This window comes from Cavia porcellus, unplaced genomic scaffold (genome assembly GCF_034190915.1).
Source record: "Cavia porcellus strain 051 isolate PalLab524CR breed Dunkin Hartley unplaced genomic scaffold, mCavPor4.1 scaffold_6, whole genome shotgun sequence".
NCBI lineage: Eukaryota > Metazoa > Chordata > Mammalia > Rodentia > Caviidae > Cavia > Cavia porcellus.
In genome coordinates this window covers 15,532,640-15,796,414 of record NW_026947489.1, presented here as the reverse complement: position 1 = coordinate 15,796,414, position 263,775 = coordinate 15,532,640, and the positions used below count along the sequence as shown (strand labels likewise).

The following is a 263,775-nucleotide window of genomic DNA, read 5'->3' as shown; positions in this document are numbered from 1 at the left end:
CACCATGCCTGGCTTGGGTGTGCTCATGAACAGCAGCTGGAGGGCTCTTTGTGTGAGGGTGGATAGGTAATAAAGTCGCATAGACCTCACAGACCTTAATAAGCACAGAAAGTGGTCTTAGCATTGTGTCCACATGGCCGATGTTTGGTAAATCTGCAGAAGTGAGACCCACGGGCTGCAATCTGGAGCTATGTCCCATATTTTCTCTTGCTCTCCTGCCATCTCCACGTGCCTGAAGTGGCTGACTATTTGACACTTTGCCTCTGGCACGTGATTTCTTTCTAGGCTTACTGAGCCTGGAGTTTTCTTCCATGAGACTGGCTCGAGGATATCTGCTTATGCTGAAGCTGTTCAATGATGTGTTGGGAACTATGAAAGATATTTTCAAAGACTTGGAAGACACCAGGCTGTAAGTTGGTGAAGCTTGAATATGCATTCTTCTTGGAATTGGGAAATAGATTTGGACTGTTTCGATAACAACTAAAAAATTACAGACTCTGATTTGGATGTAAATGAAAGCAAACTTAATTTGTTATCATTAGGTTTATTTATTAAAAAATGGAGTCTTGGGCAGGGTGAAATGAGCCTGTAGTGCCTGTTACTGTGCTTAGAAGGCAGGAGGTTTGGGGGAGCCCAGGAATTCCAGTGTAGGCTGGGCCACAGAGTGAGACCCCATCGTTTACGAAGATCAAGGAGGAAAGGAAGGAAGGAGGAAAGAGGAAGAAAGAAAGGAAGCTGAAGGCATGCAGGTAAACTTGATGGACTGTGAACAAAATATGCTCCAAATGAACACTGAAATCATAGAAAACATTCTGGTTTTAAAAAATTATAAAAAGTTTAAAAGACATTTAAAGAGAAAAATTCATTATGAGAAAGATACTTTGTCACTTCTAATAAAGGTAATGACTAAGTCCTTGGGCACATAGATAACCCAGTTAATTATGAGGACTAAATTGTATGAACCCAGTGGAAAAATATTTAAGTTTCTTGCTGATTTTCCCCAAATTAGAGACATCAGCAAGATACAGGTTTAATATTCACAATACCCAGAAATCAGCTACAACCGGCCAATGAGTTTCACTAATTCAAAGACTTTAGAGACTACAGATTAGTTATTACTCAACCCTGAAGTCTCCTGAAAAATCAGAGCTCCCATAAAACTGGAGAGCTTTGCTGTTGTATACTTATATGACCAAGTCAGAAATTAGTTGAAATGGAATGATTTTTCTTCTAAACTGTTAAGGATACAAATAAAATTTCTAGCTACCTTGCCCTTCGAATGACTTGTCTGTTTTCTGTGTGGATTGAATAGCATTTTGTCATAGGAAGAGGAGCTCAAACAGAGTGTAGGGTAAATTCATGAGCATAAAAACATTGTGCAAAAAAGCATAGTCGCCGGGCGTGGTGGCTCACGTCTGTAACCCCAGCACTCGGGAGGCTGAGGTGGGAGGATCTTTGCGAGTTCGAGACCAGCCTGGGCTACAAAGTGAGCTCAAGGCCAGCCTGAACTGCATAGCGAGACTCCATCTCAAAAAGACAAAAAAAAAAAACAAAAAACAAAAAACATAGTCAACAAAAAGTTGTTTTGTGTAGTGTAATATTTGTGATCATCTTTTTATTTATTTTTACTTCTTTATTTTTGTCTTTTTGAGACAGGGTCTCGCTATGCAGTTCAGGCTGGCTTTGAGCTCGCTGGGCTACCATAGCCCAGGGTGGTCTTGAACTCATAAGGATCCTCTGCCTCAGCCTCCTGAGTGCTGGGATTACAGGCATCAGCCACCACACCCAGCTAATGTGAGCAACTTTTAAAAACTTTGTAATTTATTGAATTTTTTCTTACTCTCAGTAGGTATTAATTTTTGTACCTAATTTTGTATTTTAATTGAAGGTCCTCACATTTTATTAGCTACAGGTCCGATTGAGGTCTATCCATACCCCCACCCTCCCATTTCTTAACTGTATAATTCCCAGGCATCCTGTAAGACTACTGTCTGACATCACCCCCTCCAAATCCATTAAAAAATACAATCAGAAACCCTGTGGTTAGACCTCCATCTCCCCCAGGATCAGTCTGCTGCACTGGACAAAGACACACCCTCAGGGGCTGGGCAGGGTGCATGAATTCCAGCAACCTGGCCCCGTAATGCTGTGACCCCAGGTAATCACTTCTGCTTTCTCTGGCTTAGTATTTCTCTGGTGAGACAGGGACATAACAGTGTGTAACTTAGCATCACGGTCAGGGTTAAATGGTTTCATGTGCCTCAGCAGTGTCTGCCGGACGAACCAATGCCTAGCAGCAAGCCTCACGTTTGGTTGGTACCCGATAAAGGTCCATTTAATTTGAGCTTGTGACCTGGCTTATTAGGGTGCGAACTTCAGTCGGTTAATTCATCTCTCTCGTCTTGGGTTCCTTTTACATAAAACAGTGGCTTCCAAACTGAGCGCCCTCAAAATTTCTCACATTCTAGGATGTAGAGATAAGGCTACATTTTATAATTTACTTCACTAGTTCAGAAATTATAATTCCCCTGGCAGTCTGTAGAGTTTTGCTCTTGACTCCGATTCCTTAAATATTTCCTGTCAGGAAGCAGAATATAAATAGTAGCGGCACACCCCAGCTCCAGCCCTTGGGACTGCAGGTCCCTGGCCATCTTACTGCTGACACTTGTGGGTCTCTAATATCTTCTTCTCCTCCCCTTTAGCAGTATACATAGTGTTTCACATTTCTATCAGTTTTGACACTTTGTGTGTGTCCACTGGCTGGCTGTGCAGCCCCGTGCGCTGGAACACACGCCTGATGTCCCCGTGAGGTCAGTGCAGATGGAAGGGGTCAGCACTGCAGTCCCCTGGCTGTCAGCAGAGCTGGATCTCATCCCACCCCTTAGAGGCTGTAAGCGCTGGGACTGAGGTTTCCCAGGGAAGAAGAGCTTCTGTTTCAAGCCCGAAACATAATCCTGCCCTGATGGTGAGGTGAGAGCTGGGCTGGGAGCCGGGGAGCTGGACGGGAGCGCACAGCTCCGGGCTGGACCTCGGCACCTCAGCTCTGCCGTGTGAGCACCGAAGGCCACGAATTATGGACTTCTCTGCCCTCCCTCCGTTCTTTCTTTTCCCCTTCACTTCTTTTTCTTCTTCTTCCTTTTCCTCTTCTATTTCCTCCTCTTTCTCCTCCTCTTCATCCTTCTTTTTTATTTTTGTTCTTCTTTTTCTTTCTCTTCTTTTTAGTCTTCTTTTTGTGGTAGCCTGGGGATTGAACCCAGGATCACCTTCTTGAGCTCTATCCCCAGCCCTGAAACTTAACAACAAAAAAATCTGTGCCAAGTTCCCCGGGCTGGGCTTGAACTTTTCACTGTCCTGACTCAGCCTCCCAGAGTGCTGAGACTCCAAGTGTGCACCACACCTACTTTATTTTACCTGGCAGGTGGAGAGGATCTTTCCTGGAAAGGTTGAGATGAAGGTTCAGAGAGGTTGCTCGCAGACCCTGGGCCCCGAGAGCTCGTGGTGGAGTGTACTTAGTGTGGGGGAGCATGTCTGGGGCTCCGCCCATCTTTCTTGCACACTTCCTCTTGGAGAGCAGGAAACTGAGGAGCGCAGAGCCTAGGGACGCTTTCCAAGCTGTGCACTGCACCTTCCGAGGAGGGAGAAAAAAGTCCACCTCTTGGGGTGCTGCCCTCACACTGGGGCTCTACGCTGACCGCAGCCTGTATCTACTTGCCGTGTGTCCTGTGTCAGGAGCCACCCAGGAATGCTGCTGGGGGCTCTGTGGAATCACAGGGTGCTGTCCTGTCCTCAGGTGGAGGAGTGAGGTCTTTGGGTTGGCGAGATCAGCTTGAATTCTCGTACCTGAGCTGTGTTTGAGCCTCCGTTTCTTTATTCTGCACAAGGAAACCAGAGCTGCGTGGTTCACACCTGGGAAGCTGGCGTTTCCTGAAAGCTGTTCTGTCTCCGCCAGCGGTGGGATTTGGGAGAGATGAATTCACAAGACGAAGCGGCCCCGAGCCCAAGCTCCCTGCTCAGGTGGCTCATGTCTCTGTCTGAGTACAGAGTGTCTGTGAGGATGACTGACCACCAGGATCAGTGTGGTTTGTTCATCAATCTGGGTCCTGGTTTCTAATCCTTGGTTTGGCCTCAGGATCACCCTGAGGAGCCTTAAAAATGCAGTTTTCCTGGTCTTACTCCAGAGCTCCTGAGACAGAATTTTCCAAGGTAGAGCCTGGGAACACACACAGCTGCTTAGCTCTGATAGCTCTGTGTACACTCACCTTTGCAACAGCATTATTCACAGTAGCCAAAATGCAGAAGCAACCTGTGCCAACCAACAGATGGATAAATGGACAAACACACTGTGGTATGTGTACACAATGGAATACTACTCAGCCGTAAAAAAAGAAGGAAATTCTAACACAGGCTGTAACATGGAGGAACCTTAAAGACTTTATGGTAAGGAAAACAACCCAGTCACAAAAAGAGGCATTACCCAACCCCACTTCCATGAGGTACGTAGAGAAGTCAAATGCAGAAGAACAGAAAGAACAGTGGTTGAAAGGGGCCGGGGACAGGGAAATGAGAGTTAATGTTTAATGGGTGCAGAGTTTCAATTTGGAATGATAAGAAACTTTTGGAAGTGGAAGATGGTGATGCTTGTGCCACAGTGTGAGTGTCCTTACACTTCTATGTTTCAGTGGTTGCTTTTAATTTGTGTGCATTTCATTAAAGAACTTAAAAAGCCATGTTAGAACTTAGGTTGTTCCAACACAGTGAATCTGGGAAACTGAGCTTGAGACTCTGCCTCCGTTCTAAGTCGTGTTTGCTATTCTTTTGCTCACCGTTTTCTAGCCCCCGTAATCTCAAGAAGGCCTTGCAGAGAGCAGTGCGGCCAGAAAGGAGGAGGGGCTGGCACTCCCAGCAGCCCGTGAGGCGGCAGCACAGGAAGGCAGAAGGTTCAGCCGCCAGCGGTGCCAGTGCCCTCCCTGCCTGCGCTGCTGTCCTCCAGCCCGTGCACCTTGGAGAGCAATGACAGCTGCACTTGCAGGGGAGAGAGCCGCCCCGTGCAGGTGCTGAGACCGGTCTACCTCGGGCTGGAACCCCAACCCAAGCGGTGGACCAAGGGCCAACATGGAAAAGAAGCACAGACTCCCTGAGACCGGCTGCTCCCCAGCTGCCGCCTGCCTAGGCTGGGGTCCAAGCCACATTTTCCCACAAGCTTCCCTTTCTTTCTCTCAGTGGATACGTTGCCCCCGAATCCAGATAGGGCTTAAATACCTCTAAATAATTGATCACTCTCTTGAATTGGTGCCCTCAGCCTGCTTGTGCTTTTCTGGGTGCCTTTGCTTGGTTTTTTCTCTCTCTCTCTCTTTTTAATTTAAAGGTGGTCACACACACCTGTGCTCACACTCAGTCAAGGAGTGGCCCTTCCTTCACTCTTCCAAACCCACACTGGGATCTCAGTGGCTCCAACATCAAATCGCCTCTTCCCTGCTCCTCTTGGAACGGAAATGGGGGCCAAGCCAGTGCCAGAGCTGCGCAAGATCTCTCCACTTTGTTTACTGGGCACTGGGCCCCAGTGGACTTTAAATAGAGAAACGATACTTTCTGTGACAGAGGGCACCGAAGGAGAAACATTTGGAACTAGAAAAGGGAATGCAACTTTTAATTCAGCCAGGGGCTTGCAAAGGCAGGAGCAGAGAGCTCTCTTGTGTTAGTTCCGGAAGGCAAAGCTCCTGAGACAGAGGACCCTGGGGGGCGATTGGAGCCCTTGCTGAGAAGGAGGCAGCCCTGGAAAAATGGGGAGCAGAGCAGGGGAGGTCCAGGTACAGGAGTCTTTTGGGAACATTCTGGGTGGCTGTGAAAAGGAAACTAAGAACGTGTGCATTGCATTTCTCCATCTACAAAGTATCTGTGGAAGACAACAGATTTTTGTGGATGATCAACAGAATCATCTGAGGAGCAGAGCAGAGACTGGGGCTGGGGTAGGTGGGAGATCCACTGGCGCTGCGTTTGTTTCCGAATCAAATCTGTGCCACCTGTATGAATTATTTCTTTAGAAAATACAATGACAAGATTAATCCATGAGTATAGAAATAGGGGCAGACGACGTGGTGTTTATTGTGGTGAGCAGAAAGAAGTCAGAAATGCTTAGATCAGAAATGGATTATTTTCCCGGGTAGTAAATCTACTTTTACAGAGATACAAAGAGGCAGGATCTGTACATCAGCAATGATAGATTGTTGCCATTTTCACCGAGTGTAACCCAGGCTCCTCCACCTGGGCACCATGACATTTTGGCAGATCTTTGTTGTGTTGGGAGGGAGACCCTGTGCAGGATGGTTACAGCACCTCATCCCCTCTACAGCGGCACCCCTCCTCCCCTAGTTGCAACAGACTTTGCGGGTTTTGTGTCTTTTAGTAGCATGGGCAGTGTGAGTTGTGGGGCTGAGTGCAAAAAGAAAAATAAGGGGCCCAGTGTACACGAATTTATTAAGAATATCAAGATAATCTACCTACCGATTTTGTGAGCACCCAGCTCATCAGTAGGGCACTTGTCCAGCATGCATGAAGCCCCATGAGGTTTATTCCTAGCACCTGAAGCTCCCCTAAGCTCCACACCTCATTTGACCACACACCTTCCACACCATTAGTGATGATCCTAGTCTCCAGACACTGCTGAGTGCCCCATGGGAGACCAAATTGTCCTCTCTAAGAACTACTGGTCTAAACGAATGCATTTAAGTCCGTCTATACATTTACTCAGAATCATAAGGCGATTTAAAAAAAAAAAAAAGAATAAAATTGCACAAAGTGTTTAAAAACCACAGTCTATCCTCCAACAGAAGGCTTGGTCGGCAGCCCAATCTGGCCCACCATCTGTTTCTGCAAATAAAGTTTTATTGGAACACAGCCACGTCCATTTGTTGACATAATGGCTGGTGCTTCTTTTGGGCCACACAAGCAGAACCATGAAGCTGCAGCAGAGACCACAAAGCCCAGGAAGCCTAAAATATTTACTGCTCCCTGGCCCTCTACAGCAAAATCTGCCAACCTTGTTCTGGGTGACCGAGTTTGCAACCCATGTTGTCGTTGGGGGAGCAGCGTTAGTGAGGCGATCCTGGCTGGTGTGTGACTCTGGTCGCCATGATCTCCCTGGTATGTGACTCTGGTCACCATGATCTCCCAAGCTAGAGGAGTCAGGGTTCTTATAAGGAGGCGTAGGAAACTGCTCAGCTATTTAAGCTGAGAAGTTTGCTGGAAGGATGTGGGGGTGCTCACAGAATCGGTGGGTGGCTTAATTAATGCCTCAAGTTATGTGCAGAGCACAGAGGGGGAAATTCATTGCTCTCTTTTAGTATTCTGCTCCTGTGAAAATCATCAGCAAGGGAAACAGTTAGGTGGCAAAAAGAGTCGTAGGCTGGGCAAAAGGTAGAGTAGAGGTTACTTTTTATTTTATCCAGACAGGTGAATTTCATTCTTAACATGCTTTTGCGTTTCACTCTGGTTTTTCATTAAAAAAAAAAAAATTACATTTCTAGGAGGGACGTGTTTGGTGAAAGCAGTTGGAAGGATGAGGCTTGATAAAAGCTCAAGTAGTTTTGCATGAGTAATAATAATTATGATGATGATAATTTCCTGCCTAAGCCTTCTCAGTGGGTAATATTTGCAAATTAAACGCACTATAAAATATTCAGCCCCCTGCCACAATCTTGGTTGATTTGCATAATCCCCCTGCATGGGCTCTGGGGTGAACTATTCCCTAATTAATTATTAAATTCCCATCTGTACAGTGTGGCCAAGCTAATGAAATTCCAGCAGGCCCCGGAAGAGCTGAGTACAGTCTGCCCTGGAGAAGGCGCGTGGCTTTCCCAGGCCCGGCTCCTTCTTGCAGCTGGGAGTCTCCCCCTGAGCACCTCCTCCCAGGACAATTGGAGATTTGGCTGGGGACTGAAAGACTCTGACCTTCCTCTAACCCAGGATTCCACGGTTCTGGTCTCAGCCCCATACCACACACAGCTCGGCCACTGAGGACTCTCCAGTGGCATGTCCGATGTGGCTTTATAAGGATATGTTCAAGCCCATCCTAGGTTGAGTTTATGGACAGCCCCTAAGGTTCACAGCTATTCCCCCATTACCTCATTTTGGGGTGGGTTTTTCCATGTGGCAGAACATCAGTTTTATTCTCTAGCCATTTAGCCACTTTTTTTTTTCTTTTCGATTTTTGGATAAACCTACAACATCCTTCCTGTCGTTCTGGGAGTTACAGGCCCAGAACACTTGCAGGGAGAGGGGTGGGAGACCAACCAGGCAATGCCGGGGGCTTGGTGTGAGGGCTGCGGGCTCCGGACTGAGTCAGAGTCCTAGCTGGGAAATGTGCTAGGGCTCTTTCTTTCCTTCACTTCCCTCCTTCCCTCCTCTTTTCCTTCCTTCCTTTTTTTGTTCTTTTCCCTTGTGATACTGATAGAATTGGACCCGGGACCTTTGCACCTTTCATTTTGATACAATCCCGCTAAGTTGCTAAGTTTCTTGGGCAGCACTCACATTGTCATCCTCCTGCATCAGCTTCCCAGAGTGCTGGGATCATGGGCACAGGCTCCTCCACTCGGTGGGAAAATGGGCTTTCTGAGACATTGCACCGTGGGCCACATACGTGGTTCTTGTTTGAGGGACAGTGTCTCTGGGCAGAAATTTTCTATGAAAAAGCCCAGCATTTGCTAGTCAATTGTGCAAGGAGAGTGATCTTGCAACTTCTGACAGCTCAGCTTTCTTGATCTCCTGCTTCACTATGCACAGGTATTGCCAGGCACTCAGTGGGTTCAGAGTGGGGTGCAGGGTGCACACGCTCAGGACCTCACAGCTAGGGCTGCTGATGCTGCTGCTTCACGGTACGGAGAGGCGGGGAGACAGGGATTCCTGTAAGTAGGGAAGAGATCAAACTCACAGAGCATTGGGAAAGTAAGACATACTGAGCACCGCTGTATGTTTAGATTTTAATTAGATTCATGATTAGCAGGGCTTAGAACAAAGGTAGCATTAAACTTTATTCTTCTGCAGATCACGGTGTTCATTTCACCTAAGCCTATGTGAGCATTTGAAAGGGAATCTAGAGTCTCAGCATCTTGGGTCTGAGCCTGCTGTTAACCTGATCCAACTGTGAGCTTAAAAAGCACAGGTCACTGTGACTTTGAAGACGTTTTCTACTCTCCAAGCCTGTTTTTCCACCTGTGAAATGAGCAGAACAAAGCTGGCATCTCTGGGGATGGACTCTGGAAGTGCATGGACTTAGGTTCGAATCCAGCTTTGCTCCCAGGGTGCTTTTCCTGTCTGTTCATCGGTACTCAGCTAGGAGCGGCCAGGAAGGCATCTTGGAGGATCTGGTGCGGAGTGGTGTCTGGCACATGGCAGGTGCTGAGTGATGGTCAGAATGGCATGGCATATCCATGTGTGGAGACCCAGGCTTGCAGCTGGTTTATGACAAAAATGCCCAAGGAGGAATCGAAAGTGGGAAATCACCGCAGGGTTTTGAAGTCATTTGCTTTTGCACTGCACATCTGGGCTCACTTTTATGCAAATACCATGAAGAAGAGTCTTAAAGGAGCCTCATAAGAAAGTAGTCACAAGCGTGGAGAAAGCGAGGTAAATGCCCATGGCACACAAATGAGAGTAGTGGGAGGTGGACCGGGCAGTGTGGCGTGTGGGCCAAAGAAGGTCAGGAGGTCAGGAGGTCACCGTGCTGTGCCTTGCAGGACTAAAGTAGGACCAGGTGTTAAATCAAAGCAGCAACCCGTTGGTCAGGGCCGTATTTCTGTGTTTGGAGTCTCTGAAACTCTTATCCCCAAGCGCAGTGTCAGCCAGGGGCTGAGTTAGTGTCCCCTGGTTGATCTGAGGCTCAGTTTCCAACCAGAGGTTGCAGACTGGTGACCTTTATCCTGCACTTGCTCACAGATGGACATGCTCCTCAGTGCTTTTAGAGATTTGGGTTACTTCCCTCCAGGAAAAAACATTGCAGACTTTATATTTAAGTCTAGTTCTAATTGCAAACATAAAATGAGAAATTCTGGGCCTGTTTCACACATGGTAATGATTGGTGGGTTCACAGCCTGGGCCCTTCTGGTGGGCACAGCATTTCCATGGGCCGAAGTACCCACTGAGCCCCCTCAGCCACTGACCGTGCCTGTCTGGCCTCGGCAGGCCTCTTAGTTTGTGATGGAGCGCAGTTTATGTAACTTCACCCATGATTTTTATCATCTCATCTTCTTTTTGGGAGCAGAGAGGCTGTTTTAGATTTTTATCCCCTCTCCTCCCCTGTGACAATCTTTTCACTTCCAGACAGTGAAAGGGATTCCACATTCAAAATCAGATCTGGTGTTGTCAGGGTGTTGACACTCACTAGTGTCGGGACCCTGGGCGAACAATCTTTCCAAGTCACAGCTGACTCTTGTGCAAGATGTTCAGCTCATCACTGTCACAGTGAAGCAGTCAACGGGTGTCTGTGAACTCACCAGGGGTGTGGAGATAGATGTAAGTATGGGAGAGGAGAGGAAAACATGATGCCTCCAGCTCAGCGAAGAAGGCGGAGGTGATACAGGGGTGATTCCTTCCATATGCTTTCAAGCATCTCTAAATGACCTGTGACACCTGACACAGTGTCAACACTAGACAAGTTGCTGTATTATATTGTTAAGGAAATAATTAGGAGAGAAACAAGTTTGCTCATGTTTAATACAGATGCCAGGATTTTTCCTTGCACACTGTAGTTTTGATCTGTGGTTGGCTAGATCCCTGGACTCAGTGTCTTTGGATGCAGAGGCAGATGGAGGCACATGGGGAAGGTGGTCAGACAGGACCTCGTGGGCAAGTTGGCAAGTCTGGAAGAGAAATTTGTCTTTGCCAAGCGCTCACTGATAAAGTTGTCTTAGCTAAAACACCTGACACCAGCTTCTACATGGGCATCAACTGTCATCCCATCGACTCCTAAACCCCAGTACAGCGCTCCCTTCCAGCAGGAAGCAGTAAAAGAAAGAAATCTTCGCCCTTTTTCCTAATAATCAAAAGACAGGACTGAAAAGATTTTGGCCCATTTGGGACACTGTAGCTGGTGAAAAGCTTGGAGGTGGAACCAGGGGGCTCTATCTTGAGCTCTATCTTCCCCACCCCTAGGAATTTACCTGTGGTGTGAAATGAATATCAGTGGGCTACCTGTGCATCCCTAATGCCCCTTAGGTACCACCCCAAATCTAAGCTACGTGTATGCCCCCATTCCACGTGTCCAACGGAGAGATTGCCAGCCCCCGGAGAGAATGCCAGCCCCTAGAGGCCCCAGAAGGTCAGGGCATCTCTCCCTGCATTTTAAAAATAAACGTCATTTATATTTCATACTTCTTATCTTTTCAGCCATGCCACGATTCTATCAGCCACAATAATATATGGCTTTTTAACTAAATGCACAAGGTTCTAAGAGGGTCCATTAGGAAGTACTTCTTAGGCCTGAGATTGCCCCACTGCCTGAGGGGCTGGGCACGTCCCTCAGGGTACCCCTGCAATGCTCCAGGGTGAAAGAGACAATCTAAGCTGACTTGGAGCATTCACACTGTGGACTGAGCACTCCCCAACAAGAAAGGTGGGTGAGAGACTTGGGAAGGGGTTTTACAGGCACTTCTGGTCCTCAGTGAGTGTGAGTCAAGATAAGGTTAAAAACAGGATTTGGGCCCTTTCCTCCTGGCACTGTTGCTGTGCCCTGATGGAGCGAATAATGTCATCTGATTGTTCCATTGGGTCATTTCTGGGAAAACGAAGACATTTTCCCCAAACTGGAAGTCTGTGAGCTCGGAGAGGGTATTTTAGGGTGTGGTCCTGCATCTTCCTTTGGCTTCCCCCACCACCTCCCCGCTTCTGGGTCCCTGCTCTGCAGCAGATCCCTGTTCCCCAAGAAACTCTGGTTAATGAGAGGTGACCCAACTTTTTCTATTCTGGACCCTGTTAGGGCTGAAGATGCATTTGGCGGCTCAAGGGAACCCCAGCCAGCTGCTCCTCACGGCTTTGCAGTTGGCAAATGTCTCCTGCAAAAGGAATGCTGAGAATTTCCCTTTTCCATCCTGTCAGATCATCTGGCATGGGCCTGGCCCTTCCCCAAGAGCCCAGTGGACACAGCTGGAGCAGGGCAGGGCCCTGGTGGATTGCTGAGCTAAGCCAGGGCCTTCCTTCCAGCACGAAGACTGCAGCAGAGCACGGATGACCAAGGTCAGGGCGTCCTAGGGCGTGGGCGGTGGTGCCAAGGCTCACAAGCATGTGGACGGCACCAGGCTCTGCGTGCACCTCTGAGTTAAGCTTTAATCCCAGGATTACGCCTTGGATCTCCCCAGCGCCTCACCAGTGTGTTAGGACATCACCAAGATAAGGAAGTTCTCTCTGCAGGGTGCACTCAGGGTTTGGGCAGCCCAAAGTTTATAGGATTTTTTTCTTTTGAGTTCTTTTTGAGAAGACACAATTGCAAATACAAAGTTGAGCATAGGGCCTTAGCAGGAACTCTTGCAAGAGCGAGAGGGGACCCAGGACCAAGCTACATCCATGTCCTAGTGAATCTGCCATTGTAGTCTCCACGGTTAACAGGCAGGAACATCCACACATAAGCTGAAGAGACACTGGGTTGGGATTGGATGAGGTATTAGTGAATTAATTACCCTGCAGGAGCATCTTTAGTTGCACTGCTGAGGCTGCCTCGATGTCCTCAGTCAAAACGAAATCTTTATCTGTCACAGTCCTTGGGACTTCGGGGAAGAGCCAGCAGTTTCATAGTGCCAGATCTGGTGAATAAAGGAGACGAGGACACACTGCCATGTTTTTACAAGTCTGCCTTTCTGTTGGGTGACACTGGCAGCAACTGTTCACTGTATTTTTGGTTATACTTCATAAAGACACTCAGAAAGAAGACTTCCAGAACTGCTTCAGAAAAGAGGGCAGAGCGATGGGATGAGAGTGTGAGAAGTGCATGGGGAGGAGTGTGTTCACGGGGGTCAGCGGCCATGGCTGTTACTGTAATAAAATCTTTTATTTAAACAGTCACTATGTATTTTGGTCCCTCCTTCTTATACATGGAACTCAAAAGAGACAGTGAATACTTAGTCCTACATGGGAAATTTTCCCAAACTGGGCCAGTATTGGAGGCCTCAAGGCCTGGAATCCTAGGGACGAATATCACTCAAACTTTGTTCCTTGCAGGGCCCGTGTTCATGGGGGGACCTAGCAATGTGCTGAGCAGATCAGGACCTCATAGCTCTTGGAGCATGATGTTGAATGAGAACATTGAGCTCCAGAATACAGTGTGATACCACTTCTGTCAAATGAAAAAACACGCAATGTTATTTGTTTCCTTAAATAAATACTTCATAAAAAACATGAAGACCCAGAAGGAAGGAGTCAGTCAAATGCAGGCAAGTCCCTCTAATCATGTGCAGAAACTGTGCATAAAAAATAAAGTCCGAAAGCAATGTGGCAACTTTGCATCTGTTAAATCAAGCCTGTGCTTGCCCATTCGTTTGTGGTCCTTTAGGCTTGAGATTGTTAGATGTGGAAAGGACCCAGTGCTAGATACATCACTGGTGTCTGGTAGATATTTCGTGCTGACCTGGTTTTAACAGCTCGTCTCAGGAGCTAATGTGGGGTGGAAGGTCCTAGGGCTGGGTCTGCCTGCTGCAGGAGGCCATGCTGGGTTAATGTCCTCCTCTCTGTCTTCAGGCTCTGCTCCCACCTCACACTGGATTCAGGCTGGCTTCGGGATGTGACAGGAGTAACCCAGTCCCCATCACCCCTGAGTCTGAGTGGCTCCCATGGGTAGCAGCAAGCCTCAGAGGCTGGGGAAACAGCACCTCAAGGCTGGTCCTCATGTTCCTGCTGCCAGGGGCCCAGAAAGACACTCTTCGGCCAAGCTGGCAAACACCACCGCTGTGCAGGTCCGCTCTCTTCTTGCTGTCTTATTAACTATGCCCACCCTGATCGCCTCTTAGGCAAGGGGCTTTCCTGACTTGTTAGGATAATTAGAAAATTTATTATCCAGTAGTTACAGGAGCTGGTTTCCTTGGTGATTTGTATGTTCTGGGCTTTTTAAGGGGCCTCTCTTAATCGCCCCCTCCTCCCCACTCCACCATGGCTAGCCTCTGATCTATCTCGTTACAGGGAAAGTGTTCTTAAGAGCATAGTGTATTTCCTAGTACTCATCTCACCAGGATAAACACTGCAATCTCAAAATCTCAACATTTGAAGAAAAATAATTTGTATTTTGAAAACAGACTTCTTGAATTCAGAGTCGTTAATGTCCTGTATTGCAGCCTGCAGTTGAGAACACTTCTTTCTCCTCGTCAGGAGATATTAAACACTGTTAGGGTATGTGCTGGTAAGCAGCTTAAAGGCACTTGGATTTTTGTGACCCTGTGGCCACTTCATGGATATTTGCAGTGCAATGTTGGCCAGGAGGTTTAGGGACCTGTAGGAAGGGCCTTAGTGATTTCCATGACTTCACCAGGAGGGTGTGCAGACAGGCCACACTCAGGAACGCTGGGTTGGTGGCAATGGATCATCGGGAGCCAGCCCTGCTGGGAGTCCTGCAGAATGGGCTACCTCTTAATGAACTTAGACTTGCACCATCCTGTGCGTTATTTACCCAGCTGTGCCTATTACTATTTCAATAATTTAAAGCAATTTGTTACAGAGATAACTCAACTGATTACAATCAATAAGCAAGAAGCCTAGAATCCAATCAGAAGCTTGTGAAGGCCTGAGCTAGTAAAACCCCTTCTCCTTTAACCCTTTCTGCCTCTGGGGGAGCTTAACAGTGGCCTGCAAAAACGCCTGCTGGCGAGTGCTCCTTACAGTGTCTCTAGCGCTGGCATGCACGCGTTTAGCAGCTTGCCACCACTGTTACTGCTTCAACTGTGGGCCCCAGACTGGCTGCTTCAGCCTCCACACGGACTTTAGCACCATCTTCTTCTTTCTTTTTTGGGTACCGGAGTTTGAACTCACGACCTCACACTCGCCAGATTTAGCAAGTCACAGTCTCAATTTTTTTCTCTTTTCTTTCTTTCTTTTTTTTTTTAAGGGCTGAGGACCCAGCTCAGGGTGAAGGTCCTGAGTTCAATCCATAGTTCTGGGAGGTGAGGTGGGGAGAAAGCAGAAAAGTTTCCAGTGTGTTGAATCAGGACCTCAGGGGTGAGCCTGGTAAGCTAAGCTGTGCAGTGATTCTGATGTACGCTCCAGTGTGAGGAGCACCAGGCCGGAGCAGGCCTGGGATGCATAACTGAGTGTGGAAGGGGAGCCCCATCACACATCTGTCGTGCAGGAAGCTCTGTTCCCTGCCTGGGCCATGCCATGCCATCCAGCATCTTCTCCCCTGGCACACCTCCTCCCTCTGGCCCAGGTCCACAGCTCCTGAGAACACAGCTCCCTCTTTCACACCCGTGGGAAGGGCTCTGTTTGTGCACATATTGCAGCTGCCAGAATTGACAGGAGTGACATTTATCATCAAACATGTATTTCATTTTATCACATCTCCCAAACAACCAACCAGGACATTCTTTCCAGCACACAAACAAACCCAGGAATAGAATGAGCTCAGCAAGTTGTTTTTGAGGACAACATTCCTTGATTAGTAGTCTCTGTTCTCCTGTGACAGAGGAGTGGCTCTTCAACAACTGAATTAACAGCCTTTTAGTTCTGTATCTGAGCAATTGCTTCGGCATAGTACAAATATCCACATCCCCAGCTTTAGTGAGATATAATCCATGCATTTGTCGCACACAGTTCGGTGGCTTTGATATATCCACATTTGGCATGGCCATCACTATTTTCAGTTTTAAAACACTTCCATCACCCCCTAAAAGAAATGCTCCCCCCTCAGCCACCTTGCTCTAATCATCCTTCCCCCTCCGCCCTAGGTAACTACGAGTACTCGTCTGTTGTTATGGACCTGCCCGTTCTAGATGTTGGGGCTCTTTCATACAAATGGAGTTAGACCACGTGTGGCCTGTAACTAGCTTATTTCATGTAGCAAAACGTGTACATGGTCCGTCCGTGCTATGGGGTATATCAGTATTTCACTCCTTCTGATGGCCCAAACTTTTATTCCCTCTTCTGCACCATGGCACTTTTAATTCTAAAATTTCTCTGTGTGTTGGTATTGATAGTGTTAATATTGATGGTTAAGAGCTGGCATACTGTTCAGTGATACAGTGCCTGCCTAGCAAGTGCAAAACCCTTGGCTTGATCCCCAGACCACATACACTCTCTGGTGATAGCTGTGTACAACTGGATTGAGCATCAATATTGTCCCCCATTTTCTCTTCCTCCTTCTCTGTCGCTCTTCTTTCTCCTCCTTCTCCCCCTGCCCCGTCCCCACGTCTGTGATGGGACCCAGGCTCCATTGGAGTGGTTAATGAGTAGCCTGAATCTTAGCTCCAGGCTCAGAGGTTAAGAAGTCCGGACCCAGCAGGTGATTTTCTTCACTGCTTCCCCTTGTGCACTCCATGGTGCGTGACTGTGGTGCATGAGGCAGAGCTCAGAGGTGTTGGCAGCCTCTACCACAAAGGGGAGAGTTGCCCACCATCACCTGCTCAGCTGTGCTTGGGAGAAGACAGCATGCTCACAAGTCGTACTTTCCGAGACATCCCCAAGTGAGTTGGCCAGCATCGCTCACTCACGGCAGGCTCCCTAACTTTAGGGAAGTGTTCCTTGCCCAGGACACCTGAATACTCCTGGCATCCCCTATCATCCAAGAATGACTTGGGTGAGAGATGAAGGAACCACAGTGACATCCCTGATCCAACCCAACTACTGCCTAGCCAAAGACCTGAGGCTGGACACACACCATGGCTTGTCTATGGCCTCAAAAGAGTGTGGCAGTGTGGGGTGCAGGGCTGGTTTTCCCCGGTTGCAAAGCACAGGAAATCTGGAGTTGGCTGCAGAAGGTGGTATGTTTTCAGTTTTACTCTGAAACAGCCTGTCTCCTAAAGGGAAACACTGAGCTCTCTGACAAATTGGCTCCTTCCTCCTGGGTAAGATGTTAGCGTATTTGTGCTCTGTGGTCTCTGAGGCACTTTCTAGTGCCACTTCTAGGCCTGAGCTTCAAGCGTGTGTGTCTAGCCCCTTCCCAATGTCACCTACTTGCACGTCTCAGAAATGGATCTCTGTCCTGCTAGGTGCTCCTGTGGAGAGCCAAGGTGGGTTGTGAATGCATTTCCCTCTTTCAGCTCCCACCTGGCACTCACTGGTGCCCCCAAAGACACCTGCAATCCCCCCAACCCTGCGTCTGCCCAGCACCCACTTTAATGTTCTCCTCGAGTGCTGGCCCAACTGTAGCCACCTGAAGTGAGCTCCCTGCTTGCATGGCTGCTCCCACAGTCCACTCTCTCCTTTAATGCAGAAATGTGAGGCACGCATAGAGCCAGAGATACCATCCAGGCCAGCCATAGCTCCTACCATGTGCCAGCTCCTATTATGGCCATTGGATTTGCTCCTGTCTCAGCCTCTCTGCTGCTTCGCGTGACTGTGTGATCCCGGACCTGCCAATGGCCGTGGATTCCAGGGCTGTGAGTGAAGACTGATGGCTCTGCAGGGACATTTTTGTGCTAAATGTACTTATTTACAAAGTATTAATACTATAACACCAGATATGCATTCCTATCTATCTCCCTATTTCTATCTATCTATCTATCTATCTATCTATCTATCTATCTATCATCTATTATTAATCATCTATCTCTCTTTGTTAGGATTGAACCTAGGGCCTTTGCATTGTGCTACATCCCCAGCTCCTTCATTAATTTTTAATTTTGAGACGAGATCTCATTAAACTGCTACATTGCCCAGCAGACTGGGCCTGAACTTGCAATTGTCCTGTTCTGACACCTCATGATAAAATACTACACGGCAGATTGGAATTTGTTGAGAAGGCTTGATTCTTCCTCTCCCTTTGTATCCTTTCATCTGGAAGCTAAGCTGTCATTGGAGCTGGGGGCCCTGGGCTTTGAGGCCACATCTTGGTGTTTTCTCCAGAGGTCAAGCAGAGGCCCTGGTAGCACCCTCCTGAAGATTATTTCTGGGTGAGATGAGTCTCGGGAGTGAAAAGGCGTTTCCAGGAAGGAGCCACGAACATTTTTGTGTCTGAGAAGAGGAGCAACCATTAAGCCATAAAATGTTCCTGGCTAATGAGGTAGAAGAAAGAAGTGCTCTCCTCAAAAGCACAGCGCTGTCTTTGGAGGTTAAATAGTGCCCCCGCAGCAGTCTCCACACTTGTAAATACCAAGGGTGCTCCTAGGTGACCACAGATGATGCACGTGGCTGGGGGCGTGCTGGAAGGCATGGAGGGAGCTTGTACCATCTTCTCCTCCCTGCTAACAGGTCGGTCCCCTGCATTAACTTTTGAGGCCCCTTCCTTGAGCTCAGGCTTGGAACCCTCACGGGGTCTTGCACACCAGGGCCTGTGCACTGAGACCAGTGTGTTCCAAGGTCAATTTGAGAGTCACCCTGGGAATGAGGAAAACCTTACTGATGGGGCAGAAACTCTCTTGCTGCTATTTAGTCAGACAGGGCTTTTCTGAGTGCTGATTTCCTGTTGGGGCTTTAACTGGGAGTAAAACATGGCAGTCACATTCCTAAGAAGTAAGATCGACCAGAATCGAAGGACTCTAAGGCCCACGATGAACACGCTATTGTAGGAACATTTGAGTTACAGTCAATACAGATGTGAGGGTTGGGCGAGGAGTGAGGGGAGGTGGCGCTTCTGGGGAGCAGGTGGCCTGAAGAAAGGGCCGGAGGTAGCAGAAATGGCTTGGGACATGTTATGAGATCTTTCTGCCTGGAGCGCAGTTTGGATGCAGTTTACCCTAGAAGTCAGCCCTGGGCAAACCAGATGTGCACAGTAGAGGAGATCAGGGCTATGGGGTGGCCGGGTGGATTTGGGGAATTGGAGATGGGATAGGAGGCCAGTGTGTTAGTTAGTTTCTCGCCATTGAGGTTTACTCTGGCTCACTTTGATACTCTATGGTCAATGACTGGGTCCATGGCACGGGGGCAGAGTTAGAAACGGCTTATGCCATGGTGCCAGGAAGCAGAGAGGGAAGCAACCGGCCCCCACATCCCCACAGCCAGTCAGCTCTGACATCCCTGGAACACCAGTTCTTCAGGGCACATTCTCTAGTTAAGCCACAGCAGCCTGCCAAAGTTGCTGCAGGGGTGGACAGGAGGGGGTCCAAGGAAATACTGAGTATGTCATTTCAACATGAAGCTGTTGTGGATGTGGCTTGAGCGCATGGGTGGTTCAATAGACTGAGATAGGAGACTCAGCTAGATGGTCAGGTATGGGGGAAGATACTGAATTTGGATTTGGACGTATGGACTTCAAGGTGTTTGTAGACTGTCCTGAAGATAAGGAGCTCCAGTTTGGGCCTCAAAGATGTAGCCATATCAGACATTTATTCCAACCTGGAAAACATCAGATTTTAGAGCAGAAATGAATTCCAAAGTGGGTGCGGTTGTCCAGCAGGTTATACTGGACCTGATTTGTCAACAGTTGCATTAAAATTTCTTGCATGCAGTGCCCTGATGATGTGGGAAGAGGATGCAGAATCCTGGTGACCCAGTGTGGAAGCTGTGGGGAAGTCTGACTGTGTAGCAGGGCAGTTTCTTGGCAGGGGGTAGGGAGTTTGCGCTGAGTGGATTTAGCTTCACAGTGGGTAGTTGTGAGGTAAACACAAAGAGACCATGGTGACTAAATCTTGGGCAACTGGGACTCAGAGCATTTGGAATGAAGAATTGCGTTAGGAGTGCAAAGTGTGTTTCTATGATAATCTGCTACTTGGACCACACAGCTGAGCTCATCTTTATGTTCTGTGGCCAGAGCCGCGCATGCTCTGTCTGGGGTAGCAAAGGAGGTGAGTTGTTAAACACATGCGAAGAGGCACTGATGAGCTACTGACATCTTGAACCAAGGAGCCAGCCGCACCCCAGCAATCGATTGCTCTTCTCACCAGTTTAAGTGTCCACATCGGCTCAGACTCAGGCGCTTTGCTCTCTAATGACAGGTGTGGCTTACAGGCAGGCCTGGGCATTAGGCACTGAAAAACAATATATAGAAGAATGTTGGTGTTTGCTTCTCAGTGGATCGTTTCAGTGTTTTGTTTAAGTCACCCAAGCAAAAACAATGGCGGTAGGGGCTGAAGAGGTGGCTCACGGGGAATCCGAGTACAGGGAGGCTTGCTTGCCCGTGACAGCAGCTCCTGGAGAGTGGAAGGACAGAGGAGGCCTGATGAGCCAACAGGCACGGGCCTAGGGAACGGGGTGCTGGGCACTGAAGCTGCCGGAGCTGTCTGTGTGGGAATGGGCAACATACTGGGTGTGATGGAAACAGACAGGAGTGTTGAATCAAATAACTTCTTACAGTGACACCCGTTGAAACACTCTCTCTTCCTTTGAGCACACCAAACTCATTGTTCTCTGGACCTTCTGAGGCAGTTCTGGAAACCCTGTTCTGTGAGTTCTTCGTAAGGTGCATTCCAAAATACGCCAACACCAGTGAATTCCCATAGAGAGGCAGGTTCGCAAAAACACCATGGCTCGTCCCTGCCCACCTTACTGTTGGACCTGCTGCTGCATGACTTCTGATTTTCCTCAAAGTCAAGATAACCATGAAGGGTAAATGCTCTGATTTGAGCTGGGACTTTGGGGTACCTGTAACAGTGCAGCTAAAGACACGAAAGGTGACTTCCGCATCTGCTTTGGAAAGGGCAAAGCGTGAGAAGGTAAATGTGCTCAAAGAGAGAAAAAGTGTTTTGAGAGTGGTTATGGCAATATGTTTTGACCATAATAAAATTTTAAAAGTTAAACCTTTACCTATTTTCTGATCATACCTCATCTAAGGTACAAAGCAAGGTTAGTAGTTCAGCTGCCGGAAAGATTATATTTAAACTCGACCTGAACTGGTTCCAGTGAAGGGAAGCAATGTGTCTGCCTCAGGCCACAGAGAGGCCCAGGGCTAATCAGCACCTGGCGGGAGCAGCCACAGATGCATCCCTGGACGTACCCGAGTGTGCCCGCTTCTCCTTCCTCTCTGGGGATCCACTTTGGACAGCCTTTCCCATGCAGAGGCACAGCAGCTACCAGCAGCTGTGGCTTTTTTTTTTTTTTTTTCATACGGTTTAGCAATGGAAAGAAAGTTCCAGCAAAAGTTCCAGGGCTGAATCTCATTGGTGTTGGCTGGACCAATTGTCCACCTCAAGGTCAGTCACTGTGGCCACAGGGCCTCAAACACTCCATGGGACGAGGGTGGTGAGAACTCTGGCAACTCAGTAGGCAGGCTGAGAGCTGTTCAGGTGGGTGGCATGATTCACCTCCACGGCAAATAGCTTCAGTCATCGGCCATTGCAGCAGTAGAGTGGTCCCAGGGAAGCGGTGAGCATTCAAGAGAGGGAAGGGCCAGGAGACAGACTGGGGCGACTGCCCCCTGGAGGCAGGGAGAGGTGAGGAGCTGCTTTGTATGGGAGTCAGTGCTGTGCTAACGGGAAAGAATGATGGAGAGCAGATTTCCACAGGTGTCCTCTGTCAGTAGCAGGGGATTTGACATGAACCATGATCTCTTGTTGCAAAGGTGGAGAAGGCTGGGAGCTGGGACTCCATCTCTAGTCCCCTAATACATGGAGGACGCATGCCCAGCAGTTGGGTTATTATTGCCACCATTATTACATTGCTTTTATTTGTATCTGCTAAAGTTGCTGGTAATGGCTGTGAAGAAAGATTCAACCCTTGCATAGCTATTCATCCTGTTCGCCTTACAGCCATGCTTACCAGGAGGCATTGTGCTTATCTAGATCAATTGTCCTCAGCCCTTTTGGCTCCAGGGACTGCTTTTGGGAAAGACAATTTTTTCCATGGACAGGAGTAGGTGGTGGGTGATTTTGGGATAATTCAAAGGAGTGCATACTGTAGATCCCCTGGTACTCAGTTCACAGTAGCATTCTTGTTCCTCTGAGAGTCTAATGCCACCAACACCTGATAGGAGACAGAGCTCAGGTGGTCACTTGAGCCATCGAAACAGCAGTGGTAAAGAGACGAAGCTTCTCTCACCCACCCACCACTTAACCCTGCTATTAGGCTCTTTCCTACCAGATGATGAGTCAGTAATGTCTGTGGCCCTGGGCATGAGGCTCCCTGATCTAGATGACATGGCCCAGGTCTCAGACTGGACTCTCCCCAACTAGACAGGAGGCTGATGCACTGACAAATAGTTGCCATATGGTGAATGACAGGACACAGTTGTCTTGGGACTGCACAAGGAGAGCCTGCCTTACAACTGAGAGATTCACAGAGTGTCCCGAGAGACTGGGCTTTGGCAGGGGAATCCTGGGTTTGAAGAAAGCACAGTGAAGTCACTGAGGCTCAGTAATGAACACCCCCGGCAGATGGCTGAGCTTCCCTGTGTCCAGGACGTGAAGACCTGGGAGGGAAGAGGGTGCGGCCTGTTTGTGAAGTACTTGCCAGTTTAGACATCATTTCTCAGATGGTGGGAGCCACTGAAGGCTTTGAAGCCTTGGGGAGCACTGGCTTTTGCCTTGGCCTCCGTTTCCTGCTTATGTGGGTGTAAATTCTGGCATTCTTGAGCTTGTCTAGGGTCAGTGATTTTGTGTACCTGGAAATCAACATCATGTTTTTTTAAAATTTTATTTAAGGAGAAAAAAGAAAAAAAAAAAAAAACCAGAAAAAGAGTACAAGTTATACAGAATTTCAGAAAAAATAAACAGTAGGAAATCACTAGTTAATAGATTACATATTGTCATCTTAGAAATAATTGTTCAAGTTACAAAATTAAAGCATATAGAGTGGACATTCAAACAGTGAGACTGCAAACAGTTCTGTTCAATGATCCAATAAAACTCGGTAATATGGTTATCTATCTTATACACTTAAATATACATGCAGTTATGTCCTTTAGAGCACTTTCTTTTCCTCCCTTTTGTACAATGACAATTACACATTTTGGGTTTTATTATTTCCACTGTTCTTATTACTTTCTTTTGAAGAAAGTAAAACCAAATGTGACATAATAGGACAGAGTCAGTCAAATCAAAAGGATGGACATAATACATAATGTAAAAACAAAATACAAGGTGATCAACAATGGTTGCCATTAATGCCTCTTGCTATCTTAAAAAGAACTGCCTATGTCATCAGTTATAATAAAATTGAACAAAACAGTAAAGAACAAGACCAAGAAAACCAAAACATTGGAGACATTAGAGGACTTCAAAAGAAGATATAGTCAACCAGAATGGGTGTCATAATGAATCTTATTGTCTTCATAGTTGTTGCCTATACTTTCGAACTTGGTACTATGAAGCAAAACAGAATAGAGGAAAATCAGTCAAAACGAGATGGCGAGAGCAATACAGGGTTTCAAATCAAGTTAATAGGAAATCAATGTGGGTTACTATAATATATCCTGCTATTTTTTATTTATTTTTCCCTTAATTAAAAGGATAAAAATGAAAAAGTAGATAATAAAAAGGAGATTGAGATAAAAAAGAGGGCATAACAACAAAATAGCGCAGATCAAAACATAGCCATTTAAGCAAAATAGTGTTTCACCACAAGATAATCCCGACATAAAAGTAGTTACCATAGGGTTTCTTTCCTTAAAATCTTTGGGCATAACTTTGTATACTATATCATCAAACATATCAAGACAATGTAAAACCATTCAAGAGAATGACAGTATTACAGGGTATTTAGAACCAACTAACAGAAAATAAATAATGGTTTCAATATAATCTCCTTGTCTATAAAAGTTTTTGTTTATATTATCACATATAATAAAGTCCAATAACATACAACATGTTAAGACCAGTGGAGACAGAAGAACAAAAGCTTGATGGGACTTCAAAACAAGATGATATTGAATCAGCACTAGCTATTATGATGTCTTGTTTTCTCCAAAATAGCTGTTCCTACCATCCAACCTTCTCTGCTTCATTTCTGTTGAGCTCTTTTTATGTCATTAGTTGTCAGTTTGTCTTCTTCATATCGCTTTCTGCTCCATTCATTGTGGCCTCTCTGCCACTGTTTCTGGAATCTTGGTATTTTTCTTTTTTAGAATATCCTGCAGTATTCTCTGTAGAGTTGAATTGGTGGTTACAAATTCCCCTAGTTCCTCTTTATCCTGGGAGCACCTTGTTTTTCCATCAATTTCTAGGGACAGTTGTGCAGGATATATCAATCTTGGCTGAAGATTATTATCTTTCAAAGCTTGAATTATTTCCCCCCATGCTCTTCACGATTTGATGGTTTGTGCCGAGAAGTCTGCTGTAATTCTGATGGGTGTTCCCTTGTAAGTGATCTGTTTCTTGTCTCTGATGGCTTTTAATATTCTGTTCTTATATTGGATTTCTGTAATTTTGATTATTATATGCCTGGGTGTAGCTCTGTTTGGGTTGTAGGTGGCTGGGGTCCTGTATGCCTCATACATCTGAGTATCTTTACCTTTTGCTAAATTAGGGAAATTCTCCTGGATTATTTCTGTGAATAGCTTTTGTAGTTCATTTGTTTGTGTCCCTACTTCTTCTTTTATGTTCTTAATTCTTAAGTTATAGATCCTCTTATCATCTTCTAGCCTTTGTATTATTGCTATTTGTTTTCTTGTTATTTTTAAGAAGTTTTTCATTTCATGCTCCCACCTTACAAATCCGTCCTCCAGTTCTGATAATCTACTCTTAGTTTCTTTCAAGCTGTTTTGCCAGCTTTCAATAGAGTTTTTAGTTTCCTGGTAATCTCTTTGAACCTGCTTCACATATTCTATGTTTTCTCTATTTTCTCCATCAAACAATTCTCTCCTTTTTTTCTGTTCTTCCATTCTACCATCTGTTTTTTCCTGGGTGGTGCTTAGCATTTCTCTAACTATTCTACTTATTTCTTGCTTTATTTCATTAAATACTTCATTTTTGAACTCGTCTATGAGGCTCCAGAGATATCGCTTTATGTCTATTGGTGCGGTGTCTGAGATTGCATGTTTTCTGTCTTCATTCTCTTTTGCATTTACCTTTCCTGGATCAGTGTTCTCAGGATTGGGGACTGAGGACCCTTTCTTGTTGCTCCCTCTTCCCATACTTTTTGTTTCTTCCATACAAGCATATGTAGGAGGCCTAGGTTTTTTTTTTTTTTTTTTTTTTCTTTTTTTCAGTTACAGTTTGTTTGAATTGTGCTGGCTAGGTGTTCCTGCCCACTGCAATGTACTAGGGAGACACAGACCTGGGCAGCCTCTGCTGGGCCCGCCCCTCCAGATCAACCTAGTGAAGGCTTCACTACTAGGGTGCGCCGCTAGGTGCAGGGACCTGGTTTGGGCTAGCCTACTGGATCTTAGTCTGTGACATCACCGGGCCAAGTGCTCCCCACAAATCCCACTTGAGAGGGGAATATGCGACTAAAGTCACTGCAGGGCCCTGTTCCAGCTAGTCTGCCCGGTCCCAGAATGTCCTCTGTTGAAACTTCCTAGTCTATGAAAGGGTCCCCATTTCTCTCACTCACGCAGGTTGATGCAGGGCTCCCTGCCAGTCCCGTTCTGAACGCCGTTTGGTTCACTGATTCCCGCTCTCAGAGCTTTTGTGCATCTCTCTCCCTGCTGTGCAGATTGGGACGCAGCAGCAGCAGCAAGAAATTCAAATTGTGGCTTCCAGTGGTGCAGGCTCCAGGTTCTGCACTGAGATTTTGTCTGTCCCGGTTATACCACTGGGATTGCATTTCCAGTTGGTTTCTCTCAGCTTAGTTCGTTTCTGGGTTGGCAGGGTACATCTCCCCTTGCTCAGGACTCCTCACACAGCACCACTCCTGGATTCTAAGCTGGTAATCTCAGAGAGCCTCCATGGCTGCTGTTATTTGTCCACCATGTTCTCCAATCAACATCATTTTTAATGAAGGTAACATGTCCACATTTCAAACAAGGCATGTCAATCAGGACTTGGGGAAGATGCTACAAAAATAATCATATTAGATATAGTGTTAGATAAGTATTTGGATCTGAGTTGGAGTGAACATCACTTTGGCACCATGCTAGAGTTGAAAAATGGCACTGGTAAGTTGGGGACCTTTTGAACTTGGGTCGTATCTAAGCATCATGTATATATTTGCCCTGTAGTCTGTCTTTTTCATTTAATGTCTTGGAGTTCTTCCTAGTCCGCACACTGGGCCCACTTCATCATTTGTTAACATCTGCAAACCTATTGACTTGCGAATAATCCTATGTGGGACCTATTAACCTAACCTGTGGTTGTGTGCCAGGCCCTGCTCTCCCTCACCCAGCACTGTCCGACTGACCGGGTCCCTGACCGAGCCTGCCTGACACATGTCCCAGGGTCCCAAGACCTGTGTGGGGTGGAGCTCGGGCTCTTTGACAGGACTGTCCTCTCCCTCTGTGGCCTTTTGGTTTCCCTCCTCTGGTCCTTCTGTTCATCCTTCTTTATGGAGTTCTGAGGCACTAGCCTTATTTCTCTTTGTTAATTATTGTCCTTACACTGTCTCTGGTCTGCATGTGTGCACGAGCTGATCTCCCCTTCTTATACGGGGGCCCACACTAATGACTCTGATAGTTTATTTTTTGATTTCTGTGTGTGTCATACATAAAAGTTGGATTCCTTTTGGGAAATTGGGAACATGTGCACATCACGTCTCCATCACTTTCTGTCCCCTCCCTCCCTCCCTTCCTCCCTTCCTTCCTGTCCCCTGGTCCCTTTATCTCCAAGAGGTCTGCCTCACTGTTTCCTACCAGCTCTCCCTTCTCTTACTTTTTCATCTGGACAAACTTGTGGATGGCCCTGGAGATCACAATGTTAAGTGAGACCCATGAGACACACAGCTTCAATATCATATGGGTTCTCTTCTATGAGAAACTCGAAGTGTAAACAAAGAGCAAAATAAAAGATCATAAGAGGTAGGGAGTGGATCTTTTTTTAAAGGGAAAGAGGGGATGCAGAGATGCAGAGAGGGGGAGACAGGGGAGGGGAAAGGGAGGAAAGCAGAGTTAGAATGTGTTCTGTACACAGACCAAGGCCCATAAGGAATGCAATCATTATGCATTGCACACATGTCCTGATAAGACATAAAAAGAAAGCAGGACAAAAAAAGAGAGACTCTGTGATATTTAATATCCTATGACTGACTTATTTTGCCTAACACTATGGTCTCAAGATCCGTCCATTTTCCTGAAAATGACATGATTTCATTTTTCATGGCTGCTATTCCACTGTGTACATAGACCACATTTTCTTTATTTGGTAGACTTCATCTTAGTGTGATTCTTTGTTTTAGAGATGCAGTCCACGTGGTGGTTGTGCTGCAACATGGGGTCCTCTGGAGGTTAGGAAGTTAACTGATGAATCGTGGGGGCCCAAATCCACTTGTAACAGTAGCTATGCACCAGAGCTCCAAGGGGGACAGAGATGACAACGGAACCTCCCTGACCCTCCCACTTCAGGGCTCTGGGTGGGCCGAGGCAGGCGTCTCCCTGCCAGCTGCCTCTTGGAGCACCCCGAGGTCCTCTCGGGGCTGGGAACAGCTTCCCCGATGCCCATCTCTGGGAGATCCGCATCCCTCAGTCCTGCCAGCCCCTCTGAACTGTGTTTAGTGAGGGCGTCTCCACTGAACTGAGTTGGAGCTGTTTCTGGAGTTGATGGGTAGAATTTGCTCATTCTTGAGTTTTCGGCCTCATTTATCCTCTGCCTGAGTGTTCCAGACCCAGGCACGGTCCATCCATTCTTTCTAGCAGAGCGATGGGAACCCATGATTGTGGAACGAGGGGATAGACAGATACTGAGAGAGAGGAGTGGTGTCCTCTGTAGTCAGGTGTCCCTCCTTCCTGGAGCAGCAAAGAGGGGACTGCAAGAGGAGCAGAGTGGGTGGGTGCAGAACATACAGAGAGCAGAGCTCTCAGCAGGGCTGGGTCTTCCCGGGATGTGGTCCACGGCACCATCGTCCAGGAGGTCAATGAACTGGAACCTCAGCATGACTGCCACCTCCTTTCCCCCTCTCTTCCCAGCCTGGCCTGTCACCAAGGCTGACTGGGTCCCAGCGTGACGTGCTCTGGCCTATCTGGCCCCTGTTCTCCAATCCCCTTCTGCCCACATGCACACGGCAGCTCAGGTGTCTAACCTGGTCGGGGCATGGAGCTGAGCTTCTGGGCATGTCTCCAGGATGCCTCGCACACAGAGCGCAGCCAGATTATCTTATACATTCCTGGGAAGAGAGCTGCATTGTCCCGTTTGCAGAAGGAGAAACTGGGTGCAGGTGGTTAATCAACCGTGTCAATCCCTCCACCTGGAAGGTTTGACACAGGGTGGGTGTGAGGGCTGCTGGTGGCCTCCAGTCTCTGGGACTCATGTCCAGCAAGGTCCTGGGGTGATGGATTGCAGTGCACCTGAAGCTGAGCTACTTAGCCTCAGTGCTTGTGCCCTGAATTTGATGAGTATGCTTCCCCCAGCCAGCCGGATGCAAAGCCTTTTAGGAAATCTGGGGGGTTCTATGAAGGGAGGCTTCATTTCCCTGGGCAGCTGGCAGCGAACTTCCACCCAATAGGCTCTTGAGGGGAGACTGGGACAAAAAAACTTTTTTTTTGTCCAGACTGCTTGTGCAATTTGGAAGATTTTTAGTGAATTAGAAAGCTTTGGAGACAAATCCCATTACTCAGCCCCCTGCTCAAAGCAGGCACTCAATAAGCCTTTGTTGAAGGCTGCTGAATGTCACTTCTTGGTCCTGAGATTCCCAGAGAATGTGCTCAGGAGGGAACTCGATGAAGATGTCAGCCAGCCTGACCATAAAACGTAATCTTTATGACTCCATAAAAAGGAACATGGACAATGGCTAGGATGTCGTCCATGAGCACAATAAATATTTCCCTGAAGTTCCTCTGCCCGTCAGGAAACCACATCACATGTACTTTCGAACCCGTGGTCTGTTTTGATGTTAGTAAAATGCTAGCTTTTTATTGGAGCTGATGGGGATTGCAATTAACGAAAGTGCACAATAATCATGTCCACTGTGATGGATGTCTCCGTGGTACAGCACGCGTTAGAGACTCACAGAAAGGACAGAGAGAGACTGGGATTTCAAGCACCTTCCAAAGGCAGTCTGTTCCGCTTCTGAATTGGCCCTCTGGCGGTGGCACAAAGGGAGCCCTTTTCGGTGGTGGTTAATCCGTCTGGGCCTCTCTTACTTGGAGGACTCAGTGACCTGACTCTTGGTAGCACTGCACACAATACCTCCTTTACTGTGGAGATGTCTGTGGGCTAGAAATGCAGAGGAAAGGGTCCAGGGATGTCAGGGGCACTGCCTGCTCACCAAACCCACAAATGGGAAGGCCCCTCCCTCTCGGCTTTTCTGGCTTCCCAGTTTGCAGTGAGCCACCCTGAATACACAAACAATCTTAGAACCACAAGGTTTATAGATGACATCGACTATGGGCTATTCCTTCTCAGCTGGATCTAGCATTAAACAGTGTTATGATTTCAATCTTACATATCCCCTGAAGTCCATTTGTTACAGGCTTGGTCACCAGACTATGGTGCCATTGGGAGGGGGTGGGGACTTTAGGAAGAGGAGCTCAGTGACAAGAGAGGTACTGGGGCCCTGGCCCCTTCTTTCTCTTCTCTCCTGCTTCTTGGCATCACGAGCTTAAGCAACTTTCTTCTGCTTTGTATTCTCCACTGTAACATGCTGCCAGTTACAATGGAGACAGCCAACCATGGACCAAAACCTCTGAAACCATATGCCAAAATAAACCTTTTCTTCTCATAGGTTGATTTTCTCAAGTGCTTGGTCACCGTGGAACAAAGCTGACCAACACAAACAACAAGCTATAGGCCAGCCTTGGTAGCCAGGGAATACTAAAATGCTGTGGTTGGGTAGACCACGGAGGCCACTCCTTGGGGGTTCATAATGCAGCCGGTAAGGAATGTGGGTGGGCAGCTGACTCTGTCACATCCTGTGCTGATAGATGTGTTGAACGCACGTGGGACAGAAATATGTCTCTCCAAGGTTGGAAACCAGTCGACTTTTTTTTTCTGGCATCTGCAAGATCACAGAATCAGCCTTCTTTTCTTCCAAACATTATTATTATGATTTATGGTGCATGTGTTTGCATTCACAGAGTTGGTGGTTACAAAGGATACAGGATACTCCTTTAGATCTGCGGTGATAAATCTCCCCTAAATCTCCTCCAGGTGAGATACCACAAGCTCCTTCCAGCCTTCCTTAAATGGTAAACTTGCCTTTCCATACGATCCCCAGTGGGTGGTTTCCATGTCACTTTTTGTCCTATTTTGTGTGCTCCTGGGAGCCCTCACTCTGAGAAGCTGAGGCAGGAGGACTGAAAGTTTGAGACCAGTTTGGGCAGCTGAGCAAGACTATTATAAAAAACAAAACAAAACAAAACAAAACAAAAACCTGAAACTGTAGCTCAGCATAAAAGCCCTGGCTTCAATCTTCAGTTCATTGAAAAGTAATATGTAGCTGTCGAAAATGAGCAAACTACAGAAAACTCAGAGAAGACAAAGACACCCCATTCACAGGCCCTCTTGCCAGGCACGCTGTGTCCTTCCCATCGCATGACTGAACTGCCAAGGTGCCCTGGGTCTGGAGTGCTCCGTGTCCTCTGAGCTGTCACAGTTCAGCCAGTGGAGCATTTCAGCCTCACATTCTATCCTAAGCCTCTGCCTGCCCTCCTCCTCAGAGACTGCGGCTGCTGGCCCCGGGTCTCTGCTGCCTCTCCTGCCCTTGACAGCGGTGCCCAGGTGAGAATGGGAAACCCTTTCCTTTCCCAGTGATGCAAGGCCTTCTTTTCCGTGGCTGTTGGGGTCTTGTGCCACAGAGGGCAGAGGGACACTCTTGTCATGGCATCTAATGGTCTCATCACTCACAGTCGAGACCTGAGCTGACACACATGGGAACCCTGACTTTGCCCGGGTTGTTTTCCAGTCCCCAAGCTCACTTACAATGACAAGTGGTGGCACCTGGATGCCTACAGAAGTCCTTGCTCTTGAGAACAGGGGACCTTTGGTTCCTCCCAGAGGACGAATGCAGAGTCTTGCCCTGGAGGGGTGTGAGTGTCTGTCTCTGGGAAAGTGGGTGAAGGCCCAGAGGGGACACACAAATGCTATCCTTCTCCTGAGCATGGATACCACTGCCCAGCAAGGCTTCCCAGGGCTGCCCCCGGCGGGGACTCAACAGCCGGGTGCCCTTGGGAACACCTCACCCCCAGAGGTGATCAAAGCTTCCAGTGGTAGCAGAGCCTGTGCAGGAACCTGGAGTCCAGGAGGCAGGGAGGGGACTGAGGAGAGACTTGCTGGGCTGAAGGCTCCTCTTCTCTTCCCTCTTACTGGGAAGTTGTCTTGCCAGGTCTGCATTAGATCTGACGCAAATCCTGGCAGTGCCAGTCTGTGAGGCGTAGGCCGCTTCTCTCCCGACCAAGAGCTCCCTTGGTAGAGGGTCACAGGCCTGCAGCTGCTCTCCGACCATGCAGCCCCATGGAGCTCAGTGGGAACTGCTTCTTCTCTTCTGGATCTCGGACTGAAGGGCACATGTGGTCCAGCCATGTCTAAACTGGGGGTGATGCCAGTTCATGGGATCCCACAAGTTCACAATTTCCCCCACGAACTCCATGCTATACGTGCCCCAGATGTCACTGGTGTGACAAGTTTTCCAGACCTGACGTTGCTGGGCCACCCTGTTTCCATCCTTTGTTGGCGCGTGCCCTTCAGTGACTGACTTCCGGTCTCGAGCAGACACAGAGCCCATTACAGCAACAGCTCCCTATGCTCGGCACCAGCAAAGGGTTTATTTCTATCGACTCACTTATGGGGATGAGTGCAGTGATTTTTTTTTTTTGCATTTTACTTATTTTTTTTTTCCAGAAAATGAAACAGTGACTCAGAGAGATTATACTTTATCTGAGGTCACACTGTTATCGATGGTGACACTGTGTTTCAGCCCTAGGGGTCTGCTTTCAGAGCCTGTGCTATTAAACTGTGCTAATAATTTGCAGGTGGGTAGAAGGAGGATTCAAGGGTAAAAATAAAGTATGTTGGTGTCGTGAAAATCAGTGCCCCACAGTTCAAGGCAGCTGCATTCTCACCCTGTATTCCTAATGGAGTGCCAGAAAGGGAAGAAGCTCCTTACATCCTCTTAACTCATGTAAGCTTGCTTCTTCTCCTACATAACAGCCACTGCATGTGTAAGGCTTCTTCTGGTACCATTTGCCCTAAAGTTTTAGCAGGTCCGTGGTGAGTCCTAAGCTCTCAGTGGTAATGAGGTTTTGTTTGCTGAGTTTTCTGCATGGTCCTCGATGTGAGGAATGATAAAAGTATAGTGAATGTTTACATTTAAGAAGCTTATTATAGTAAAAGAAATATTTCCACTAATCTCTTTCCAACTCTTCCTCTTTACTTTGTATGGACTGACCGCCCATTCTAGCCCCTTTCTGAAGTGACCTTGGGCGTCCTTTTCAGAGTGACTTTACTTATGCTGTCATGGTGCCTTGATGTGCTGAATGCATTCAAAACTTTTACCTTTCATGTCATTTAGATTTCAGGGAAGAGCCAGAAGTTGCACAGTGCTAAATCCAGAGAATAATAAGGTAGATGACAACATGTTATTTTTTAAAATTAGGTTTATTGGTACACTTTAGATATACATAATGTCACATTCATCATAGGGAATTTGTTTATGTTTGTGTCTGATTTATTTCAATTAAGAGTATGTTCTCAAGGTGCGTTCGTTTATCTAGGAATGTTTCAAGATTATCTTTATGGCAGAATAGTAATCCGTTGCATGAAAGAACTTCATCTTCTTCATCTGTTCATTGGTTGATGGGCATTTGGGCTACTTCCAAGATTTAGCTATTACAAACTGTGCTGATATGAACATGGGTATACATATATGACTGTGGTATGATGCTTTTAATTCTTTCAGGAAGCTATCAAGATGGGGAACATCTGGGTCCAATGGAATGGGACCTCTAGTCCTAGTTTTTTGAGGAATCTTCATGCTGATTTCCATAGTGGTTGCCCTGGTCTGTACTCCCACCAACAGTGAAGCAGGACTCCTTTTTTCCCACAGCCCTGCCAGCATTTGTTATTGGTTGATTTCTTGGTAACAGCCATCCTTTCTGGAGTGACACAGAATCTTTGTGTTGTTTTAATTTGCATTTCTCAAGTGACCAGTGGTATTGAACATTCTTTCATGTATTTATTTGCTGTTTTTAGTTCTGTATCTGAGAAATGTCTATTTATTACAGATGCCCATTTTTGGATTTGGTCTTTAAATCTGGGGACCTGATGTTTTTGAGTTCTTTATATGTTCTAGATATTAGTCTTTAGTCTGAAGAACAGTAGGCAATATTTTCTCCCCCACTGTAGGTTGTCTTTTCACTCCGTTGCTTTCTTTTGCTGTGCAAAAGCTTTTTAATAAGATGAGATCTCAGTTGTTGATTCTCTGTGATCTTTTCTACGGGGTCAGGGTCTTGTTTATAAAGTCTTTGCCTACATCAAAATCTGCAAGAGTTCTACCTACTTTATCTTCCAGAAATTTAGTGTTTTTGTTTTAATATTTATATATTTGACCCATTTTGATTATAGTTTAGTGCATAGTGGAAGATATGGATGTAGTTTTAATCTTAAGCATTTGAGTTCTTTGTCAAAAATAAAGTGGCTGAGTATGTCTGGAGCTGTTTCGGTATCTTCTAATCTGTTCCAGTGATTCTTAGGTTTGTTTTTTGCTAGTGCCATGCTGTTTTTATGACAGTAGCTTTATAATATAGCTTCAAGTCAGAGACTGTGATGCCCCTGCTTTGCCTTTGTTGCTATTCTAGGTCTCTTCTGGTTCCAAATGAATTTTAGGATTGTTTTCTGTAGTTCTGAGAGATACACTGTTGGAATTTTGATTGATTCTCTTATCTTTGTGTCAATTTGACAAAAAGCCATCTATAAATGACTAACCAACAGCCAACATCATACTAAGCGGTCAAAAACTAAAATATTCTTGTCTTGCTCCAGATTTTAGAGTGAAAACTTTTAGTTTTTGACTGCTTAGTATGATGTTGGCTGTTGGTTAGTCATAGATGGCTTTTTGTCAGATTGAGACAAAGACTATCTACTTGAATTTTCTGAAGGAGTTTTATCATGAATGAGTGTTGGACTTTATTAAATGTTTTTTTTTTTTTGCATCTATATGACCATGTGGCTTTTGTCCTTGACTCTTTTGATGTGCCATATTGCATTTACTGATTTGCATATGTTGAACCATTCATGCATCCTTGGGATGAATCCTACTTGCTCAGAGTTTATAATCTTCTTGACTATTTGCTGCATTTTGTTTGCCAGTGTGTTGTCTATGTTCATGAAGGAGACTGGTCTATAGTTCCCTTTTTTAGTTGGATCCTTCTCTGGTTTTGGTATCAGGGCAATGCTTGCTTTCAGGGGTGAATTTGGGAGTATTTTCTTTCCTTCTAATTTCATGAAAGAGTTTTACAAGCAGGGATGTTAAGTCTTCTCTAAACTTCTTGTAGAATTCAGCAGTGAATCCATCAGGACCTGAGCTTTTTCTTTGGTAGAGTTTTAATTATGTCTTTACTTTCAATGACCAATATTGGTTCATTTAGCATTTTTATATTTTCTTTATTTAGCTTTGGTAATTCATTTGTAGCTAGGAATCTGTCCATTTCTTCTGTATTTTCCATTTTATTAGAATACAGGTTCTCAAAGTAGGTATTGATGATGGTATGGCTTTCTGCAGGATCTATTGTTATTTCACCATTTTCATTCCTAATTGCATGGATTGGAGTCTTTTCTTTCCCTTTTGATAAGATTGGCTAAAGGTTTGCCAACTTTATTTAATCTTTCAAAGAACCAACTTTTTGATTCATTGATTCTTTGTATTTTTTTAAGCTTCCATTGCATTAATTTCCACTCTGATCTTTATACTTTTCACCCTTGTACAAGCTCTGGACTTGACTTGCTCATCTTTTCCTAGAAGCATAAGGTTCAACATTAAGTTCTTTGTTTGATTCCACTCTATTTTCCTGATATAGGAATTCACCACTGTAAGTTTCTCTTGTAGGATGACTTTCATTGTGTCCCATAAGTTCTGGTATGTTGTTTTGGCATTATAATTTAACCATAGAAATCCCTTAATTTATTCTTCAATTTCTTCTGTGATCTTTTGGTAACTCAGGAGAATGTCATTTAACTTGCATGTTTTTTTGAAGTTCTTATGGTTTCTTTTGCCATTGATTCCCAATTTCATTGCACTATGGTCTGATAATATGCATAGAATAGTTTTAATTCCTTAGTATTTAATTAAACATGTTCTGTGAGCTAGTAGTTGTATATTTTGGAGAATATCCTATGTGCAGCTGAGAAGAATGTGTATTCTGATGTGGGATGGAACACTCTTTAGACATCTACTAAGTCCGTTTGTTTATTCAAGAGTTTGTTTCAGTTCTAATCTTTCCTTGTTAATTTTTTGTCTAGTTGATCTGTCAGTTTGCAACATGGTATCACAATTGTATTAGTACTTATTTGATTTTTTAATGTCTATTATTATTTGTTTAATGTCTAATTTTTAAAAGTCTATTATTATTTGTTTATCTAGTTGGTGTAATGGTATTTTCTGCATACATCTTATGATCGTTATCTTTTCCTCTTGGATTTTTCCCTTTATCAGAGTGTAGTGACCTTCTTTGTCAGTGACTTCTCTTAGTTAATATTGGCTTGTAAACTACTTTGTCTGCAAATAGAATAGCCACTATTTTTTTGTTCCTGTCCTGTTTAATATTGCTTTCCATCCTATAACTTTAAGTTTATGAATTTCTTTTTGAATTAAATGCATTTCATATATGCAGCACACTGTTGACTCTTGCTTCTTTTTTTTTTTTTTTGAAGGTAGTAAAATACAACAGAACAAGACAGAACAAAGCCAGTTTACACAGTACAATGAAATTGGTACAGAACTTCACACCAGGTTACTAGGATAACAGTAATAGGTACCACAGTATATCTCGTTATCTTCACAATAGTCATTCTTTCAATCAGGTATATAAAATAAAGTGAAATATAGAACATTACAGAACTTATCAAAACAGAATATTGAATAGAGCAATACCGTTAATCAGAATAAAGCAAAATGGTGGTAAAAATATTTGTCTTCAAAGAGATGGTAGAAAGAAAGCCCCCTTATTTGCTATACGGCATATGGTCAACCTCTCAAAGATGCTCAGATCTCTGGCTCCAATTTGCTAATGGGGATGGGGTGGGATGGGATGTTTGATTCTCAGCCCGTCCACTAGGCTCACTACTGCTTAGTAGGGAGGTAAGCTGGTTGCTTGGTTTCCCAGCACCCTAAGTTCCAACACAGTGTGGATCTCAGGAGACACTGGTGGTTCTCCCCTTGGGGTGGCCACAGCCTGCCACACCACAGCTGCTTACCAGGGAGGCGAGCTGGTTGCTTGGTTTCCCAGCAACCTGGGTCTTGCTTCTTAATCCATTTGTCAGTCTGTTTTTTTTTTTTTTTTTGATTGGTGAATTGAGAGCATTAACATTGATGATTAAAACTGATACATATTCACTTATCCTTGGCACATTATTTTCCTGTTGTTGGTGCCCTCTTTTCCCTCTGTTTAACTGCTTGCCTTGCCTGCTGGGTTACTTTTGTTGGGGTTCATGGGGTTGTAACCCTTGTTATCTTTTTCTAGGATGTCTTTCAAAACATTTTGTATTGCTGGTTTGTGTTTGTGAATTCTCTTAGGTGTTCTTTTTCCTGGAAATATCTTATTCCTCCATCAATTTTGAAAGAGAATTTGGCAGGTGACATCAATCTGGGTTGTTTTCTTGAAATACTTCACTTCAAGCTCTCCTTGAGAGTTTGTGTTGAGCAGTCTGCTGTGATTCTGATGGCCTTTTCTTTGTAGATGATTTGTTTCTTTTCTCAAACAGCTTTTAATAGTCTGTTCATGTGCTGAATTTCTGAAATCTTGACCATTATGTGGCTCCATGTGGAGTTTATCTTTACTATAGATAATTGGAGCTCTATATGTCTAACTTATCTTTATATCAAATTCTTTTTCCTTGCTTGAGAAACTTTCTGCCATTACTTCTGTGAACATGTTTTTTAAAATGCCATTTATGTTACTTCCTGCTTTTTCATTGACTTTGAGCAACCTTAAATTATTTTTCTTTGAATCATCTAGCAGCTGCTGAATTTATTTTTTGTGACCCTTGCTATTTTAGGCACTCTTTCTTTTCCTCATCACTAGCTGCAATCCTGTCTTCTAGATCTGATGTTCTGTCCTCACATTGATTGATTATGGTTGATTATGTGGTGTGTACTTTCAATTGAATTTTTAATCTGGATATCTGCTTGACTCTGTTTCATGGATTCCATTTCTTTCCTATATTGGGCATTCATGGTTTCCATCATTTTCCTAAGCTCTTCTATTTCCTTAAAATCTGTATCTGCTCTAGAGTCACTACGTATGTCTTTCATTGTGGTCATCATCACTGTTTTTTTCCGAGAAATTATTTCTAACTTGATTTTTTTTCTAGAGCTCATTCATTTGCCTTGTTACTCTCACTGTTATCACTTCAGAGCATCCAGGGGGTGGCTTTCTGACTGTTACACCTCACTACACCTTGAGTTTGCCTTTGATGAGCTGGAAGTTTGCCATGACATTTTGTTTGTCTTGCCATTTAAAAAATATTTTTTGGGCTGTTGCTTGTAAATTTTCTTTAATGCTAGGATTTAGCACTCTTAGGAAATGACTACTTCTCTGAAGTCTCTCCCAGGTGTAGCTAACTTTTGAGTTTTGAGTCTGTTGCCAGATTCTACCTCTTCAGTTTACTGGGCATGAGAAGGTGCTCCCGACTTGTCCTGGCCCCCAGTTCTTAGACATTGGCCTATAGTATACTTTATGACTCTTAGGCATTCTCAGTCCTTGATACACCAGGAAGCACAACTGGTTAGAATAATTATGACCTGTGGCTAACGTGGCCCAGTCAGCAGTAGCAATAGCATTAATCCCATCCTAGAAAATTACAAACTGTGGTAACTATTAATTTACCATTAACTGTATGAACAAGATTTGTACTTAATTAACAAATTCTAAAATGAGCCAGAAAATTGTATGCAGTACGTAAGCCTTCAATACAGAAACTGTACCTCAGGGGAGAAAAGTTGAAAGGAGTATGTGTGTGTGAATGTGTGTGTGTGTGTGTGTGTGTGTGTGTGTGTAAATAGAGAAATAGAAGAAGAGGAGATTAGAAGCAAGTCTGGAGAATGAAGGAAGATCAGGCAAATTTTGGGAAACTGATGAGGAAGATGAGGGAAAGAATAAAGGAAGAAACAGAACCAAAAACAAGAACAGAACTATAGCAAAAAACTAGAAACTATGTCACAATCATATAAAAATAACAACAAATCATTAAGAAAAATAGAATAAAATGAAACAAAAAACAATGAGAGAGAAAGGAAGACAGAAAAAGAAAATAAGAAAATAAAAATGTCTATCTCAAAGTGTGTTCCTGCTGTCACTGGTAGACAAATTGGGCAGACAGAGTCCAGATTCCACTTGATTAATCCCAGCAAGTCAGCTGTAGCCTAATGATGGGGTAGTGAATAATCTCAGTGAATCTGCACCTTTAGTTCCACTGAAGTGCAGGCTGCTTTCTGGCCATGAGGCTGGAACCAGACCTGTTCATCCTGCAGCGGTCTGTGTGCCCCTCCAGCTGCAGCAGTCCATGCACACTAGGGCTTGAACTTGGCTCCCTGACAGCTCGAACTCACCTCCCTCCCTAACTTCCTGTTTCCTAGAACTCACTTCCGGTATCCTAACACTGACACCTGCTAGAAGGAGGCAGTGGTTGCTCTGAGTTCCAAGCGCAGTTGGCCCTTCTCCAAAACAGCTCTTAGCCAATTCTCTTCTGGGGGCCATCAGAACCCAAATAACTCACCAGCCACTGCGGTCTGCTGTGTCCACTGCTTCCTTCCACAGTACATTTCTCCATGGAGGCCTCTGGTGTCGCCAGCAGTCATTGTGTCTGCAGGTTCGAGCCTCCCCTCCCACACGGTGTGTCCAGGCGGAGGGAGAAAGCACTCACTGCCTGCTCCGTTCTCCTTCTTCACTGAAGTCCTCTTCCCTCTCCCTGTGGGCTTCAGTTCTCACTTCAGGTCCTTCCTCTCCTCCTCACATTGTTATATTCCAGTGTCTGGGCACCAAATCTCAGAGAGACTCTTTCTCTGCCCACACTGTTGTGTTTTACAAACCTTTAATTCTAGTAAATGGCACTCAGCAGCTGCATTCACCATATTTTTGATTGTATCTCATAAAGACACTCACAAAAGAGGACTTGCAGAGCTGCCTCAGAAGGGGGTGAGGAGGTTGGGATAAGTTTATTGCAAGTAAGAAAGTGGGGGTGTATTTTGAGGAGAATTAATAGCGATGTGTGTTTTACTGTAGTCAAATTTAAAAATTTAAATATGCACTGTATTTTCTTTGTCCAGCCCTGAATGCGTATGAGAGGTGGGGTGAGGTGTCCCTCCTGGGGTTTGCTTCTTCCAGGCAGATGCTCCCCTGCGATTTGGAAAGAGAGGAAAGGGAGGCAGGGCCATTTAGAGTGGTGGGTTTTCCACCACAGTTATGGTAGTGACCCAAAATGTGTGTGTAGTGCAGGTGCGAGGTAATCAGCGCCAGCTGGGGGGTGGCCTTGCACCAGCAGCTGTGACTATAGTCTTCTTGTCACCTGGCTTCTTCATCATGACTCAGGCAGCAGCCTGACATTTAGTGAGAGCCCTTGCTATTTTATTTTATTTTAGAGGATTAAACAAAACATAACAAAGTAGAACAAAGCAGATCAGAAGAAAACAATGTAAGTGACATAGATTTCAAAGCAAGACAATAGGAGATCAACAGTGGCTACCACAATGTCTCTTGTTTTCATTTCAATAGTTGTCTATATCTTCACACATAATGAATTTGTACAAAACAAAATAGTATTAAACTAATCAGAACAGAGTAATGAAGGCATTATGGCCATTCCCATAAATGCTGCCAGGACAGGCATCCTCCTATGTACCACCCGCTGGAGTGAACGGCACCAGGCCCATCCAGCAGTAGGTGAAGCTTTTCCCCAGAGGAGCCCCGCCACCAAGTACAACATTGTTCCCACGCCAAAGCCTTGTCCCCTGGCTCCACCGGGCTGTCTGCAGCTGGGTCTTCGCCAAGGATTTTCTTGGCTGTCTCTGCTCCTGAAAGGAACATCTTGTCCTGTGATGTGTGAGTCTCCAGGGAGCCCAGAAAGGCACCTACCTTTCTATCCGTGTCTCTCAGGGGATCCCAGGGTTACTGACTCTGTACTCAACCCTCACCTCCAAGGACAGCTGCTCAAACTCCTCCAGGGGCTGTCTGGGGAGGCCTTGCACTCCTCCAGGGGCTGTCTGGGGAGGCCTTGCACTCCTCCAGGGGCTGTCTGGGAAGGCCTTGCACTTCTCCAGGGGCTGGCTGGGGAGGCCTTGCACTCCTCCAGGGGCTGGCTGGGGAGGCCTTGCTCAGTGCCATGTGGAACAACCACTTGACACAACCTGGCTTTGTTTCTCCCTCAATCATTTTCTTAGACCAGGTGTGTTGGTGCATACCTGCATTCTCTGCACTCTGGGAGGTTGAGGCAGGAAGTTTACCGAGTTTGAGCCCGAGTAATTTAAGGACTTTGAGAGAGCCTGTCTCAAAAAACAAAACAAAACATTCCAAACGTCGGATCATCATCATCATCTTCAACAACAACAGCGAAACAAGAGGTAGGAGATATTCCCAAGAGTGGAAAAGCTCAGTCACCCAGATATATTAGAAAATTTAAAACAATTCAAGTAGGACCCTAATGAGCCGTTTCCTGCCTGCAGGTCTGCACCTCTCTTTGCTCAGCCCGGCTTCTCTGAGCTATTTTAGAAAGGGACAGCCTACTTGGAATTCCCAAGCCGCAGACACTTCTAGGCGAGGAATAGCTGACACCACGGATAAACAAAGAAGTCATAAATTCTTAATATACATAGTAGGAAATCTGTGCAAGTGGAGCGTCTTTAAATCACGTGTGTCTTCTTGAGGAGGAGTTCATTCGAGGTCCAGGGGAGAAGATGTGGACTGAGCTTGTGAGTGGGTTGAGAGGAGATATTGTTTGAATGTCCTGTCTTTGCTGTATTTGTGTTGCTAAACTCACTCCCAAAGTAATGCTTTTGGGAGGTGATTAGGCTATGAGGACAAAGCCACCTCAAAGGGTGTCAGTGGCATTGGAGAGGTGACTGACTCTTCCCAGTATGCGGGGACACAGAACACAGAACATGCCTTTGACGAACAAGGAAGCTGAGGCACTAGGGGTCGAATGGTAGGTGCCAGAACTGTGCATGGGACAGGTGCTAATTGGCCACCTGCCACAGGTAGAAGGTCTCCCTACCTGTGATCCATGTGGCAGAGGGCACAAAGCTGGGTACCACGTGTGGTGGGAGCCACCATGCCATGCTTCAGGCTTCCTGTGGTTCCTCTGCTCTGGGGGATTATTTGTGCCCTGAAACCAGACTAACCCACCCAGACTGAGCTCGGTCTCTCAAAAGCCCAACAGGCTGGATAAGAATCTAATTAGGGAGGTGGCATTCCAAGTTAAACAATGCCTCAGTTTCCCCTGGCTGGGCAGACGGTCTGTGGCCACAGGTTTGGTGAATGGGGTTTCTGTGGATCGGTCCTCTGGGTTTAGAAACACGGCAACAGGATTTTTCTCCTCTGGCCTTCCAAAGAGCTCTGTTGGCTGTTGGATCCGAGTACTTATTAGACCTCGCTTCTTGACACCCCTCCCTCTGCTGTCCCAAGCTGTCCTATTTATAACTTTTAGCTGTTGGAAGGTCTGTGGCACTGCCCTTGGGGAGATGTGCACAGCCTGGGATGCCTGGAGGCTGTCTGGGAACACGGACCGGGGTGGCCGAGACACCCAGGCGAGTCCTTTCTCTCAGAATTTATGATGAAAAGTTGAATCGTGCTGGACAACAGCCCTGTGTTTGTGATCTGCAGAGAGATGGGGAGGCACATTCCACAGAAGCGGGAGCTGGCGAGGCCCAGCTTTTTGACTCACAAATTAGTCAATAACTCTCTAGCAAAAATTAGAAATCGTGGTTTCAGTTACAAATTGCCTCTCAAAGTAACTTTAAAACATGCACTTGCAAAGTGGAATATTTGGGGAAAAATTTAAATTAGAGTTTGGAGGAAAGAGTGTTCTACCGACGGCAGTGGGGTCATTTTATGGTGGGAGAAGAGCTCCAGGGAGAGCGATGTAGGAAGTGAGGAGGTATAGGAAGAGGTGGAAGGATGCCCCGGCCAGCTTGAGGTATAAATCATCCTCACCATGTCCACCTTGATGACACAGAATCCAAGCTGACCTCTGATTTGTTCTCAGGCATTCTGCAAGCTGTGCCTTTCAGAGATTCTGCCTGACATGCTTGATGCTCCCTCCCTGGAAAGCCTGTGGAGAAGCCCCTCCTTTACCAGTTTTGTTTCCCTGTTTAACAGCTAAGTTTGCAGGGGGATTCTTTTGCGGACCATGGAAGAGAAAACCCTGCTGTGTTACGGACATCTCTGATTGCTTGGACCTTGATTTCTTCCTACTCCCTCTCCTCGCTGATTTAGAGTTTCTGAGTTGCACGTCCTGGAGACTTCAGGCTCTATCCTGGCACCTGACAAAGCGTTGGTGTCATGGACAGTTGTTGGATGACTGAGCAAGTGAGTGAATGACCCATCCTTGGCCCGTGGGGTCAAGGTCATTGTTATGCTGCTCATGGTACTTGAGATTCATCTGAAACCATGGTTGTGGTCGTGGCAGTGACAGCTGGTGACCCAGGCCAATGACAGCCAACCTCACCAGATCCGCTTCTGTGTTCTCTGGCTTTGTATTGAAACATCTGTCTACACTCCAGAAATGAAATTCATCGTTTACATAGTCTGCCTGCCATAGAGTGAAAAGTAAGAGCCAGGCAGAGTGATCATGTCTGTAGTTCCCGCATTTGGGAGAATGAATCAGGAGAATCACTTGAGCCCAGGCATTGGAGACCAGCCTGTGCGACATAGGTGACCCTTTACCCATCCTTCTAATACAGATACTGCCTTGATTATTTATTTTTGAGACATGGTCTCACTGTGCAGTTCAGGCTGGACACGAACACAGTTTGTAGCCCAAGCTGACCTCAAACTCACAGGAGTCCCCCTGCATCAGCCTTCAGTGCTGGGATTACAAGTGTACACCATTACATCTGGCTTGCTGTTATCTAAAGAGGAAAGAATGGGAAATATTTTGTAAGAAAATATTTTGCATTTAGTAACAAAGTGCAAGAGTTTTGGTGAATGAATTTGGATTTGTGACAACATTAAACTGAGTAATTTTGAAACTTTAACCTCATAGGATCTTTTGAAATAGGGGTCACCTATGTCCATTTGTGTGTATTCGTAGAGCTATTGAGAACACAACGACTTCAGATATGGCCCTGCTCACATTTGTTTACAAGCAGCAGCTGAGCTACACTGAAAGACACTGCTGAAGGGGAAGGGATGTTTTTTCCTACATGTTGAAAGACTTTTGGAAAGTTTAGACCAAACAAAGAGTAATTCTTTGAGGGAGTTGCATTCTTGGAAAATGCATTTTATATAAACTAATCACCTTGGTTATATGTTTTAGTGGAGGTAGGTTTTCAGCGCAGATATTATAAGGAGATTTTTCACCGATTGATGTCTGTAAGTACCTTCCAAGGTTGTGCAGGCAACAGGACACCTTATTGTTCATAATTGTCTCTGCCTTGAGATAGCTGACACCTGTGTCTCTTGGCCACTAAATGCTGCAGCCCCTCCCTTTCTGCTGTCACAAGGACAGTGAAAAGCCCTGCATTTTGGGCACATGGCCTAATTCTGCCCTGGTGGAGAGCAGTTGCTTGGATGGGTATACAAAACTTCTAGACAGAAGTGATTATGAACTCAGGATGACAGGAAAGACAGCACAATCTTACACTTAAAGTTGGAAAAGGAGATACTAGGATACATAGAGCAACGATAGATATTCTTATTGATACCACTTGCAATCATTAGAACGCTTTGCATTGCACACAAATAAAGTTCACTTAGAGATGCTTTACATCAGAGGTCCCTAACCTTATTGACATCAGGGACCGTTTCTTGGGAAGCAGACTGTGGGGATGTTTTCAAGATGATTTAAAGGAGCAGCAACCTGATTCCTTTCTGTGTACAGTTCCCAGTAGGGTTCCAGCTCCTGTGAGAGTGTCCCCAGGTGGACAGGAAGTGCACTGTGACACAGAAGAGGAATCTGAGCGGTGTGAGTAGAAATGTTCTCTCTTACCTCCTGGAAATAAGATTCAAGACCGCTAGCAGATGCCAAGCCAGAAATACTACTGAATCCTATATAGATTACATTTCTTTCTCTATCTGTCTGTCTGTCTATCTATCTATCTATCTATCTATCTATCTATCTATAAATCTTCTAATCTTAGTTACTTTTCTCATTGCTAGGACACAATACCCAACACTCACAAGGTAAAACAGGAAAGGTTTATTTTATTTCACAGTTTGTAGAGGTTTTCTTCTGTAGTGGCAGTGTCTGAAGCAGGGTGGCCTGCAGAAGCTTCCCTCTGTTTTATTCCACGAAGGTGGCTGGTACCACCCCACTCAGGGTGGGCCTTCCCATTATCCACAGCCAGAACTATGCCAAAGCAAGCAGCGGGCTCCTTTAGTTATTGCATACCCTTAATCAACATTCATACACCCTAATCCAGAACCACACGCCCTAACCCAGCATCACACACCCAGGATCCAGCCACCTCCCCAAAGCCCAGCCTATGTATGGATGAGGCTATGGGAGGAAATTTAGATTCAAATCATAACACCTATGAAAACATTTAATTTATAAATTAGATAAGAGATTAGCAATGTAAACTAATAAAAAATCAGTTATAACAATTTACTGTAATTAAAAACTGTATGAATGTGGTATGTGTCTTGATCTCAAAATATCTTATTGTACTGTATTTACCTTCTTAGTGATGTTGAGAAACACTGTTTAACAAAGCACTCTATGACTTCCCTTTGGTATATTCAAATTGCCAGTATCACTAGTCCTATGGTTATCTAACGACCATGGCTATCTAAAATGAGGGTACTTAACACAAGCACTGCCACTGCAACACTCAGTCATCTGGCTGATTCCTAGATGGTTTACTTGTGGGTAGCACAGCCTGGATGCACTGGACAAAGGGATGATTTGCGACCCTGCAGGATGGAGACAGACATCACTGTGCTCAGAGGAGCGTGCAATGTAAAACTTAGGAATTGTTTATCTCTGGAATTTCCCATGTAGTATTTCTGGATGGTAGTTGACTGCAGACAACAGAATGCACTGCAGTGGATGGGACTGGCGTTACCATGGTTTGTTATACGATACTGAGTTTTAAGATGAAATGAGTGAAATATTCTTTAAAGGAAAACATTTGGCAGGATGAGAACTTGTCAAACACCGAAGTTTCTGCCCATCCACATCCCTCTTGTGGGCTGTGCACTAACATCTACCATACACACAACCTCAAGGCGATCTGAACCCTCGGATTTGGTGGAAATTAAGATGCTTGGGGAAGTCTAACAGTGGGCTGCCTGGGGGACGTGGGAGAGGGTAGCTTCCCAGTTCTGGGCCTTAGCTTTGTCTCTGTGGAGTTAAGGGACATCAAGGCGAAAGAACTCTGGGCATTTCGAAAGAAGGAGTTTGGCAATGAAAGTGATCGAGCTGGGCTCCTCTGCACTGTCTCCTGAACACTTCCTGCAGGAGTCTCCAGGCTGGGTAGCTTTTGGGCAAGACTGTGCCCCCAGTGAGGTTGCATAATGGCAGATTTAAACAGCTTTATGAATTTACCCAGAACAAGCTATCTAGGAATTCTACAATGAACATTATCTTTTATTTCATATCTTCCCTTTAGTGAGTCTGGTGTTTTGTGTCTCACTGAGAGCAGACTTCATTTGTAACAGAATAGCGCAAAATAGATGTGTCTTAGAAACGATGGGTGAGACCAGGAGTGAATTGTACATCGTCATTAGAGTCCTGGCAGGGGCAGAGGACACATGCACAAAGATAGTGGGGAAGGTCTAGTGGGAGGGCTGATGGAGTGTGCTTGTCTTTGGGGACCAAATGGGAAGGAAGAAGCCACCAGAACTAGAGTTGAGCAGTGGGGGGGTCAAGCAGCCACTGCCTGGCTGTGGCTCAGCAGGGAAGGAGCTGCAGACTCATGTCAGACTCTCCTGACCTCTAAACTCTGTGTGAGGGTACTCCTCAGTGCAGCTGAGCAGGGCAGACGCGGAGATGACCCTGCCCAGATTACATAAAGCACATTTGTGCCTTCTCCTTGGTTTTATTTTGACATAGAAAGACACTTAGGGCCAATATCTATCTCTCTATCATCCATCCGTCATCTAATCTTTTAAAGACAGCTTTATTGAGACATACTTCACAAGAAAAAGCGCCTGCTTAAAGTGTATAATTCAGTTAGTAACGTCAGTCTTTTTATTTCTGAAAAAGCAACAGGTTCCATTCGATGGAAGCAGGAGGAATCAGTTTAAAGAAATTTTTCATATTTTTAATTGTGGTGAAATACTTATAGAACAGGCCTTTCATTTTACCCATTTCTAAATACATGTGAATGTGTTTCAGGAACTGTGTGCCCAGGTGTGCACACAGCGCAGGGAAGCCCACCACGTCAGGGCTATGGCACTAACGTCGGCATCTGAGCTGGGAGATCATGTTTCACTGTGCCATCCTTGGTGGACAGATGCGGCCTGGGCTGCGGGCATCTCCACGTGTGAGCTGCGTGACGCCCTCTCCTATCCACCCTCTTTCAGCGAGCGGGCTCTGTGCATCTGTGATTGCTTGGTGAGGCAGTTCTGCACTGTTCCTCAGATCCTGAAACTCTCATCCTTGTTATGCAAATCAGTCAGTACACATTTTAGACGTGCGCTGGTCTTTTAGGAGTACCATAGAGTTAGAGGACACCTCTAGGGAAGCAGAGCTCCTGTAGTTTTCTTCCTGATTTTCTTTCTTATATACAAGCTTCCGTTAGAAGACTCTCAAATGTCTGAGCCACCTCCAGGCCCAGCTGTGCCTTCTGAGCTTCTCAGCAGAGCCACATTGCCCTTAGGAGACACAGCTGTGTGGACGGCTGCTGACTGGTGCCTGCAGCCACAAACCAGGCACCTGTGACCTCATTGCACCTTCCTGGTCGCATAGATGCTCACAGATGTTCAGACACTGGCTGAGAAATGGGTGGATGGGGGGAAGGAGCAGAATTGGAAGCCATCAGCCCCTCAGGCAATAGTTACAGGGAGCAGCAGTAGATAAGGACAGTCACCAAGTGCAAAATTATAATAGCCGGGTACTGGAAAACCTTTATTGAGACATAGCAGTCAAACCACATAGTTGTTAAACGACCATAACTGTGTCTTAAATAATCAGTTCAGCTGGTCTCTATTTAACGTAATAGCTGCCTATTAAACCTAAATTAAGTACAGAGTTAAATGTCTCTGGGATATAAAACCCCCAAACCACTGCCAAGCCCAGAACGAAAGCTCTGGCTGGAATGAGCTCGGTGGAGGCCGGGCTTGCTGTGCTCTGGTCCTGATCAGGCAGGGCCCCTTCCTGCTGCCCAGCGGTCTGCTCGGTCTGCTCGTGCAGAGCCCTGCTTCCCAGACGTGGGGCGGGGCAGGGGACAAGCTTGGGAGTACATTTCACTTCTGATTATTATCTCATGGACTTTTTAGCTGTGTAGACATTTCTGAAGATGCCAGAAATGTAGAAAAGCTTCCAAGAAGCACTGTGAGGCCTCTCTGGGCCCCAACACACCAGGGTGACTGTGCGCTCCATCCGCTCCTCCCCTGCCACGGAACTGGGCTTCATCCAGGCCTCGACCTCTTCCCAGGAAGAGCCTTCAGCTCTCACCCTCCTTCCAGTTTGTATTCTGCCCTGCCACTATTCATTGATTTATCATTCATTCAACACTTCTGTGTACCTACCATGTACTAAGCATGCAGGGAGCAACAGAGTGGCAGGAAATTTAGACCTCTGGGCTTGTTCTTCGGTGAGAGAAGCAGCTGTTGCTCAGGGCGGTCTTTCTGGAAGCAATAGGTCTCCTGCTTGCTCAGCCACCAGGAGCACAAAGCTGCTCTCCATCCTGTCTTCTGCATCTGTCTCTTCCCTCCAGAGGGCCCAGCCATGTGTACCCACTGCCCAGAGCTCCTCTGTTCTCTATGGGGACTCCTGCACAGATATTAACCTGGGACAAGAACTGGCCACGTGGATTCTCAGGTCCTCCCCATACCCACAGGATAGGAACATTTTGTTGGCTGGGCTGAAGAGCCAGTAGTTTAACTTTTAATCAGGTCCCCAGTGATGTGGCCACATGCTGGTGAGTCACTGTGTTAGTGTTAGTGCCTCTCTAGGATTTGCTGTGTTGTATTTGTCCTGAGCTTCCCTCCACCTGGATGAGAGTTGGTCCTCGTGATCTGTGGAATCAAACCTCAGCGTCATGTCAAGGCGCAGCTCCGCGTCACAGCCTCAGTGGCCTTTCCTGGCCCCTTCTCCTGTAGCAGAATTGGCAGCCCCCTTCCTCTCAGTGTCTCATTTCCTGTTCTGACGCTCACGCCATGCAGACTTCTGCTGAGTTCTCCCTGGGACTTTAAAGCTGCTTGTATAGCAGTGCCCCAGAGCCAGAGTCCCCAAGGACCAGCCTCTCCATTACCCTGAGCCCTGGGTGGGGACTGGTCCACTGCCTGCTTTCCCAATCTTGCTGCAGTGTGGAACACAGACTCCCCCAAGTCCCCAGATCTGTCCATTTTTCTTAATCACTATCATCACAACCTCAGTAGTCTGTGCCTTGTTTGGATTTGAGCTCACCTGACTTTTCCTCTACTACAGGAGACTGGCAAAGCCACGTATCCTTTAAAGTGCAGAATAAACAACGGATTGCCATTTTCTAATAAGGACCTTTTCATTGGATGTGGCAGGAAACCATTCTTGTGGGATGGCTTGGACTCAGAAGCCCGGGCTGAGTTTTTTCTTGTGGAGTGGAGTTGGAGCTCATCTCTTGCTGCCTGCCAGGAAACTGTTCCTAAGAGCGGAGGAATGGTTGTTTCACATGGATGAACAGACTGCTGAGGACTATGTCGAGAAATTACCAAGCGTCAGAGACACAATCAGTGCTTGGCTTTTGTCATTTCAGTGTCCAATTCATTTGCTCCTGTAATAGCCTGGACTCGTTTTCTTTGTCGATCCATTTACTCATTTGTCTGGGAAGATATATTTTGGGGAGCAATTTTTGTCTTATTGAGAAGACAATGTAAAGCATAATGAGAAATTTTCCATCTTCATGCTTGTGCTGCAAGAGGGTGGCAATGGCGGGCAGGGATGCGGAGGCCTCTGTCTTCTTAACTGTCTCTTCTCTGAGGGCTCACTGGGGGCAGGAGTCACAGCCGCCAGCTCAGCCGTGTGAGTTGAAGCCCAAAACTTAGCATTTTGTTATGGATACTACATCCAAGGCACAACTTTAAAAATGTTTATTATTATTATTTTTTTGGAGACAAGGTCTCCCCATATAGTTTGGGCTGGTCTTGAACTACTATGTAGCTCAAACTGGCCTTGAACTCATGGCAATACCCCCTCTCAGCCTCCCAAATGCTGGGATTATAGGTGTGTCCCACCACACTTGGCCAGGGCAACACTTTCAGCCTTTAGTTTTCTTTAATTTTGCAGAAAGTTAGAGTGCAGTGTTTGTCATCAGATTGCTTGGTTGCAAATTCTAGCTTTGCACCTTCTTATGGCAACTGTGCATTCTTGGATGCCTGACCTTACTTAACCTTTCCTTGCTGTGGTTTCCCAAGTGTAGACTGGGGGTCATAACTGACCCCCCATTGGATGGGTGAGGAATCAAAGGAGATGGTAAAGGTTTGCAAAGTTCTTAGCGCAGGCCTATCTTAGTGGCTACTCAGCTTTTTTGTTTTGGTGCTACCAGGACTTGCCAAATTGCTCTACACTGAGCTACACCCCTAACCATCTCTGTTTAAAGTTACTTTTGAGTCCGAGTCTTGCTAAGTTGCCCAGGCTGGCTTCAAACTGTGACTCTCCTGCCTCACCCTCTCCAGTAGCTGGAATTACAGGTGTGTGTTACCTTGCTGTACTGTGGTTACTCTTTTTGACAATGCTGTCTTTATTTGGTCTGTTCCTTCTCAGCATTCTTCCTCAGCATCTTGTCTCTGACCTGAGACACTCAAACATGGACTTTCCTGAGGGTTCTGTCCCACTGACTTGCTTGATTTGTCTGTGTGTGGCTCTCAGTGCATCTCCAGGTCTGACCTCATCTTCTATCTCTCCCCAGTCAGTGGATGACTTATTAATAATAACATGGCAATTTTTAGAAAGTAAATTAAATGATAAAATTCTTGTCCTTAAAGCCCTTCCTTGGCATGCAGTACAGTGAGTCAAAGCTGTTCAAAGTGGTCTCATGCCTGGTCTATGTCCTCTGTGGTCCCTGTTTAGGTACCAACAGACTCTATTAGTGAGACCTGCTCACTGAGATGGACACTATGGTGGAGAAATGCATTGTTCTCCAAAAAGCAATGTCTTTTTGCTAAAAGCAGAGCTTCAGAATAGCACAATTTAGTCTGTGATCAGAAAATATGAACCATCAGAATGCAAGATTGATCCATAAGAGGAGATGACAAATAAGTTATGAATAACATCAGTACATTGTCATAGCTTGGTATTTATACAGCCAGGAATGGGGAGGTGTCACAAAATCCCAGTGAAATGTTTTGGTCCTTAACCTGTACGCTTGAAGACTCTGGTTTTCATCTGAGTTCCTCTTGGATGAGCCACTTTTCCTCCTGGATTCTCACTTTATTCACCTTTATCATTGGGATATTGGACCCAATCACTGATACTCCTAAGGAACATTTTGGCAATCGTGCAGTTTTGGTGGTCACAGTGATGGGGCAAGGTCCTACCGGCTTTCAGTGGATGTGGACCAGAGCATCAGTGTCCTCAAGTGCACAAGCATCCTTGGCCAACGTTTGCCTTCTGGCCAACCATCCAAGTCGTAAATAAGTTTTTTTGCGATTATCCAGGCCTCAGATCCAATGCCATTTTACAAATGACTCCAAATCTTGTTTCTGGGGGAACATTCTTGGGGTTTGAGATAGCAGTGTCCTCTCTCATTTTTACCTGTAGGGATTGAGTTTTAGACTATCATTAAGGTACTGATACAGCCCTTACTTCCAGATCTCAATTGAGGAGTACTTCTAGATGTATTTGTTTGCAGGCATTCATATATTGGAAATGTGTCTGATTTTATTATAAATTATTTCTCAGTTATATTATAGGACACTGAATTTTAAAAATTAGTTACTTAAGTTTTATGTCTGTAGTTTCATTTAAGAATAGCAAAGGGAATATTGCAAAATATTTTCTATAAAATGCAGTGTTGGATCTAGGACTGAGAAATTTTGAACTGAGTAATTTCCAGCTCAAACATGTGTTTATACATACACATGTACAGGCACAGATACATATTCATACATATGTGTAGTGGGGATTGAATCCAGCACTTTTGCACTGAGCTATATCCCTAGCTCTTTTTTAATTTTTAAATTTTGAGACAGGATCTTGCTTAGTTGCCCAAGCTGGGCTCAAACTTGTAATCATCCTGCCTTAGCCTCCCCAAATACTAGGACTACAGCTGTGTTCCACCACTGTCAGCTAGCTCTCATTTTGAGAAAAACCAAATGACATGAAATAAAACATAAAGTCCAGCCAGATCATCTAACAGAGGGAACTAGACACACGCTCCTTCATGGTGGCAGCCCCTCCCCCGATAAGTGCCAATTATCTTGCTCTCCAGATCCTCACATCCTGGGGAGCTGAGTCCACCCTCATAGTCTTTCCTGGCAACTGTTACTAGGAAGATGCTGCCTCCTGAGCTGACCTTCCAAAGACTGGAGGTCACAATGGTTTCTGCAGCTGAGGAGAGGCTCAATTTTCCCAGAAGAACGAAGGAGAAATAGGCAATCAGGGCACCAATAACACAGATGCTCTGTCATTGACTTCCTTTCTGGGAGACATTGGAGAAAAGAAAAGGTCATTACAATGGGTGCCCAGGTACTTTCTCATTATAACAGTGACCAAGACACTGCCAGGGAACTTATGAATTCTGCCCCTCTCATGGACCTGTCCAAAGTCTGGGGCTGCCAGGCTGGCGGCTCCCAGTTCACCGCTTCAACTTCTGCTGCTCCATTCTCTCAGGTCAGCTGCACAGTGATGATGATTATGACACTAGTAAGGCTAGCTGGAGAAGCTTGCTTTGTTTCTGCTGTTGTCATGAACGCTTCACACGAATACCTGCACCCTTTAACCTCCGTGGCCACCCTGGGATGGATGGGTGGGAGCCTCACAAACTCCCCTGTTGAACTAGAGAAGTGAACTGAGCTTTCAGAGGTTCAGTCCAGTGCTCTGCAGCCAGCGAGCGGCTGGTGCGGTTTGCCGTTGAGTGTGCTCCCCAGGTGGCTGGGGAAGCCCTTCCTGGTGCTCACCTGTGTTCCAGGCTTTATGATGCTCATTGCACTTGGTCACTGCACTTCTGGTTTGAGCCTGCTGATAGTGTATTCAGTCATATTCATTCATTCATTCATTCATTCATTCATTCATTCATTCATTCACTCATTCTTCAGCAGATGCGACCACACCTGTGCTGGCTGCCAAGTTGGCAGGGAACTGTGAGAAGGAGGCTCTCAGCCAGTTGAGGGTCTAGCTTTGTGCAGATTTCAGGTCCTGGGGAGCACAAGCCTGACATGCTGTGGAGGATGAAGGGTCAGGGACTGGGAAGTGGCAGGGACACAGGGGCCTCAGAGCCACTGGCAGATTATTTTACTTTCCAACTGCAGCCAGGCCTTAGATCAGGATGCAGACCTTTGAATTGAGGGCAGGAGGGAAGCTGGCATTCGCAGGTATTCTCCTGGGGCTTCTTGGTGGCCGATGTTGCAGCTCATCTCAGTGTGCAGGACACAGAGCTGGTCCTGCTGGCTGTGGTGTGCGTGAGGCCAAACTGACCTTTTTTCCCCTAAGTTGATTATTTTGGGTATTTGTTACAGAGCTGGACAGCTGACTGAGATAGCCTGTGGCCTTGCAGTGCAGCATTGTTTGCACTGGACACCCACTGGACAGGCTGGTGACATGGACCCATAAAATCACGAAGAAGCTGGAAAGTACAGCTCCGTCCCACACCTAGAAAGGCAAAACCTAGAAATATTTGGGGAATTATGGTACGGATCATCATGCACACTATTCATCTTATTCTTGGATCGGCAAATCAACATTTCATGAATGTTCTTCCGTGTTAGCAAGCACTCTTTCACTGTTATCTGTAAACTGTAGGAATGACCCAGCTATGGTCTGCTTTTACACAGGGGCTGTGATTTTTTTTAATAGATAAATATTGGAAATTAATTTGATGATAAGTAAAACTGACATTGAATACCAGTTAAGCAAAATATTATTAGTCCAAAAAGAATGAGATTCTTTTCCCTTGTTGGCCTGTATTACAAAAAATACATACCCAACCTTTCTTGCATTTTATCCAAAAGGAACTTTTTTTTTTGTTCAGGGAAAGTTGTGGCAATTTGTTTGCTCTTATTATGATAAGTACTACATAGTATCCTTCATTTTTGACTTATGGCCCACAAAGCTGACAATATTTATTTTTTGGCCTTTGACAGAATATATATTTGCCAAACGCATGGTTTCTGAAAGCTGAATTCTATTCCGTAATTTTCAATCATATGTGCATAGTATTACATTCATTACATTAATATTGTTCAATTCCATTGTTTCTAGATTTTTCTTATTTGTACAACACCACAATATAGATGCTTGCATCTATATTGCAAAGACAATTTTTGTTCATTCCCTTAGAATAGATAGAACAGTAGGAGCATATGGAATTGCTGAAACAAAGAGTGAGTATGTTTTGCAGATTGTGATTCAGTCTCTAGTAATTTTTCAGAAAGGTAAAATTTTCACATTCTCCCATGCAGTAGACAAATATGTTCACAGTTTCCCAAAGCTGATGAAATATAATACCAGTTGTGATTTTATTGGTATAAAATATTTCCTTATTTTAATTTAGCTTTAAAATGATCAGAGACACAATGTATCATTTCATATATGCTTATGCCATTTGCTTCTCTTTATTTGTAACTGGCTTCTCCAGTTTCTCTGTGGTGCTTTCAGAAACAATAAGATACAGATGGGGTGATGGAGGAGGATCCCACTGCACTGGTGTGGACTCCACAGCCTTTTCCAGGTCAGGGGTCATTCTGAGTCATGAAAGAAGCCCAGGGTCTTTGAGTCGGGCTGGTTCCACAGCAGCTGGGCCAACCTGTTCCTGGGGAAGCCTTTGCCACTAGTGGGCCCCTATGTCGGCTGCAATCCTTAGAAGACCCTGAGCTGTTATTTTTTGCAGGTTATTATCTTGTGGGTAGAAAAGACCCTTTATGACCTCTGACATTCTTACTACTGATTTCTCTCATTCTCATTTTTAAAAATTTCAAGCAAGATGTCCACCTTTGTTTTGGGATATTTCTCTGTTGCTGTAATCGTTACCTGTGGTACTAGAACCTGGAGAGAATAAACATTAAGTGAGCATTCCATGTCAGTCAGTTGGTTCATCCCATCGTCTCTGAATTTGGATTTGAGATGTGAATAAGAAAAGAAAGTAAACATTGTGGTTCCAAGTGGCTCATCATTCAACTTGTGATTTTAGTTCAGAATAAGAGACATCTCCAGACCGTTAGCCACATTGGCTTGGCCACATTTAGAGGGATTGGAGCGGAACACTGTATTTGGGAAAGACTTCCAGAAAAAGGAAAACTGAGTTAAATTTTGGGATGGGGGGAAGTAATTGTCCTGTCCCGTTAAAATTTCCAGACTGGTGGGAATGGAATTAGACGAGGGCAAGTAAATAAAATAGTCCATTTTGTGGTGTATTGAGGAGTTTCCCAAGAACAGACTGCCAAGACCAGGGATGCATCCACACAAAGATGATCAAAATATATGGTGAATGTTTTAATTTAAAAATTGCTACAGTAAAAGATATATCAGCATGAATGCCCTTAATATGCAAATCCCATTATTCTTGGCACTTTCTGGATGTCTGCTTTCATGGGTGTCTTTAGTTGTGCTGCTGTGGGTAACTTGATGTCCTGAGTAATTCAAAACATTTACCTTTCACAACCATCTTAAATTTGGGGAAGAGCCAAGAGTCAGATGGTGCCAGATCTGGTCAACAAAGTAGATGAGGCCATGTGACGTTTCTAGAAGCCTGCATTTCCATTAGATTGCACTTGGCCACAGCATTCACTGTAATTTTGGTCATACCTGATAAAGACACTCACGAAAGAGGACTCCAGATCTGCTTCAGAAAGTGGCAGGAATGATGAGGTAAGTGTGTTCAAGGGGGAGTATTTTGAAGGGAATTATGATAAAGTGTGTTTTATTGTAATAATTAAAAATTTAAACATTTATAATATAGTTTGATCACCCTTGTATATATGAATTACACTAAAAAGGTTTCCTGGCCCTTAACCTCTTGCATATTGGGCTTTGGTTAATAGAATGCATCACAGACTGTAACTCAGTGCAGTGTTCTGGGTTCCGGGTACACTCAAGGTTTTATTATAACCCAGGTGTCCAGGAAGAGGCCTAAGAACAGACTGACAGAGGCTCACAGATATTGCACAGGGATATCAAAAGATGGAAGCTTGGTTGTTTTACAAAGATGTTCAAATGGACTAGAGAAGTTAAAAAGCTCCTATCTGCAGAGTTAGCACCATTTCAAAATCAATGTCTTCACCCTCATGGGAGAATGATCCCATTTTGCTGATGTGAAAGCCGAGGTGTGAAAAGGTGGAATAAACTGCTAGTAAAGGATCTAGACCTGAGCCTGGGGCTCTGACCCAGCTCTCACAGTCCCTCCACTTACACCCGTGTACTGAAACATTCCTAGACAATGTTTTTTGGGTAAAATTCAAAGGGTACATCGCTCTGCTTCTCCAGAACCTCCTGTTACTTAACAGTGAAACAAATTGTGGGTCAACGTTGTCTTAAATTTTGTTGCTCAGTTCTTTACTCTTCTGTTCCAAGTCCAAGTTGATATCACAATTATGAGGTTCACCTTGTGTTTAGAGTTTATTTTCTGGACGTTGAGGAACTCATCAGTGATAATCGGGGGCAGGTGGGAGGAAGGTCCTGGCTTGTGTTAAGGAGAAAAATCTGTATTTGGTTTTTCATTTTGAGATTCCCTAATGTGAGACCTCAACCATGGAATCAGGTCTTCAGAGCAGAAGGGGAGAAGGGGAGGAAAGTGGCGCACTTGGAAAGCTTAGCACTTGGAGCAGAAAAGGGAAGAGGCACAGGGAGGGAGGGAGGATGTACGTGTCTGGTTCCCCAAGGCGCTCCCAGGCCTGAGCTCCACCTCCCCGTGTTGGCTTAGTGGAAGCAACTACGTTTCAGTCATTTTTTCCACCGGGACCCAACACCCAACACTCATAATTTAGGGGAAGAGAGACTTATTTTGGCTCACGGTTTTAGTCTACAGCTCACTGTCTTCAAGGTAGGACTGCATGGCAAACAGGCACAGTGCAGGCAAAGCAGCTCACTCCATGGTGGCCAGGAAGCAGAGAGAGAAAGGAGAAGCCAGGGAGAAAGATACACTTTTCCATGTTGTGTTTCAGTGACCACTCTCCCCTGACCAGGCTCCACTGCCTAACAGCAAGTCAGCTATCGCCCTCTCATGGTCCAGCCCTCTTTTAAAAGCCCCATTTATGAATGCATGAGACCTTTGAGAGGCATTCTTGGTATAAACCACGACAAGCTCCTATCCAGTTACTCTGTGAATTAGACTGAAGAAATTAGAGTGCACAGTGGTGACTCTGGAAGTCCTGTGGGGCAAAATGTCTTGAAAGGCAGGAATACTTTGTCATGAACATGCACGGTTTTCCAAAAGTGCAAGGAAATTGTAGAAAAAAAGAGGAGTGAATGGTGTATTAGTCAGCTTTCCCACTGCTCAACACGATTCCCAGCACCCACAACATGAAGGAGGAGAGGTTTCATTTGGCTCACGGTCTTGAGGGAGTCAGTCTGTGGTCAGTGGACTCTAAGGCAGGAATATCATGGAAGATGGATGTGGCAGAGCAAATCTGCCTAGTTCACATCATCCTGGAAGCAGAGCCGGGGAACAGCACCAGAGCAGAAGGGGCAAGGAACCAGCAGGTTCTGTAGCCCCCCCAGGCAGACCTGGACGGATGCTCCAACAATCTGGGTGGACCGCAAGTCACTCAGATTGACTCTCCATATTAATCACCATAAAACAGGCTACCATTATGGCTACTGCCACTTCTATTTTACCTGCCTCTTTCATTGCTTCTATCTCCACTAGAACCACTATCATGATGATGACATCCAACTGCCACCATCCCCTCTAACACCATTGCCACCACTGCCATCATTGTTACTGTCTTCACCATCACTACCATAGCCATCTCCAAAACCTTCATCTCTATCACCACCATCATCTCATTACCACTAACTGGGTGCCCGTAAGTCAGGAACCTTGCAAGGATGATTCAACCCCTACCACATTCCTACACAGTAGGAAGTATTCATCCTGATTAACAGCAGAGGGGTCAACAACTGAGGTCAGAGAACTTAAGCGATTTGTTCCAGCTCACACTGAAGAAAGCTGGAGAGCCAGGATTTCCACTCAGGTCTCTATAAAGCATGGTTTTTCAGAAAGGCACATTACGAGGGGGAGAGACATATGCTCAGGCTTGTTTCATACAAAACTGGATCATGCCTTTTGGCTAATCTGTTTCTTTTTCTCTTTTGACTTTCTTTCACACATTCTGGATCATATGGCTTTTCTGGTCAGAAAGAATTAAAATGTTTTATGTCCCTCCATTTCTGAGCTGTGGATGTTATTGTTTGCACACAGTCCTGCAAGCAGATGGAGCCTGATAGGAATCCCAGATTCAGGCTCAAAAGTTTTGTGAAAACACTGCAAGCACAATTATCTCTGTGCCTATGGGAGACAAAGACAGAGATAGAGGAAGACAGACAGAGATAGAGATAAAAATAGTGTGCCGGGGGACACTGCTGCTCTCCTTCTGGGCTATACTTGTGTCAGGATCGCCTGCCTCCCTGGGCCTTTTGGGGACTCTGAATTTTCTAATTCTTTAGCAAGGGGTGCCGCCTCCTTCCTGTTGCTGCCAGCAAATGCTTGCTGAGCACTTCCATGTAGGCAGCCTTCTCTATAGTTGGGCAGGACCCATTTCTCTCCTTGCGGAGCCGCTGTTCGATGCTGGAGTCAGGTCTGTCCACGAAGCCACAATTCATTGCTAGGTGCACTGTATAAATTTCAGCTCTCACTTGGTGGGGGTAGAAAATATACTAAAACTCTTGTTTCTGAAGTCAGTTTCCCTGCATTTAAATGGCATCTCAGAGCACTGTACTGAAGTGGCCCACAGTTAAACTGGATTGCAGCTTGATTAGGGTCCTGAGTCATGATAAATCCGGTAGGAAATGGCTTTGCACTGGCATATTTGGCCCTTAAGGAAATGCCTTATATGCTGGATGTGTGTGGCTCAAAATCCAGAATGTTGGTGTGGAGACTTCAAGGTTGACATTGTACCATTGTGGGAAGACGCATTTTGTGCAGACCTGGCTTTCAGGTTTGAGAACTGTCCTCTTGCTTCCTGTTTACACCATCTTCCTTCTGTTCTTGGTTCTTTGCTTTGAATGAGCTCTTCTGGAGCCCACCTGAGAAGAAGGAAGAAGCCTGTGTTCGCTTTTGCTCCTAGTTTAGTTGAGTCATTAGTTTTCTGGAGCCTTGCTGGTAAAACAGGAATATCACAACCTTCTCGCTTGTGCGGGGGTGTTTTGAAGGGCTGGAAGAAACAGTAAGTAAGAAGTTCTTCTCCAAGAATGAAGTGCTGCTCAGGGTGTGTTGATTAATGCTGATTGTCAACTTTTAAGAGACTCTTGGAGAGGTGATCAGATTAGGAGGGCACCACTTTATCCATGCGTTAACTCACCGATGAGTCTAGGCCAGTGGCTTATCAGGTGGGGCCTCCCTGGAGGAAATGAGTCCTGTGAGCCGTGGCTTTGAGGTCCTTGTCCACTTGCCTTTGGGCTCCTCCTTGCTCTCTCCTTCATGGCTGCAATGACTTGAGCAGCTTTCCTCTGCCATGCCTTACACAATATTTCTGTGACAGAGCCAGCCAACCACAGACTAAATCATCTGAAGCTGTGGGCCAAAAAACAAACCACTCCTCCTTTAAGTTATAGGTGCCAGATATTTTATCCCAGAAATAGAAAGGTGACTAGGACGCATCTGAGGATTGATGTTTCTATTATCATCATCATCATCATCATCATCATCATCGTCATCGTCATCGTCATCATCTGTGATTGTTTTCCAGAGGCAGAGGTAACTTTCAGGAGCTGGTGGACATCCTGCTAGTGGTTTTTGTATGCACTTGGCCTCTCTGACCTTGGTTAAGTATTTAGAACCCAAATACTTTTACTTGTAGAATTGGGGAATATCAATATGCTTTCCTTTGGCTTATGACCATATATGTTAGGCTCTGAAATCAGTGTGCAAATCTGGTGTACAACAGGACACCACACACTAGTGAATAAAAGTTAAAGATGGAAAAGGGAGGAGAGGGTTCAGTCATACACAGTGGCTGATCTCATTGTGGGTGATCATAGCATTAATGTGCTTGACTCTCCAGATTTTTCACAGTGGAAACCTAAATTTTCTGTAAAGCATTATCTTTAAACTTTGAAGAGTTTAATGACAAAATCAAACTCACGTCTGTAACTTATCTCCCACCCACCTCTGGAGCCAGCCTGGCCAGCTCTCCCAAGGGCTTGCTGGAGGGATAACGGGATACTGCTCAGGGACATTCTCCGGGGAGGATGCCGGGGCCTCGCTCCTGTCTGGGGCTCTGTGGTGCTGGAGAGACCAGGCTGGGCTGTCTGTCAGTGTGGGATGGTTTGGGAGATTAGCTCCAAGGCCTGCCATAGAGTAACAGCTTTCCTCCTTGCCTGTAGTAGATCCTCACTTAGACCTGAGCAGGGCTGCGGAAAGGGAGAGGGTGTTGGAACGGGGAGTACCATATTTGTGCACCTCGCTACCTTGATCAGATGCTAGCAGCAACAGCAACACAAGTGTCTTCCTGGTGACATAAGAAGGGAATTAGCCCAGTTTTCCTCAAGAGTACGAGGACTCTGGTGACTCTAAGCACCTCAGATGCCTGTAGAAATTTCTTTCTTTGTTTTTTTTTTTTTAATTTTAAAGAGAATAAAACCAAACAAAATAAAACAGAATTGAGTCAATCAAAATTGAGTCAATCATAAAACAAAATAGTGAATGTGATACAGGACTTCAAAACAAGATAATAAGAAATCAACAATGGCTGCCACAGTGCCTCTAATTATCTTCAAAGTAGCTGCCTAAACCATCAGACATAATAAAATCAAATGAAACAAAACAGAATAAAACTGACCAAAATAAAACAATTAAAGTGATTCAGGGCTTCAAAACAAGATAATATAAAATCAACAATGGCTACCATAATGTATCTTGTTATCGCTGAAATAGATGCCCATATCATTAGATATAATAAAATCAAACAAAACAAAATAGAATAAAATCACACAAACAGAACAATGACGATGATAAAGGAATTCAAAACAAGATAATAGGAAATTAACAATGACTATCTCCTTCCCTTTTTACATGTTTTTTTTTTTTTTTTCCTTTTTACATGTTTTTTCCCCTTTCATTTTCACAATATCTATTTTACATTTTGGATCCCACTAACTCCTTCAGCTTTTATACTAGGGAGACCACACATTGTTCACTCATGTGAGTCCAAATCATTTCACCTGTGAGCATGATCTCAAGTTGCATCTATTTACCTACAAGAGCCTTGTGATTATCCTTCTCTATAACTGAGTAGCTTTCCATGGTATAAAGATGCTGTATCTTTCTTATCCACTCTGCAGTTGATGGGCAAGATATCCCTGCTTTTTCCGGGTTCCTGTTGCATGGAGAATTAGTTTCTCTCCTCTGACTTTCAGTCTATGAATTTCAAGTTAAATATGTTTCTTGTATACAGCATATTGATGGAGCTTGTTTCTAGATCCACTCTGTCCATGTGTTTATTGGTAAACTGAGGCCATCTACGTTAACGGTTATGGCCAACATGCATTGACTCAGCTCTGCTTGCTGTTTTTCTGCCTTTATTGACCTACCTTTGCCCTCTGTTCAACTGCCTGCCTCACTAGGTGATCCCGCCCTGCTGCTGTTCCTGGAACTGTGGTCATTTTTATCTCATTCTAGAATGTCCTTCAGTATTCTTTGTAAGGTTGGTTTGGTGATCATGAATCCCTTCAGTTCTTTGTCATGAGCGTATCTTGTTTCTCCATTATTTTTTTAAGAGAATATATTTATTGAGAGAAAGGAAACATCTGTCTGAGAGAGAGACAGAAGGTGTCCAGTGGGTTACTAAAGACTCTGTCTTTTCTAGAGACTTTTCTAGAGTAAAACCACAAAGTGAGACAGGTCTAAGGTGGAGAAAACATGGGCATCAATTATAAGCAAAAGGCAAAGAAATAACAAAATTTGAAGCATAAACATTTGCTACCTGAATGAGTCCCAGGGCAGAGTCTATGAAACAAAAGTAAACTCTACCTCTGTCTAGTGATCTTGGTGGAAAGAAATCCCCAACCTACTAGATGTCTGGTATGAGTTTGTGTACTCTATAATTGAAGAATGAATTTTAGGAACATCAGTGGTCAATAGCAGAATATATTTATTTGGAGAAAGAAAGCTGTCTGAGAGAGAGAAGGTGTCCCAAGTGGGTTGCCTTTCCATTAATTTTGAAAGAGAGTGGAATTCATTTCCTTTCAGAATTTGAAATACTCCAAGCTCTTCTTGACGTGGTGGTTCGTGCTGGGATGTCTTTCATGATTCTGATGGGTTTTCTTTATAGGTTATCTGTTTTTTTTTTTTTTCCTCTAACAGCTTTTGATATTCTGTTCTTGTGCTGAATTTCTGGGATCTTGATTATTATATCTCGGTATAGATTTATTTTGGCTATAGCTAGTTGGAGTTCTATATGCCCCGCTTATCTGCATGTCAGGTCTTTTTCCCATGTTTGGGAAGTTTTCTGCTATTACTTCTGTAAATACTCTTTTATGTCATCTGTGTTGATTCCTGCTTTTCACTGACACCTATCAGTCTTAAAATATTTTTCTTTGCATTTTCTTGGGGCTGTTGAATTGTTATTTCCTGATTCCTTGTTATTTTTAAGAGATCTTTCCTTTTGCTTTCACTAGCTGCAATCTTGTCTTCAAGGCCTGAAAGTCTATCTTCAGTTTTTTCAAGTGGTTCTGCCAGCTTTCCATGGAGTTTTTAATTTCCTGGATACCTGTCTGAATCTGTTTCACGCATTGCAGCTCCTCCTTATACTGCTCATTCAAGGGTTCCCTCATTTTCCTATGTTCCTCCTTTTTTCATTTTGTCTCCTTTAGATACACCCAGCAACTCTTCTATTGTTTGTCATTTCTTCTTTTACCTGAGATATTATTTCTAATCTGATCTCTTTTGCAACCTCGTGAAGTTTCTTTATTTCAGTTGCCATCATCTCAGAAATTTCAGGTGTGCAATTTCCAGTTTCTTCCACATCTATGTCTCCTGGAATTGTTCCATGTGGGCTGAAGCCCAGAGATTGCCTTGTGCTCCTTCATCTTGACATTTTCCTGGTATCCTCTGCTCGAGCCGGTTGGGGGGTCCCAGGCACTTCTTGCATTGGCTACCCATCCATGGTGGAGGAGAATGGGCCAGACACCTGGGTTTCTCCTAACCTAGGCTCCCAGGGGAGGTGGTGGTGCATGGGTCAGGCTTCTCTCGACATGTGTGGCTTGTCTGAAGTGTGGCTTGCTGGCTCTCCTGGCCCATGCTGACTATGGTCCCAATTGCTGGGCATGTGGGGGTGGGATTGGCTGCTGCTTCTCTTGGTCCAGCAGAAATTTCTTACAATCTGCACAGAATTTTCACTTTCACTTATCCATTGATATTGCCATAATTTTGTTTATCAGAAGATCTTATTTTTCAACTTGAAATGTGACTATGATTTTTTTTTAAGAAATAGAAATTCAGGCAATAAAGGCTGACATAGACAATCATGGCGCTTCATTTCCTTTTCTCTGGTCTGGGAGTGGCAGGTCACATGTGGGCATGTGTGACAGGGTTCCTGGTGCTTTTCCTGGTGGTTATGGCATGGGTTGTAGGTTTGGGAAAATGCTGGTATTCCAAGGTACCCACCAGGCGCCAGACCTTTCCACGAGCTCTGCACCTCAGCCCACAGCAGCCATGCCAAGCTGAGTGGCTGTCCTGCCCCATCTTTCCTACTGTAGCATACCCAGAGAGGGAAAATTAGGCACAAGTAAGAAGTCACAGTGCAGGATCTGAACCCAGGACTGAGTCCCTGGGTGCAAGATCATATGATGGTTCCTGGTTGCCCCAGGCCAGGCAGGACCCCTGATAACAGACCACCTTCCGGAAGTCAGATGGCAAATGATGAAGGGAAAGCTCTGCCCAGGAGCACACAGGCATGAAGGAGGACACAGTGTTCCTCTGGTCACACCCTGTGGACGCATCCACTGTGCTGGCTGGGACAGACGCACCGCAGGCATCTGCCCTGCAGAGACAGAAAACATACCTGTGGTTTATAGCTCCTCTCCTTGCTCTGTAAATGACATTCACAGCGGGGGATGAAGGGGGAAATGCAAGAAGACAGGAAGAAGAAAAATCAACAGACATGCAGTGTCTTGGGAGGTAGGGTCACAGGTGGAGAAGAGAAGGCAAATCCCAGGCAAGGGTCAAGGTGTAAACACGGAGGCCCCAGGAGGCCTAGGTTGCTAGAATGTCTTCTGAGCTGGTAACCCTGTGTCTCTACCATGCCTAGAGACAGCTTGTGGGGTAGAGCAAGGCTCGTAGGCTATAGGAGGACAAGGGCATCTTACAAAATAGTCTGAGGCCCAATTGTGGTGCTTCAGCCTCTGGCCTCCCACTGGCCCTAATGGAAATCTCAAGGCTGGACAGCAGTGATCTGCAACCTAGCAGATCAGGAGGAACCTGAGTCTGAGATTCAGGGGATACCTGTCATGGCTGGGGAGTGGAAACCTTAGACCTGCCGTGTTTTCCGTCAGCCTTCAGTGGTCACAGAGGATGCTATTATCTCAGATGTCTTGTGCAGACTGTTGGGTGTGGAGGAGGCTTCCTATTCTTGAATGGGCTAATTGTCCCCAGGCTGAGTGAGGCTGCTGAAATGCAGGGTAGTGGTGCGGGGTGCATGGGGAGAGGAGAGCCCCTGCTTAGGGCAGACAAGGGACCCCGCCTTATACTGTCACCTTGTGGAGTCCTCAGGTCACCATCTCCTCAAGTGTGGTCTGTACACACGGGTGAGGAAACTATGCACTTCTGATCTGGGTATCAGAACAGCTGTGAGTGGCTGCCCAGATGTCCCTGAAGGGTTCCCAAGTGGACACTGATGTCATGGCCCGAGATGAAGACTTTCTGGGACCAACCTTGTAAGATCTGGGGACTCCAGCAATGCTCTTTTGTCACTGCCCCTAACAAGAAGACAGAATGAGAGGTCAAAAGGCGCTGGGCTGCAGCTTTCTAAGCCAGGCAATTGGAAAATAATTATAATGACAATAGCAATGATGAAGATGATGATGATGACATGTCTATGGTGAGGATGGTGACATTCCTTACTGCTGTGTCTATTGTACAGCTGGAAGAGGAGGGACCTATGTGAATGTGACTCTGCCCTGTGGGCTGTGAACTATGAATCACAGGTGTGATGGGCTGAATTATGTCTCCCCAGAATGCAAGGCCCAAACCTCAGTGCCTCAGAATGTGACTGCACTTGGGGAGAAGGTCTTTAAGGAGACAATGAAGTCAAACAGATTCCTAGAAAGCACTGCTTTCTATCAGGAGAGCAGATTGGGAAGCAGAGCCACACAGAGAGGTGGCTGTGTGGAGGCACTGGAGGGAGGTGGTGGAGAGGCTGTGCACCTGCAGCTTGACCTGATGCCCAGCCTCCAGAATGATGAGAAGATACAGTTCTACTGATCAAACCACCCTGTGTATGTGACTTTGGTATGGCAGACCTAGAGCTTACTTTAGTCAAGACTGTCACCAGGATGGATGGAGGCACTGACGGCTGGAGCCATGGGAATGTGGGCAGTGACAGGAGAGAACAAAGCTGTCAGCTGGATGGTCAGGGGAGGTTTCATGGAGGAACGGTCTCACCTCTTTTCTAATCTGTAAGATGGGAATGGTAATAGTTCTTTCCTCAGAGCTGTCAAGAAGAGGACATGAAATTCCTGTGGAGTCCTGGGCAGAGCACCTAGACCAAAGGGTCTCCCCATACTGGTTTTAAACCGTCCTCTCTGATCTCTCTCCCTAGCACCAAAGTCATCAAAACAAATTCTCAAAACAAAAACAAGCAAACAAAAAACCCAGCAATGACACAAATTCTCAAAACAAAAACAAGCAAACAAAAAACCCAGCAGTGACTTCAAGCCAGGTCCCATAGCTGGCACAGTTGTGTGGGGCGACATCTACAATGTCTCGACAGCTCTGCTGCAGATGACAGCCCTCATTCCAGGACCCATTAGCTGTTCTACACAAAGGTCAGGGGCCAGGCTTATTGCAGCCTCTGTTTTCCATTTGTCACATTGGCTGTCAGGTCTGTCTTTCCTTCTCCAGTTATTTATCTGCTTTTTATCCTTTATGCACCTGGCCTTCAGCTGGGAGTTGGGTCAGGGGCAGGCAGCAGCGTATAAGACGGATGCAGACAGAGCTCCTGCTTCATGTGACATTTATCTTCCTCCACTGTGCAAGGGCTTTGCCTATCTCCTGTCCAGGTCCTCTGGCTGGCCTCATTCTCAACAGGGTGCAAAGGGGAGTAGAAAGTTTCTTCTGGAAATTTGCAAAGCCCAGGTCCAGTACTGCATTGCCGAATGTGATGTTTTAATCTAGATTGTCAACTTGATTGACTTGAGAGCCACCAAAGGCATCATAGACCACATATTTGGGTACACCTTGGTGGATCATGGAAGACCCACTGGCTAGGTCAAGGTCTGGCTCCTCATTCCTTCCTCTCTGGCACTTTTCTTCTATTGTTCTGCTTCCCAGCTGCTATGGTCATTCCACCACGATGTTCCAGCCATGCAGCCAGCTAACTATGGACTGAATCTCCTGAACTGTGAGCCAAATCAAACTTCTCTTCCTTTAAGCTTGAGGTGTCGGGTATTTTGTCCCAAAATGGGACAGCTGACCAATACACTGAATGTGTGCTCAGTAGGAGGATGAAATTCAGCACCGTTACCTGTGGGAAGCTACAGGAGAAGGAGGAGGCCCTTAAAACACAACAGTAGGTCTGGGATGGCTGCCATCAATAACACACAAGCTTTTAGTTTTGCTTTTATCTTAATAACTACTGTAAGGAAAATTGCATGCTGCACACTGATCACAGCCAGCACCTAACGAAAGGAGTGTAGCCTTTAAGTCAAGGCCTCTGGCCAGAAGCTGTGGAAGGCTAATATGGGTGCAGTCTGGTCTGGCTGTGCAGCTAATGTTGGTTCTTGATCTAGGACAGCAGCATCTCCTTGCCCCCATTCCTGCACATGGGCAGGCAGTACTAATCAACCACCGAATTCTGCTGATCTCAAGCTGTGACTCAGGCACTCTGTAGCGGCTGCAGTGAGCACAGGGATGGAAGCTATTCAGTGTGTCACCTGGTTCCTAGAGGCTTTTACTCTGGCCTTGGGCTACGCTTCCTGATAGTGTGTCCTGAGCTGCCTCAGTGAATTTGCAGTGTAGATACTTGCCCTCTGCCTGGAATAGGAGGCAGCAACCCTGGGAGTTCTCATTTCGAAGAAGTTGCTCGGGTGATTCTTCTAAGGGTGTTGCTCACCGCTGTCTCAGGGTTGGCCGTGCGTGTTTGGTGTCTTCTTTTTGGCCTGTATCCTGGAGGAAGGGCTCTGAGTGCCGTCGGAAGACAGATTGTTTTGAGCCCCTCTGTGCAGGGCGAATTCTGGCAAAAGCCATTGTTTTGGAGCAGAAGGTGCCCAGGGTAATAAACTGTTGGCTTTTGGGTATCAGGGGCAGGATCAGCTAGGAATCAAGAGCACAGGCTCTAACAGCCCTCTGCACAGGTCTAATCGTAAACCTGCCATATCCTGGCTGCATAACCTTGGGAGGTCTCCTTCATCTTTTTGCCTTAGTTTTCTTATCAGTAAAATAGGAACAATCATAGTTACCTTTGTTATCTTCACTTATCGGGAACCACCCTCCCCTTTTGCATCCTTTCTTCCACTATTCTCCCTTGCTTCTCTTTTCTGAACCCAGATCCAAGAATCTCTGCACGCTCTAAATATGCTTGATTTATGTCATGATGGTCAGTGTCTATGAATAACAAGATTTTAGACCCAGTAGAGCAAGGCCAGTTCAAACTGACTTGGCCAACAGCTTGGCTGCTGGATGCTCTCTGATTTCAGTAACACTTCTCCATATAAATTTCCCACCTGCCAGTGCCCTGAAAGTTTACAGTTCCCAAGACAGTCCCTGGAACTGCCCGAACATAGTCAAGTGTGAAAGGAGAATAAAATTCTTAGAGACATGGAGGTGCCTTCCTTGAAAAGCCACATGTACTCTGCTCACTTACTAATCCACCACCTGACCATTGAAAGCGTGGAACTCACTGATTTCATTTGTTTGTATGTGTGTATGTGTGTGTGTGCGTGAGGGTGGTGAATGATCTGAGAGTTTGACTCCTGGATCTTTACTCTTCATTGAGCATTGAATAAAGTCCTAAGAACCTGCTCTGAAGGGTTAAAGAACTGATTATTTGACAGTTGGGTGAGCAGCTTCACAGCCTTTGCGTGGGTTAAGTGTGCTAATGATATCAAGCCATTAGAACGATACCCATCTCCAACTGAAAGCTTAGCAAATGTTTGCTCTTTGTTATTTTTGAGAAAGTAAGGCCTTTCCAGGTAGACGGTCTTGTTCAGTCTCCAAAAATTTTTTTTGTTTTGAGATATAGAGTAACTATGTAATTGAGGTTAATTTATGGTAATCCTCCTGCCTCGGCCTCCCAAGGGCTGGGATTACAGGTGTGTACTACCATGCCCAGTTTAGTCCCCAATTTTCAGGAAGCCCATAGTATGGTTAAATGTGCCAAAGTCAATAGCATATGTGGCCAGTACATTTTTATGTAATTCCTGACCAATTAAAAGCCACTAAAGCATCCTTTAGTGAAATGGAGACCAGTTGGGCAGTAGATATGCTATAAACATCTGCTTCAGTCACTCTTAGCTAGAAGGGAGTTTTGTCCCCTACAGACATCTGGCCATGTCCAGAGACACTTTTGGTTGTCACACTGGGGGTGTTGCATATGCTACTTGCATCTAGAGGGAGAGGCCAAGGGTGCCATTAAACATCCTAGTGTGTAGGACAGTTCCCAAGGAGTTGTCTGACCCGAAATGTCAATCATGCTATGGTGAGAAACCATGATTTTTACAGTGGAAAAGGAACGGGCTTAGGGCAGTTTGGGACAGGAAGTTGCTTTTGACTCCACATGCCAATGAGGTGGGTTTCAACAAGAGGCAGAACCCTGTGGACGTCATGCTGCCATCCGGCAGCACAGAAATGAGCAAGGCCCACTTAGAAGGGCTGGTGCAAGTCAGCTAAGACGATGTAGATAATCAAATGGCAAAGGTAGAGCCAGCACACAGTGACTACTAAATATTAACCCCTCGTTCCTGTCTTTGATGGAGACCTACTTTAATTCTCCTTTTTAGCCTTCTGTATCAGAAAGAAGACACTTGAGGAATCAACTTTCTATCAGGTCTAATTTTCCAATTTTATAATAGTTTTTATGGTGCTCTGCAGAGTTCTAGCCAACTTTCTCATGCCCTTCTGCTGTGGGACTAGATGCAGGCTTCCTAGGTTTCAGGAAGGGGAGGAATTAGCTCAAAATTCTTCCACGAACAGTTCCATCACAGACGCGCGCCTGCCTGCAGAATAGAGGCTCCTCCTGGAGACACAGCCCAGCCTGGCCGGGCCCCGGGCCTCTCTCTGCCTTCTCCACAAGTATGCCTTCCTCCCAGCTTGCAGGATCCTGTCTTTTCATTTTTGTCATGAGAAATCATCAAGTGTAATTAACATGGAGATAGAGATGAAAAACAAGAGTTTGGGGAAGAAATTATTTTAAAAAAGCATAAGAAAGCTATAGTTAAAATCAACTAAAAATAAGACAGGATTTTGGTAGAAAATAGGAGAAAGTAAATGAGGAGAAAATTGTGCAGATAACTTTGGGTTTTGTACTGCTGCTCTTGGGGTACACTGGAGGAGAAAGGTGTGCGATGGGGAAGCTGTGTGGTCGTGTAGCTCACAGAAACTCACCTCTGCCTCCTTGGACTCTTGAGTGATCGCTCCCTAGATTACAGTAAGTAACAAAGCCACCTGACTGCAGAGCCAGGAAGTAGAAAGCTGGACCCTCAAGGTCCCTAGAACACATAGCTAGAATACATAGAATATATAGCTATTTACAGACACATGGGCGTATATGCACACACATCTATGTATTTTAGCTTTTCACATGCATACAGCTACATAGTTGCCTCCTGGAGCCAGTTTCTATGCCTCTGTCTCACTCTTGGCTGGGTGACATCACGTTGGTGCTGGCCATGGTGGGAATATTGTATAGCACAGAAACTGGCAAAGTTGTACATCAAGGATTTTTCCTCCTCAGAGAGCCAATTTAGTAGCGTACAGCTGCGTGTGTACCTTGCATTTCCAATTAGACTCTGAGTTCCTCTAGGTCTCCATGTGCTGTGTTCGTCCTTTGATGTACGCAGTGCTGTGCGTGTGCGGCAGGCTTCAGAGGATGGTGGGAGTCACTAGGGTGCAGAGCGAGCGGATGAGAGTGGAGAGGAGCGACCGAAGAGAACTTGATGAAAGGTGTTGCAGGAAACTCTGAGAGGTGGGCAGCCAGGGAGAGGAAAAGGCCAAGGAGAGGGATTTTTTAGATGATTAAAATAGTTTGGTGACAGACATGAAGGATTTGGAAGTAAAAAATCCATGAAGAAAATGAAATTTAGGCTGAGAAAGGATGCTAGGATGATTTCTGATTGCTGTTGATAGCATGTCTCTTGAGTTCCATTTTTTTTTAGATAGGAGGCACTTTTCAAAATGTTGGGATAATTAAATAGCGGTACATATGGTCTAACTTTGCATAAATGTACTACGTGGATAGAAAAAGGTCCAGAGGTATATATTAAATCACTATTTTGGACAGGGTGATTTTTTTCTTCTTTCTTGGCTTATGGGCATTTTCCATCTTTTTCTATTAAAATGCTTCTTTAATTAAAATTTTAAAACATTTTTCCACATTAGTTTTTCCACATGTACATATAGACATACATAGATACATATACAGCAGCCTCTACTGATAGCACTGGTTTTAAGGTCGTGACTTTCTTAAGACTGTTAGCAAAGTAATTAAGACCTGAGGGCTAATAAAGCATTGTTGTTGATTTGCAAGTCTACCTACACAGACAGTCTTGTATCGATGCAACCAATCACAGTTATAATACCTGACTGTTTTGCATATTTTTTTAGGTTGGGTCCATGAACTGAGGCTGCCTGGGAAGATGAGGGCATGGGCATTAGGGTCCCCACAGGTGTACTGTGTTGTTGACAGTGAATCTGCAGAGCAGCTGGGAAAGTTGAGGGTTCTGCCAGAGTAACAGGACAATTCCAGACATACCAGCTGCCCAGCAGTGAGGCCCTGGCCATCTAAAGGTCTCCGGGTCCCAGGACAGCTCCCCACACGCAGTGTCTAATGAGTGGCAGGTGTTAGGACACAGGCAAGTATTTGGTGACAAATCCTGATTCACAGATGGCAGCTGCATCACTGCCCTCGGGAAGGAGCCTTAGTGGGAGGAGGCGGGAGTGAGCCAAGATTTTTTTATTTTTATTTTCAAGAGAATAAAGCAAAGCAAAGCAAAAGAAAACAGAGTAAAGCAGATCTTTTGTTTTCTTCGAAATAGTTGTCTATACCTTCATTCATATTGAAATAAAATAATGGAAAACAGACTAAAACCAATCAAAATTAAGAATAAAAGCATTATTGGACTTCAAAACAATGATAAGAAAGCAGCAAAGGCTACCATGATGTCTCATTCTCTTCAGTGTAGCTGTTCATATCATCACCCATAGTAAAGTCAATTCTTGTAAATTCTTTAGGTGAAGTTCTAAGCATATATAAGCCTATGTATGTACATTTATCCTTTCTGTATTATAAGGAAAACAAAAAAAAAACAAAGTATGAGAAAAATAAGAAACAAAAGTCAGATAAATAACTATAACAAAGAGCCCAAAACAGTAACAATGTAGGATTTCAAAACAAGGTGGTAGGAACATAAAAAATTTTGTTATTTTGCATAGTTATCTTCAAAAGAGTTACTCAGATTACCAGATCTAAGCATGCAAAAGTGATCTAATCCTATGCATGTTAACTGTTTTGTTCCAAGGATTAATAGAATTAGTAGTACAATCATCTTAGCTATCTTAAGTGTATATATACTAATTTGTATCTTTTTTCTTTTTCTTCTTTTCTCCTTTTCCCTGTCTTTTCTTACCCTTTCAATATTTATTGAGGAGTTACTCTTTCCGTTGCTTACACTACGGGGACAGTATGGTATTTACACGTGTCCGTGTGTGAGCCACGATTTCCGGGGGAGTTCGGGTCAGAGCCCAGAGTGAGCAGGCACAGGACAGAGAGAGCCTCAGTCACTGTCTCAGGTCACCTCCTGGAAGAATTAAGGAAGCTGGGAATTTTCTCCATATTCCGCTTTCCTGAGGGACAGGATGGTGCTCTGATAAAGAGCCTGGACTCTGAGGCCAGAGCAGGAGGGTTTGGCTTGGGCTCTCTGTGCGTCTTGGCTGGGTTACTCTTTACATCCCCGTTCACCCATCTGTGAGGTGGCTAAGGAAGGCGCCCTGCCTCAGAGTTTGGGGATTAAATGAGCTCAGAGGTGCGAGGCATTTACAGCGGTGCCAGGCACGTATGGTGTCCAGCGGAAATAATCTGTGTCTTCTGGTTCCTTGGGTTTGCTTTCTTCTTCTAGGACTTACATGATGGGTGTCTACGGGGACTGATTTGGGACACAGAGATCGAATGTTTCAGATGCATTTAGTAATAATGTTTTTCTGGATGGTGGTGGAGGTAGTCTTGGAAAGGGATGCGTCCCAGCGCTCAGCCTTTCCTCCTGCCCTGCTCCTCTTCCTCCTGCTTCTCTCTGTCCACATGCAGGTCGCCAAGGCTTTCTCCTGTCCCTAAAAGTCTCCCTATTTGCAAGGATTCTTCCACTAGGAAAAAAAATACATAAAAAGGCTAATTGTTATTGGCTTACAAATATAGAAAGTATTTTGGACTTATCACCTTTATCAGCTGTCAGAACAGACTTCTTTTTAAAGGAACAAAAAACCCAAATCCTACCCTGAGATGAAGGTTTTGCTCAAGGTCACATTCCCACACTTGTCCCTGAGTGTGGCCCGCTCTCTGGAATGGCTTTGCTAGGTCAAAGAGCATGTGTATTTTGAATTTTGATGGACATGGCCAAAGTGCTTTCCTCAAAGCGTGTACCAATTTTCACTCCCACGTCCAGCATACAGAGATCCTCACTTCTTATGCTTTGGTAGCAGTCTTCAAAGGTTGCTGATTTTGTGGATGAAAGCTATTCTATCATTTAAAATAACATATCCTTATTCAGTAGTGGGGTCATAATCTTTTTATATATTTCTTTGCCATTTGTATTTATTTTCTGGATAAAATTTGTTCACAGCCTGTGGTTTTTCTACTACTAATGCGTTAAATTGATGGATCCTACTGTAGCATTTGAATTCCCTTCTTGTTTCTTTTACTATATATTTTTGAGTTATTTTCTTAGTGGTTGCTTCAGGCTTAACATTAAAATCTAAATTTATAAAAATGTAGTTTGACCTAATACCAGTTTAACCTCAGTAGTGTATATAAAGATTGTAAGGAGATGTCTCTATTTGACCTCTCAGCATTATGCCTTTATATGAATATGTCTAGCAGTATTAAACATTTAAATCACACTTTTTAGCTCTATTGAGCTAAAAAGCTCTATTGAGCTCTATTGAGGTATAACTGATGCATAAAAATTGTATACATTTAAGGTGCAGAATGCGATATTTTGGTATACACATTGTGAAATGATTTTACAATCAAGCTAATTGATATTTCCATCATTGCATATAGTTACCTTTTATTTCATTTGTATGATGTACTCAAGAGGTTTCTGGATGGTATTGTGTTAAGGGGATACGTCAGACTCAGACAAACAGTGCATGATCTTGTTTGTGTGTGGAATCTAGAAAAGCTGAATTTGTAGACAAATGGAGGAGAAAGGTTGGTTTCTAGAAGCCAAAGGAAGAGAAAGGAGATGCCTGTCAAAGGGCCAAACCTTCAGTTATAAGATCAAGAAGTTCTAAGAACCCAACATACACTATGGTGACTATAGTTAATAATAACATGTATAACTGCTTTTTAAAAACACCCTTTAAAATATTTTTGAAGTTTATAGACTTTTTCTGCCTGAATATTCCTCCTTCTTTCCCCAAATGAATGTAGATGCCTGTATCCATCAGGCTTTTTTAATTGGACTCCCACACCTTTGAGGAGAAATTTGTTGTGGTTCATGGTTTTGGAGGATCCAGTTCGTCTTCACTGGTCTCAAGGCAGAAATGTCGTGGAGGAAGAGCCCAGTGGAAGAATGCACACTTCATGATGCAGCTCACTTTCGTGGTAGTTGGGAAATAGAGTCCAGGTGAAGAGTGCCTGAAAGAGATATATTCTCCAAGGGTACGCCCAGCTACTCACCTACTGCATAGGTCACATTTGGCTTCAAATCCACTGAGGAGTATGGAGCACCCGTGATCTCATCGCCTCTCCAGGACTGTCTCAACCCAGTCCAGCTGACAACTGAGATTTTTAGCAGAGATTCCTAATCCTCAAGGTTACTGTATTTAGAGACAGAGCCTGCCATGGAGGGATGAGGGTAAATCAGGTCATAGGTATGGGGATGTAATCCAACAGGGCTGGCACCCTTGGAAGAGGAAGAAACCCCAGAATTCTCTCTTTTGGGTATGCTCAGCATAGCAAAATTATGGTGGACTTTTGCAATCAAGGAAGAGCACCTGTGCCAGGCACCAAATAGTTGGCACCCTTATCTTGGACTTGGTAGTCCAAGTGATAGACTTGAGTGTGAAAAACCAATTTCACTTGATGTGTGGCATCTTGTTATGGCAGCCCCAGAGGGCTGATGTACTTTTTAACACATTTTTATAAATTTGTGCATAATGTCCTACTTATAAAAATGTTTAAAATCACTTTTACCCAGTGGTGTTTTAAACCAGATAGAATTAAGGGATCTACAAGCAAATGAAAAATAAATTTATCTTGTCTTTTCTATTTACCTATGTAGTTAGCTGTACTGTTTTAATTCTTCAGCAAGTTTGAATTACTCAGGCCCTTTCATTCTGCCCAGAGGACTCTTCTATCTCTTTCAGGGCACCCTGTTAGTGATATTTATTGGGAACATGCTCCAATCCTCAGGCACGTAGAGTATACGATGCATTTTCCCTCCCCTGCTGTTACTTAGTGTTTCAGGGTTGGGGAGATGCAGGAGTCCAGAGCCTTGCTGGACAGTTCTCCATAGGTATGTGGCCCTCCCGACTCCCAGTACGGTGCTATGGAACCCCCACTCCTCAGGCTTGCCTTTTACCATTTCTCTCCACCACCTTTTGCAACAATTGGCATCATTGCCTAGGAGGGCAGCTGCAGGTTAAATAATTTCTGCTGACCATTTTGGGCAAAATCTCAGGGGTGTGTTGTTTCTACCAAGCAAGCTATGAATCAGATGAGATAAAGGCAACCTTGGAGAAGGAGCTTGTCCAAGAAAGAGTATGACGGTTCTTTGGGAATGAGACTTTGCAAGACCCCAGGCTTAATTTATGTCTTCTAGGAGTTGCCCATCTGCTGGTGCTCATCAAGATCTCAGGGCTCTAGATTTTCAAGGGTGATGTAGGCCTAGAAAGAGGGGCATGGGAACAGGGCAAATGAAAGCTCTGCAAAGCTTGCTTTTGTTTCTGAGATTCAGTCATTCTTTTCTGAATGAATTCTCCATGGATTGCTGTAAACTTTGGTTCACTTCCTTCAGTTCTGCAGAAAGTTGATTTTGACAATTTATGCCAGAGTTTCATTTCTTTAACAGAAGGGAGAAACTTCAGGGGTCCTTATTCTACCATTCCTGCTCACTCCTTATAAATTAGCTTTTCACGGCGTGTGATGTATGAACGACTCATGCACACCTACACACACACTCACACCGAGCAGTATTTCCCCTCAGAACTGCCTTAGCCATCCTCCTACACATTTTGATATACTGCGGCTTCATGATCATTTATTTGCAAATATTTTGTAATTTTTCTTATGTTTTTCTGTTTGACCTTAACATCCTGTCGCCCCACCATTATCCTTCCCCTACTATGTATCTCAAACCATCCACTCAGTCCCATTATTTGCTCCTCCCAAAGATTGTTTTAAGGTTTTGTTTTTTTTCATGGGTTTTTAAAGAAATCTTATAAGATTAAAAAAGCAAAAACATAAACATTGTTATTAATGCCACCACCATCCTAGAGATGACTTTAACACTGTCTTGTGCCTCTTGCAGGTTTTTATGCATATGAGAAGTGGAATCCCACTGTCCATTTGTCCTTTGCGAGCTGTGTTTATGTTTGGTACATTGTGCACATATGTTATTAATCTTAAAACATTTTTAGGTAAATGTATAATATGACACACATATAGCAAAATTTATTGACTCAATCCCTCGTTGGTGAACATTTCTGTTTTCTTAGCACAGCAACGAGCATTCTCACAGATAAATCTTTCTCATGCCTATGGTTATTTCTTCAAAATATATGAAGGAAAAGATTTGCAGGGAATATTTCCTCCATAATTCCACAAGGGTGTCCAGAGAAGTTATATCAAATTACAATCCTATGAGCAACAAAGGCTTGATTTAATGTAAGAGTCTCTTAGCTTTGCCTGATGGCTAGGGATGAAGACACAACTTCACTGAATATAATGCTTTCCAAAGCTGGCCAGTCATCAACATGGTCTTGGGGTACTTGCTTAAATAACAGATTCTTGGACCTACCCCTGGAAATTCTGATTCATTATGTCTAATGCTGGGTCCAGGAACCTATAGTTTTCACAAGCTGCCAGGTGACTCTAATGATTAGCCAATTTAGGAAACAGGATCTAGAAATGGAGCACCTGGGACTGGGGGACTCTTAGATTGGAAGAAGCCCATGGCAGGTGTTTTCCAGTGGGAAAGGTGGTGATGATAACAGAACAAAAACATTCTGAAAACTGATTGCATTGGAATCTGTTGATGGAAAAGGCAAAGTTACCAGCTTCCAATGAGAATGTGAAATTTGGAGTCTGAGGGCAGAGTGAATGTGACATCACCCACAGTTTGGGAGGGAGAAAACATTGCTGCTCAGGACTGACACCTGGGTTCCAGTTAGCTGGTGGCACATACAGTGGGTGGGTGGGTCCCTTTCCTCCTTGGCATTATGTAAACTGTAGGGGTTGGACCATATCGGGGACCTTTAAAGGGTGGGAATTCAGATCTACAATGGTGGAGGAGGTGGATGACAAGTGACCCTACCTTACCCTCCACCCTCCAATGATCTCAAGCTTATCCGTCATATAGTAGGGATTTCTGTTGCACTCTGCTTGCAAAAGTGCTTTTTGTGTTGCCAAGAGTTTGAAATTCCCCACACTAGATTGCCTTTAGGTTCTGAAGAAACTTTTGTGAACCAAGGTCGGGGGAAGACCGAACACTCTAGAACATAGGGCTGACTGGCTAAGCGGTGATCCAGAATGGATATTTAAGGCCACATTTTAATTGGAAGACCAGCCTTTGGATTGTGAGTTCCCAAGTTCCATCTCAGAACTAGTGGGTTATTTGAGTCAACTCAGAAGGAACTTCGAGGAACCATGTGACTGACGTCCCAGTGGATTTCATATCAGATCTGCTGGGGGCACTAAAGCCCAGAGTGGTGATGGGTGTTTCCTCTGTTAATGTGGCTGTGCTTCACTGTTTGCAAGTTTCTCAACACCAGAGTGTGTTTGACCTTCTTTTGGCCTCGCAGTAGACTGAGAATTTAAGGTGTTTTGTGGGACTGCTGTGCAAACAAGGCTTTGGCTCCCTGTGCTTTGATCTCCGAGAATTCATAGGCTGGAGAAGGGAGGAGATGAACCGAGGCCCTGGAGGAATTAGCTGTGAAAACCTGGCCAAGCTCTGTTGGAGCAGGACACGGGGTGGGGTATCAGTGTCTGGGGAACAGATGTGCGCAGGACTTGATCTTCTGCAGCTGCAGACAGAGGTTTGCCAGAGGTGAAAGTGAGTCTCTGCAGTGGCCTCAAGTCCTTTCTGGTGTGTGTGGCCCAGCGGTGGTCTCTTCTCTGACCAGAGCTAGAGTTCATGTGGGCTTTTGCAATTTGATCCCAGCAGCCATGTAACAGGTTGGAAGGAGAAAGGATTTCCTTTGAGAAGGGATTTGGGGGTTTTATCTCTGTGTTATTCTATTCATGGCTAAACATTCCAGAGAGGTGATGGCTGGACCAGCCAGCTTTCCTCGGAAACCTTTTACTGCTTTGTGATCTCACTAAAACAATGGGGAGGGTGGGGTGGGGCTAGGTTAGAAAACGAGCTGATTGCTCTACAGAATATGGTCCCTGAGTTTGTTCTAAGAGACCCAAGAGATGCTGCAAATGATTCATAATCACACAGGTTTGGGGAATTCTGCATTTTCCTCTGTATGTTTCCATCACACAGTTGAGTCTGAAGTGTCCTGTAGTTGAGAATTCGCTGACTTTATTGGACTGAAGATTCCCCAAACTTAATTAAACAGAGAAATATAATCTCTTTTTTTTTGATGGGAAAAAGGGCCAATTGACATCACAAAGGACCTTCAGGGAGTCTGGTCTGCAGGTTGAAGACACAAGGGTGATTCCTGATGTTGCTCCTTCTGTTCTTGATGGTATTAACAACCTTGGAATTGTCCCTTAGGGACCCACCTCCTCCCTTGTTCTAGATGGAGGTTGCCACTCTGCAATTTCATTCGGAGAAAAATCCTATCAATGGAAAACAAGGTTGCAGCCAATTCCCACACAAGAAGAGGCTGTTTTTAATGCCCAACTCCATATGTTCTCTATCTGTGTTATTCAGAGGGAGCCAGAAGTGGCTGGAATGTGGTATCCTTTGGGCCATCGTAAATATTTCCGGAATGGGGAGTTGATCTATCAAGCTACCAGTCCAAACAGAACTTAGCTCAGACTTTGAGTTGAGCAGTTTATAAGAAGATGTTGTCTTTCCCATGGATTTGAACTGTGAGGGCAGGAGTTTTTGATGCCCCTCTTGGCAGAAGAGAGAGAGCCTGCATCAGTCAGCCTTTTGTACTATAACAAATACCTGATGATCACTTTATAGAGAGGAAAGGTTTATTTGGCTCACAGTTTTGGAGGTTTCAGTCCAAAATTGATTGGCCTCACTGTTTTGGGCCACTAGGGAAGCGAGACATCATGGCAGGAGCAAAGCTGTGAAGAGGAAGTGACCAGAAAATTAAAGAAGAAATCGATGATGCCAGGCTCCCCCATTTCCTCTGAGGACGCATTTCCCTCCATTAGGCCTCTCCTTACGCCCTGACACTTCAAGCTCCCTCCATTTCACTGTGGTGCTAAGATGGGGATCTGGACTTTAACACATGAGCTTTTAAGGAAACATTTTGGATCCAAACTCCAGCAGAGCCTGATGAAAGGAATGGACCAAGGGCAGAGATAGTGAGGCCTAGATCCAGTGAAGTTCGAAGTCTCTGCGACCCGATTATGCCAAAGAGAGCAAACTTCTCATTGTTTCAAACTCTAAATGTCTTTCCTGACTCAGTACCCTTCAGAGACCATCTCATGGAACTAAATACTTACACTGAGAAAAATTTACTGAAACACCTCTTCTCATATTGCCGTGCCCCTCTTTTCACTCGGTCATCAAAATTTAAATAATATAATCCCATACTTATGGAAAGATTTTCACTTTCAAGGGATTGAAGAGAAAGCAGAGGAATGGGTGGGGGGAGAATCAAGTTACATCATCTAAGGACAGGTTCTCTATAGTGAATGTGATCATTATGCATACCTAAAATGTACCAATTGATTTAGTTGATTTAAAAGTGGAAAAAATGTTTTCACACAGTGCATCTCCCTAGTACACCATTTGGCTCATTGTGGGTTAAGTAAAGCACATGCTCCTCTCCTGTGAGGAAGCAGGTTTCAACTTCTTGGATATCCGTGCACACACACACACACACACATATACTTATGTGGCTTCTCACTTGCACACACACATTGTGTGAGGTTCCCCTGGGCATAGTTCTATGTTGGGAGAGAATCTTCATTTGTGTTACCACGGTGTTCTTGGTCTTTGCCTTTTGGTAAATCTTAGTATTGAAGGGATCCCGGAAGTCTCTTGGTGACCTGAGTGAGAAAGTCTCAGGTGCAGATCACACAGCCTGGCTGCAGTCAGGCCTGGCACTGGGGGTGGAGCGAGGCTGGAGGGGGAAAGGGAGGTCTAGGGCCGCAGATTGCCACTTTCTCTTCCTGCCAGCTGCCCGGCAGCCTTCTTGAGCATTTCCTCACCCTCCTCCCTAGTCCTCGGGCTGCAGGTTTGAGCTCAGGGCTCACAGCAGGTATTCAGTCTGACCAGGGCTCCACAGCATGCCAGGACCTGAATTCTGGTGGTCTGCACCCAGACTTACCCTCCCAGTCAGCTGCTTTTGGAATCTGCTCATGGGAAGTTTCTGAGAAGCTCTTTGAGAGCAGGAAACTGGGCACCACATGGATGATGGGTCCCAAGGGTTTAGGGCAGAACTTGGCACCCCAGAGGAGCTGGGCAAAGACCCACTGCAGATGGACAGGTTGCACACCCTATCACATCCAATTTTCCATTTTGAACAACTTTGTTAGTGATGTCCAGATGGCTGCTTTCTGGGCTTGTTTTCATTGGAATCCAACAAGCAAACAATGATGCTAGCAGATCTCAGCAGCTAGAAACACAGCTCCCTGCTGAGAATTTCTCAAGGCTGCACTTTGAGCTCTCAATAAATGTAGAGCAAGAGGCTCCCCACCGTGTTGTACACTAGACCCTAAACCAGAGTGCACAGATTCTGGCTGGGACGTGCACCTTCAGCACCACAGAGCTTTCTGACTCTTAGCTGCTAACCTGGGCAGAACTGTGCTGTGTTCTGGGAAGAGACTTGTCAGGGGGAACATTCATATGCAACAGATTTCCAGTCAGTAGAACTTTTTCAGAAAAGAAGGGTTTGTGCTGTGGTGAAAGAAGTGAAAATTTGGGTTTGGAAGATCTTTGTCGTGGTCTTCCTGTCTTGAGATGTGATTCACGTGGTGCTGGGAGCCCCAGGTTGCTCCCTTGTGCAAGAAGTATAATGACCATCCGGGGACCTTGAATGACAAGTGACTCTGAAAGCATGTGGGGTCTGAGTATTCGTGTCTACTCAAGTTTGATTTTTGCAGGTGACACATCCTCATTTCACTATTCTTGGTGGCGCTGGGAGAGTGGGTGGGTGGTCAGTCGGAAATGAATACCAACTAGAGCACTGGCAGCAGGGCCAGAGAAAATGCTAAGAAGGGCCCTGGTCTGGATTTCCTCACCTTTCCGTCCCCAGGCTTCCTGAGAATAGCACCTCATGTCCCCTTGTGTTTCTCCCTCTGACCCAGTCTGACACCTTATGATGCCACACAATCATGCCTTGGGACACAGGCCCCCTGTTAAACTGTGGTGACCCTGGCCACCCAGGTAGGCCTCACTGACAGGCATCTACATTGTGCTTTTGAATCTCCCCCACAATGGGTTTTGGCTGCCATATTGGTTCTGACTAAATCCATGTAAATTCAAAAACTCCCCTTCCTGATGTGTGGTAAAGACTCATAGTTGATTGGAAAGAAGGCCATCAGTCAACATCCCATCCACTCCTCAAAATCTAGGAAAACAAAGGAAAAATGAACCTTAGAAGTCACTACATATGCCACGTCTGGGTACCGTTTGCCTTTCCTTCTTGGGGATACACTCTCTTTACATGTAAAATTTAGCCTTATGTGGAGTGTACCATATTTGTTCCTCAGTAAACAGACTTGCTAAAAACGAATACCTCCCAACTCCGAGGTCTATGTGTGGACCTCCCTGGAAATCTAAATGAGGATCCAGAAGCCAGTGCTTCCACACTCCACAGAGCACCAGCCCAGCTGAGCCTGAATTTCTGGTAACAGGACACCTTGGTCCACGCTAGTATGAGATCCAAATCAGATCCAACTCACCAAGTGCCTCAAGCAAATTCTAGATTCATACAAAATTGGAGTTAGGAGCTTGTTATTTGCCTTTTAAGGCATTACACGTCAATGTTCTTTTCAATACCCAAATCTCTTAATGATCGTGGACCAACAGGAAGATAATTCTGGCCACATACACAATTTTAAAATTCCTAGTAGATGTGTTAAAAACTAGTCAGGAACAGGTAAAATTAATTTTAATAATATAATTTCATTTGACCCAATATATCAAAAATGTTAACTTTCTTTTTTCTTTCTTTGTTTTTTGTTTTTTTTGTTTTTTTTTTTGGTACCAGGGATCGAACTCGTGGCCTTGAGCTTGCCAGGCAGGTGCTGTGTCACTAGGCTAAGTCCCCAGCCCTGCATCTGTACATTAAAGGTCACAAGATTTATGATTGAAAAAGTAGATTGAAATACTTAGGGTTTTTTTCCAAACACAACTAACAGTTTCCTAATAACTGAATCTTTCATATTTGTGGCTGTTAACCCTGCTTTGAAATCAGCCTCACTGGATTAAGCAACACCTAGCAGATTAGCAGAGCACACTTCTAGCTGTGTGTGGGTAGATCACAGAGGTGTGGCCTGTTGGCCCCTCCTCTCGGCACTGTTGCCCTGCTTAGCTCTCCAGCCCCACAAGGAAGCAGCTTTTCTCCATGTGCCCTTCTGCTCTAATATTCCTGCCTTGAAGCCAGGCTGCTATGGGCTGAATCCTCCAAAACCACAACCGAAATTAAATCTCTTCTCCCTCAAGATGTGGGCACCAGGTACAGAATCTCAGCAGTGCAGAAGTTGATTAATCATGGTCTTTAAACCTCAATTTCTACAGTTCGATAAGGTAAAAATTCAACTCCTTAAGGGCACTGATTGAGTCTCAGCTTTCAAATGCCACATAGGGCTCATGGCTACTGTACGGGACAGTGCAGCCTTAGAGAAACTCAGATTTGCAGCTGACATTCCAGTTGTGACCTTCCTTCTAGGGTCTTGCCTTTGACAGATCTTAGGGCATGATTATATAGCTTAGATTCAAGGTTCTCAGATCTGGGAGCTATTAAAAGTACTAATATGTGTCCTTTTGGATAAACAGAAATTGAATTTCAAACAGTGTGCATTGAACATGAGTACTTTTAAAAATCTTTCAAGATGATTATAGTCTAGTGTGTAAAAGATGAATTTGGGACTAGTTCACTGCAATATGATTCTCCCTAGTGGCTGAGCAGCCTACAGAAATGTTAATGGATGGGGTCTCTGGAGAGCTGTTTGCAGGTTCCTGCTCTCCTCAACAAAGAACTGAGTAGGATGTGTACAAGTGGTAACAAGAACAAGATTTATTTAAAGCAAAAGAAGCGAAAGTGCCCTCCACAGGTGTGAGTGGGCCAGAGAGAAGATCTCACAGCCTCCACAGGGGCATCACTGGGTCTCTTACAGGTCTGGGGTTTGGGGAGGGTCTCTAACTGGGGATTGCTGGGAGTCTTAGGTCAATTGAATACCTGACTTGGCTCACCCATTGGAAGGAGGTGTTTGTGACCATGCATAGTATTTAGAGGCAGAGTCATGGTATCTAAAATCTACCTCAGGGTAGGGCCCTGAGGTTGGACAATGGTCAGGGTCATGCACTGTTGGGTCTGTGCATGCCTAAGAGTCTTGGGGGGGGTGGCACAGGTTGACCTCTCTCTGTTTTTTTTTTTTGTGATATTTTGACATAGTCAATCTTGCTGCATCTGATTTCTCCACTCTTTGCCCAGAGGCTTTCTGTTGTTTACTGTTCTTGCTTTACCTCCTACCTCAGAAATGCAGAAAGGAATGAATTGGAATGGAAGACTTCTGGGACTTAAAAAACAAGAACAAAAAACTCCTGTCTCAGATCTACAAAATGTTTTAAAATTAAGATTTTTTACATATCGGGTAACTCTAATCTGAAAATCTGACATCTGAATTGTTCCAAAATCTAAAAAATTTGAAGCTGACCTAGCGTCACAGTAAAACATTCCATGTCAGAGAGGTGGGGATTTAGCTCAGTGGCCTAAACACCTGCCTGGCAAGCACGAGGTTCTGAGTTCAATACCTGGTACAAAAAAAAAAAAAATAAAATAAAATTCTATATCAGAAGCTTTGTTTCATGCACAAAATTATTTATAATGCTATGTATAATTACCTTTAGCTATGTGCATATGGTATATGAAACATAAATGAATTTATTAACTGTGTTTAGTCTTGGATTCTGTCTTCAGGATATCTCATTATGCTTGCATATGCAAATATCCCCAAATCTGAAAAACAATCCAAAATCTAAAATACTTCTAGTCCCAGTGTCCAACTATTTTGGGAAGAGATAGTCAATCTGTGTTAATGGTCTTATCAAATATGAGAATGATAACAATACATTTTCAGCGGCTTTACTACTTCATAGATTAAAACAAATTAACGTGGTCAGTATTAAGTTGATGCGTTCTTATGGTTCTCCTCAGAACATGCTGTTGCCCAGTTATTTAAAAATGAGTAGAAAACTTTCAGTAATGTTTTGATGTTTTTCCTATACCTATTTGTGGACCATAAGATGCTAGTGAGATGGTGAATGTCAATATTCCAGTGTAGTTCCTCCTTGCCAGTATATATTGACATAATGGCTTTCGCTAGGTTCTGATTCTCCATAGTCAATCATGTCTATTGGTTTTGGCAAGACATGCAATCTACTGCATTTACAACATTGTGGTTGAGCTAGTTTGGGTGAATTCCATGAAAAGATTTTGAGTCTGTGTCTAAATTCTTCCATTGTTTGTTTATGTTCCTGTTCTGGTTTTCATAGTGTGGGTATTTATAGTTCTTTGTTAATTTACTATTATTATTCCCAGAAGCTTAATAATACCCATTCTACCTATTCAGTGAACAAAACTTTATGGTGCATCTGCCTGGCTCCAGGCACTATGCTGAGACTGATGGCAATTAGGTTCCATCTTGCTTGTTGACTCAAGCTGTCAGTTTCACTGTGTTAGAAAAGACACTAAATTCATGCTTAGACTTAGTGGAAAAGAAAACCATGATTGATTAGTTATGTCTGCCATAGACATAGGGGAAGAGAGTGGCAAAATGTTTGCTACCTTGTGCTAGATGCTTTGGGGCAGGGTGGGGAGGGGAATGAAGATAATTAGCTCTTATTCCAACAGAGAAGACAGAAAATTAGAAAATCATGTGGTAAATCCTGTGGTATCGGTTATAGAGGATTCTATAGACATTTAGAGGAGAAAGCAACCTCTTTCTTTCCCCTTTTCTCTCTGTGTCTCTCTCTTTCCTGAGAGAGTGGACCTTTCAGCTCTTTTGGGTGGGTGCTGGGAAGAGCTGCGGCCCACCAGCATCTGCATGGCAACTCGGCATATACAGGCAAACATGGCCAATTGACTACCCAGAGGACCAGTGAGGCCATGAAGCCAGGAAACTCATGGATTGAACTGGAAAACTGCCATTCTTGGTGATCAGCTATCATCCAATCCTTTTGACAAAGGAGAGAATCACTTAACCAGGATCTAAAAATCCTTAGGATGAAAACTACCACTGGGCAGAGCTTGGACCTGGAGCCCAGCTGGAGAAGCATGAAGGGGGACAGTATGAGAGCACGGGGCCACAAACAACCAAGCATCACTCTTTAATAATTATTATAATTAAAAATAAAATTTGAAAATACTTTCTAGTAGGAATAATACTGATTAGAACTGCTCTAGAATATTTCCAATATGGCGACCTTTTCTAAGCCGTTATGTCCGTTTTATACTTGAACTCACAATAATTCTGTGGGATGGGTAATGTTATCGCCATTTAAGGATGAGAAAACTCAGTCTTATAGTTGAGTCACTCTAGGCAACCCAAAGATGAAGTAAATTATGTGGAATGTATTGCAATTGACCTTTGATTTCTACCACTCCTCTCTAGCAGTATGGTTTATTTAGGGTCATTTTCCTAGATCTTAATAAGCTACCCTCTTTCAGCTTCTCCATGGAAAATTTTGATTGCTGGACCTCTCAGGAAGAATTGTCAGTGCTGACTGGACCTTGGGTTTCTTTGTGGAATTTATGCCTCACATGTGATTGAACACAATGAGACCTGTTTAAATTTTCACAAAGATGGTGGGCTCCCATCACTGGCCATGAATAAGAAAAAAAAAAACCCAAATGTTATTATCTTGCCTATGGGTTGGATTGGTGCCAGAAGCAACTGTGCCTTGGGAGATATTATACAGATGATTGGAGAGTCAGAATTTTTATCCTAAAACCATACTAAGTGTGTTTATAGGATTTATCTTTATTTGGATCAATTCGATTTTTTTCTCTTCTATACAGTTTTGCACCTTTCTTGGTGGAAGACTAAAAGGCTTCAGGACTGTGTTTGACATGGATTCAGTCCTGGACCATTGGGACACACAGGTGATACCATTACCATGTAATAGCTAAGGATCCTGGAAAATGATGGATGGATGGCGCTCAGGCTGCCATTTTGAACTGGAAGCCCATACCTCCCAAGTCAACTTGTCTTTCTTTGGTTCTGGCATTATTTCTTTACACTTCCTGTTTTATGCTTTTAAGTCTTGGGAACAAGTTAATAAGTGAACACCCCTACACACAAACACAGGCAAACATGATGATAGTGGTTTCTTGGTGTGAGAAAGCTGCCTGCCACATTGGAGACCTTTGCTTAGCAAGGGAGAGGAGGAGGGAAGGAGAGAGAAAAAGGATGAGAAGAGCCTCATCAAGGCTGGGGACAGCAGTCGGTCACAGTCCCTGACCTTACCCTCTTGAGGAGTCCAAGTATGATTAACAGCTGAAGATGTAAGGCACGATGCAGCAGGAGGTAGTGCAGGGCATTGCTTTGCACACATCCTGCGTTAAGTGTTTTCTGTCTCATGCTGTGTGTGGGACAGAGCTGTTGTTGACAGTGGCTCCATGTGGTTCACTGTGTCCTCTTCTGAAGCACATTTGTCAGAGGACAGTGTCTTAACCACTTGATTACTTTACTTGATGGTTGTTCTCACAAATGGACCCGTTGGGCTCCCTTACTCAGGATGGGTTAGCAGTCCTGGACCCTCTGGGGTCAGTTAGAGAGGGGAACATGTAGTCTTGGTGTCCAGGTGCAAAAGGTACCACAGCACCATCCCCTTTGCCATGTATGTTTCTCCCCAAGGTTGGTCATTTGTAGAAGCTCCTGCTCATCTGCTTTGATTCCAAACCTCTCAAAGCTCTTTCCAAACTAACTGAGCTCTGAGGTGGTCTCTGGCCAGTAACTTATCAGAGAGCAGAGCTGAGGCCAGGCTGGTCCTGAAAAGAGAATAGAGGCACAACTCCAAAAGTGAGCTCCAAAGGTTGTCGAAGGAAGGGCAGACAGCATTGATAACCCCAGAGGTGTCAGCAGTCATAAGAAATGAGTGTTTCTGGGTTGGTTTCTAAGCTTTCTTTACCAAGAAGAAAACCTCCAAAAATAAAAATAATTTAATCTCAAATAGCGCACACATCAAATGACCTCTTTGTAAGAACATACAGGGCCAAAACCATGAAAAAGCACTGACTAATTCATGACATTTAAGTGATTTACAAGTAAAAATGTTGGGAATGTCCATGAATCAGTAGTCTGTCCCTCGGAACATCTGTTCTCTTGCAGTCTCTGAGTGAGTTTGTGTACCTGGAAAGTGCATTTTTTGAGGAGAGCAAAAGCTAAGGTGAGGGTATGGGTTTGGACAGGTGACAATCACTGTCTCCTCTCATCACATTCTTATTTTCCTTCTTCATTATGCTTTCCTTTCCTCTATATCCCTTATTTTTTCTTTTCCCTCTTACCTCTATCATAAAAAAAAAAAAATAAAACCGAATGCAACCATCTTGGAGGGAGAGTGGAAGAGTTTGTGTATATTTGGCAGGTTGTCTCTTCTTATATTTAAGAGAAAAGAGAAGGAGGCTGAAAAATGTCACCAAATGTCCAGGAAAGGTTTTCTGGATGTCAAGTAGCCATTTCCTCTCACCATGTGAATGAGTTCAGTGTAGAAGAATCAGAAACATACAGATTAAATTTCACTTAAAACCCACACATGGTTTTAAAGTGTTGGGAAAATATGCCTGGGGCCAAATCTGATTTGGGTTTAAAAAAGAATTTAGACACATTGAGGGGAGCTGGGAAAGACTGAAGGCCACTGGGTGCACTGCTTAGTTTTCACTGGGACTGGGGTCTTATATCCCTCCCGGATGACTGCAAAGGACCCTGCTCAAAAGGAAGTGTCCAGGAACCCTGACCAGGAGGATCTGGAGACACAGCGCTCTCCAAGCCTTGAGTGAAGGAAGGGCCCTGTCTCTGGGGACATTCTGGTCATGCTGGCAAGGTCAGCTCTCATCAGGCATATTCTAATCGTCAAGTCTGGTGCCAGTAAATAGCTGAGGCACAGAGCCAGGCCCCCTTGTTGTTGTTCTGGGGCCTCAGAATCCTTCTGGTGGCCTCGCCATCCTCATGGAGCCAGAGCCGGTGGCCTGGAAGTCGGCCTCCCTGCCCTGCACCTTCTCCTCCCGCCTCTCCCTTCCTCCAGCTATGCCTGGTGGCTCACTCATCTTGCCCGAGGCCCCTGGAGTGATCCTGAGCCCTGTCACCCAGATTGCTCCTCTCCTGTGTTCAGGTCATGATCGACTGTCACAGGACAACTGGACTCCACCTCCGACCTTGCCTGCCTTCAATTCATCTTCCACAGCCCACATATCACAGGCTTTCTGGAGCTTCCATCAACTCTGGGGTTGCCTCCTTGAACCCCTTCCGAGTTTGGAGGGTTACCAATCCCTCATGCAACGTGTGTGGACCTTCACAGTCTGGCTGCTTGGTTTTATGTTTCTTGACTGCCGTTTCCACCCCTCCTCCTACACCCCACACCCCCACCCTTCCAATGTCCTCCCACCTCCTGGCAGGTTCCAGCTGGGGCAGCTTGGGGACGCTTAACAGCCTCCTGTGCCTCACTTTCTTTGTTTGTGAAGTGAGGATGGTAGCGGGCACCTGCGTGGGGTTGTCAATGGTGAGATAATGCATGCACACTGCTTTGGGTGCAGCCACACATGGATGATTCTACAATTCTCTCACCTCTATGCACTGAGTAACTCTGCACCTCCAGCTCCCTCCCACTTTCTCTGTTCCTTACAATATGCTTTGGTAGTGTGGAGTTGAGCCACGGCCATCTGCACCTGGCCTGTTGGTGACTGACTGTCAGCAGTGTGAGGGAGAGGACTGTGTCTCAGGCCTCCAGACACTGTGGCCAGGAAATATGTGCCAGGAGAAAGCAAGAGCAAGTGACTCAAAGGGGGAGACTAGGCCAGCCTCTCGATAGATGATGGTAGAGCCTGGGAAGGTCGTCTCCTCTCTCTATTCCTCTCTCATCCCCTCCCTTCTCATCCCCTCCCTTCCCATCTCCTCTCTCCTCTCCTCTCCTCTCCTCTCTTCTCCTCTCTTCTCCTCTCCTCTCCTCCTCTCCTCTCCTCTCCTGTCCTCTCCTGTCCTCTCCTCTCCTCTCCTCTCCTCTCCTCTCCTCTCCTCTCCTCTCTCCTCCTCTCCTCTCCTCATTTCCTTTTCCTCCCCTCTTTTCTTCCCTTTCTTCTTCTTCCCTTCTGTTGTTGAAATGGCATTGCTATGCTGCCAGGTTGGGTTAGGACTTCTGGGCTCAAGCCATCCTCCTGCCCATGCCTCTCTAGTAGCTGGACTATAGGTGCATGCTACCACACTTACCTGGTATTTCTTTTCATAAATGTACAAATTGTTATCTTTTTTAAAGAACCAAAGGAAAAATAAGTTTACCACACTGACATTTCTAATGTTAAAAATCATTTTAACATTCAAGATGCTCCTTCTGGAACTCAGAATGACTTTGTACTTCTCGATGTCACCGCAAGTTTGCTGGGCGAGCTGGGTTTGCCTTTGGCTCTTGCCTCTTGACTCCCTCTCTGCCTGCTTCTTGTTCCAGCTGTGGCTCCTCCAAATCACTCCAACTGGCTGGAGTGCTGGCAGTCCTTACTCTGCACACAGCCTGAGTTTCTCCTGGTGCCCACAGTGGCTGGACAGAAAAGTGCGGTATTTAGGTCTTGGGAGATTGTGTTTGGATCCAGGTTATGTCACAGGGCTTCTCCTGCTCTGGGCCAATTGGGGCAGCATCTGACATGGCTGGAGGAGTCATCGCTCCATGGCTTATTAAAATGCCTAAACTCACTGGGGACTGGCTTTTCCAAGTCCGAGCTGCTCACAGGGCCATGGAGACAGATTAGGGTGCATCTTTTCCAGTGCATCTTGTTGGTCCATGGTCACTCAAGGTGGAGAGGGGAGGAGGGTATACAAGGAAGAGGCACTGCTCAAGAGTTTGTACCTGCAGCCGCCTGCTGGGTACGATTTCTTTCCATTTCCCATCCAGTAGGGAAAAAATTTCTTTCAGTTAATTTCTTTTATTTTTGCATGCTACTTGTCATGAAAAATTGAATTTAAAACATCTTTCATCTAATACTTGTCATGAAAAATTGAATTTAAAAACATCTTTCATCTAATACTTGATGCATGCTGTTTACTTTTAATTATGTAAGAAAGCATAACTTGTCAGTTAAGTATATTAAAATTACTTAGTTTATCACATCTGGTTGGGAAATACAATTTTAAAGTACAGATGGACATTTAATTATGTATTAGCATAGACAATAGGCAAAATCTAACTGTGTGATCTAATGCTTCAGATTCCTGGATTTAAAAATCAGCTGGTTAATTGGTAGGAATCTTCAGTTATATTTCTAAGTGTTGACATTAAGAGACATGAGCCACCTGCCATTCTTTCTCCAAATTATTCCATTGCAAGAGGGGATAGATTCATTTCCAGTAATGGAAGAAGCAAAGCGGGTAGAGTTCTCATGACTTTCTTCTTTTAGCACTGGCTTCTGAAACTGAAGCTAGCTTGAAAGATGAAGTTTTTTTTTTTTTTAAATAAATACTAATGAATCTATTGCACATTGTTATCTCAGAACTAGTTCAGGTTACAAAATCTAGATACAAAGTGATCAATCAAGCAATGATAGCACAAATGTTCTTTTTGATGAACTAAGAGAGATTAGTAGCCTAGTTATCTATCTAGCGTACATATACATGCATACATACCTTTATATATGTTTACCAACATACACATAATGTTGAAGGAAAAAGGTAACATGAAGTTTTGACTGGATAAACGGAATTTAGAGATTAGGCTAATAAAATGAGCCTATGTGGGGTGGAAATGAGCCTATGAAGTAGCAGAATCATTGTTTTCAAGCTTCTTGCGTAAAAGGCAGCTTCTAAGATGGTTTTCCTTCCCATTATTGTGGGCTGGACTTAGTGAATTGCTTCCAATGAAGGAAGAGATGGGATGGCACTCTCAGGATTCAGTTCTCAAAGACTGATCTCCATTTTATCCTGTTTTTTCCTCTTATTCCTCACTTTCTCGGACTGATAAGGCCAGGGCTTTGGTGAAAGCACCCTCTGGTGAAGCTTCCAGCCAATATCTGGAGAGGAACTGAGGTCCTAAATCCAACATCCGATGGGGAACTGAGGTCCTAAATCCAACATCCGATGGGGAACTGAGGTCCTAAATCCAACATGAGGTGAGGAACTGAGACCTTAAGTCCAACATCCTGTTAGAAATGGAGGTCCTGAGTCCAATATTATGTGAGGAGCTGAGCCCTGGCAACAATTATGGAGTAGGCATAGGGCCTTTGAGGGACCCTGTTGCTGGCTGACATCTTGATTGCAGATGCCTTGAACCAGAATTCAGGCTGTACTCAAATGCTTGACCTGCAAAAATAATGTGCAATAAGTTTCATTTTAATTTCCTGTAGTTTGGAGTAATTGTAGGCTGCGAAAATTAATACATCCGGTTACATCACTGATTGTTATGCTCCTTGCCTTGTGCTGTGTACATTAAGAGATGCATGAGTATCTCATAATGGCATAATATTAGAAATACAACCGTTTCACTGGAAGCCACTTGCCAACTAGTGTATGCAATTGAGCAGCAAGTCACCTATTGGCCAGAAACACAAACGTGCTCATCTGTTCTCCCAATCACATTAAACACACACAAGGAAGCCCTCTAAAAATATGTTTGTTTGGTTGATTTAAAAAGATGCCACGCCAAGTGTGGTGGAGCATGTCTATGATCCCAGTACTTAGGAGGGGGGAAGATGTGAATTAGAGGCCAGCTTAGGCTATATAGTAAGCTTAATTTCAGTTTTAAATTACATAGTGAGACTTTGTGTCAAAAACTCAACATAAATAATAAAAAAATTAAAAATAAAAATAAAAAGATACTATTGCCACCTTTCCTAATGATATGGGTGATGGAGGAGATGAAAGAGCACCTTGCTGGCAGGTAAAGAAAATGTGGAGGTTCTTGGGGAGGTGTTTCAGGGCCAGGACTAGAAATAGCAAAATACCCCTCTGCTCACATTTGATTGGCCAGCATTCAGTCACATGACCAGAGCACATTGCAAAGGAAGCTGGTAAATAGAGTTTGGCTTTGCACTGAGAAGGAAGAGGCAGATTTTGGCAACACAGCATTATCTGCTAAAGTGAAGACCTCTTAATTCCATTGCATGAAGTTTAATTGTGCATTTATGATATAGAGGCATTACACTAAGCATTAAAGATACAAATGAGGAGAAAAAAATGTGGTCCCTCTCTTAAAAAAAAATCACAATCTAGTTACAAGAGATCGGTTGATCAAAGATAACTTGAAAGTTAAATCAGGGGTCAGTTTCTACTGTCCCCATTTGAAAAATAGCCACTGTACATTGTTCTGTTTATGGGCAGAATAGCACAGGCTAATCCTGGGGAGATTTTATCCCCAAAACCAGGGGCCACAAAGCCATTTGAGCAAAAATCTATTTGTCAGAAATTATGGAGTGGGCACAGCCTCTGTCCCCTGGTGGAAAGTTTGACTTCTAGGTAGCATGTGTGGGAATCAACTGGGGCAGTGTTCCAAAACTCCAGCAACATCTACTTACAGGAATAACATTACAGGGTTGTTTTCAACATCTCCACCAAGAATTGGGGGAAAAAGTGTAAATTGAAGCTAAGGAAAAATAACTTGAGACTATAATCAAACTTAACTATAATCAAAAGTCAAAATAGACTAAAGCCCAAAAGACCCAAGAGCATTTTCCTTCTGAACATGTGTATAGCCCACACATTTCTTGGTTGTAGAAAAACCTGGAAACATCACAAATGGATAAATTAATGTCTAATTACATGTTAGACTGTTATACAGTCATGAATGTAAATAAATTGTAACCTCGTGTATTAATGTGAGTGAATCTCAGAACTACAATATTGAGTACAAAGTTTGATTTATACAGAGTTTGATTTATACAGATTTAAAAAGCACACGCCACTAAACACCATGGTGTTTTGGGATATGTGGGTGATTTGTGTGTCACCCTGTGGGTAGTAGACTTGCAGCAGCACTGCTATGTGCTCTAGAGAGGAGAGGGTAACATGGAGAGGTGGGTCAGGCCTCCACGCCTCCGTCTTCGTCTGTTCCTGACCCTTTACCTTCAGGAACATGAACTGCTCTGCCTCTCACGCCAACCCTGGCGTTGTAGCTCAGGCCCATCTGATGTTGAAAGAAGGAGTTATTGAATGTGTGGAAGGCCTGAGAACTGCAAAGAGATCAGGTCCGGTTCCCTGGCCCTGCCTACGTGACAAACATTTGTATACCTGGGCCAGGAAACCTGAATCGAGCAATTTTTATGCCACTCTCCAGTGTAAAGCTGTTCCTTGTGTTCATCTCATTTCATCTCACGGTGCTGAGAGTTCACATGGTTGTGCCCATTTTACAGATTAGAAATGTGATATTTAGGGAGGCTAAAGGTCCAGCCAAGGTCTCTGTGATGGACACTTTGGTTTCAACCTCTAAATTCAATTTTATCATTCAAAAAATGATAAAAATGGTGAATGTTTACAGTAAAAATTATTACAGTAAAAGACATTGCCATTAGTCTTCCACCAAATACTCCCTTCCCTTCAAACACACTTATTCCATCCATCCTTCCACTTTCTGAAGCGGATCTGGGCATCCTCTTTTGTGATTTGTCTTTTCATGGTTGTGCTTCAGTGTCTGGAGTTGATTAAAGATGTTTATGGCAGTTTCTGTTATATAAAAACACTACAGTCCTCATCTGCCTTATTCACCAAATCTGGAGCCATGTCACTTCTGGTTCTTCTCCAAAGTCAAAACGACCATGGAAGATAAATGTTTTGAATTGATTCAAGATACCAAGGCAGCAGTGTCAGTGAAACTAATTATATTCAGGAAAGAGGGCCCAGAACTGCTTCAGAAGGTGGCAGGAATGATAGACAAGCATGTTTAAACCGAGAAGAGTATTTTGAAGGTGATTAGTGTCAATGCATATTTTACTACTTTTTAAAATAGTTAAGCATTTACCATACTTTTTATTTTAAAAATAATAAAACCCAACAAAACAGAACAAAGCCAATCAAAACAAATCAGCAACACTGATACGGAACTTCAAAGCAGGATACTAGGAAAACAACAATAGCTACCATAGTGTATCTTGTTATCTTCACAATAGTTGTCCATTCCATCAGGTATAGCAAAACCAAACCAAAACAAAACATAATAAAGCCAATCAAAACAGAATATTGAATAAAGCAAAACAATCAGAACAAAACAAAACAGTGAGAACAATATTGGATTTCAAAGACAGACAGAAGGGAATCCCCATATTTGCTATATTGCATACTGTTATCTTCTAGTAGATGCTCAGACTGTTAGGCCCAGGCCTGTGAAACCAACCAACCAATACAAGCATTCAGTTGCTTTTTGTACCTCAGTTGCTATTAACTCAGCCAGCCTGTCCTCCAAACCAGCAGGTTGTTTACCTGGATGGGGCTGGGAGATGTTGGGGTTGATTCTCTGTAAAAACCCCATGTCAACCTGGAAACTCCTTCCCCACTTTAATTTCATGTTTCACTCTGGGGTGCCTCAGGAGGAAGACAGATGGGGTGTTTGCAGAGTTCTCCCTGCACTGCTGTGAAGGCTCGTGCCCCTAAGCAGGTGGCTTGGCGCTTGCTTTCAGATGCCTTCAGATCTGCACATGTGGCACACGTTAGTCCATGGGCGGGACATGCTCTTACACAGTTCTAATGAAACTTGGGTTCACTACAATTTTAATAAACCACCCAAGCGAGCCAGATTCCTGGCATTTTGTTGGCAGCAAGGGTCTAGAAGATATAGGAAAATTCTTATCGTCATGATGGATTAGGTTATTTTCATCTTGCACAAAGTTACTCACAGTTGAAATGTTGGACAAGATAACTCGGTTAGATGAAAATTGTGCCTGACGAGTATATCAATTATGCAGCGGAGCAGCAAAAAAATTGGAATGTGCTGTTATTAGCTCAGCCTCCTTAATAGTTTAACACAGAGCCCACCATTCCTCACTGTGCAAATGTATCCGTAGGGCCTCTGTGGAGGTCCTTAGTTGACAGAGTACCAGGGCTGGGGATTGAGTTTTGGATGAGTTTTGGTGATTGCCATTTTTGTCCTGTAGTGGTATCTCTTTGTTTTGTGCTTATTGAGCCCTATGAGACTTTCCCAGCCACATCCACACATTTCTGTACTTTGTGGGGTCTTTGCTTGGCCTGTCAGACTGCGAATTGCCCTCCTGGTCCTCAACCATCCACCCCACATTCCCAGGCTGGAGCTGACTCAAATATTTGGAATAAATGCTTAATACCTGCAAGATGGCAGAATTGGCAACAACTTTTCAGATGAAGCTTAAAGACTCCGAGAACATTTAGGCCTGGAGGGAGTTGCTTTGATAGGAATTTAATCTCCTGTCTGGGAGTGCCCTGGGCTTAGGACATAGGGTTAACTGGAGCTCCTGCTCACTGCCCTTGGCAACCAGTGAGACAACAGAGGGACTCAGTGAGGACAGAGGGGTGGGGGTGGGGGGACCGAGCAGAAGAGATGGGGAAGGTGAAGCCTGCAGGTCCCTGAAAGAACTCTAGGAAAAAATGGAAAACAAAACCAAAACTAATAGAAGAAACAGGGAGAAGACTGGGCCTCACCCTGTGACTTTGTGGTATGTCTGTGGCTATCAGGGGAATATATTGCAGGCTGGGCATTTGTAATCCAAAAATCTGAAATCAGAAATGCTCCAAAATCTGAATTTTTTCGGGGGTCAGGATGGTGCCACAAGTGAGAAATTCTACACCAGGAAATCTTGTTCTGTACACAACATTATTTAAAATGGCATTTAAAGTTGACTTCAGGCTCTATGTATAAGGCATATATGAAACAAAAATGAATTCTGAGTTTAGATCTGGGTCGCATCCCCAGGAGATCTCATTACATAAATGTTCAAAAAAAAAAAAATCCCAAATCAGAAGTATATCTGATTCCATGCACTGTGGGGAAGAGATATTCAGGCTCACGGAATGACCTTCAGAACCAACTCTGTGGGTCTTGACAGAGAGTTGTTTTTTCAGGTATTTAGAATTTCACAGTTTTCATTCTCTTACTATTGAATTTTGGAAGAAAAATGGGCCTACTCTCCAAATTTATAGAAAAATCTCAAGTTTCAAAACATTTATGCATTTTTACTCTCTGTTCTAGGCTCAAAGAGATTACGTTCCTACAACAGGGTGCTGCTCTGTGCCACTGCTCAGAAGGGGACAGCAGCAGCGTGGATCTCAGCTGCGGTGGGTGTTTTGGCGATGGCTTTTTCCTCTCACTGCAGTTTGCACTTGGACAATCTTGGGAGCCTGGACTGTCTGTCATCATCTGAGTCAGTCCATCAGATCTTCTGAGGTCCGTTGTAATGTTTGTCCTGAGTTTCTGTTGCCTGCTTGCCTAACTAGGCTCAGTGTTGCTGTCTGAGTGGCTGCTGCATTTCTCATCTTTAATTGTCAATCACGTGCCTCCCACAGCTCTCATTTCTGAGTCCTCCCTTCCCGTCTCCTTACTGTTCCCATCCTTACACGTGTGTTCTGCAGAAATCTGTGAACAGAGGAGGAGTTGGGTTTGTGAAAACAAGAAACAAAGTCTTGTTTCTGATCAATGTTGATTTTTCTTTTCTCTTTTATACTGGAGATTGAACCCAGGGCCTCCACCCTGAGCTACATCTTCTGTCCTTTTTATTTTTTTATTTTGAGACAAGTTCTTGCTAAGCTGTTCAGGCTGCATTTAAACTTGCAGTTCTCCTGGTTCAGCTTCCCAGAGTGCAGAGATGATAAGCATGTACCACCATACCTGTGGGAATACATAGAGCAGAATGAGAGCAAAAGGAGATGAGAAGGAACCAAATCCAAAAGAGTTAGGTAAGAAGAAATGGAGCTGCAGAGAAAAATGAGAATCCAAAATTCCTAGTGGTAGGAAAGAGACGGGAGTCCAGGCTAAACACGGAAGGTGAGATAAACCTCATGAGGCAGGGATGGGATGAGAGGACTTCCTGCCCTCTACTATACCCACTCTTGTCATACACAGAGTAAGGTTCTTGCCAAGGACTCTGGACCTAACTGTGGTCAGCAGGAAAAAGGACAAATGGTGACTCTATCTAACCTCCCCAGGGAATCCCCAACCTTAGAAGTCCTGGATTTGGCGTTTAAGTGGGGGGTTCTTAGCCTTGGCTAAGAACAACTTAAGGAATTAAAGCACAAAACAAAATGAAACAAAACCCACCATTCTATCCTTGACCAGTCCTCCTTCAATTTGTGCATGAGAGTTATCGAAGAATCTCGCTGAAATACAAGATAAATCAATAGCGGTTGGATGAGTTAGGTGCCAGGTGAACCTAAGATTGTGTGCAATGCTACTGGTGCTAGATTGCGAAGCAAGGGTCCAGAGCAATTCAATCATAATCTCTTGAAACTGGATCTGAGTCATTCATGTTGCAAAAATCTCCCTAGGGTTTTAGGGTTCACTTCCTTACAGCTCAATAAAGGATGGGGGTACAGGAACTTAAAGGAGGCACCATAATGAAAGCTCATCACTGAAGGGTGTGATGGGTGGTCTAAGAGGGATCCGGTTTTTTAGAATCAGCAGAAGATCTCCACATTTGCTTGGAGACATCAGGGAGTAGTCCCTTATGGCAGGTGACATTGGCCTCTCTCTAGAGATGTCGTGCTGATCACCTCGTAACTTCAGAATACTCCCACTTGGTCCAAATCTAGGACTTTTGAGGTTGGGGATTCCCTGGGGAGGTTAGATAGAGTCACCAAGCTCTCCTCACTGTAGGTTCTAACTATTCTAGATCTCTTTTGGAGGTGATCATAGGGTTCTATTTTGAACTTTAAAGACTCCTCTTGAACCCTCAAAATGATCCAGACAGGTCTGGGTCAAATGTGTGGAAGAAGACTTTGCAACTAGAACTTTTAGCTTAGAACTCCAGAAATTCAAACTAAACAGAATTAGAGGGCAAGAGTTTGGGAGAAAGAGACATTAAATGCATGTGGCAGGGTGGGGGTTAGTTTGTGGTCCACTGACGTTCACCAAATTCTTTTGTGCCGCATCCATAACTGATTTCCCAGTGTTCTAGTATTTGTGTTAGAAGTCTATCATTTTTCTTCTTCAAAAAGTGTAAAGGATTGGCCTGAATAGTATTCCCTTCATTGACTGTCCAGGCCTAATAGAGCTTCTCTGGAAACCAGAATTCAGTAATACCCCTTCATCAGTTTCCTCGGACCCGAGAACTCATTCTTATTTTTGATTGCTCTGTCATTCTGTGACTTTGGATAATAGGCCACAATTCTAGGAATTACTATTGTATTTTATTACTAAGGGCCAGGAGTATTTATTTCAGTGAAACTCTAAGAGATTTGCAAGTGGAACTCCCCACCTGATGTTTCACCCCAGATATAAGGGGTTGACTTTCCCTTGTGCTATGGTTTGTGTTTAAATATCCCCCAAAGCCTCAAGTGGTCATGGGTGGGTGGGCCTCTTGAATATGGCTGAGTCTAGTGTTTGTGAGTGGTGACTGTTGACCACCCCAAGTGACAGACAAAACATGTTTTCTCCCTCCTTGGTAGGTAACTGAGACTCTCTGGATTCTGACTCAGCTGGCAGAGTAAAACGGATGCAGAGCAAAAATCATCTCGGCTGTACAGGGAAGGCTAATGTGAGGTACAGCATATGTCAAGGAAATCAGTCTTAGTATTTATCATGTTACAGAAAATAAAATAAATGTAGATTTGAGTTAAACTGAATTGAGTCACTTTACACACACACTGCAGTTGAAGCCAGCTTAACAAGTGTTATCTAATAAAGAGATCCTTGGTGAAAATCAGTTAAGAATGACTATAATTAATAACTGTTGATCACTGTCAATTTAAATCCTTCAGCATTCCCAAATCACTTAGAGGTGCTTAAAAAGTGTTTGTCCTCTTAAGAGGCTTTAAAAATACTTCCTTATAATCTAGTTGACATAGTTAATTAACAGTTAGAACAATAGACACAAAGATTTCTTCCCAAATTGCACTGAGGTAAACCTCAGTCACAACACAATTATTTCCCAAATTCCACCCTTTGAAAAGTGGGTGAACTGCTGAGGTGCACCATAGAGCTGAAAAAACATTTGCTCCACACATCTTCTCTCCCCCCAACCCTGCCCCACTGATGATTTTTGTTACAAAATGTTTTAGATTCCTTCATCTCCCCCACAAAACTGTTTTTTCTTACAATATCTGTCACATGGCCTCCCAGTCCCAAATGAGCTGTTAAATGGGGGGGCTATATTTTTCTGTTCTCCACAATGGTTGTCAGTGTGACAGTCCATTCTGTAGCCTGGGGCTTCAAAATACAAACAAACCTCACAGGCTGAACTTGCTAATTAACAATTACAGCTGGAGTGAACCAGCTGTAGAGAGGGACCATCTGAGCCTCTCTACACATCCAGGTGTATGTTAAAGACAGGTACAGTTTTGCTGGGGACATTTGTAGTACACAGAAGGAAAGAAGGAAGAATTGAGAAAGGGGACTTCAGGCAGGCTGTGAGGTGACCAGAAGTATAGCTCCGTGGAATCTTCTAGAAATCTCCATGGCTTTGGTGAAGGCTGTGGCATGTCTGTTCCTTTCCGTGCAGAATTTTATGCCTGCACCTTTCCTAGATATGATTCAGGTGTGCTGGGAGAAGGTGGGCTGCTGGGCCTATTTGCCACTTGGCTGCCAAACATTTGAGGCCTTTGCCAACCCCTTGGGAGACGCTGAGCCTTGCCACAGCTGGGTTCTCTCTGTCCATGGAGCAGTGGGGAGGAAGGAGGCCTTACTGCAGCTCGGCCGACATGGATTCTAAAATGTGACTATACCACTTGTGTAAAAATGCTAAAGAGAAACAAAAGACAGTTGTAAGATTAAAGGTGGATTTCAAATTACCTCGACTTTTCTTCACCACCCAGTGCACCAGTTCCAGGGAAGTGCTGAGAGTGGGCTTCTGGGCAGTGATCCATGCGTGCGGTCTCAGGACCTATTGCACCGAATCTTCTGGGAAGTTCAGTGTGTCTTCTGGCCCCTCCCCAGACCTAGTACGTCACACACTGGAACTGAGGCCTGACCAGCATGCCCTTTGGGAGATTCTGTTGCAGCAGAACTTTGAGAATCACTGATTTTAAAACATATTAAGATCTGGGTTTGAATACTCTGTTATATACTAGTAGCAGGGTCTTTGATAGATTGATTGATTCATTGACTGATTTAGCAATACTGGGGATTGAATACAGGGCCTTGCATTTGCTAAGCAAGCACTCTTCCACTGAGCTATATCTCTAAGTCTTTTTTATTTTGAGACATGGTCTTGCTAACTTGCCCTGGTTGGTCTTGAACTTGTGATCTTCCTGCCTTTGCCTCCTAAGTAGCTGAGATTATAGGCTTTCACCAGTGTGTCTGGCAGGATTTTAGATTTTGAGACTCAGTGTCCACATCTATGAGGTAGACACAATATATACCACTCATTCATGCAACAGATCTATGTGTTTGGCTCTGGGGGCATAATACAAGTGAAAATAGAAAGGAACAGACTTCAAAGAGTTTAGAGCTTGGTAGGGGAGACAGACACTGAACGAATCATCACAAAATAAAAATCTAATGTTCAGTTGTAGTCTGTGTTCTGGGGGAGGAATCAGACTCTGAGAGAGAGGAAGGGGAAGTGAAAAGGATTAAGATGTGCTATGTACACGTACCAACTTCCCACGTGTAATGCCAACACGTACTAACAACATTTTTTAATTAGAAAAATTAAAAAAAAAAAATAATTTGAAACAGGAACAGCTGACCTTGCCTGGGGGCTTAGAAAAATCTCCCTAAGACCTCTGAGCTGGAGCAATTAGTGGAAGGATGAGAAGGCGTGGGGTGAGAAGGGTGAGTGGTAGGTGGTGGATGATGGTGGGTGGCCTAGTGAAGCAGGTGGCGAGAAGGCACAGTGTGGAGGTCCCTCTGCCTAGGCCTGGAGAGCACCACAAGGTTGGGCAAACCGTGATCTCCAAGTCTGAATGTTCGCTGGGGCTCCTGGGGAGTCTCAGAGAAATACTGATGTTGGGTCGCACCCGATTATGAGATTACCAATCAGTTTAATAGTAAAAGACCCCAGGTGATCCTGACCTGAGACAAGTTGGAAAACCACCGAGCAGGATGAAGGCTGGAAGGCCTGGAGCCCAGAAACGGGGTGGCAGGGAGCAGGGAGGTGAGGCCACCCTATGAGATGCATGGTTGGGATGGCTCTGGGTCAGTTACCTAAGGGCAGCGGATGAGTTTCCAGGGTTGTCAGCAGGAAGATGAACTGAGAGGATCTGTGCCTTGGAAAGATCCCTCTGGTGGCCAAGTAGAGAGGGAATCAGGTGTGATGGGTTGTGGTCACTTGGAAGAAGAGGGAAAAACACAGGGAGATCACTGACTCTGTACAGAGGACAGGGGACATGGGAGTTGGTGATGGCCCTTGGTTTTTGAGCTGTTGATGTGCAGCGTTGGAAGAAGAGCAGGTTTGTGGGGAATCATGAGTTTGTCCTTGACGTGTGGAGTTGGCTGCAAATGCCAGAACTGAAAGGGAACATAGCTGCATTCAGCAAGGGCAGAAGGCAGTTAGGGCAGCTGGTAAATAGGCTCCTATACGGCTTTGGCTCGGCCATCTTTCTGCTTACATTTGTGGCTTTGTTGTCCGTGGTGGTCACTACACCTCCAGTTTCTCATTCTCATTGCAGACCAGGGAACAGAAAGAAGAGAGTGAGGCTGTGGGGAGGAGGAGGGAGACTACTGGGGAAGAACAAGTTCTTTCCTGAGTCCGCATCTGTGCACTACAGACAAAAGCAAGGTCCTGTTGGTAAGGCATAAATGGAGAGGACACAGAGTGGTGCTTTTATCCAGCCAGGAAGAGCTGGTGGGTAGGCAGCTGAGCATCTGTGCCTGGGTGGCTCTGGGACACCTGGGGAAGGAGCACTTTGTAGTCATGATCGTAACAATGGCGTTGGCAACCTTCCCAGTGAAAAGGAGAATTTGTTGATGGCTCCTGCTGGTACCCCAGGGAAGTATGTTCAGGGTAAACACATCAGCAGTCTTGATGCTGAGCTCCTTCTTAGGACTCTTGAACACACTGACATCTAATTAGTAGGCAGTGTGACTTGAATCTGCTGGTAGAGAGAGTCATGAGAATAAACAGCTCAGTGTCTGTTGTGCTAGGTGCTGCATTACACGCTTGAGGCACTGTGTGAGGGGGTAGGTACATACACTCACTCAGAGGTGCATGTAGTAGACTACAAAAATGGCCCTGAATTCCTCTCCTACAGGCCTCGCACCTGTTTATGAGATGACTTTTTAGATCTTCTTATCAAGAAGGTGAGTCTGTTTTGCCACCTCTAATGAGTCTATTCTGGATCATGTGATACTGTATTAGCAAGAAGAAAGGAAGGGCTATGAAACACATGTGTGAGGTTTGCCCTCTTGTTGGGTTTGGGAATCCTGGGGACACACACAGACTGGCCTGCTGCACACACAGTTCAGTCCTGTTTCTTCAGCTGGTGTCAAGCCAACATCACACACATACGTGAGGTCTTCTTGGGCCACTATCCATCACTAGCTGAGCCCACCCACTCCAGAAACACCACTCAGTTTACACAGAGTCATGAGGAGCAATTAGTGTTGTTTGGTTACTAAGCTGTAGAGTGGCATGTTACATAGCAAAAGTTAAGTAGTACATAATTATCTCCTGAACGTTTTTGGGTATAATTTTTACTGGGAGACAGTACTGGCTAGAAGCTAGGGTTATAGAGTCTAGATTCTCTGGGTTCAAAATCTGCCTTACATACTTCCTAGCTGTGAGGATTCTCTGCTCCACCTAAGTCCTGACCTTAGAGAGAAGGGAGAGAGAGATAGAAAACTCTTGGCATGGTAGCCAGCCCATGGCAGACACTCAACAGTGTTCTGCATGGTGTCGGTGTGAGATTTGTGAGTGATACTGGTTTTCCTTGCTTAGAAAATACTCGTGACTGTACAGTTTTTGCTGTGCCAGGGTTGACTGTAAGGCAAATTCCATTGTACTTTCTCAAAATTGACATCTTGGGGAAATATATTTAATCATGGAAATAAACAAAAGCATGTTGTAAAGGAGTATCTTGGTTACTTTTCTCTGGTTGGTGGAACAAAATACCTGGCTCCAAAAATGAAGGAAGGAAAGGTTTATTTAGCTCACAGTTTGTGTAAGTTTCAGTCCATACTCAACTGGCTCCCAGGCAGGGCGTGGGGCAGAGCGACAACAGTCTGTGGCAATGGCAGATACCAAAAGCAACAAGAGAAAAACAGGGAGAAGCACAGAGAGAAGATGATCTCTGTCCCTTATGCTGTATGTAAGCCACATCCACTTGGTGTAGCACTCACACCCATAATCCCAGCATTGGACAATGAGTCATTCACAAACTTTAGAAGCCTGCCTCCATGGCTGCATGAGGCTTTGGGGGGACATCCTGTCTCAAAGCATAATAGGGAAAAAGTTTCAAAAGAGAAAGGAAGACTTGATCAGTAGGATCCACAGAATTGTTTCTTTCCAGTTGGCTGGGAGTCAAAGACAGAGTAACATAGGTAAGGAAGTGAGACTCACCAGGTGGCTGGCTGCAGGTGCTTGGAATTCCAGAGTTGATTTCCAGCTGTCCCTTTTCCCAGCCTAGCCCATCATGTCACCTCCTCTTCCTCCTTTGCTGGGTCATAACCCCTGTTAGCAGGGAGCAGAGATAGCAAATTGCAATGTGTTCCTCTTAAAACACTGACACCTTCAACTTCATCAGATGGTGAAGGCTGTACCGGAGCCTAAATACAACGCTGTGTCCTGGAGTGTGGCTTGTCAATCAAATGCTGCCATTTTGAACCTTTCTCTACCCATGTGACTTTAAGAAGTTTATAGCAGGCCAAGGCCATTTGTCCCATTGTTCTGTCCCATTTGACTGGATGTGGCTTGCTCAGTGCCATAGCCTTGGACCTTTTACAATCAAGAATGGCGTCTTCATTGCAATGGGGAAGTGAGCATTCAGCAAGGCCCTCAAACTCTTGGAGTCATGACTTGCTGGCCTACCTCCCAACTACCTGGAATCTGTCAGCTTAGTGAGAAATGTGACTACCTATCAACACCTCTTAGCCGTGTCTCTCTGTCCCCAATTTCTTTGACTGTGCCTGGCCAGTTTCCCACTGCCCACATTCTCTACGGAGCCTCCCACCCTGATAGGCATGTGCTCCAGTGGGGGAAGGCAGTATCGTTTTGTTTCAGATCTGACCCACTGATGGAGGACATCTGGGCTATGAACTACCAGCGGTCCCTCGAGTCCTCTTGGGTTGCCACAAGTTCTGATGGTGGATTGTCTGCAGGTTTTTAATCACCAGACTCTGCCGTCATCAGGAAGGGCATTAAATTAGGCTGGCTGATTGCCAAGGAGATCTTGGTCCTTTCAGACGGGAGAGGAGGGGACCATTCTCTCTTCAACTTGTCAATCTTGTTCTTTTCTTGGAGCACAGAACCATCTTTAAAAACTAGAACCAAACCCAAACAGACAAAAACGGCTGACTCATAGGCGGAGCTGACAAATGATGCCCAGAGGAAAGGAGGGAGGAGAGACCAGACTCATAAATAGTACTCTTGTGTATTTGGGGCTTTGGCCTTTTAGAATTTCACAAAAGAAGAGCTTACTGTCTAAGCATCAATCTTGAAATGGGCCTTGAGAATTAGGAATGTCTCTGGGCGTGCTGAGTCTCTGGTGTCCTCAGACTCAGCAGTTCTAGGGCCCTGAAGAATTTCAGGCTGATGTGTCAGACACATTTTTGGGGCAGGAGCTGAAGTAGAGCATTCTGGGAAGTTCCCTAGGACCTCTGTCCTGGAAAGTGGATACTGTTACTTAGGCTTGCTGCTCTGGGGTCATTCTGTGGAACTCAAGGCCAGCATGTGTGGTGGTCTTCAAGGTCGCCAGTCCCCACCTACTGCTGTGGTCAGCCTGCCTGTAGTTTAGGTATCCTGCTTCCACTCCCCCTTCCTCCATTGCTCTGTAGGACCCCTGATAAGTAGGCTGTGTCTTATTAGTCTTTTAGTTGAAGATTGGATCGTTTCTACTCTCCTCCATAGAAGTGTGGCTTGGCTTCTCCTCCAACTTTGATGAAACTTTCAGATTGAAAGCAAAGTGTTCCTGACTGCAAGGCCCAAAGACAGACCAGGTTGAAACCCTTAGGTTACTTATTCTCTGCTATGACTGCATAGAACAGTCAGTGGGAAAATTAAAAAAATATAAGGGCCTGATCTCACTTAGAGCATTTAAAATTCCTTGCAGTTAGGAGCTGGGCTTCAGTACCTTTTTTCCCCAGTACTTATTGAAAGCTCCCCTATTGATAAAACATGCTGCCATATTTGAGAACCATTACCTTAAATGAAAGGCAAACTATCCTGTTTACTTGAGGATCATTTGGGGCAAATAAAAATATCTATAGAAAGGCTTTAAAAAATCTAAAATAAATGTAAAGATGCCCAGCGGGGTTCTTCATTCAGACATCATTGCCTAGCAGGTGGAATTAGCCTCACTCTAAGGATGCAAAGATGAGCAATCAGTTGTAGGTACAGCACCAAGGGCTTTCTGTGTCATGCTAGCAAAACTGCCCAGATCTAGAATTTAAAGCTGATAGTTGTCCAAGATGAAGGAAGGAAAGTGCTAGGAGAGTAATTACCCTTCAGGGCTTGGGCAAGTAGGGGAAGGGCCAGGGAAAGATTCTTTGGGGAAGACATGTTCCAGAATCCAGGGATGAATGGGACTTCCCTGGTGGAGGAGGGAAGACCATGGCACAGGCAGAGAACAGGGGAGCCTGTCATCTTTGATGATTTGACAGAGGGCCTTTTCCATCCAAGTTAGGACACCAAAGAGGAGATGGCAGCGAACAGGGACCAAGAGGAAGCCAGATGTGAGGAGCGCTTGAAGCTGGAGATCGATCACACATACAGAGCCGGAGCAAGGCCAGCCTTGAGAACGTGGAGAGCATAAGGTGAGCCACGTAAACAAGTAGTCCCAGCACAGAGGACACAAGGTACTCAGGCAAGCCAGGCAAATAAGTTGCTAGGCAGAGGAGTTGAAACTGACATCAGCCTACTGAGTGTATAAATAAACACACTGTGGAGACTGAGCAGTTCCTTTTCCTCCCAACTGGAAAGAAGTCTCCATCTGACCTCAGCTTGCTGTATACTGTCTTATCGTTATTTCTCCATCCTCTCACCTTCCTTTCCTCAGGGAACCTTGAGAGCTGCACTGTTGTGGAAGCCAGAGGCCCAGTTATGCTGTCCTGAGCTTTCTTGACATCATCCTGAGCTGCAGATAGACCCTGCAGGAGTTACAGGGTCAGATGTGTTGGCCAGAGGGAGACTGGAGCTGTGTGGCAGGAGCAAAAGTGAGCCCTGCTTGGAGGCACCTGGAATAGTCCAGGATATTGTCTTAGGTCAGGGTAGCGAGTTTGAAAGTTTTGTTTGAGTAGATTTGTGTGAGGAACCACTTGGACTCCTTCAAAGCTCAGGGCATCTAAGGATACCTGAGGACATGACCTTGCTTTTCTAACACAGGTGCACGTAGGATACAGTTACATAACCATGACTCAGCGTAGGTAAACATACACATGCTGGATATGGCACTATGTAAGAATGTAAATATGACATGAGCCAGTGGCAGTTTGGGCAGGGAGGAGAATGAAGAAGCCAATCTCCTGCTGTGAGCCAGCCAGCATACAGGAGACAGAAGCCAACTACCCTGTCCCCCACTGCGCCTGTAAGCAACCAACTGATTCGGAGGAACATAGGCTGAGACGACAGCCCTACAGTTAAAAAGCAACTTAATGCTTATATTGTTTGATTGACCTTCTAGGCCTAAAGCTGGTAGTCTGAGCATCTATTTAAAGGATAGAAATATGCAGTATAGCAACTATGGGGATTTCTTTCTGTCTTGTTTTTGAAATCCAATATTCTCACTGTTTTGCTTAGTTCTGTTTTATTCCCCTTAAAGTAAAAGAGAATGTAACTATGAGATCACAACGTGTTTAAGAATTATACAATAAAGATGCAGGTAGCTCTTGTGTTCTCTTTGCTTCATGCTTCTGTTGTTGTGACTGGTGTTTTACACATGTATGTTCTTTAACCCTGGGAGGTAACCAGTGATATTCTCTTTTGGACATCTGAGGGGGCCACCAGATGTACTCAAGGTTTTGAACTGAGCCTGTGTATGAAATGTGGTGTCAGTCATAAATTCCTAGGTGCTGTGTCATGGGATGACTGCTGATTTATGACTTCCTGAGTGCTGAGTCATGAATTCTGGGTGCTGAATCATGGCCTGAATGCTGGCTTCTTGGGTGCTGAGTCATGAACTGAGCACTGAGTCATAACTGCTGGGTGCTGGATTATGCAGGGCCTTACCATTTGCAGGGCTGAGGTGGCAAAGTGTGTGTGTGTCTGTGTGTGTAGCATTTGTGTGTCTGAGATGTTTCATGTTAATTATGAGCCTATTATTAACAGTATTTTTATTAATCATGAGCCTATTATTAACAGTAGTTATCATGCTGGACAATAGATCTCTTGACTTATTCCTTGTGTCTATATCAAATTTTGTGTCTGTTGACCAACATTACCCCACCCACCTTTCTGTCCCAGTAACCACTGTTCTAATTCTGCTTTTGGGCATTCAACTCTTTTGGATTCCACATTGGAGAGAGATCATGTGGCGTCTGCCTTTCTGTCCCTGGCTTATTTCACTTAACACAAGGTGTTCCAGGTTCATCAACCTGGAAGAGAGTTTTCTAATCTTCTATACCTTGCTTTTGTGTAGAGTTTCCAGTTAACTGACTAATTTCCATCACTATGCCACCAATCCCTCCTGTCGATATTATCACAGCTATCAAAGGGGGAACCAAGACGTAGAGAGGTGAAAGCTCTGAACTAACACCTCACAGAGGGCCTGGGTATCTGTTGGAGTCAGTCTCTTCCTTGGCTTCCATTTTCTGAGTGGATGCTGCATGGTGTGTGTTCTAGGTGCCAGAGGGCACTGAGCTGAACCTGGTGCATGGGTGGAAGGATGGTGATGGCTGCCCCTGCTCACACCTATGGGCTCTCTCTTCATTCTGGGTGGGACTGAGCGGGTCTACCTGAGCTACCACACACCCACAGTGGCACCATTTTGGGTGGGGTGGGTGGTTCTGGTGGCTTCTGGTTGCACAGGTCTTGATGGCTCCTGCCCTCCATGGACAGGGAAGCACAGATCTACCCATTCCCATTTCCTCTTCTTTCTGAGGGGTCCTGCCTGAAGGTGTTTACCGTGACTCCTCTGTGTTTTGACCTAGAATCTGGGAAGCCTAGGAGCATTGCCCTGGAGTTGCCTTCCTTAGCTGATTTAGGGCGCTGGCTCTGTGTGTCAAATCCTGGCTCTGGCTTTGGACTTCTTTACTCCAATTTATTTCTCTTGGCTGTCAGGCCACAACCCCCATCCAAGGACGGCTGGCAGAGTCCAGTAGTGAGTAGGTTCTATTGATTGTTAAAGGAATTGTCTAAAAAGGTTGCCATGAGTGCTAGAAAAAACGACACCACTGAGCTTTCCAATGCTGAGGCCAAATAACTTAGCAAAATGCTCCTGTGGCTCCTCAGACAGTTCTCCAAGGGACAAAAGATCTGGGGGTTTTCAGCAGTGGTCTCAGTTTCTAAGGGCATCTCTGAATGTTCTCTCTCTCTTTTGACTGTTGAAATGGTTCCTGGAAAAATGCCTTTTCTCTATCCATCTTTCATCAGACAACCTGTGGAATCTACCTCTCCTCTTCAGTCTGCAATCTCAGCACTGTCCTAGCACAGTGGGTCTTGCAGGAGCCCTTTCCTAGATTTTGTCTTTTAGTCTTTAATACAGGCAACTTATTTACAACATAGATGTAAAAACAGTTGCAATGACTGTAAAAGCTGACTTGGCAAGAGTATTTCTTAGGACAGAAACATGAGAATTAAATGATAGTGGCATTTTTCTGATGGGGAAATTAAGCTGCAGAAAGGAGAGCTGTGTGACCCGAGACCCCAGGGTAGGACAAAGCCATGCTGGGCTCTGGAGTGGAGTCTGCCATTCATAACCCACAGACCTGCTTCATAAAATGCCATCTACTGACAGCAACCTATTTGCACTAACGGTCTTCATCAGCTTCAGGATCCCCTCACCAAAATGCTTGAGACTGGAAGTGTTTCAGATTTGGAGTCTGTGCATATGCATAATGAGATATCTTGGAGGCTGGGATCCAAGTGTAAGTGCAACATTTATTTATGTTTTATATACAACTTGTGCACGGTAATTTGGTGCAATATTTTCGTGATGCCTTCATTCTCACCATGATCTGTCATGGAAAGCTTTACATGTGGCATGTTCACTTGTTTTGCCAGGTTGGTGCTCAGAGTTTCAGAGTTTGGAGCATTTTGGATTTCAGATTTTTGGGTTAGGGATCCTTAACGTGTGCAGTAGTCTTCCCTTATCCAAAGGGAATAAACACATGTCCAGGCACATATGGGTGCCTTAAACTGCAGATAATAGTGACTCCCAAGGACAAGCACTGTGACCACTTCACACTCGACCTGATAGGTGAGTCACCTACAGAATGATGACCATGCAGCCATACTGGACGAAGGCAGGATTCACATCCAGCAGAGACAGAGCTGGGCAGTGTGAAGTTTCATCATGCTACTCAGACTGGCTTGCAATTGAAAATATATGATTTTTTTTTTCCAGTACTGGGGATTGAACTCAGGGCCTTCACACTGAATCACACCCAGTCTATCTTAAACATTCATCTTTATTTTAAGACAAGGTTCACTAAGTTGCTAAGTGGCCCAGGCAACTTGTGCTCTTCCTGCCTCATTCTCCCAGAATGCTGGGATTATAGGTGTGTACCACCATATCTGGATACATATTGCTTTTTTTTTTAATACCAGGAATTGAACTCATGACCCTGAGTTTGCCAGGCAGGTGCTGTGCTGCTGAGCTACATCTCTGGCAATATTGCTTGTTTCTGGAATTTTCTGTTTAATATATTTAGACCACAATTGACTGGTGGTGAGTAAAACTGTGGAAAACAAAACCATGAGTAACATGGAGAACAGCTATGACTGCTTGACCCCAGCCACCGTCCATCTCCAAGAGTGCAGTCTGGGTGGATTGGTTGCTGGGTGGATTGATGACAGCTGACCCTGCTGTCAGTCCTGGGGCCACATGCTATCCCGGGTGTGCAGATAGGAATGCAATCCATCCTCATGACTTCCATGAAACAAGCATTTCTGCCACCCTGGGTGACAGACAGGAGACTCAGGCACACAAGGGAGAAGAGGGCACCTTTACTGACTCCCTTGAGGTGGCAGAATCAGCATTCAGACCCCTCCCAGGTGCTCTTTGCCTCTACGTGGTATCACTTCTGAGTCAAAACCACTGGGGGACTAGAGCCCAGGATGCTCAGTGGGGAATTTGGGGTTCCAACTTAGAAAAGCTGACCTATGGGAAAACTGCCCAAGAAGGACCCTGGCTCACTTTCCCAATTGTGTTACACCAGATGCAGGTGTCCTGCGTCCATACATTGGGTCGTTTGTGCTGATGGAGAATCCACCTTCCTTTCTGTGCCTTTCCCCAGGAGGCTGAGCCATGTCATCCTGCCCTGCCCAGTAATTTAGAAGAACAGCAGTAATGATGACAACCAAAGCCAGTTGGATCCTCAGGGAGAGTCCTGGAAGCCAAACTATAATTATCTAAATTGGACTCTGAGGGGGATGTAAGTTTTACAACCTGCCACAGGAGTTCTGTGCCACAGAAGGGAGCCTTGCTAATGTCTCTTTCTGTTAAAGGTGTGGCTTACGAGGGAGTGCCTGGCCACCTTCCATGTGAAAGAAACGGCATTCTTTGCCAAAACCGGCTCAGGGAGTTACTTGTACTTCAGGGTGGTGATGATTGAGAGGCTGCTTCTAGAAATTTCTGAGGGTTCTCCTGTCAGTGAAGAAAATATCGGGGCTTTTTCCTAAATTACATTCCCACTAAGAACCAAGTAGTTCCTGCATATTCTTAATCCTCAAGTGAATCCCACTTCTCAAGCGGTGGCAAATTTCTAGTGATTTTTATCACAAGCATTTCTGCGGCCTCAGGCTGGAGGAGGGGCCCAGCAGGCTGAGGACCCTTAGGAAGTCTCTCTAGTCAAGTGACTCCTTTCTACTTACAAGTCTCCCCAGGGCTTTCTTCTAAATTTGCACCCAGGGAAATTACAAATGCCTACGGCAGGGGATGAATTTGGGCTTTGTGGTCAGGCAGCTTGTGTTTAAATCTGGGCCTGGTCACTTGTTCACCCTATAGCAGTGTGTGTCCTGTGCCTGGTTTCCAGCTGGGCTGCCCGGCCCGAGTGTAACTCCAGCCCCCTTATGGAGTTTGCTCAAGACAGGCCGAGGCTGCCAAACCACCAAACGTATAGTGTCCCCACCTGCCTTGCCAAACCATTCCGGTAATTTTCCATTCAGTCCTCCTTCTGTGATTTTCCATTTCTCTGGATCCCTCTAGTCTTTTTTGTGTCCTTTCTTTCCACTTCTCCATAACTGTTTTTGTTCTCTTTCTATTCTCTCTTTACGAGCCTCAGTCACCTGTCCTACCTGGAGTGGAGCTCAGTCCACATGGGTGGCTCCCCTCTAGGGTAGCAGTTGGAACAGGATCTGTCTCATCACCTTTGCACTGTTTCCCACTTTCAAAGGCTCAGCTTTGTGACCTGTGAAACGGAGACACGCGCGTTCTTGCTTCCAACTGTATGATGTGACTGTAATAATAGGTACATGTCACGATCCATTAAGATTTGTCTCCCAAGTGCAAGCGGCATTTATAATATGCATATACCAGTGGTGTACTAAGTGGGGGAAATGCCCCAATACTGAAATGCAAAAGCAACAGGTGAAAGAGCCCTGGCATTTATCCATCAAGAAGGTGGGCTAGGTATCTACCTTTTAAGCTAAAAGGGTGCACAGCCTGTGCTGGTAGGAGTTGAGGGGGCTTAAGTAGCAGAAAGGACATGGGGAAGGTTGAGATAGATTGTAAAAGGCCCTGTCAGGTGCTCTGGTTTTATATTTAGGTCAACAAGAGAGTTTAAGTGCGGGCAAGTTTCACTGGGATGGGATTCTTGCTGTGGTGGGACCCCCCTTCCCTGCTGCGTGTGGGCCCAGGTGGTGGTTGATAAGAGGGGTCCTATGGGCAGCACGAACTGAAGGCAGAAAGCAGATGAGTATGACTCCGTCAAGACTAATGACTTCTAATCACCGTGGACATAACTCACAACAGATGACAGATTGAAGGGGGCTAAGACCTCCACGGACTGGTTAAGAAAACCCTCAAATCCATAGGAACAAGATGGGTGAAGCATGCAATCAGGCAGTTTTAAAGGCAGGTACCCACAAGGCTGGATTTTTAGCAGAATAGAACAGTTGTTCATAGGCAGGAAGGGGGAGAAAGGGAGTTGGACGGGTGGTGTTAAAAGGGAATATATATAAATAATAAGAGCAGAACTTTGCGTGAGTACATTTCATTGGCTGAAGAGTGTGATGATTTTAGCCCTTGGCACCTGGGATTAAAATAAAAGTGTGAAAAAGCCCACCTTTTAAGGACAAAGATTATTTCTCATTTCTGTACCCATTATATTGGGGGTCTGGCATAATGACACATAGTTTAAATGCTTTTAATATTGAGCAGTCTCAATTAATACTCCCTTATAACATCTATTGTGTTCTCAAAGCTCATTCCCGTAAGGTTGGCTCTTTTGAATATCCTAACAACTGTGTTAGCGGGGATATTTTTAGACAGTGAGGAATCTGAGGTCCGGATAGCTAAAGTGACTGACCTAGAGTCACCCAGCTGGGAGGTGACGGCTTTGTGACTCAGACCTGGAACTCAGAGCTGTGACTCTTGTCCAAGGTTTTAGGTCCCTGAGGAGGATCCTGACAGGGCAAATCGTGGCCTTTTAAAAAGAAATTGGAGTGAAGATGTCATCTGAGACCTTTTTTTCACATGCACTTGGCTGTTTTCAGTTTTTGTTTGCATACATTTTTTTTTGTTGTTGTTGTTGAGAGAAATTCTGTGGCTTGATCTAGATAATGTCTGTGGTGGTTAGTCCCAGACAGGGTATAATGGTTTTAGCAGAACTACTAGGAGTTATTTTTAACTTAAAAGTGTCTTTATATATTTTTCTTTTTTCAAGAATAAGAATTTAGGTCCCAATGAAACTCTCCTTTATCTCACCAGCAGTAGATAAAGGAAGTTTGCACTAGATTCTTCCAGATTTTTTTTATACTCATAGAATTGAAAATTGAATCTCTTTTTGTGGGATGGGGTAAAGGAGTAAAATCTGTAACTGGGCTAGAGTTGGGGTGCTAGTAACCTGGAAAGATGGACCTAGAGCCACCATATAGTTAACTCTGCCATCACAGAGTAACTTCGCCTTTTTAAACCTAGCTGGATTCTACTGGCCGGAAGTTGAATTCCCCGGAGGAAAAGGGATCCTGATACTTTAGACATATGTGAAGTCAGAGTAGTTGGGCAGGCGATACTTCCCCATGAAGAGAACTCATTACAAATTTAACTCAGCTTCTAAGAAACTCTCCCACTAAGGAGAGAATCCTGGTTGCTGTAGAAGCAGTGTCCCTGTGTACCGCGACACATGTGGCCCTTGGGGTTCCGTGGGTGAAGGACTGCAAGAGGATGAGAATATAGAGACAGAGCTGGGGTCAGGTGGAGCCCTTCCTCTTGGGGAGGGAAGGAGCCGCTGCTTCACTGAAGGGGTGTTATTTATACCTTTAGCAACTTAATATCACATGACACCCTGTTGTCCTAGCAACCACTGTTTGGGTTGTTTTGGGGCTAGGTATTCTCTGGGCTGAAGCAGCTTCTTCATGTGCCCTGGCCATACCCTAGGCACTCTTTGTTCTTGGGATGGCCATCCCCTAGCCTTGCACATGTGGTCCACTTCCAGCTCCACTAGCTGCACACACCTGTGGGATTCCCCTTGTGGACTTTACTGGCATGGTTCTGTCTAGGCGGATGGATGATAGATCGGCTCACAGCTTCCCCTGCTTTTGAAACCAACTGTAACGAACTTTCCTGATCTTGATTCCTGAGTGGGCTCTCTGGGTCTCACCTAGTCTTGGTTTCTTGCTTTTCTCGATTCAGCCCTCATCACATGTTCCTAGTGACTGGCTTCTAGTACACTACAGATCACACCTCTGTTGTGGCGGTCATGATGGTAATAGATGAAGTCAGAAAACCGTGCCTTCCCACAAGCCAGGCTCGGCCATGGGGATTGCAAAGAGATTCGGCCAGAAGACAAATCACACCTTCTGGTGAACCAGGCTCTGCCAAGGGTACCAGGAAGAGACTCAAGGCGTAGACCCTCACCCTATTAAGCAGCTGGCTGATTCAGAGAACTCAGGGTGAGATGATGGCAGCTGGGATAAAAGGACAGCTTGATGCTTGCATTGTTTGATTGACTTCGAAGGTTTGCAGGCTGACGCTGGGGTCTGGGCATCTATTTGGAGGATGGCAGTGTTCATTGTGGCAGCTGTGGGGGATTTCCTTCTATCTTATTTTTGAAATCCAATGCTTTGTTTTGTTTTACTGTTTTGTTTTATTCTGGCATCTGGTAACCTGAGCAACTATTTTGAAGATAGCATTACGCAATATAACAATCATTGTTAAATTCCTATCATCTTTGTTTCGAAAACCTATATAGCTAGTGTTGTTTTTTGTTGTTGTCATTTTGCTTTTGTTGTTGTTTTTTTAGGTTTTCACTTCTTGTGTTTTCTGTTTTCCTTTTTCTCCTTAAAAAAAAAAAAATAGATGAAGTTAGACCCAGTCACCTTTCCCAGCCTAAACCTTGTCCTTCAGGAGGAAGACCTGAGATTTGCTCTACTGTGTTCACACGTGGCCACTTGAGGAATGAATTGTTTTTCTCTTACTGCTCCAGTGACTGGCACACTGTGTAGAAGCCAGGAGGAGCCTGGGTTGCTAACATCGCCATGATTTGATGATTGGTGACCTAGCTGGTATCTGCGGGTATCTGCAGGTTTTGGATGTTGCCTGCATCCTTGATCTATTTTTTCTGGTATCCACACTCAAAATTAATGCCTGCTTGGAAGCTCGGGATAAGTTCAGCATGTGACTCCCTTAGACATAAATTATTTGCAGGGTAATCAGTCAGCATGAAGTCCTCCTGGACAGGGGTGGGTCCTGTACCAAATGATTGGTATTGTTACAAGGACAGATGCCGACACAAACTCATGGAGAGAAGCAGTGCAGATGGACATCCAAGTGATACAGGTAGGGGCAAAAGGAGTATCCAGCATTGCCAGTATTGATTGAAGCTGGGAGAAAGACTTGGATTGGGTTTTCCCTAATAACCTGCAGAAGGAATCAACTCCTTTGACGCATTGACATTGGACTTCCAGCTTCCAGAACAGTAAGAAAACGTTTTTCTGGTGTCTAAACTGCCCAGTCTGTGGTACTTTGTTATGGCAGCGCTAACAAGCTGACAGCGCCCCCTTTCCCCTGGTCTAAGTGATGCAGGGGCTGGGCTCCAGTCCCATCTCCAGGGTGAGTGTGTCACCAGGGTTGAGCAGGCCACCCAGGGACAGGTGCAGCACTCACTTCGGGCCCAAAGACTTTGTGCTGGAGCTTGCTGCCATTTTGTCTTTCTTCTTTTTTTTGGATTGTTCCAGGAAGAGACCAGAAAACATGCACGTTATCTTTGTCACCATACACAGAGAACTTGCCCAAGAACGAAGCTAATACAGAGAAAAAAGAAAAGCAATACAGTTATATTCCTATCTTACCTGTATATGATTGAAATTCAGCCCTGCTCAAACCCCAGTGGGTTTTTCAGTAAATATTCTCTGAATACAATTGGAGTAGAAGTTTGTATCACTTGGTAACCAGATCCTGACTAGGTGTGATTTACAGACATACATTCATTCTCATGGTCTTTGAATAATCTCCATCAGAAGCTTCCAGTTTATCCTGTTGGATTGTTTTTTGCATTGTCTGAGAAAGTATGGGAAAGTGGAAAACTAGCAGAGAGAAAGGGAAACAAACATTTCCATATCTCCCATATGCCAAATCTTGTATTAAGAACTTTAAAGACTCCCCACCTTCCCTTCCTCCTCCCCTCTCTTCCCCTCTTCCTCCCATCTTTCCTACCTTCCTGTCTTCCCTCCCCTTCCCAGGCACAAGATCGTCCTAAGTGTGTCTCTCATTAAGTTACAGAGGCATCGCTTGAGACGGAGAGAACTTCTGGCAGTGTCCCATCAGGCCTTGGAAGTAGTTGCTAGGCCCCAACCTCCCTGAGCATCCTGGTGGGGCCTGTTGCTTTTCTGAAGGCACAGCTGGGCTCAAGCTTCAACCGCTCCCTTTGCTGACTCAGGAGCCTAGAGGGCCTCCTTCCTGCCTTTGAGAGGAGGTGCTGATTATAACCTCATCTAACCGATGAGGAAACAGAGGCTCAGTGAGTTAAATACCTTTCTCAGTATCATACAGCCTAGGCAGGCCTGGGGAAGCCTTCAAAACTGAGCCCCTCCTGTTCAGGTTGTGGATGTGGCCTAGCTGCCCTGGCACTGTCCAGAGCTTGTTAGGAACATAGAATCTCAGTGCCCCTCATCCCAGGCCTGCTGAGCCTAACTGGGCATTAGAATGAGACTCCATTAAGTCACAGGCAAGAGAAGCCTAAGAAGCGTTGGCATCACTGTTGTAATTCATAGGACCGAGCTCACCAGTGTGGCTCTGCAGAGGACAGCCCAGGCCATGTGGCTATCAGGCCAGCCCCCCACAGCAGCTGCCTGCCTGATCAAAAGGAAGACAGGCCTGGGAAGGGAAGTGAGATGCCCTCTCCTGGGACTGGGAGAGCAGGGGTTTCCCCAGCTGAGCGGCTACACTGAGGTCCTTGAGCCCATCCCAGCCAGCCTTGGCCACATCCTCACCACCTGGGCCCAGCTGGCGGGCCAGCTGCTGTCCCTGCCAGGGATTATGCCCAGCGAGCTTCCCACAGCAGCTCATGGATTCCTTACTAAGCCGCTTGAGGAACAAAGGCCTTGTAGAAGGTCCCTGGTAGTTTTTGGAAAGAGGGATCAAAGCAAGAGCCACATCTGCCACAAGAGACATGGGAACAGACTTCTCCCAGGAAGGATGGGGAAAATCCTCTGTCCCTGACTGCATTTGATTCTCCATGGCGGAAACACTTTCAGCGGCTGTTGATGATCTCAGACACAGCCGGGTGTTGAGCTCTGTCTTTCCTGTATTCATGTGCCGACGGCCACCTGAGAAGCACAAATGCTATAACTGTCCTTCCGGGCCGGACAGGAGAAGGCAGCTCTCAAAAGAAAGGGCAAACACCCCCATCCCTGTTGGAGTATTTGAGTTGGAGTATCTGCGACTCACAAACCAGTTCTCGCAGGCAGCTGCGTCTTATGGAGGGCACAGGAGGTAGAGAGACAGACAGAGCCCTGGGATTTCCCCTGCCTCTCAGCTCTGCCAGGCCTCTGCACCATGGTCAGGTCCCATTGAAAAGGTGCAGAGCGGCCACGAGACCCACCAGGGAGTTACAAAAGGAGCACATATCACAGTCCCCAGGACTGGGAACTGGACAGAGCTCGCTGTTCTCCATCTCTCTGCCTCCCCATGGGCTCTTCCCATCCTTCTGTTACCCTGGAAGTAGATATTTTTCATGCTTATCTGCAAACAAGGAAACAGACTTGGAAAGATGGAGTCACCTGCCCAGACTGTGGCTCTCTGGGCCATGGTGAGCAAAGCTTCATACATGTGACCCAGGACAGTCACGTTGGACATTATGCTCAGGGTCTAATGCTCTGTGGCCACCATCCTGCCATCCTTAGTGACTTATCTTTAAATCTGTATCAGTGCTGACCTGTGGTGCCAGGAAAATGTGCTGCCCATGTGGAGCCTTGACTTATGTACGACCCCTTCCCTGCCTGCCACTTCCCTGCTTCCGCTGGTAGTCACTGCTGCCTGCAGTTCCTGGATGCAATATGGTGGTGGTGGGGACCAGCAGGCATATCCCGTGTGCTGGACCAAGAGATGACCCAGGACCATAGGGGGCTGCATTCCCACACCCCAGGGGCACCCAAAGTAGCAAATAAAAATACCAGGACAGTTTAAGAGAGAGGCCACAGAGAAAAGAAAACAAACGTTTTTTCCTGCCTCCTTCTCCCTTCCCCTGGTAGTGCTGGGGATAACCCCAAGGCCTTTGCACTGAGCTACATCTGCAGCCCTTTAACATTTTTTGAGCCAAGGTCTGGCTAAGTTGCTCAAATGTGCAGACTGGACTGAAATGTGTAATCCTCTTGCCTCAGCTCCCAGACTGCTGGCATTACAGGTGTGTGCCACTACGCTGGGCGTTTTCCTGGTTTTTTTGCACAAGGTTGACATGCACTATCATTTGCACAGGATCCTATAGGTAACGAAGTCTGCTCTGAAAGGGTTCAGGATTGTTACCAGGGAGGACTCCACAGGCCCCTGCCCTGGGCCACAATCCCATTCCTCTCTCCGTGCTCAGTTGCTTAGTTGTCTAAGAACTGTGCAGCTACTGCAGCACAAAAGAGGCCGAGTGACAGCTACTTGTTGGAGGAGAATGACAGTTTGAATTGGCTTCCAACAGCCACAGGATGTGGGCACCCTCGGTCAGCACAGGTGGAACTGGTGCTTCTCTCTCTCTCCTAGCTATGCCTTGTCTTCCTCAGGAGAGAAAGGCTCTGCTGTGGATCTGGAACGTTCTCCAAAGCTCCTGTGCTGACGGTAACCTGTAAGCGTGACTTAATTGTGAAGGTTATGGCCTCAGCAGAGGGTGCTCCATTGATAGAGCTATAGTTTGATGGGCTTCCTGGAGGGCTGGGTCAGAACAGTGAACTTCCACTTTGCTTCCCAGATATCCTGAGTTGAATAGTTTTATTTTCCATGTGCTCCCCGCCACAATGTTCCTGCCTTGTCTCAGGCAAAGAGAGATGGAACAAAGGGAACTTGGGTTGAAACCTCAGGAACTGTGATCCTTTCCTCTTTATAAGCTGATCATCTCAGGTATCTTGTCATAGTGATGGAAAGCTGCCCACCATATACTACATTACACTGCTAGGGTCTCATTGGTACTCTCATTGAGGGAAGAAGAAGCTCGTTCTCTATAGAGGACATTGAGCTTGAGACCCAGTGGCTCTGAGCCCCCAGACCTGAGTTCAGACTCCAATCTGCTTCTTATTCTTAACTGTGACTTAGTCTCACTGAGGCTCATTTCTTAGTTGCTATCAATTATGTCTCTCCTGAGGGGATGCTGTGACTTTTGGAAGCAGCTAGAGAATCTCCACTACTCAAAGTGCATCCAGGTCAGATCCCTGAGAGCTTGGTAGAAAATTCAGATTCCTAGGCTATAGCCCAGGCTTCACTAGAATCTTCAGCAGCGTTTCTAGGTGACTGGTATATAATGTCTGGAGAGTGCGCTTCTAAGGAATCTCTCTGAAGAATGAATTTAAATCTTGGGATTCATCCTACAGATCCATATGCAGACTTCCGGGGACAAAAGAATTCTCAGTGTTTCACATTCAGGTGGGCAAACTTCTGTTGACCCTCCATATCTTGTCCTGGGTCACGCATTTCCTGATCTCTTCAGGGAGCTGGTCAGCCTCTATTCTTTACTTCTGCATTGCGTACAAACTTCTAATGTTGCACTTATCACCGTGCTCCACAAGCACCTTGGACACAGGTCAGGCTTAATTCAGAGCCCCAGCACAGAGGATGGTGGTGACGGCAGCAGCACAGATGATGACAGTGTCAGCTCCCACCTCCTGGGCCTGACTACAGGACTGGAGATTGGGTTTTCAGTCACGCTAGACCACCAGCACCAGCTGGGCTTGGTGCAGTTAGGTGGTGGAGCTGCACTGGTAGGAAGACACCTCCCTTTTCTTTGAGTCTCGCATGCTTCTGGGAGAAGGTGTCTCACTTTTTCCAGAAGCTTGTGATCTGTGTTCCAGTTTAGCTGAGTACTTGTTCCTTGATGAGAGGGACATTCAGTACTGGCTTTGAAGGGTTCCTGAGGGTGGCAGCCAGTGCAATCTGAGCACCTTTCATCAATCACCCCTTTCCCACACGGGCCATTCCCTCTGCTCCCCTCCTTTGTAAACAACCTGGGGTCCTTTGGGCCACCTACCCTATGTGAAAGCCATGTTGGAGTAAAACCATCCCGATGCAGGTAAAGTTCAGCTTGCTTGCTTCCTTTTATTTTTCCTGGTCTTTGCCGAGTTTGAACTCACTTTGTAGCCCAGGCTGGTCTGAACTCACAACAATCCTGTCTCAGCCTCCCAAGTGCTGGGATTATGGGTGTGCATCACAACGCTCAGTTTAAAACCAGCTTTCTATGCTCACGCAACACTAGAAGCAAGTACAACGCAGGTGTTTCCTTCAGCCCTCAAACACATTTTTTCTTGCCTTTGATTTCTCACTGTTTCTTATCTGTGCGCCTGATGGAAGTCAGGCCAGCAAATCTCTGCTCCAAGTGAGGGTCATTTCCTCCCCTGGGAGCTTTAGATCAGAGAAGTCCCTCACAGATGTGGGGTGCTGGAGAGCAGTGGATACCCCGAGGACCCTGGAGTGACGTCTGTGTCCCTGGTGCCGAGTCTGTGGCAAGCATGCTGCGTGGGCACGCAGAGCCCTGGCTGGCAGCACACAGGCCAGGCAGCCGCAGCACCGCCCCAGAAGGCAGCATCGATACTGAGGTTTAGCTGTGGTGTTGGTGCCTTGCGATAAACGAGGGGGCTTGAGGTTGTAGTTTGGGTGCTTGGTCTCTGACAGGTTTGCTAATCTATGTTGTTTTCACATCATTGATTCATTTGTCCAGCGCTCCTTAGAAGTTCCCATTCACTCGTTGCTATTTCATTCTTCAGGTGTTCTTTAAACAATTCTAGCGCTGTTGACAGAGCCGGTCTTGACAGGGAGCGGACTCCTCTCCTCCTGAGGGGGACTTGGTGGTCCTCAAACTGCAGATGTGCTGGTACCACCTGGGGGCTTGTTGCATGAAGGCTTCAAGGGGCTTCTGGGGCTTCCAACTCAGGTGATTTGGGTTGCGGGTCCCAGCACTGCTGGTCCAGGATTTCTACAGGACCTCTAGTGAAAGCAATCATAAGACAGTAACAAGTGTGTTAATCCAGCCCTGCCTGTCAGCTCCGAGAAGCTCCGTGCAGGGAGGGTGTGCTGAGTGACTAGAAATTCACTGGGAGAAGCAGAAAGAAGGGGTCCCTGCAGGAGAGGATGGCTGCGTAAAGGGCCAGAGGCGTGAGATCACATGGTTGTTGAACTAGATTTGGGCTTAGCTGACTGAAAATGAAAAGCAAATCAGTGATTTGAATTAAAAGAAAGCTTCCTTTTCTTTCATATAGAAGTCCAAAAGCAAATGGCTCAGGCCCACTAGAAGCTCTTTATCTCTCTGCTTTGTCATTCTTGGCATGTGATTTCCATCCTCAAAGTGACAAGATGGCTGCTGTAGCTCCAGCCAGGATATCTATATTTTAGGCAGAGTAAAAGGGAAGGGCCAGAAGCAGAAGGCCCTTCCTTCAAGCTGACTCAGTGCCACAGAGTTAGCCTTCACAGAAGCCTCAGCCAGTGACTTCTGCCTAGATTTAAGAGAGGTGGCAAAATAGTCTTTTATTGGATCAAAATTTCAGCCCTGAATAAATCCCTGGGTTGCTAATTAAGGCAGGAGAGGAGAACAGATATTGGGTAGACTGCCACAGTAGCTTTGGAGGAACACGAGGTTCTTGGCATTGCCAGAGAGCACATGGTCGGAGGAACTCAGTGCCTACTGGTAGGAAGCACAGTGCAGGGCCCGGGAAGCCACAGCCAGCTCCCTGTGATGGAAGCGGGGACCACGCCTCAGATGTGCGCCTGCGGGGCCTGGGCACGCGGAAGGTCCCCCTTCTCTCACAGCCTGCTCGCTTTTCTCTCCTTCCTCTTTTACCTTACTCTCTGCCTTCCTTCACCTCCTGCCCCTCTCCCTGCAGGAAGCGCAGGATTGGGGTGCCCAGGAAGACAAGGGGGAGGCTTTCTGGGAAGAGGCAGGTAGAGGGGTGGGGAGGAGCTGCTCTCTTGGGAGCTCGCTGGAGAACCCAGGTAGTGATGGGGAGCGAGTTCCCACGGGGAGCCGGGCGGGGGGACCACAGGAGGAGACATCAGCTGCTCTGAGCAATGGCTTAGCATGGTGACTGGAGACCTGGGGAAGGTCTCCCTCCCTAACTGCTCACAGAAAACCCACACCGCATGGGTGGTGATTCTACAGAGAACTTTGTTCCTGGCATCTCTCTTGCCCTCTGTGTGAAATCCCACAGGAGCCATTGCTGCACTTGGAGCTCAAGAAAAGCCACCTTCCTTCAAGAGTTCACAGCTTCCTTTTCCAAGCAACTCATGTGACTCCCTTTTATGTCATAGCTTCCAGGACATGGAGACAAACCGCTGGACTCTGCAACTTCCTTGGTGCAATTCTCATTTTTCATGAGTGTCTTAATTGCTCCATTCAAGTGTGTTTCTGCCTGAGGATCATGACGGGGAACACAGTCATGTGAAAAAGGCAAGACGAGACATATATGTGGCATTGGGGGCGGGTGGGTACCCCAAATGAACTCTGCCTTCATACCCATGAGGAGGTGCCATGAGTGGGGTGAGCATGTAGTTGACCACGGCAGTTTCACAGGGGAAATGATGCCAGGTGGCTGGGCACGTCCAGGTGTGTGTGTGCCAGCTGGGAAGCAGATTTGCTAGAGTGCTTTCGTTTCTGTCCTTGGTGTTGAATGCCTTGGGCTTCCCTGAAACACACAGTTGGCCAATACTTCTTGGCTCAGCTATTACCTTGGGACCAAGATGGAGACTTGCAGTCACGTAGGCTAGTTGTTTCTGGAATTCTTTGGATTTCTACCACTTGTTCTGTGTATAGAACTGTACTCTTTAAAATGAAGATGACTTGCTTTCTAAAGTAGTGCAAACATTGCTTTGATGATAGACACGATCTCTATGTCACCCTTTGTTGTAGTCAGTAGTTGTGCAAAGAAAAATTAGAATCAGGACACAGAATTTATAATATTGTTTTATGATGGTCATCCAGAGTTAATGCAGGAAAGTTCAGGAAATCTATCCACAACATTAAAGATGCAGAATATTCAGCCAAGGACCTGGATCCTACAGCAACGTCCCACATAAGTCTGGATGAAGATCTAGAGCCCATAACAATGCCTCCCTTGAGTCCAGCTGGAGGGCTAGAGTCCACAAGAAGGACTCACACCAGTCTGTTTTATGGATCAGTGCTGGGAAGCTACAAAGTCTATGCCAGCAGGATGAAGGAGCTGTGCTGGTAGGTTGAGGTTTGTACACCAGAGCAGAGAAGTCACGCACAAAACAAAGACCAAGGCTACCCTGAGAAGCACCACAGCCATCCTTAGCGACATGGTGGTCCCGAGCTCCTCCAACGATAAGAACAGTTGAGTACAGATATTATAAATTCTGTATCTTACTCTGGTTGGAAGTTTCATGATCTTTCGACTTACTTGCCTCATTCTCACTCAGAGAGTGACCAGCTCTGCCACCCCCACACATCTCTCCTGTTTCACTTTGTTTCCCTCTGCCTGCTCATTAATCAACCAACAACCAACCAACCAACCACCCGCCCAGCCGTGTAATGATTTTGGTGTATCTTTGTTTCAGCTTCTTTTACATTTCAGCTCACTATCCACTGCTAAGAACTACAAAGACATGGCTAAGAAGACAAAGACAGCTTAATGTCCTTTGAAGATTGTTTTTAATTAAAAGTTTTCCCTTGCTTGTAGTAAGACTTAGCTTAAAACACAAGCTAAGACACAACACAAGCAATGCTGTAGATGAAAGGAATTTTCAGGCCCGTCATACTCCACGAGACCACTGTCATGGTCTGTCATTGGCTTCAGTTATTCCTCCTGCAGTGCATGACTGAATCCTTCACTCTGGTGAGTTATTTCTAGGACTCTGGAAGCTCAAAGGAAAAGTCTGTGGTCATCTGCCTTCATTATCCACCTCTGGGTTCTGCCTCCCACTATTTGCCTGCTGTCTTTTCTGTCCAGAAGCTTTTTTGCTGCCAGTCCCCAGTAACTCACATATCTAATGATGCACGCCAACCTAACAGCCTGATAAGCTCAAGTGACTCAGCAGCTAATCCAATAGTAAGTGCATGTGTTTGTGCAGAGAAGTGGATCTTGTCATTGCCATCTGAGATTTCAAATAATGGATGTTATGGCCTTGTTTCTGCTTCTCTGTGTCTCACCTCCAGCTGGTCACTTTGTCTTACTTTCTTTAATGGTTCAGAAGAGTCAAATGACCCCAGATGTAGGTGTCTGAACTGCTGTGCTATATGACATGGTGGTTCTCCAGTGGATGCCAGAGCAGGTGTATCTCTTTGTAGGAGTGAGAGATAGATTCCTGCAGAGTCTGTCCAATCACAGGTGTGGATATGAATTTGTCATTTTAGTCCAATGTCTGGAGACTAATCTACCTCATGCCAAGAGAAAATGATAAGAGGGGAGGCTACAAGAAAAAAGGGTTTTCCAAGGGCCAGGGGTTTAGCTCAGCGGCGTTAAGTGCCTTCTTGGCAAACACAAGGTCGCGAGTTCGATCCCTGGCACAAAACAAAAACAAAAACAAAACAAGGGTTTTCCAAAGTGTGTTCTATAGCGCAATGACCATCTGGGATTCTGTTTCAAAGGAAGTTCCAAAGTGAACCAACTTTGGGAAACACTGCATAATCTATCACCTTCTTGGATATTTACAGTGAACATTAAGAGATTGAGGGCTCCAAGAAGGTCCCCCTGCCTAATGGAGAATCCTGCTTATTAATCTTTCTCCATTTTTTTCCTTGTACTGGGGATCGAACTCATGACCTCATGCTTGCCAGCTAAGACACTGCTGAACTAAGCCCCCAGGATATTAAGCCTTTTCTAAAGTATATTTGGCCACTCAACCCTTTGATAGGGTGTCATGCAATGCCATTATTAGGGAATACTGAACTACAGTGAACTCAAAGTCTTCCAGAGTAAGCAGAGTTCTTTAGAGACTCCATCTGAGATGGTGACTCTCATTTGTGGCTTCCTTTACTTCTGGCTCACCAGGGGCTCTGAGTATTCCCAGCAGCAGTATGTGAGTCCTGAAGTCCACCTGTCTGGCAGTCACATGGGATCCTTCCTGCCATCAGTGTGAGTCATTTGGGTCCAGATTGGTGCATGAGTGACAGACATGAGTCACAGGCATACGGGAACCTTATTCATCCCTACCTTCCTTTGGTCCCTAATCCTTTGTAATGCCCTAGATCCATGATGTCACTTTAGAAGAATTAAACTTGGACAGCAAAGTGATGTAATTAGTTTAACTCAGTTTCAATTAAAGTCTTCTGCTAGTGTAACATCTGACCGTGTCAGTTTCACAGGGGAGATGGCAGCAGGTGGCTGGGCACATCCAGCTGGAGAGATTTGCTCAATGTCTTTCCTTTGGGTTTTATTCCCATCCCTGGTGTTGAACACTTGGGACTCTCCTGAAACATACACTTTATCAACATCTCCTGGCTCAGCTATTAGTGCAGGAGCAGGACGGCCATTGCTGGTAGCAGGGCTACTCTGTATAGGTCTCCACAGCCTGTCCATTAATCAAGTTGCCTGGTAAGGCCCCCAACTTATCTGAGTTCCTTTCTCATCTATCAGATGGGGATCAGTTTAGCATTTCTTCCTAGACGGTAGTATGAGAAAGATAATAAATAATGTTCAAAAGCTGTCCAATTACATGGCAGGAGAGCGACATTCTGAAGGGCTGGGCATTTGGGCCCAACTTCAGATTAGGTTGACAGAAGAGACAGAACCATATCCCAAGGGGAAGAGGCTGTGTGGGGCCCTGTGCTGGGAACCACAAAACCAGTGGTGAGCCGGTAAGATCAGTGGGTTCATCCTCCCGACATGCCCGCTCCTTACCATCATTCACTTGTTATGGATGGTTGACCTCCTTTACCAAGAGCAGATAGATAGATAGAGAGACAGACAGACAGACAGACAGAACTAGAGGCAAACAATGAAAAGCAGAAAAAAAGACAATGATAAAGATAACAGAGCAAGAACCAAAATGGTAGGGTAACTATCAGAATTCTTAACTGAGGACTGGAGAAGCAATTAGCAGTCACAACTGAACGCCACATGAAAGGCTACTCTTCGGAGTCTTCCAGAATGGGCATTTGTGGCACTTTTGGCGCCTACCATCTGAAGCCTCTTTTCCCCTGGAAATTCTCTACTCCACGGGTCCTGCCTTTATGGGATCCCAAGTGGCTGATGCCTCTATTGGTCTCTCTTTGCCTCAGGAGAAGAAACACCCAGTAGGCACGTTAAGCCCAAACTGGGCTTGGGGTGGTGTATGAGGAGCACCCTCCGGGATGGGCCGTGGTCAGATCATAGTCATGGGCACCAGTGGCAGTGACAAACAGGTGACAATGCTGGCGGGGCTGGTGGCTGAAGCTGGGCTGCACTGGCTGTGCACTGTTTGCCTTAGAACCAAGGCATCAATCTATCTAATCAATACACATTATGTTTCCCCTCCACCGTTTACTATTCACTTGAAAATATGCATGTCTGCAATGAAATTGAAAGAATAGCACAATGAATATCTATAAGGTCTGATCAAATTATACAGTGAATATTCAAATTTAAAAAATTATTGTGATAAGAGACACATTGTCATTGATTCCCCTTAAAAGCTTCCCTTTCCCAATGGAAACCATTGCTCTTGCCAGCACAGTTCTGGGACTCCTCTTTCCTGAGCATCTCTATGGGTTGTGGCCAATAATACGATGAACTTTGCTATCCAATGGAAAGGCAGGCTTGTAAAAATGTTGCAGTGTGTCCTCATTCACCTTGCTCACTGGATGTGGTGCCACGCAACTTCTGGGTCTTCCTCAATGTCAGAATGACCAAGAAAGGTCAATGTTTGGAATCACTGTAGGACATCAAGGTAGCTATGACAGTGCAACTAAAGAGACTTACTAAAGACGACTCGCAGGACTGCTTCAGAAAGATAACAGCCATGAGTGTGTTTGATGCAAGGAGGAGCATTTTGAGAGTAATCAATGATATCTTTCACTGTGATAAACTCTTGGTATTTAGACATTAACTGTACTTTTCATCTCATTTCATATATACTTTTATTGACACTGAAAAATGTACTAACATCTTTCTGTATTTGTGCTTGCTTCTCCCTCCTCCATATTTGCTGACCCATTTGAAATTAAGTTGCCTGCATCATGAACTTTTCCCTTTTGTAGGAAAAACGACAGTCTCCATCTCTAGAATTCCATTATTACCTGAAGAAAATGGACTATTCCATGTAATCTAACATCTAATACTTATTCAAATTTCCACAGATCATCAAAATGTTTTATATCTTTAAGTCTAGAATAACCCCTCTTCTTCCCAGACATTATCTATGTTTGATGGGCTTTTAAAATATTTTCTATTTTAGAAAAATTTAAATAAATTTCTTTCTTCTAACGCAACTTGAGTCTCTCCCTGTCACTTGCAATTCTAGGCTGGTACATAGCTCTGCTTATTGAAGGTATACTTACTTCCACGAGCCCAGGAAGATGGTCCTTCCTTCACCTTGAAGGGAATACAGTGACAGTGACATGGGGCTCTTCAGTGAGACTGCCTGGGTTGGAATAGAACTCCATCGCCAACCAGCTGGGTCAGGACAAGTTGCTTAGCCATCATGGGATCCACTTCCTGCATTATGGAACTGGGTAATAACGTTAGTCTCTGTGGCACAGAATGGCTGCTGAGAGCATCACTGAAGTCCAGATACACCCTGGCTGTGGGGTAAGGGTTTGCTTCAGTAGAGCAATCTCTTCCTGGTACCTTCTTCCATTTCCTTGCTCCCTAGTTCACTTGTTCCCTTGGAATGAGGTTGCAACAGAAAACATGACTCCATGATCCACTTGCCATGGGAGACCATTGGAACCAGCTGTCTCCTCTGTAAATGGAGCTTTAGAGCTTTTATGAAGAAAGAAAAGCTAGTTCTGCCAAGGAAACTTAGAAATCACTTGCCCAGCCTTTCAACATATCAGTGGCTTTCATGCTCTTACATCAGACATTGTCCATGTCACCTGTTTTCTGCACAGTGGCCGTGGGAGGTGGACATGATTATCACCGTGCTATATATGTGGAAACAGACTCGGAGGCAAAGTTCCTTCCTCAAGTTCACGCAATCAATAACGAGCAACCCTGCAGTTAAAATTTCAATCTGGCTGCAAACAAAAGCTCTTTCCAGTAAACCAGGCTGCCCTGGGAATTGGTGGGTTCCAGCATATTTAGCTAGTTGCCTCCCAAATCATCTATTAAGGAGCATTAATACAGAAGGGTCTTTTCTCCATAGATAGAGAAGCTGGAATTCAACCAGCTGTTATTGTGGCAACATCTGTTTTCCTTTCAGAAAGTGTGTGTCTCAAGGAAACATTTAATTGGCTTCTTCAGCTTTATCATCTCAAATCCTTCTGAAAGTCATACTGAATAGTAATACTGTCTACCGCATATCTGGTCAGTCTTTTTCAAATCTGTTAAAGTCATCAGAAGTAAGGGGAGTCTAGGAGACTAGTAGTACCAAAGGAAGAATGACCTCTAAATGTGATCAGGTTTTCTGAATTAGATTCAGGAGCAAGAAAAGGACTTTTAGGAGAAGGAAAAAAGCCTATTAAGCAATACTGTGGGATCACTGCTGCCTGATGATCTGAGCATCTCAAATGCACACCTGGGCTTGCATAGAGATGTCTGATTAAGAAGAGAAGTAGAGTTTTTACCCTTTGTGCAGCGAAATCTGCAGACTATTCATGACACCTGATTCAACAGGAAGCAGAATGGCCCAGCTGTAGGACTCCTTAGAGATCTTCTCTTCATATTCACTTGGCCTCCTGCTGTGGACCTGGACCTGCAGATTTCATCCTTGAAAATGACTTTCTTTTTGACCTGGTATTTTCTGCAAGGAAAATGACAAACAAACAAAAAATTCCTGCAACTATTATTGTTCCCTTCTTTTAAAATGATGTTTGAGTAATTTGTAAGTTCATACATAATAAGATTGTTACAAGGTAGGAAGTTGTAAGTGACAGAGGAATTCAGTCAATCAAGGCCTTCTGTTTCAGTGTTTCAAGCTTTTTTTTTTTTTTTTGAGGCAGGGTCTTGCTGTAGAGCCCAATCTGGCCTCAAACTAGCAATGATGCTCCTGCATCAGCCTCTCGAGTACTGGGATTATAAAATTGCACCACCACATCTGGCTTCTTCTTTTTTAAAAAATAAAACAAAATCTAAAAATCCTCATATTCTATTTTACTGGATATGGAAGACAGAAATTGATAATACTGAGCCTCCCTGAATGATTTGACACTAGAGATTGGAGCCTTGTTTATTGCCTCCCTCCCATTTGTTAAGAGACAAAATTACAATGAATTTAGTGCAAAGATCTTAACTACATTTTCTTCATGACTCCAGGTTAAGTGGTCTTCAAAACCAGAACTGATTCGAGGAACTCTCATGTTCAAAAAGCGCTCACGGTCGGGAACCAGAAGTAAGGTACGGAGGCAGCTGATTGGCCAGGGCTCTGCATTTTACTCTCCACATTTGAATATGGGTGGAGCAGCTGGCCACCTGTGTGGGTAATCGGACTGTCTCAAAGCTCAAGGGCATCTAAGGATCCCTGAGTATGTACCCCACTTGTGTAGTGTAAGCGCACTGTGGATACATTTATGTAACCATGGCAGCACAGGTAAACAGGTATGCGCTGGTCACGATACTATACAAGAATGTAAATAGGAGGTAACAACCTGTATGAGAAGTTTATATTAAGGTGCAGGTGGCTCTGGCTCTTTGCTCTGCTCCATGGTGCCTGCTGTTGTTGCTGATGTCTTGCATACATGTGTTCTTTAACTTTGGGAACTCACCTGTGAAAATCTCCCTTGGGCTGCTTGAGCAGGCTGACAACCTGCAACTGGCCAAAGCTCGGCTGCCATTGGTGGATGAAATTCAGTTATTTGTTACATAGGAGTTAGGCTTTAGTAGTCAGCTACTAAGTTGGGTTATAGTTCCTTTCATAAGGAATTCTACATGGAGGCATCTTCAGACCAAATTCAGTTGCATCCCAAAACCCTTATCATTTTTTCCATGGAATCCTGCAGCCTTATGGAAGATAATTTGGGGACACCTGTCATACTCCAGAACCTATTTTTAAAAATACAGTTGCTAAATGAGTAATTTAAGACTAGAATTTAAAAATGATCTCTTCCAAGTCTCCCAAAAAGAATTCCAAATAATTTGTGTAGATCCTACACTTTCAAGAGATGAGAAGTCTTTTCCACTGCCATAGTGAGGGCTGCACACAATGATTTCCTTCCAGTTGTACAGGATGGAGAGAGGAGACGCGTACCCTACAGTAGAGAAACCCGAGGAACAGTACCTCAGACAGGTGGTCCATTTCATCGTGATGGACAAGCCCTGTTGATTGTATGAACCCTGCATATAGTGTGACAGGAATAGTATTTTTTATTTTATCTCAAGCCTATAAGCATAGTGTAATCATTAAAAAAGATTGGACCAATCACAACAGAAGAGCTGTCTACAGCATGTCTGGTCAGTCTTTTTCAAATCTGTTAAAGTCATCAGAAGTAAGGGAAGTCTAGGAGACCAGTAGTCCCAAAGGAAGAATGACCTCTAAATGTGATCAGGTTTTCTGAATTAGATTCAGGAGCAAGAAAAGGCCTTTTAGGAGAAGGAAAAAAGCCTATTAAGCAATAACAAAGTTTGGACTTTAGTTAATAAGTATGCATTGATAACTGGTGTGTTAACTGTAATGAACATATCATATTAATGAAAGCTGTTATTTACAGGGGAAACTGGGTTTGGGATGGGTCTATGAATTCTTTGTAGTGTTACAGCGATTTTTCTAAAAATCCCAAATAATTCTACAATTAAGTGTTTATTTTTTTTTTAAAAATGGTTACTCCATTACATAATATTTTTTAGTATAAGAAAAGGGTTTTTAAAAATCCAGTCTAGTCTGTTCTGGTCATATGTGGAGCCTGAAGGGATTTCAAATACCATGACAAAGGTCTAGACATGAATTTATGTAACCCATACGTCACAGACTGGGGTACAGAATAAAGTCCTACCTTTTAAAGATGCACACGGAGGTCACCCCTTCTCCTTAGGCTAACTGGGTGATGGGGTTCTGTGACCTTGGCTCCAGCCTGGCTTGGTCTTCAAGAGTCAATAGGGGATGACCTAGAGCATCCTCACCTGGGCTGGGGAAGCCACAGCGGCCACCCTCCCAGGGCCCCTGCTCAGCTCAGCTCTGGGCTGGTGGGCTGGCACCTTCAGTTCCCAGCTGTCCAGGCTATGGACACAGAGCTCTTCCTCCTAGGTGTCTTCAGGGGTCAGGGTAGCCATGTGAAGTCCTTGAATTCAGAAGGAAAACAGTGTCCCTTCCCGTTCATTTCAAGCCTGTCCACTTCCTGCCCAGTATAAGTGATATTCTCTCCCCTTCCCCCAGGGACCCTTCTCACTTGATTTCCCAGCTATTTCTGTCAGCTGTGGGTGGAGAAAGCCAGTGTCACTGGGTGACCGTGTGACACATGGGGACATGTGGATCACTGGCTTGTGACCAAGGGTAGAGAGATGGGCTAGGCCACTCTTTGGTTCAGCCAGCTCCATGATGCTAAGTATCACATTTAATTTGCCTGGACCTCAGTCTTCTCACCTGTAAATTGGGGATAGGAGAGAAAACTAAAAGACAAGCCTAACGGTTCAATCAACGCATTCTTTCCTCTGCAGGAGCCAAAGCTGGAGGGGGCCAGTGATATTCCTAACTCGAGGGGTCCTCATCGCTGGGAAGCAGAGAGGAAAAAGCCTCGCTCTGACCCTGCTTTAACCCAAAGTCCCTGGGCTCTACACCCCTCCCCCGCGGCAGAGCGCATTCACTGGCTGGGGAGACTTCACGTTTTTGTTTTCAAAGTCCAAGTCCTTTCACGTTTCCTCTCCAAAGCGATGAAAAGGAATCCGGCTGCCAGGACGCATCACCAGGAAGATGAAAGCGGCTTTCCAGAGGCTCAATTCTTCCAGAAACAATCTTCCTCTCCCCTCCCCAACTTCCATTGCGCCCAAGTGTGTATTGTTTTTAAATGTCAAAGGAAAAGGAAAAGAAAGACGGAGAGAAAACCCTTTTTGCTTCTGAATGTCACATTCTGCTGAGGGGAGAAAAGCAAGAAAGAATGAGAGGCAGAATTAAAGAGATGCAGATTTTTTGTTTTGGCGGGGGCGCCTGGGGGAGGCCTCTCTTGCCCAGCTCTCTTCTTTCCCTGCCCGGGTCACATTGAAATGTCAAACACAGCAGTTTGCAGCTGAAAGCGTCCCCGGTGGGAATCGGTTGCCCTTCTCACCTGCGGGCCAGTGTCGCTCGCGTCTCCCCAGCTGTTTCCCCAGCAGATGTTGCTGGGGATGAAGGAAGCCAGGGGTGTGAAATGCTCTCCACCTGGGAGGGAGGAGGAGGCTCCCGGACACCCTGGGCCCCGCTTTCCCTCAAGGGCCTCCAACTCAGGTCTGCACAGAGAGAGGTCCTTCCCTGGGCCTTTTCATTTTCCTCCGGGGAAAGGAAGGTGCTCCCGGTCCTCAGAGCCCGTGACTGGGCCTGGCGTCCTTCTCCCCCAAGCGAGGTTTCTGTGCGGCCAGCCTGGAGGTCAAAGGCAGCAGAACAATCCCGCGCTTTAAAAAAGTGCAAATGGAGCTCAAAGCGTTTTTACAGGAGCCTTGGTTGGTGCAGGAGTGGGGAATGGGTGTTTTCTTAAATTGCTGGAGGTGAGGCTGGATTGGTCCAGCCTTACCTAAGGGCTTTTCAGCAATAGGTATCAACACCTTTAAATAGAGTACAAATGCTGGGCAATTCCACTTCTGGGAATTATGTTTCCTAAGAACATTACCAGGCCACAGTGTGAGGAGATATAACAGGTGTGCTTGCCCCAGAATGCTCACAATACAGCTAGCTTCAAATCATCCTAATTTTTCTCTCAGTAGAGGAGTTTTAAAAAATGATAGCATACCTCCTCCTGATGGAATAGTACAGAGTCACTGAAAATGGTAACATGGATTTATATTTGCAGATTTATATTTGCAGATGTGGAAAGATATTCACAAACATTAGGCAAACAGCAGGTTATAAAATACTATGAATAGTTCTTTCCTTCTTTTTCCTTTTCTGTTTTCCTTATGTTTCAGTAGAAACATGTATGGAAGGGTAGGTACTTGGGCGTTCATGTCTGGGTAGTAGAATTATGGATGCTGTCTACTTACAATGTTAGTGGTTTCTCACGTTTTGTCATTCCTGTTTTAACTAGACAGAAAGCTCAACAGCTGCTAATTTTTAAGTGCATAAACTAACTTTTGACTTAACTTTTTGTGTGTTTTGATTGCTCTCCTTCTCTCCTTTCTTCTTTCCTTTCTCTCCCCTGCCCTTTCTTGTGGTGGGGATTAAACACAGGTTCTCTTGCATGTGAGGCAAGCATTCTATCACGAAGCTACACCCTAGCCCCTATCTTTTCTTTATGTTGTACAATTACAAATTTCCCGGTGATTACAGTGTTCATTTCATAACCAGAACCAGAGAATGATTGTTTTTGGCACCTGAAAAACAAAACATCAAGTCCCTAATAGATTGCCAAATACCATGAAGTTTTGCAACTTTTGCTTTGGTCACATATTATTTAAACTTGGCCCTTGTAATAAAGAGTAACTGTCATCAAGTCTCTGTTTCGAGCTGGTCCGGTGTCGCCCATCTGCTTGACTTTCCAGAGGGCAGAGCTACTTTTCCATCCTACCAAGTTCCCCCAGCCTGCATGAGTTTTGTGCTGGTTTATTTTGTTTCATCACAGCTCTAACCCCACCCAGGGCAAGATGTGTAAAGTGATACATTGAAAAATTGATGTCCTGGACAGCCCAGCACATGTGGATATTGCTATCAAGTAGACTTGCCTCTAACATTGACAGGCTTCTGAAAGCCCCTAAGCTTCCTTTTCCTTGAATTGCTTCCAGAATCATTGCTGGAAATTTATGTGATTCTGTCTTTACAGTCAAAACTGAGTTCCTTTTCTTGCATGGTGAGGTAAGGCCTTGGCTGTGGATTTAGTATATGACAAAGGCCGCAGTCCCAACTCTCATCTGAGGATGACTGGTGTCTCTGGACAGCTTGCTGCAGGGTAAGCCCGCATTTCCAGTTAGTGCTCCAGTGGGAGTGGCTGGGGATGCAAAGGGAGGAGACTCAAACTAGTCAGGTAGGATGTGGCTGCCATATTGGAAAGCTGCAGGCAAGGCTTGAGTATGAAGATTTGATTCTTGAAGCGCATGTTCCTGTCAGCCTTTCTCATCCAGCAGTCTGAAGCCTAGTATTTGGTAACAGAGGAGAGGGAGAAGGTGGCAACAAGGCAGACTTTACTTGTGCTTATTGCTCATGGGCATGCTGCACTGCCCATGTGGTGGCAATTATTTGCACAGACCAGCGTGTATATGTGTCACTGTCTTCTGGCCATCTTTTCCTTGCTGGGAAATGTTCCCCAAGGGCTATGGAATGTTAACCAAGAAAACTCAGTCTTTTGCAAGGATTCTTGTAGCCACGACCTCTCAAGGTTCAAGGATGATTGAGGGTCAGTGGGTCTTGAGAGTATCTCCTCTCTCCTAGTCCTGAAGGCCGCCTGGTGACACAGATCGCCCAGTGTGGGAAGAGGGAGCTGCACAGAAAGACTGAGTGGCTGTTTCCCTGGGGAAAGAAAAGCTTTGGGGAAATAAAAGACAGCTGGGTAGGAAACAGCAAGACGCTTCCATGAACTCTTTCATTTGTTAACAGAGGCCATGCTAAGCAACAGCTAGGAGAAGTTTGGGCATCCGTGACTGGCCAGAGAATAATTCTTTGCTTTCCCTCATGAATAAGAACACTTTCTCTGGGACTGAGATGTATTCTAAAGTTTGTTCCTTATTCAGTCTTTCTTGGTTGTCTTTATTTCTTAGGTCTTTGCAATGCTAACTACCTAGGAAAAGTATAGGTTTGTGAAACCCAGCTTTAGTGGTCACAGGATACATACTTTTAGATATGTGTACTTCTTTGGCATTAAATTTCCTTCATCTTTGTAGTGGAGACTGTTAAAACAATTTTCAGGGGGTAAAACGACTCCAAAGGCTGGCGATGATGTAGTCCTGGGTTTCTGGTGTTGGCCAGCTTTCCGTCATTGTGACAAAATATCTGTGCATAACAATCTAAAGGAAGGAAGGAAGGTTTATTTTGCTCATGACTACATGAGTTTTGGTCCGTGATGAGCTGACTCTATTACTGTAAGGCCTTTGGTGAGGCAGAAATATTACAGTGGAAGGACATGGTGGAGGAAAGCCGCTCACTTCATGGCAGCCAGGAAGCCCAGAGAGCAGAAAGTGTCACACGGCAAACCTGGGGAGGAGACAGATGCTCTGAAGCCACACTCCTGGTGACCTGCTTCCTCTAGGCGGACCTTTCCTCCTGTAGCTGTCTCTTCCCAGTAAGCCCTCTAACAATGATCTTTTGATCATTGCATTTATCCTCTGATGAAGTCACAGCCCTCATGACTCAATCACCTTGCAAAAGCCTGGTGTCTGAGCACATGCAACATTTTAAATCTAAACCATAACACTACTCTAGCTTTATGGCATTTTTTTCTAGTGTGTCAAGCCAGATTGATGGTCTTGCTCTTTCCTCCATCGGGAGCTCTTTCATACCTCTTCCTCTCTGCCTGGTCCTTTCCTCTGCCTGAAATATCATTTCCTTCTGAGCCACTTTACAGCTTAGTGTATGTGACGCCTCACTTGTGAAGTCCGGTTGGCCTCTGAGTCTCTGCGTCTCTGTTTAATTTTCCTTGACAATTACCCCTCGCCTTCCTTAGACTGTGAACTTCTTGAGGACATAGAATAACTGCTGCTGAATAAATATACAGATTAAGTGCTGTATGAAAGGCAGCTTCTGTTCCATTTTCTTTTCTCTAAGTAGTCTGAAGAATCCTTGATTCCACAACTACAATGACTTGATTACACCGGAATAAAATAAGCCCATTGGGGTAGTGACTCTGCTATCCATTTCCTGCTTCTAGTGATCCCCCTGTGCCAGGGGTCTTCAAACTTGTTTAGGTGCTTAGAAGTTCCCATATTGTTTGAGAGGTTGTGGATAGCTTGTGACCTATTGATATTTTATTAGTGAAATATTTGTTGATATGAGTGCAATCACAAAGATGCATGTGTCCATTAAAAGCACACAAAAATCATATTCCCAAACCCAAGCTTTCAAATGAGTTATGCTTGTATTCTCTCAATTTTAAAAGTTAATATTTATTTGCTGTGCTTTGCTTATTTACTTAATACGTGAGTGCTCACAGGTAGAATAGCAATAGCGAGTGGTTAAGGGAACAAGTTAAAATCGAGGACTCTGTTCATTAGCCACTGCTGAATTCAGAGAGCTTCACTGATTTGTTTTGCAAAGTTTATTGGGTACTTGGGATATGCCAGACCTCCTGCAAGGATCGTGTGGCCCGTCTTAGTTGTCTTCACAATCACTCTGTGACTTGGATGTTTTCACTGATTTCATCATACAGATGACAAGAATGGAAGGCTCCCTGTTAAAGACTGAAATGTTTTCTTCACACAGTGAAACCTGGACTGTGATGGTAATAAAAAATAAAATCAGGTCAGGATTTTATTTAACAGATTAACTAATGAAGGGGCCACTAAGATGGTACGACCTGCTCGAAGGAGAATTCGAAGATCAGAACTCATGCAGGCAATCAAGAGTCACAGCACCGGGCAGGGTGGGGCATATCTGCATCTCCATGGATGGAAAGAACTTAGGTTTATAGATTTCCTACAATGCAGAATTGGAAACTAAGTAAATGCAAGGTGGTAGTAACCCAAGGCACACACTAGCCAGCACACCCAGGTATTTCTTTCCTACTTACTTCAAAGTTTTCCATGGTTTTTCATGGGATTGGAGGCTAGCACAAGGTCACATAGCTGGGATGTGAATTCCAGCAGTCTAGAGCCAGGGCCCGTAACAATTGCTCTTTTACTAGAAAAGATCTTTTCCTTTTGGACTTGTTAGTCCTCTTATTGTTTGATTTCTTGACATACACATCTTCCTTCCATATAGGAACACTGAACTGTATATGGTTTTGGTTTGAGAACTGAACTCTTATTTACTAAGTTCTCAATAGTTATCAGGTATTATATTAAATGCTTAAAATTTAAGCTCTCACTGTATGTTAATAGCCACCACTTACGGTGGTTATCAGTAACCCCCGCCACACAGGTGAGCACATAGGCTTAGAGACACTCAAGCTGCAAGGCTGCTGGCATGGGGCTGTGATTGGCACATGGTCCCTCCTGGGCAACACTGTGATTATCCAGTCCTGGGCCAGTCACTGTCTTAATCTGCATGATTCCAACTTTTGGAGGTTCTGTCCTTTGCTGTGGGGACCAGGTGTTGTGCTGACACCCTGGGGATGTGACAGCATTAAAAATAAGCAAGTTTTCCTCCTCTGGACTCAGTGGACCCCAGTCAGTGTGCATGTGGCAGCTCTGAAGTGACTTGGAACCTCCTGCAGGTTGCTGAGGCATGGTTCTCAGATTGCTCTGTCAAGATGGCCCGGATGTTTGCATAAACTGAGTTCTTGTCCACTGCCCTCCAGACTTACTGAGTCAGAAGCTCGGGGAAGGCAGGGCCAATCACACGTTTTCAAGATTCATCCTCGGGCATTTGGGGGACTGTGAGCGTGAAGTGAAGTTTGGACTATAAATTCAGACAGGCCTGGCGATGTAGCCCGGTCACACTGTGATATGGGGGCAACTTAGCTCAGCTCTGGAAGACCTGTTTTCCTCATTTGAAAAATGAGGATAATTATAGTTGCGAGGAGTGAATAAGATAATCCAGAGGAAGCACTTGGCATGCTGCCTGGCACCGGCTGCGTTCCCAGTAAATGTCAGCTATTCATGTATTCCGTTGACTCTAAGATGCTCTTTTTTTTTCTTTTCATATTAACATCTCTGAAATCAGTCTGCTTCTAAAAATTGATGGGGTGTCATGATCTCAAAGGGAGCATTTTTTTCTTCTTCTTAGTGGTTTCTAAAACAATAGTGCATTTCCTAACAGGTGGAGTCTAGACTTGGCAAGATATAGGTGTGTCAGGGACTGGGGCACAGAGCTGTTGATCATAAGACCTCTTTCAAGAGTGCTGGCAGAGGGCGAATCTAAAGTCTAAGGTGTGTCCCTCTTCCCAATGACTTCTGCACAGGCAGAAGTCTAAGAAAAGGAGGCTAAGCAAGGTGGCTGGGGGGTTCACCCTCTCTCCTGCCGGCTCCATGGTACCAGGCACCTGCTCAGCCTACCTGACTTGGCTCTGCAGCATTTCCTGTCGGAGACCTCCAGCCTCCAGCCGGGCAGCTTGAACTGGGCGGGGGTTGGTAGGAGAGAAGGGGCTGTGCATAGCTTGCCGTCTTCCTCTATCAGCTGATTTCCAAACGCTGTCCTTTTGATTTTCTCTGGGGCCTTTTGGTTCTGTTTTCCATTTCCTGTGCATCCCTTTTCAAGGAAGGGTTTTCAGACTGAACCCTGGGCCCAGAAGCAGCTAGCAATATTCTTACAGCCAGCCTGTCCCAAAATAGCCAGTCAGGAAGAAATCTGTCCCCCTTCACCCCAGCCACCCTTGGTTTGGTCTTTTTCTGCTCAACTATTTGATCAAACTGGGATTTGGCAGAAAGATAGTGGTGGGGGAAAGTACCCCATTGCTGTTGTTTTTAAGGTGGTCCTGTAGGAAGGAATTAGCTTAATGAGTGGTTTGTTTCCTTTGAAAAAGAACCATCTGGGTTTAGATTTGATATTTACTATTTTAAACCCTTTCAATGAGACCCTTGGGGTTTCCCAGGCCTGCCTGGGGGAGTCTTTCTCCAAGCTTGCCTTTCTTTATTTCCCAAACCCAGAGACAAATGTTTGTTTTTCTCACATATTCATCAAGGCCAGCCCTTTGGAAAACAGGAGGTCTCGCACTGACATGGGAAGCTGGGTCCTGCCCGGGGAGCCTGTGCTGGGAACAGTCCCTGGCAGCCCCCCTTCCTGCCTCTGCTGTCATTCACCATGGAGAGCTCGGGGTGGCAGATGGAGGGTGGGGGAGCGACACATTTGCTGAGCCCAGTGGAAACCCTTGATTTTGCGAGGGAAAGGGACTTCGTCATATATTTCCTGATCCAAGAGCATCAATCAGTTTCAGAGAAACAGTAGTGAAAAAGAGAAGTTGTTTACTGCAGGAAGAGTGATAACAAAAGCAGTCAACTCTCTTTGTGTCTTTTGTTCCCGCTGGTGCCTTGGTGAGGACTGGGGAGCCCGAGCAGCTCTGCCTGGCTGCCTGCGTCTGCAGACCCTGGAGTTCTGGGAGGAGTGAGAAAGAAGGCCCTAGTGGGAGCAGAAAGCCCTGGCTTGGGATTCTTAACTGTGGCCCATTCTCCTCTTTCTGTGGGACGACAGATACTTTTCTCCAAATCTCTGTGCTTCTGCAGGGAATGGTCAGACCTGTCTCATGGGCTGCAACACAGAATTGGGGTTTGCAGGTCCCTTTCCCTCTTTCCTTGGAATCTATATCTAATATCTTTTCTGTTTTGCAGTACTGGGGATTGAACCCATTGTCTTTGCTCTGAGCTACATCCCCAGGCCTCTTCTTACTTGTTAGTTTTCAAATAGTCTCGCTAAATCACTAAGCTATCCAGGCTGGGCTGGATAACTTGTGATCCTCTTGCCTCAGCCTCTCAGAGTTACAGACCTAATATCATTGCAGTATGATTTTTTTTAAATGATGGTTGAAGCGGGAAAATGAGGGAGGAAAACACTAACTCCTTTGCCCCCAAGTTGAACACAGTCTGGTGACGTTCCCGGGTGGAAATCACACGTCGGTGCCTGGACCCTGCGTTTCCATTCTGCTGGCTGCTGTTTCGCTCTACTGAGCTGTGGGTGCTGGATTAGGGGATCTTGGACTAAGTGAAGAGTTTGTCTGCTTTCCTGACAACTGTGACAATTTCTGATTGACAAGAGGGCAGATTCTATGCTGGCAGAGGGGCTGAGGGTACAACGTGACAGTCACCCATGAGAAAGCTGAGTCTCCGTGGGTGTTGCAAGGCTTGCTGGTGTCAGATGGATAGCATTCCTGTATTGCAAAGTGCTTCTTTAGTAAGGAATCAAAAAGCCTCGAAGGCTGTAGTGATGGGCAGTAGCCTTGGGGCAGGAAAGAGTCTATATAAAAATTCTGGGCAAATGTAGGTTCAGGTTGGAACGCATGGCCCTGATCCTCATCGAGGAGCTGCATTTATAGGGATAGCAATGCAATGCAAGTGGCTCAGGGAAGCTGCCAGGAAAAGATGCGAAGAGGTTCTAATATACAAACAGGCTGGATAAGAAGCGCTCAGATTTCCATACATCATTTTATTAACAGGTGGGTTCTCAGGGTGATTTTGAGATTTATCAGTGATTTAATTAAGCTCCTAAAAGATAATGCAGAAGCGACCACAGGCGTCTTTAGCCTCTTTGACAAGGAGCATGTGGCTCTAGGTCTAATTGTCAGGATAATTATTTAGTCCCCTGCAAATCACTGGCAACCAATGCAGCTCCGTGCATTGGTGTGCTTTAAATTATGTACAGGAACTGAGGATGTGGGCTATGTGGGATATGCTTTTATGAGATATTTCAGCTTGTGTGTGTGTGTGTAAAAATATCTAGTAATCTTTCCTAGCTGGATTCATTTATTTTAAATAAATCATGGTGTTTGCATAGATGCTCAAGGTTTGGAGAATCCAAAGAGAGATATTTATTTTTGTAATACATGGGCTTTGTCTTTATTGGTGTGAGTGACATTAACAAAAATTCTCAGCTTTTCTCACACTGCACTTGCTGCTCGCAAGCTGGGTTTTTTGCGGGCATTGTTGCAATAATTGGTATTAGCCAGATATTTCAAAATAAGGGCTGAGGACCAAAATGAAATAAATTAATCTGTCCCAAGGAAATGAAAACCACTTGGGCTAAAAATAAAGACAACATGTTTTAAAGAAAACAGAACAGGTAGCAAAACCAGAATCCAGTTAATGTATTAAGCATTTCATCCACTTAGAATTGTGGCACCAAATCACGTGCCAAGCTCCTAGCTCAGTTTTGGAGATGTAAACTATTTTCACAGAGACTGACGCACTAGCTTGTTGTACAAATGGCTCAGAAGCTCAAGCCCAAGGCGCCAAGAAAGGGAAATACAGACAGGTGGCAGTGGGCACAAAAGGGGTCCCTTGATGGGTAAGGATTAGGTGAAGTGTGTGTGTGTCTGTGTGTACGTGGGCATGTGTGTGCACACCTGTGGCGCTGGTACAGCTGGTGATGATGTGGGAAGAGCATATTTAAGGTTCTGCAGCAGAAGGGCAGGTGCTCTAAGTGCTCCTGAGTTAGAGATGCCATTGAGAAGTGCCATAGCCCGGGTGCCCTAAAGAGAAATTATTTCACAGCTCTGGAGGCTGGAAGTGAAGACCATGCTGTCAGCAGCACTGGTTTCTTTTGAGGCCTCTCTCCCTAGCTGGTAGATGGCTGTCTCTTCCCGCTGCATTCATAGGGTCTTTCCTCTGGCTGTCTCTCTGTCCAGATTTGCTCTTCTTGTAAGAACACTGGTCATATTGGTTTAAGACCCACTCTAAAGATTCATTGTAACTCAGCTACCTTTTTTTTTTAACCACTCTTTTAAAAATCGGTTACACAGATTTGTGGGCTTGCTTTTGGTAGATTTGTTTTTGTGAATGATGTGAGCAAAATATATGCCTTGAACCCCACCCATGTGAGAATGGGGGAGGACAGGGGAGCAGGTGGATCCAAGATTGGAAATGACCAGCCACCCTTCAGGGCCTGTCTCCAAGAACAGTCCCAGTCCAGGTCCTGGGACTTCAATACATGAAGAGGAGAGGTCAGAGCTCAGTCTTCAATGTTCTATAAAATAACTGCATGGAAAAGTTTCAAAATTGTGTGTTGATAATAAGCATAATTCTTGAAAATGGAGTTTAAAGTAACTTCATCCTACTCACTGGTAATTTTGTTTGATGAGCTGCAAACCACAACTGTGTGGAGAAATAGTGGAGATAAAAGGATGGAGGAAGCCTCCTGTTATTCCGGGAAATGTGAACTTCAGTAGGATTAATAAAGTAATCTTCATAAAGCTTCAAGGAATCAAGGTGGTGACTGCAAAATATGGTTAACATGCCCAGCGTCCCTGAACTGTCCACTTCAAAAGGGTAATAATTTTATGTTGTGGGAATTTCACCTTAATAAAACACACAACTCAAACATAAAGTAGTAGAATTTTTTAAAATGACAAATACAAAGGCCGTAGCCTCAGGATAGATGAAAAAAGTACTGTACAAAAGCACATGAGCAGAGACATGGTACCAGGGTTTTACAGGGAAAATACACTGAATACCCAGCAGGCATGGGAGAGCATACTAGCCAAGCCAGTGAAAATGTTTTAAGCTCTACACAAAGGCTTTTGAGCTGTATTTAAAAAGCAGTGAATTATATTCTGTTAATAAAGGATGCATCTAAAATGCATTGCAGCAAGGTTGAAAATAAAATAAATTTAAGATCGAGTAGGTAAGTACAGATTCAAAGAAAGCAGAGCTGGCAATGTTACTATCCAAAAAGTGATCTTCAAGGAGAAACCAAACCAAAGCCAAAAGAAAATAAAACAGATGAAACCCTGCCCCCTCAAATGGAGAACAGGGATTCATGTTTTACTAAGCTGTGCATTTTATAAAATGTATACTTCTTGAGTGTGTAGAATGTCCCAGTGACTAAGACAGGCACTTTGTCCTACTTTATGTCTCAGGAGCTGTTGTCCCCATTTCTGAGGAAGGATGACTGAGGCTAAGAGAGTTTATACCTGCTGGGATACAGGTTCGGGTTGTGCCCGCAGTCTGAGGTTTGACCAGTGTGGTTCCCTTTGCTTGCTCAGTCACCTGACAAAATATACGTTAATCAAACCTTCTTTAAAGTACAAGGAGAGGAAGCAACCAGCTCGCCTTCCTGGTAAGCGGCTGTGGTGTGGCAGGCTGCAGCCACCCCAGGGGGAGAACCATCGGGGTCTCCTGAGATCTGCGCCATGTTGAAACTTAGGGCGCTGGGAAACCAAGCAGCTAGCTCGCCCCCTTGTAAAAGGTAGTGAGCCTACAGACAGGTGGGCTAAGAATCAAGCATTCCATACCACCCCCCGCCCCCATTAGCAAGTTGGAGCCAGAGATCTGAGCATCTCTTGGGAGGTTGACCATATGCCATATAGCAAATAAGGGGGATTTCCTTCTACCATCTCCTTGAAGGCAAATATTTTTACCACTGTTTTGCTTTGTTCTGATTAATAGTATCGCTCTATTCAATATTCTGTCTTGACAAGTTCTATAATGTTCTGTATTTCATTTTATTTTGCTGTACCTGATTGAAAGAACAACTATTGTGATGATAACGAGATATTCTGTGGTACCTATTACTGTTATCCCGGTAACCTGCTGTGAAGTTCTATACCAATTTCACTACACTGTCTCAATTGGCTTTGTTTTATCTTGTTCTGTTGTATTTTACTAACTTCAAAATAATAAAAATTTTTTAAAAATGCAAGGAGAGACCTGGGGATGTAGCTCAGTGGCACTAGCACCTGCCTAGCAAGTGGAAGGTCCTGATTTTGATTCCTGGTACCACCAATGCAAGAAGTGGATGGTAATGTAACCTGATGGCTTTACTCTAACAACCTCCTGTAGAAATGATTGGAATATACATTGCTGCAAAAAAAAAAAAACCCACTCAGATTTAAAACATAGAAACTGTACAGGTCATGATCTTTGACTCCAGTGAATTGAAAGTAACAAAAATCAAGCAACAAATCCACTCACTTTAAGAAAGAAAACAACAAAACTCTCAATCCTTCCAAAACCCAGACCCATTTCTTTTATAGTTTAGTTGAAAGGCAATAAAGAGAGAAAATGTATAAAAAGCATATGAAATGTAGCTAAATGAAATATATTTAAAGGGAAAATGGAAAAGCAAATGATTCTTTTAAGACAAAGAAGAAAAATCAATACACAAGATAGTCATTTCAGGAAAATAAAGAAAAGACCAACAAATGTAACAAGCCAAACAGTGGAAAAGAAATAATAATTGAAGTATAAAATCAGTATAAACACTGATGCAGAGAAAAATCGCAGTGTAACTGAGAGCTGGTTTTCTGGTTGCGTTTCTGGAAAATTTAACAGAGAAAGAGAAAACAGAACTTGAGAGGCAAATAAACCAAAGCCTCAGCTATGGAGTATATTTTAAAACTTTCATAAAAGAATGAATAGGATGGGAGAGGTGGAGATGGATGTTCTAGTGGGAAGCTTTGAGATTGTTTTAAGGGAAAATAAAACCCCCAAAGAAACCAATGTACATGGGAAAAATGTAATAGTAATTAAAGAATTTACTCAAATATATTTCAGGCTGCTGTAGCCAGGGGTTTTACACAGAGAACAACTAGGTTCGGGACATGGAGTTTATAATATTTTTATAATGGTCACCGGAAGTTAACACAGGAAAATGTAGGAAATCTATCTACAACACCAAAGACATAGATATTTAGTCAAGAGCCTAAATCCCACAGCAATGTCCCACATGAGTCCAGATAAAAACCCAGAGCTCATGACAATGCCTCCCATGAGTCCAACTGGAAGTCCAGAGCCCACAAGAAGGACTCATGCCAGTCTCTTTTACGGATCTGTGCCGGGAAGGCCCAAAGGTCAGCGGTGGAAGCCAGAAAGTCTATGCCAGCAGGGTGAAGGAGCTGTGCTAGTGAGATGAAGGTTCTACGCTGGAGCCAAGAAGTCACACAACAAAGACCAGGGCTATCCTGAAAGGCACCACAGCTGTCCTCAGCGACACGGAGGCCCTGAGCTCCTCTGACAACAAGCACAGTCAGGTACATGTCAGGAAGCAGCCTGACGAGTTCAACCTGGAGACCAAGCAGCACATGTCTTCCCCTCTGAAGCCAGGAAACAATGCTCAGTGTGAGGACCAGAGCTCCTCCAGGAGACCAACAGCTCAGACAGCGACTCATAGGAGAACCCACAATGCCTCCTTAACGCCTCAACCCCTCAACACTTCCCTTCTTCTCCACCTATTTATCCTGGCTACCCTCCTTAGGTGGAGCATCTTTGCTCAATGCATGCTGATGTAATCCAGCTGGCGTTAAGTTGACCACCAGTTCTTACTCCATAACACAGGGCCATATAAATTTCTGGTGAGTTATTTTAAGCTTTTAGGGAAAAGCTTATTTTTATGATGAAAGAAATAATGGAAAAACCTGAAATTTTGTAAAACTGGCTTATTCCTGATCTTAAATCTTTCACTGTAGTGCAAATAGGAAAATTATAAATATGCTGCATGAGTATGTATGTGAAATTCAAAACCAAGAAAGCTAAATTCAAAACTGGAATTCAGATAAAGAGGTTATTTATTTTGGTACCAGGAGCTGAACTCAGGGTCGCGTGCTTTCCAGGCAGGTGCTGTGCTACTGAGCTACAACCCTGGGCTCTCATGTAAAGGATTTATGGACAGTTTTGTGTAAGGAAATTTTTTCTGATCAGTTACACCATTAGAGCCCAGGGCAACACGGTATCACTTAATGCTGAAATACAACTGATAAATAACATTGACACATACGTTTAAAATTCTGTTCCTGCAAAACACACTGAAATTAATAGCTTTGCCATATATGAGCCAAAAAGACTTCATTAAACTAGCAAGAATACATCACAATACCTAAAAGTAATGCTAGTAAGAAATACGCACAATCTATATTATGACAAAACTCCCAAATTTTATTGAGCTCCATAAAAAGAATCAAATGGGATACAGATCATACATCATTGTATGAAACATGATGATATAAAATGCTAATTCACCCAAAGTTAACTTATGGGCCTCATAAATTTCAGTCAAAATTTCCAACGTAATATTTTTGGTGAAAACTTGATGAAACGAGTGTACAGTCCGTGGGCTTTGGAGGAGATGGGACTAAAGGAAGAACGAGAGCCAGACATGTGACCTTGTAAATCGACAGTCCTCAAGCCAGAACACCCAGGAGTGACAAGGTGACAAGTCCCTAAACTGCAGGCTTTCAGGAGTATAAACCAGAGGGAGAGTGGACGGAATCCTTTAAAAATGGCGTTGGCTGTTGGTGCAGAGGGGTAAAATCAGCTTTTTCTGATTTGAACACCAAAATAAATTCCAGATGGAGCCAAGCTCTAAATGCAAAAATATTCTGCTGCATTTGTAATTAAGCAAATGCAAATTAAAATATCACTTTTCCCCGGTTACACTGGCAAATGTTTTTAAAAAACTGTTTGATTTTAGGAGAGAGTGAAGTGAAGAAAGCCGTTCACAGGCTTCTGGTGGAGGCTTATAAGGATTCTGTTCATCTAAAAATGTTCAGACTTTTTGATCTACAAGTCTATGTCTTGGCATCTAACCCCAGAAAAGACAGAAAGCTAGGCGGATAGACAGATAGGGAGTCACAGTTTTACTTACAAATACTTTTACTTCAAGTCATATTATAAGTTAAGTCCAAAATAGTTGGGATTTGTTAAATATTGTGTAATCCCCATAATGAAATGTTCAGTAGTCAAACAAAAACTTTAAAGATTAATGACATCTAGCATGCTTGTGATATAATGTTAAATTGGTGGTGCAGTGGTGTATGCCTATAATCTCAGTCACTGGAAAGGCTGAGGCAGGAGGACGGTGTTATGATTTATACAGATATTCCACCAAAGAGTCAAGTGCTTGTGAGTGGGGTTAAAGGTGATTGAATCTGGTGCACTATACTAAACGTACTGTTAGGCTGTGGGGCTTGGTCAGATGTGAGTGATGGGGTGTGGCCTGGCGAGTGAATCTCTTTTCTTGGCTTCTATGTTCACTCTCTGCTTCCTGTCCGCCAGGCTGTGAGTGAGTATCTTTCCTCCTGCTAGGTCCTTCACCATGTCTCTGACCATGCAAGGTTTAAAACTTCTAGAACATGAGCCAAAATGAAGTCTTCTTCCTTTAAATTGCAGGTGTTGGGTATTTAAAACTAGTGACTAGGAAAATGAGACCAAGACAATTTGGAGGCCAGTTGGGGCTACTTAATGAGACCACGTCTCAACAAACGAACAAGAAACAAGAAGCAGAGGCGGGCAGATAGCTCAGTGTTAGAGTGCTTTCTGAGCAGGCACGATAGACTTAGACTAGTTCTCAGTATCCACATCTCACACAAACAAAAGATGATCCATAACTCAATTTTATTGAAAATATATTAAAATACAAAAATTACAAATAAAACACAAGAAAATGATAAGTACTATCCCTATATAATGAGATTTTAATTATGATTATATTTTTCTCTATTTGTCAAATTTTCTAAATTAAAAATGAAATACTTTTGTGAATGGAAAAGGAATTATTTTAAAAAATAGTACCAACAACAGAAAAAAGCCCAGATCCTAATAGATTCATGGCTAAGTTCTACAAGAAATTAGAAATTTAGAGGAGATTTAATATCAATACTCCTCAAAGTCTTCAATGAAATTGAAAGGGAAGCAACTCATCCTAATTCATTCCTGGGGGCAAATAGTACTTTGATACTAAAACCAGAGAAAGACCCAACAAAAAAGAGAACTACAGGCCATCTCCCTAGTGAACACACATGAAAAAATGCTCAACAAAATGTTAGCAAACAAAATGTTAGCAAACAGAATGCAGCAAATCATCAAGAAGATTGTACACCATAGCCAAGTAGGATTTATCCCAGGAATACAGGGATGGTTCAACATACACAAATCAATAAATGTAATACACCATATCAACAAAGCAAAAGACAAACAAAACAAAGCAAAACAACCACATGATCATCTCAATAGATGCAAAAAAGCTTTTGGTAAAGTCCAACAGTCATTCATGATAAAAACCGTAGACACAGTCAGAATAGGTGGTCTCCACTTCAATCTGATAAAAGTCATTTATGACCAACCAACAGCCAACATCATACTAAGTGGACAAAAACTGGAAACTTTCAATATAAAATCAGGAGCAAGATAAAGATGTCCACTATCACACCTCCTATCCAATATAGTTCTGGAAATATTAGCCAGAGCAATCAGACAAGAGAGAGAAATAAAAGTAATAAGAATATGAAAAGAAGAAGTGAAATTATCACTATTGACAGGTGACATGGTGCTATGTAGAAGGCCCCAAACTCTCCACTAAAGGACTACTAGAGTAACTAAGGAGATTCAGCAGTGGAGTCAGATACAAAGTCAGTACTTAAAAATCAATAGCATTCTTGTACACAAACAACAAACTCAATGAGAGAAATTATGGGAATAACACCTTTCACAATAGCATCAAACAAACAAACAAACAAAACCTCGAAATACTTAGGTATCAGTTTTAAAAAGGATGTAAAAGATCTATATATCAAAAATTAGAGTACTCTGAAAAAGGAAATTGAAAAGGATATCAGAAAATGGAAAGATCCTGCTTGCTCATGGATAGAAAGAACCAACACTGTCAAAATGGTCATACTCCCAAAACCGTTATGTGGATTTAATGCAATTCCAATCAAAATACCTTTAGCATACCTCACAGATCTAGAGAAAATATTCGTAAAATTCATTTGGAAATAGAAGAGACCTAGAATAGCAAAGGAAATTCTGGACAACAAAGACAAGGTAGAAAGCATCACAATCCATGACTTGAAATTATACTACAAAGCCACTGTTATAAAATCAGCATGGCACTGGCAAAAAAACCAAACCAAAACAAAGCACCTCAAAAAACAAGCCTGAGGACTAGTGGAACAGATTCGGAGAAGCAGACACGACCACCTTATCTTTGACAAAGGGGCCAAACATGTTCACTGGAAGAAAGACAGCCTCTTTAACAAATGGTGCTGGAAAAACTACCATTACACATGCCGAAGACTTAAAACTAGATCTATGTCTATCACCACGCGCTAAACTAAAGTCAAAGTAGATCAAAGATCTAAATATTAAAACAGAAGCTCTGAAATCTATTGAAAGGCAAGGTAGGTAGAAATCTTGAAGTCATAGGTGTTGGGAGTTCACAAACAAAATGCAAACTGCACAGGAAGTGCTTCAAAGAATCCACAACTGGGATCCTGTCTTATTAAAACGTTTTTGCATTTCAAAAGAAATCACCAACAGAGTGAAAAGACAGCCCACAGAATGAGAAGAATTTTATCTAACTGTGTCTCAGACAAAGAACTTCTTCCTAGAATGTATAAAAGTTTGAAAAAAATTAGCCCCCCCAATTCAAAGATCCAATCCAAAAAGGGGCATCTAGATGAAGGAATATGCACTTCTCAGATGAAGAAATATGAATGGCAAATAAATATATGAAAAATGTTCAACATCATTGATCAAGAAATGAAGATTGAAATAACACTGAGATTCCATCTCACTCCAGAAAGAATGGATATCATCAAGATATCAACCACTGGGCCAGGGATTTAGCTCAGTGGCACAAGCACCTGCCTGGCAAGTGCAAGGTAATGAGCTCAATCCCCAGTAGCAAAAAAAGAAAGAAAGAAAGAAAGAAAGAAATCAGTCAATCAGTAACAAATCTCCGCTGTTGCTAGAAGTGTAGATTTGTGCAACCACTGTGGAAATCAGTGTGGAGGTTCCTCAAAAACTAGAGGTGTATGTCCTATTCAATCTAGCTATTTCCCTCCTGGATATTTTCCCAGAAGAACTGAAAACATCATACCACAATATGTTTATAGCTGCTCTATTTGGAAGGCCTAAATCTTGGAAGCAGCCCAAATGCCTGTTAACCATGGATGGATAAGAAAGATGTGGTGTTTTTATACAATGGAGTACTACTTGGCTGTAAAGAAGATTTTACAGGTAAATGGATGAAACTTGAGACCATATTCATAAGTGGAATAAATCAGATTCACATAGATAAACATCATATTGTCTTCCTAGTATAAATAAGACCTAAAATGTAGAACAGATATTGCGAAAATGAAAGTGAGAGGAAACTGCTCAAAAGGAAAGAAGTGGGATGGGAGAAAGAGAAATGAAAGAAGGGAAAAGATTATATACAAGATAATTGTGCTACTAATCTCATTAGTTCAAAAACAGTTTGTACTTTCATTGTTTGATCAGTTTTTCATGCTTATATGTTGTAATCTAGGCAACTACTTGGAAGATAACAATATGCAATATATTAAACATTGTTTTTTAAATGTTTTTATTTTGAAGTTAGTAAAATGCAATAGAACAAAACAGAACAAAACCATCAAGACAATGTGGTAAAGTTGGTACAGAACATCACAGAAGGTTACCGGGATAACAGTAATAGGTACCATAGTGCATCTTGTTATCTTCACAATAGTTGTCCATTCCATCAGGTATAGCAAAATCAAACCAAATGTAGAACATTATAAAACCTATCAAAACAGAATATTGAATAGAGCAGAACAATCAGAACAAAGCAAAACAGTGAAAACAATATTTGCCTTCAAAGAGAAGATAGAAGGAAATCCCCCTTATTTGCTATACTGCGTACGATCACCCTCTAAGAGTTGCTCAGACCTCCGCCCCCAGTTGCTAGCGGGAGTGGGGAGCAGGGTGGGGTGTGTGATTCTCAGCCCGCTCCTCAGTAGGCTCATGGAGAGCTGAATGGGTCCCTATCTGGCTGGCCCACGCAGCGCCTTACCAGGAAGGGGGGTGTGCTGCTTTCTTGCCCAGCACCCTAAGTTCCAACATGGCTCTATATTAAACATTGTCAGTTGCCTATGATTTTATTTTGAAATTGTGTATCATCGTTTTTGTACTTTTTTGCTTTTTAAAATAAAATTAAAAAAAAAAAAAGAATACCACCAAAGGAAATACTGAAAAAGAATTAAAGGTAAAAAATTGGAGCAGACAAGAGGAATAAATAAAAATGCTTAAATTTTCAGGAATGGACAAAAACTCTGAAGGTATGAAAGAAACGGAAAAATCGTCAGGGCAGGTGTCCATGGATGTGATGGTGATTTTCTAAAAGCAAAAGCCCGTTAAAAAGCTATCCAGAAGCTAGAAACATTCTTACAATAAAGTTGACAAGGCTCCAAGAATAAAACATCTCCTCCCTAAATACAGAAAAATTCAAGTATATTAATGGATAATTTAAATAAAAGAAAGAATAAAAGTTCAAGTATATTAATAGGTAATTTAAATAGAAGAAAGAATAAAAACATTTAGTAAATAGAAGGAAATAGTTCCAAGAAATCAAAGGAATATACAGAATTGTTATATTTTCAACATACACACAAATATTCCCAGCAACATTAAGTGAGAATGGAAAGGCGGATGCATTTATTCCTGATTTAATGAAACTGGAGAAACAGATGGAAGAAGCCATAACAGATAATATATATTAACATTAGCTCTTCCTAGGGAGGTAAATTAGAGCTCAGTGTCGAGGCCTCCAGAGATGGTTTTGGCTGGGGATCTCTATGGATGGAGATATGTGTGTGGAGGGGATCTGTCCGTCTTCTTATTCCTGCCAGCAGAGTAACTTTAGAGTAACCCTGAGAATCCAAACATGCACCCACGAATAGAAGGCTCTGTCTCCTAGTCTACAGAAGTTGCCACAGCAAATGCTTCTTTTCAGAAGCAATCAATGGTGTCTACGGGATAAGGAGTGCCTCTGTGAGGGAAGAGGAAGGCACGGAAAACTCACCCTGCTGGTGAGCATCTGTGGTTTTGTGGGTTTGGAACCTCACTTGCAAAGGCCTGCTGTGCCATTCGGTATGACGCCCAGGAACCAGAGCCTCGCTGGTTGGCAGGAGACTGAGGTTCCCAGGGGTTTGCATAACACCGGTGATAAACAATGCTGGCAGGTACCCAGCTCCTGGAGCAACACACTCATTGTGTAAGCCGTGTGGGTGGCGGTGGTGGCTGTGTGAAGCCACAGCTGCTGTGTGCATGTGTACTGGGCTCTCCACTACCAGGTCTGAGGCACCCTTGAAACCATCTGAGGCTGCCAGAGGGACAAAGACTTGGAGCCCACGCTGGGACTTGGAAACAGGGGCTTCTCTCTGTGGCTATGGTTGGTTCCCCACACTGAATGTGTTATGTCTGTTTGCTGCAGGGGACTAGTTTTAAAGTGAGGTGGTGGATGAGATCCCAAGCTGCCGTCCAGTGCATCCACTAGGCTTGGGGTAGCAGGTTTGCAGAGTAACCCTGCTGGCTGTGATGGCTATCGTCAGAACAGAGCTGAAGCTGAAGGCTTCTGAGGGCGTGTGTGCACATGCTTATAGCAAAGGTCACCACCTCTGGTGGCTGCCGTGGAGCTTCAGCGAGATAACGTGGAGAGACTTCAGTGCCGTGGACACTCAGTGTTCCAGTGGCTGGTGCAAGCCAGGGTTATGTTGTCCTGAAGGTGCCCAAAGCTGACATGCAGGTCATTGTGCCCTACAGGCAAACGTCTTGTAACTGCTTGAATAAAAAATTTAAATCCAGTCTGACACAATGTGGACCTTAAGTCTCAATGCTCTGTTGATTAATTGAATCAAATGGATTTAAATTTTGACCTCCTATCCATTGGGATTGATGTTACTAACTCAGTGTTTCCTACTACAATTTCTTTGGCTGCTTATCCTCCTCTTAGTGGAGTATTAAGGAGGTCTGTTTTGGATTACGTTTCCCAGATTTTGTTCTCTTGGAGAGCTTGATACAGTCTGACCTCAGTGGTTCCCACCTGGTGGAGAGGGGTTTAATTCTTTGCCTCTTATCACAGGATCCCTGTCCTCCACTTCCAGCCATCTCATCTCCCTCCCTATTGTTTGTCACTTTGAGAGAAGGAAACATATCTTCCAGGAGCAAATCTTGCTTTGAACCCAGGGAATAAAACCCCCGAGAAAACATACCACGGAGGCATTGCACAGGCAAGAGAGGATTGGTTTGGCTGCCTGCCTGCCTGTCATCTGGTTCAACCTGATTTCCTGCAGGCTGGGGAAGAGGGTGGGTCCGTGTTTATTTTATTACAGTCTATTCTTTCTCTTCAGGGTGTTTTTCCCTAGTCCCAAAGATCGTGTTTGTGCTTCTCTGCACACCTGGGCTCTCATGTCAGACCCCAACTCAGCACGCTGCAGGAATTAAAGTGGAGCACCAGAAAGAGTTGTCTCTGTGCTGCCACAAAACCTCTGCCAAGAAAGCCGTCCCTCCAGCAGCACTCCCAGGAGGGCCTCCTATTCAGTGGGCATATGTTTGGACACCCAGGGGTTACTCTGAAGTTACTCTCTGCAGGGACAAAAAGATGGACATTTCCACACATCTGATTTTACAGATAGCCCTAGAGGAAGTCGATCTAGAGAGGCTTTTGTGGCTGCAGTTTTGATATTTGTACAGTATTTACTGAATTTACTGAGCTGCTAGCCACCCTGGCACTTTTAGCTTGGCTGGTTCAAAGATCTCTGGGTGCTCCTCAGAATTCGTTAAATCTGCCTGTTCAGCATAGGTTCATAGATTCAGCAGTCAGGGAGAGGGCCTTGGGAAGCCCAGGGCAGTGATGGAAAACTAATTTTCAACCTGTCAGCTCTGTGCGTGGTCAAGTTCTCTTGCTGTCTTGGGTTGGGGCTGAGGGAAACAATCGCTGGAAAGTTTCCTTCTAGTTAAAAAAATACATGATTTTAGGATTTGAGAAATGCTATGCTTCCTATTTTATTCTGAAAATAGGGACCATGGCTTTTGAGTTCAATCTGGGTTAAAATCCAGTTTAGTTTTTTTCTGGTTTTATGGCTCTGGGATTTTGGCTCCTCGACTTTGAACAGGAGATAATGATGTGCATTTCGCAAAGTTGTTGCAGGAACAGTGCTCGGGCACAAAGAGACTCTTGTGCAGCCTCAGCACATGGCTGGCACTCAGAGCGTGCAAGCCCTGCTCCAGCTGGGTGTCCGCGTGGCGTCTCACCTGGTTCCTGCAGAACTGGGGCAGGGGGTCCGCTGGGGAAAGAGACAAGGGCAACTTGAGAGAGAAAATGAAGGGATCATACTCAGCAGCCCCTTTCATCAGAGCAAGCTGCTTTCTCCCTCGTGCACTCCAGGGCTGCTGCTGGGTAATTAGTGTCTCCGAGCCAAGGCCAGCACACAGTGAGAGCCTTTGTTTCAGGCCTGTAAGTTTCAATGCAGGATGGAAGAAGCAAACCCCAGTTCATCTGAGAGACACTCGCATCTGATTCTGTGGACTGGCTGAGGAAGAGCCTGCCTGGTGGCTGAGGAGAGGATGGTGAGCAGGGTGGCCAGGCAGTGTGAGGGCCCAGAGGACCCTGAGATCCAGAAGGACGGTGTTTGCCTCCAGGAGGCAGGCGCTGGCCAGTTCAGCATGGCTGAGTGGTGACAAGCCCTTGTTCCTGCTGATGTGATCTTTCCAGAGAAATGCCTAAGAAGCCTGTCCTAGAAGAGACCCTAGAAGAGAAGCACTTTCTAGGTTCTCCTCAACCCCTGGCTGTCTAATGTCTTTCAATTTGAATGCTGTGAGAATTACTGAATGAAATTCTGCAAACACTGAAAATTTGTTGTATTAATGGTGGCAGGTGCAGAGCTGATTATTGATAGACATGTAAGTACTTTCAAAGTGGAGATACTGGGCAACAAATAGATAGTTCTGTTAAAGAGAATGGTGTATGAGAAAGAACTTTGGACAAGATGAGTTGTATGGGGACAGATTAGAGATTGAAAAGGGAGGAGGGAGGAGGGAGGAGGGAAGGGGGAAGGGGGAAGAGGGAGGACATTTTCAACCAGTATTCTGGGCCATATAGATTCGGTAGACACAAAGCCTTAGCATCCTTCTTTTCTGGCGAGGGAAGAATGTCGCAGTGTCTAAGTCCTCTGGTGACTTTCATGAGCCCCTGGTACATTTACATGGTGGAGGAAAACAAATCTGATATTTTTATCACCTTGCCCTGGGTGGTCCTCAACCCAGTCTTCCCAATCCCTTCTAAATGAAGAATATCCTCATAGACAAATGTGTTTTAAAATCCACATCATTATATATATATATATATATATATATATATATATATAAAATGTTATATACTTTACCTATTTTTTGAGGGGGGAGCCATATGAAGGAAAGTAGCATTTATTGATGCTTTTCATCCTGAGACAGCATCTTGCTGTGTAGTTCAGGCTGGCCTTGAACTTACTGTGCGGCCCAGGATAGCCTCGAAATCATGGCAGTCCTCCTGTCTCAGCCTCCTGGGTGCTGGAATCATAGGCTTGCATTATCAAACCTAGCTTATTGGTGCATTTTTATGTATAAAAAACTACAGTTTTTTTTTTTTTTTTCAGTTTTAGTGCTTTATAGGGAAAGACTACTGTTACTACTCCTGTGTCCTAGGGGCGGGTGGTGACACATTTCATATCAGTGGGATTCTTAGAGATTTCTGGGGCAAGGAGAAAGCATATCCGAGGCTCTGACAATTCTGGGCTGCTAAAGAGTGAGGGTTTGAAAAAGGGACTTTTGTTTAGCGAAGTATCAAGCCTTTGTCCCTAGAAACTTAGGCAGTGGGTGGAAAGCCAGTTTGTCCTGTGTCTGCGTCACATGGAGGTGACTATCAAGCTCGGGGCTGGGGGATCCTGTGCCCGGTGAGACCCTGAAGACGGAGAGGTGGGAAGAAGCGAGGGAAATCTCCAGGAGGGATGGGTACACGGGAGGCCTAAAGGGCAAGGCAGAAGGCTGGACCCACAGTGAGGGCAGACAGTGGGAAGCTGCCATGGTACCCAGCCCTGAGGCTGCTGCAACCACAGAAGTGGAACGTCTGGAGTTTGGTTTTTCTTTGCTTCTTGAGGTCCCAGACCATCAGTATGACCTGCTTCCTACACAACACCTCCTGTAATGGTTTGCAAGGGTTGCCGCCTGGATTGCAGAGTCTGTGTGGCTGCAGAGCTGGTGAAGGGGACAGATGAGTGAAATCAAAGTTTGGACAGAATTGAAATTTGCAGCCAGTGTGACCAGGAGGCTAGACACAAGGCTCTGGGAATGTCAAGGTGGCTGTGAGTCTTTGCCAGGGTACAAGCTTGTGCTTGAGCCAATTTTATTTAGATCTTATGAGGCAGTGTGACCTCAGCTGACACCCACTTAGATTTCAGTCATATGCTTCAGTTAACATGATCTGTGTTTTTCGGAGGAGGGAAACAAAATGTAGAAATACTCATACATTTTCCCAGCAACGCAGTCCTTAAGTGGTGACTGGTCGCGAGGGTTTCCCCATGTTCATGCCTGTGAAGGGGAGGACCAGGACCCTTAAGGGGTTATAGTTACCCTGTCAAGGACTTCTGCACCACGCCAGGGGCCAGCAAGCTTGTCATAAGACTCTCAAGCATTGCTGACCGCTCTGTCTCTGTTGTGGCTCTGCGATTCTATTGCTACAACTCCCATCCTACAGCATTCAGTTATTTATCAGATGTCTGTAAGTGAATGGAAGGGCCACCCTGCAGGTTTTGGAGAGGACAGGGCAGTGTGAACATGGATGAGACAAAGGAGGTGGTCCTGGCCTTTTCCCCGAGAGCCATCTGCTGAAAGTTACATACAGTTCTTCCAGACAAACTAGCACACCTGGTCCTGGTTCCTTTTCATCTGATAAAGCCCAAATGAAGGAGCTGCTTCCTTGGATAAATCACATCACCCTCTTAATCTCATGGGCTGTGTGTGTATGTGTGTGTGTGTATGCTGGTGAAAAGTCATCTGTAAGGCTTCTTGTGGCTCTGAAATGCTCACATGCTGTAGAAGTCTACCCAGTGAGTGTTGCCTGGCTCACCTTTCCTTGTCTCTCTCTCTTGCCTTCTTTCAAAGCGATGAACATTCACGCCTTCTTCTCTGCTACTCTATTTTAAGGCTGGTAGAATGATTGCATTCAAAAGCTTCCCAGGAAAAAGAAAAAAAAAAAGTAGCTGGAGTAGCCAGCAAGCAGTGGAGGAGTGTGTAGCTGTGAGCCTTGGTGTTGAGTTGTAAAAGCTGTGTGTGTCTACTGTATGATAGCCTGGATTTTTCTGCATGTGTGTGTGTGTGTGTGTGTGTGTGTGTGTGTGTGTGTGTGTGTGCATGCGTGTGTGTGTGAGTTTGAGAGGCAAACGTAATACTCTCGTGTTTCCTTTATTTTACTTTCTAGGAAAACATAAGAGGAATTCATTTTCTTTGGGATTAAGGAAATCTCTTCTTTTTTGTTGGCAACACGAGGTTTTAGCAGATCTCTGATCTTGTGCTGAAAAGAATACAGCACTACAATGGTGCCCGGAGATGGGGGCTTGAACTCAATTTGGATTACCAGGTACGGCTGCGTAGCCTTGTGACACAGATAGTGGCAGTCTTTGGAGAGAGTGCTGACGGAAAGACCTCTGGGACCCAGGTTATTGTTGCATCTCATCTGAGGCCGGTTACCGGGAGGCTGAGCCTCACAATCTGATGCTCCGAGGGACAGGTCTGTATCAAGCTGTCAGCCCAGTGACGGCCATGTGCTACTGGGGAAGAGTCAGGAGAGACACTGGGCAGGAAGCTCCAGAGAATTGAGGTGCTGGCTAAGCCATCCACCCTCCGGCAGCCTCAGCTAGTCCCTCTGTAAACCCAGGTCATTCACATCTGGGTCGCAGGTCTTGCCAGCCTTGAGGTACAGACGCCAGGGAGGTGACACCTTTTGGAGGCTGCTAGCCTGTCTCGGAGTCACTGCAGGACCTCAGCGCTTCCCTCTGCTCTGGCTCTCACGGAGCTCCTTTCTCTGGCTCTCACGGAGCTCCTTTCCTGAGCATTTCCCAGTGGTGATTTACACGTCTGCCGACACATGTCCACGTGTGTTTTTCCACTCCTGCCTTGATGCCTCGCTTTGTCGCCTATGTGAAGCAGACCTGCTGCTTCCTAGAGTTCCACAGAGTCAATCATATGAAAGTTAGGCAAGCCCCTTCTACCTCCCCCGTGACTCCAACCTGGGTGCCGGGGACAGAATCCTGTCATGTTCTGCATTTCCTTAGGTGGCCCCAGATACCGTGCAAATCTCTCCCATTTTCAGTCAAACAGAATAGGTCCTAGCACCTCACCCAAAGATGCCAGGATGCTGCTGGTCCCACCTCAGCCCAAAGCCTGCTCTGCTTCTCTGCTATGCAGTGTGGCCATGCATCACAGGGCTTACGTGAGTGACACTAAGTGACATTTGATAACGAGGGAGCCCACAACTCTTGAGTGCTTACTATTTGCTAAGTGTGTGCCAAGCTTGTCTTGTGCCTTGTCTCTGGGACTCTGAAGAGCAACCTGTTTCAGAAAGAGCCTCAGGGAAGAGCGGGGGTGTAGAGCAGGAATGTGCCAAGAGCAGACTGAAGTGCAGACAGCCTGATTCCAGCAGCATTCTTAAGCTTCATGCTGTGCATGCAGCGGCTCCCCAGAGACTGGGGCATGCGTAGCTCTGCAGTGCTGTCAGTCCTAGCTGACATCTGATGCTGTCGCCTCAAGCTGCTCCCAGCTGCCTTGGAGATGGTCACAGGAGTGGGGAGAGAGGTGGAAGAGAAGGACAGAAGCACAGAAAGGGCGGCCCAGGTGCATGGTCCCAACATGTGATGCTTCCACTTCTGACTTAGCTCAATTTTACAATGGTGGGAGAGTGATACCCACGCAGTAGAATTTGTACTTCGAAGACTAAATTTGATCTCCTTCTGGGTTAGGAACATGAGATCTTGATCTTTCAAGCTGTAGCTCCACTCCACGCCATCACGAGGGGAAGCAGCTGGGACTCTACTATGTGCTGTGTCCTGAGCTAGAATCTCGGCAGCTTTGGTGCGGCTGATGCATTTACAGCCCACAATATTTTTGACTTGCAATGAGTTTATCAGCATGTTACCCCATCACAAGTGGAGGAGTGTTCCTTCTGCCAGTTCTCAGGAGAAGCTATGGGTCAGCTGGAGTTTCAGATGGGGACTTTTAGGGCAGAGGGGGTTTCATGAGAAGAGGTGGAGAAAACAGAATTTGAGGCAGGGGACTCAGTGGTCATCACCTCTGAAAGCCAGCATTTCTCAGATGTTGGAATTTTCTCATGTCAGAATTATTTAGTATGACAGTTGAAGATTGTTTGGGAGTGTTAGTTTAAAAATAGCTTGCTTATACCTAGCATTCAGGAGGCTGAAGTAGGAGGGTCTTCAGGAATTTGAGGATAGCCTCGATAACAGTGAGTTCAAGGCCATGCTGAACTACATAGTGAGACTCCGTCTAAAAAACAAAACAAACAACAAACAAACAAACAAAACAACTACAACCACCACCACAAAACAAAACCTAACAAATTATAACGATCAAATGGAGATGGTAATTCCTGCCCGGTGGGGACATTGTCAGGATCAGGGGTCCACAATGGTGGTTATGGAGAGGCCAGTTCGTTCCTCAGTGTCCTGTTAAGATGTCTCTACTTTCTACCTTATTTCTGGTTCTGCCTTATTTCTTAAACTCTCAGTGAAATCTTAGACTGCTGCCTTGCTGGCCTGTTCTGAGACCTTGATGACTCCCTATCGAATATCAAACTTTCTTGGCCAACATCGAAGAGCGAGCAGCCCAAACTACCTGGCCACCTCCGTTTCCTATTCATCTCTGCGCTATCACTACGGGGCAAAGGGAATCTAACTGCTGCCCTCTCAATACTCCCGTTTTTTTCTATTGCCTCTGTGTCTCACGTTCCCTCCTACGTGGAGCGTGGTTTTAGAGATGATCAAATGTGATAATCCATGGGGGTGCTCAGACAGCAGCTGGCACGTGCCGAATGCTCCCCATGAGTTAAAGGTGAGTTTCAGTGGCTCCACAACTTTATCTTAAAGAAGATGTTGTTATGGCTGATATCCAGACTGGCCCCCAAAGGCCTCCGTCACTCCTAGATGGGGCTTTGGAAGCAAACTGGACTGTGAGGATGCTATAACTGCCTTGCTGAGCAGGGATCAGGTTGGAAGAGACACCCACGAGGGATGTGACCTGGGTGGGTCCCTCTCCCTCTCCAGCCTCCTTTGTCTCTTTCTGTTTGCTGGCCGAGATGACATGACAGCTTCCTTCCTCCTAGGCTCTTCTGCAGACCATTTTTGTGGCTAAACCTGCTGAACTGTGAGCCTCTCCTCCTACGACTTCCTTTTTTATCAATCAATAGGGACAAGTCTATTTCCCTAAATGGGTAGCCCGAGACTGTGCAAGACGCATCTCCTGCAGAAATCCCCGGGAAGTCACTTGACAACTCAGCTCATTTCATCGGTGTTTATTTTGTGTCTTTCTTTCTAGCCACGTGGTCTTTATGTGCCTCAGTGACTCTTGGGCAGCCTCCATTTAGGACCTAGTGAGGCTTGTAGGTGAGACTGTTTCCAAGTTTGTGAATGAACTTTCCACTATCATGGAGTTCATCCTTTTGATTCGGGGGTCCGGTGGGTTTTGATGTTCAAGATCGAGCTGCAGAATCAGTATTTGCCTCCAGGAATGCCTTTGTGTTCTTTTAGGAGAAATTAATCCTGTATGTTATGTAATCAGACAGAAAAAATTGTAAATTAAATATTCTGTTTATGTGTCTCCTATAGATCAGTCTTTTGATATCTCATTTGTAATATTAATTTTTATGTTTTGGAAATAATGTATCATTGTTAAAATGAAAATAAAAGTAAAAAAATCCCATACTACTACTCTACAAAAGTTGACAGTTTTTGAATTTCTCTGTTCATTTCCTTTAATATGTGTATATCATTTTTTGCATAGCAGAATAGAGCGGATAATAGTAATTCTAATAAAAACTAAAGCCACTACTTATGAGCCCTAAATACTTGCTAAAGAAAAGTGTGTCACTTGTGCCCTTCTGCACTGAACTGAGCAGGGTAGCCCAGGGTCAGAAGCAGCTCTGAAATGATCGATGGCTCAGACCTGACCGGGGCAAGTGGTCCCGGGACCCTTGAGCGCCCTCCTGTCTCCTGCCGCACTCACTTCCTGTCCGCTGACCCCACACTGTGCAGGATGGGCTGCACTGCCGCAGAGCCCTGGAACTCTGGTGTTGCCTGATCCAGAAAAACCAGGTAGTCTTGGAAGGTCAGATCATCTCCTACGAATGTTTGTAAGATGCCGATATCAGTGCTTCGGGCCTGACGGAGGCTCGCATGTGGCCAGGACAACAGCGTGAACCTGTCCTTGCCCTGGTCATCCAAACACAAGCCATCCGTGTGTGCAGATGGGGTTTCAGGCAGCCTTGCCAAGAGTCAGGAAGCAGAGGCACTCAGAGGCCCAGGGAGTGAGGTTTCAGGGCCACCCCGGGGGTCCAGAAGCAGAGCAAGCTGGAGCTCCGCAGCCAGGCAGAGGCAGATGGGAGCCGGCAGCGGGTGCCTGCCCAGTGGGTCCTTGGGACTTGCGTGTGTCACTTCCTAGGGCCTCAGAAAACGCTCACTGGTTGGATGGATGAGTGTACAGGAGAGTGTAAGGCCATGTGTGACAAAGCATGTGAATGTGTACATACCTGTATGCACATATATGAGTGTGTAAGCATGTGTATCTGAGTGTGAGTGACATAGTGTGTAAGTGTGCAAGCCAGTGTGCAAATGCGGTGGGATGAGTACTGACAAAGAGCCACGCTGCAATTCCTTTTGTCGCCCTGCTAGATGACAAAGGGTGCTGATTGTTTTGCACTTAACGTTCTCTCCAATGCTGTGAGGTCGATCTTACCATGTGGTGTATCAGAGGTGAGCAGGAGACTCAGAGAGACTGAGCTCCCTGCCCAAGTTCATGCTGGTGGGGGCAGAGCTGGGCCTTGACCCTGCTTGGTCCCTGAAGCCGGTGACCGTCTCACTGTGCCATGCCGACCAGCTCGGCAATACACTGCCAGGCCCTGGTGCTGCTGTGAGGTGTAAGGGTGGGAGACCACGTCATAGGGAGAAGCAGGAGCTGCGCTGGTTTTGAAAAATCCTGGAAAATGCTGTTACTTAGGGGTCAGCAGGATGTTGGCAGAGGACAAAGTTGAAACCTCAAATGCATGCTTGAATGTTTCTGAGAAAATCTGAATGATGAGAAGGAAGAGGCCCATGAGAAGGACACCTTCCTGCCTCTATGTCAGCGCTGCAAAGGATGGACGTTTCCACCAGCGTGCAGGCCTCTGGACCCAGCTTTCCACGGGAACAGACTGCAGAGCTGGTGGCCAGACGGACGCCGTTACAGAAAGCATTCTGTACCGATTCCCTTCTCCAGATTCCTTCCGGTAAGTTCCCAACCCAGGGAAAGCATCCAGGCCAAGCGAGTGAAAAAAGGCACTGTTTCCAAAGCATAAAGAAAACCCTTTACCCTTTTACTTTTAAAATCCCAGTATCCATGACAACTAGACAGAGGGAGGAAAATGGCCGTCCCTCCCCTCTGCATTGTTCAACTTCGCAGTTCCTGCAGCAGCTGAATATACGGGGCCCAGCCAGATTCTCGGGGTGCTTTCTTCTTTCTCCATCCCCCTTTATTGCAGGCCCTCCTCAGTGCCAACCCGGCTTTGTCTTTGGCTGGAGACGTCTGTGAGAAAGAGGGTGGGCAAAGTGTCAGACTCTTGGTGCTTTTGAAAAGCCTTTGAGATGGGAGAAATTGGTGGAACAAAGGCAGGGAACAAAAAACTCTGGATGGCTCACCCCTGTCTCCGAGGGACTTTATCATCTTAAACCTCGGGACTTAGAGAGTCTGACTTGGCCTTTCCCAGCGATGGCTTGGCAGGGAGACAGAAAGAGAGGTCTAGGAAACTGGTCGGACCACAATCTCAGGGAGCTGACTTCCCAGGCAGACACAGCCTGGTCGGCTTAGCTTGGGGGCCTCTCCTTCTCTTTTCTCCTTCCTTCCCTCCCTCCTTCTGTCTTTCCCCCCCTCACACTTCCCTTTCACCTTTTCCTCTCGCATATTTCTGGTTAATATCTTCCCACTTGAAAAAAACCTGAACAATTAGACTGAGCTTCAATAACAATTAGACAGAGCAATCAATTCCTTTAAATAATTTGTCTCAAGGAAATAATCTGATATTTGCACAAAGCTTTATGTCCCGGGTGATTTAGCACAGTATCATGAAATAAAGAAAATACGGATGTGACTTCCAGTAAGATTGCCCAGTACATTATGCCTTGTTTGGCAGAATGGTGATTTTTTATTCAATGCCTCTATAGCTGCCTATTGGGCGCTGGGTCTCTGGAGATCAGTGGCCAAACAGATGTGGTCCCTGCCCAGGTGAAGTGCAGGGCTGGAGTTAGATAAGGCAGGTGTGAATGCAAATCCCAGTTCACTCAGCCACATCGGGAGACTGAAGATTTCTCTAAAATTGATAGCCTCATGCTGGGGTCTGAATGATGAGCTGGAAACACAGGACAATGCACGGTGTGGGAAAGGGGCCAGGTGAGGCAGGGGAGCTGCCATGGTCCCAGTGAAGACCCACACTGGGGAGAAGCACGGGTTGTCTAGGAAAAAAGAAGGGGTGGGCAGCTGTGGGGGTGGAAAGGCAGCAGGCCAAGCAGGGCCCTCTGGAATCTTTATTCTAAGAGCAGTGGGCAACTTCGGTGTGGCCAGGGCCGGGCTACAGGCTCTGAGGGCGCAGAAAGCGCTCTCAGGCTGCAGAGTGGACAAAGGTTCGTGGGGGCGCAGAGGTTCATGTGGCAGCGGCAGGACACGGTAGCAGTGCCTCCCTTCTGGGCACCTCTGGAATCCACTGAGGAGCCACAGCTGGTGGGATGTGGCCGCGGACTGGAGGGTGCAGGAGGCGAGCAAAAGAGGGCAGGATGGCCAGGGACTGTGTGCTGGCCTTCTAGGCTCCCACTACGAAACACCACACACCAGGGGGAGTCATAAATCAACCGGAATTTATTTCCTGGAGGTTCTGGACCTGCTGTTGTGAGGCTGCTGTCTTCCGAGGGCTGTGAGGGGGAATCGGCTCCTTAGTCCTTAGTTTCAACTGCTTTGCTGGCAATTTTAGGGCTCTTTTGCTATTACTGGGAGTTAGGGTATCCATATATCTTTCTCAAGTCCGCAAAATCCAACCCGTGACAGGCCACTTCTGCCGCATCTGCTCCATGAGCGCTGGTTCTCTCCTACAATGTTGGGTAAAAACCACATTTCAGGGAGAAGGTTTTTATTTCATCCTGGATCTGTTGAGTTCAATGTACTGTTAATTTATTCATCGATTCTCAGATGCTTATTAAGTGGCACTGTGTGGCAGGCACCAAGCTAAGTACTCAGGATATAAATATGAACCAGTCAAGCATGGCTCCTACCCTCCAGGAGCTCGGAATCTAGTGGGAGATAGACCTGAAATGTCAATAGGCATCAAGTTGCAGGTGTAATGTGCTATGGGTGGCAGGTAATGTGAGAGGGTTTGACTTTGTAAGAGGTCAAGAAACAGTTTCTTGCAGATGTGACACTAAGATAAGTACAAGAGGGATAGGAGAGAGAGAAAACCTCTGAACTGGGAGAACAGTCTATGCAAAGGTCCTTGGGAGAGACAAGGAGGGTGTGGTGATGGGGAGGCATGGAAGGCATCGGACTCCAGAGGTACTTGCAAGGAACTCTGAACGGTCTTGGTGATCGGCTGGACATGGGGTGGGAGAGAGGGCAATGTGGCTGCTACTCTGGGTCTCTTGCATCTGCTCGTGCATGGCAGTGACTGGATGAGCAACGGCTTGGGGGGAACGTTTGGGAATGGAGGCTCGTGGGTGCGGTAGACCAGTTCAGGAGAAGCAGGTGGGGGGCTGCTGCTATCCCCACTCCAGGCTTAGGGGAGATGCTGGCCAGGTCAGGGAGGCGACTGCAGAGCAGGTGTTGGGGCCACGCTGAGCTGGTATGGATCTGGCTGGTGGAGGTTTGCAGACGCAGTGTCAGGGAAGAGGAAGTGGCTGCTTCCTGATGATTCTCTCTCTCCCTCTCTCTCTGTCTTTCCCTCTCTTTCTCTCTCTCTCTGAAAGAAAAGGAGAGGTTTTCTACTTTCAGTGAAAAATGAGGAAAAAAAATATGTGAGTTTGGTGGAGACCTGGCAGGGTAAGTTTGGAAATGATGTTGGAGAATAAGGGAAAGAAAGAAGTTTGTAACATCTAAAGTAAAAAACAGAAAGTTATACAATAATAGTGTCTGTATGACTTCAATTTTGGACAGAAAAATAAAAAAGTAACACACACATATGGATATATACAGACATGGAGTACACACATGTTCCAGTACACACTTCCTGATTAGGTGACCTCCAAGAAATTTAAAGGATTTTGCTTTGTGATTTTTTTGGTATTTTTCAAGTTCACTAAAAAAAACACATACTGCTTGAAAATTATTATTAAACTTTTCTAGCTTGAAACAGCAAAATAACCAACTATTTGTAAACAAGAACAGTCTTTGGTGACAAGTCATAGAGTAGTGGCTGCCTTTAAGATGACAGCCTCACCCTCAGACATCACAGCTTTTCTGCCAGGCATCAGTGGCTATGACATCTTCGCTCCCTGGTGCAGATCTAATTAATAGCTGCAGAGCCATTGTGGCAGCCCTGTGTCTCCCAGAGCGAAATTCCAAGCTCACAGGTGGCATCTTTGATAACTCTGATGATTGTGATTAGTAAAATAATTCTTCTAAGCTTGTGCAGGCTTGGACACACCATTATTTTGTTCTCTGAAACAATAGTGACTCAGTGCTGGGGACCAATGCTTTTAGATATGATGAGTTTGCACCTTTTGCAATGACTGAGTTGCCAGCAAAGAGAGAGAGTTGTTTCCTGTGGCTTGGCATCTTGAGAATAAAATCAGCTGCCGTAACAGTGGACCTGCTAAATATTAGTGGCTCTGCACCTTATTACCACAGAGAGGTTTAGTAATGTGCCCAGGGTCACATAGCTAGAAAATGACTGGGCCAGTGTCGTAGGCGTGGACTCGTTTCCTTTATAGACGGTCCCTGACTTACCATGGTTTATATTATGATTTCTTTGATTTTGAGGCAATGGGCAAGCAATAGTCACCCAGTAGAAGTCGTACTTCGGAACTTTGAATTTTGACCTTTTCCTTAGCTAGTGCTAGGCTGCAGGAAACACTCTTGAGATCTGGGCAGTGGCCACAGCAGCTCCTGGCCTCTACATAATCAGGAGAAGCAGCACTGATTGTAGCCATGCGCTAAGCTGATGCTCAGAAGGTTAATGCATCAAATGCATTTTTGTCTTAGGATATTTTCAACCTGCAGTGGCTTAATCAGGACAATCCCATTGTAAATCTAAAACTATCTGTGTTCCGGTTATACAAAGACACTTTCGAAATGTTTCTTTCCCCTTTCTTATGCTCTGAGAGTATACATATAGATTGCTGCAGTGTGTGGCTAATTTGGGACAGGAGGCAGTAGATTGCTAGCACAGTGCATGCTGTAGATATAGATCTATCAAATTAGCTCTATCCTAAGCCATAAGCATCCATGAAATCACCAGTTAGTTCAGCTATCTATAGCAAAAATGCATTGAAATACACATATTCCTTGTTTAACAAACAAGTTCCATTCCAGCAAGGAGGTTATTAGATGAATTGTTTGCTAAATGAGGAATTATACACAGCATGTACAGTACACTATTCAGAACAAAGCGATGATAAAGAGAACTGGATAACTTTGCTTTTATTTGCATGGCTGTTACATGTCATACTGGAAAGTACAGCAGCAGATAAAATTATAGAACTGTACTGAGCAGTACAATCAGAAAATATGACAGGCTGTAGAAACAAGGAAGAGTGTACATAAAAGATGCTAAGCCCTTATCAACAAGATGTACAAACTGTACACAAAAATGACAGGCATGGGGCTGGGGATTTAGCTCAGTGGCATAAGCACCTGCCTTGCAAGCAGGCAGTCATGAGTTTGATCCCCGGTACTGATAAAAAGGAAAAAGACAAAAAAAAAAAAAAAAAAAAAAAAAAGACAGGCATGTCGGAACAGTGGACTTGAAGTCAGAACAGCACACCTTGGTCATAAGTTTGAATGAACAGTGATTCAACAGGTAGGTGGTTAAGTGAGCAATATCTGTAAATGAATAATTATCAAAAACCTAGCTTCCATCTGTACTATCCAGAATCTTCTGTGTATGATGTACTTGGGGAATGGAGGCTTCTAAACCAGAGCTTGAAGTGTTCACATGCAGAGCACGCTCAGGACCCTCTGTGGGGCCAGGACGCAGGCTGTCCTTTCAAACACTGCCTCCCTTTTCCAGGGACAGGACAGGGTGACCTTCACTAGCCCTGCTGATTACAATCCTGGGAGGCAGAGAGTAACTTCCAGGGTGCAATCATGGGCTGCAGGGCCTGAGCAGGTGCTGGAGGAGAACCCAAATTTGTCTACTCACCCAGCCCTGGCCCATCCCCTCTCTCCATGGATTTCTCTAATTCTGTCCATCAAGTTGCTCAGGCAGACAGACAGTGGTGGGAACAGGGGTGACCCCTCACTTTATAAGGTGTTGCTAATCACACCAACACAAGAAATCTTGGTAGCAGGCAAAGAGCCGACCATACAACTTTTAAAGTAAAATTCGGTGTTTCTTCAACAACATCCCAGACAGGAAGGTGTCCTGGTTTATGAAATTTAGGCTCTGACTTAATCTCTAGATCTGGTGACACAGAGTGTAGACACCCAGGCCACCCCAAGGGAGCTTCTTCAGGAATGTGCTACCAACCTCAGGTAGAGGCAGTGTGTGGAAGGCTGCAAGGCTGTTTGTAGTCCTTGCATACAAATTTCCATCATCCAATTTCCTAGTCTATGCAGTGGGGCTAAAATGTCGAATGCCTTTGATTCGCCTCCCAAATCTCTGGCTTTCAGGCTCAGTATTTATTTAAAAGCAATGAAAAGGGAGCATAGGTCCAATCGCTCCACCAACCTGTGGGTTTGCCCAGCTCTTTTTCTAACTTTAAACATAGTACGCAGGTCCCAGGAAGGAGGGAGGCAGGCCTTTCCCAGGTGGGAAGGGATGAGTATTGAATGGAGGTGCGGTGTGTACACCGGCTCCAGACGAGGAATGCGAGCACTGTGTACTGCAAACACGGGCCAAGAAAAATAACAAAGACCAAGTATAACAATAAAAAAGAAAATAAAAGCAAATCAAAGTAAACGTCCAAGAAGATATTCTGCCTTTGGAAAGCTCACTAATTGTGCTCCCACTTTAAGCAGCACTTTTCCATGTCAAGTTTCTTTTAAATGATCTCATAAATCCTCCAAGTTTGTCCTGGTAGAATTTTCCTGTTGCTTATAAATCTTCACCTGGCCACAAAATAACAAATATCCTCTACACCACAGAGGCGGCCACACACACCTCATATCCAGAGGCCCTTAAACCCGAATTATGCCAAGCTCCCCCCCATTTTCCCTGCTTGTGTTTCTCCAGCTGAGCAGCGTTGGAAGCCAGTGAAAGGGGCGCGTGTGAGTGTGTGTGTGTGTGTGTGTGTGTGTGTGTGTGTGTGTGCATGTGAAGGAGGCTGCTTGTCAGGGGAAGCAGGTAGGAGAGAACCAGTGAGTGCAGGGACAAATGCTGGCTGTGGGTCGTAGCAGCCGAGATGACAGTAACCGGTCTACTCTGTCTGCCCAGGCCGCTGGGCTCGCTGTGGCTGACGGCTGTCGGAATACAGGGAAGTTCCCTTCCCGTGGACTCACGGGGGCTGAGAAGACCTTTGAAGGATGTGTGAAGTTGTATCACTTTGTTTCTGCACATAATCTATGGAGAAAATAGAATTACTTGCCTGCGTTTAATTTAGCTTCTAGCTGAACTAGAGCGTTTGTAATTAGAAATACTTTAATGAAAAGATTACATATATATATATATATATATACATATGTATGCATATATATATGCATGTAAATATATACAAGATGGATAGACACCTCTACTACTAATCGCTGTTAGTCATCGAAAAGAACAGTTTGTGTTTTCATTGTCTGATTGTTTGATCATTTTTTTTAGGTCTAAATCTTGTAACTGAAGTGCTTTCAAGATATCCATATGCAATACATTAACTAGTGTTAATTTCATATTTTTTTGAAATTTTGTACTGTTTTTATTTTTTGCTTTGTTTTTAAAATTAAAAAAAGAAAACTTTAAATGGATCCAATAAATTATTAAAGGTAATGGCTAGTGAAGCAATATTGTGATCCCTGGTAACTGGAACAGTTTTACAGGGAGCAGGGTTACATATTTTTGGCAGGGGAGGGATGTAAGTGTGGAATTGAGAGCAATCTCATTTTGTATGAGGCAGAAATTCCCTTGGTTCATCTGGCTAAGGGAAACCCAGAAGACAGACATGAAACTAGAGAACTGAGGCTCCCCCAGCAAGGGATGGAACTTGCTGAATGCACTGGGCTGTTTGCACAGGGATATCTCACTTGTTTTTGGTGCAACTTGATGTGGCCATTGTACAGATGAGGAAACTGGTCCACATAAAGGCAATCAAGCCAAGATAGACCCAGGCAGTCTGGCTCTGTGTACTTAGCCACTGCATAGTGTGTCCTCTGGAATCTAATAGCTGGAAAGCAAGGAACATGGGGACTCGGGCTACAAATGAAATGGTCAGAGAATTCTGAATGGTGCCTGAGAACACAGGGTGTCTGAGGTTCTAGGTTGGAGAGCTCAGTGCCCAGTGCCTAGTTCATTAAAACTTGTCTTCTTTGATTTTTTGGAGCTTCAGTAAACTGTAAGAAATGTGTTTTCCTTAATAAGATCCGTCCACTTCATGGAAAACTACAGCTGGACATGGGAGAAGAAATCTTTCTCCTCTCAATCCCAAAAGGTTTGGACCAAGGCTGGAGCCCGGCGGGCATTGCTTTTCCACAGAGCTCACTGAGGGAACCCCGCCCATTCCTGCTCAGCTGCCCCTCTAGCCCTGCCCTGTGAGGCGTGGGTGTTTGCACAGTGAAGAGCAGACCCACGTGTGACCTCGCTGCCCACAAACACACCAGATCCCAGCGGGCACACGGTTTGCACAGAGCCCGACTGGCACAGCCCACAGGTATGCAGTGGGAACCTGGGGGCCGGTTCGCTCACAGGCAGCTGGAAGGTCCAGTCCTCTGTCCTCTCAGTGCTACCTTCTGTCCACCCTCTTGGTTGTGGTCCAGGTGTGGTTAGGGCAGCCAGAAGATGGGATGCAGCCGCCTCTCCCCTCCTGTCCCCTGAGGTAAGGTGCTGATCCTCTTCACCTTTCTGACCCATTGTGTGGGTGTCCTGCTCCTGGGTACAGGGACAATGGCCATCTCCGTCTCCCAGGAGGATACTGCAGAGCACTTGTGTCCTTTCCAACACTCACTCAAGCACTTATTACTCTGCGTGGCCATTGCATGATTGCCCTTTGTATGAGAAACACCTTCTTCATAATCCGGCTTGTCGGGGAGTTAGGGTTAGTGTCTGAGCCTGGCCGACAGAGGTGATACACATGACACATCAGAGCTGTGATTCAGGTGAAGCACTGGACCTGGGGCTTGGACACTGGGGACCGTGAGTGGTGCCTTCTGTGCCAGTTCTCATACCTGCAGCTTTGAGCAGGGAATACAGGGGTGGGTGGGTGGAGGCTGGTGGTAGGAGCTGGACAATTTCTCCACATTGACTGCTGTGCTCCACAACCTGGTACTCACGCACCCTACCCTAGTGTACAGTCATGTGCTGTTTAACCCTGTTCAGTGGCTCCCCACAGCCTGTAAGACCAAGGGCAGCCTCGCTCCCCTGGACCTGAAGGCCAGCTTTGCTCTGGCCCTGCTGAGCTGTCCATCTCCAGAGCTTGCTTAGTTCCCTCTTGCACTCCATGCACCAGCCACACTGAACAATGTGCTGTTCCTTGAGAGTGAATGTGGTGCCCCGCCCTGGCTGTAGTGCATCCTCTGCCTGCATGCACTTTGTTGGCTTTTTCTTCTGGCCTCCTATCCTTACTTATCTGGGCTGCACTTAGCTCTCCCACCATCTGAGAGCCCATCCCTGACCTCTCAGGCTGGCCTGGCTCCTCTGCTTCCAACTGATCTAGAATTTATGGATGGTGAGAGGTTGTAGAAAGTAGCATTAAGACATCAGAAATATCAGAGTTCCAGTCCTGGCCCTCAGGTCATTTATCTTCTTGTCTTGGGCAAGTTATTAATTTCTATGGGCTAAATATCTATTTTGTGTTCTCCAGTTTGCCAGCCCTCCACCATCCCCCACTTACACCTGTATTATACCTGTCTGGATACACACACAGGGCTTCTCTGCCTGGTTCCCACGGTTAACTGACTTAGTCAATCTTACATCTTTTGGTGAAAGCACACCTATAGGTTGATGGTTACTGAAAGCAAGCTGAGTGGGGCATGTTAGCTTTTCCGCCTTTTTGAGCACAAACCCCATCTTCTCCAGAATGAAGTCAGCTTTGTGGTTTTATTCTTTGGCCTGGTGCTTGCCTGCCTCTTAGCTTTACCTGTCAATGCCCCTGTCCCCCACTGACAGAATTGGTCAGCTTTCCTGTTGCTGGGACAAAATACCCAACACTTGACTTAAAGGAAGAAGTATGTTATGGTTTATGTTAGTGGCCTCCAAGCCTCATGCAATCGTGGACTTGACCAAGTCTAGCGTTTATGATTAGTTTGTTGTCTAGCGCTCGGATGGGTGGTATAAGTGTTTCACCCACCCAGGGGTGGATCCAGGATACATGTCTCAGCAGGAAGAAGGTATCTCTCTCTCTCTCTTGCTGTTTCATGCTTGCTGTTTGCAGCAGCCATGAATGGCTGCCCTCCACACCGTGCTGCCTTGGAGCCAATTGACTATGGACTGAAACTTCCAACAACTGTAAGAAATAAACTTTTCTTTGCCTAATTTGGTACCTTGTCCCAGCAACGAGAAAAGAGTACTGAGACAAAGTGTTTATTTTAGCTCACAGCTTCAGAGGGTGCAGTCCCTGGTTGGCTGGCTGCAAGGCAGAGACATCATGGTGGCAGGGCCTGATAGAAGAAAGTTGCTCAGCTGATGGCATCTGGCAGCCATCAGAGGAAGAGACAGGAAGGTGACAAGCACCAAATACAGCCTTTGAGTTTGCACTCCCATGACCCAGTTCCTCCAATGAGGCTTCATTTCTGACTAGTCCACTGAGCCATAGACTCCTCAATGGGCTACCTCATCAATGAAGCTGGTGATTCATGACTCCATTACATCTCTGAATCCTGTCAGGTTGACAACTGAACTGAACAGTCACACTTGTCCTGCACCCTTTGCTCTGGTTGAATGCACACAGTTAAGGCTGTCTTGCCTGTCTCTCATCATTCTGACTATAATGGCTGGGAAATGGCCAGGTTCACAGTAGTGAGGACACCGCTTATCTCTACCCCTCTCCAGGTAGATTCCATTCCATGTATCTCTTTTGTTTGGCCCACAGGATATTTGAACATTACTTGCCCACATCTACAAATTTAGGATTTTCACATAAAATTCTGGATTTCCAGGTTATCTTAGAAAAATGACAAACCTGGTGGCACCAGTCTGCATTTCTCTGAGGATCCCAAGATGGGGGGCTGGGGAGCTGCAGTTTCTCCCAATTTTTGCCTCTGCCTCCCACTGGGGCACACCAAGCATGGGCTGAACTGGTCCTGCTGGAGATGAATTTGCCCTTGTGTTAGAGGAAGAGAAAAACCAAAGCAAAGAAGGCATGATTGATAGGGTTCAGGGATGGTAACTAACACGAACACATTTGATCTGGATGTTGGGAGATGGTGCATGGGAAAAATTAAACAGACCGTGAATTCATCACGATTTGGCATCCTTTGGGATGTCCCGATGGTCCATGGGCTGAGGCCATTGATGATGCTCTTACCCTCTTACCCCCACAGCCATCAAATAGCGGAGCCCACCAAATACTGCTCCCCAATCAAACTCCTGTCCCTGTCCCCTGTTCCACCTTTTCCTAGCTCAGGAGCACATCATCTGCACCTGGAGGACTTGTGCTCATTCTTTAAGGACTTGCTGGTCTACGTGTGGCTGTACACAAGCAGCCTTAACACTTTGGGCCTTCCCTAGACAGGTAGACTCTCAGGCCCATCTCCAGACCTAGAGACTGGGAATCTGCCTATCAACAAGGACCCCAGATCACTGGAGCACTGCACGTTGCAATCACTAAGGCAGCATTTAAAAAATTCTTTAATTTCTGGCCCTACTCAGACTGACTAAATCAAATCCATAGGGCATGGACCAAGGATTGGAGGCTAGGAAAACTCACCAGGTGATTTCAATTTGAAGACAGTCAGCCCTTTCGGCTGGAGCTTTACAAAATTACCTGCTCATTAGATCTACCTGATGAATATTTTGCAACTTTTTAAAACCAAGCCACACTCCAGACCAATTAGGTCCAGTGCCTGGAAGTCAGGGGGACCCGGCAGCTATGCTTGTGGACCTTGCTGGGTAACAGTTATGTGTAGCCAGGATTGAGAGCAGGCGCTTTGGTGCTCATCTTGGGGTCCTGTCTTTCTGATGGCCCTTTGTAACATGTCCCTCACTCCCTTGATACATCTGGTGCCCATCTTTCATTTTCCCACGGTACCAGGCCTATTGAAACTTCTCTCCATCTAACTACCTATTACTTGTTTGTATGTACCATCCCGACAAATTGGAAGCATCTGGAGAATAGAAACTGTGTTCTATTTCTCTTGTGCCTCCCACGATGCTTGGCAAACACAGTGTGCTTATCAAAACATTATTATTGTTTTTATTGCTTTACGATGGTCCCAGTCATCACAGCCTATAGTGAGTGAAGCTACGGGGCAGGGGTCATTTGAGCAGGGGCAGGTTGGGTAGCTTGCAGTACTGCCATTACAGTGGCTCCAGGTGGGAGGTGGTAAATGACGTGAGGACACAGGAGAGGGAGAGAAGGGTAGGTGCATCAGGAGGTGGAATTAATAAAGATACTCTTCAGCAGAACAGAGGCATTTATTGTCTCACAGTTTTGGAGGCGAGAGGTCAAGATCAAGGTCGGTCAGCAAGCAGTGTTAGCTCTGCAGAGAGCTGTGGGGAAGAACATGTTCCATGCCTCTCTCCTCTCCTGGTAGTTTGCTAGTGACCTTTGGCTTTCTTTGGTATGTAGCACATTGCTTGATCTCTGCCTTTATCTGCCCATGGTGTTCTCTGTGTATTTCTGTGTCCAAATTTCCCCTTTTTATAAGGACATTGGTGAAAGATACTGGATCGCATCCTCCCCAGTGCAACACTCAGCTAATTACATTTGTGATGATTATTTCCAAATAAGGTCACATTCTGGAGTACTGGGGACTAAAACTTCAACCTGTGAAGAGGAAAGGGCACAGTTCAACCCATAACAGGAAGTGTGGACATTTTTTGGACATTGTATTAACATGTGGTGGCACTTGACTACAGAAATTTTAGTTTAATTGTTTTAGATTAAAGCCAAATTTCTTTTATGAGGGCAACGTAACCATTTCTAGCTTTTGTCAAAATCATAACTTGTGCAAATGAACTCTTGGGGATGTTGACAAAATCAGAAAGATACATTAATAACCAATGGTCATGCTAGCATGTGGAGATGGCTATAAGCTGAAGAACTTGGAGATTCAGGTGAATAATGCGGAATTCATTGTTCTTCCTTTGGCATTCACTGGCTGTCTGCTTTTGCAGGTTTGAGGTGGTGTTTTGCCCTGAAATTTCACCAGTGAACTTTGGCAGGAAGGCTGACAGACATATAGACTATCCAAAATAAAAATATCCATGCTCCTAACAAAGTATTTAAGTTAAACCCTTCCTCTGCTTTCCTTCTTCTCCTCTTTTTTCTCCTTCTCTCTTCTTTTGAGGCTCAATTGTTAAGCCAGCTTTACTTGCTAATTGTTTTTTTTTGTGATTTTGTTTGTGGCAATTAAATGCAAATAAGCTCGTAATTAGCTGCTGTAATTAAAAACACCTTTAGGTCAGGAGGGCATTTCCTGTGCAGGGCTTTAGGAGCTGCTGCCTATTTTGTTCACGTCTGCAGTGGTGTATGTGCTTCCGTGTGCGTGTGTGTGTGTGTGTGTGTGTGTGTGTGTGTGTGTGTATGCACGTGTGTGTCAGAAGGAGCCTTCAGCTCACACTGGTACCTTACACCCTGCCTTCAGAATCGTCCTTTACACTTGCAAGCGGAACAGGAGAACATGGAGGGTGTCCTTGCTATCCTGTGGGGCCCCAGTGTGCACAGTTCTCTGCTGGAATCTAGACAATCCAAAGAGGTATTGACTCCCCAGGGGAGTTGTCTGTCTATCTGCTGTATCTTTTGGAAAAGTTAAAAAAAGAAAAAGAACAATCTCACGATTTCCCTGTCTATAAAATTCTTCGTCCCTCCTGAAAAACAGAGGCAAAAATAAAAAACAAACAACAAAATCCAAACCAAACCAACCAACCAAACAACCACACCAAACTGTCATGGTCTTGAAACAAAACCCCTGGGAAGACCTGATTTGAGCCACTGTCTGGTCACTGAGGACAAGGACAGCTGTGTTTGGAATCCAGTGATGCCAGAAGTTGAGCTTCTGGCCTTCAGCTGTGGTTTGCCTGGTCTGCTTTTTAGCCTTGACTCCTTTTTCTCCTGCATCTTTAATTTGGGAGCTTTAGACTTCAGACCATGAGGCCAAGAGGCGTTGGCTAAGGCTCTTTCTGAGTGTGATCTGTAACTATTTGCTAGACTTTAACATACCTCCTCCCCTAAACAGTAAGACAAGGGATAGATTTTCAGCCCAGCCACTGGAGAGCCTTTGGTCCCCAGACCTATCTCACTTCAGTGTGGACTGGGAAGTTGAAGCTTATTTGTGGGCCTTCTCCAGTCCCCCAGAAGTACTCTGGACTCCCCAAAGTATGTGCCTAACCTTCCCCCACTGCCCTTCCCCGCAGGTCTGAGAGGGGGACAGTCTTTGAAGTGGTTCACAGAGGTTTGATATCTATTCATCCAAAGTTCTAGAGTATTCTGCTTCATAATATATCTATTTTGGTTTGAGGGGAAAGGTTTTTCTCCCCAGATTCATGGTTAAAATTGATGCTCCCATGTACATGGGGTGCATCTATGGTCTAGCCAAGTGGGCGAAGCTGGCAGAGTTGTGGACAGGCATCAGCAGGAGGAATGAGCAGGAGATGGGGCTGCCTTCTGTTCCTGTTGCTGCTGTCCAGTCAGCAGAGGACAATCTGTACCGAGGGCCCCAGGGCTCTGAGAACCATTGACTCCCCCTTCTTGAGATGTGGGGCTGTGGTTCTGTAGTGGACAACTGGCTTCACATCAAGGGTCCAACATCACGGGCCTCTGCTTTGCCCCTCTTCATTCCTTCCTGGACACCAGGCCAGATGCAGACTCTCCTGACATTAGCTTGTCAAGGAAACCAAAAAGTCACGTGATGTAGGTTCCCAGGGGCCACGGAGGACAGTTCTGGGATTGGGGAGTAACTTGTCCACGGGGTGCACTCCCTAACTCTCAGTCTAGGGGGCTCAAGTGAAGACAGAGTTGGCACTGACTTCGCTCTGCTTTCCTCTAAGGTGTCTTCTATTCAGGGATGTGGTGCAGGGTTGGGCACTGGCGACATGGATACATGGACAATTGGCTGAATTACGTGAGCCATGAGGGAGGCAGAGGAGGAAGGCACCATTTCAGGATCTCTCAAAAAAGCAGGCTTGGTGCAGTGGGCTCGAGCTCATGACCTCGCACTTGCAAGGCAGGTGCTTATGCCACTGAGTTAAATCCCCAGCCCTGTAATCCTTACTTCTTCATGAAGATATATTATGTTGCTGATTAAGTGACACTCTTGAAACTCCTCTCTCTCTCAGTCCATTTTATTTTGTACTGAAAATATCACCTACATTATATTTCTGGACACACGTGTCTGGCCATAGTTTCAAACAGAAGCTTTCCTCAAATAGCTCCTAAATTTCCCTCTTACTTAGGAGAATTCATTTGTACCCTCTTGTGTACTACTCTCGGTGTGGTCCAGAACTCTTGGAAATGTGCTAAGATGCCAAAAGTTTTAATTTGCATTTCTCTAATGACCAGTGATGCTGAACATGTTTTCATGTATTTATTTGCCATTTGTACTTCTTTATCTGAGAACTGTGTATTCGTATCAGATGCCCATTTTGGACTGGGTTTTTGAATTTGATTTTTTTCAATTTTTAATATGTTCTAGATAGAAGTCATTTGTCAGAGTGACAGTTGGTAAAAAATCTTTTCCCAGTACATGGGTTTTCTTTTCACTCTGTTGATGATTTCTTTGGATGTGCAAAAACTTTTAATAAGGTGAAATCCCAGTTGATCTTTGAAATGTTTCTCGTGTGCTTTGGTTTTTGTTCATGAACTCTCTGTCTACTTCTATGTCTTTGAGTTTCTACCTATTTTGTCTTCCAGTAGATTTAGTGTTTCTGTCTTAATATTTAGATCTTTGATCCATTTTGATTTTAGTTTACTGTATGGTGATAGACATGGATCTAGTTTTAGTTTTCAGCATGTGGAAAGCTAGTTTTTCCAGTAAGACTTATTAAAGAGGCTATCTTTCTTCCAGTGAAATTGTTTGGCCATTTTGTCAAAGATACGGTGGCTGAGTATGTTTGTAGTTGTATCTGTATTTTCTATTCCGTTCCATTGATCCTCAGGTCTGTTTATTTGCCAGTACCATGCTAATTTTATTATAGCAGCTTGGTAGGGATTGTGATGCTTTCTGCCTTGCCTTTGTTACCAAAGATTGCTTTGCTATTGTAGTTCTCTTCTGGCTCTAGATGCATTTTTGGAATGCTTTTTCTAAATCTATGAGGTATGTTAATTGTGTTTGGATTGGGATTGCATTAAATCTGTAGAACAGTTTTGGGGGTATGGCCATTTTCATAATGTTGGTTCTTCCTATGCATAAGCAATGGATATCTTTCCATTTTCTGAATTCATCTTTGATTTCTTTTTTCAGAGTACTACAATTTTCAATGTATAAATCTTTTACTTCCTTTGTTAGATTGATTCCTACGTATTTCATTTTTTGGGATGTTATTGTGAAAAGTGTGGGTTCCCTAATTTCTTTCTCAGTGAGTTGTTTATGTACAGGAAGGCTACTGACTTCTGAGTGTAGCTGTGGCTCTTTTTAAAAAAAATGTTATTTAAAGAAATACTAAAAATAAAAAACAGAATATAGGTAGAAATAATACATACATTCAGAGAAAAAAATAAACAGTAAGAAATCACTAGTTGATGTTTACATTTTGTTGTTTTACAAACAGTTGTTTGGCACTTCCGGGAGAACGTGGCAGACAAATAACAGCAGTCATGGAGGCTCTCTGAGATTACCAGCTTAGAATCCAGGAGCGGTGCCACGTGAGGAGTCCTACGTGAGGGGAGATGTACCTTGCCGACCCAGGAACAAAGTAAGCTGAGAGAAACCAACTGGAAATGCAATCCTGATGCTATAACAGGAACAGATAAAATCTCAGTGCGGAAGCTGGATCCCACGCCATTGGAAGCCGCGATTTGAATTTCCTGCTGCCGGTACTGCATCCCAATCTACATGGCAGGAAGAGAGGCGCGTGAAAGCTCTGAGAGTGGGAATTGGCGAACCAAACGGCGTTGAGAGCGGGACTGGCACGACCTGCAGTGAGTGAAATGGGGAGCCTTTCATAGACTAGGAGGCTCCAACAGAGGATATTCTGGGAACAAGCAGACTAGCCGGAACAGGGCCCTGAAGTGAGTTTAGTCGCATATTCCCCTCTCAAGTGGGAGTGGTGGGGAGCGCTTGGTCTGGTGACGCCACGGACTAAGATCCAGTAGGCTAGCCCAAATCAGGTCCCTGTGCCTGGCAGCACACCCTAGCAGCGAAACATTCAGTAGGTTGACCTGGAGGGGCGGGCCCAGCAGAGGCTGCCCAGGTCTGTGTCTCCCTAGTACACTACAATGGGCAGGAACACCTAGCCAGCAGATTCAAACAAACTGCAACAGACAAAGAGAAAGACAAAACAAAACAAAACAAAAACTGAGCCTCCTACATAGGCTTGTATGGAAGGAACAAAAAGTATGGGAAAAGGAAGCAACAAGAAAGGCTCCTCAGTCCCCAATCCTGAGAACACTGATCCAGGAAAGGTAAAAGCAAAAGAGAATGAAGACAGAAAAATGCAATTTCAGACACAGCACCTATAGATATAAAATGGTATCTCCGGAGCCTCATAGACGAGTTCAAAAATAAAGTATTTAATGAAATAAAGCAAGAAATAAGTAGAATAGTTAGAGAAATGCTAAGCACTGCCCAAGAAAAAACAGATGGTGGAATGGAAGAACAGAAAAAAAGGGGAGAATTGTTTGATGGAGAAAATAGAGAAAACATAGAATACGTGAAGCAGGTTCTCAGAGATTACCAGGAAACTAAAAACTCTATTGAATGCTGGCATAACAGCTTGAAAGAAACCAAGGATAGATTATCAGAACTGGAGGACAGATTTGTAAGGTGGGAGCATGAAATGAAAAACTTCTTAAAAATAACAAGAAAACAAACAGCAATAATACAAAGACTAGAAGATGACAAGAGGATCTATAACTTAAGAATTAAGAACATAAAAAAAGAAGTAGGGACTCAAACAAATGAACTACAAAAGCTATTCACAGAAATAATCCAGGAGAATTTCCCTAATTTAGCAAAAGGTAAAGATACTCAGATGTGTGAGGCATACAGGACCCCAGCCACCTACAACCCAAACAGAGCTACACCCAGGCATATAATAATCAAAATTCCAGAAATCCAATATAAAAACAGAATGTTAAAAGCCATCAGAAACAAGAAACAGATCACTTACAAGGGAACACCCATCAGAATTACAGCAGACTTCTCGGCACAAACCATAAAATCACGAAGAGCGTGGGGGGAAATAATTCAAGCTTTGAAAGATAATAACCTCCAGCTAAGATTGATATATCCTGCACAACTGTCCCTAGAAATGGATGGAAAAACAAGGTGCTTCCAGGATAAAGAGGAACTAGGGGAATTTTTAACCACCAATTCAACTCTACAGAGATTACTGCAGGATATTCTAAAAAAGAAAAATACCAAGATTCCAGAAACAGTGGCAGAGCGGCCACAATGAATGGAACAGAAAGCAAAATGAAGAGGACAAACTGACAACTAGTGACAGAAAAAAAGCTCAACAGAAATGAGGCAGAGAAGATTGGATGGTAGGAACAGCCATTTTGGAGAAAACAAGACATCATAATAGGTAGTGCTGATTTAATATTCTCTTGTTTTGAAGTCCCATCAAGCTTTTGTTCTTCTGTTTCCATTGGTTTTGTGTTGTATCTTATTGGATTTTATTATATGTGATAATATAAACAAAACTTTTATAGACAAGGAGATTATACCGAAACCATTGTTTATTTTCTGTTAGTTGATTCTAAATACCCTGTAATACTGTCATTCTCTTGAATGATTTTACATTGTCTTGATATGTTTGATGCTGCAGTATACGAAGTTATACCCAAAGATTTTAAGGGAAGAGATACTATGGTAACTATTATTATGTCGCGATTATCTTGTGGTGAAACACTATTTTGCTTAAATGGCTATGTTTTGACCTGCACTGTTTTGTTGTTATGCCCTCTTTTTTATCTCAGTCTCCTTTTTATTATCTACTTTTTCATTTTTATCCTTTTAATTAAGGGAAAAATAAATAAAAAATAGCAGGATATATTATAGTAACCTACTTTGTTTTCCTATTAACTTGATTTGAAACTCTGTATTGCTCTCACCATCTTGTTTTGACTGATTTTCCTCTATTCTGTTATGCTAGATAGTACCAAGTTTGAAAGTCTAGGCAACAACTATGAAGACAGTAAGATTCATTGTGACGCCCATTCTGGTTGACTATTATCTTCTTTTGAGGTCCTCTAATGTCTCCAATGTTTTGGTTTTATTGATCTTATTCTTTACTGTTTTGTTCAATTCTATTATAACTGATGATATAGGCAATTCTTTTTAAGATAACAAGAGACATTATGGTAACTATTGTTGATTACCTTGTATTTTGTTTTTACATTAGGTATTATGTCCATCCTTTTGATTTGACTGACTCTGTCTTGGTATGCCACATTTGGTTTTACTTTCTTCAAAAAAAAGTAAAAAGAACTGTGGGAGTAATAAAACCCAAAATGTGTAATTGTCATTGTACAAAAGAAAGGAAAAGAAAGTTCTCTAAAAGATATAACTGCATATATATTTAAGTGTATAAGATAGATAACCATATTACTGAGTTTTGTTGGATTATTGAACAAAACTGTTTGCAGTCTCACTGTTTGAAAATTCCCTCTATATGCTTTAATTTTGTAACTTCAACAACTATTTCTAAGATGACAATATGTAATTAACTAGTGATTTCCTACTGTTTATTTTTTCTGAAATTCTATATAACTTGTACCCTTTTTCTGTTTTTTTTTCTTTTTTCTCCTTAAATAAAATTAAAAAAAAAAAGAAAAAAAAACGAACAGTTGTTCAAGGTACAGGAGTGGAACGTGTAAAGTGGGAATTCAAATAGCGAGACTGCAAACTGTTCTGTTCAACTATCCAACAAAATCTTAGTAACATGTTTGTCAATCCTATACACTAAACATACATGCAGTTATCCATATCTTCATTTATGTTTAGATTAAACAAACTAAAGCAGGTTAAAATCATTCTGAACAAAGAATAATAGTATTGCTGAATTTCACATCGTGACACTCTGTGATCAGCACTGGGTACTGTAGTGTCTTTTTTAAAAAAATTTAATTTAAAGAAAGACTAAACAAAACAGAAAATGGGTAGAACTAATACATAATTTCAAAGAAAAAATAAGCAGTAAGAAATCACTAGTTGATGATTACAGTTTGTCTTCTTACAAATAGTTATTCAAGATACTAAAGTGGAGCATATAAAGTGCAGATTCAAACCCTGAGGTTGCAACCAGTTTTGTTCAACTATCCAACAAAAACTTAGAAATATGGTTATCAATCCTATACACTTAAACATACATGCAGTTATCCATATCTTCAATTATGTTGACACTGAATAAACCCAAGCAGACTAATATTACTCTGAACAAAAATAACAATATTGCTAAGTTTCACATTATGACTCTCCAGGATCAGCACTGGGTATTTTAGTGTCACTTTTTCTTCAAAGTGTTCATTTCATCATGTGTCATAAGATCAGTTCTCATAAACTTTTTACAGATTCTACACATACATGAGTTTTAACATGTATTTCTATCCTTTCTGTATTAGAGGGAGAAACAAAACAAAACAAGACAAAAGAAAACATATTCCTATAAACACATGAAATGAAATAAACATATAAGACCATCGTACAAAGAATTCTACAATGGTTCCTGTGTTGTCTCGTTATCTCCAATAGAATTGGCTATATCATCAGACATAGTATAATTGAATATATCAGTACATAACAGTATTAATAAAAACACAACTTTGTATGTAGTATAGAACTTCAAAAAACCGGCAGTTATCAAACCAGAATGTGTACCATAGAGTCTTGTCATCTTCAGTGTAGTTGCCTATACTCTCAGACTTGATACTATCAATCATATCAGTTTTGAATAAAATCTTCTCTGCCTCATTTCTGTTATGGTCTTGTTTGCCATCAGTTGTCTGCTTATCTTGTTCATTCTGTTTTCTGTTCTATTCACTGAGGCCTCTCTGCCACTGTTCCTGGAGTCCTCGTACTTTTCTCTGTCTCTAGAATGCCCTGGAGTATTCTCTGTAGAGTTGGATTGGTGGTTGCAAATTTCCCAAGTTCCTCTTTGTCTTGGAAGCATCTTGTTTCTCCATAATTTCTTGATATACCCTGCTAAACTGATATACCCTGCTAAACTGATATACCCTGCTAAATTGATATACCCTGCTAAACTGTTTATATCAGTTTAGCAGGGTATATCAATCTGGGATGGAGGTTATTTTCTTTCAGGGCTTGGAATATTTCACTCCAGGCTCTTCTTGACTTGATGGCTTGTGTCAAGAAGTCTGCTGTTATTCTGAGGGGCATTTCTCTATAGGTTATCTCTTTCTTGTCTCTAACAGCTTTTAATATTCTGTTCTTATATTGAATTTCTGGGATCTTGATTATTATATGCTCTGTTTTGGTTGTAGATGGCTGGAGTTCTGTATGCCTCATATATCAGAATATCATTTCCTTTTCCTATGTTCAGGAAGTTTTCCTTAATTATTTCTGTGAATAATCTTTGTAGTTCCTTTGTTTTTACTGCAGTTTCTTCATTCACATTCTTTATTCTCAAGTTATAGATCCTTTTGTCATCTTCTACCTTTGTATTATTATTGCTTGTTTCCTTGTTATTTTAAAAAAGTTTTCTCTTTCATACTCCCAAATGGCAAAACTGTCCTCCAGTTTGGATAATCTATCCTTAGTTTCTTTCAGGCTGATTTGCCATCTTTCCCTAGGGTTTTAATTTCCTGGTGATCTCTTTGAATCTGCTTCATGTACTGTATATTTTTTATATTCTTCATCAAATGGTTCTCTCCTTTGTTTGAGTTCCTCCCTTCTTCCATCTGAGTCTGCTTGAGGGGTGCTTAGTATCTCTTAATTTTCTTATGTCTTGCTTTATTTGGCTAAATATTTCACTTTTGAACTTGTCTATGAGGTCCTGAATATATCTCTTTATGTCCACTGGCACTGTGTCTGATACTGCATGTTTGCTGTTCTCATTCTCCCTTGTATTTACCTGTCCTGGGTCAATGTTCTCAGGGTTGGGGCCTGGAAACTTTTTGTTGTTGCTTCCTCTTCCCATCTTTTTTTGCTTCTTCTAGGAGGCCCCAGTTTCTTTCTTTGTTAGCTGTGACTCTTTCAAGTGAAAAATTACGGTGAAATGAGTTCCAGGAAGAAATCTTACTTAAATAAGATTATTCAAATTTTCACATCATTTTTAATTGTTGAATTAAACAACAAACAAGAAATCTTTTAATTTAATGAGATGTGGGAATAAAATCCACAGATATCCTACTTGTTTAAGGATGGTGAATCTTTAACAATGAAAGCAAATTAAGATTCTATGTATGTTCCTAATCATTTTGTTACACACTCTCATGGTTTTGTACTTATTAATTTGTTGGGGCACTTGACCACTTGAGGGCTCAGCTTACTCACCCAAAAAGTGAGATCAGATGAGTAACCTTCCTAGGTACTCACTAAGATTCTAGGCCCTTATGAAGAGGCATGTGCATAGATAGCTGAATTTTGGCTATTGTTGAAACATGAACATATTGGGCCTTATGGTCCCCTCTGGAATTGAGGGGCACCTCAACACCATATTTGCTTTTGTTTCTTCCAAATGTTTGTCAGATCTCTATGGATCTGTGTTAGTCAGTTTTCCTTCACTGTAACATAACACCTGAGACAGTCAATTTAAAGGAGGAAAGATTTATTTTGGCTGACAATTTCAGAGGTTTCAGTCCACAGCCACCTTGCTCTGTTGCTTCTAGGTCCATGATGAATAAGAGCATCAAGGTGGGCGCATGTAGTAGAGGAAACCTCTCATTTCAGGGTGGGAAGAAGAGTGGAGAAGGGACAGGAGAGGAAAGAAGGAAGGGGAGGAAAGAATGAAGGACCAAGGGGAGAATATTTCCTTCCAAGCACACCCTCAGTGACTACTTCCTCCAAGTTCCCTCCATCAGCTGGGGTCTGAGTTTCAACACAACCTTTGTGATACATTTTCAGATCCAAATTAAAGCAAATGGAATCTTGTTTTCCTTTGTCCTTTGGTGACTGGGTTCTTGCTGATTGAATGACCCTGACCTCAGATCTCTGCTTTCTGTAATTCTGACCGGGCAGGCTATGTAGGGGCTCAAACCTCATCTTGATCCCTTAAACTGGGGTAGGTTTGGAGGCTCTGGCTGTCAGCAAAGAAAACTCTGTCAAGACCCCAGCCTGAAGTCGGTTCCTCTATGAAGATGGAGCCAGGTGGAGGGGGAGCTCTTCAGCAATACCAAGCTCAAATCTGGGGAAATTCAGACAGGAGAGCTGTGCTGTCACAACGTTATGGCCATTTCCCTGTGAAACACACTTCCTGGGACCCAGCTCTTGCGCAGTTTCCTGCCACAGTGCTCTGGGCTTGACAAATAACTTGTATCAGTAAATTGGACATCAGCAAGCATTATACAAGCAGAAGCCAATAAGCCCACACGTTTGGGACTCGTACCTGGATTCCAGAAGCCATGAAAAGAGAGGAACTCAGAAATGGAGAGCAATAGCAGTTCAGAGTCTAAGTCTACCATGGGTGCATCAGTGCCAGCTGAGCTCTCCAACGACTGCAGACGTGTAACCCGGGCAAGACAGCAGAAGAGCTCAGCTGAGCCAGTTCAGAGTCGCCAATATTGGGAGCAATGATGTCTTGGGTAGTTTGTTTAAGGAATTGATAACTGTATGAGTGCATCCTATTCACTCATTTGCTTACAAGGTCAGAGGACTGAGAAAAGCAGCTCAGACCCTTGTCACCCGCTCAGATGGCAGCTCCCCCTTTGCCATGGTTTATGTGCTTCTTCTCTTGCTTCCAGAAGGCCTGATGCCCACTGCGCCTTATATTGCCTGGGCTTGCTCCTTCTTGACTCTCCTTGACCTGAGGAGTATTATAGTTCAGTATCTGCAGGGCTTGGATCAGAATCTTGCAAAGTTTGATGTTTAGTGGAAAAATGGAAAAAAAGATTATAACGAATGGTGCTTTGTTCATGTTACAGAAAACCTTAAAGTGACCGATATCTCCTTGACTCTTAAATCGTCCTCAGTGAATCAACTTGCTTTACATCTGGTAGCTCAGCAAAGAAAGCTGGGGGTACCAGTGAATCAAGATCCATGTAAGTCTGTTTCTCACCCAGATTCCATTCTGTCTCAGTTTCCACCAATACTTGGCTTTAAGTTCTTTGAAAGCTATTTCCTGATCTAGTGCTCCTAGCTCAAGCATATCTTCCAGATGACTTGCCACCCATGTCCCTCTCACTTGAGAGCTCCTGGCAGCAGGACCCTGGCTTCATCCTCTACCCCCCAAACTCCTTCCCATTCCCATCCCCTCTTTTCTGACCTTGCAGATTTGGTGAGGGATTGACTACAGAAAGTCAAATGACGGCTGCATGAAATGGTTTAACCACAGCAAGAGGAGTGATACAGAGATGAGAGACGCAGACAGACAGTTTATACTTCAAACTCAGTCCTTTCCAACTTCTCTCTATCTTTTCTTTATCATAACAATAAAAAAACCTTATTCTTGATAAGTTTCCTTTTCTTCTGAATGGGAGCCTAGAATAATACCACTAAAAGTATCATTATGCAAAAAGATTTGAAAGAAAGCTGAAGACTAATGAATGACCATAGATCAGCTCTGTGTGTTATGTGGGACACTATGACATTTGCTTTGGAAGGAGGCAATAGCTTTACTTCCAGTGAGGCTAACAATGTCCATGAGTTCATGGACTCTGGAACATCAAAGAACAGGAATTTGGCCCATTTATGCTAGCATCATCTATTATTGTTTCCTTATATTTTAGGTTTATAAAGTGATGGCATGGATTGCAGATATTACATGTATACATGTAGAACTCAGCATGAAAAGGAAGCACTTTCCACACTGCTGAGAGTTGCCCAGGGTCCATGTGTTCAGGCTTTGTTCTCCGTGGTGATACTAGCCGGAGGGGGTGAAACTTTCAGGACATAGGGCCTGGCAAGAGGTCATGGGAGCTTCCTACAAAGGGGACAGTGAGACTTAGGCCTCTTCCTCTTCTGCTCTTTTGCTTGCTGGCCAGAGGTGAACAAATTTCTTTTACTGTGTGCTCCTGCCATGTTGGGCTGTCTCACCACAGGACCAAAGCGATGGGACCAAGTGATCACAGAATACAACTTCCAAAATCGTGAGCTAAAAGCAAACCATTTTTCTTTAACAGTTGATTTTTCTAGGTATTAATATTAATATAGTGATGAAAAGCTAATGTGTACACATGTGCACACACACACACACACACACACACCAAGACATACATGAAATCTAGGTAATGACAATAAATCAAGCCAGACAAATGTGTGTCACGCTGTGCCTTGAAGTTCTTTAGATGTAAAGTTCATAGAACTCAGAGGAAGACAGGATGTTTAAAATGTGTGCTTAAAAAAAACTCTTTTAAAACACAACTAATTTTAATTTAAAGCATGTTACAAAGTTCATAGTTCCAGGATGTTTAGGGAGATTTGGATCACTGTTATTTCAAAAGAATTTTATGGATTAAAATGTAGAATCACGTAAGCTAAAACTTTAACCAGCAATCTCTGTCAGCACTGAGCTCAGACATCAAGGGGCATATGCCTGTTTTCAAAATCTTAGATCTTCTTCTGCATATGCGCAGTTTCTTTTAATAATCCCAATCATCTGAATAAGTAACTATGGTTATCGTCTTTGTGGAGAAGAGGAGACAGGTTGAGATGTTAACAACTTGCCCAAGGTCACTTAAAAATCAGGAGTGGACCTGGGGTTTGTAAGCAGCTTTCATGGACCCAAAGTCCATTTTTTAAACTCTTACCACCTTCTAAAAGGACTGTCAACCTTCTTTGGAAAATGTCTTCCCTGTATCCTATTTTGAAGGGTAAATATGCAGTTTAAGGAATAAGTGCCAGGAGTTTTAACTTGTACTTCTTTGTCCTGATGTGGAACCCATAAAATAATGTTGATATCAGTGTCAGAGAATGCTAAATTTCACCCCAAATTCATGGGACCTTGTTGGTACAGGAGCTTTCTGGGAAGCAGACACCTAGCCAGAGATGTTACTTTCTTTCTCCTACAAATGGAAATGACATTGGTGGCATCTATATAGATGTGGTTCAGCAGTACGTATTCCCCATTTACCTTCTGGGAGGTAACACCACAGTCCCTTGGAAACTACTGACTCCATCAAGGCTCCTGAAGACTGCACTCTTCTATCCAAGCAGAGCAAACAGAGGGGAAGTGAAGTGAGTGGAGCCTGCACCTTTCTAGACACATCATTGCAACTGGGGTTTCTTCATTGTAGTGGTTAGTGTTACTTTCCTATATCAACTGCAAGAAACCCAATGAAACATCTTTCTCTGAGTTTAGGAGACAGTGGATTTGGTGCTTCCTGAAGTGACTTTGGTGGAACAGCTGGGAAGAAGGGGGCCTCTGTGTTTTGCCAAGGGAATCTTCCAGTTATGTGGTTAAAAAGAACCGTGTCTGTGGTTGGACTTACTTTAAACACGGGCCTAAGGGAAGGGATGAACAAGGGGGCTTGAAGAGAGGCTGGGGGAAGAACCAAGTTCTCAGGTCTTTTTTCTCTGTACCCCACTCTGTACCTTTGCAATGAGGGGTGTCCCTAAGGAGAAGAGATCATATTAGATTTTAAAAAGTGAATGAAAGTGAAAGTCTTTAAATGAGTGAACAGCAGTACCTGCATGAGTGATTTTCTTTTTTTTTTTTTTTTTTTTTTCCGGTACCGGGGATCAAACTCACGACTGCCTGCTTGCAAGGCAGGTGCTTTTGCCGCTGAGCTAAATCCCCAGCCCCGAGAGATTTTCAAAGAAGGGTAGGTACACTTGATGTCTGAGCAGACAGAGTGTGTACACTTTTCTGTTTTCAAAACCTTGGTTCTTTTGCAAGGAAAATATTAAAAGCATATTTTAAAAACTTCCATTGCACAAATTTTACATTATTTTCTTTATTTGCAGGGATGTACTTTTCTGAGCGCTAAGGTGACTGGATATTGATTTGGTTAAAAATAAAGACCTTCTTTCTGTTTAAAAAAAAACCCCTGTGGTTCATTGGTCCTTATATTGTATTTTCTGAAAATCAATTTCACTTAAAATATCCCAAATGGATTATTAAATTTCATCTGAAAAAATAAATTATAACAAGGAAAACATTTGGTCCCATAGCCAAATGAACACATATTTTGGATACTATATTTGGGGGGAAATAAAACTCATTATTTAAATATCAGTTAATGAGAACACTTCTACCAGTGCTCTGTGGGAGCAAAAGATGTTTTTATTTGACAGTGAAATAGAATTACTGAAAGTGGTCTCTTGCATTAGTTAGGTTTGCGACCATGGAGTTCTGATTCCAAATCTGCTTCAGAGAATAAGAACCAAAATATACCTTCTATTATGTAATTTAATGAAACCTGTACCGTATCTGTTGCTCCTGGAAAGAAATTCGTGAAATTTTGACAATATGTGAGAGAAAAATTCTTCTTTGGTCTTAAAAGAGAATCAGGGTGCGACAGACTGTCTCCCTCTGGAGAAACACATGGAAAATAGCAGCAGAAAACCAGCCACCTTTGCAATAGTAAGGAAACTAGTGTCATGAAGAAGCTAGTCGTGTTTCTCCAGCAGACAGGAGACTCCTTCCTACCCAGGCTTCTCAATTTCCACACTGCTGACATTTTAGGCTGGGTAGTCCTCTCCAGTGGGAGCTGTCATGTGCATTACAGGATATTTAATATTGTCTCTGGCCTCTGTCCCATAGATCACAGTTGCAAGTCAGCCCTAGTTACGACCATCAAAATTGTCTTCAGATATTGCCAAATACTTTTATGGGGGAACACAATTGTTCTAAAATCATGCAGTAGAAATATAATGTGAGCCACATATGGAATTTTAAATTTTTCTTGGAGCCCCATTAAAAATAAAAAGAAACAGATGACATTTATTCAAATAAGCTGTTTTATTTAATACAAAGATATAAAATAAAATTTCGATCACAATTAATACAAATCAATTGAGATTTGGCATGTTCATTTTTGTGTATAAATTCTGAAATCTACTGATATTGTATATTTAAAGGATATCTCAGATCTGACTGCTGAGTTGCAAGTATTCAGTACCCACGAGTGGTTAGTAGCTACCATGCTGGTCAATATAGTTCTGAAGCCACAAATCTCTACTTTGGATTGCCAGCTAATTGAGTCTATAAATATGTAAGTGTCCTTTTATAATTAAAAAAAAATTTTTTTTTCTTTTGGTACCAAGGATCAAACTCACGGCCTTACACCTGCCAGCCAGGCGCTTATGCCACTGAGCTAAATTCCCATCCCCAAATGTCCTTTTTTTAAAAAAAAGGTCACTGTGAGTGGGGTTTTGTATTTCTTCTAGCTGACGTACCCTAACACAATCCCACCTGGCTCTTCTTGTTAGCAGAGGGAACAGACATCCTAGCAGATATCTTTGCTAGCCTTTCAACCTTGTTTTGCAAATCTGGGTCACAGTGGTCCATATCTCTGACTGTGTGGCCCTAACGCACAGTTTGTGCTCAGACCCCAGACGCATCTTCCTGCAAGCCCAGTGCAGGCTGATGATCTTCCTCGCTAGGGTCTTTGTTCTGTGAGCCATGCCTGCTCCTCTTTGAATTTCCTTGAGTCCTTTGCCTGGCTGTTAATCTCGGCTTGTCCCTTCCTCCCAGGAAGTAATTCCTTGCTGGTGAGCTGCTCTTACAGGCTCAGAGCGCTCCTGGGGTGGGGGCAAGGATAGCAGAGACAAAAGCAAGATGGGGACTGTCTTCGAGTTGAGTGAGCAGAATTAAGGCGGCTCTCCTGACCATGCCTGGGAATTGCAGCGGAATTCTTGCAGAGTTGTTAATATTAGAAACTAATGGAGATTCACAAGGGAATTGTTTTAGGGCCCCTGCTCCCATGTAGTAGGCTTGCATAATTGAAAACATTTGGATCATAAAAGCCAGACTGCTACCCTGGGAACTAGAAATGCTAGAAAAATCTGATGGCCTGATGCATCTTCCCACTTTACAGGTGAGAAAACTAAGTGTAGAGAGGTCAAATAACTTGGTCAAATCTGTGCAGCGATGGTACCAGATTCAGGACTACAAGCTGTTCTTCTGGCTCACTAGATGTTTACATCTCAAACTGCTGCCACCCCCATTTTCTTAGAGTTTTTTGAAATAAATCCTCCAGCCCTTTCCCCCAAATATTTAAAAAACTTAAACATTTTCCCTGAAACAATTTTAGTGTACACAGAAATTGCAATGGAAGCACAGAGGATTTCCTTCTACTCTTCACCTAGGTTTCCCAATGATGATATCTTGTACAAGATAATTTTCAGAACCAGGGAACTGATGAGGTACAATACCAGCTACTCATCTTATTCAGAATTTTTTGTTTATTACATGCTCTCACTTTTGGCATATGTCCTATGGAATTTTATCATATGTATGTGTATATATATATATATATATATATATATATATATATGACACTGCTATAATCAGTATGCTGTGGAATTTTATTTTATATATATATATATATATGATTGCCACTGTAATCTGGATGCAAAACTGTCTGATCAACCCAAAGAAACTTCCTTGATGGATGTGATGGCCTATGATCCCAGCCCTCTGGGAAGTTTAGGAAGGAGGAACCCATGCTTGAGCTCAGTGTATGCAACTTAGCAACTTGTGAGGCTCCAACAAAATAAAAAAGTAGGATATGTATTATATGTATATAAAACATGTGTGTATGTATGTATGTATGTATGTACTTACCCGCAGCTTGTGTATCTTTCTATGCATGTATGTATGTATCCCTATGTATATATCTATTTATCTGGGGCTGTCTAAGATATAATTCAGTACAAAGATGTTGGGTTCAATTGGTTCTAACACACACACACACACACACACACACACACACACACACACACACCTTTCTTTGGTTCCTCTAAGTTACAACCCCCCAAATTTAATTCTTATCCCTGATCTTGTCTTTGTCGCTGTAATTTTGCCATTTTGAGAATATTATAAAGGGAAGCACACACTCCACAGTCCCCTGACACGCTGCTTTCCCTCTGACAATGCCCTGATGAGTCACAGAAGTCATCCTATGGATCACGAACTCCTTCCCTTCTTGTTCCTGAGTAGTTCTGCATCATGGTAAGGATGCAGAAAAGTTTGCTAATCCATCACATGGAAATACATTTGGCTTGTTTTCTATTTTGAACTGTTAAAACAAAACAAAACAAAACAAAGCAACAAATAACAAAAAATCAGAAAGAAAGGTGTTATGAACATTCAAATTTTATCTTTAGTCATTCCCCAGGGCTGTAGGCTGGGATTATTATTAGTAATAAATAGTAATAGTAATAGTAATAGTAATAGTAATAGTAATAGTAATAGTAATAGCATATTTACCAGGGATGTTATTGCTAGAGAAGGAATGTATCATCAAGATCGGTGATTCTCCCAGGAGCAGCGCTGCCCCATGAGACTTCCAAGCCCCACTGGCCTTGCTGCTTGGGCACCTCTGTGGAAGTGGCTGGCAGTCTGCATTTGCTTTAACCTTTGCAGAGCACCTGGGTAAGCTCTGAGCAGCCGACTTCCGGTTGGTACCTGAAGGGGTCTTGGAGGCCTGGTGGGTGCAGGAAGGTGATTCGCTGTGTTCTGTGCGGCCTTAGGGTTGAGTTCGTGTTTTTGCTTGTTTGTTGTTCTTTTGGACAGAAAATGCCTGGTGAGTCCACGTAGTCGTACATTTTAGAACAACCTGTATGTTAAATATTTTCCTTGCCTCCTTTGCATATGGAGGAAACGTGGAAGATTAACTCAGAGGCACCATGGGGATGTTGTGTTGTCAAAAGCAGCAGCTCGAGGGGAGGCTTCTTTAGGTCAGTGACTATTTCTCATTTGAATAGATAAACTTTTAAGACAGAAAAGACTCATGTAGATGGATTTTAGAGCATTAAGTGTACCAGGATTTGGAGGTTTAATAGAATAAGATCTATTCTGGCCGTAGGCAACTCTGTCTGGCTTGTTTCTGTGTTTTCTCTTTCCCTTTGTGTCCTGACCCCTTGTTTTTTGGTTTTGTTATTTTTCCTCTTTCTTCTTTTCTTGCCTCTCCTCTCTCAAAGCATCAATCAAAACGTGCTCTCGTCTGTGTGGGCCATTTCGCATAGATCCTTTCCTCTGCCAGGTGACGCCATATTCATTAGACAAGAGAATCCTCCATTTAATAATAAACTTGGCAGATTATGTCAAAGATGTACTGTCACTCTTTGGCTACTACCTGCTTTGCTTTAGGGATGTAGTGCTATAGTACAGCCTGACAGTGAATGGTAGGTATTTTTGGCATGCTGCAGGACGCACAGGCATGATAATCTTCCTATCTGCCTTATTTAAAATAGCTCCAGTTATTAGAGGATGCCATCCAATGAGTTCCACTTCCATTGATGGCTCATTAGTAGGTATAGGATGTGTGTGCTTGTGCATGCACATGCATTTTGTGGGCAGGAGCCGACTGACAGGAAGGCCACTAGATGCTCTGGAGAAACAGACTGAGACTGTCCTTTTACAGATCTCATGTCAGCAGAGGTGGAGAACCTATGGCATGCATGCTGCGACAGCCCGTATCAGTGAAAGCGCTAAAGGATTTGCCATCCCTAGTTTGGGGGAACTTACCTATTTCAAGTTAAAAGATAAAGACCACAGATCAGGTTAATCTCAGTCATTTCTTTTCATTTTTTTCTGGTGCATTCAGTGATGTTTAAACCAACTTGGCTTTCGAATTCATTCTGATTTGTTTGAAAGCAGAGGCCCACAAGTGGGCAGTGCTCACAGCTCCTCAGTCCCTACTGCTGAACTCCCCCGAGGCAAGAAGGGAACCTTGGTTAAATCAGAAGACCAGCACTGTCTCATGGCCCAGAAGCAATGAGGGAAGAGGACAGTCTGACTTTATCCTGAGTAAACTTTTTTTAAAGAGTCTTTTGTGCTTGTGGGATTTGGAATTCCAGCTCTGCTATTCCCCCCTCTTCCAGACCTTAGCGAGAACGGATGGTCAACAGATGACCAAGCTGCTACTTAGGGCAGATTCTAATTTCTTTCTGTGAAAGCTGCCCTGAAATTCAAAGAAGTGTTATTATTTCCTCCAATTTAAAACCCTGCTTGATGCTGAATGGGCAAGCACCTAATTTCACCTTCCAAGGCAATTGGGAAGCTTTTTGTGCCTAAAAGAAAAAAAGAAAAGAGGATTCTGGAGGGTAATTGAATAAAAATCCCTTTAAGGTGCCAGAAAAACGGCTCCTTTCCAAAAGGGATGAAGCGAGGTCAAAATATATTTGTTAAAAGTGCGGGGCATGAAAGCCTTAATTATGTCTTTGGAGAGTCGTGTCTTTTTAAAGACTTAAACAAAAGCTTCAAGAAGGTAAAAGCTGAGGGAAGAAAAATGCCCCATGGCTTTTGAAAAGGTGGACCCCAAAGGAAAGCAATTACTGGTTAACAATGGTGTATTAACAGCAATTATTCTTCAGGCCCAGCCCAGCACTGGATTTGAGATGAGACCTAGGAAACTGCCTGGTGGTCCTCTGGGTCTCTGCAGGTGAAGAAGCAGGAGGGAAGGGGACATAGCCAGATGTGATGACAGAGCTGGCTTTCTGACTAAGGAAGCCAAGAAACTGTCCTCATGTCTTACCTTCTAAGGAAAGCATCATTTCTCTTGGAGCAGAAGGGTGGGCTGCTGGATTGAAAAGATGTGCGCTCTTCCCCTTCAGTCTCTTATTTACTAGTGTTGTGATCTTAGGTACATTTCTTTATCTTCCTTGTCCGTGGAGTGTGGAATATATTGCCTGCTGCAGATGGTAAAAATGAAATCAGTGATGCTAGGGCTGACACAGGACAGAGGCTCCATAGGAGTTGGTACCCTGGATCTTTTGTACCCTCTCTGCTTGGTTTTCACGTTGGTGGGCAGGGTGCTGAACCCCTGCCCTTGACTTTGTAGCACAGTGCTCCAGGTGCTTATCTCATCTTTTGATTGTTTGCTGGTAAGTGCCAGCAAGGTCCCGCTCTTTCGTCCCTCACACTAGACTTGGGGCTACCTATGCACTCATCTTCCAGCTACCAGACACCCAGAATCAGAACCCAAGACTGAGAGTCCTGGGAGGAGCTTTCCTTCTTTCTCCTTTCATATTCCGTGGGTTGTTGGGCTGTAATTTTTTTTTGTGTGTGTGGAGGAGTTGCTCTGGCTGAAACAATCTATTCTGCACTTTAGGAGTGCCACACATCATGCAGAACACCTGGAAGCATCTCAGTTTGACATTTCTTCTGTTCTGAGATTCAGCCGGGAGCTCCTTCTGGTTCCCCATCAATCATTTTTCATGACAGCAATGGATAAGCCAGCAGGAACCCTCAGTGCCTCTTCTTGATTGACCTGACACTGTCAGAGCTGGGGCAGGACATGCGTGGGCTTCCTGGCTAACTGAGCTGCAGATTAGTAGTGGGCAGTTAGGTCTGTGGGAGGAAGGGGTTTGGAGACCCTTTCCTCAAGTAGCTGAGAGATTGCTTTGAAAAGATTACCAAGCCTTGTTAAAAATAGACACCCACAGAGCTGTCAAATTGGTGGAAACAAAGGTTTCTTAAAGGTTTTAGAGACTGGATGTCCTACACTGCTTTTGAAGAGACCATTAGTTCAGAGACAAGTGCTCCCATGTGGTTAGGCGGTTGGGGAATAGTTTCTATAGGACACACAGGCTTTGGGTAGGCATGGGTCCTCATTGTCTTCCATTAAGAAGTCTTTTGCTAGCAAGAATTGGCAAGAAATAACTTCTTCCTACTTTCCCAATTGATCCAGTAGAGTAGGAGTGACGTGAAATTATATACATATGTGCATGCATGTTATATAACATAAACATAGACTCTGTCCTTACAGAAATGCTCTGGATTTTTAAAAATAATTATGTTTGGAGATATTTGTGACTCAATGCAGTGGGCTTATATCTTAAGTGCAAAACCAAACAGCACAATTAGTAGATAAAAGAGTGGAAAAAGATTTGTTATCTTTAGCAAGTAAAGAGAGCCCTGGCGTTACATGCAAAGCAATGATTGCCCTGAACAAAGAAAGCATGGAAATTTTATTTCAGGGGTCTATAAATATTCATATAAGAAAGTATACAGAGGGACGGGCACATTTCTGAGCATGCTCAGTTTAAAGTTGTAGAGCACATATTCAAAAGAGAAAGATGGAGGACAAGAGAGTTTCAGGGCATGCTTGGTTCAGTATTAATAATGAGTCAGGTTTGTTCTAGGTCATCTAAAAGAATGAGTCATAGTGGCTGGCTTTCTGTAAGTTTCTCCAAATAGTTTTAACTGAAACATACAAAGAAACAAATTCCGACTTTGAAGCTGTGTTAATGTAGGAGTTTGCTCCTACTTCATTTAGTGGTTGACTTCTTGACAGAGAGCATGAAAAATATTAGACTAGTACCAGCAATAGCAGCTTGATTTTTAATTATGACCCTCCTTGGGAACCTGCTGGGATACTCATCTTGAAATTCCTTTCCTGGCTTTTTCCCCTAAATTGGGAGAATTCAGTTCCAGGGACAAATGAGAGGATTGTGCAAGAAAACAGAATTTTCTAACAATCAGAGTTACCCCAAAAGTCATGCCGCTGGAAATGTGCAAGGTATATAGCAGGTGTACACCTGGGGTTTCCCCATGAGCCAGAGAGATAAAAGCACTGGCTTCTCGCTTTCAGGAGTTACTTTAAGTCCTAGTTCATCATGTGTGTGCAACACTACAATGTGAAATTCCACATGTGATGTTTTCTTGCTAACTTTAAATTCAGGATGATTTGACCACCCATATCAGTAGTAAAAAGAATACCCAGAGACTGATGTGAATAAATTGAGAGCAGATCTGGTGCAGAAATTTGGGGTATTTTGCTTTCTCACTAGGAGCAAATGCAATCATGTCATTTCCATGAACCAGCTGATTACTGATTATTTTTGTTTTTTTTTATCTCACATTTAATGAATGCCTGCTATATGCCAAGTGCTATACTAAGAACTAGGAGGAGAGAGGTGAGTAACACATTTGCCTTCAAAGATGTGAGCCCAGCAAAGGGACTATAATAGGTAAAGAGACAGTTGTAAGATACAGCAATGTGAAAATTTTGTTACTGACTTCAAAAAGTAGAGGCCTTCACCAGCTGGAGTGTCAAGTGGCGAGGACAATCTTCTGTTTGAAAGTTCGGCTTGTATTGTGTGAGCCTCTTACTTATATGAAGCACATAGAAGACAGTAAGTTCCCATCCTTAACAAATAACTATAACATCAGCAGCAACATAGCAATCTTATTAATACTTTGTTTCCACTTCCGGGAGAACATGGCGGACAGATAACAGCAACTACCGGAGGCTCTCTGAAAACTAGGCTCAGAAGCCAGGTATGGTGCGGACTAAAGAGACATAAGCAGGTGGAGTTATGCTCTGCTGACTCAGGAACGAACTCGGCTGAGAGAAACCAACTCGGAATGCAGTCCTGGTCCTAAAACAGGAACAGAAAAGCCTCGCTGCTGAGGCTGGACCCCACGCCATTTGGGTTTCCCGCCGCGCGGTGGCTGGCTGCCTCTACATCGGCTCGGCAAGGAGAGAGACGCACGGAAACTCTGAGAACGGGAGTCTGTGAACGGAGTAGAAAACAGGACAGGCAGGGAGGCATGTTCTGACTTGTGGCGAGGTGAGTGAGAGAAACTGACACTCCACCACAGTTTGACTCCAGCGGACTTTCTGGGCCCGGGCAGTCCTGCGGGAGCAGGGCGCGCTGGCGACTCCAGCCACACATTCCCCTGTCGGGCGGGATTGGTGAAAAGTGCCTGGCCTGCGTGACGCTGCCGGCGGACCCCGTAGGCTGGCCCAACCCAGATCCCAGAGCCTGACGGAGGCCGGGAGGGGCGGGCCCCCGCGTAGGCTGCCTGGTGTGCAGCAGTGAGTGGAAACACCTAACCGGTGCAATTCGATCAGGCTGTGGCTGACAGAGAGAGAAGCTAGGCCTCTCATATAAGCTTGCATACATAAGGAACAGAGAATATGGGAAGAGGCAGCAACAAGAAAGGCTCCTCGGCCCCCAATTCTGAGAAACAGGCAATAACAGACACCGCACCATTACACATAAGGCGCCATATAGAGAGCCTCATAGACCAATTCAGGAATGAAGTTATCAACGACCTGAAGCTAGAAGTATGCAAAATAGTTAGAGAAATACTAAGCACCACCCAAGAAAAAACAGATGGTGGAATGGAAGAACAGAAAAAGAGGGGAGAAGTGTTTGATGGAGAAAACAGGGAAAGCATAGAATACGTGAAGCAGGTTCAAAGGGACTACCAAGAAACTAAGAAGTCTATAGAAGACTGGCATAACAGCTTGAAAGAAACTAAGGACAGACTATCTGAACTGGAGGGCAGAATTGTAATATGGGAGAATGAAATGAAAAACTTCTTAAAAATAACAAAGAAACAAACAGCAATAATACAAAGACAAGAAGATGATAAGAGGAGCCATAACTTAAGGATTAAGAACATAAAAGAAGAAGTAGGGACACAAACAAATGAACTACAAAAGCTACTCACAGAAATAATCCAGGAGAATTTTCCTAATTTAGCAAAAGGTAAAGATACTCAGATGTATGAGGCATACAGGACCCCAGCTACCTACAACCCAAACAGAGCAACACCCAGGCATATAATAATCAAAATTCCAGAAATTCAATACAAGAACAGAATATTAAAAGCTGTCAGAGACAAGAAGCAGACCACTTACAAGGGAGCACCCATCAGAATTACAGCAGATTTCTCTGCACAAACCATCAAATCACGAAGAGCTTGGGGGGAAATAATTCAAGCTTTGAAAGATAATAATCTCCAGCCAAGATTGAGATATCCTGCACAACTGTCCCCCGAAATTGATGGAAAAACAAGGTGCTTCCAGGATAAAGAGGAACTGGGGGAATTTGCAACCACCAATTCAACTCTACAGAGAGTATTGCAGGATATTCTAAAAAAAGAAAAATACAAAGAATCCAGAAATAATGGAGGCCACAACGAATGGAGCAGAGAACAAAGTGAAGAAGACAAACTGACAGCTACTGACAGAATAAGAGCTCAACAGAAATGAGGCAGAGAAGATTGGATGATAGGAACAGCTATTTTGGAGAAAATGACATCTTAATAGGTAATACTGATTTAGTATCATCTTGTTTTGAAGTCTCATCTAGCTTTTGTCCTTCTGTCTCCAATGGTCCAAATAGGTTGTATCTTACTGGATTTTATTATGTATGATAGTATAAGCAAAAACCTTTTAAAGACAAGGAGATTATACAGAAACCATTGTTCATTTTCTGTTAGTCGATTCTAAATACTCTGTAATGCTGTCATTCTCTTGAATGGTTTTACATTGTTTTGATATACTTAATGCTACAGTATACGAAGTTGTACTCAAGGATTTCAAGGAAAGAGATAATATGGTAACTACTTTTAGGTCAGGATTATCTGGTGGTGAAACACTATTCTGCTTAAATGGTTATGTTTTGATCTGTGCTGTTTCGTTGTTATGCCCTCTTTTATCTCAATCTCCACCCCATTATTTACTTTTTTATTTTTATCCTTTTAATTAAAGGAAAAAAATAGCAGGATATATTATAGTAACCCACTTTGACTTTCCATTACCTCGATTTAAAGCCCTGTATTACTCTCACCATCTGGTTTTTAACTGATGTTCCCCCATTCTGTTTTGCTGGATAGTATCAGGTTCGAAAATTTAGGCATCAGCTGTGAAGATAATGAGATTCATTATGACGCCCATTCTCATTGACTTTTATCTATTTTTGAAGACCTACAATGTCTCCAATGTTTTGGTTTTGTCGGTTTTATTCTTTACTGTTTTGTTCAATTGTATTGTAACTAACAATATAGGCAATTCTATTAGAGATAGCGGGAGGCATTATGGTAACCATTGTTGATCACCTTGTATTATGTTTTCACATTATCTATTATGTCCACCCTTTTGACTTGACCGATTCTGTTCTGTTATGTCACATTTGGTTTTACTCTCTTCCAAAAAAGTAATAAGAACCATGGGAGCAATGAAACCCAAAATGTGTAATAGTCATTGTACAAAAGAGAGGAAAAGAAAGTGCTCTGTACTATATAACTGCATGTATATTTAAGTGTATAAGATAGAAAATGATATCACAGAGTTTTATTGGATCATTGAACAGAACTGTTTGCAGTATCATTGATGGAATGTCCACTTTACAAGCTTTAATTTTGTGACTTGAACAATTATTTCTAAGATGACAATATGTAATCCATTAACTAGTAATTTCCTACTGTTCATTTTTTTTCTGCAAATCTGTATAACTTGTACCCTTTCTCTGCTTTTTTTTCTTTTCTCCTTAAATAAAATTTAAAAAAAAAAATTAAAAAAAAAATACTTTGTTTCCAACACTGCACACATTCACCCCTCAGTGTCTATAGGTCATTGGTTCTAAGACCCTGGGAGACACCACCCTCTGTGGGTGCTTGTATTCTTTATATGAGATGGGGTAGAATTTGCATGTAATATATCATAGTCTCTCATACACTGGAAGCCATCTCCAGATTGGTTATTATACATAGTACACTAAAAATGTAAGTTAAAACAACACTGAGATTCTCTTACCAAGAGATAGTGACCAATCATAAAGAAATAAAGTAATAACAAATGCTGGCAAGTCATCAAGGAAAAAAGAACCCTTTTATATTGTTGGTGGGAATGTAAACTAGTACAACTGCTACAGAAATCTAGTTTCAAAAACCTGAAACTAGAAATTCATTGGACATGAATATTTCCCTTCTAGGTATTTTCCTGAAAAAGTTAAAGATATCATATTACATTGATACATGGGGATCCATAACAGCACAATTCCTAACAGCTAAATCTTGGAAGTATCTTATACATCAATACATCCTTAGCATCAATACATCCTTCAATAGGTGAGTGAAGAAAATGAGATATTTATGTACAACAGAGCACTACTCCGACATAAAAAAAGAGAAACTCATGTCCTTTGTAAGAAAATAGATGCATCTTGATCCCATAATGTTAGGTGAAATAAATCAGACATACAAGCTTAAATATATTACATGTCTCTTATATGAGAAACCTAAATTATAAATAAAGAGTAACACAAAAGAAAGACATAGTAAGAAGTAGGGAGATGGATCTTTCTTAAATGGGAAAGGGATCAAACAACAGAGGGAGGGAGAGGAAAGGGAGGGAAAGAGAATAAAAAAGGAATTAAGATGTGTTATATACATGTACCAACTCCACACATAGAATATTAGCACTATGTACTGCAAACATGTACTAAAAATAATCAATGGATACTAAAATAAAATACGTAAAACAATGTGAACTTTATATACAGTTGAGGCTTTGAAAAAGGACCTGAAAGTTTAGAGTTATACCTGCTTCATCTTGGTGCAACTGGGGTGGGGGTGGGAGGCTTAGGAAATTGCTGTCTTCAACATTTCTACCTGAAAACCAAGGCTGATGATTACTCAGTGTTGCAGTATGCAAAGTAAGGGAAAGGAAATTGCCTGGTTCAGGTTTCTCTGGTGTAGTACAGGAGAGACACTCAAGAAATGCTGTTTAGATTAAAGAAAGAAAACAAATATCACCCCAAAATACTCCATTGATAAAGAAAGCCAACTTTGCCAACAGTTAAAACATGAAATAAACTGACAGAGGCTATACATAATGCAAACAGAGTAAGTGTAAGTTCTGGTTTTCCGAGTAAAACTGTACAATGAAACAGTGGTTGCATGAGTTCTGGAACAACAGGCTCCTGTGCAATCTAAGAAGCCTCTGAAGTAGAAGAACCATTGAGGGCAGCCAGGGCGGAGTAACACCCCTTGTGTCTCTCATCTTCTTTCGATAAAGTGCACACAACTTAGAAGAATTTGTACGTAAAAGTTGTCTTAATTACTTTTCTAGTTGCTGAGACAAGAACTTAACACTGAAAGTTAAAGGAAGAACAGTTTATTTCGTTCATAATTTGTGGAGTTTTCATTCCTTAGGTGGCTCCAACGAAAAGCAGTATGGCAGAGAGGCATTGCAGAGGAGAAACAGTCCACAGCAAACAAGCGGATGAGAGCACATTAATTCTCTTCCTGTCCTTTATATTTTATGCAGGCTGCCCTCCCTAGGATGGGAGTGGCCCGCACATCCTTAATCCTAGCCAGAACAATGCCCAACCAATCAGTGGGCTGATTTAGTAATCATGCATCTGGTATGGTTTGTCTTATGGTATGTGGTCATTGAGGGGTGGGCCTTTTGAAGGTGGCTGAGTCCAGCATTTGTGATTGTTTTGTTGTTTGGTGCTGGGATTGGCAGTCTACCTACCCAGGGGTAAGTAGCCGCTATACAATATAAGAGAAGGAAAGAGGCTTGCTCCTCCCTTTTGCCCGTTTGCTCTTGTCACTTGTGGTTGCCATGAACAGTTGCCCTTAGCCATGCCACCCTGCCTGCATATGGACTGAGACCTCCACAAACTATAAGCTAAGTAAAACTTTCCTTCCTTCATTTTGGGTGTCAGGTATTTTGTCTCAGCAATGAGAGGAAAGTAACCAAGACAACACCCTTGATCCCAGTATCACACACTCTAGATCCATCCAGGCATTCTTGGAAAGTACCACCATGACTGCATGAGGCTTTTGGGGTGGGGGAGCATCGAGACACAAGCCCTAACATCCTACCCCTGAATCCCCAAAGACATTTTCATGCATGTCTCTTTATGCAAAAGGCATTTAGTCCATTGCTAACAGTTACCAAAGTCCTAACATTTTCCAATTGCTGAAAAGTCTAAGTTCAAAGTCTCCTTTGTGATTCAAGGCACACTCTTAGCTGCGAGCTCCTGTACAAATGAAAAGAAAGTTAAACAACATCCTTTAGCTAACATTCCACTGGCACAAAATAGACATTGCCATTTCAAAAGGTACAAATAGGGTGTTACAAAGGAATGGGACCAAAGAAAGTGCAAAATCCAGTAGGGCAAACAATAGGTCCTATAATTCCATGTCCAACATCTGAGGCAATCTGTAAACTCCAAAGGGCTTGGGTGGCTGCACCCCTATGATTATAGCTCCCATGGATTCTTTTCCTCAGATAATTCACGTTCTTGGGTTCTCCAAACCTCTGGGTTCTCCACTGTACCTTTGGCTTTACCTTCACAGCATTACACACTACCCTCCCAGGCCTTTTTTTGAAATTTAGGTGGAATCTTCTGATCCCACAATGCATGCATTTTGCATATGCTTAAAACCTCTAACAAGAGGATGATGCCAAGATCTACGGTCAGCTGAAGCAGTGGTTAGGCTTTCTTTTTTCTTGTGGTGATAGATGTTGAATGCTTAGGAACCGAATCTCAAGGAATAACTTCCCTAGGCCACCAACATTCTGGAACATGGTGCTCTGGGGCTCTCATTTCAAAGTAAAATCTTTTATTTTTGCAATTTTGAGAATGGGAAAAATAGAGTCATGCTGAGTCTTACTATACCCTCAGGCCATCTTTTATGTTGTCCTCTTCTGAAATACTTGACTTTTTCTTGCTAGTCTTTTCAATGACCAAGTTCTCCTCTGTTCCATCTTTGCAGATCACAACTTTACTGGAATTTCCTTTCTGGCTAAACTCAAAACATTTTAAATTATTCTGCCAGGCTCTTTGATCTTGATTTTCAACATAGATCTGGATGAAAGCCCTAAATAGTAGCCATGCCACTGCCCCAACATTAGACTGCCTTGAAATTTCTTCTGCCAGGTTAATGAGCTCATCACCCTTAATCTCAATCTCAGGCTCTGAACACAAGCAAAATGCAGATAAACTTTCTGTTAAGCATAACACGTATGTTCTGAAGTCCAACAGCCAATGCAGTCATTTCCAACAGAAACTTACTGAGCCTGGTCTTTGCTGGAAGCATTTCTATCAGCATTTTCGGCTTCTGAGTTCTGATCAGAATATCCCATCAAGTCCAGTTTAAGGTGTTCTGGCTCTAGTTTTTCAGCCAGCATCTCCAAACCTTTCCTAACTCTTCTCCCTCACACAAGTCAGCTCCAATGTCTCTTAAACCACATGATCTGGTACAGTCAGAGCAACAACCCCACTCCTGATACCAAAATCTGTATCTGTCAGTGTTTACTAGAGAAACAGATATAATACAAGATATACAAATATATGTAAGAATTTACAGATTGGTTTATGATAATGCCACAGAGTTGGATGTAGATGAGTGTGAAAGATCAGTCTGTGTGCTGAGGATCTAAAGAATCCAGTTGAAGGCCTGGAGCTCCATTAGTGTCCTTGGAGGCCAAAGGGTCTGTGCTGGAAGGCTGAAGGGTCTCTGCTTGAAGGCTGAAGGATCAATGCTGGAGGCTAAAGAATCTGCACTGTAATTCAGATGATTTCTAAGGTGAAAGTGAAGACTGGAGCTCCTCTGAAGCAAACAGAAACAATCCTTCCTTCTTCACTTCACTGTAATAGCAGTCTGTTGATAATCCTCCGACAGTGGATCTTCTATGCTCAGAACTAAGCTGAGCCAACTTACTTGGATGTTATTTACTCAGGTTGATGCAATCAATCAACCACAAAGACCCAGTAACCTGAGTGATATTGTTTGAAGTTGGCAGAACTATCCACAGGAAATGCCAGCTCTTTTTTTTCTATCAGTTTATTCATTAAGACTTTGGAAGATGCTAAGTAAAAGATGCTGAGCTATTGAGCCATAATTGTGGCTAGGCCAAAAATGGACCAGATAGGGTAAAGGGCGTGGCTGTCTAATGTCCATACTGTTTCCATGGTTTTTTCAAATTAAAACTAATATGGGTTTTGGTGGTTTGCCTACAAATCCCCAAAACTTACACTCATTTTTATTGTATGATTTCTGCAGGCTTGGCTAAGAGCATCTCTGGGGTAGAGGGACATAGGTGAGCAATTCACCAGTTATCGAACTAAACTTTACAGTATAATAGTAAACTCAGTAGTTGTCTTCTGTAACCCAAGAGAGCAAGAGAAGACAACCAGGCAGAGATGACCTGTTAACCTAGAGTAATGAAGGGAGAGGCCTGAGGTCACTGGCCTCACTAGGATGGCCACATTAGAGACTCAGCTTCTGAATTTTCCCTTCCCAGCACCATCTGTAGCCGATGGACTCTCCAGAGATACTGCTTTTGAGGGTAGAGGGTCAAAGGGGATGGCTTTCGTACTGAATATGTAGAGTGTTGTACCTCAGAAACAGTGCTTATGTCCAGGATAAAACGTTTGGCTTCTATATCAGCTCTAATAACTTGTAAACATGTCCTCATTTATACAGTGGGACAAAGTTGCAGACTCAAAGTCCTAGAGTTATAGAAAGGAACAAGAACAATAGCATAGTAATTCCAACTAGTCAGATTACTTCAGTTTAGACAATTTGATTTCTCAGAGTTCTAGAGGTAAGAGGTCCAAGGTGTCAGCAGGTTTGTTTTCCCTGGAGGCCTCTCTTCTTGGCTTCCATGTTGCTTCGTCCTTCACCTGTTCTCACCTGGCCTTTTTTCTGTGCACAAAAGCATTTTTAGGGCCTTTTTGTCTTCTTATAAGACCTCATAATAAATTACTTCTCTAAAGACTATCTTTACCTCGGTCACTGTGAGAACTAGAGGTTCAGGATAAAACTCAGTCTGTACAAGAGTCCCAAAGAAGCATCCACACAAAGATGCTTCCAGTGTGTGATATTTTCTTTAGTTTGTGACAAAATGAGAAGAGTAATTGGCTTACCCTTTACCCAGTTAAGCTTGACTAACACGAGAGTCTTTCTACATTTTCATTTCTAATGACACATTTCTTTTGTTGCATTTCTTTGTGCACACACCACAATGCAAATCAGCCGGGCTCAGAAGAAGTTGTCACACCTGCTTCACACCTGTTTTCAACTGTCCTAATGTGTCTTACCTTAATGGTGACTTTCCCAGTGGCAGTATCTGAGTACTTACCCAGGGCTCTCTTGGAAGGTTATTAAGGAAACATTCACAAGTTTCAGAGAAAAGAGCTTTTTTTTTCAGATAACAAGGGAATGGAAAAATGGGCTTGGCATTTCTCCCAGCCTCCAACCAGGATGAGACCAGTACCTGGTACCTGGACTAATAACTTTCATCTAGGTTTGTCTCTGTTCAGCACTCAGGGATTCTACAGACGGGGCCATGACTAAAGATTGAAATAACCATGCTCCCTAAAATCCTCAATGAGCTTTGACATATGTGCAACCAGGAGGATCTAGCGCAAAAAAGGGGACTGCATTTTCTTGTAACTGACATTTAGATGAAGGCATTTGATAGAGATGGTTCTACCCAGCGTGAGTGGCAGTGATGGCTGCAGGCCTGGTGGTCCCCAGCAGGGACAGCATTCTGATGTAGGAAGCAACAGACAGGCAAGAGAGCTCCTCTGTGGCCAGCAGTGCAGAGCAAGACCCATGGAGGTGGCCTGATGGGCAGGGCTGTCTCCTCTTAAACATTCTTGAGGACGTAAGGCTTGGTCAGTCACGCTTTTTGGGAACAACATATGTGATACACCTCTTGGGTCTCCCTAAAATAGTTGGGGTAGGCTGGGAGCCCTGGCCCATTGGATTGGAGTAGGAAATAAATCATGGTTAAATATGGCCCATTCTTTCATGCTGAGGTGGGTATTTCTTTAAAACAAAGCTTCTGTTGTCCCCGGAATGTGATAGAAAAATAAAAGAATGTCTCTCTATCTTCATCATTAACTTAGAGTTTTTGGAAGATTGAGATTTGAGGAGTGTTTTGGAAAATGGCAGAGCTGCACAGGTAGCAGAAGAAAGGTAATCCTGGATCTTGGGCATGTCCTAAAGGAAGCTGCCTTTCAGCCATAGCTCTGCACTGTGAAGCCACGTGTGGATCCAGACTCAGTTTTTCTATGTGTTCACTGGGGAGCCCCTTGGTGATGATGCATGTGTATCAGTCCACTTTGTTAATATAATTAAATAGCTGAACCAGATTATTATATCAGGGAAAGAGGCCCATTTTAGCTCATTCAGTTTTGAAGCTATAAAGTCTCATCTGACTGATGGCCTTGCTGGCAGAATCCTGAGGTGAAACAAAGCGGCATATGAAAAGAGACAGGAGAGAAAGAGAGAAAGATAGAGATAGAGAGAGACAGAGAGAGAGAGAGAGAGAGAGAGAGAGAGAGAGAGAGAGAGACAGAGAGAGAGAGTCACTAGGACTCAATTGTGGGGCTCAACGTTAAAGACCTCATCTCAACACAGGAAGCCTTGGAGACATTGGAGCCATAGAAGCAGCAAGGACCTTATCAAGGACCTTATCAGTGTCACCTTGGCCTGTGATTCAGGATGCAGGTGATGTCATGGTCCTGTGTTTTCATGTGGCTCCTAAAGTGAATCTCAAAGGTATTCATACTGCGTGGCTTCCTGGGAAGCAGGCTCATAGCAGCTGCTGTCTGTCCCTCTAGGGTCAGTTACCGGTGGCCTTCCCCAAGACAGTGACTTGGAATGAGGTTGAAGTATAACACTGTGACTATTTCTCTTTTAAGAATTATTTCCTTTAAGATTCCTTGTTGCTGGTCCAAAGTTTGGGAAGACTTTCACCCACCACATGTGCTAGTTTATGGGGAAATCATTGTTTTCCTTCTTCTCTTTTTAAATAAATGATATAATTTCCCTTTCTAGTTCCTGACCTTGATGAGCTTGCCAGTTATGTTAGATTGTGTCAGAACTGTGCCGAGCCAAGACAGGGATTTGACAATGAAGTTAGGCTGGGTTGTCCTGTTAGGGCCAATGCTTGGCTTTTATTAGCACTTTAGAAATGCTGAAAGGAATTGTGAACATTCTTCTCTTTGAGGAGCTCTAAGGTCTCAGACTCTCAGAATGGCAACAGCCCTTTATTTTTTTGAAGTTTTTCTGCTGTGTGGTCTGACTGGAGGGAAAGGCAGAGAGTGGAGAGACATCTGTGTGTCCCATCTGGCGCCCGCCCTGCTGGGGTGCATTCCTGGCATACACGTGGCATTGCCGCAGAATTTGGAGGGAGGGTTAGAATGTTTGCAGGTCCTGGCCTTGAACTGGCTTGTGGGTGTGAGGGTACAGTGATCATACACGGGCACTGGGGATCCTGTCCCTTCTCCTTCAGGGACAGTGGAGCCAAGAGAGGGATGAGGCAGAGGGAGGAAAACGTGGCAGGACAGGGCACATGAGAAGCAAAGCTGGGGGCGTTGCTGGGGAGAAAAGAAAGGCATCCATGCTGACATTGTTTTCAATTAATTGCAGTAATCAGGAAGGAAACCAGGACTGTGACAGCAAATTACTGAGTGACCGAGAGATGGAAATATGTGTAATAAGTGAAAAAAACAGAGAGTGTTAGGAAGAAGAGTGTTAGAGAGGAAAGGAGTGAAGGGGAAAGGAGAAGGAAAGAGGAGGGAGGAGAGAGGAGCGAGGAGTGGAGAGGAGAGGAGAGATGCTGTGGGAGACAGTGGTCCAGTCATGGCCATTTTCCCCCATGTTGAACCGAAGTACACTTTCTCTTTGCTTTTGGAAAAACTTTTTAAAATTTACACAATTATAGAACAACAGCAACAGAGCCCTCCACGGTGTGTATTTGATGATGCACAGGTGATTTCTCACTGTTTTGATGGTGCTGATAGGAACTTCATCTCCCTCAGTGGCAGGTGGGGAGATGGGGGGTTTGCCTCCCCCGTGGGGTCCTCCTTGCCTCTGCCTCGGTTCTGGGCACAGGGGAGCAGGATGCTTGTTGCCCACTCTGGGACCTTTTCCCAGCGTGTGTCACTGCCACATTGCTCTTCCCTGGCAATCTGTTCCCCATCTGAGAGCAGTGATACATGGGAAATGCTTGCCTGGCCACAGAAGGAGAAGGCCTGGGGTGAAACCATGGGACGGATGCTTTTCTCTGGGCTCCAGTTGAGCCCAGGGCCTGAAGAAGAGTGGAGAGCTCATGTATTATACCATAAAATTCTAGGAACGCTCCATCTGCTCTGCAGGCCTGAGAACACTCAGCGTGACAGTGTATAAAAATTTCCTGGTTTATGCTTCTTAATACCAGTCTGTAAAAATAACAGTCCAACCGCATGAGGTCAAGAAGACTAAGTACAGAGCCATATGCCGAGGGCCAGGATGGTGCTGACTGATGTGTTCTGGTGCTTGTTAGTCTGAGAAAAAGAAGAAATCCGGGGGTAGGAATGGGCCTCAGGAGCAGGAGGAACGGAAGGAGGATGACTATCTTAGCAGAAGTTGTGTCTATCCGTCAAGCATAAAAGGCAAAGGCGATAATTGTTACCATTTATTGGGCATTCGAGGTGCCTGAAAATGTTTGTATTTTGTTTCAGTCTCCTCTAAATATCAGGTGGGTGTTGCAAGCCCTGTTTTCTAGTGGAGGAAATCATGTTGCAGACACAGACACAGTAATTTGGAGACTGTGGGGGCGGGGAGACAGAGCAAATGAGAATGAACAGTCAGTTCCCAGGTCTTTCCAGTTCCAAAGCCCTGTTCACTGTTGTTATGCTGTAGGAGTCTCACGTTAGGAGAAAGCTGCTTTCATCATGAGTGACAATCTCCAGCTGGAGTTTATGGGACTGAGCGGAGCTGACATAGTGAATTTCACTTCATGGGACTAACTACTGTTTTGGGAGTCCCAGGAGGAAGCTTACCCCTCTCCTTTCCAGGCATGGGTGATATAGGATGTGCCCTATGGGGAAAGTGTGGTTGGGAATGGGTGACCAGTGGCCGTGAACAATGGTTGGCCTCTTAGAAGACTCTCATTGTCCTTAGGACTAGTTCAGACTGACTCAGCTTAGAGGGATAGAACATTCTCTAACAGCTCCCCTCATAGGAGATGAGCCTGGGGCTCATTTGTGTGTGTGTGTGTGTGTGTGTGTGTGTGTGTGTGTGTGTGTGTGTCTGTGTGTGTGTCTTTTTACCTGAACAAAATTCAAAGTAACTTAGAATTTTGGTTTGACTGTAGTTCTATTTTTCAAGAAAAATACAGCACTTACTAAATACCTCCTGTGTCTTACAATCCAGGCACGGTGTATTTTAATGTTTACAGTAAAATTATCAGGAAGGTGGAATTAGCCCCACAGCACGGAATTAAAAATAGAGGCCTGGGCTGGGTAAGTCAGCTTCCTAGAACAGTACTGTGATCAAGTGTGTTAACTTGAGATTTAGTTTCCTCTCTGATTTTAGAACTACAACCCACTAATGCCGGTGTATCTCAAGAATCAGCGGGAAAGCTTCTGTCCCCATGAGCACACTGGGTGTGCTTTGGGTAACACTGAGTGCAAGATGCTGTTTGTGACCAACTATACAACTTGTGTTGAGAATTGGCCGGTGACATGCCTGTAATCCCAGCACTTGGGAGGCTGTGGCAGCAGGATCGCCACAAGTTCAAGGTCAGCCTGGACCACAAAGTGAGTTCAAGGCCAGCTTGCACTGCATAGTAAAACCTTGTCTTAAAAAGACAAAAAAAAAAAAAAAAAAAATTTCTATGCAATGCAGCTGTTAAATATCACCATTCCTTAAATTAGAAATACAAGTCTTTCTCTCTCCATTGAAAGTGGCTCACATTGTTAACTAATTACTTGTTTTACACCAGCATGGTTGAGATATGATCTACCTGCCACACACTTTATTGGTTGAAAATGTACAATCCAGCAGTTTTGTGCACACTCACTGTTATGTGCAATCTTTTCCACACTCTCCATGAAAATTTTCATTTTCCCAACAACATTAAATTTTTGGTCAAGGAATTAACATTCACAAAACCGAGAAAGGGAAGAGGATACTCGTAGTTCTGCTGACTGGATCTCACATTCACTGCTTTGCCGCACTGCCCAATGTTTATTTACCAAAGCTGCACAGTAACCTGGCCGTGATCACTGCGCATATTGTTTTATGTCTGCTTTTTTAAGTTGACATTTTCCATGTTGTTACTTTGCACTTTCGGCGGCCTGCAGTGTGCTCTCACCCTGACAGGCATTAATTTACTAACCTAGTGCTCTTTGTTGAACCATTAGGTTTTTTTGAGAATCATAAATAATGTTACAGTGAACATCTTTACACATAGAGCTTATTTCCCCCGAGGAAGATATTTCTTTCGGTCCATCCCCAAGAGTGGGATTCTGGGTGAAAGAGTATGAGCATTTTTATGTCCCTCTCCTTCCCCGCCATGTTTATTTCCAAACAGGTGACACTACTCCATGTACACGGAAATATATATGACATAAAAAGACATTTAAGGTTGCTCGGGTTTTAGGTTCGTTATGTAAATCAGAAACAGGCAAAATCTAGGAGGTCAAACGACATCCATTTCTTGAGAGCCAGAAAAGATTGTCCTTTATGGGTCCCACCTGGTGACTTAAATAACTTCACCATTTCCCTTAGACAGTTATTCCCATGGAAAATAATTCCCTCAACCTCCTGACCTTTCATTGGTTGCTGTCAGCCTGGGAAAGCACTTTCTTTCCAGCTGTTCTTAAAAGCCACTGTTTTAATATTAACCCTTTGAAGGCTCACAGGGGGCAGCGGTGCTGGGGGAGGGAAGGGGTCAGGAAGAGGTGGCAGGAAGACTTTCCCATTTGCATCCCTAAGGAGCTAGGACAGCCTTTCACAGAACCAAACCTGAGGATGCACTGGGTGACAAAGAAAATTAGAATGTCCTCAACTTGCTCTGTTTTAAGTTCGGTTGTAATGAATGCCCACTTAAGGAGACCTGTTAGAAATGGTGAGTTCTTGAGGGTGGGGAACTTTGTCGGACTTGAGTATGTTTGCCCTGAATCCTCTTCTTCCCCAGAAACAAGGTATGAATTTCAGGATCTGTGAGGCCCTTGGAGCTCTTCTGGATTCATCGATGTTGTTATCATTAAGATGCTTTTGGCTGTAAGCTGAAGAACGTTAAAGTCAAATTAGCGCTAAATATAACAAGACTAAATAAAAAATATGATGGGAGCTCACATGTCCTTAAGAAGCCCAAGAGTATGTTTAGCACCTGATAAGGCTTGATCCAGAAGTTCAGCAGGGCACTAAGAACTGCATATTTTCCCCTCTGTCCTTTACACTCTCCCTGGCACCAGCTCAATCCCAACGCCATATGTGATCTCAACATGGTGACCATCACCAAATGGAAGAGGATGGTGCTTTCTCATTCGCGTCCGACAGGCAGAAGGACTCTCTTTTGCTCAGCTCTAGAGACCAAGCACTAGACTTCACTGTCACCGGACACTTGTAGATCTCATGAAGATATACTGGTGCGCAAGTCTTGGTTTAGACCTATGAGGACCTGCTCATAGACCTGGGGCTGGGGTCCCTCCCACCCAATCTGTGGGGTGATGAGAGGGAGCAGGCATGGCTCCTTATAATGGTGGCAACTTCTCAGTTAAAGGATCATCTCATCTTTGCTTAAACTGCATAAGTGATGAACTTATGTGATAAATCATTCTCTTGCCCCAGAATTTGTGAATATTTGGAGAATGATTCCCAAGATTTATAATGAAAAATGTATTCTATGGATGCAAAGTTTTGTAACAAGGTAGAATTGATTGATCAGCACACTGGCCAGCGGGCTGATGAAGAAGTAGCCTAAGCTCAGGCAGGCAAGGGAGAGGGGGTCAGGTCTTCAGTTAGCATAAAGGATGTGACCCGAGAACTATGGTTATGAGGCTATGACTGGACATCTTCCTGAAACTGTCATCCTCATTCATTGATCCTAGGGAAAGTGGCTAGAGGAGGGGCATTTATTAAAGAGATCTGTTAATGAGACACATAGTTGAATTCCAGGGCTGGGATCTATGATAGATGTAGATGTAGTTGTTTATGAAAAGGAAAGTTTTTACCTGAAGCTCTGTTTGAATGCCCCTTGATCAGCAACAGCTTTCACCAAAGGTGGCTGTGAACCTCAAGGAAGGACCAAGCTCATGGCTGCAGTGGGCTGGGGCTGGTCCATCTTGAATGTAGCATATTGGTTAATGCTCTTATAAACACATTTATGTTTAAGTCTCATGTACTTCAGTTTTGCATATATGTGGCCATTTCACTTGATAGTCAAAACCAAAATGCTGTAGTTAGTGAGGTGATTATTGGGATGTTGAATGACAAGTCTGAATGGAGTTTTCCACTGTGATAACTAGGGGCCTGTGTGCCTCCCACTAGTTTAGCTGGTCCTCCACATCCTTGGGGGACTTGGAGGAGCAGAATGCAACTTACAAAGGAGCTATTCTGTAGGGAAAGTCCAACTCAGGGTTTTCCTTGTGCTCTCATCCCTCTCTCCCTTGTTTCATAAGTGTCTCTGAAGCCTTCTCCTTACCATTCAATTGTAGCATATCCTGGGTGCTATGTGAGCTGCATTTATGACTATAGCTGTTGAAGTCTGCTTTCTGGACACAAAAGGGCTTTGAAGTTGGGCTTGAACAGAAAAGAGTGGGTTGGGCCAAATGAGGGCCACACATGGAAGCCAAGGCAGGAAGCGCAAGGGATGGCTGAGAGATGGAAGTGAGATGTTGACCAGGTGGAGGCCATGCATGGACATGGAGACTCAGCTGTGAGTAGACTTGACTCAGGTTCTAGAACACTCCCAGTGCTGCTGCATATGGTGCAGGGCATCTGCAGCCTGGCCTGGGAACCTTTCTGGCCAGAAGCTGTGTTTGGGCTGCTTTGGAAGTCTCTGACAATGTCCAAAGGACCAGGAGGCCTTGGAGGCCTGTGTTTGACTCGGGGATCAGCTTCTCTGCTGGCTTTCCTACCATGGACTGTGTGATTCAATCTAGGAAGATGCTTCCTTTTTCAAGTTTGTTCCCCACATGCTGGCATACATTAGCTGAGTGAGAGTGAGAAGCTGATCTCTGGGGTCAGTTCTGCAAACTGTATGCCTCTCTTTTGTGAAGAGTTAATGGTTAACTCCAGTGAACTGTTGACAGCTTGAGGTGTGACCTCCTACTGAGTTATTTGCATTTTATAATGCACTCCTAGGAGACAAGAATTCCTAGAAGGCCCTAAAAGAATGGAGCTTTAATGGTGGTGGTGATGATGGGGTGCATGCTTGTGTGTGGGGTTGGGGTGGGCTAAGAGAGGGAGGGGTAACATAGTTTTCTTTCAAACTCCTTAGATCTGTCCCTGCTGTGTTGAGGGTGAGGATTTTAATGGATCATCTGGGATGCTCTGCTCTAGGTGTACTCAGTGGGGTATGCAGTGATCACTTTTAACACTTTACCAGCTACAGTAGTTCTGCATGAGCTAACTGAAATGCTGTGTATCCAGTCAATGTGGCTATCATTTGATGAAGCAAGATCCTGGCTTCTAAGGGAAAAATACTCAGATAGATGGGGCAGTAGATTAAGTGATGCCCCATTCATCAGTAATGAGAGGTCACTGCTTTGACTTCTGCTCTCTCGATTTCCACCCCTTTTCCTTACAACAGGGTCCAGCTTGGGTTCACCTGCTTCTGACTGATGTTTGCTTGAGTGGTTGGCTGCCAGCACCTAGAAACTGGAGGAAACAAGTGCTCACTAAACTGTGGTTGAAGTTTGCTCTTAGTATCTCTGCTCTGTATGAGGTGAGACAGTTAAACAGTCCAGCCATAAATAAGTTCCCCCATAGCTAGTTGAGGCAGCTCCTTGGGTGCGCCAGGCTGAAAGCCAGGGTCTCCTTTCTGGTCTCTGAGGCGGGTGGCACAGGACAGGCTGAGCTTGCCCTCTGCTGCCCAGCAGGTCTCTTATCAAGCTGCATGCCTCCTGCAACTCTCACACTTCTGGCCAGGCTGCTGCCTGGTGTGTGGCTGTCTTTTTGGGTGCAGTTGCAAGAGTGAAGACACCTCTCACTCTTGCTTTTTCCGAAAGGAATCCAGTGAGATTATTACCTCAGAGAAAACTATTGACAGTATTTACTGACAATGAAGGCATTCCAACTTTCCAGTAAAAATGAGAATGTTGGGAAACACATCCACCATTGTGTACTTGATGACCTCCCAGTGCTTACTGGTTTTTCTGATGAGACTGATAGAGATATTATTGAATATGGCATTTTTGATAATTATGATGAAATATATCCATAGCTGGAAGGTTTGTGTAACTCTGTAAGATATTTGCCAAATGCCCAGTGAATGATGTCATAAAATCACCCCCAAGAGGAGATCTATTCAAAGACGTTTACCAAAGGTATTTAAAAACCTTTGGTACCAAAGACCACTGGTACAAGAAGACCAGTGGATTTTTTGAAAAATGTAGAAACAGCTTATCTACCTAATTTTGGATTCAATATTGCAAAGAACATTTAAGAAACTACTACTATTTGAGTTTTGGTATAGTGTGAAATAAGAGTACATAAAATTATCCGCAAAGGTGATTGAAGCAATCACCCTTTTCCAACTACCTATCTTTATAGACATCAACTAAAATAATAGACAGAATGAAGAAGCCAATGTGAGAATCCAGTTACTTTTCATCAAGTAAGACTTTAAAAAGATTTGGAAACATGAAAAACAAAGCAAAACAAACCCATTTCTCCTTTCACTAAATTATTTGTTTTGGAGAAATAGTTATTTTTTATAATAGTGTTGTTTATGTTATCATGTAGTCAGCTTGAAATTGTTACTTTTAAATGACTTAAGGCTTTTTAAGCTTTCTCAGTTTTACTTCCTAACATGATAAATATTGATACCACAAATTTAAGCAAAAGCTCTTTGAGGTTCTAAATTATTTTTGAGAGCATAAAAGATATCTATCCATCTAGAAATGTTTGAATTGCTAATGCAAAAAATACAAATAACTCCTAAAAATCAAGTAAAAATAAGAAAGTATCATACCATAAAAGATAGATTAAGGCTACAAACAGGTAATTTATAGAAAAAGAAGGCAAACATTTGACAGAATGCTTGAATATTAATCATAGAAATGCAAAATAGGTGATATTTTTAAAGAGGTGCCGGAGATTGAGCCTTGGGTCTCGGGCATGCTAGGCAGGCCCTGCATTGGTGAGCTTCATGCTATCTTGATGTTTCTATACCTACTGAATTGGAAAAATGGAGAAAGTCAGCTAATGGAAATAGAGGTGAGGCTGTAAGGATGGAAAAACCTTTCTGCTAAGTGTGGCAAAAGTGTGGCATTTTGGAAAGAAATATAAAGTCATTTCAATTAAATATGCAGTCTCTGTGACATGGCAACCCCACTTCTGAGTATATAAATGAAAGAGATCATCACACTCCTGTCATTTGAAATGTGTAGAGATGCTAATCACAATTCTTTTTGGTTCTCTGGACGTCCACCACTGTGTGACAGCGGGGGCCTCGTGAATTCACACTATCAGATGTGCACCCGTTGAGGTGTCTCATGATGAAAGTCTTACCAGAAATGAGAAAGGACAGAAGTGGCCCTTGACTCAATGGCATTTATGAAAATTATAGAGTTAAACAAATCAATCCAGGTTTTGCAAGAGCAGAAGCACATGGAAAGTTCTCTGTTTCCTAAGATTGCTGGAAAATACAACATACTGGGTGGTTTTCAACAACAGAAATGTGTTCTCTTACACTTGTGAGGCCTGAAATCTGAAGCTAAAGAGCTGACATGGTTCTTTCTGGAGGTTTTGAAGGAAGCCTGACCGGCGCCTCTCTCTTGGCTCATAGTGGTGCCTGGCAATCCTTGGTTTCCTTGGCTTGTGGAACACATCATCTCAGTCTCCCGCCTCCTCTTCCTTCTCTGCCTGCCTGTGTCTCTCATAGCATTGAAACTTTTCTCTTATTTAAATTTTTTTCTTCTTTTTTTAAAAAAGAGATTAAGACGAAACAGGACATAACAAAGCAGATCAGAACAGAGCAATGTAAGCAACACAGTATTTCACTAGAAGACAACCCATAATTAACAGTAACTACCACAATGTCTCTTTCTTTGAAATAGTTGAGTATAACTTCATATACAATCATATCAAACATAACAAAATAGTATAAAACCATTCAAAAGAATGAGAGTATCACAGGGCATTCAGAACCAAATAACAGAAAACTAACAATGGCTACTATATTGTCTCATTTTCCATAGAAAATTTGTATATACTTTCCATAGAAAATTATGTTTATAATTGATTGTTAATACAATCCAATAAGGTACAACATGATAGAGCCAATGGAAACAGAAGAGCAAAAGCATGGTAGGATTTCAGAGTAAGATGGTATTATATCAGTACGGGCTATTATAATGACTTGTTTCCCTCAAATTAGCTGTTCATACCGTCACAGTTAATAAAATCAAACAAACAAGGACAAACCCATTACAACTAACCAATGTGATCATTATAAGGTTTCAAAACAATGTAATGGGGTTATTTAAATTTCTTCTATCAGTCATATTTGCTTTGGGGCTCCCTTTAATCGAATGTGACCCAATCTTGACTTGATTATATTTTCAAAGATTATATTTTATAGGCCCTGTGCAGACATGAATCTTTGGCAAAGCCATTCAACCAAATACATGCATCAAACATACAAGAATAGTTGGCAACATGGGAGAGGAAGAAGGCACAGGAATGTCGGGTGAAGATAGACAGGCATAAACATGCCAGCAAGAGATGGGCCTTGCCTCTCACACCCACAAAGGAGCAATCAGCCTTCATTCTAGATTTAGGAAAACAACAGTAACAAAATCCAAACAGAAACAGCAAGAAGACCCAAACAGGAGCAAGGACAAAAAGACACGATGTCTCCTTGGGATTCTGGACTTCAACCTGGTATTTATATCCATTTGGAGTTAGAATTCATACTACCTGAGTTCCAAAAGATCTCAAGCAGAAAATTAAGTATAAAGTGATAATGACTGGGTAGTGCCTCCTGCCATTTGGCTTAGGTTACTAAGCATGTAGGACAGTAAGTGTTGTAGTCAGGGTTTTTAAGGGAATAGATTTAATACAGGACACATAATTTATAGGATTATTTTATAATTTCAGAGAGTCAGATGCGGAAGAGTGCAGGAGATTTGTCTGCACACTAGAGACCAAAGGAATCCAGCTGAGGGCATGGATCTCACAGCGATGTCCTGCACGAATCCAGCTGGAGGTCTACAGCCTACGACAATGTCTCATGCAAGTCTGTGTCAAGGATCTGCACTGGAAAGGCCCAAAGGCCAGTGACAGATACTAGAAAGTCTGTGTCAGTGGAGTGAAAGATGGGTGCCACCAGGCTGAGAGAGATGCACTGAATCCAGGGAGCAAGCCTCAAATTAAGAACCAGAATCCCCTCTTTCCAGGAGAACTGCAGCCATCCTCAGCAACAGCGAGGACGACCCAAGCCCCTCTGACAACTGAGTTTATATCAGGAAAACCAATGTGACAAGCTTCTCCAGGAGAATCCACAGCACAACATCTTCCCCTCCAATTCTCCTTCTATCCTGTTGGCAACAATCCTCAGGTGGGCCTTCCACACCCAGAGCCACACTGATTCAGTTCAACCGGGTATTACAAGTTGGCCATTAGTTAATCCACCACAGTATATAAGTAAGATAGTAAGTAAAAAGTAAGATAAGCAAGTGTCCACTCAGAAGAAAAAACTTTTTAACTCAGACCTCAGAAACTTTCACAAAAAAATTCCTCACAAATCAAGAAAAGTAAAATATAATCTAATGCATATCCTAGTCAGCCTTCTGTTGCTGTAACAAATATCTGAGTTTATCAACTTATAAAAAGGTTTATTTTGGTTTGCAATTTGGGAGGGTTCAGTTCATGATTGTTTGGCCCTGTTACTTTAGGTCTCTTGTGGCAATATCATGGGGGAAATGTGTGGTACAACAGAATTGCCTGACTTAGGGCTGCCAGGGCAGGGCGGGTATTCCAATACCTTCCCCCCTTAATTCCACATCCCCAGTGACCTAACTGCTTCTCACTAGGACCCACCTCTTAAAGTTCTACCATCTCCCAGTAGCAGTTGGAAACCAAGGCTTTCACACGTGAATGAGTCTCTGGAGGATACTTGTCCAAATGGACTGACATTTAACTTCCACATTGGAAATTGAGGAAAGTAAAATAAGATGTTTCATGATTAATGTGGAAGGAGATAAGCAAGGAGAAAGAGGAAGAAAAATACAGGAAACATAAAAAGATTAAAATAAATCCAAATATATTAGCACTAGGAAAACTCTGACCTTAACTCATCAGCTTAGCCAGAGATTATCAGAAGATATTAAAAAGCAATAAAATGCAATTACACACATTTTACCCAAAATGTTAGGACACAGAGACTTTAAAACAAGTGAAGGGAAAATACTGATTACCAAACAGCTTGTGAATGCTCATTCTTGAAATTATACTGATATTTGGCAAATTATAATGTAGTATACAAAGGATTTAGCAGGGTAAGCCCAGAATATAAGATCAATTAATCAGAAATTGATTAATATTATCTATTACATTAAACAAATCAAAGGGGAAGAAAAGCAGAGAATTATTAAAATGAATGTCAGAAAGTCATTCATTGTAATTTAGCATTTATTCATGCTAAGTGTCTTAATAAACTAGGTGTAAATTTTTTATCTGATAAAAAATTTTTTATCAGGGGATTATTTAGGCAATTCCCTAAATAATCCAACCAAATATCACACTTTATGATAAACCACTGGAAGCATTTAAAAGCAGAGATAAGGATTCTTGCCCCAGCAGCATCTTTTGAACTGTGTACTGCAATCCTAGCCACAGCATCAAATTAGGTGAAAATAAAAACACACAGATTGTCATTAATTGGGGCAAGTATTTATGTAGAAAATCCAAACTATCTACGGGCAAATTATTAAACTTATGAATAACATGTTGATATGAAGTGAATACATAAATGAAATTGCTTTTCTATGCCATCATTAGGATACATAATTTTAAAACACAACATTCAACGTAACAAAGAAGTGAAGTATCTGAGAGATAAATCTAAAAATGGGGGTCCAAGATCTTCACAGACAAACATATAAACCTCATTTAGGTCCTTAAGAAAGTTCTAAATAATTGGAAATACACATGGTGTTTGTAGATAGGGTGATTGAATATCATCATTTGAATTCCCCAAATTGAACTGGATCTTCCTTTGGGCTATCTTAAAGTGGTTAAAATTTGTTTTTAGAAGAGCAAGGAGCCAGACACAATCAAACCATTGCAAAAAATGAATCACCCCAGAAGCTGTTTACCAGATATGAGGCCTTAGGTCAAGCTGGAATACCAAATAATACAGAGGGTCTTCTCGGATAGGATCCTCGACCAGGTCTTCCCTGAAAAAGTCACTTACCTTTCCTTGGCCACTTGAGCATAGCACCTACCATAGGCTCTATACTCTTCGTCTTTCCCAGGTGCCAATGAGATGCCAATTCCATTGACGCCAATGGCTCTCAAATCCTCCATGTCTACCGGGGTGTAGCTCAGGACAGAGCCATTGCCTAGCATGTGTGAGGCCCTGGGTTTGGTCTGCAGCCCCACACCCAAACACCCAGGAGTAAACTGTGTTAATTGTTTTGAAGCCCCTACATTCAGCTTGAGGGAAAGGGACAGACACTGAATTCTCATCCCCTGGAGGAGGATGGAAGCCTTCATAGCCCTGACCAGAAGACTTCTTTCTTGGTGGAGAGAGGTGGAGGTGGTGACGAGCATGTGCTGGCGGAAGGCACTGGGACTTCCCTGCATGCTCAGCCTTGCATGACTTTATGAAGGGGCACATGACATCTTCTGCTGTCCTCACCTCTGGGACCTCTGCCAAAGCCGAAATGCTGAGACAGAAGGCAGAGTCGTTTTTAATATCCTGTTACAGTGATCTCTAAAATGGTTTGGGTGGTGACACATGCAACCAGATCAATTCCTGCTGACTTTGTGCTCATCCATGTTTCTTTCCTCTGTGTGTATGTCTGTCAGAATTATTGCTATTTATTAGGTGTGGCATTGAAGTGTAGAATCATGGGCGTGTGCTGGTCTCACTCTCCTGGTGCGGGTGATTTGCTGGTCCATCACAGGGGTAGTGGAAGGGAGAACAGGCCTGGCTTGCAATTCAACAGATACCAATTTGAACGTTGGCCCTAAATAGCCCAACTAAGAAACTTGTGTTTCTTTACTTGCCTGAGTTTTGGGTTCTTCATTTGTGCAAATAAGAACAATGATTTCTCCACACAAGGCTAAGTCTTGAAATGGTAGTGTTAATATGTGTGTGTGTGTGTGTGTGTGTGTGTGTGTGGTGTATGCACACATGCGTACACACTCCTGTGTCTGTGAGTGTGTAACCTTTTCTCTTCTATGCCCAGTGGACTGCAAATGAGTAGTATCAGATAACCACCATTGTAACAGGAGGCGGGCTGCTCAGGTAAAGTTATAAAGAAAGTCCCTCCCATCATTGGTTAGCCGTGCCTGCCCAAGCTCACCTTCCTCTTTCCTGTTTGCTGGCAGCTGCTCTTTTTGGCATCAGCTTGGAATCTGGGTCCCAGATAACTGAAGTGATTGACTCCATGGCTCTCCTGCTTGATGTGTCCTGTTTCTTTTCTTGAGACTGTGACCACCCTAGCCCTGGGGCGTTCTCTTTCCTTAGCACCAGACACTGGCATTGATTTACCTTTTTCCTTTTCTTTTTCTTTTTTAAATTACTATTTCAAAACTTCTTTGGTGGATGTGACACCATGATATCTTGGGGTATTTGAATCTTAAAAATCATCTGCTTCTGCTCCTTCTCAGTCTTGCATGATACTGTCACCTCAAGCTGTCCCTAAGCTCAGACCTCTGATCTGGTGGCATGAGCAGCTGAGAGCCACAGCACTGGGGAGGGAGGAGGACATAAAATGGCCCTGGGATTCACAGTGCGTTTGCTGCTCTCTAGCCCTGTTCCTCCTTCCTCTCCCACTTAGGGAGTGTGTGCTGCTTCCTGGAAAAGCAAGGCTATAACCACATAGAAGGGAAGAAAAGGAACTCATCTAGAGGGCTGGGAAAGGAGGAGGGTGGCTGGGCAGAGCCTGAGGAATAGTCTCACAGAAGGTTCTAGAATCTAGTATAAGCCCAGAGACAGTGCTATAAGTTACACTGAGCTATTTGCAGGGCTCTAGAATCCAGACACAAGGCACCTTTGTTTGCTGTATGAATTGAATCTATGGCCTTTGCACTGTACTATATCCCAAACCCCTTTAAAATATGTTTTAATTTGAGTCAGTCTTGCTAAGTTTCCCAAGCTGGGCTTGAACTTGGGGTGGTCCTCTAGAGGGCTAGGATGACAGGTGTAACCACACCTAGTTACAGGGGGCTTTTAAGAAGCACATGTGATCAGAAGTTGAATGTCTGTGTATACACAGTGCCTTTACCCCAGTGCCCTTCTTTTTTATTATTTTCCTTCGAGTCAGAGGCTTTGTGTGAGGCATGTGTGTGTGTGTGAGAAAGAGAGGCATGTGTGTGCATCTGTGTGTTTAAAAACAGGCAAAATTCTGAGCTAACACATAATACAGGAATATTGTGCTAAGATGCTTTCCAATAATTCATTTATTGAACAAAGGTTTATAAACATTATGTGCCTCAGGGTAGAGTGGGGAAAATAATGGATGTATCTCTTGCCTACTGGGGCTAATTAATCAAATAATTACACAGATAAAAATATAACTTCAAACTGCTCCGTGCTGGAAAGCAGGAACAGTGTGAAAGAGGATGTTGTTGGGGATGAGGGGCTTTCCCGAGAAAACAATATTTGAGGTGGAAACTGAAAGATGCAAAGAGAACTAGGAGGGAAAGAGGAGATGGAGGTGCAGGGAGGGGAAAGGCAGCCCAGAGGGAAGACGGCCAAATGTGCTTGGTGGAGGTAAATGTAATTTTCTGGGGTACCTCCATGAAACTGCTGTGTCATAGAAATCAGAAGCCTGAGACTGGTGGGTTCATCCCTGAAATCAGTCAGGAAGGACTTCATTATTACATTTTCCCCAAGGCTGAACTAGAGGAAATAAAGCCTTGGAAGTTAAACTTAATTCGTGGTCAAGTAACTTGCATACATTTGATGGTTTGTACCTCAGTTTCCTCAGACTTCACACAGGAGCTTTCGAGCTGGCTCTGCATGTTATGGCTAAAACCCTTTGAAATGGACTTCTACCCATGGGTAAAAGAAATGGTATCTGTGTGATGGACTTGACATGCCAGGGTGGTTAGTCTCCCAGGTAGATCCATTGGGATCTCTTCATCTAGAAAACTAATTCCATAGCGAGAAAAACTCAGAGAACTGATCTGAAGATGAGATTTGCAAAAGTCTGAGCTGTCTAAAGGTGAAATAACTATCAGGGATAGGTAAAAAGCTACTAATTATTGAATAAGAACAAAAACTCATGTGTACCACCTGGGAGAGGTATGGTAGTAAGATCCCAGTCATCAGAGTAGATGCCAACCCAGCAAATTTTGTATTTCCTGGCAACTCAGAGAGGCACTGATTCTAGAATCTGGTATTCCAGTGCCATCTCCCCCTTCTGGATTCTCCACGTCTCCCTTCAGCCTTTGTGTGGTGATTTGGACCAAATTCCATTTGGGGAGGAGAATGGGACATTGGTTGGGATGTGATACTCTGGATGGAGATTGGAACAAAATATTTGCACGACAGAGCTACAAGTGGTATCATATAAATACTAACTGCAAGTCCTTCGTAGGAAAGGGGGACAAGAGATCAGAAATTAGAGAGCAGGGAACAGTTGGTATAGCAAAAAATCAACACTGAGTAATGCATAAAGAGTTTTATTTCACATAAAGTTTGGAGATTAAAGAACATGGTGCTGATATCTGCTCTGCTCTGGTGAAGGACTTCATGTCCACATAATGTGGCATTATGGCAGGAGCGTTTGTGAGAGGAGGAATCTCATGCAAGCCTGGATGCCAGAGAACCTCAGGAATCAGGCTTGCTCTTTTATAAGAACCCATTCTCCTACAAGCTAACTTACTCCCTAAGATTGGTATTGATTCTATCCAAAAGAAGTGTCCCCCAGGGATCTAATTACCTTGTGCTCAAGGTTCCATCTTCTAAGGTTCCATCAGCTTCTAACACTGCCACAATGAGGTTTCACTTTTCAACGCAAACTCCTGGGGACACACTCAAACCTGACCCAAGCCTCAGCAGTGGATAAAAGTGAAGGACTTGGGAAAATAGAGGGAGGGGCTCAGGGGATAGAGAAAGAAGCACAGAGGCAGGTTATGACAGGGACAGATGCAGACAGGGTCTCTGAACACCAGCAGAAGCCCTTGGAGTTCTAGGCCTCACCCGCAGCTGCTCGAAACAGCAGGTTGTCCCATGACGCACCCCAGCTTTGCTCCACAGGGCCACAGGGCCTGTTTGGATGATTTCCTGTCCTGCTTAGCAGTTACTTAAGCACAGTCCAGAGGTGATGATTCACAGGTGAATTTTGCAAGCAAATGGGAACTCAATGAGAGTGGCAGAGGACTGGGGCCTACCTTTCTGGGGATCTCCCTTATCCAACTCACGGGCCTGGGCTCTGTGCTGAATGTGTCCTGCACATCCATGCGCTGCTGGTAGCAAAGCTCAAAGATGTTGGCTGCTTTTTGTTTTTGTCTGAATTTTACCATCGGTAAAGCTGAGATGCTGCGAGATGAAACAGATGGTAACAGCCATTCGGTTACTCAGAGGCTGAGGGAGGACCCAAGCTTAGGTCAGCCTGATACTGAGCCTGCTGCCCCAATGACACTGCCCATGCAGACTCTCGGGTGTCAATGCTGGAAAGACACTGGGGATTCTCTTTCTCCAAACTGCATTTTTCAAAGAGAAGAGCACTATGGTGAAATACATGGTTTTTCTCAAAATCTTACATTTGGAGCCAGCATCAGAGCTGGAATTGGAAGGTTGGTGTCTCTGTCTCTGTCTCTGTCTCTCCCTTCCTTTTGAGTCCAGAGATAATTCTGATTCCCTGCCCTGGTTCCTTCCTAATCGCTAATTCCTTCGTGGACACCGGAGTCCTTAAGCTTGGCTTGTGCCTGGGCTCAGATGGTTTCATTATCAGGATTAATTACATGGTGAGGGAGAAAGCTGGGCCTTTCCTTGGGAAAAAAAAAGTCTTTTAAAATACAAAGTTAACATTATTATTTTAACTATCTTGATCTATTTGTAACTGGGACCTCTTAGAATATTAAAAAAAAAAAAACTGAGCAATGATTCAAAATTTAGACCACAGTTCTTGCCATTTCCCGGTCAGCATAAAGCACATTGAATTTTCTTCTTCTTTTTTATTTAGAGAAAAAACAAAACAAAACAGAAAAAGCATAGAATACAGAATTTCAAAAAAAACTAAGAAATCACTAGTTGATAAGTTATATATTATTATCTTAGAAGTAGTTGTTCAAGTTATAAAATCAAAGCATAAAAATTGGACAATCAAATAATGGCAGTACAAACTGTTCTGTTTGATGAACTAACAAAAACTTAGTAGTATGGGTATGTATTTTGCACACTTAAACATACAGTTATATGCTTTAGAGCACTTTCTTCTTTCATTATCTCAATAGCTATTATGTATTTTGGATCTTATTACTCTTTCAGTTTTTTATTATTTTTATACTAAAGAGACAATATAATATTTCCAAATGTGGTTTATTTCATTTATAGGAATAGTCTCAAGTTGCCTCAATTTAGCTATAAAAGCCTCAAGATCATCCTTTTTATAGGTGAGTAATATTCCATTGTATAAAAGTGTCACATCTTTTTCATCCATTCCGTGGTTGATGGGCATTTTGGTTGTTTCCAAGATTTAGCTATTACAAATTGTGCTGCTATGAACATGGGTGCACATATATCTCTGTGATGTGACCTTTTCAGTTTTTCTGGGAAAATGCTCAGGAGGGGAATAGCTGGATTGAATGGAACTTCCAATCCTAGTTTTTTGAGGAATCTCCATACTGATTTCCATAGTGGAGGCACCAGTCTGCACTCCCACCAACAGTGGAGCTGTGTTCCTTTTTCTCCATAGCCTCACCAACATTTGTTATCAGTTGATTTCTTAACGGCAGCCATTCTTTCTGGAGTGAGATGAAATCTCAATGCTATTTTAATTTGCATTTCTCGAATGACCAGTGATGGTGAACATTTCTTCATGTATTTATTTCACATTTGTACTTCTTCATCTGAGAAATGTGCGTTCATCTCAGATGTCCACTTTTGGACAGGGTCTTTAAAGTTGGGGGGCTTGATATTTTTCAGTTCTTTGTATGTTCTGGATATAAATGCTTTGTCTGAGGGGTTGCTGGCTAAAATTCTTTCCCATTCTGTGGATTTTCTTTTCACTATGTTGCTGATTTCTTTTGAAGTGCAAAACCTTTTTTTTCAAATGATAATTTTTTTAATTTAAAAAAAGATTAAGATGAAAGAGGACATAACACAGGTCAGAACAGAACAATTTAAGTAACATAGTGTTTCACCACAAGACAACTCGACATAACAGTAGTTAATATAGTCTCTTTTTCCTTGAAATATTTGAGTATACCTTCATATACTGTAGTTTCAAACATAACAAGACAGTGTAAAACCATTCAGAGAATGAAAATATTACATGGTATTCAGAACCAACTAACAGAAAATGAACAATGGTTTCTGTATTATCTCCTTGTCTATAAAAATTTTGCTTATACTATCACATATAATAACATTTTTAATAAAATAAGATCCTAGTTGTGGACTCGAAGTACTTCCCATGTGGTTTGTTATTTTGTTCATGAATTCTTTGCCTACCTCTATGTCTCCAAGACTTCTATCTACCTTGTTTTCCAGTAGATTTAGTGTTTCTGTTTTACTATTTAGATCTTTGATGCATTTTGACTTTAATTTAGTACATGGTGATAGACAGGGTCTAGTTGCAGTCTTTGGCATGTGGAAAGCCAATTTTTCCAACACCTTTTATTTATTAAGAGGCTATCTTTCTTCCAGTGAACATGTTTAGCCCCTTTGTCAAATATCAGGTGGTTGAGTGTCTTTGTAGTTGTGCTTGCATCTTCTAATTGTTGCATTGATCCTCACGTCTATTTCTTTGCCAGTACCATGCTAATTTTATCATTGTGGCTTTGTAGTATACTTTCAAGTCAGGAATTGAAATGCTTCCTGCCTTGCCTTTGTTGCCCAGAATTGCCTTTGCTATTCTAGGTTTCTTCTGTTTCCAAAGGAATTGTCAGAGTGTTTTCTCTAGATCTGTGAGATATGTCAATGGTATTTTGATTGGGATTGCTTTAAATCTATATAACAGTTTTGGGAGTATGGCCATTTTCACAATGTTGGTTTTTGTGAGCCAAGAGCAAGGAATAACCTTTCATTTTCTAATATCCTTTTCAATCTCCTTTTTTAGCGTAGCATAATTATCAGCATATAGGTCTTTTATATTCTTAGTTAGGTTGATTCCTAAGTATTTCATTTTTTAGATGATATTTTGAAGGGCGATATCTCCATAATTTCTCTCTGTGAGTTTTTTGTTTGTATACAGGAATGCTATTGATTTTTGAGTGTTGACTTTGTATCCAGCTACACTGCTGAATTTGTTTATTAACTCTAGTAGTCTTTTAATGGAGTTTTTGGAGTCTTCTATGTGGAGTATCGTGTCATCTGCAAATAGTGATAATTTAACTTCTTCCTTTACTATCTTTATTCCTTTTATTTCTCTCTTGTTTGATTGCTCTGGCTAATGTTTGCATAACTACGTTAAATAGGAGTCGTGATAGTGAACATCCTTGTCTTGTTTCTGATTTTAGAGTGAAAATTTTCAGTTTTTGCCCATTTAGTATAATGTTGGCTATTGGTTTTTCATAGATGGCCTTTATCAGATTGAGGTAGAGAATATCTATTCCAAGTTTCTGCAGGGTTTTTTTTTTTTTTTTTTTTGTTTTTTTTTTTTTTTTTTTTTCACCATGAACAAGTGTTGGAGTTTATCAAAAACTTTTTCTGCAGCTACTGAGATGATCATGTGATTTTTGTTTTTGGTTCTGTTGATGTGGTGTATTACCTTTATTGATTTGCCTATGTTAAACTATTCCCGCATTCCTGGGATAAATCCCACTTGGTTGTGATATATAATTTCTTGATAATTTGCTGCATTCTATTTGCCAGTATTATATGAGAATCTTTGCATCAATGTTCATTAGTGAGATTGGCCTATAGTTTTCTTTCTTGGTTGGGTCTTTCTCAGGTTTTAGTATCAGAATAATACTTGTCACCAGGAATGAGTTAGGAAGGATTGTTTCCCTTTCAATTTCATTAAGTTTGAGGAGTACTGACATTAAATCTTCTCTAAATTTCTTGTAGAATTCAGCCATGAATCCATCAGGTCCTGGGCTTTTTCTGTTGTTAAGGTTTTTTTTTTTTTTTTTTTTTTTTTTTTGTCTTTTTCTTTTGTATCGGTACCGGGGATTGAACTCACGACTGCCTGCTTGCAAGGCAGGTGCTTATGCTGCTGAGCTAAATCCCCAGCCCCTTCTGTTGTTAAGTGTTTAATCACATTTTCAATTTCAATAGCTGATATTGGGTTATTGAAAATTGTTCTGTCTTCTTAATGGAGCTTTGGTAGTTATATACTTCTAGAAATCTGTCCATTTGCTGTGTTTTCCACTCAATATGAATAAAGATTTTTTTTTTTTTTTTGATTTTTACCGGTACTAGGGGTTGAACTCACAACCACAGGCTTGCAAGGCAGGCGCTTATGCCACTGAGCTAAATCCCCAGCCCCCATGAATAAAGATTTTCATGATCTTTTGAATTTGCATGGGATCTATAGTAATTTCTCTCTTTTCATTCCTTATTGCATGGAGTTTTTCTTTTTCTTGATAAGGTTGGCTAAAGGTTTATAAATTTTGTTTATTCTCTCAAAAAACCAACTGATTCATTAATTTTTTTGTATTGTTTTGTTAGTCTCAGTTGCATTAGCTTCTGCTCTGATCTTTATAATTCCCTCTTTTCTATGAGCTTTGGGTTTTACTTGCTCTTCTTTTTCTAGAAGCTTGATATTACATTGTTTACTTGTGCTTGTTCTATTTTCTTGATATGACAATTTATTGCTATTCCCTCTTAGGACCTCTTTCATTGTGTCCCACAGGTTTTGGTATGTCTGCATTTTCACTGAATTGTAGGTATGGCTTAATTTCTTCTTTAATTTCACCTGTAAACCATTGATTGTTCAGGAAGTTGTTATTTAATTTCCATGTATTTATGCAGGTTTTGCAATTTCTTTTGCCATTAATTTCCAATTTAAGTGCCCTATGGTCTGATAATCTGCATGGGATAGTTTCAATCCCTTTACATTTATTTAACGTTTTATGGGTGAATATATGATCTATTTTGGAGACTGTCCCATGTGTAGCTGAGAAGAATGTGTATTCTAATGGATTGTGTGGAACACTCTGTAACATCTAGTAAGTCCATTTGGTCACAAGTTTGATTGGGTTCTGTTATTTCTAATTGATCTGACTTTTTTCCTAATTGATCTCTTTGTGATAGTGGGGTATTAAGGTCTTTTGTTATAATTGTGTTATTGCTTATTTGGTTTTTCATGCCCATTAGTATTTGTCTTATATAGTTGTGTGCTCCTGTATTGGTGCCTATATATTTATGATCATTCTCTCTTCCTCTTGAATTTTTCCCCTGACAAGTATGTAGTGACCTTATCTCTTTTGATCATGTTTGGTTTGAAGATCACATTGTCTGAAAATAGAATAGCTACTCCTGCTTTTTTTCTGGGTTCCTGTTGCATGGAATATTGCTTTCCATCTTTTGACTTTTAACCTATGAGGTTTTTTTTTTTTTTTTTTTTTTTTTTTTTGTCAGATGTGTTATATTCAGTACATTGTGGGATCCTGTTTCTTGATCCATTCTGTCAATCTACTGCTCTTAATAGGTGAACTGAGGACATTTACATTGATGGATATAACTAATATGTACTGGCTCACCTTTGTCATGTTGTATTCCTGCTGTTAGTTTTCTGATTTTCCCCCTTGTTTAATTGCTTGCTGTCTGGTGGTTTCTTTCTGTTTTTCTGGAAATTGTAGTCATTTTTAGCTCTATCTGTCTTTCAGTACTCTTTCTAGGGTTGGTTTTGTGGGCATGGATATATTCAGTTTTTCTTTGTTATGGAAGTATCTCATTTCTCTATTAAATTTCAAAGAAAGTTTTGTAAGGTACTTCAATCTGGGTTGAAAGTTGTTTTCTTTCAGGGCTTGAAATATTTCATTCTAAGCTCATCTTAACTTGAGGGTTTGTGCTGAAAGTCTACTGTGATTCTAATGGACTGTCCTTGATAGGTGAGTTGTGTCTTTTCTCAGCTTTTAGTATTCTGTTTTTATGCTGTATGTCTGAGATCTTAATTATTATATGTCTGGGTGTAGATTTATGTTGGTTGTGGCTGTTTGGCATTCTATGTGCCTCACTTATCTGCATTCAGAGTCTTTCCCCATGTTTGGGAAATTTTTTGTTTTTACTTTGGTTAATAATTTACTGATGTCATTCATGTTGACTCCTGCACCTTCATTGATGCCTGTTAGTCTTATATTGTTTCTCTTGGCATCATCTTGACCCTGTTCAATTGTCATTTCATACTGCTTTATTTTTAAAAGTTTTATCCTTTCATTATCACTAGCTGTGATCCTGTCCTTAAGGTCCGAATTGCTATCCTTGGCTTCATTTAAATGGTTTTGTCAGCTTTCAATAGAATTTTTGTTTCCTGGATGTCTCTTTGAATTTGTTTCATTCAACTTGTTTTCTATATTGTTCATTCAAGGTTTCAGTCAATTTCCCACGCTCCTGTCCTTTTTTTTTTTTTATCTAGGTCTTCTCTAGCTATGGTGAGCAACTCCTTTACTAAGTGGATTAACTTTACTAAGATTATTTCTGTCTTTATGTGATAAACTATTTCTAATTTGATTTCCTTTATAGCCTCATAGATTTGCTTCTTTATCTCACTTAGTATCTTTTCAGAGATTCCAGATGTGTGACTTTTAAAGTCCTCTATTTCAGTGTTTCCTGTACTTGCTCCTGGTGGACTAGATGTTTGAGATTGCGTTTTGCTTTTTCATTTTGTTATTTTCACCTTTGGGCCAGTATTTGGTTTTTCAATCTCACTAGTCTCAACTGTCAGCACTGTGTAACTTAGGGTCCTACTGTGGTTGATGTTGTGTCCAATTTCTGGGTACCACAATAAGGAGGAGGGCCAGTCACCTGAATTTCTCCTGCAGGATCTGATGAGTGAGTCCTATAGTTTTTCCTAAGCTGATTAGCCTAGGAGTATTGATGTAAGTCAGTCCTTAGTTCCTGCTGTTACTATGTCTTCAGGTTGTTCCAGGCCACCAGATCTCCCTGTCTATAGTGTTTGTTTTGGCTGGGACCCTACTGTGTCACTGGGTGTCTTATAAACGCTTTTCCTTTCATCCAGGTTTTGGGAGGCCTTATTGGCACACTCCTCAATCCACCTGATGTTCTCCGTGTGGAGGAAGGACTCAAATATTCTGCCAAGCTCACCAAGGTTCTACAGCTGGAGAGGACTTCGCTATTGCTCCTGTTTACCCACTGAAGACTTCTGTTTTAGGGCCAAACTTACCACACTGATGGAAGCCTACTGAGGTCCTCTGTTTGGATGAGGGGTTACTGAGTCTCCTATCAACCCAGCAAAGTTAATCCACTGCAGCCTAAGGTTCTGGGAGGAGGAGTGGCAGCTAAAGATCAACAGTAATACTAGGCCCAGGAGGAGAGGGGTGTCCCCAACGTTGGGAGGGTGGCACAGAAGTAGCCCATGCTCTGAGGTGGAGGTCCAAGGGTGGCAGGGCCCATATTGAATTTTCTAAGTGCTCATATACCTGGGTAATGGGAACAATTTGCAACTTAAATTGGAACCTTGCACATCAATTGTCAGGAACTCGAGTGTGCATTTTCTCCTAAGCCCCCCCCCCCAAAAAAAACCACTTCAGAATGACACTTTGTTGTTCATTTAACCCCATCATCAAACCAGAATTACACTCCCATAGTACCTGCACATCTAGACAAAAATGGAAGGAAAAAATATTCTGATCTGAAAAATGGTAAATCTTGTAAGATATATGACCTCTTATTTTCAGGACTAAAACAAGGCTTAGGAATTTAAAGAGCTTAGGAAAGCAAAATTTCACTCAAATTTTCTCCTTTTTTGAATGAATCATGGAAAGCAAAGATCCCATTTCTCTGGTTGACACTTTATTGCCTAGCTTAGTAGGTTGAGAGTCGTAGGGTACAGGTGGACTACTATTCACAGTAGAATAGTTGAAAGGGAATTTGGAAGTTTTCAGGTATTGTGACTATCAAATATTCACTACTTACTGAAATTGTTGGGGATAATTGCAAAAATCATAGATGCCCATGTCCTACCCCCAGTTCATCTGGGTTGGAGTTCAACACCTGTATGATTTTAACGAACCTCCGACTGTGCTATGTAGTGTGATATGATTAAATGGGATAGAAAAGGACAAGCTCCCAGAACAGGACCTAAAACTAGTGCTTATGCTTGGTGTCTTCTCCCCTTCCCTCATCTGTTGCCCCCATACCTTCTATATCCCCATATCCCACTTGCCTATTCCCTTCTGTCTCCCCCAAGTTCTCGATGCGCAAATATAAATAAAAACCTTCCCAAATCCACACACGTCCTGTTACAATCTCCTTCGTGTATGACCTATACGTGTGTGCATATGCATGGGGTGAGGGGTTTCCGTACTGTCTCCAAGGGCAGGCAGTTGGGTGGCAAATGGCACCCATTAATTTTGGCTGAGTGCAGAGTGCTTGCCTTTCGCCCATGTGGGTACTTTATTAGCACAGTCACTGACATGGTCCTTCAGTTTGTGAGTGCTGTCCTAGGCTGGCGGCAGATGGCTGAGTAGCGGGGAGAGCCTGGAGGCTCACAGGGGAGTGAAGAAGAAAGGTGATTGCAGCTGTAAGCCCAGCATGTAGACTCGTGTCCAAGCGCTCTGTGATGACATGGTAGGCAGCCCGAGTCCTGTTTGTTGGAGCCAAAGCAGAATACATGCGGTTAGTTGGCCCTCAAGTTCCTCCTTTTGCTATACTCAGGCCCTTGGGTCTTACATTTACAGCAGTTTGGGTATGTGGGGGGTCAGAAGCGCACACTGGAGTCTTTTTTGTGACATTGGGACCTTGTGTTAAGCTAAATCTGCAACCCTTTTTAACATTTTTATTTGTATTTTTTGATTCTGAGACAATGATAGGGTAGACTGCTAAATTGTCCAGGCTGAGAGTAAATTTGCAGTCCTCCTGTCTCAGCCTCTCAGAGACCAGTACTACTCCTGACTTGGAGGATTCTTTTCCAGCATGTGCTTGCAAGGATCAGACTGTGAGATGATCTTGTTTTGTCACTGCTAATCTTAAGAGCAGAGGTGCTTGCTTCACAAAGTTGCCCATTCTTGGATTTAAAACCCTAATGCAATTGGATATGGTTATTTTCAGGATTGTTTCGAGAATTAGTGTCTCAGATGGGCAGCTGTAAGGACCCAAAGAGATGTTATCCAGCCTCTTGAAACAGCTGAAGAACTTCCTTAAGTAGTGATCTTGAACCAGCCTTCAAATGTCCTTTTTCCTGTATCAGCCTAGGAACCCTTCTTAGAATGGCTTTGTTACAACTTTCACACTAAACATATTTCGTTGGTGATTTGCTTGCCTTGTGGTTAAAACTTTGCCTGGGCCTTTCTTTGAATAGTGGAGGGCTTGAGAAACCAAGGAACCTTGGAAATCTATCCAAATATGCTTGACTTTTTACTTAACATGAACCTTAATTGACCAGAGAAATAAAAAGTTCTTACCAAGGACGGATATTGGAAAGGCATACATCAATGATTTTATTTCCTTATTACTGTTTGCATTGGAATTAAACTCTGTCAAATGAAGAGTCTGGGCATTGGAGAAAAATTATGGGCTACTTCTGAGATTAACACCCCTAATATGGTACATCTCGAGGCCACGAGAGCTTTCCATCAATACTTTGCCAATAGAAGTCTGTGGCCCTCCAGGGTGAAATTGCCTGGGCTGGGAGAGTAATTTGATCTTGGAGGGACTTTAATCAATGTGCTTCTGTTAGGCAAATATTTTCAATTTTTCAGCAGATTTGTTTGGTGTGTAAATTTCTTTTCTCTGCCAATACGCTGAGCTGGCCCCATTAATTTCCACAGGTGGGATGGGGTTGTTGGCTTCTCTGGGTTACCTTTCAATGTGTTGTGAATTGAAAGGATGGAATTTCATGAGCCTTTGGAGCCAGCTGCTGAGCACCTGGGGCAACGTTTGCAATGACTTGGGGTGACCACCCTCTAACACTGAGTGCCCCCCACGTTGCTAAGGAAGGCTCAGTTGTCTGAGGTTTACTTTGGATGCATTTTAATCATAGTGGTTGGCACAGACAGGAAAGGCTCAATCAGTAATGAAATATCTGAGAGTCAAAGATGTTCCATGTGGGGAAATTTTCTGGAATGCACTCTGCTGAAGACTGCTGGCAGCAACAGTGATCATCTGTGCTGGGTCCCTATACCGGAAGCTGGCGAGGGAGAAGATTAAGATTCTGAGGCCTGTTCTTTCTGGGTCATTCAAAAATGTTTAGGGCCTCTTTCAAGTTATGGAAACAGATTGCATAAAATTTGCTCAAGGGGAAGCATCAATATCAACGGATTTTTAGCCACTCAACTTTCAGCTGTCTGCAGAGTCAAATTCCCTTTGAATGGCTTTTGATTTATATTAGAGACAAGTGAGAAGCCAAATGCATGGAGAGAACAAGACCCAACACCACCTGTGCACACACACTGCCATGTAGCAGGTGGACATAGTCATGCCCAGCTGTGGAAGCCAACCTGACCGCTGGGCTCTGTTTAGTCAGCTCTGTCTTTTCCTGATAATTCTGCTGATGACAGGCAATGTTCCCCCAACCTTTACCTCCAGTTTCTCTTTCATATTTTTCACATCTTCAAGGCTTAGCTCCAATGCTGGTCTTCGTATGCCCCAGCTTTCGTAATTTTACATTTCTCTTGGAGTGTTTGGCACTGCTTGTCTCGTCCCTTTGCTTTTTCTTGCTTTTCTGAACACAGGGACCATATATGAATTGGATCCTCTGCTCCTGGTTCTGTGTCAGGCACATGGATGCAATGGACTACACCCATGAACAATGAACTCTAGCCATGTTGACCCGGCTGCTACTCTGTACGCTGTATCCTTCAAAAACATTTGAAGGGTGCTTGCTTCGGGAGCACATATACTAAAACTGGAACGATATGGAGGTCAGCATGGTACCTGCACAGTCTGCACACTGCATCCTTCAAAAATATTTGAAGTATGCTTGCTTTGGCATTGGAATGATACAGAAAAGATTAGCATGGCCCTTGTGCAAGGATGACATGCACATTCGTAAAGCATCCCATATTTTTTATCTTCTTTTGCTGAATTATCCGGGACATCTGCTCAGTGAAAGAAACAATGCAAACTCTTTGTACATAAAATAAAAAAATTTAAAAAGTTTTCAAAAAATATTTGGGGCTTTTGACTGATTGGATAACATTTGTTCTAGAGAAAGCATTGTGCAACAGAGACATCCCATAGATTGATGACTCACTGGGCACTGTCAGGAAGAAAACTGTGTTTCCAATCAACTGCGGTAGAGAATGCTGCAGACCAGAAGACAAAATGCCTGGCAAATTTCATTAGTTGCAAGAAGCTGGGAATATTTGTCTCCTACCAATGGTAGCAGCCTCTGCTGTGTGTCAGTTCTGTATCAAGTATGGTGTTCAGTGTTTTCAAGGGTGTTTTTACAATGAACCAGTAGGGTAGATGGTCAGTGACGAGCAATTGGGTTTTTACAGGTGAAAAAAATTTCTAAAACTGGATCCAGAACCAGTGACTTCGGGGCTGTCTGGCAATAAAGACTTTTCTATCCTGGGTGCTGGTCCTAAAGCTCTTCTTTGTCCAAGATTTGAGTTGCTAATGATATGAAAGCTTGAGATAAAATTTAAAGTCTCACTGAAAGTATGCTGATTTTTTACTTGTGAGGTGTTTTCAGGTTCTGTGTAGGTGGGAGTTCTTTCCAGCCTGGTTTCTTGTTCACTTTTTGTCTTAATTTTCTCACTGATGAGACAAAATACCAAAAGATAAAGGAGGAACGCTTTCTTAGACTCACAATTTGTAGAAGCTTCAGTTCACCGTTGGCTGGTTCCAAGGCAGAGTGGCATGGCAGAGGGACGTTGCTGAGGAGAAACAGTTCATGGTGGGCTGAAGGCAGAAGGCCGCAAGCAGCAAGTGACAAGCAGTGAGCAATGACAGCAGCCCTCGGTCTGTCTCATACCCTTAAATCCTAGCATCGTACACTGAGCCAACCCCAGCTCTCATCCTTGATCTCAACACTGCACACTCTAGGTTCATTCACCTTCAGAAAGCCTCACCTATTACTTCATGAGGCTTTGGGGAGATATCTAGATAAAGCCACCAAGCCATAACCCTTCATTGATTCTAAAGCTTCCACCACTAGTGAGTTCAAGTTTCCTCAGGCCATCATTTGTATTGGACATACTAATAGACGTTCAGAGTTTGTTTTTTATGATATGCAAGAGGGAAACATAATTTTTCTATTTTTCGTAAGTTTATGTTTTCCTGGTTAAAATGAACCAGGAAAAATAGATAGGTATCTCTATCTATAGATAAATGAACCATTTCCAATATGACAGGCATAGTGATGGATTAGTGCTGTGTCCCCAAGATGCAGAAAACAAAACCTTCATTGCTTCTGATTTCCAAATGACCAAAGCAGTGCTTGTGCTGGGGATATGGCTCAGTGACACAGCACCTGCCTGGCAAGCATAAGGTTTTGAGTTAAGAAAAACAACCAACAACCAACCAACCAACCAAACAAATAAACAAAAATAACAGAAAATCAAACCAAAAACCCAACCAAAACAAACAAAAAAACTAAGTGATGCTTGTATGTCTGTGATTGATTGATTGATATCAACAAACAATGGATAAATTACTCTTGAGCCATAAATGATAAAGCACAAAACAGAAGCTTTAGAAAGTTTGCCTAGTGAAGGGTGTAATTCACTGTATGAAACTACAAACACACTGGCAGGCACAGGGAGTGCATGTTAGAGAACTTTGCTCTTTCTGGAAGCTGTGGAGATCTTGATTAGCAAAGCAGGATACCTTGTCAGAAAGTGTGCACCTCCAGACACTTCCAGGGTTGGATGCCATATACAGAACTCTTTGGATAGGAAGATGATGGAGAATGAATGTGTAATTTCTTCTCTTTTAATTTCCACTGGGGAGAAAAGCAGAACCTGCCTCCATGCTGTAAGGCCGGCACTTGCACCCAGAAACAAGGGGTTTCTGCTGGCTTGATAATCTTGGGTGGAGGAGAAGCTCTTGGTGCCCTCCCCTTGTGGGTGGAGACAGCTTGCTTGGGTAGTGCTGGGAGGGGTCTCAATGAAACTTCCTGCAGACCCAAGTGGTCACACTGGCTTTCCCAGATGGAAGCAGGCTTCAACAAAAATGCAGCTTTCACTTTCAAGATTAGTACCAAAGCTGAGTTGGCTGCAGAATGTAATCTGAATGACATGCATCATGGTCAGCGCAAGAATCATGAATGACAAGTTAGTTGCTGCCTCACACAACAGACATTTACCTGTAAGACTTGGTGACTCACAATACTTGAGGCTGCTTAGAAACACAGCTATCAAGAGTGAGCACATGGGAGAAGCCATCCAAAGCCATCTTGCAGTGAATGGTTTCATCCAGCACTTGACTCAATCCCATTATGTGTGTCCATATGGTTTCTAAAAAGTTATACTAAATGATTCCTTAGCAAAAATATGAGAGTACTCCACATTATTTTACCAACTAGTTTATTATACCAATATACTTAAGTATGAAAATGCCCTGAGATGATTTCTATTACTTTGTACTCTTTGACCCACTTCCTGGGACTCTTCCTATGTTTGAATGCAGGATGTGTGTTTCATTTCTGGAGTTACCGGATGCTTGATTATGAGGTTCTCAGAATGTATGTTTTGGGTAGGAATGGTGCTTGGCCCAGAAGCGTGGGATCTGTATAATTTTATTTTATGGGCATTCACTTCCCAGGATCAACACAGCACCTCAGGCGTCTGGAATCCACTTTGTGCAGCAAATACCTAAGAACTGATGTGTTACTTTTGCCCTTCCCTTAACCTTGGCTGACCAGAAGATCCAGCTCCCTGGATCAGTGGAGGCACTCCACAGTCACTCTGCAAAACTCTTTCCTGTTGTCACAGACTCCCTCCTGCATCTATTTCTCTCAGTTCTGAAACACAGCTGGCCCCAAACGTTGCAGAGAAGAAATTAAAAACTGATGGCACCTTCCTTGGTGAGGAGAGTGCCTAGGCAGACAGTATAATGGACAGAGCCTCTGCAGGGTTCCTTTGATCCCTCTTTGGCCTCCTGGAGCTTCTCCAGGCACTGCAAGCCCCAAGACTTTGAGCCACTGGGGGGCAACTTCCTTTCAGTGTTACATGTGGATGATTACACTTGTATGATTGACCCCTATGAAGGGAAGTTTTTCCAGACAACAAGAAGATTGCATGGCCTGAGTGATTCCATTTGCCACACCAAATATGAATAAGCTTTTTCTGGAATACATTGATGAAGTTCCTTGCTCTAATCACCATTTGTTCTAGAACTTCTTTGCAGTGTCCACCTGCTCATTTTCAAAGAGCAAAGAATACTGTCTTGGCTACCTTTCTCGCTGCTGAGACAAAACACCCAACACTCCAAGTTAAAGGAAGAAAAATTTATTTTGGGTCACAGTTTGTAGAGGTTTCAGTCCAATCAGCAGGTTCCAAAGCAGGGCAGTATGGTGGAGGGGGAATCACAGAGGAGAAATAGCTCATAGGATAGCAGGACAGATGGAAGGCAGCAACAAGAAGCAGCAAGCTTGGCTTTCCTCTGTCCCTTGTGTTCCACCCAGGCTGGAAGTCTACTGATTGGTGCCACCCACACCCAGAGTGGGGCTTCCATTAACCATGCCTGTCACCCTAGCATCACACCTTGAATGCACATTCGTACAGCTCAGTCCAGTCACCTTTGAAACTCCCCCACCTATGTCCACATGATGCTTTGGCGGGGATGTAAGTCTTAACAAATATCATATTCTTTTCAAAATAGTCCCCTTTCTCTTAGTTTGGACTAGAAAGATATGAGCCTTAATGTTCTTATGCAGAATTAACTTCACATGTCTATGCTGGACAAGTAAAGACTTTCTTCCTTTATAAATTTAAGGAAGAGAAGAAAACACTATTTAATGTATCAAAGAATCTCCCTTGCAAGTAAGGTAGAAATATTTGGGAGTTGCAATGAACAAATCCAGTGACATTTTAGTCCATTCGGGCTGCTATAACAAAATGCCTCAGACTGAGTGCCTTATAAACAACAGAAATGTATTTCTCACCATTCTGAAGCTGACAGTACCAGAGCTGGTGCCAGCCTGGTCAGGCGTGGCTGACTGCCATCTCCTTGGACAGTGACGATGATGATGTTCCCATCTTTCCTCACACAATGAAGGGAGGACCTCAGGCCTCTCTAGTCCCTTACAACAGCCCTACTCCTATTCACCAAGAGTTCACTCTCATCACCTAGCCCACCCCAGAGCCCCACTTCCTAATGTTAGAATATGAATTTTGAGGGGACCCTGGCATTTTAAAGACTATGAAATCTTCCTGAAATATGTGAACATTTTCTGGCTTCCCCTGGTGTATAATCAGAGTGAGAATAAGAAACTTGTTTCTCCATGATGTGAGCAATGCAGTTTATAAGACACAGAAGTCTGAACAACTATTATTAATATGATTATAAATCTGTTCAAATATCAAATTTAGTCTTTAAAGGCCATATATATATATATATATATACATGTATACACACACACACACACACACACACACACACACACACACACACATATATAACGTTTAAAATGTACATCTAAGATCCCAGATTATTAAAACTAAAGTTGGAAAATTATGAAAACAAAGGAGAAAAAGAAAAGACAATCATTGTTCACAGGTAGGGTTTATTAATGGCATTGATTTTTGACACTGACAATTAGAGGAAAGGAGCTCAATCAAGTACATTTTTAAATCAAACCACTTGTATAATGAATTGGCATAACTTTAAACCAGTGAATTAGAGAAAGCACCAATTTATCATAGAATGCAAAAACCGAAAAAAAAAAGAAAGACACAAGAAAGCTTAAAAAGTGCAGCTATTTCAAAGATAGCAAGATACATTATGGTAGTCATTTTGGATTTACTATTGTCCTGTTTTGAAGTCCTTTTTTGCATGCAATGTTTTGTTTTGGTTGTTTCTGTTCTGCTCTGTTTGATTTGCACTATGCCTGAAGGTATCTGCAGCTATTTTGAAGACAACAAGAGGCATTATGGTAACTATTGTTGATTTCGTATTATTTTGAAGTTCCGTGTGGTGTCACTTACACTGATTTGCTTTGGTTGATTTTATCTTGTTTTATTTTCCCCTTTTTGGGTTTTATCCTCTTTTTTTTTTTTTAAAGTTAAAGCATAAGGAAACATAGCCAGAAAATCTCATGAAGGTGTATTCTACTTTAGAGACATCTAAGAATTAATATTTCAGGTAAAAGTGAAATAAATAATAAAACAGGTATAAAAATAAAACAAGCACATGTGAGCAAGGCATAATTTGGGACCAAAGAAAAAAGCATTAAATAGAACCAACTAAAGCAGCAATGACAAACCCTTTAGAGATTGAATGGCCAAGCTACAACCCCAAAATCCATGTATTGGCTACAGAGAGCCAGCGTTGCAATTAAACCTGAATTCTGAGGTTTTAGTTGAGAAAAAACCAGCTCATATAGTCACACTTTTTCTTTTAAAAGAAAAACAAATAACAGCCATGCCACAGGCTTGCTGCCCCGAACTAAAGTGTATGAACTGCATGTTTGGTAATCATGCTGCAGGTTGTATTTCTTTCCTTACTTCTCCTCACCTGCACTCCCTCTGCAGAGCCTGTTCTTTGTCAACTTTCATGACCTCTTGTTGCTGTTTGGGTTTGTGTTGACCAATTTTTTTGTTCAAAACAGAAAGAACCTAGATACCACCTCCAGAAGGAGACCCCAGCATCCCAAACCCCATTTTCCTGGAGGGAAGCAACAGGGCTGTGCCCCGTCTGGTCTGTTGTTTACTTCTGTGTCCTGGATAGTGGACATCAGCCTAAGGAGCAGTGTGTCCTGGAGCCTGAGGAGTGTGATAGGCAGATTTTTTCCTGTTGCCTTTATCAGCCTTTGCAGTGCTCAGTGTTAGCACAGGAGAAACGACACTGGCTCAGTGTTCCATGTGCTCGTAGGTTCCAGTATCAACACGGAGTGGACCCATGTGGCTGAATTTGACCACGTGAGCGATCTGGTGATGCTGGCAATGTTACGCAGCCAACAGCCCTGATTCTCAGCACAGTGGCCTGCCACCCAGACTTCCTGAGACTTTATTACAAAAGCTCAGCCTCCTGTCCCTCAGCTGTGGCTGTGTGGCACTGGCTATGAGAAGGAGCTATCCCATGGGCATTCTGGCCAAGGCACCCTTGGCTTTCTGTTCTACATTCCCCTTCACGAAGAGGCCCAACCGAGAAACGCTTCTCCTACGTGTTCCCGATAGGGTTCGTCGCTACCTTTCTGCCCCTCCTCAGTGGCATCCCGTGCTTTGGGACCATGAAACTTACAAAGTCCAGGTCAGTGGCATTGGCAGCTGTGCCCCAAGCTCACAGCAAAGTGCAAACCTGAGGGCGGGGCTTCGTGGGAAGGCCAGACCACAGGCTGCTTGAACAAACTGCCACCTAGGTCGCATATGGGAGCAATTATGTCCTGCCTACAAATCAAATCCATGCCTTTGGTTTCTTAAAAAAAAAAATGGAATCAAAAACAAATTCTGGGGCCTTAATGTACAACAGCAGAACATTTGCCTGTTGGGTCCCCAGACTTACCCTCACCAGGCTTCTCTCTCTGAGGAGTCAGAACAGAAGACCAGGGAAGAATGAAAGTAATTTTATCGCAGGGATTGCAACATTAAGTGGTGGAGAACCACTCAGCGGAGTGGCAGGGCCCAGAGCTGGAGCACTGCTGAATCTGGGGCTGTGGTCCTGTGGTCCTCCACGTTCCTGAGGGTCAACTCTTGATTTACCGGGCTTGTTGCTAGGAGGCCAGGTTCAGTAAGCTAATAGACTTTTGAGGAGAGAAATAACCTACTTGAAGAGGGGCTTAGGTGAGACAGTGTAGCTACACAGAAGCAGGTGTCAAACCGCAGGCTGTCAACTTGGCTGCTTGCTGTAGAGCAGAGGCTTTTCCCTTTCCGCCTCTTAAAGGGACACGGTTCCCCAGACTAACCCTGCCTACAGTTGAGAAAGGCAAGATACATTGTGGTAGTCATTTGGATTTACTATTGACTTATTTTGAATTCCTTTATTGCATTCATTGTTTTATTGTTATTGATTCTATTCTGTTGTGTTTTGTTTGATCTTTGCTATGTCTGAAGGTATCTGTAGCTATTTTGAAGACAGCAAGAGGCATTATGGTAACCACGGCTGATTTCATATTGTTTTGAAGTCCTGTGTCACCCTCACTGGTTTGTTTTGTTTGGATTTATTCTGTTTTATTTTGCTTGGTTTTAGTCTTTTTAAAATATAAAAAAATAAAGAATAAAGAAACATAAACAGACCCTAAGGCAACCTGAAGGACAGCATCAAATACAGAATCATGTATGCTATGGAAATTCTAGAGGGACAGGATAGACAGGAGCACAAAGAATGCATGAAAAGAGTGGCTGAACATTCCCCAGATTTGATGAAAGAGATGAGGCTACAGTTCTAAGAAGCTCCATGAATTCCAGATAGAATAGGTCCAAAGAGACTCATAAGTACATAAAGAATAATGATTGTGTTTTTGACAACGACCATCTAATGGGGGTGAGGGGAGCACAGCGCTTGTAAGATCAGAGATTTGGTTATGTTGTTGAGCTAAGTTGTGAGGGTCCATCTTGTGTAGAAGAGGCTGTATACATCAGCCTTGACCTGCTCAGTAGGTGCTATTTATGGGACAACCGAAATGTCTCCAGACATTGCTACACTTTACCTTAGAGATAAAAATCCCCCTTGGCTGAGAACAAGTGCCATAGAATATTTCTTGCAAGCTCTGCCAATCAATCTACCTTCCTTCCAGCAGTAAGTACTTTTCTGATTTGTATCTTTATGGCCCTGCTTTGTCAGTGCCTGAATGAAGGCACACAGTCTGCTTCCTTCTGTGACTGTATCCTCTGCGATGGCCTCTTATGCACAACGTCTATGAGCTCACTCTTTCTTGTTATGAGTTTCATTATATCAGTATATCATGGTCTGTTACCCATTCCCCTGTACAATGGGGACTTATTTCTAGTGTTTGGCTATTGTGTCCAGAGCAGATGTGGATGTTCTTGTAGAACTCTTTGTATAAACATATGGTTTCATTTTCCTTGGGCTAATACCCAAGACATATGGTAGGTGAATTTTTGATTCTTTAAAAACTTGCCAAACTCTTTCCAAAGTGGTCATATCATTTTATCCTCCCACCAGCAACACATGAGTGATGCAGGTGTTCCACCATTTCCTGCAAAATTTGGTGTCATCTGTCTTTAATTTTAACCATTCCAGTAGACACATAAATGTCACCTCATTATGGTTCTAATTTGCATTTCCCTAATGATATATGTGTTTATTTCAAAGACATATATTGACAAAGGGCTTACTGCTAGCATATAAAATGAGCTCCTTAAAATCAGTAATAGAAAACAAACCAAAGTAAATGAGCAAAAAACCTGGACAGATAATTCATAGAAGGTGATACAAATGTCCCATTTTCATTCTCATCTGTTTTCTTGATTCATTGTCAATTCAGTACTTCTTGTTGGGTGCTGTTCTTTTAATATTTGGTATGTGCCAAGCATATTTCTAAGCAATCAACATAAACTTACTTATTAATTGTCCGGAGCCGCTTCCGTCCCGCGGAATGTAGCACACGAACACTTAGCCTCTGCAAGCACCTTTATTGACTGGGCAACAACCTCAATACACGTCCGTCCGTGACGGCTTCTTCCGTGTTGTGCATCGACTGGGCAACAACCTCAATACACGTCCGTCCGTGACGGCTTCTTCCGTGTTGTGCGTTGGGCACTTCCTATACTTGGGCTTATATAGCTAATGTTATCCAATCATGGGATTACACGTGGGGACAGGCGATTGGGCGGCAACAAGGAAGCAATCAATCATTACCATATATGGCGGGGACAGTAAGCCGAGCAAGAACCAGGAAGTAGGATGTGTGCGCCATCTTGGGCACACGATGGGCGGGGGAGCAGCGAGGCGGCATGCGGGTGCCATCTTATGAATATGCTCTCATGAATAACATGGCCGGCTCCCAACATTTAATGACACATTGAACTTTCAAAACAATAAGGTTGAATTATCCCTCTATTACAGAGGAAAAACTGAAACAGAAAAGCTAAGTGACTTGCTAGAAGTCATTGTCAGTTAGTGGAGGACTTAGAATTGCACTTAGGGCAGCCTTCCAGGTTCTTAATCATTCTGTGTAATCCTAGTTACAAGACAGATGCTCTACACATTCTCAATCTCTCTGCTGCATTGTTTCAAAATTCTGTTAAGTATGGAGATGGTGGGTTTCAGACAGAATGCAGGATAAATATTATTTTCCCAACTATCTCTGTTTGTTGTTATTCGGTTTTTCACACTGGTGGTATCACAGGAGCTGTGACAACGATTCCCCTCCAACAGCATGCAACTATGGATCTTCTTGTGGTACTAAGAAAGGCTCTGTAGTCTTTTTGTTTTGGAGGCAGAAGGAGGAATTCTTGGCTTTCCAGAAAAGACTCATCTGTTCTGACTCAAGATATTTTCTTACTCCTTGGCCTTTTCTAATATCTCAGCAAATGGGAGGAACATTTTCCCCTGCTCTTAATGGAAGTGACTAGGACTTAAAGTTACCAGTGAGCAAAATTGTGAGTCACCTAGGTTTATAGTCTTTCTCCCGCTGAATGGGTTGCGTAAGCCCTACTGAATTTGAAACAACTGTTAATTGCCTAAAATAAAGATTTTGTAAGGCTCTTCTCAATATTCTTAATCTTTTGAATTTGCCTTCTTTCAAGAAGGCAATATTTAGATTTACATTTAGGAATGGCTTTGCATATGTAGAAACATGCTTTTAGGCCTTCATATCTTCACAAACTAGTATTCAGACAAGTACAGGGAGTCGTATGTGTTCAGTTAATCCCACAAACACTGTTGAGTACTTGTTCATTTCCAGGAACCATGTGAGATGCTGTAGAGTCAGTATTTAGCTCCTTCAGACAGTGGAAATATTGGTCAGATATGCTGGCTGTCAGCTGCCAATAAGTTTCAAACAGTTCTTTCAAGTGAGGGAGATAGCAGATAAGGCTGAGTAGCTCTGTGGGGAGAGTGGCCTTTCATGAAACATCTTGAGCTGGCCTACTTGGTCACAGCAAAGTAACTGAACCCATGCCAAGAGACTGGTTGGATTCCACATGACAGATGGTGAGGTTTGAGACAGTACTCAGGTACATGTAAGAGCATATTAAAAGGCATAATGGAGCTATCAAGTTTGGAGGGCCGTGAGGGTTGCGTAAAAGAATATTCTATGGCCAATATGCCTGGACTATTTCAATTGTTTCTCAAAAGTAGGAGGGGAGAAGTAGAAATGGGACTTATATGTTCAGATTACCACTTTTGCCTTCCCTTGAGGCCCTATGGATATACTATAAAGGTCTGAAATTTCAAACAGTAATTGAAATGAAAATGTTACTTCCAGTACTTATGGTAGAAGTTCCCTCCAGTGCCCATTTCCTCTGGATAGAGAATAGCCATGTCCCTCAGAATCCCTCTTCTGACACAGCTTTGGGAATTTGGAGAAAGTGTTTGCATGTGATATTTTTCAAAAAACAAATATTTCCTTGGAGGTCGATATGGTCTGTTTTAAGTGGTAGCTTGATTTGATTTCATAGGATATTGACATTTTGGAGAAGGATGTGTGTCATGGAGTAATTGGTGACCCAAAGTTATGAGCAACTGAAGTCATTACAACTCTATCCTGAAGAGCTGGTGCTTACTAAGCTGTATGGCTTAGGTCTGAGCTTCCCTATGATATGGTTTTAGCTCACAGAACACTGCAAGCAGAAGACAGCAGTAGACGGACTCTTCTGGGTCTCTTGATGCTAACAGAATTGCTCAGAGTCTCCATGATGAGCTTTGTTGGGAGGCAAATTGGTAGCTTTTAAAATGAATCTCTTACTTGGTCTGTGCTGCTCCTTTTAAGACCTGTGGGCACAAAAATACAACCCACAAGTAGAGGATCCTTGTGTCAAATGTCCCTTTCATCAATGAACTAAGCACAATCAAATCATACACTGACGGGAGATACCCAAATTACTAAGCATAAAGCTCAGCAGTCAGTACAGTAGACTCAAAAACAAATATGGTATGGTCTTTTCTCCTAAAGCCCACATTCTGGAATTGGAGGAGACACATCAATACCATGATATTATATTACAAATGTAGGATGCACTACAAGCAATAAGAGCAGAAGGCTAAAGTTTCTGGGAGATGCTTCCATGCTGAAATGGCACTCAGCCCCATCTTATTTTTCCCAGTCCTGAGACAAAACTGACACTAAAGTTAAAGGAGGAAAAATTTAGTTTACAGTTTGTAGAGGTTTCAGTCCATCATTGGGTGGCTCGAAGGCAGGTTGGCATGGCAGAGGGACATTGAAGAGGAGAAACAGTTCATGATGGGCAGGAGGTAGCAAAGCAGGCAAGGGACAAGACAAACCTTTTTGTCTCCCTGTATTGTATCCAGGCTACTGGGATTAGGAGTGTGCTAAACCAATCAGTGGATGGTTTATTGATTACCCACCCTTAATCCTAGCACCCATCATCCTGATACTGCACCTTGAACCAATTCCAGTTCCACACACTCTAGATCCATTCCCCTCTAGAAAAGGTCCATCTATGAGTGCACGAGGCTTTAGGGGAGCATCTGGACACAAACTGTAACAGCCTCAGATTTGTAGGAGGATTTGTCTTTTTCTAGACAGAGAAGTGGGTATTTTCTAAGTAGAAGGCACACCAGGTCTGTGTGGGGTTACACAAATCCAGGGTTTGGGTGACATAAGCGAGGAGGTAAGAAAAGCTCCAAGATAAAGTTGATGATGTCTTTGCCTCCAAGAAAAACATTTAGATCTGACCTCGCGAGTCTTGGGGAGACACTGAACAGGCTATGTTCGGAAGTAGGCTGACAGCTGCCTCACAGAGACAGAGGCAGCAGAGAAGAGGGTGCCTGAACTTGGCAGGGACTAGAAATAAGAGATTACTTTGGGAAGATATTTAAGTGGTAATTAAATGGCAGTGTTTGTGGAGCAGAGAGGTTGGGCTCTGGCCTTGATTTCTTGGCTTGGGATTCTGCCTCTTCCTCTTACTATCTGCACATTCTCATGCAAGTTACCTGACTTCTCTGTGTCTTAGTTTTGATAGCAGTTAAATGTGTAACAAACAAATAAACAAATGAGACAGTAACTGTCACAGGGTTTCCCAAGTTAGATTCAGCACCAACATCAGCTTATTAAAAAGCAGATTGAATTAGCCTGGGTAGAACCTGAGAGTGTGCATCTCTCATGAGCCTCTGGATTGCAGTGATATTGCTTCTTCACGTACCAGGTTTTAAGTGGGAAGGCATTTAGAGACTGTTTTGAGGACGATGTGAGCAGATAATTGTAATGAGAACCAAGGAGGGCTTCTGGGGTAATATGAGCTAGTAGTTTTTGTGATCCCCTGGAAAGAGTAAAAAATATCTTGGTAGTTGCTTTATAAGATTTTTTTGGTACACTAGAAAGCTCCCCACAGAATATTCCTTGGTACTCTGGCCCCCTTTCTAGCGTGCTACCTGCAGAGCTTAGTGTGGCGTAGGCAAAGCACCCATAGTACTAAGCCCTGCACTGCTGCTCAGCCCTGCAGCTCAGCCACACAGTTTCCTAAGCTAAAACTGCAGCTCTCCCAGGTCCCCACTAGGTGATGGGACCACCGGAAGCTGTCTGTGGGGTTTCCAAATACAAAGAGCTCTTGAAGAAAACATGAGCTGACAGAATTTTAGTTGTAGCTTTAGTAGGGGCTGGGCTGGATATTCTGCTGGCTTTCATGTAGAGAAGAAAAGACCAAGAGCGATACAACATATGCTCAAACTTTGTCCAAATGTATCAAGATAGACAGCAAGAAAATGAAAAACAAGGAACAAAAATGACCAAATCAACTTCATATGTGCCTATTTTGTATGTGCAAGTGAAGTTCTGGCCAACCACAGGTTCCTCTTTTGGTTTGTCCCTAATTTCATCGCTCTCCACTTTCTCTGGGATCTTTCTGCCTTGAAGAGCAAGCTCCCTGCAAGGAGTGAAGGGTCCTTCTTCAGGCAAGAGATTCAACAGCCAGGCCTCTCAAACACTGTGCTAACCATCCTCAGACCTAGGGAGGGAAGCTGTTATCGTAATCACAAATACTCCTAATTCTTGCTTAAAATTCAGTGCAGATGCAAACAAAAAAAAAAATTCCTTGAGGGAGAGCTATACGAAATTCATTTTATAGATATTTCCACACTAAGCCACTTGGAAGGAGCTGGGAAATAGCAGTTCCCTGGGCCAGAAGTTTGGCTGCTTTCTGATATTCAATTTGAAAACTATGCTTTCTGAGCTGTCAACGTGGACCCAGTACGTAAGCTTAAATTTCAACACCTGCATAGTGCAAGAGATTAAATCCACAATTTAAAATTTTTTTAAAATTTTATTTTGAAAGTATACAACAGAACAAGACAGAATAAAGCCAACTAAGACCATACAGTGAAATTGGTACAGAACTTCACAGCAGGTTACCGGGATAACAGTAATAGGTATCACAGTATATTTTGTTATCTTTGTAATAGTTGTTCTTTCAATCACGTATATCAAATGAGATGAAATATATAGAACGCTATAGAATTTATCAAAACAGAATATTGAATAGAGTAGTACCATTAATCAGAAAAGAGCAAAACAGTAATTAAAATATTTGCCTTCAAAGAGATGTTAGAAGGAAGTCCCCCTAATTTGCTATGATCAACCTCCCAGGAGATGTTCAGATTTCTGGTTCCCATTAGCTAATGGGTGGCGGCGGGGGTGGGGGGAGGAGAAGGGGGATAGGGGAAGTGGGATATTTGACTCTAGGTTGAGTAGCAGTAGGTTCACTATTGCTTAGCAGGGAGTCAGGCTGGTTGTTTGGTTTCACAGCATCCTAAGTTCCAACGTAGTGTGAATCTGAGGAGCTACTGCTGGTTCTCCCCCTAGAAGGGCTGCAGTCTGCCAGACCACCACTGCTTACCAGGGAGGGGAGGTGCTTGTTTGGCTTCCTAGTGTCCTAAGTTCCAACATAGCGTGGTAAATCCACAAGTTCTATAATGAGTGTCTCTAGCATACTAACACATTCTTGGCACTCCAAAAATGTTTGTTGAATGGATGGATGGATGGATGGATGGGTGGATGGATGGGTGGATGGGTAAATAAATGAAGTCTGCAGGCTGCATTTTATGTAGATACCTGCATATTTTCATATATGTGCTGTCAAAGTTAGCACAGATCCCTGCATATCTTTGAAATATATTGCATATATTTTCATTTTCCTCAAGAAGCCACTTCCATGTTCCCCTTCAGGTTTGTTGCATTTCTTGTGGGCTCCAGTCCCACAGTGATTAGAGACAACTCCTCACTTGGCGTTTGACAAGTCATCTTGCCAACGACTTTGAATACATGATCCCAGGCATCACAAAACCTGTACAAGTTTAGCTTCCTTGACAAAGAAACAGATCCAGAGAGCCCATGGTCCTTACTCCACACTAACAACTGGCAAGTTCAGTGTTCCAAAACTTGGTTCTCTATGTTTCCAAAAATAAAAGGAACAAAGGACATGATTCTCTCTTTTCTTGAGAGTTTTAGGAGCCACAGACTTGCTCTCCCTCACTTTAGACTGCCAGCTCCCAGAGAAAAGGCACTTTGTTTGCTCCTTTGATCCTGGCTAAATACCCTGAGAAGGGTAGCTATAGAGGGAGAGGACCTTAGTACCCCTCTAGCCATGTGGATAATCAGGGAAGGCAACTTTTCCATTCCAGCCTAAGAAAACCTGCACATGTTGTGCTCTGTACAACCAGACACAAGCTAGAAGAGGTGTGGAGATTCCAGCATGCCCTTTCAGGGAAGACTTTCACCACGCAATCTTCCAGCATTGTTCTCCTCTCATTGGATGAGCAAGTATCCTTGGAGGAGGGGGTAGGTAGTTAGCAAGGAGGAGTTCAAGGAAGTCTTAGAAAAAACTCTTTGTTTCCTGGTGGACACTTGATTATACTGTGAAAAGTTATCTTTTCAGTAAGGAAACAACAACAACAATAACAACAACAGCAACAACATCATCAAAGCAGAGGGATTGGTTGCCAAGGCTTCCATGCTTTCTTTTCATATTTCTTTAGGAGAAATTCTGCTACCTCAACTTTTCACATGCACTAGCTAGTCTGCAGGCAGAATGTTGCTCAGTGCATTGCTCTTTTATTTGCCTTTGTTTTGCCCTTGCCTACCACATCTCCTTCAAAATTGCGTTATTAAAGACCCTAAGAAATTTCCAATTTTTCTTTTTTGAAATTTCCTCCTCTCTTTGCTTCCATGGTTCTGCCTGTCTCTCTCCAGGATGGAAGCCTGCAGAAGTCCAGCTGCAGTGCCCTGACAGTGCTGCTACTATACTTGTACTGACCCAAGAAATCATCATCTATGCATATCCTGCCTTCCTCTGGGCTCTAGCCCTGTCTGTGGGCACCTTCACCTGGAAGGGTGCTCTCACCTAAGCAATTCTACGGCTGCATCAAACTCAGGGCATTGTCAAAGTTATCTTTACTCCTCAAGCCTTTTTAAAAAGACCTTGTTCTTTAGGGCTGGTGAGTGGTACCCACGGTCTAGCACTTACCAAATACAGTGACCTAATTCGAATCCCTGTCCAATATTTAGTAGTCACCTGTTGGGGCAACTGTTTGGAAATGTGCGTGATCCTTGGGGGGAGAGAGGAATTCACTGTCCCTGCCTTCAAGGAACTCAAGAGAGGATGGTGGATGTGCCAACCACACTGGGACCTGCTTGTGGACTGGTACTTACCCAAACAGAGGAAGTGAGGAGGGAGGATGAATGTTTGAATTGCCAGACAAGACCTCTTTGAGGATGGGGCATAGTTTCACAAAGACTTGTTTGACTTGTAATTTATGAACCTTTGTGAATCACTGGCCCTATCATAGAGTCTGAAGTCAACTCTCCAGCACAGAGGTTTGGGTGAGGGAACGAGAGGAATCTTGGTTGCTTCAAAGCTGAGGCTCATTGAAGGGAAGATGAGGGCCCTGTGAGTTGGTTCACCAAGAAAGGAATGAGCATTGAAGGGAAAGAAAGGATTCTCAGCTTCACACTTTTTCTAGAGCTGCATATCCTGCTTCAGGAGTGTCAATTTCTACAAAAACCGTGGAATTACTTGGACATCTGTGGTAACTGCTTCCTGCGAATATAAAGACCACATTTGTCTAGCCAGTGACAACTCTGAAAGAGTCATTTCCTTGGAGATACATTCTTTGCCACACTTTGCAGTTTATTAAGCCCAGAAATTTAGCAAGTCATTTTTTGCTCCATGAGAGGCCTAGAGAGGACACAAGGACCAAGCTTTCCATTTCTTAGGTGAGGACAATGAGTCCTAGTGATATGGCACTCTTGGCTTGGGTGAGTATCTAGAGACCAGATAGTGTTAGACCTCAGAGGAGGCCCCTTTCAGTTCTCCAGCTAGATGAGGTTTTTTTCTCAGTTGGGCAAGTTACTATGTCTGCTGAGTACCCTGTGCCACTCACTCACTTTGGGTGTAGAGGATGTCAGGAAAGAATGTTTGTATCAGATCTAGCTGTCTATAGCCAGGAAACTGAGGAAACCACTAAGTGTGGTTAGGTCTGAGAAAACATCAGTACCAGTGATGTTTATCTAAGAGAAGAAGTTCATTTTCATGCGGGGAGCTTCCGGGAAATGAACCATTTATTTAATTTGACTTGGACCAAACCTGAGATATATATGTGATCTTTTCATCACCCCAGTAAAATATGAACTGTTTTCTTTTTTCATATGTGAAGAAACTGAGGCATAGGATGGAGCCATGCATTGGTGAGTTGCAGAATTGAGGCTTAAACCTACATAGAACTCACCCAGCCCCTTCTACATCTTTGCTATAGCCTCTGAGATAGAGAGGCAGACATTGAAGCTACCTGACTCTGCCTTTCTGACGTCTTTGTTCCAATTCTCTTTCAATAAACTTCTCAGTCCTCCTCTCAGTTCATTGAGAGAAGAGATAGGGAGGCTGTAGGCATCCAGGTCAGGAAAGAAGCGGAGCTGAGAGGCTGAGCTGGCCTTGGGGCCTGTGGTGCCTTAGGCCTCTAGCGATTAGGAAACTGGATGGAGACAGGGTGACCTGTTCATAGATTGGGGAGCCTACCCTGCCTGCCCTGGAAGGGGTTGTCAGGTGAGATGGAGAGGGCATGCTGGAGAATGATTTTAGCCCAGTGCTTCTGCCCCCATGAGCATGGCAGACACTAAGGCAATTTAGATGGGAGTAGATCCCAGAGAGATTCCTAGGAATGAGAAAGAAGACAAATCAAGGCCAATGAAGTCTTTGAACTTTCTGGCTCCTTCATCAGGGTTCTGAAGTATAAGTGGCTCAGATGACACTGTCATTGAGCGGGTCTGAATTTAAAAGACCTATCCCCCCACCAGCAAAAATATTCCTCTGGTATCTGTGACAAATGTCTTGATACTTATTTTACATTTTGGGCAGGAGCCATTACTTAAATATCTGAAGAGTTTAAATTTGGCATCTTGTGAAGTGCCACATTAAGCAATTAAAGTGCCTTTTAAAAAGTGGTTAAGTTTTCCCTACTTTTATATAAATGTGTTTTTAAAACCCCAGACTCAGAGCTAGGGGTGCATTGTCCCTAAGTTCCTGCATAAGCAATCATGTTCTCATTCTAACAAGACTGTTCTTCGTAGCTCTCTAATGAACTGGCTCCATCAACACCTGAATACTGGGGACCTGGCCAGATCCCAGCTGCCTATATGAGGTGTGTAGTGAAGAATGAACAAAAAAACACCCCAGAAGCAAACTTAATAGTTCTTAAAAGGAGAGCTGGAAGGTCAATACCTCAGGATGGACAGAGACAAATGCCCTCATAGCTATCCACTTTTAATTGGGTATACACAATAATCAGAAGGATTACTGGATGACTCAGAGGGCATCTTAAACTAATGAGAATCTTGCCCTAGAGTGCCTTTAGTTTTAGTAGACTTAGTCTTAGTGGACTTAGTCTGAGTAAGTGGGAGGGATGACTCGCCCTTAATGAGATAATGGGAAATCTCAAAATGGTAACACTAGTAACCCCAAGCCTCCGTTCATCCTGAAGGGAAGTATGCAGTAGTAGCCATTGGGAATTTGCCGTCCCCAACACTTGGACACACTCAAAATTCATTTTGTTTCAATTCTTTACTCAAAAAAAATTGCTAATTGGATTGTTTGCTTTACCCTAGGAAAAGAAAAAAAAAATGGAGGTACCTCTTTAAAATTTTCACTATTGAATCTAAGTGCCCTATCACTTTACTAAAGGAGAGTTCAATCAGGTAAAACCCTACAGCTTGAATATACACTTTTGCTGTAGCTCATAACAAATAGCAAAGACATTTTATAAAGGGAATGGTCATTCCTAAAGCATCCCTCGCTGTGCCCTCTACAAGGGCAGTTTCTAAAGATTTAGATTTAGCTGTCTGCTAAATCAAAGTGCTTTGAGTTGCTACTTGATTTTTGGTCATTTAAATGTATTTTCTCCAAAAGCTTCTGTGCTGCCTATACTATTATAGACTGAGTTCCTTGGGGACAGGAACTGTTGTGTGATCTGCTTCTCACCTCCGTATCTTGCCTGTCATGAGCACTCAACAAATATTGGTGGAATGAAAATGCTTTGAAAATTCTGCATGTTTTACATTGGAGGCTCAGAGGTCTCTTTTTGCAGAGCATATACAGTTTTATGTACAAAATTCCAAGACAAGGAGCAGTACCATCAGGCCTACCCAGGGAGAGAGGAAGACAGCTGAGGCTCCTCAGGGGAGATTCTGTCTGGGCTTTGGAATGAGAGGAGCCTGGACATCCACAAGCCCCAAGATCCTCCTCTTGTTTATACCTGAGGAAAGAAAATGCAGAATTTCTGTGATTTTTCTCCTCTCCTCCACCTTTTTGCCTCAAATGCTCTGGCTAAAGAAGAACATCCAATTTAGCCTGGACTGTTTGTACTTGAAGACACACACGTAGTGTAGAAAGAGACCCACTCCAGTCCATTATTTTTGTTTGGACCATCTACGGCTTCTTAGGTTTAGAGAGTGTGAGAGAGAGGCAGAATCCCTGGGCCTGTGTCAGCAGCAGGGCATCAGGGATGAGCTGGTTCCTGCCTTTGGCTTCACTGGATGGAAGAACACTCTGAGACACTTGTGACCTGGTTCTCAGGACACACTGGCAAGAGTCTCTCTTAGAGGTGCCACTGTAGGAAGCTGTGCCTTAAGGCTGGAAGACCCTAGGTTATTGAGCAGCCGCCTTGGTATATCTGTGGGCACATTTCTTCAGGCCAGCCTTCTGGCTGGGCAGAATGACAGCTTTTATCCTGTTGATGACACTGGAGTGAGACACGGAGGCTCCAAAGTGCGAATGCAGTAAAGTTCTTAACAACAGAGCTGGGGCCCCATGTTCGAAACTGTTGGCCTTGGCAAGAATTCCAGTGAGGTGTGGGGGTTGGCCACATTAGTGGGGGCTGTGAACAGAGGGTTGGGACATCCCCAGCCAGTGTACCTCCTTTCTTCCACCCCCACCTCCCCTCTTTCCTGTTTCTGTGTCACTTGTGTGATTGCTGAATAGAAGCTCCATCAATGGCCTAACTATGAGCAGGTCTCAGAGTCGATGGGCCTGTGAGCCAAGAGGAGTCCACAGGTAGACGGCCTGCACTGGCCAGGAGAGGCTGATTTTGAGGCGACAGTGGAGGCCTGAGGGCAGTGCTTCCAACTGCATGGGGTGTACAAGAGGTGGGTGAGCCTTGGTCCATGAACCTGAGATGTAAGAGCAAAGGATGGGGAAGTTCCTCTTGATTCCCATCACCCTTCAGACAAGAAAAAGAACTGGTCAATTGTGAGACAAAAATACTGAGGCAAGGTGTGGAGGCTCACTCTGTCAGCTTGCCCTGTCTGCTGCAGAGCATGTCTGAATGGTGGATGAAAATATTTATGTATTTTTTTATAATTATGATTCTTTGTACACATACACACACACGTCTACAGATTAAAATGCTCATGCCTTTAAAATTGCCTTTGAAAAGGTTTTCTGGAGGAAAAGTAGGGGGTTGGAATTTGAAAGGTGGGTCCCCTCTGCCTGGCAGGGGACATGAGGGACAAACTATTGCTCAGCTCTGTCTCAGCTCCAGTGCTGACCAGCTGCATGCTAGGGCAGGGACAGTGACAGTCAACTCTCCCCACTTCCTCTCCTCTCCTCGCATCAGAACTGCTCCCAGCCCCCTGGGCTTGGCCAGCCATCACACTCTTGTAAATGACTGAAAGGGAAAGGAGGTGTGGGGAGAGGACCAGAAGTGAGGCACAGAGAAGACAGCCATCAGGCGGGGGTGTGCACTGAAGCCTCTCAGGGAAACTGCATATCGGAAAGCAAAAATTCTCTATGTGAAGAAGCAGCTTCCAGAACTCCACCTTCCATCAAAGGGAAAGTTCAGAATCTGAAAAAAGCTGACAAGTCAAGAGCTTCCCTCTTTCGCCCTGATTTCTCCCTCAAACATAGCTTTTCCCCACTGCATGTTACACCAGAATGAGCTAAACCCACACTAAGCTGCTCAAAGCCTGTTTCCCTGCACTCTTTCTAGGAATACGGAAACTGAACTGACCCGAGAGGGCCCTGCCAGTCCTCATCAGGTGCAAACACTCTGAGTTTCCTAGCACTGAGAGGCCACTATGAACATTTGCAAAGGGATATAGACAGTAGTGTCTGCACTGGGGAGGGCTGTGCCCTGGGAATTTCAGAGAGCTCCCAAGCCTAGCCACCAATGCACTCCTTATGCAGAGAAGCTCTGTTTCTTTAGGATATTAAAACTTCAGGTGCGAGTGGGCTGGAGGAATCGAGCTGGATGCTAGGAGGGCCAAGGAGGCAGGTGTAACTTGTTAAGATTCGAGGGTGGATGAGGCAGGATTATTAGAAGCTCAGAGAGAAGGGACAGCAAGGGTTCTAACGTGGATCACTTGACATCAGGGACAGGGCACCCCATGGAGAGGCTGTCGCAGCTGAAGCCTGAGCACACTTTCCTGAGGAGCTCTGAAGGACTAGGGAGAATTTCAGAGTCGACTGGTAAATGGGAGCTACTAGGACACATGAGTCAGGGGTGGAGGCTGTAGAGTTCACAATGTCTTCGTTCACAAGTTGACACATCTGCCCCTCTCAGAGTCTCTTTTCCAAATCACACCTCCCCTTTCATCCCTTTTCCATGAAGCTTCAGTAGTGACTGTCATGTCCCTGCTGCAATCTGGAGAGGCCAAGGCCTCAGCCCTCTGAATATGTGCGAATTTTGTCTTCCGAATGGGTTTCACCATGGGCTTTTCAAATTCTGTAACCTCCAAGTATTAATTGGCATTGCATGTCCAAATGGTACTTGGGTAAATTGAAATTATCCTGTGCTTTGCTCCCCATTTATTCTTGGCTTTGTGTGTGTGTGTGTGTGTGACTTCAAGACATTCTTTAACTGATTTTAGCCTGGAGATCAGCAGTGTATCTAGTATTTTGTATATTTAGTTGAATCTTCTCAATACGCTATCCAACTCATTCATACATAGAGGAATGCATTTTGGAGGGGTATATTTATCCTACTCCCTTATCAAACCTTAGTGCCAAGCAGCACTGAAGCCATGCCCTTCAGGGAGAAGCTGGTTGTAGTGAGAGAACCTAGAACAGCATTTAGTCTTCCTTCTGACTGTTTCTTCCTTGTGACTTTTGGGAAGTCAGCTACCTGTGTTAAGCTTCAGTTTTTCATCTATAAAATGGGAAAACAACCCATCTCTTCTATATCCCGATATAAATTTGATTTGCAGAATAATGCACACATATGCATATATACACACACAACATAGCTGTGTGACATCGCCGTCAAAACATGTTTAACCGTCAGTAAATTTTGTGTCTGAGTTGCCTGTTGAATTCTACACAATTGACACCAATGGGAAAAGTAGAGAGGTTCCTTAATAGAGGTCAACTGTGGCCCATAACTCCCTTTAGGCTTGGTATTCCCTATGATTACACATCCAGTCGTCTTTTCCTATGATATGCACATTGGAATACATTCTAACCTTCGTGATTTGCCTCTGTAATGGCCTTGTCATTAGATACTTATGTCTTTGTCATTAGCATCAGAAACAGGAAATAAAAAGTTTAGTGTAACCCTAAACATAAACATTTGGCAAGATCCCTGAGAACAAGCATGATTTGTGTCATGACTGCCCCTTAGTTTGCTGTTTGTCATCTTGAACATACCACTCTGCTCCATGAACAGATTGTTTGTAATACTGTAGCCCTGACTCTTTCTCCTATCCAATTGTCTCAGTCTTTCAGATTTTAACTCCATTCTTCATAGAGAAGACAGTATTTCAGCTACCAGATATATATCCACCTACTAAAGCACCTATCCTCAATAAGAATCATGGAGCTCTTATAGTTATTAGTAACCTCCATCAGGCAGGTGGAAGTATCCTTTCACTGAGATCATATGCCTAATGTATAGCCCATAATAGGTACTCAGTAAGTATTTGTTGAATAAATGAATGAATGGGTTTAATCTTTGAAATGCGTTTCTAGGTTGTGTCTGTAGAGAAGGTACATTTGGACTGGAGGGTGAATCAGTGAACACCCTTTGCAAAGCACCAATGCATCTCTATAGACAGGCAAACACTGCAAACAAAGAACAGCTTATGGCTGGAGGGAGAGGCTAGGAAAACGGCTGGGAACAGAGAGCTGTGCTCTGGGCTGCAACCAGCAGCAGCACCAGCAGCGACAAGGGCAGCTCTGTAGTCAGAAGCAGGAGGCGCTGAGGTGCGACTGGGCCCCACTCTGCCGCCATCTTTGCCTGCAAGGTAGCAGGCCTGGCCCTCAGGGTCCCTCAGGCAGAAGTGCAGACTGGAGCCCCAAAGCTGGCCACCTATGTGCCTTCTGGACCATGGGCCCCATTTGGAACCTCAGCCCCTCAAATACCCTGGAGCATCAGCTCTTTTTTCTTCTCGTCCATTCCCCTGTGTCCCATCATTCATGCTGTTTTCTATGGTGACTTTGTTCAGCCCTGCCTGCCTTTCTGGTCACAGGGCCTCCTAGGCAGCTCCCTCTTTGCACTCCTCCAGAGCAGTGAATTCTGCCCTGCCCTGGGCTCCAGTTTTAACTGTTGCCTTTAACTGCCATTTGGAATGTTCCAGCCTTAAAATTCTTGGGGCAGTTGGTGCCCTGGATCTGTAGTTGGGGGAATATAAGATTTTCATCAGGTCAAAGTTCAGCTTTCATCTTTTGGGTGCACTCATGCTTTAGCACATATATCACATGGGTACACAGCTATTTGGTTCTCCAGACAAATTCTTAACCTAGTTGAAAGGCATCCACGGCCATCTGAACAGGCCTCCACCCAGGGTTCACTTTCTGCTGTATCACTTGGCTGAACGCCCTGGATACTTCAGAACCATAGGTGGTAGTTGCCCCCCAAATTTCTCCCACTTCATGGCTTTGAATTTTTCCTCTGCATCTGCACTCATAGAGCTGGGCTCAGCCTTGGGGGAAGAGGGAAGGCAATGCTGGCGGCTCAAAGACACTGTTAATCATGGCATACCCTAGGCTCTCAATGCATTTAGCTCTGAAAATATGACCTCATGTCCTCCCTCAAAATGACTCAGGCTTTTGAGCTTTTGTCTCTATTGGGAGAGAATTGGGACACCCTCTCTTATTTAATTATGTCTTTAATAAAGCCTAGATATTTAGGAAATGGAAGCTAAAGACCTGTTTAGGTCCTGGGGATACAAAAAGTGTCATTAACAGACTTGCAGGCAGTGAGTGCTTGGTCTGGCTGTTATCTTGTGACACAAAGGGGACAGGTTTTGAGGGGCAGCTGACCGGAGGGATCTAAGATAGAAATTCCAGCCCAAAACATGAAAGGACACCATGTTTATGCTAGAAAACTTAGGTAACCACTGAAGGGTTTTTAAAGAGCGGAAATATGGTCACATTTGGATTTTTCTTAAAAAAGAAGACATTAATGGCTATGGGACAAGGCTATGGGAGAGACCCGTGAAGAGGCCACTGGATAATGGAGGACATTGAAAGAGACAGTTTAGAATGTGATGCAGATGGAGGCAGAGGGGGTTAGGGTTCAGCTCATGGGCAAAGCAACTGCTGGTGGAGGGCTTATCAGCCAAGGATGATCTTAGATTTGGGCCATGTTGAGATGGTTTTACTGAAAGGAATATTGCAGTATGAGCCCCCAAATAGGAAACTGATGTGTAGCTAGAACTTGGTGAATCATCTGTGCATTTACAATTATGCCATAGGCTTAGGTGAGCTCATGAAAGATCAGGGTAAGAAAGACTTCTGCATGGGTTCAGCTTAGTACATAGTAAGCTCACAGAAGGGAAGAGTTACTTGATTTTCTAACCAAATTCTTCAAGTTTCAAGGCATGCATGACTGTCTTGTGGAGCCCTCTGCCAAGTGTTCCAGGTTTCACTGGACTGATCCTGACATAGCTGAGAGTATAGATGCAGATGCATTCACAGCTCTGAGGTGGGAGCTGTTTGGGCCCCATGCAATCTGGGGCCCAAAGGGAGGTGCCTAGGAGATTGAGGTTTGAACAGGAACTCTCACAGGAGGGTGAAGCTGGCACAGCAGGAGGGTAGCTGGCAAAAGTGCACTTACTAGCTTTGACTGGGTCTCTTGGCTTTCCTTCTGTTAAGTGCTTGCGTTGAATCCTGACTCAGTACAAAGCTGTGTCTTCATCCAGAATTGAGACTGGGGGCAGGATGTCTCCTGGGAAGGGCACAGGAGCACTCTCTGGGTCCAGGGAAGAAGAAATTTTGAGGAAGGAAGGTTCCATCAGATTGGCTGGCAGCAGGGGAAAGCAAGGACTGGGCAGACACGGAGTAGAACTGGCAGCAGCATTCTCTCTCTCCATGCAAGTCAGGGAGGTTGTAACCTAAGGAGACAGCAAGGCTGGGGGACAGAAGTGGCGGCGTTTTTTGGACTTAAGAAACCTGATGTTGGGGAGGAAATAGGAAATTAAGGAGAGGCACAGAAAGAGGGCAAGAAAGAGAGTGTTCACAAGGACCATGAAGCCAGATACTTTGGGAGGGGGCCAGCACAATGGTCTGTTGGGGCCTGAGATAGGCAGAAGTTCTTTTTTTCTTTTTCTTTTTTTTGTGGTGGAGTCAGGCTTCTTAGAGAAGCAAGAAGCAGGGTTTTATATGTGTGACAGGTAGGAGAAAAGTCAGAGTGGGGGAGGACAGGTGGGATAAAAGAGACCAACGAAGGTCTGGAGGCCCCCGAAGGCATGGATCAGGGCTGTGGGATTGCTGTTTCTGTTGCAGCATGGAGTCCCATAAGGTCTCTGAAACTTGCTCACCCGAGGCTTTTTGAAGAAGCCCAGAGGATCCAAGGAGGCAACAGAAATGGGGAGAGATAGAGTGAGAGAGGCCAAGAAGGACCAGTGTGGACTCTAAATAGAGAGAGCCCAGCAGAGAGGCAGTCCATTGTGGCCCTTCCACCAGCCCCTGAACCATCCTGACAGAGCTCAGCAGGAGGCTTCCTTCTGAGCCTTTGACCGACTTGCCATTTTCTCTCTGGTCCAAAGAGTCCACAATGGGAGTATCAGTGTGAAGCCTTAGGGCAGTCCTGCTAAGGTGAGGCCTGCAGGTCCTGGTTGCAGTAGGGGGTGAGAATTCAGCGTAGCATCACACTTCCTCACACACTCCTTTGAAGAGTGGTCTTGCAAATCTTCCATGGCAAGAGATCTACAGGAACAGAGACAAAGATTATCAGGGGCAAACAAGAGGCTAATGATCGGTACTGGAGGAGGTCCTCCCATCTCCTTGAGGAACTGATTTCAGAGTGGATCTACAAAGAAATGGGAGGCCCGAAGTGGCCTTCCAGGTCTCAGATCCTCCATTTGTAAGATGTAGATACTAGGTCATCCTTCCTCAAGAGAGATACTGTGAAAGTAATGACAGCCAGATATTAGCATAGTAGTTAATACCAGGATGGTACTAGGCAGTGACCATTGCAAAGCACATCTCCTGCACTGTTCAGAGAGCACGCATTTCCAAGCTAAACATTGGAAGTCACAAAGGTTAGGGTTACACAGTAGCTCAGTTTAGAGAAACAATTTCTCAAGAATGGCAGTGTTGAAGAGTGTACAGGATTAGACATTAAAAGACTAAAAGTATTAATCGGAATATCTTCCTTATGCCAAGAAGAGTGATGGCTTGGGAACTGAGTGACCCACAAGGTAGCGATAAAACTTGAATGAATGAAACTCAAAGTCCTTGTGGAGATAGGGAAAAAAAGGGTTGAACAATGATAACACAATTATGACTGATGCTGCAAAGAGACACAAAGAGTCAAGGCAAGAAGATAGAAATTTCTTACTTTAGGTCATAGAAATCTTCTCTGATGAGGTGATGTGAGGAGAGCATTGGCCACTCAAAGTAGGAGTGCAATTGTTTGGGCACCAGGGAAACTGTTCTGGGTAAAAGACAATTTTTTTCCCCAGTTTTATGATCTTAGGCTCTGGAAGCCTCCATTTCTACCTTTGTAACATGAAGATAATTCTGTCTACTCAGGTGACCCCAAAGAGCTGGCATAAGAATAAGATGAAATGACATGAGTTTTATTAACCATGAAATACAAAGCCCTAGGTTTCCTGATGAGGGAAGAATTCACTGCTAATACTCTCTTTTTTCCCATCCATTAACTTGAACTCTGTCTTAGAAAGTGAGGAGGAGATTCTAGGTTTTTGGAAGGTTCAAAAGCCAAGAGAATATTTTAGTGTGGAGCAATTGGTGCATATTTAAGGGTTCAATAGACACTACCCTTTCGAGGCCCACCCTGACAGAAGCTCATGGTTAGTGGTACTGACTCCATCAAGCTCTTTCTCATTAAGTTACAGAAACGAAGAGGCAGAAAAGCTTTCTCTGGGTGCACAGAAATGTGATTTTCCACTAGCAGATCATCAGTGGACATCTGATGGACTGAAGTAGCACAGATGAACTGGCACCTGGAGGAGCACTGCCAGGCGTCACAGGATAGGGGACTGAGCTCCATACTTTTGTTTCCCTGCTACAACATGTGAGGTCAGAATTGAAACTCTGCAGGTTTCCGAAGTCTCTCATTTCATACATGTAGTGAATCCACAAATGCCCAGACCTAAGAACAGCTCTCACCTTGGGATGGAGTACCTTTCCTCCATGGGATGAGAATCTCAAGGACTGTGACATGCTTGCTGCTGATTAGGTCATAGTGTCATTGGCAAACTTGGTCACCATCAGACAGTGGTGACAGCACTAGGGCAGAATTTTCTGTGTTGATTGTACTGGTGACTTTAGAAAATACAGGGAGAAAGAAATACTAGTTAGGTAGGAAGAAGTTGCCCAAAGCTGGAGGTAGGAATGTAACTCCTAATAAAGACATTTTCTTGAAGGACAGAAGCCCTCTACACATGGGCTACTTCTTAGAGGACCTTCAGGGGAGAGAGAGAGAGAGAGAGAGAGAGAGAGAGAGAGAGAGAGAGAGAGACAGAGACAGAGAGAGACAGAGAGAGAGACAGAGACAGAGAGACAGAGACAGAGAGACAGAGACAGAGAGAGACAGAGAGACAGAGAGACAGAGACAGAGAGAGACAGAGACAGAGAGAGACAGAGAGAGAGACAGAGAGAGAGAGAGAGAGAGAGACACAGAGAGAGAGAGACAGAGAGAGAGAGAGAGAGAGAGGAGAATCCTCCTGAAGGGAAGGAGATGAAAAGAGACAGAGGGAGCCAGCCGGGGACATCAGAAGCACAGGGGACCGATGCTATGAGGTGGTGGGGGAATCAGTTTGGGAAGATTTCCCTGCTGAGTCTTAACCTCCATATTCAAAGGCAGAGGGTCTATGGAAAATGACTTCCTGAGCTAAGTGATCCAT

The 263,775-nt window shown here is 43.9% G+C and overlaps 3 long non-coding RNA genes and 1 other non-coding gene across 8 annotated transcripts; all 4 read left to right on the top strand.

Annotated features, from left to right (window-relative positions):
- The first annotated feature begins 30,685 nt into the window (after positions 1 to 30,685).
- Positions 30,686 to 122,967, top strand: LOC111758478 (uncharacterized). 5 transcript variants are annotated; one of them, XR_010047816.1, is made up of 6 exons: positions 30,686 to 30,794; positions 91,282 to 91,428; positions 96,465 to 96,659; positions 98,876 to 98,969; positions 106,201 to 106,334; positions 122,828 to 122,967. It is a non-coding gene; the product is annotated as an uncharacterized LOC111758478 (long non-coding RNA). The 5 variants fall into 5 exon arrangements; XR_010047815.1 differs by lacking the exon at positions 122,828 to 122,967 and adding an exon at positions 106,577 to 107,412 and having other exon boundaries at positions 96,465 to 96,550; XR_010047813.1 differs by lacking the exon at positions 122,828 to 122,967 and adding an exon at positions 106,577 to 107,412.
- A 958-nt stretch (positions 122,968 to 123,925) lies between these two features.
- LOC134476370 (uncharacterized) lies at positions 123,926 to 133,872 on the top strand. The gene is made up of 2 exons (XR_010047949.1): positions 123,926 to 130,008; positions 132,262 to 133,872. It is a non-coding gene; the product is annotated as an uncharacterized LOC134476370 (long non-coding RNA).
- A 20,590-nt stretch (positions 133,873 to 154,462) lies between these two features.
- Positions 154,463 to 161,256, top strand: LOC134476369 (uncharacterized). Its single transcript, XR_010047948.1, has 2 exons — positions 154,463 to 155,178; positions 157,730 to 161,256. It is a non-coding gene; the product is annotated as an uncharacterized LOC134476369 (long non-coding RNA).
- A 74,385-nt stretch (positions 161,257 to 235,641) lies between these two features.
- On the top strand, positions 235,642 to 235,744 carry LOC111758537 (U6 spliceosomal RNA). The gene has a single exon (XR_002792713.1). It is a non-coding gene; the product is annotated as a U6 spliceosomal RNA (small nuclear RNA).
- Positions 235,745 to 263,775: the final 28,031 nt, after the last annotated feature.